Source organism: Hylobates moloch, unplaced genomic scaffold (genome assembly GCF_009828535.3).
Source record: "Hylobates moloch isolate HMO894 unplaced genomic scaffold, HMol_V3 SCAFFOLD_3, whole genome shotgun sequence".
Taxonomy (NCBI): domain Eukaryota; kingdom Metazoa; phylum Chordata; class Mammalia; order Primates; family Hylobatidae; genus Hylobates; species Hylobates moloch.
In genome coordinates, this window is record NW_026652278.1 from 65,912,453 (window position 1) to 66,197,855 (window position 285,403).

At 46.6% G+C, this 285,403-nt stretch overlaps 6 protein-coding genes across 11 annotated transcripts in view; 2 read left to right on the forward strand and 4 right to left on the reverse strand.

Annotated features, from left to right (window-relative positions):
• The window catches only part of PRF1 (perforin 1), a 5,685-nt gene extending 5,575 nt beyond the window's left edge, over positions 1–110 (reverse strand). Inside the window, exon 1 of the mRNA XM_032139265.2 lies at positions 1–110. This exon is cut by the window's left edge and continues 1 nt beyond it. The gene's annotated coding sequence lies outside the window, so the exon portion shown is untranslated.
• A 65,591-nt stretch (positions 111–65,701) lies between these two features.
• Positions 65,702–152,653, forward strand: ADAMTS14 (ADAM metallopeptidase with thrombospondin type 1 motif 14). Of its 2 annotated transcripts, none has more exons than XM_032170623.2 (22): positions 65,702–66,080; positions 67,777–68,216; positions 92,896–93,052; positions 99,201–99,391; positions 119,356–119,439; positions 120,166–120,322; positions 122,295–122,400; positions 123,922–124,065; positions 125,207–125,339; positions 127,134–127,247; positions 129,299–129,447; positions 131,441–131,616; positions 133,864–133,997; positions 134,382–134,505; positions 135,538–135,618; positions 140,102–140,265; positions 141,741–141,909; positions 142,358–142,490; positions 144,064–144,271; positions 148,171–148,300; positions 148,384–148,494; positions 150,571–152,653. In XM_032170623.2, exons 1-22 carry the CDS (start codon positions 65,999–66,001, stop codon positions 151,062–151,064), a joined length of 3,681 nt encoding a protein of 1,226 aa, XP_032026514.1. In that variant the 5' UTR covers positions 65,702–65,998; the 3' UTR covers positions 151,065–152,653. The 2 variants fall into 2 exon arrangements, with proteins under 2 accessions (XP_032026514.1, XP_032026521.1); XM_032170630.2 differs by having other exon boundaries at positions 120,166–120,313.
• An 8,708-nt stretch (positions 152,654–161,361) lies between these two features.
• Positions 161,362–175,372, reverse strand: TBATA (thymus, brain and testes associated). Of its 3 annotated transcripts, none has more exons than XM_032170658.2 (11): positions 175,268–175,372; positions 174,633–174,758; positions 173,365–173,512; positions 171,821–172,056; positions 169,615–169,764; positions 168,580–168,656; positions 167,178–167,360; positions 165,318–165,399; positions 164,329–164,473; positions 162,630–162,682; positions 161,362–161,582 (listed from the first exon to the last, which is right to left on the reverse strand). In XM_032170658.2, exons 3-11 carry the CDS (start codon positions 173,403–173,405, stop codon positions 161,497–161,499), a joined length of 1,053 nt encoding a protein of 350 aa, XP_032026549.1. In that variant the 5' UTR covers positions 173,406–173,512; positions 174,633–174,758; positions 175,268–175,372; the 3' UTR covers positions 161,362–161,496. The 3 variants fall into 3 exon arrangements, with proteins under 3 accessions (XP_032026549.1, XP_032026541.1, XP_058291764.1); XM_032170650.2 differs by having other exon boundaries at positions 168,580–168,659; XM_058435781.1 differs by having other exon boundaries at positions 168,580–168,680.
• A 9,027-nt stretch (positions 175,373–184,399) lies between these two features.
• On the reverse strand, positions 184,400–184,696 carry LOC131382945 (small ribosomal subunit protein eS26-like). The gene has a single exon (XM_058435783.1). It carries the CDS (start codon positions 184,694–184,696, stop codon positions 184,400–184,402), a length of 297 nt encoding a protein of 98 aa, XP_058291766.1.
• A 22,128-nt stretch (positions 184,697–206,824) lies between these two features.
• Positions 206,825–267,583, forward strand: SGPL1 (sphingosine-1-phosphate lyase 1). 2 transcript variants are annotated; one of them, XM_032139278.2, is made up of 15 exons: positions 206,825–207,011; positions 207,695–207,764; positions 233,312–233,477; positions 239,967–240,034; positions 243,530–243,677; positions 246,442–246,518; positions 248,193–248,321; positions 255,825–255,913; positions 257,272–257,377; positions 258,545–258,643; positions 259,332–259,481; positions 260,826–261,064; positions 262,879–263,025; positions 264,023–264,143; positions 264,678–267,583. In XM_032139278.2, exons 2-15 carry the CDS (start codon positions 207,738–207,740, stop codon positions 264,816–264,818), a joined length of 1,707 nt encoding a protein of 568 aa, XP_031995169.1. In that variant the 5' UTR covers positions 206,825–207,011; positions 207,695–207,737; the 3' UTR covers positions 264,819–267,583. The 2 variants fall into 2 exon arrangements, with proteins under 2 accessions (XP_031995169.1, XP_031995187.1); XM_032139296.2 differs by lacking the exons at positions 206,825–207,011; positions 233,312–233,477 and having other exon boundaries at positions 207,722–207,764.
• A 3,410-nt stretch (positions 267,584–270,993) lies between these two features.
• Positions 270,994–276,438, reverse strand: PCBD1 (pterin-4 alpha-carbinolamine dehydratase 1). Of its 2 annotated transcripts, none has more exons than XM_032139314.2 (4): positions 276,289–276,438; positions 273,578–273,709; positions 272,928–273,008; positions 270,994–271,530 (listed from the first exon to the last, which is right to left on the reverse strand). In XM_032139314.2, exons 1-4 carry the CDS (start codon positions 276,400–276,402, stop codon positions 271,432–271,434), a joined length of 426 nt encoding a protein of 141 aa, XP_031995205.1. In that variant the 5' UTR covers positions 276,403–276,438; the 3' UTR covers positions 270,994–271,431. The 2 variants fall into 2 exon arrangements, with proteins under 2 accessions (XP_031995205.1, XP_031995197.1); XM_032139306.2 differs by lacking the exon at positions 276,289–276,438 and adding an exon at positions 275,608–276,217.
• Between the last annotated feature and the right edge of the window lie 8,965 nt (positions 276,439–285,403).

Sequence of the window (285,403 nt, forward strand, 5' to 3'; positions counted from 1 at the left end):
TGGAGTCCCGTATAGAGAAGCGGCTACACAGACGGATATCCTCTCTTCACTGAGGCTCCTGGAATGGTAGCATCAGCCCCCCAGGCAGCCCACTGTGGCTCCTTGCACCAGCCACCACTCACATCACTTCTACTTCCTGCCCCGCCCCCAGCTGTGGTCACGGGTCCTTTGCGCTCTCCCCTCCCCCGAGCACCCACCCTGTCCTCAGCCCTCATCCGGCGCCCCACTGACAGCCCTCAGGAAGCGAGCAGCAGGGCCAGACGCTCATCTGCCGAGTAGAGCTGCTGGGGCTTGGGGACTCAGGGCACATAGGCGGAGAAGGACGGGGTGCTGAGGACTTTGAGACTCGGCCCTGGTGTTGATGAACAGGCCAGCAGGGCCATCTCCTTGCTTCTGATCACAGCATCGCATGTGTGGGATGTAAGAGGCAAGCAGAGGCGGCGGCTGAGAGCATGGGCCTGCACGCCAGACCGCCGGGGCTTGGGCAGCTCGGTTTTGCACCAGCGGTGTGGACTGGTAGGGTTCTTCAGCCTCACTGTGCCTCAGTTTCTTCACTGAACAATTGGGATTGTAGTCATGTAGACCCTAGGGGTCGTTGTGAAGTGCTTGGAACTGTGCCTGGCCCTTCTTGAGTGTCAGTGCCTGTGGCCATTCCCTCCTCCCTGAGTGGGAGAAGAGAGATGTTGCTTTAATCTTGCCATCCACTTCCTGCCCAACCTGCATCCCAGCCTAGCCCAGGCTCCGAACTCCAAGCATGTTCCTCAAACAGGGGCTCCTGCTCCTCGCTTTGTGAGGACAGCCAGTGGCCTCCACGCTGGCTCCAGCCCTGCTGAGGTCGTGGGTGCTGGTGAGAGTGGTCTGGTAGCACCAGAGGACGTGTCTTCTGCACTCCTTGCCTTGCTTGAGGTCAGGGTGGAGTGAGGTTTCCATGGGTGGAGTGACTCACAGGGCACTGGGGCACAAAATCACACGGTTTCTGGGGTGGGGGCAGCTGGGTAAGGGGGGAGGTGGTTCTCACAATTTGTTCTCATAACTGTGTATATGATGGGAAGAAGTGGCTGCAGGCTCCAGACCACATGTGACATCATGTCTCATGGGTCACACTTTGGGGCTCATCCCTTGCGTTTATGTCCCTGCTTGCGTCCCTGCTCTTACAGGAACAGGGGTTTATGCTGTCTTCTCGGAATCTGGCCCCATCTTCTCTCTGCGGTGTCCCCACCCTCTTCTAGAAACTGCAGCCTCCTGATCGCTTTCCAGCTCTCACCCATAGTCTAACTTGGATGCTGAGGCTGTGAGGAGTTTCTTTCCTGACCATGACGGGAAGGCCAGTTTGAGGGACATGGAAGTCCTGCAAAGTATCTGCAGGAAAAAAGAGGCAAAGTCTAAACAGGTTCTGATCCCAGATTCACCAGAAACTTACCGTATGCCTCACGGCGATAGATATCAACCCCTTTTCTGAGCATTAGTTTCCTCACCTATAAAATCAAAGAGAGGACTTTGGAATTCTACAAATCTTTCCAGCTAATGATGAAATGTACATTTGGCAGGTTTCAGGTGGCTTATGAAGTGGCTGATGCCCAAGAGATGCTGGTGGTTGTTGGGGGATCCATTAAAGAGCCGAAATGACATTGAGGGTGATGACTGTTTTTGGCTCGTTTAACTAATGACAGCTGTCCTTCTGAAACTTGACACTTGAATGTGCATTAAGCACAGTTTTTCCTCAGAGACACAAGTTTCAACAAGTGCATAATTTGTTCAATCACCAGACACCATGCATATGGTTTTCTTTAGTAACAACTTTATTGAGATGTAATTCACGTATCATATAATTCACCCATTTCAAGTATACGATTCAATGGCTTTAGTATGTTCACAGAGTTGTACAGCCACCGCTATAGTCAATTTTAGAACATCTTCATCACTTTCCAAAAATAAAACCTTACCCACTGTTGGTCATTTCTCATTTCTTTTTCTTTTTCTTTTTTTTTTTTGAGATGAAGTCTTGATTTGTCACCCAGACTAGAGTGCAGTGGCATGATCTCGGCTTACTGCAACCTCTGCCTCCCAGGTTCAAGCAATTCTCCCACCTCAGCCTCCCCAGTAGCTGGGACTACAGGCATGCGCTACCATGCCTGGCTAATTTTTTTTTTTTTTTTTTTTTTGTATTTTTAGTAGAGACGGGGTTTCACCATAATGGTCAGGCTGGTCTTGAACTCCTGACCTGCAAGTGATCTGCCCACCTTGGCCTCCCAAAGTGCTGGGATTACAGGCGTGAGCTACCATGCCCGGCCATTTCTCATTTCTTCATAACACTAATCTACTTTATGTCTCTGTTAATTTTCCCATTTTCGACAATTCATATAAAAAGAATGTTAGGATACATGGCCTTTTGTGTCTGGCTTATTTCATTTAACATAATACTTTCAAGGTTCATCCATGTTGTAGCATGTATCAGTACTTTAGTCCATTTCATGGCTGAATAATATTATATTATATGGACATATCACAATTTGTTTACCCATTCATAATTGATGGATTTATAGGTTGTGTCTACTTTTTAGCTGTTATGAATAATGCTGTTATGAACACCTGTGTACAGGTTACTGTGTGGACATATGTTTCCATTTCTCTTGGGTATATATCTAGGAGTGGAATTGCTGGGACATGTGGTAACTATAGGTTTAACTTTTTGAGGAACTGTTTTCCAACGTGATTGCATCATTTTGCATTTCTCCAGCAGCTTATAAGAGTTCTAATTCCTCCTTTCCAAATCAAACCAAGGTTCCACTAGTTCCTTGCCAAACCTTGATTATAACCATCCTAGTGGGTGTGAAGTCGTACCTCATTGTGGTTTTGACTTGGATCTCCCAGTGGCTAATGAAGTTGAACATCTTTCCATATGCTTATTGGCCATTTGTACACCTTCTTTGGAGAAATGTCTATTCAAGTCCTTTGCCCCTATTTTGAACTGAGCCGTCTTTTTTTTGTTGAATTGTAATAGCTCTTTCTACGTTTTGGCTTCTAGACCCTTATCAGATATAGAATTTGCAATTTTTTTTTCCTATTTTGGCAGTTGTCTTTCTTTTCACTTTCTTGAGGGTGCCCTTGAAGTATAAAAATATTTTACTTTTGGCCAGGCATGGTGGCTCACACCTGTAATGCCCGCACTTTGGGAGGCCAAGGTAGGAGGATCGCTTAAGTCCAGGAATTCAAGACCAACCTAGGCAATGTGGCAAAACCCTGTCTGTACAAAAAATACAAAAATTAGCCAGGCGTGGTGATGTGTACCTGCTTTTTGGGATAGTTCCAAATAGTTCCAGCTATTTGGGAGGCTGAGGTGGGAGGATTCCTTGAGCCCAGGAGTTTGAGACCAGCCTGGGCAACATGGCAAGACTCTGTCTCTGGAAAAAAAAAAAAAAATTAGCTGAGAGTGGTGGCACACTCACACCCCTGTAGTCCAAGCTACTCAGAAGCCTTAGGTGGGAGGATTTCTTGAGCCTGAGGGGTTGAGGCTGCAGTGAGCCAAGATCGCACCACTTTACTCTGGCCTGGGTGACAGATTCAGGCACTGTCTCAAAAAAAAAAAAAAAAATTTTACAGGCCAGGCGCCGTGGCTTACGCCTGTAATCCCAGCACTTTGGGAGGCCGAGGCAGGTGGATCACAAGGTCAGGAGATCGAGACCATCCTTGCTAGCACAGTGAAACTCCATCTCTACTAAAAAAAAAAAAAATTAGCTGAGCACGGTGGTGGGCGCCTGTAGTCCCAGCTACTCAGGAGGCTGAGGCAGGAGAATGGCGTGAACCCGGGAGGCGGAGCTTACAGTGAGCCAAGATCGTGCCACTGCACTCCAGCCTGGGTGACAGAGCAAGACTCTGTCTCAAAAAAAAAAAAAAAAAAATTTTACTTTTGTTGAAGTTCAATTTATCTATTTTTTTCTTTTGTTGCTTATATTTTTAATGCCATATCTAAGAAGGTTCTGCCTAATCCAAGATTATGATTTATTCCTATGTTTTCTTCTAAGAGTTTTATAGTTTTAGCTCTTATATTTAGATCTATTATCCATTTGGAGTTAATTTTTGTGTATGGAAAGGGGTCCAACTTCATTCTTTTGCATGTGGATATCGCATATGGTTTTGATTTTTTTAGGTTATAAAATATCTGCTTTAGATAGAACAGTGCCATAAATCTTGCTATCTTGGAATGTTCATGTCCCTCCAAGATTCATGTTGAAACTTAATCCTCAATGCGATAGTATTAAGGAGTGGGGCCTTTAGGAGGTAATTAGGTCATGAGGGTTCTGCCTTCATGAATGGGATTAGTGCCCTTATAAAAGGGCTTGAGGGAGTCTGTTTGTACCTTCTTGCTCTTCTGCCCTTCCACCACATGAGGTCACAGCAACAGGCACCATCTGTGGAGCAGAAAGCAAACTTTCACCAGATACCACATCTGCTGGTACTTTGATCTTGAACTTTCCAGCCTCCATAACTGTGAGAAATAAATTTCTATTATTTATAAATTATCCAGTCTAACATATTTTGCTATGGCAGCAGGAGTAGACTAAGCTAGAAATTGTGCTGAGAGTGGGGTGCTGCTGTAACAAATACCGAAAAATGTGGAAGCAGCTTTGCAGCTGAGTAATGGGTAGAGGCTGGAAGAGTTTGAGGTTCATGCTGAAAAAAACTTGAATTTCTGTGAATGGACTATAAAGGATTTTTCTAGTGAGGGTTCAGAAGATGAGGAGAACTGTAGAGAGAGCTTCAATCATTTTAGAGATTATTTAAGTGGTTGCAAGTGGAACATTGGTAGAAATATAAACAGTAAAGGCTACTTTGATGAGGTCTTAGATGGAAATAAGAAACACCTTGTTAAGTGGAAGAAAGTGATCCTTGTTATAAAGTGGCAAAGGATTTGGCTGAATTGTGTTTGTGTTCTAGTGTTTTGTGGAAGGCAGAACTTATGAGCAATGAAATAGCATATTTGGTAGAAGAAATCTCTAAGCAAAGTGTTGAGGATGCAGCATGGCTTTTCTTGATTGCTTACAGTAAAATACAAGATGAGAGAAATGAATTAAGGGTAAAATTTATAGTTAAAAGGGAAGTAGAACTTAAAAGAGTTGGAAAATTCTCAGCGTGGCCAGGTTGTAAAGAATGAGAAAGTGTTTGAGAGAGAATACCAATGGTGTGGCCAAGTGAATGTTTGACAGGGAGATTTGTATGGCTAGAAGAATGCCAGGAGATATTCATCAAGACGATGGGAAAATGGCCCCCAAGGCATTTTGGAGATCCTCAAGGCTGCCACTACTATTACAGGCCTGGAGTGCCAGGGTTTTGTGGTCAGAATGGTTTCAAGGGAGGGACCCAGGATGCCTTTGGGGCTTTGGGGTTTGCTGCCCAGGGCTGCGTCAAATGTCTACTCTATGCATTCTGGCACAGAGCTCCTTGGTCACCTCAAGTGTGACTAGTGGGCCTAGGTACAGTGTGGTCTACAGTGGTTGCCCCTTTGGTTGCCCCATGGATACCATGCTCCATGGCTGGAGCGCCATGCTTCATGCCCACAAGTGTAAAATTGGATACATTGGAGCATGGTATCCATGCAGTGTTAAACTGCAGTGGGGGCATGGCTACGACCACCTAGATTTCAAAGGATGTCCTAGAGAGGCTTGGGGCCCAGGCAGAGAACTATCATAGATGTGAGACCACTTCAGAGAGCCCCCACTAGGGAAATGTCTAGTGGACCTGTGGGGTTGGGGCCACCTCAGAAAGCCCCCACTAGGGCTCCCAGTGGAGCCATGGGGTCAGAGTGACCCTGGAGATGCCAGACCAGGAGAGCCACCAGCATGCAACTCCAATCTGGGAGATTCTCAGGGACTGGACTCCAATACATGAGGGCCACTGCGTGGGTGGTGCCAAGCGAAGCTGTGGGACAGTGCTGCCTGGAAGCATGACTCCCACCCCGGTGTGTGCAGAAGGTGGGGCATGGAGTCAAAGATTATTTTCAAGTCTTAAGATTTACTGTTGTTTGCTCTGTTGGGTTTTGGACTTGGTCAAGGCCTGTCACCCCTTTCTTCTTTCCTATTGCTCCCTTTTGGAATGGGAATGTCTATCTATGCTCATCCCACCATTGTATTTTTTTTTTTTTTTTTTTTTTTGAGACAGAGTTTCCTTCTTGTTACCCAGGCTGGAGTAAAAGGCACGATCTTGGCTCATTGCAACCTCTACCTCCCATGTTCAAGCGATTCTCCTGCCTCAGTCTCCCAAGTAGCTGGAATTACAGGTGCCTTCCAGCAAGCCTAGCTAATTTTTTTTTTGTATTTTTAGTGGAGACAGGGTGTCGCCATATTGGCCAGGCTGGTCTCGATCTCCTGACCTCAGGTGACCTGCCCGCCTTGGCCTCCTAAAGTGCTGGGATTACAGATGTGAGCCACTGTGCCTGGCCCCACCATTGTATTTTGGAAGCACATAACTTTTTTTATTTCATAGGTTGACAGCTGGAGAGCAACTTGCCTCAGGGTGATTTTATTTTATTTTATGTTTTTGAGACAGAGTCTCACTCTGTTGCTCAGGCTGGAATGCAGTGGTGGGTATCTCGGTTCACTGCAACCTCCGCCTCCCAGGTTCAAGTAATCCTCCTGCCTCAGCCTCCCAAGTAGCTGAGACTGCAGACGTATGCCACCACACCCAGCTACTTTTTCGTATTTTAGTAGAGACGGGGTTTCAACATGTTGGCCAGGCTGATCTCGAACTCCTGAGCTCAAGTGATCCACCCGTCTCAGGATTCCAGGGGTGAGCCACCGTGCCCGGCCTGCCTCAGGTTGAATTATACCTTAAGTCTCATCCATATGTGATTTAGACGATACTCATTTAAAATTTTTCATTTCATTTTGTTTTTTTAAGTGACAGAGTCCCGCTCTCTTGCCTGGGTGCGAGTGTAGTGGTACAGTCTCACCGCAGCCTCGAACTCCTGGGCTCAAGGGATCATCCCACCTCAGTTTCCTGAGTAGCTGGGACTACTCGAGATGATATTCAGATGAAATGTAGACTGGACTTAAACTTTAACGTTGATGGTGAAGTGAGTTAAAACTTTTGGGGGTATTGATGGAATGAATATATTTTGTATGTCAGAAGGACATGAATTTTGGGGGCACCAGGGGTGGAATGCTATAGTTTTCTTTTTTTTTTTTGATATGGAGTTTGCCTCTTGTTACCCAGGCTGCAGTGCAATGGCACGATCTCGGCTCACTGCAACCTCTGCCTCCCAGGTTCAAGTGATTCTCCTGCCTCAGCCTCCCAAGTAGTTGCAATTACAGGCATGTGCCACCACACCCGGCTAATTTTGTAATTTTTTTTAGTAGAGATGAGGTTTCACCACGTTGGTCAGGCTGGTCTTGAACTCCTGACCTCAGATGATCCACCCGCCTCAGCCTCCCAAAGTGTTGGGATTACAGGCGTGGGCCACTGCGCCCGGCCTGGAATGCTATATAGTTTGAACGTTTGTGTGTCTCCAAAATTTCTGTTGACATCCCTCAGTGCAATAGTATTAAGAGGTATTAAGAGGGCCCTGCCCTCATGAGTGGGATTAGTGCCCTTATAAAAGGGCTTGAGGGAGTCTATTAGTCCCTTTTGCCTTTCTACCCTTCTGCTGTGTGTGTGAGGACACAAGTTGTCGTCTGTGGAGTAGGGCAAGGCTTCACCAGACACTGAGTCTGCTGGCACCTTGATCTTAGACTTCCCAGCCTCCAGAACTGTGAGTAATAAAGTTCTATTATTTATAGATTACCCACGCTAAGGCCTTTTGATATAGCAGCAGGAACAGACGAAGGCAGCCCTCGACATAGAATGCACGAGGGAGATAGAGCGTGATTGCGTCTACTGAAGTGCAGTACCTACCACATAAATGACAACTGTGACCTGAAATCAAAGAGATCCTTTAACAAAACTAGTGTTTAGATGGTAATTATCGTGCATACATTAAAGAGCCAAAATGCAGTCACAGGTGGTGTTTTCTTCACCCTGCAATAATTCTTTAGTGCCTTTTCTTTACAAGTTTGTGAAACTTTGAGGTTCTCCTTCAGCCCTCAACAGTGTTACCCACAGTTCTTGTTTTGCCCTTTGTCTCATAAAATGAGACAAAAGAACTGAAGAAATCTTTCCTCTTTTTCCACTCTGCAAAAGGCTTCATAGAAGATTTGCACTCTGTTGATGTAATTGGGTAGATTTTAAACTACTGGGTCCACGTCTTGGTGGACCCACGTCTTGGACCCAGTAGCTTTATTCAGGTTTTCTGTTTTGTTTGTTTTCTGGTATCAGTTTTGGCAAGTTACGTTTTTCTAAATCCTTCACACTGTCTCAAATTTCACACTTGTGGGCATGAAGTTGTTTACAATGGTCTTTCTCTTAAAAACAAAATCTTTCTGAGTTGGTAGTGATGTCCTATTTTGATAAAAGATTTTTTAAAAATGGCTTTAGGCTGGGCACGGTGGCTCACGCCTGTAATCCCAGCACTTTGGAGGCCGAGGCGGGCGGATCACAACGTCAGGAGATCGAGACCATCCTGGCTAACACGGTGAAAGCCTGTCTCTACTAAAAATACAAAAAATTAGCCGGGCGTGGTAGCAGGCGCCTGTGGTCCCAGCTACTCGGGAGGCTGAGGCAGAAGAGTGATGTGAACCCGGGAGGCGGAGCTTGCAGTGAGCCGAGATCGCACTACTGCACTCCAGCCTGGGTGACAGAGCAAGACTCTGTCTCAAAATAAAATAAAAAGAATGGCTTTTTTCTTTTTCATAGATCAGTCTTGATAAAGATTTATATATATCACATTAATTTTTTCAAAGAACCTACTCTTGGCTTTATTGATTTTCTCTATTGTATCATTATTTTCCATTTTGTTAATTTCATTAAAAATTTTTTTTCTCTTCCTTCCTTTTCCCTTTTCTTTGGGCTTGTTCTGTTGTTCTTCTTCTAATTTCTTGAGTTGAACCCTTAGCTCATTAATTTTCAGTCTTTCTTTTTCTTTATTTTCAGTAAGTAAATGCTTCTTTAAGTAATCATTTAAGCCTCTACATTTCTAAGAATCTTTTTAACTGTGTCTCTAAAGTTTTGGGATGTGGTATATTCATAATTGCCTAGTTTTAAAATATTTTCTACATTTTCTTATAATTTCTTTTTTGGCTTGCAAGTTATTTAAAAGTGTGCTTTCCACAATTTCAGTCATGGGGGTTTTAAATGCTATCTGTTGGTTATGAATTTCTAACACAGTTGCATTGTAGTCAGAGCATGTTGTCTGTGTGACATCCATTCATTAAGGTTTATTGACATTTTTTCTATGGTCTACCAAATGTTTAGTTTTGTAAATGTTCCTGTGTACTTGAGAAGAATATGTATTTGCTAATTTTTGGATGCAGGGTTCTATGTTCAAATCTGTGGTCTTTTGAAACAGTGATTACTGAGAGAATCATGTTGAAATCTTCTACGATGAAGGTAGATTGTTTAGCTTCTCTCTATACCTTTCGTTCTGTCAGTTTTTGCTTTATATATTTGGAAGCTGCTTTATTAAACAAGTTTAGTATAGTGTTGTCTTCCAGGATTGAACTCTTTATTATTATGTAGTGGCTCTTTTTATCTCAAACAATGCTTTTTGCCTAAATGTCTATTTGGTCTGGTATTAATAGAGCTATTCCAACTTTCCTTTTTTTTACTATTATTTTTAATTGTGGTAAAATATATGTAACATGGAATCTACCAGGTTAATAACTTTTTTTTTTTTTTTTTGAGATGGAGTCTCGCACTGTTGTCTGGTTGGAGTGCTGTGGCGCAATCTTGACTCACGGCAACCTCTGCCTCTCGAGTTCAAGTGATTCTCCTGCCTCAGCCTCCCGAACAGCTGAGACTACAGGCATACGCAACCATGCCCAGCTAATTTTTTTGTATTTTTAGTAGAGACGGGGTTTCACCATGTTGGCCAGGATGGTCTCGATCTCTTGACCTCGTGATCCGCCTGTCTCGGCCCCCCAAAGTGCTGGGATTACAGGCATGAGCCACCACGCCTGGCCTATTTTAATAATTTTTAAGTGTACCAGCTTTCTTTTGATTCGTTCCATCATGGATGTATTCTATCTTACTTTCAAATTCCCTGTGCTCTTATATTTTAGGTAGGCCTCTGTTAAACATAATTAGTTGGAGTTTTTTTCGTCATCCAGCCTGAGGGACTGTTTAACTATGTGTTAAGTCCATGTATATTTGTGATTACTGTTCTAATAGAGTTTGTTTCCACCATCATGTTTTATATTTGATTATTGTCTTGCTTTTTTCTGTGTATCCTTCCTCCCTCCCTTCCTTCCTTCTTTTAGGTTGACTGAACTTTAAAAAAATTACATTCTTTACTCTCTACTCGTTTAGCTCTTGCACCCTCTATTTCTGATTATTTGGTGGTTACCCATAAAAAATGCTAACATGCATTCTGAACAGTCTAAAATTGTTTACTACTTCCCTCCTTCCCAAGGATGCAAAGATCTTAGAATGCTGCTAACTAAAATCACCTTTTGGCCGGGCGCAGTGGCTCACACCTGTAATCCCAGCACTTTGGGAGGCCAAGGCGGGTGGATCACCTGAGTTCAGGAGTTTGAGACCAGCCTGGTCAACATGGTGCAACCCCATCTCTACTGAAAATACAAAAATTAGCCGGGCATGGTGATGTGTGTCTGTAGTCTCAGCTGCTCGGGAGGCTGAGGGGGGAGAATCGCTTGAACCCAGGAGGCAGAGGTTGCAGTGAGCCAAGATTGTGCCACTGCACTCCAGCCTGGGTGATACAGTGAGACTCCATCTCAAAAAATAATAATGATAATAAAATAAAATAAAATAATAAAATCACCTTTTGTCATTCTGAAAGTTATTTTCGTCCAGTGTTTTAGTTCCATCTCATTTTTCCTCTGCTAAATCATTTATTAGTACTATTGCTTGATATAATCAACATTTGTCTGTATTTACCCATGTTTACCAGTGTCTTTGCTCATTTATTCTTTGATCTAGCTTTCTTTGGCAATAACTTTTCTTTTCCTTGAAGCACCCATTAGAAGTGCTTTCAGTGAGTCTCTCTGGCAGCACATGCTCTCAGTTTCTGTTTGTCTGAGCTATCTATTTCATCCTTGTTCTTGAATTATCATTTGAGCTGGTTGACCCTTTGAAGTCTGGTTGACTCCCCTCGGTGCTTCTAAGTTATTATGTCTCAGTTTCTGGCTTCCACTGTTGCTACTGTTTAATTGTTATTCTTCGTAGAGAATTTGTCTTTTTTGTGGGGGAGGCTGTTTTTAAGATCTTTTTGGTTTTGGTTTTCTGAAATTTTACTATGAAGTACATATCTAGAGATGACTTCTTTAAATATATTCTGTTTGGGATTTGTGGTGCTTCCTGAGTCTGAGGATTCACATCCTTTAACATTCTGGAAAAAATCTTGGCTGTTATAGTGTCATATATTCCATCTCCCTCGTTTGCTCTACCTTTTGCCTTTTTTTTTTTTTTTTTCTGAGACAGGATCTCACTCTGTTGTCCAGGCTGGAGTGCAGTGGCACAGTCTTGGCTTACTGCAACCTCCGTCTCCCAGGCTCAAGCTATCCTCCCACCTCAGCCTCCTGAGTAGCTGGGACTACAGGCATACGCCACTAGGCCCAGCCTATTTTTGTATTTTTGGTAGAGAAAGGGTTTCACCATGTTGGCCAGGCTAGTCTCGAACTCCTGAGCTCAGGTGATTTGCCTGCCTCGACCTCTCAAAGTGCTGGGATTACAGGCATGAGCCACCATGCCCGGTCTACTTTTTGCCTTTTTGAATGCCATTGGTGATATAATAGTCCTTTTCACGCTCTCTTCCATGTCTGTTATGCTTTTTTTCTTATTTCCCACTTTCTGTCTTTGTACTGAGTTGCCATTATTTTTCTCCTGTTTTCAATTCATGAATTATTGCTTCAGATGTGTCTAATGTATGATTACTTCATCCTTTGGGTTTTAAGATTAGGTAATACACTTACCAAGATGCAAAAATCAAAGTGGTAGAAAAAGATATACAGTGAATATTCCTTCTCTGGCTCTTTGTCCATTTGCTCCAGTCCAACTGACCTCCATAGGTGCCACTGTTGTTTGTTTTTTTTCCCTAATTTATTTGGTGGCCTCTCAGAGTTTTATCATGCAAATAAAAGCAAGTGCGAACATAAATAGTTTTTTATTCTCCTCCTTTCTCACACAAAAGGAGCCCTATTATACATCTTGCTGTGTACTTTGTCTTTATTTTTACTTAATACAGTTTGGAAATCTTACCTTATAGCACATAATTTCCTCAATCTTTTATTTAAAAAAAATGTTGCACAGTATTTCATTATATGGATGAACCGTAACTTATTGGGCCAGCCTTTTAATGATGGCCATTTGGGTTATTTATAGTCTTGCTCTAATGAACAATGTTGCAGTAAATAACCTTGTACACACCTCCTTTTGGACATGTGGAGGATATCTGTAGAATAAATTCCCAGGAATTGAATTGCTGGAACAGAACCTTATGCATTTTCAATTTTGTAATAAATTTGCTATAAATAGCCCCCATAGGGACAGCACCAGTTTTCACTCTTACCAGCAAAGCATAAGTGGCCTCATTTCCCTTAGTCTTACCTATGAAATATTTTTATTTAGTTAATTTTTGCTTTTAATGATTTATGTGTAAACTCTCTGTTTCATTCTTTTTCCACATTTCATGACTACATCTTCTAGTTATTGAAACAAATTTTAAACATGTCAACATATTCATTTTGTGTTTTATATCTAGTTATGCCAACACATAAAACCTTTGGTGCAGCTCATTCTTTACCTTGTTACACAGCTGAATCTTCCTGGTTGGTGGATTGTTTCCTTGAGGGTTTGGCTTGCAATGTTAGATTGTGAGCTCATTCTTGGCTGCCCTTTACCTGTGGGAATCCTGCAAAGCTTAGGATTGAGAACATTCCTCCAAAGTGGGTTTGCATGTGCTTTTATGAGACACCTTCCGTTTTTACCGATTCAGACCTATTTATGCTTATTTTTTGGCTTGGCATGTTCTGACTCATGCAAGTGGCATGTGGGAAGGTAGACCTGTGGTTCTGATGTTTAAGGAGAGACCGTCCTTCCACTCAGATTTAAGACTGAGAAAAATGAGTTTTTTTCTGGACTCCCTTTCCCAGTAAATAGATCCTTTTAACAGCCTATCCTTTGATTGACATTATTAGCCCTTTGAGTATTTATTTAGGTTTTTACGTGGAGTGGTCTCGGCTTCAATTCCCCTACTCTGCAACCCTGCCCAACCTTATTTCCTGTTGCTCATGTGGTCACCGTAGCCTGAGGTTCTGGCTTCCCTGGCCAGGCCTATGTCCTCAGGGTATCCCTGGCTGTTGGCCTGCTTTACCCTCTAGTTTTTGCTTCTTTATTATTTTTGGCTGCTTAGAATTTCCCTTACTTTTTTCCAATTTTGTTCAAGCTTTTTGATATATGTATTATGTACATTCTTGATATATGTATTTAATTCTGTCTTTCTAGGTAACAGAAGTGGGTTTTCTAATGGAGAGCTTTTAAGGATAGCTACTGTGTAATATTTGTTCTTTATTCTTTCATTCAGTGAATATTTATTGATTGCCTACTATGTGCTAGATTATTCTGTTCTTTCTGTTTTACTTTAAAAGACTCAAAGGACTCTGGTAGGTATAGCAACCACTAGTTAATTCAGATGAAGGAGTTTTTTGTTTGTTTGTTTTGTTTGTTTGTTTTTTCCTGTTTTAACATAGAGATCTTTCTCATTGTTGTGGTTGAGAGGGAGTCTCATTATATCATCCAGGCTGGTCTCAAACTCCTGGCCTCAAGGGATCCTCCCATCTCAGTCTCCTGAGTAGCTGGGATTATAGGCATGAGCCACCATGCCCGGCTCCTAGCACAGAGATCTAAGCCCATGGTGGTGAGGGCTATGAACAAGCCTATGGTGGTTACAAATTCATACCGACAACATTTTCATATGAGATTGACCCAATTTAGGGAGCACAAAGAGAGCATTTCTAACACCTTTGATTTGAGGTCCACCCCGCCACATCAACTCTATCTGTTAACCAAACAAGAACCTAGAATGCGAATGTGCATGTTGTGGAAATGAGTAGTAGAAGTAGAATCTCCTGCCGTAATGACTGAATGTTTATGTTCCTCCCAAAATTCATGTGTTCAAATCCCAACCACCAATGTGATGGTACTAGGAAGTGGAGCCTTTGGGAAGTAATAGGCCATGAGGGTGGTAATCAGGTCATAATCCCTTATGAATGGTGTCAGTGCCCTTATTAGAGAGGCGCCAGAAGACTGGAATGAAATGAGGAGACAGCCATCTGCAGCTCAGAAGAGGGTCCTTGCCAGAGCCCAGCAAGCTGGCACCCTAATCTCAGACTTCTGGCCTCCAGAACTGGGAGACATCACTTTCTGTTCTTTGAAGTCACCCAGTCTATGGTACTTCTGTTATAGCAGACTGAACAGATGAAGAGACCTGCATTTGTTTTGTTTTAAATCAGTGGTAACACTGAGGATTGCTACAAGGATTACCGTAGGAATCTCCCCAAATGAACCTATACTTGGAGGAACTGGAAAGAATCAGGGTCCCCTTCTCTCCTGTCCTTTCTGTATCTCCTGTTCAGATTTTGTAGACTTTTACCTCCTTTTCTTTCTCTTCTTCATTCTTCCCTTTCACCAGATTGCCTTCTTGCCCCTCATTTGCTTCAGGAGACCCATGGTAGCTGTTTAGAAATGGCAGCGCCAATCGTCCCATTTGGCTCCATGACCCCCACTCTTGATTTTGTCTGACACAGACTTTACAGTTTACAAAGAGTTTTGTGTGTGTTATTTCATCTGCACCTAACAATGTTGTGACATATGCAAAATATTGTTATCCCTATTTTTTTAATTAAAAAAACTGAGACCCAGCAAGAAGTACTTGCCCAACGTTATACAACCAACAAGTGGCAGAGCAGGGAGCAGACCTAGGTTTTCTGGCTTGAGGCCAGTGCTCTCACAGGAGCCCAGCTCATACAGCTGTCTAGAAAATCCACATTCAAGTGAAATTCTAATGTCTGGAAAAACTGGATTTCTAACTCATCCCTGAGCTCCCAGTTTTCTGATATTTCTATCAAAGAACAGTAGGTCTGTTACTTCTCTGTGAGAGCAGTGCCTTTAGATTATACAGTTTAAAAATTTGGTGTGGGTTTTGTGAATGTTCTGACAGTCTGCCTACCATTTGGTCTGGCCAGCCAGCCATGCTGAGCCATGGCTGGGGTTTTTTGATGGATTACTAGTGGCCAAGGGCTTGTGAAAACATAAATGTCTCGCTGAGCGCAAACCTGAATGGAAAAAAAGAAAAAAAGTTCTGAGTAAGAGTCTGACTAATGACTTCTTGGAAGAAACTGAACAGTGTCTGAGACTTTTTCATCTGCTTTTAGCTAGCAAAGTTTCTTCCGAAAGCCCCACAGCCCCACGCATTTGACCAGCACAGGTGGATGTGTACATTCATCTACCATGCCACGCACTGATGGAGTCTTTAATGAACACATACTATGCACCAGGTGCTAATAATCATAGAGAGGGCTACAAAGACACATAAAATAGGGTTCCATCCTTAAAGGAGCCTACCATCCAAATATACATTTTGGCACCATGATTGAACTTACAGTTCTGGGAGCCAGAGTGCCTGGTCAAAATTCTGGCTCTACCGCTTTCAACTAACAACAATTAACCTTGTATCCGAGTATTTATCTCTTTAAGCTGCAGTGTCTTCATCTGTAAAATAAGACCAACAATGGTACCCATCCAACTATGCCTCTAACTCAGAGCACTGCTGTGAAGATGAAATGAGGTAATAATAATGTGTTTAAAGAGCTTGACGCAGAGTCTGCTTGACGCAGAGCTGCGACGCAGAGCTTGACGCAGAGTAAAAGATCAAAATAAACGTGAAGTCATTCGCATAAAACCTTAAAGGTGGTTTGGGATGTGTGGCTTAGCAATGAAGAGCTACCGTGGTTTGGAGGGGAGCAGTGGGTTTGGGTCTGTATGTTACCAGAACAAGATGCATGCGAAGGATTGGCAGGTAACAAAGACTGTGCAGAGGTTTTCAGGGAGAAGAACAACAGGGGCAAAGGCATGGAGACAAAAAAGAGCGACTCACATGAAGGAAACAGCATGTGTTTCTGGGTTGGAATAGGAGGTAGGGATAAACGAGTGGGTATTAATCATTATAACTGTAAGTATCCCATATTTAACATGCACTCTCTGCCAGACACCTTGTGAATTTATAATTATCATGTAAATTAATCCTCCCAACAACCCATGAAATCTCCCCATAAAATCTTGAAACTTGCCAGCTAAATATCCTTTCTAGGACAAAGCCTCACACGGAGGCAAAATGGCTGGGACTAGACTCTAAACTGAGCAACACAGGGAGCCACGTACAGATAAGGTCCAGACAAAACTGGGGGAAGGCTACAGAGGAAGTCGTTCCCAGACTCTTCAACCCATTTTAAAGACATTTTTCAGTACAACAGAAGAGGGAGCCCTAGAGTCACGAATCTAGGCCAAGAAATCTTTTCCCATTCTCCCCATTGAGGACTGCCTGGAAATCTATCTCACGTAAACGTAAGCAATGTAAAAGGATTGCAGAGGAGAAATCTTGTCCCATTCAGTTTTTTTGTTTTGTTTTGTTTTTAAAGAAAAAGAAGTTGATTACCATAGTAACAGATCATCAGGCAATGATCTCTGGAAAGCCATGCCCTACAAAATAAATAAATTTTTCATTTGATATTTTTAAATGAAGTAGAAGAGTTTTTAAAATGACAGAATTTAGGAAACTAAAGCATAAGTCAGGATTATAAAAATTAAGAGATGAGATAATTGGACACAAGGAAAATTTGAAAGGAGCTCACACAAAATTTAGTTAGGAAAAAACCACTTTTCTTTTCTAAAAAAAAACCTCTAACCATTTTAGAAATAAAAAGAAGCTAGAGTGAATAAATAACATAAATAATGTCATAAGAGAAATAGAAGATGAAACAGAGGAAATTAAAAAAAATCAAAAGTGGAGACTGGTTAAAAAAAGGTATAAAGGTGATAGATATGGAAGATAGAGAAGATCCAACCCATGTATAAAAGAGACCCTAAAGAAGAAAACTGAAGTAATGAAACAGAATAAATACATACTGTAGTGAAATATGTTAACGTACCTCTCTCTGTAACTGATAAAACAAGTGGACAATAAAATCAGTAAAGATACAAAAAAATTGAACAATACAATGATAAGTTTGACCCAACTGACATATATAGGACACTGTACCCATATACCAAAGTGTTGATGAAAAGGCTAAACTTTGTAAAATATTTAAAGAGGTTTATTCAGAGCCAGTATGAGTGACCATGGCCCAGGGTATGTTCTCAAGAGTTCCTAAGAAAGTGTGCCCAAGGTGGTTGGGCTACAGTTTGGTTTTATACATTTTAGGGAACAAGAGTTGCAAGCAAAGACATAAGTCAATACATGGAAGGTGTACATTGGTTCAACCTAAAGAAGTGGGATGTCTTACGGGGAGGGGACTGCTTCCAGGTCATATAGGTAGATTCAAAGATTTTCTGATTGGCAGTTGGTTGAAAGAGTTAAGCTTTGTCTAAAGGCTTAAGAAGTCAGTAGAAAGGAATCCTTGAGCTAAGACAAGGGGGTTGTGGAAGCCAAGGCCCTTGTTACATAGATGAAGTCTCATAGGTGGCAGCCCGCAGAGAGCATGTGATGCCATACCAGAGTCAGGTTGGAATTTTGTGTTTTATTACTTCAGAGAGTCTATTTTGTCAGTCTTATGATCTCTCTTTTAATATTAATGCTGGCCAGTTGTGCCTAAACTGCAAAAGGGAGGGGGCATAATGAGGCCTCTCCAACTTCCCTTCCCATCATGATTGGGAATTCATTTTTTCAGGTTTCCCTTGGCCCAGAGGGAGTCCATTCAATCAGTTGGGTAGCTTAGGATTTTGTTTTTGGTTTACAAAAGAAATATGTCTTTTTTTCAAGTGCATACTGAATATTTACCTAAATTGGCCATTTACTGGGCCATAAAATATCTCAAAACATTTCAATGGATTAAAAATTTACAGAGAATGTTACTCAGTGGATTAAGCAAGAAATCAATAACAAGAACAAAAAAACAACAAAAAAAATCAAAATGTTTGAAAATATACAAGGGTTAAATTACATTTAGCCTAAAGCTGCCTCCTTACATAGTTCAAGTTTGGCCTAAAGGTTTCTCGGTAAGTAATGAACTGTAACCTAACTGGATGTGTAAATAGACTATCACCTACTCTTTTTTTTTTTATTTTTTGAGACAGAGTCTCACTGTGTCACCTAGGCTGGAGTGCAGTGGCACGATCTTGGCTCACTGCAACCTCCACCTCCCAGGTTCAAATGATTCTTGTGCCTCAGTCTCTCAAGTAGCTGGGATTAGGTGTGCACCACCATGCCCGGCTAATTTTTGTATTTTTAGTAGACACGGGGTTTCACCATGTTGTCCAGGCTGGTCTTGAACTCCTGACCTCAGGTGATCCACCCACCTTGGCCTCCCAAAGTGCTAGGATTATAGGCATGAGTGACCATGCCGGGCCTTGTAACCTACTCTTGTAACAAGTAGGTCTTAGCCAATCACAGCAGTCATACTTCAACCACTTACAGGCAGCCAATGGTTCAAACCATGCTCAGATAAGGCAAATGCTTAGTTGCCCTTTGGATTGGCTGCAAAGCAAATAATCTGGCTGTTTCTGCATCTCACTTCCGTTTTCTGTATTTCACTTTCCCTTTTCTGTCCATAAATCCTTTCCAACCACCAGAGTCACTTTGAACTTCTTCTGGTTCTAGGGACTGCCCAATCTGTGAATCATTCTTTGCTCAATTAAACTCTGTTAAATTTAATTTGTCTAAAACTTTTCTTCTAACACCAATATCCTTCAAAATAAGTTCCAAATCAAAGAATAAGTCAGAAAATACTTTTAACTGAATAACAAAAATATGATACACCAAAATACATGGGATGCAACTAATATTATGTTTAGAGGGAAGTTTATGGTCATAAATGCACATTTCAGAAAAGGAGAAAGATTTAATATTGTAAAAAAACAAAATATGTTACTCTAAAATATGGCTTTAGCAGATCAGAATATGCCACTCCAAAATATGCCTCTGGCATAAGAATGATTTTGAGCTGATTATTATTATTTATTTATTTATTTATTTATTTATTTTTGAGACAGAGTCTCACTCTGTTACCCAGGCTCGAGTGCAGTGGTGCGATCTCGGCTCACTGCAAGCTCCGCCTCCCGGGTTCACACCATGCTCCATTCTTCAGCCTCCTGAGTAGCTGGGACTACAGGCACCCACCACCACGCCCGGCTAATTTTTCTTTCTTTTCTTTTTTTTTTTTTTTTTGTATTTTTAGTAGAGACGGGATTTCACCATATTAGCCAGGATGGCCTCGATCTCCTGACCTCGTGATCCGCTTGTCTTGGCCTCCCAAAGTGCTGGGATTACAGATGTGAACCACTGCGCCTGGCTGAGCTGATTATTTTTGATGGCAGTGGCTGCTGCCATCATGCTGGCTGCAGCAGGGAGGCACAGCTTTGGCTGCACACTCCATAAAGCTGGTGGGAGTTTCGCCCCATTCTGAGTTGGGAGGAGAGCTCTCTGGGTGCTGCTGCAACTGCCCAACCAGCAACTTCAGACCCAGGCCTCCTGTTCTACAGAGCACGCAGGAGACTCACCCTCCTGGGTGGGGCTACAGCTGTCCAAACTGCAGCTGTGCTCTTTGGGGAGGTCTGGGAGCAGGCAGGACCTGCCTTCCTGGGTGTGACTGTGACCGCCCTCCCAGGTGCAGGAGCTGGGTGTCTCTGCAGCCTGCACCCTCAGTGGCCTTAGGAAGGACACTCCCCCATCCCTCCAAGCTCAGAGGTGTCTTTTCCCACTGCCTGGCTTCTCTCCACTCATAGTGCCTCCTCTGATCTTGGAGGGGGTGTTGGGGCCGAGCCCAGGGGCCATGAATGGCAGTGGGAGGCAGATTGATTTTTGGGCGGAAGGGGGCAGGTCCCCAGTAAGGCCACACCTTCAGGCCAGGGAAGGTCTGAAGGCTGGGGACCGGGCTGTCAGTCCTGCAGACTGGCAGACTGGTGGGGGGACTTGTGGTGCCTCTTCCAGGCCTCCCATGGCCACCCATGGACCAACTGGCACGCACTTCCTTTCCTCTAAGGCCCATAAAAGCCCAGGGCTCAGCCAGAGTGGGGCAGAGGACAAAGAGGGCAGAGATGATGGGAGGACCAGCTGCAGAGAGGAGTACTTTCTCTGCTGATAGCTGCAGAGACCTGCAGAAATGTCCAAATGACCTGCCTGCGGAGAGTAGGTATCCTCTCCAGGGCCTCCTTTCTGTGGAGAGCTGAACACTGGATGGGATGCCCTGCCTACAGAGAGGAGCTACCCATTCCTCCAAGCTGTTCTAACACTAAATAAAACTCTTCTTCACCCTTCACTTGTCTGCGTACCTCATTCTTCTGGATACAGGACAAGAACTTGGGCAATGGTGCTGTGGCCACAGAGGTTTCTGGCCAGAAAAGTCAACACCCCAGAGATCCCTTAACATTTTGAGAAACTGCAGACATGGGAGAAGCTCTGAAAACAGAGTAAAAATTACCCTTTTATAAGGGAAATTCAAAGCCATAAAGGAAATCTTCATTTGTAAAGATGTTTCCTGCTTAATACCAGAAAGAGAAGAATGATGCTAAATCACTGGAAACTCTTATCAGTGTAGAAGGTATCAACTTAAATCAGCCTAACAAACCTTATCCTATTTTCTTTTCTTTTTTTTTTTTGTTTGAGACAGGGTCTCACTTTGTTCACCTAAGCTGCAGTGCAGTGGCATGATCTCGGCTCACTGCAACTTCCACCCACTGGGTTCAAGCAAGTCTCCTACCTCAGCTTCCCGAGTAGCTGGGATTACAGGCATGTACCACCATGCCCAGCTAATTTTTGTAATTTTAGTAGAGATGGGGTTTCACCATGTTGCCCAGGCTGGTCTCGAACTCCTGGCCTCAAGTGATCCGCCTGCCTCGGCCTCCCAAATTGCTGGGATTACAGGCATGAGCCACTGCACCTGGCTTGAGATTTTCTTGGGCATCTCCCCACAGCTGGCCTTCTTCACAGCCTTGTATTTTTGTTTCAGTTGAAGATTATATCTAAGCCTGAACTCAGAGCCATCTCTTTGAGATTTACTCATCTACTCTAGGTATCTTAGGTATGTTTGACCATAAACAGGTCTGTTGCAGGATACATGGTAAGTCAGTACATTAACACTGAGAGTTGCATCAGAGAAAAAGTTTTAATCATAGGGCTGCCCAGCAAGGAGGCAAGAGGAAACTTCAAATCTGCCTCCTAGAGGAGTTGGGGGTTAGAGATTTTAAGGAGTTTGGAGTGGCCAAGGTGTGGAGATTGTTGATTGGTCAAAGAGTGCAGTGTGAAGTCCTGGGATGGAGAGATGAAGAAACTGCATTCTCATGTTGATTCAGCTCCTCTGTGGGAGTCTTCAAACTGATGGGCATCAGCTGTTCAGCTGGAATTCAGGATCTGAAAACATCTTAAGTAATTCTTTTATTTTTTATTTTTATTTTTTGAGACGGAGTCTCACTCTCTCACCCAGGCTGGAGTGCAGTGGTGCGATCTCGGCTCACTGCAAGCTCCGCCTTCCGGGTTCACGCCATTCTCCTGCCGCAGCCTCCTGAGTAGCTGGGACTACAGGCGCCCGCCACCCACGCCCGGCTAATTTTTTGTATTTTTAGTAGAGACGGGGTTTCACCGTGTTCACCAGGCTGGTCTCGATCTCCTGACCTCGTGATCCACCCGCCTCGGCCTCCCAAAGTGCTGGGATTACAGGCGTGAGCCACCGTGCCCGGCCATCTTAAGTAATTCTTAAACAAAAGCCTTAGATGTCAGAGATCCTATCTATAGGAACAGTGGGAATGCAGATGGTTGGGATCTAGCGCTACGTGACTTTAAATTACAAAGAAGTGCCGGGCGCGGTGGCTCATGCCTGTAATCCCAGCACTTTGGGAGGCCGAGGCGGGCAGATCACATGAGGTCGGGAGTTCGAGACCAGCCTGACCAACATGGAGAAACCCCGGCTCTACTAAAAATACAAAATTAGCCGGGCATGGTGGCGCATGCCTGTAATCCCAGCTACTCGGGAGACTGAGGCAGGAGAATCTTTTGAACCGGGAGGTGGAGGTTGCAGTGAACCAAGATCACCACTGCACTCCAGCCTGGGTGACAAAGCGAGACTCTGTCTCAAAAAAAAAAAAAAAAAAAAAAAAAATTACAAAGAAGTGGGCCAAAGTGCAGCCTGCTTAGTGCTCCTAGTGCTTAATAATAAGTATATTTCTGCCCAGAACACTGAACACTGCATGTATTTCTTGTTAACCCTGAAAGGATGGTTTTATATGCATAAAGTATATGTGTTATTAAACTTCCGTTTGTTATTCTCTTGTCACTCTTTTGTTCCAGGGATCTGTCCTAAGAACTATGAAGGTGTAAATCAAAATAAAATCCTAAAAGCTGGGCATGGTGGCTCATGCCTATAATCCTAGCCTTTTGGAAGGCCAAGATGGGTGGATCACCTGAGCTCAGGAGTTTAAGACCAGCCTGGGCAACATGAAACCCTGTCTCTACCAAAAACAAAAACAAAAACAAAAAAAACTGGGCATGATGGCATGCGCCTATAGTCCCAGCTACTTGTGGGGGCTGAGGTGGGAGGATTGCTTGAGCGCAGGAGGTCGAGGCTGCAGTAAGCCGAGATCGCACCATTACACTCCAGCCTGGGTGACAGAGTGAGACTCTGTCTCAAAGAAAAAAAATCCTAAGTCCCCCAGTAGACTGAATGGACCCTTTTGGCCAAGGGGATCCTAGGGAAACCTGAAAAACTAAACTCTAGGCCATGACAGTAAGGGAGGTCAGACACACCATTTTATACCCTCTCCCTTTTAGAGTTTAGGAAAAACTGACCAGTATTAACATAAAATAGAGATCATAAAGCTGACAAAACAGATTACTTGTAGCAAATTCCAGCCTGACTCTGGGATAACAATCACATGACAGATAGCAGACCCTGAAGGAAATAAAAATATTTTACTCTAAAATATAATTATTTGACATATTTTAAAAGAGCCTTGCAAAGCCATCTTTTCAGGAAGCCTGCTACCTGGAGGCCTCATCTGCATAACAAGAACCTTGGCTTCCACAATCCCCCTTAACTCAAGCATTTCTTTCTACTGACTTCAGGTTTTTAGACAAAGCTTAACTCTTTCAACTAATTGCTAATCAGAAAATCTTTGAATCCACATATACCTGTAAGTCCCTCCTTCGAAATGTCCTGCCTTTCTGGGCTGAACCAATGTACATCTTCTATGTATTGATTTATGTCTTTGCTTGTAACTTCTGTCCCCCACAAAATATATAAAACAAAACTGTCAGGCCTCTGAGCCCAAGCCTGCACATATACATCCAGATGGCCTGAAGCAAGTGAAGAATCACAAAAGAAGTGAAAATGGTCGGTTCCTGCCTTAACTGATGACATTACCTTGTGAAATTCCTTCTCCTGGCTCAGAAGCTCCCCCACTGAGCACCTTGTGACCCCCGCTCCTGCCCGCCAGAGAACAACCCCCTTTGACTGTAATTTTCCACTACCTACTCAAATTCTGTAAAACAGCCCCCCCCATCTTCCTTCACTGACTCTCTTTTTGGACTCAGCTCATCTACACCCAGGTGATTAAAAACCTTTATTGCTCACACAAAGCCTCTTTGGTGATCTCTTCACACGGATGTGCGTGACAAAAACTATTCCTTGACCACTTTGGGCACACCTCAGAACCTCTTGAGACTTTTCCGGGCCATGTTCACTCATATTGACTTAGAATAAACCTTTTAAAATATTTACAGAGTTTGGCTTTTTTTTCCTCAATAAACAATACAGAGAAAATTATTTTTCCTCCCTTACAATATCAATAATCAAAGTATACATCTAAAGATGTTTAAAAGAGGACAACAGATTAAATCTAAACAGTGGAGGAAGGAAATACTAAAGAGCAAAAGTTAATGAAACAGCCAGCTGTCGTGGCTCACACCTGTAATCCCAGCACTTTGGGAGGCTGAGGTAGGTGGATCACTTGACGTCAGGAGTTCAAGACCAGCCTGGTCAACATGGTGAAACCTTTCTGTACTAAAAATACAAAAATTAGCCAGGTGTGGTGGCAGGCGCCTGTAGTTCCAGCTACTCAGGAGTCTGAGGCAGCAGAATCACTTGAACCCAGGAGGCAGAGGTTGCAGTGAGCTGAGATCATGCCACTGCACTCCAGGCTGGGTGACAGAGCAAGACTCTGTCTTGAAAAAAAAAAAAGAGAGAAGGTACAAATTAGCAATATCAGAAATGAAAAAGGAGACATTACTATAGAGACTACAAACATTAAAAAGGTCATAAGGAGATATTATGAAAAATTTTATGCCAATAAATTTGACAATTTAGATAAAACAGTACATTTTCTTAAAACAATAGTTTACCAAAGCTAACATAGAAATACATTAAAAATCTGGGTAACCTATAGCCAGAAAATAAATGTTTTCTTTTTAAAAAATTGAGACTTGTGTACCATAAGACTTACCCTTTTAAGATGTAAGATTCAGTGGCATTAAGAACTTTCACAATGTTATACAATCATCATCACTATCTAGTTCCAGAACATTTTTACTATCCCAAAAAGAAATCTACTAATTAGTATTCATTCCCTATTTACTCCTCCCCCATCCTATCCGCATGGGAACTGTTAATCTACTTTCTCTCTCTATGGATTTGCCTATTCTTGACATTTCATATAAGTGGGATCATACAAGATGTAGCTTGTTTGTTTGGCTTCTTTTACTTAGCATAATCCTTTCAAAATTCATCTATGTTGCAGAATTTATCAGTATTTTTCTTGATATTTCTGAATAATACTTCATTGTATGGTTATACCTCATAAGTTGATGGGTTGTTTCTATTTTCTGATTATTATGAACAATGGGGCTATGAACCTTCATATGTAAGTTTTGTGTGAACATACATTTTCATTGCTCTTGGGTATGTTACTGGAAGTGGAATTGCTGGTTCTTATAGTAATTCTAGGTTTGACATTTGGAGGGATTGACAAACTGTTTTCCAAAGCAGCTGTACCACTTCACATTCCCACCAAAAATGTATGAGAGTTCCAGTTTCTCCACAACCTAGCCAACTATCTGTCAGTCTGTTTGAGCTACTATAACTAACTACCTTAGACTGGGTAATTTATAAACAATAGAGACTTATTGCTCATAGTTCTGGAGGCTGGGAAGTCTAAGATCAAGACACCAACAGATTCGGTGTCTGGTGAGGGCTCACTCACTCCTTCATAGATGTCACCTTCTTGTTGTATCCTTACATGTGAGAAGGGACAAACAAACTCCCTTGGGGCTTCTTTTATAAGGGCACCCATCCCATTCCTTAGGGTAGAGCCTTCATGACCTAATTATCTCTAAATGCCCCATTTCCTAATACCATACTGGAAATTAGTTTTCAACATATAGATTCAGGGGCTGGGGGACACAAACATTCAAGACCATAGCATTGTCTTTTTGGTTGTAGCCATCTTAGTGGGTGTGAAGTGACATCTCATTTTGGTTTTGATTTATGTTTCCCTAAGGACTAATGTTGAACACAGTTTCATATACTTATTGGTAATTTTGTATATGTTATTTGGAGAAATGTTTATTCAAATACTTTGCCCATATTTTATTTCAGTATTTGTCTTTTTTTTAGTTGTAATTTTTTTTTAATGTATTCTGGGTACTTGATCCTTATTAGACATATGATTTGCAAAAACTTTTTCCCACTCTGTAGGTTGTCTTTTCACTTTTTTGATAATGTTCTTTGATGTACAAAAGTTTCAAATTTTGATAAATTTCAATTTATTTATTTTTTTGCTTATGCTTTTGGTGTCATATCTAATAGTTGGATAATCTGAAGTTGTAAATATTTGGGCCTATGTTTTCTTCTAAGAGTCTTATAGTACAGTTGACCTTTGAACAAGACAGGTTTGAACTGTGCAGGTCCACATATATGTGGATTTTTTCCAATAAATATATTGGGAATTTTTTGGAGATTTACAACAATTTGAAGAAACTCACAGATGAACCACGTAGCCTAGAAATATTGAAAAAACATAAGAAAAAGTTAGGTATGTCATGAACGCATAAAATATATGTAGACACCAGTTAATTTTATCATTTACAACCATAAAATATACACAAATCTATTATAAAAAGTTAAAACTTATCAAAACTTACAAATACAAACAGAGACCTTATAAGGCACCATTCAGAGTTGAGAGAAATGTAAACAAATGTAAAGATACAGTATTAAATCATAATTGCTTAAAAACAATTGTAGTCCATACTGCACTATTGTGATAACTGCATAGCCACCTCCTGTTGCTATTGCAGTGAGACCAAGTGTTGTACCTGCCTAAAACACCATGTGATGCTAATCACTCCATGTGGGCAGCTCATCTCTCTAATAAAATTGCATATCACAGTAAAAAATGATCTCTTGGCCAGGTGCGGTGGCTCATGCCTGTAATCCCAGCACTTTGGGAGGCCGAGGCAGGAGGATCACTTGAGCCCAGAAGTTTGAGACGAGCCTGGGCAACATAAAGAGACCCTGTTTCTACAAAAAATAAAAACAGTTAGCCAGGTGGTGGCACAGATCTGTGGTCCCACTACTAGGGAGGCTGAGGTGGGAGGATTTCTTGAGCCCAGGAGGTTGAGGCTGCCACTGCCATGATCATGCCACTGCACTTTTTTTGGGGGTGGGGAGGGGGACAAGGTCTCACTCTGTTGCCCAGACTAAGTGAGAATCTCTATGGTTCTCATGTTTTGCTTTGTTTTTAATTGCATTTAGTGCAATACCATAAATCTTGAATAACACCAGGGGACCCATATGATGTGCCACTAGAGATGCTGGAGGTGTTCCCAAGTATTAGAGAAAAGTCATTACATTACAAGAAAAAGTTGAATTGCTTGATATGTACCATAGATTGAGGTCTGCAACTGCAGGTGTCCATCATTTCAAGACAAATGTATCCAGGATAAGGGCTATTGTAAAAAAAAAAAGAAAAGGAAATTAGCAAAATTGTTGCTGCAGCCACACCAGCAGGCATACAAACTTTGCACTTGTTTTGAAATACCCTTGTATTTAATATTTAAAATGCAGCTTTTATGTGGGTGCAGGATTGCTGTAATAAAGACATACCTATAAACTCTAATATGATTCAAGAAAAAGCAAAGGCATTACATGACAACTGAAAGCAAAAAGAAGGTGAAGGATCAAAAGCTGGAGAACTTAATACCAGCAAAGGATGGTTTGATCATTTAAGCCAAAGAGGTTTGGCTTAAGAAATGTCAAGATGACAGGAGGAGGAGCTTCTGCTGATCAAAAGGCAGCAGACGAGTTTCCAGATACCTTTAAGAAAATCATTGTGGAGGCTGGGCATGGTGGCTCACACCTGTAATCTCTGCACTTTGGGAGACTGAGGAGGAAGGATGGCTTGAGCTTAGGAATTTGAGACCAGCCATGACAACATAGTGAGACCTCATCCCCACTAAAAATAAAAATCACTAGCCAGGCATGGTGGCATGCATCTGTAGTCCCAGTTACTTAGGAGGCTGAGGCTGAAGGGTCATTTGAGCTGTAAGGTCAAGGCTGCAGTGAGCCATGATCACACCATCGCACTCTAGCCTGGGCAACAGAGTGAGACACTGCTTCAAAAAAGAAAAAAAAGGAAAAGAAAATTATTGTGGAGAAAGGAAATCTGCCTGGGAAGTTTTTTTTTTTTTTTTTTTTTTGAGACAGAGTCTCGCTCTGTCACCCAGGCTGGAGTGCAGTGGTGATCTTGGTTCACTGCAACCTCCACCTCCCGGTTCAAAATATTCTCCTGCCTCAGTCTCCCGAGTAGCCGGGATTACAGGCATGTGCCACCATGCCCGGCTAATTTTGTATTTTTAGTAGAGATGGGGTTTCTCCATGTTGGTCAGGCTGGTCTTGAATTCCTGACCTCAGGTGATCTGTCCGCCTCAGTCTCCCAAAGTGCTGGGATTATAAGCACTTTGAGCCACTGCGCCCAGCCTTGGAAGGTTTTTAATGAAGACAAACTGCCCTATTCTTTTCCCACAAAGGACGTATGTTAGTAAGGAGAAAAGTCAGCATCAGGATTTACTTCAGGAAGGGATAAACTAACTCTACTATTTTGTGCAAATGCAGTCAGACATATGATCAGGACTGCCTTTATCTATAAGATTGCTAACTCCTGTGTCATGAAGAGAAAAACACCAGCTGCCAGTCTTTTGGTTGTACAACAAGAAGGCTTGGACAATGAGAACCCTTTCTGGATTGGTTCCATTAATGCTTTGTCCTTGAAGTTAGGAAACATCTTGCCAGTAAGGACTGTCTTTTAAATTTCTTTTGATATTGGACAATATTCCTGGCCACTCAGAAGCCCATCAATTCAACACTGAAGGTATTGAAGTAGTGTACTTGCTCCCAAATATGTCTCTAATTCAGTCTCTAGATCAGGTGGCCATAAGAACTTTTAAGGCTCATTACACACCACACTCTGTGGAATAAAGGATTGTCAATGTGATGGAAGAAAACCAAGACAGAGAGAACATCACGAATATCTGGGAGGATTACACCATTAAAGATGTCATCATTGCTACAGAAAAAGCTGTGAAAGCCAACAAGCCTGAATCAATAAATTCCTGCTGGAGAAAACTGTGTCCAGATGTTGTGCATGACTTTGCAGGATTTATGACAGAGACAATCAAGGAACTCAAAACAGATCGTGGTTATGGCAAAAAGGTCAGGGGATGGCGGTGAAGGGTTTCTAGATATGGATCTTGGAGAAATTCAAGAGCTAATAGACACCACATCAGAGGAATTAATAGAAGATGACTTGATGGAGATGAATTCTTCCACACCACTGCAAGATGATGAGGAAGAAGACACAGAACAAATAGTGCCAGAAACAAATTGACATTAGACAATCTGGCAGAAGCGTTCCAATTATTCAAGACTACTCTTGACTTTTACAACAGGGACATTCTACAGGCACTGAAACTAAAGCAAATGGTGGAAGAAGGCATGGGACCATATAGAAACGTGTTTAGAGAAATAAAAAAGCAAAAAAGTCAGATAGAAATTAGGATGTATTTCTGTAAAGTTACAGAGAGTGCCTTCCTCTCCTGCCTCCCCTTCTACCTCCTCCATCTCTTCTGCCTCTGCCACCCGAGACAGCAAGATCAACCCCCTCCCTTTCTTCAGCCTACTAAACGTGAACATCAAGAGGATGAAGACATTTATGATGACACACTTCTATTAAATGAATTAGTAAATATACTTGCTTTTTCTTATGATTATCTTTACATTTCCTTTCTCTAGCTTCCTTTATTGTAACAATATAGTATATAATATACACAACATACAAAATATGTTAATCACCTGTGTATGTTAACGGTAAGTCTTCTGGTCACCACCTAATCACCTCTTAAAAGTGCCACCTGGTCCCACCTCTTTTTTTGTTTGTTTGTTTTTTAAATTTGAGACAGCATCTTACTCTGTCACCCAGGCTGGAGTGCAGTGGCACGATTCGGCTCACTGTAACCTCCACCTCCTGAGTTCAAGCAATTGTCCTGCCTCAGCCTCCTGAGCAGCTGGGACTGCAGGTGTACACCACCACACTCAGCTAATTTTTGTATTTTTAGTAGAGACAGGGTTTAACCATGTTAGCCAGGTTGGTCTAAAACTCCTGACCTCAAGTGATCCCCCTGTCTCAGCCTCCCAAAGTGTTGGGATTACAGGCGTTAGCCACTGTGCCCAGCTTGGTCCCACCTCTTATACTGTCCCAGTGACAGTTAAATTCCGACATGAGATTTGGAGGTGACACGCAAACCATAGCAGTCCTGAAGACAAGAGGTGCAGCACGTCATGCAGGTCCACAAGGGAAAGATGCTAGGGAGGGCAGGAGGCAGAAGACAGGAGCAAGGGACAGACTGGGGCCAGAGCCTTTCCTGGGGCTTCCTTGGAGAGGGAAGGCAAGGCAGGATGAACAGTTTAGGATTGGCCGTGTTGAACCATTTCAGTGGGCTTTGGGCTCTAGGGGTGTACCCAGTCGTCTGGCACCTGGCCCTGGGATGAGTAAGGCAGAGGGATGAGTGAGGCAGACGGATGAGTGAGGCAGAGGGATGAGTGAGGCAGAGGTGTGGCTCTGCACTGGCTAGTTTGCATTTAAAAGACACACTCCCAGCGGGGCCCTTTGCTGTCTTTTAGAATTGGCTAATTAGTTGGAGCGGAGGTCTCTCCCCAGTTAGAAATGTTTTTTTTCTTTGTTTTTATTTTAAATTTGATTTTTAGGATGTCAAACTATTATAATATTGTTATATATAAAGTTTCAGTGCCGCAAAAGGAACAGCACTTGAATATAAAATTTTCTTTTTAATTCTCAGCAAGGCAAGTTACTTCTATATAGAAGGGTGCACCCTTACAGATGGAACAATTGTTAGGTAACAAGAGCACCCTAATGGCGCTGGTTCCGGGTTCTTCTTCCTCAATGTAAACCCGCCAAAGGAAAAACCAATCAGAGAGAGGTGTTTTCCCGCCTCGCTCTAAGCCCCACCCCAACCCACGCAGCCCTCCTGGGCATAAAAGAAGCAAACCCCCACCGCTCTCTCTCTCTGTCTCCTGCCCAGCCTAGCCTGCTGCCTCCAATAAAGATCTCTTGGCCGAACCGGTGTAGCGTGGTCTGAGTCTGAGCCTACAGAGTCACTCTTTCAACAATGGTGAGCACACACGGACAAGGGAGGGGAAAGAGTTCTTATCCCTGATGCAAGTGGCCCCTGCTGCTGTATCGTTCCCCTATTGACTAGGGTTAGACCACACAGGTTAAACTAATTCTGATTGGCTAATTTAAAGAGAATGGGGTGAGTGCTTTGGCGGGAGTCAGGGCAGAGCAGGTAGCAGGTAATTGGAATGAGTTAGGGTGGAGCAGGTGATTGGAATGTAGGGTGGAGTAGGTAATTAGAATGAGTCAGGGTGGAGTGGGTAATTGGAATGAGTCAGGGTGGAGTAGGTAATTGAAAAAGGTTGTTTTAAGAAGTTTAAGGCCGGGCGCGGTGGCTCACGCTTGTAATCCCAGCACTTTGGGAGGCCGAGGCGGGCGGATCACAAGGTCAGGAGATCGAGACCATGGTGAAACCCCGTCTCTACTAAAAATACACAAAAAAAAACATTAGCCGGGCGTGGTGGCGGGCGCCTGTAGTCCCAGCTACTCGGAGAGGCTGAGGCAGGAGAATGGCGTGAACCCGGGAGGCGGAGCTTGCAGTGAGCCGAGATTGCGCCACTGCACTCCAGCCTGGGCGACAGAGCGAGACTCCGTCTCAAAAAAAAAAAAAGAAGTTTAAAAGTAGGAGGCAAATAATTGAACATACCGACATATTAATTATTTGAAAAGAAATTTAGAACTCATATCTAACAATATGCAGAAAATTTAAAACATTTACAATGAAGTTTATTTCTGGATTCTTATTTCATTTTTTTTTTTGTCACTCAGGCTGGGGTGCAGTGTTGTGATCTCAGCTCACTGTAATCTCTGCCTCCCAGGTTCAAGCGATTCTCCTGTCTCAGCCTCCCAAGTAGCTAGGATTACAGGAGTGTGCCACCACATCCAGCTAATTTTTGTATTTTTAGTAGAAATGGGGTTTCACCATGTTGGCCAAGCTGGTCTTGAACTTCTGACCTCAAGCGATCTTTTTGCCTCCACCTCCCAAAGTGCTGGGATTACAGGCGTGAGCCACCATGCCTGGCCTGGATTCTCATTTCTATCCCATTGACCTTTTATGTTTATCCTTTGGCAATACCAAAGTCTTTATGATAGCAGAAAATCCATTTATTTATTTATTTATTTTTGAGGCAGGGTCTTGCTATGTCGCCCAGGGTGGGGTGCAGTGGTGCCATCATAGCTCACTGCATGTTCCATGGGGTCCCTCTTCAAACTCCTGGCCTCAAAGGATTCTCCTATCTCGACTTCCCGCAGTGCTGGGATTATAGGCCTGACCTACTGTGCCTGGCCAGAAAATCAATTTAATCTTTTTCTTTTTTTTTTTTTTTGAGACGGAGTCTCGCTCTGTCGCCCAGGCTGGAGTGCAGTGGCGCAATCTCGGCTCACTGCAAGCTCCGCCTCCCGGGTTCACGCCATTCTCCTGCCTCAGCCTCTCCGAGTAGCTGGGATTACAGGCGCCCGCCACCACGCCCGGCTAATTTTTTGTATTTTTAGTTGAGACGGGGTTTCACCGTGGTCTCGATCTCCTGACCTCGTGATCCGCCCACCTCGGCCTCCCAAAGTGCTGGGATTACAAGCGTGAGCCACCGCACCCGGCCAATTTAATCTTTTAAAAAACAAATAAACACACACACACACACACACACACACACACACACACACACAAACACAAACACATTCCTACAAAGATAACTCTAGGCCTAAACTGTGGGTTTCATCCAAATATTTAGGGGCAATATAACATTAATCTTACCTAAAACTTTCCAGGGAAAACAGTTCCCAATTCATTTTATGAGGTCAGAATCACCTTGATCACAGAACTTCACAAGAATATTATAAAACATAAAAATTACAGGTCAGTCTCTCTCATAATCATAGATGTAAAAATTCCAAAAATATTTTAGCAAATTGAATCCAGCAGTATATAAAAAAGATAATCTGACATGACAAAGCTGGGTTTATTCCAGCTTTGGAACGGATGCAAGGATGGCTTATTATTTGGGAATCAACCAACATAATTTATCATATAACAGAATAAAAGGATAAAAAATCATATGATAATCTCAGTAGATGTAGACAAAGCATGTGATAAAATTCGATACTCTTTCATGATTAAAAAACTCAACAATTTAAGAATGAGAATTACAGGTAGCATCATACTTGAAGGTGAAATATTAAATAATTTTTCTTGGAAAATAGAATAAGACCAGGGGGCTTGCTTTCACCAGCTGTATTCAACAGGCACTGGGTTGCAGCCAGTATAAGCAAGAAAAGGAAATAAAGGCCTATGATTGGAAAGAAATAAAACAATCATTTTTTGAAGATGACATACTGAGTAAATTGAAAATGGAAAGAATCTAATAAAAAAGATTCAATTAATAAGTAAATTAGTAATGCCACTGGATCAAAGTCGACATACCAGCAACAATCATAAAATGAAATACAAAAGGCCGGGCGCGGTGGCTCACGCCTGTAATCCCAGCACTTTGGGAGGCCGAGGCGGGCGGATCACGAGGTCAGGAGATCGAGACCATCCTGGCTGACACAGTGAAACCCCGTCTCTACTAAAAATACAAAAAAAAATTAGCCGGGCGAGGTGGCGGGCGCCTATAGTCCCAGCTACGCGGGAGGCTGAGGCAGGAGAATGGCGTGAACCCTGGGGGGCGGAGCTTGCAGTGAGCCGAGATCGCGCCACTGCACTCCAGCCTGGGCGACAGCGAGACTCCGTTTCAAAAAAAAAAAAAAAAAAAAAAAAAAAAAAATACAAAGAAGGATTCCATTTATGGGAGCATCATAATACAACAAATTCCTAGGGATAAGTTTAATGAAGGATGACTGCTATACAAAAATCTCCAAAACACGTACCGAGGGAAATCATGTAAGGGAGAGATATGTCAACATTCATGAATTAGAAAATTCAAGATTGTAGACAAGTCATTGCTCCCTAATTTGATCTGCATTTGTAATGCAATCCCAGTAAAAACCCTAAGGTTCTGTTATGGAAATGTACATGCAAATTCTAAAATTTATAGAAAATGCAGAGAGCCAAGGCTAGTCAAGAATAGATAGAAACCAAAGCTGGAATGGAGAACTTGTACCACCAAATATAACGACTTGTTATAAAGCTACAATAACTAAGTCAGTGTGGTATTAGCATAAATATAGAAAAATAGGCCAATGGGCTGAATAAGGTCCAGAAACAAATACCCACATATGGTCACCAGAATGGTGACATACGAGTCACTAAAATGCAATGAAAGAATGTTCTTTTCAATAAATGGTAGATGAAATTTGGATACCCAGAGACGAAAAAGATGTATCTCGAATCTCACTGTACCCCATATGAAATAAATTCCAGCTGGATGTAGAATTAAATGTGAAAAACAACAAATCCATAAGAAAAAGGCAAAAAGTGGCCGGGCGTGGCAGCTCACACCAGTAATCCCAGCACTTTGGGAGGCGGAGGCGGAGGTGGGTGGATCACTTGAGCCCAGGAGCTCAAGACCAGCCTAGGCAACACAGGGAGTCCTATCTCTACAAAAAATACAAAAATTAGCCAGGCGTGGTGGCGCATGCCTGTAGTCCCAGCTACTATCGAGGCTGAAGTAGGAGAATCACCTGAGCCCTAGGAGGTTGAGGGTGCAGTGAGTTGTGGTCACACCACTGCACTCCAGTCTGGGCGACAGAGTGAGACCCTATCTAAAAACAAACAAACAAACAAACAAACCAAACAGAAAAAGAAAAAGGATGCAAAAAACATCAAACTGTTTAAATAACTATTTAGTAATTTTTTAAAAGGTAAACATACATATACCTAAGAGCAAGCAGTCCCACTCCTGCCCCCATAGAAATAATTGCTTATGTCCAAAAAAGGATATGTACAAGACTGGTCACAGCAGTGCTGTGCGTAAACAGCCCAAATGGAAACAACCCAAATGCCCATAAACAATAGGATGGATGAATAAATGATAGAATATTCATGCAATGGAATTTTATGCAGCAGCAAAAAAATGATGAATGACTGATACAAGAGACAAGTATGGATGAATCTCACATAAAAATGTTGAGTTTGAGACCAGCCTGGCCAACACGGTGAAACCCTGTCTCTACTAAAAACACAAAAAATTAGCTGGGTGTGGTGGCGGGCTCCTGTAATCCCAGCTACTTGGGGAGGCTGAGGCAGGAGAATGGCTTGAACCCAGGAGGTGGAGGTTGCAGTGAGTTGAGATCACATCATTGCACTCCAGACCGGGCGACACTGTGAGACTCCGTCTAAAAAAAAAAAAAAAGTTGAGTGAACAAAACCAGACACAATAGAATACAAACTGTATGATTCCATGTAAATGAAATTTCAAATGGGGAAAATGAATCTATGGTGACAGAAATCAGAAGACTGGTTATTTTGTCAAGCAGTGTTAGGGATGGAGAGGGTAGTACATGGAGGGGCTTTCTGGGCAGTTTATGATCCCTCCTTACTTTCTTTTTTCTTTCTTTTCTTTTTTTTTTTTTTTTTAAGGCAGAGTCTCGCTCTTGTAGCCCAGGCTGGAGTGCAATGTGGCACGATCTCAGCTCACTGCAACCTCTGCCTCCTGGGTTCAAGTGATTCTCCTGCCTCAGCCTTCCGAGTAGCTGGGATTACAGGAAAGTACCACCATGCCTAGCTAATTTTTGTATTTTTAGTAGAGACAGAGTTTTGCTCTGTTCGCCAGGCTGGCCTTGAACCCCTCAGGTGATCCTCCGCCTCAGCCTCCCAAAGTGCTGGGATTACAGGCGTGAGCCACCGCGCCCAGCCTATTATCTTGTTTTTCATGCCACATATATAAAGGAAATTTGTCAGTTGCATCATTCTTGCCATGAACTCTCATTATACCTTTTACATTTAAAAGGTATCAGGCACAAATTAACCACAACTTTTTTTTTTTTTTTTTTTTGGGATGGAGTTTCGCTCTTGTTGCCCAGGCTGGAGTGCAATGGCACGATCTTGGCTCACAGCAACCTCTGCCTCTCGGGTTCAAGCTGTTCTCCTGCCTCAGCCTCCCGAGTAGCTGGGATTACAGGCATGCACCACCACCATGGCTAATTTTGTATTTTTAGTAGAGATGGGGTTTCTCCATGTTGGTCAGGCTGGTCTTGAACTCCCGACCTCAGGTGACCTGCCCGCCTCGGCCTCCCAAAGTGCTGGGATTACAGACGTTAGCTGCCGCTCCCGGCAACCATTTTTTTTTTTTTTTAAATAGGCTGGGCATGGTGGCTCATGCCTCTAATCCCAGCACTTTGGGAGGCCAAGGCAAGTGGACCACTTGAGGTCAGGAGTTCGAGACCAGCCTGGCCAACATGATGAAACCTTGTCTCTACCAAAAAAAAAAAAAAAAAAAAAAAAATACAAAAATTAGCTGGGCATGGTGGCGTGCTCCTGTAGTCCCAGCCAGTCAGGAGGCTGAAGTGGGAGGATTGCCTCAACCTGAGAGGTGGAGATCACACGACTGCACTCCAGCCTGGGCGACAAAGACCCTGTCTTAAAAAAAAAAAAAAAGGAAAAAAGGAAAAAGTGAAAATAATTGTTCCATTATAAAATAAGCACCCTTGGGAGATAGTGAGCTTCCCATCACTGGGGAGATGCAGACAGCTGCTGGCGCCTGAGCACTGGGTAGAGGAGTCGGCAGGGGCAGAGTATGCGCACTGGGGGAGAAATGGGGCAGATCAGACCAGTGCCTGTTGAGATTCTACTTTTTGGAGACTCTGTTTCTCACTATAAAGTGGAGTTCTGAGATTTTAGATGCTTTTATGTTTTTTTTAAAATTATTATTTCTTTTTATTATACTTTAAGTTCTAGGGTACATGTGCACAACGTGCAGGTTTGTTACATAGGTATACATGTGCCAAGTTGGTTTGCTGCACCCATCAACTCGTCATTTATATTAAGTATTTCTTCTAATGCTATCCCTCCCCCAGCTCACCCCCTGGCAGGCCCCGGTATGCGATGTTCCCTCGCTGTGTCCATGTGTTCTCATTGTTCAACTCCCACCTATGAGTGAGAACATGTGGTGTTTAGTTTTCTGTCCTTGTGATAGTTTGCTTAGAATAATGGTTTCCAGCTTCATCCATGGCCCTGCAAAGGACATGAATTCATCCTTTTTTATGGTTGCATAGTATTCCATGGTGTATATGTGCCACCTTTTCTTAATCCAGTCTATCATTGATGGACATTTGGGTTGGTTCCAAGTCTTTGCTATTGTGAATAGTGCCACAATAAACGTACGTGTGTGTGTATCATTATTGTAGAATGATTTATAATCCTTTGGGTATATGCCCAGTAATGGGATTGCTGGGTCAAATGGTATTTCTAGTTCTAGATCCTTGAGGAATTGCCACACTGTCTTCCACAATGGTTGAACTAATTTACACTCCCACCAACTGTGTAAAAGCGTTCCTATTTCTCCACATCGTCTCCAGTATCTGCTATTTCCTGACTTTTTAATGATTGCCATTCTAACTGGTGTGAGATGGTATCTCATTGTGGTTTTGATCTGCATTTTTCTGATGACCAGTGATGATGAGCATTTTTGCATATGTCTGTTGGCTGCATAAATGTCTTATTCTGAGAAGTGTCTGTTCATATCCTTTGCCCACTTTTTGATGGGGTTGTTTTCTTCTTGTAAATTTGTTTAAGTTCTTTGTAGATTCTGGGTATTAGCCCTTTGTCAGATGGGTAGACTGCAAAAATTTTTTCCCATTCTGTAGTTTGCCTGTTCACTCTAATGATAGTTTATTTTGCTGTGCAGAAGCTCTTTAGTTTAATTAGATCCCATTTGTCTATTTTGGCTTTTGTTGCCATTGTTTTTGGTGTTTTAGTCATGAAGTCCTTGCCCATGCCTATATCCTGAATGGTATTCCTAGGTTTTCTTCTAGGGTTTGTTTTTTTTTTTTTTTTTTTTTTTGAGACGGTGTCTTGCTCTGTCCCCCAGGCTGGAGTGCAGTGGCGCGATCTCGGCTGACTGCAAGCTCCGCCTCCCGGGTTCACGCTTCTAGGGTTTTTATGGTTTTAGGGCTTACATTTAAGTCTTTAATCCATCTGGAGTTAATTTTTGTATACAGTGTAAGAAAGGGATCCAGTTTCAGCTTTGTACATATGGCTAGTCAGTTTTTCTCAGCACCATTTATTAAATAGGGAATCCTTTCCCCATTGCTTATTTTTGTCAGGTTTGTCAAAAATCAGATGGTTGTAGATGTGTGGTGTTATTTCTGAGGCCTCTATTCTGTTCCATTGGTTTATATATCTGTTTTGGTATCAGTACCATGCTTTTTTGGTTACTGTAGCCTTGTAGTATAGTTTGAAGTCAGGTAGCGTGATGCCTCCAGCTTTGTTTTTTTGCTTAGGATTGTCTTGGCAATGTGGGCTCTTTTTTGGTTCCATATGAACTTTAAAGTAGTTTTTTTCCAGTTCTGCGAAGAAAGGCAATGGTAGCTTGACGGGGATAGCATTGAATCTATAAATTACTTCGGGCAGTATGGCCATTTTCATGATATTGATTCTTCCTATCCATCAGCATGGAATGCTCTTCCATTTGTGTCCTCTTTTATTTCATTGAGCAGTGGTTTGTAGTTCTCCTTGAAGAGGTCCTTCACATCCCCTGTAAGTTGGATTCCTAGGTATTTTATTCTCTTTGAAGCCATTGTGAATGGGAGTTCACTCATGATTTGGCTCTCTGTTTGTCTGTTATTGGTGTATAGGAATGCTTGTGATTTTTGCACATTGATTTTGTATCCTGAGACTTTGCAGAAGTTGCTTATCAGCTTAAGGAGATTTTGGGCTGAGACAATGGGGTTTTCTAAATATACAATCATGTAATCTGCAAACAGGGACAATTTCACTTCCTCCTTTCCTAATTAAACATCCTTTACTTCTTTCTCTTGCCTGATTGCCCTGGCCAGAACTTCCAACACTATGTTGAATAGGAGTGGTGAGAGAGGGCATCCTTGTCTTGTGCCGGTTTTCAAAGGGAATGCTTCCAGTTTTTGCCCATTCAGTATGATATTGGCTGTGGGTTCGTCATAAATAGCTCTTATTATTTTGAGATACATTCCATCAATACCTAGTTTATTGAGAGTTTTTAGCATGAAGAGCTGTTGAATTTTGTCTAAGGCCTTTTCTGCATCTATTGAGATAATCATGTGGTTTTTGTCGTTGGTTCTGTTTATGTGATGAATTATGTTTATTGATCTGCATATGTTGAACCAGCCTTGCATCCTAGGGATGAAGCCAACTTGATCGTAATGGATAAGCTTTTTGATGTGCTGCTGGATTCGGTTTGCCAGGATTTTATTGAGGATTTTCACGTCGATGTTCATCAAGGATATTGGTCTAAAATTCTCTTTTTTGTGTGTCTCTGCCAGACTTTGGTATCAGGATGATGCTGACCTCATAAAATGAGTTACAGAGGATTTCCTCTTTTTCTGTTGATTGGAATAGTTTCAGAAGAAATGATACCAGCTCCTCTTTGTAGCTCTGGTAGTATTCAGCTGTGAATCCATCTGGTCCTGGACTTTTTCTGGTTGGTAGGCTATTAATTATTGCCTCAATTTCAGAACCTGTTATTGGTCTATTCAGAGATTCAGCTTCTTCCTGGTTTAGTCTTGGGAGGGTGTACGTGTCCAGGAATTTATATATTTCTTCTAGATTTTCTAGTTTATTTGCGTAGAGGTGTTTATAGTATTCTCTGATGGTAGTGTGTATTTCTGTGGGATTGGTGGTGATATCCCCTTTATCATTTTTTATTGCATCTATTTGATTCTTCTCTCTTTTCTTCTTTATTAGTCTTGCTAGTGGTCTATCTATTTTGTTGGTCTTTTCAAAAAACCAGCTCCTGGATTCATTGATTTTTTTGAAGGTTTTTTTTGTATCTCTATCTGCTTCAGTTCTGCTCTGATCTTAGTTATTTCTTGCCTTCCACTAGCATTTGAATGTGTTTGCTCTTGTTTCTCTAGTTCTTTTAACTGTGATGTCAGGGTGTCGATTTTAGACCTTTCCTGCTTTCTCTTGTGGGCATTTAGTGCTGTAAATTTTCCTCTACACACTGCTTTATATGTGTCCCAGATATTCTGGTACATTGTGTCTTTGTTCTCATTGGTTTCAAAGAACATCTTTATTTCTGCCCTCATTTCATTATTTATGCAGTAGTCATTCAGGAGCAGGTTGTTCAGTTTCCATGTAGTAGCGGTTTTGAGCGAGTTTCTTAATTCTGAGTTCTAATTTGATTGCACTGTGGTCTGAGAGACAATTTGTTGTGATTTTGTTCTTTTACATTTGCTGAGGAGTGCTTTGCTTCCAATTATGTGGTCAATTTGAGAATAAGTGAGATGTGGTGTTGAGAAGAATGTATATTCTGTTGATTTGGGGGGGAGAGTTCTATAGATGTCTATTAGGTCCACTTGGTGCAGAGCTGAGTTCAAGTCCTGGATATCCTTGTTAACCTTCTGTCTCATTGATCTGTCTAATATTGACAATCGGGTGTTAAAGTCTCCCATTATTATTGTATGGGAGTCTAAGTCTCTTTGTAGGTCTCTAAGGACTTGCTTTATGAATCTGGGTGCTCCTGTATTGGGTGCATATATATTTAGAATAGTTAGCCCTTCTTGTTGAATTGATCTGTTTACCATTATGTAGTGGCCTTCTTTGTCTCTTTTGATCTTTGTTGGTTTAAAGTGTGTTTTATCAGAGACTAGGATTGCAACCCCTGCCTTTTTTTGTTTTCCATTTGCTTGGTAGATCTTCCTCCATCCCTGTATTTTGAGCCTATATGTGTCTTTGCACATGAGATGGGTCTCCTGAATACAGCACCGATGGGTCTTGACTCTTTATCCAATTTGCCAGTCTGTGTCTTTTAATTGGGGCATTTAGCCCATTTACATTTAAGGTTAATATTGTTATGTTTGAATTTGATCCTGTCATTATGATGCTAGCTGGTTATTTTGCCCATTAATTGATGCAGTTTCTTCATAGCATCGATGGTCTTTACAATTTGGCATGTTTTTGCAGTGGCTGGTACTGATTGTTCCTTTCCATGTTTAGTGCTTCCTTCAGGAGCTCTTGTAAGGCAGGCCTGGTAGTGACAAAATCTCTTGGCATTTGCTTGTCTGTAAAGTATTTTATTTCTCCTTCGCTTATGAAGCTTAGTTTGGCTGGATATGAGATTTTGGGTTGAAAATTCTTTTCTTTAAGAATATTGAATATTGGCCCCCACTCTCTTCTGGCTTGCAGGGTTTCTGCCAAGAGTTCCACTGTTAGTCTGATGGGCTTCCCTTTGTGGGTAACCCTACCTTTCTCTCTGGCTGCCCTTAACAATTTTTCCTTCATTTCAACCTTGGTGAATCTGACAATTATGTGTCTTGGGGTTGCCCTTCTCCAGGAGTATCTTTGTGGTGTTCTCTGTATTTCCTGAATTTGAATGTTGGCCTGCCTTCCTTGGTTAGGGAAGTTCTCCTACATCCTACCCTCAAGAGTGTTTTCTAACTTGGTTCCATTCTCCCCATCACTTTCCAGTACACCAATCAAATGTATATTTGGTCTTTTCACATAGTCTCATATTTCTTGGAGGCTTTGTTCGTTTCTTTTCACTCTTTTTTTCTCTAGTCTTGTCTTCTTGCTTTATTTCATTAATTTGATCTTCCATCACTGATATCCTTTCTTCCACTTGATTGAATCAGCTATTGAAGCTTGTGCATGCATCACGAAGTTCTCATGCCATGGTTTTCAGCTCCATCAGGTCATTTAAGGTCCTCTCTACATTGTTTATTCTAGTTAGCCACTTGTCTAACCTTTTTTCAAGGTTTTTAGCTTCCTTGCGATGGGTTAGAACATGCTGCTTTAGCTCAGAGAAGTTTGTTATTACCGACCTTCTGAAGCCTACTTCTGTCAACTCGTCAAACTTATTCTCCATCCAGCTTTGTTCCCTTGGTGGCGAGGAGCTCCAATCCTTTGGAGGAGAAGAGGTGCTCTGTTTTTTTGGAATTTTCAGCTTTTCTGCTCTGGTTTCTCCCCATCTTTGTGGTTTTATCTACCTTTGGTCTTTGATGTTGGTGACCTACAGATGGGGTTTTGGTGTGGATGTCCTTTTTGTTGATGTTGATGCTATTCCTTTCTGTTTGTTAGTTTTCCTTCTGACAGTCAGACCCCTCAGCTGCAGGTCTGTTGGAATTTGCTGGAGGTCCACTCCAGACCCTGTTTGCCTGGATATCACCAGCGGAGGCTGCAGAACAGCTTCTTGGATGGGCTCTGGTGGAAACCTGGGTGGCAGTAGATGGGTTCCCATACAAGCATGGAGAAGGTGCTGAAGCAGCTGGAAGCACAGAGCATCAAGAAGGAGCAAACCTTTGCTGGCAGAGTTGGATGGGCATTTTTGACTGTGCAATGGGAAGTACACACCCAGTCTCTGAGGGATGTAGTGCAGGTAAGGGACCTCCAGGCTCAGGTGGGGTACCTGGAGGCCCAGCTACAGAGCTCACAAAGAGTTAGAGGCTGCTGTGAATGGGGACCTCCAGGCTCAGGTGGGGTACCTGGAGGCCCAGCTACAGAGCTCACAAAGAGTTAGAGGCTGCTGTGAATGGGGACCTCCAGGTGAAGGTGGGGTGCCTGGAGGCCTAGCTACACTGATCAGAAAAAGAATTAGAGGCTGCAGTGAATGTAGGCCTGGGTCCGACCTCTCGACCTGAGGCCCCCACTCAGTCTGATATTGAGGAGGAGGAACTCCTGTTGTTCGCTCACCCAATGGTCTGTCAGAAGATAGATCATGAACAGCTGATGGGGCCCCAAGGGCGGGCTCAGGGACTCCCCCACCATAATGCAACACACTTCATATATTCCCTATACCCCAACTGAGTTGTAGAAATTAGGCAAGCAGTGCCACCAGCATCCAGGGGAACCCCTGGCTGCCTGGATGCTTCGTTTGTGGGACAAGGGAGCAGATAGTATCTCTTGTTCTGTCTCTGAGATGGAAGAGCTGGCCTCCATCATGACTCATCCCTCCCTCTGTCAGCAGTTGCAAGTGAGCAGGTGGTGAGCGGCAGGGCAAGGTGACCACACCTTGATTGAATGGCTATAGGCAGCCATATAGACTGTGGAACAATGCTGGTGAACTACCCAAAACTGTGAGCAAATGGCAGTCATGTGCCAATTTGGTGCAAGCCATCTTTGAGATGGGTATGCGGCAGGCTATATTTGACCTGAATACTTGGGGGCCAGATGATGAATGTTTCACCTCCCACCTGAGGGATCTCCTTTTGGGTTCTGCATCCCCGAGCTGCTGTTCTCACCCCGTACATAGGGTGCCACATACATGAAGTGATCACTGCTATGGCGGCCCTCAGGGAAGCAGAAGGCTGTCAGCAAGACTGAGGGGTCCATGCTGTAAAGAAGGGGAAGGTGCCTTTCCCACAGAGGGCTCACCTGTGGGACAAAAGGGGGCCCAATGAGTGATATGCTCATAGATGTGGATACATTTGATTTTGGCCAGGGTTGACTGAGAGAAAATTGATAAGCAGCTCAATGAAGTACTCTTAACTTTGTGGAGACACTTGTCTCTAGAGCAGCAATTCCAGAAAATGCCCAAGGGGGAGAAGGACATTACTGCACGACCCAGTCCCAGCTGGGTGCTCCAGATCAAAGACTACTTGCTGCAGCCAGGTGGAAATGTAGAGCCTTTTCTATTTCATTAGGGAACTGGCTGAGGTGCCCGGCTTGGGGAGACATCGGAAGACTGGAGGCCACATGTAAAATTGGCAATCCACTGGTCTGCCACCAATGTACAGTGGGTACTGGTACTGGTAGATACTGGAGCAGACCGTAGCCTTGTTTATGGGAACCTGGGTAAGTTTCTGGACAAAACTGCATGCACTGATGGTTATGGAGGCTGGTCAGTGAAAGTGAAACCGATATCTCTACACCTTGGCATCGGCTGTTTGGCTCCCCGTTTATATACTCTGTATGTCTCTCCCATACTAGAATACATTCTGGGGGTGGACATTTTACATGACCTGGCATTACAAACCACAGCTGGGGAATTCAGACCGAGTGCATGTGGTGAAGCTGGTGCTGTGTGCACATATGCATCACCAGCCTCAGGTCCTGCCACAACCCCGATGGGTTACTTCCACCCATTAATACTGTTTGCTGGGTGGGTAGATGGAGATAAGTGAGACAATTAAAAAGCTGGAGGAGGTGCAGATAATGCATGGCAACCACAGCCCCTACAATCATCTGGTGTGGCCAGTTAGAAAGCCTGATGGAACTTGGGAGATAACGGTGGACTACTGGGAACTGAATAAAGTAATACCCCCTTTGCATGCATCTGTATCATCATGAATTTGATGGACTGTTTGACGATGGAAGGGGGACAGTATCACTATGTAGTGGACTTGGCCTTATGTACCTGCCACTGTTCTCTCCACATTGTCCAGATACCCGCATAACCAGGAGGCTCTATGCTCTCAGGTTTTGCAAGTACGGTGAACCCCTTGGTGGTTATATCCCCTGGCAGTGACTATCCCTGGAGTGGGTGTCATAACTGTAGAAGCACAAGTTACTGCTCTTGCAGAGCACACTGCTCAGGCTCTGAATTACACCTGAGTGGCCCTCGTCCTGTTAATGGATGAAGTTGATCAGATCAGAAAGGTAGTGTTGCAAAACCAAATGGCCTTAGACATAGTAACTGATGCCCAATGAGGCACCTGTGCCCTTTTAGGAACACAGTGTTGTACCTTTATTCCTTACAACCCTTGGCAGAACAAAACAGCACACTTTAAGGGGTCTCACAGGAGATTAAGGCAGTTGAGAGCCTTACTAACAACTCCCAGCAGAGATGGTGGGCATCCCTGGTCTCTGGCCTATGCTGGGCCCTAATAGTCATAAGTAGCATAGCTGGGATCCTAGTAGTGAGCTGTTTCTCTCTGTATTGTTGTTGTGGGTTGTAGATTCAGAGATCTGCCCTATGGGCATGTATCCCTACCTGGAAGATGCCCTTGGCCTAGGAGGTGGAGTGTAAGGGAAATGGCTGTGCTTTAGTCAGAAGTAGGCCAAGGTGGCCTTCCGGCCCAGCATGACTCAGTGGGTTTGGAGTGCAGGCGCACAACTATACACATTATGTAACCATGCCATGTGAGGCACATTAGGTGACCACTCAAGTGAGCTTGTGCTTGGCTTGGAGCCACTATTGTCTGTAAAAGGTATAATTACCCTGCTGATGCTGTACATATGGCTCACGCCCAGAGAGAGAATAAAGCCATGTTGAAACTGCCTATGATTCCTTGAGTGTTTTCCCAGTGGTATACCTGCCACCCAGTCACTGACTCCCCTCAGACCTCAGTTTGGGCTAGAACCTAACAGGCATGTTTGGCAGCGGCCCCCTTTTAAGTTTGGAGGTTTCTTCTGCTGTGTCCCTCAGCCGTGACACAAAACTGTGGTAGCATCCACATGGGCCTGCCTCCACAATGGCCCTGTGGGACTGGGAGTGTGAGGGTAACATGAAGATCTTGCTGCCTGCTGTCCCCTGAGCAACAGAGTCCTTAGTCTCTGACCCAGGCCTTTTGTGTCTTCTGCCAGGAAACTGGATTAGCTTAAAAGTAGAGCAACATCTCACACACTTCATAGCTCTTTATAGTTTTGACAACAAGGATGGGTGCTGATGGAGACATGGCTTTCTGGAAGACCCCATGGACCTGCTAACAAATGCTCTCCCCAAGTGGTGGATGAGGGTTGTGGAGTAAGGGTCCCCCACCATTCTTATTAATGAGGCTCTCACTTTACCTCAACAACACTTTTCTTGTTTTTTTTTTTTTTTTCCTCCTGCAGGTAGGAGGAGGAAGGGCCAAGGAGTCCCCAAAGCTGATAGAGAACTCCAGGTGAGTCCAAACTGAGCCTAGCTGGCCACAGGGCTGCTAAAACCCAAAGCATGGGGGCGTTGCCCTCCCAGCAGATGGACTACCTGAACTTCCACTACTGACATTTCTTCAGACTGATAAACCTAATCTGTGTCTTGTGTTTGGCTTTCTGGACATTGACAATGGTGCACCTTTCATTACAAAAGCTACTCACCAGGGATTGAATTTCTGACTCTACCTCCCTTCTCACCCACCCCATCTTAGTAAGAATCTTAGGTCATGGGGTATGACAGCCTCCGGAGAGAGAGATCTCCTCCTCTCAGCTGCTCTCTAGGCACTGGGGCTGGGATGGTGTGTGCACCTATTTTGAAAATTCAGTGGTCAGTCACTTCCGAGTAGGAGGAAGCTTCCTCTTGGATGGTTGGAGAGGACTCTGGGAAGCACATAGCTCAGGGGCCCTAGTTTCACATCTCATAACATGCAATCTAGAGTCCTTTTTTTAGCTGGTTCCGGATTTAGGCCTTCACACTGTACTTTACTTCTCTGGATGCTTTGCTGTCTCCATGACCTTGTCTTCCAATGGCTCTCTGTAGCCCTCCACCCAAGGCCTCTGCTCTGCTCCACTGGCCTGAGGTAGCCATCTGCTGACTGAGTCAGGGGCCCTGGGAGAATTCCTGACCTGGTTCCCACCCCACAAGCTCCCAGCTTCCCAGTGCTGACTTGGCTAATTGATCTGGAGGCCTTGCCAAAAATCATATCCTGCAGGCCTGTGGAGCCTTAAATGTGGAGCGGCTGTACAGCCCCGCTGGGCTCAGCTGCTCGGGGTTATAAAAAGAACTGCAGTGCCTGTGGTGGGCGGGTGACTAATGTGGCCACTTGGGGAGTTGTCATCAGCTGTTGGGTGAGGTGATGTGTATCAGGCCGCACTCGGTTCCCAAGGTTCGACCCTGGAGGCTGATCTCCTTTCTCACCTCCTTAGTCCGGGCTGCAGGAGAGATTTCTGCCTTGAGCACAGAACTTAATCAGTGGCTCACTGTCTATCTGAGATATGGCTGTGGTACAGCCCAGGTCTAGGCACTGTGGCAGGCCCTGCACTATCAGGAACTGTCATGAAGTGAATGATTTGGCGAGAAATGATATGGTCACAGTTTGCAGACACTAAAGGAGTGTTAGGAGCAGGGAATGGATTTTGGAGTCTGAAGAGCTACCTCCACATCCCAACTCTGCCACTTACTAGCTGTGTGACTTTGAGCTAGTTATTTAACTTCTCTGTACCTCAGTTTGCCTTATCTTTGAAATGGAAACAATACCTATCCTATGAGGGTTACATGAAAAAAACATAGTAGAATCCATTTTAATCTGAGCTTGAGTCCTAAGAGAAGGAAGAAGGAAAAGTTATCCCTGGCTGGTTGACACTTGGCATATCCAGCTGTCCTGGGTGAAGCTCTTAGCAGAAGCCCCCCCTGCCTTTTTTTTTTTTTTTTTGAGATGGAGTCTTGCCCTGTCACCTAGGCTGGAGTGCAGTGGCATGATCTCAGGTCACTGCAACTGTCGCCTTTTGGGTTCAAGCGATTCTCATGCCTCAGCCTCCCAAGCAACTGGGATTACAGGCATTCACCACCACACCCAGCTAATTTTTGTATTTTTAGTAGAGACAGGGTTCCGCCATGTTGTCCAGGCTGCTCTCAAACTCTTGACCTTAAGTGATCTGCCCACCTCGGTCTCCCAAAGTGCTGGGATTATAGGTGTGAGCCACCACTCCCGGACAAGCACAGCCTTTTAACAGCAGCCTGCAAGACCCACACTTTGCTCCACGAACATATCAATATCACTACTGTTATGTTAGTAGGAGATGTTGTCTCCCTGGGGACCTTTTTACTTAAGCCTGGACCATAAACCATGGTAGTAATGGTCCTCTTGTTTGTGGTGGCACATCCATACAGGTGTGAAGCAACCTCAGTTCTTGCCTCCTCAGAAGAAAGAATTTGACTGAGGGGCATAAGTCAGAAGGAGAGACCAAGGCAAGTTTTGAAGCAGGAGTGAAAGTTTATTAAAAAGCTTTAGAGGCTGGGTGTGGTGGCTCATGCCTGTAATCCCAGCACTTTGGGAGGCCAAGGCAGGCGGATCACTTGAGGTCAGAAGTTCGAGACCAGCCTGGCCAACATGGGGAAATCCCGTCTCTACTAAAAATACAAAAATTAGCTGGGCGTGGTGGTGAGTGCCTGTAATCCCAGCTACGCAGGAGGCTGAGGCAGGAGAATCACTTGAAACTCTGCAGTGGAGTGAGATAGTGCCTCTGCACTCCAGTCTGGGCTTCAGAGCGAGACTCTATCTAAAAACAGCAAGAACAGCAACAACAACAACAACAACAACAAACCCAAAGCTTTAGAGCAGGAATGAAAGCAAGGAAAGTACACTTGGAAGAAGCCCAAGTAGGTAACTTGAAGAACAAGTGCAGGACTTGACCTTTTGACTTGGGGTTTTATATGTTGGCATGCTTCTGGGGTCTTGCGTCCCTTCTCACTTGATTCTTTTTTTTTTTTTTTTTTTTTTAGATGGAGTTTTGCTCTTGTTGCCCAGGCTGGAGTGCAATGGTGCAATCTCAGCTCACCACAACCTCCACCTCCCAGGTTCAAGTGATTATCTTGCCTCAGCCTCCTGAGTAGCTGGGATTACAGGGGTGCCCCACGCCTGGCTAATTTTGTATTTTTAGTAGAGATAGAGTTTCTCCATGTTGGTCAGGCTGGTCTCGAACTCCCGACCTCAGGTGATTTGCCCACTTCGGCCTCCCAAAGTACTAGGATTACAGGCATGAGCCACCATGCCCGGCCTCCTCGCTTGATTCTTCCCTTGGGGTGAGCTGCCTGCATGCGTGGTGGCCTGCTAGCCCTTTGGAAGGGAGCATGTGCAGTGTGTTTACTGGAGTTGTACGCATGCTCACTGGAGGAGTTCTTCCCTTTTACTGGTGGAATGCTCCTGGAAGGTCAACTCTGCCATTTCGTGTCTTAATGCACATGCTTGAGTCCACTCGCGCAACTCCTGACATCTTATAGGAAACTAATGATCACCAGTTTTAGGTGTTTTCTATCTACAGGCAGATTGCCTTTTCCTGGTGCTGGTTGAGACCTATTATTATTTTAGAGAGGCAGGGTGACAACTGCCTAACCATCACCTAATGATCGCCTGACTTTCCTGGTGGGGTGTGGGGGCCCTCTTCTGCCCTGTTCATGTCTGACTAGCTACCCACTGCACCGTAACACTCCTGAGCACACTATTGGAGCTGGCGGGATTTTCTTTGCAAATGCCACCATGTCACCCATAGCTTGGCCTGCAGGTAGGTCCCTGCACTAGTGCCAGTGTAGATATTTTCTTTCCAAATCTAATCCCTAATTTACACACCCTTTGTGATGATGAGTTCAAATTCTTAGAGAAATTGTTTAGCCCCCTGGAGAGACTGCTCCCCCAGTGTGGAGGGCTGGGGCTGGGGCTGGGGTCACATGTCAATATTGTTCAATGTGACACATATTTACTGAGCACCTACCCAGTGCCTATCCCTGGTGAGACAAAGGTGAGTGAGGAATGGCCCCTGCCCTTGAGAAACATATAAGAAATGCTTCAACAAGAAGTGTGTGTCTTTCTCTTGACCATAATGGCAATCTCCTAACACTGGAATAGGGTTAAGAAATCATAAAGAGTTAGTTCATGCATGTGTTCATTGATTCACGAAGGCTTTATAGGGCCTCTACTGTGTCCCAGGCTCTATGCTAGACAGTAGGTAAAGCTGAATTGAAGCTTTTATTTTGCAGTTGTTAAGCCTATGAATAATTTCAGCACAGGAAGCCTACTGTGCCTTTCAGCACAGTTGACTTATGTCCAAGGTACAGATGTGGAACAGAAGAGAGAGTATTGAATGATTTGCTGGTGGGAGAGCAGGATGGTTCTGTGTCTGGGAGTGCTTCACAGAGGAAGTGGCTACTGAAAAAGGATTCAAAGGAAGACTCAGCTTGCCAGGTGGATGCATGGGGAAAAGGCATCCCAGGCTGAGGAAACAGCTTGTGCAAAGGCCTGGGGGCTGAGTCATGGACCAGCAGGGCTCAGAGGCTCCGCAGAAGTGATCTCATCCAACCACTCATAGTTCAGATGAGGCTGGGATGCAGAGAGCGGAAGGCACTGCCTAGAGCTACTCAGCCAGTTAACCACAGAGTTTTGACTGGAACCTGGCCTCCTACCTCCGAGCCACACTTGGTGTTTTCTCCTGCTGGGGAAATGCTACACATCATACACAATGCCATCTTTACCACTTGATGAATCACAAGCAGGTATACATTCAAGTCATCTGAATTTAGTTCAAAGTTTGCAAATGGAGAGCAGAATTAGAGGGACTGGCTGTGCTCTCCATGGGTCCAGATATATAGTGGGTGCTCAGTAAGTGTCTGTGCCCTCCTCCATGGCCAGATGTGTTCGGGGGGTGGGGGTGGGAAGTAAAGGCAACTCCCTGTTCTAAAGGAACACATGGATGACAACTTCCAACTTAGGATGACTTGAAGCTGGGCCTGTGAAGGCTCTGAGCAGCTGGGCTTGGAAGGCAATAATTTCTCAGGCAGAGCATGAGTACCTCTGTGTCACCCAGTTTGAAAGGGAGCAGGTCATCCTGAAAATAAGCAAATGTCAGTTCACCTCCAACCTGGCTGCCCTTTCAGTGGGTGCAGCGAATAAGGCCTTCTCAGTCATGCCGAGCTTTCAGTTTATGGGACTAAGAAAAAGGCAGAAATGCCAATAATATACAATCATATCTATTTTATTGTGCTTTGCTTTATTATGCTTGGCAGATACTCCATTTTTAAAAAACAAAGTAAAGGTTTGTGGCAGTCCTGCTTTGAGCAAGTCTATTGGTGCCATTTTTCCAACAGCATGTGCTCACTTCATGTCTCTGTGTCACATTTTGGTAATTTTGGCAATATTTCAGACTTTTTCATTATTATTATGTCTGTTATGGTAATCTGTAATTATTGATCTTTGACGTTACTATTGTAATTATTTTGGGGTGCCACAAACCGTGCCCCTAAGATAGCAAATTTAATCAATAAATGTTGTGTGTGTTCTGACTGCTCCACCAACTGGCCATTCCTTCATCTCTCCCTCTCTTTTGGCCTCCCTATTCTCCAAGACACAACAATATTGGAATTAGGCCAAGTAATAACCCTACAATGCTGCCTTAAGTGTTCAAGTGAAAGGAAGGGTGGCATGTCTCTTGCTTGAAGTAAGAAGCTGGACATGATGAAGCTTAGTGAGGAAGACATATGGAAAGCAGAAAAGGCTGAAAATGAGGCCTCTTGTACCAAACAGTTACAAATACAAAGGAAAAGTTCTTGAAGGAAATTAAACGTGCTACTTCAGTGAACACAGGAATGATAAGAAAGTGAAGCAACTTTATTGCTGATATGGAGAAAGTTTGAGTAGTCTGAATAGAAGATCAAACTAACCACAACATTCCCTTAAGGCAAAGCCTAATCCAGAGCATGACCCTAACTCTCTCCAGTTCTATAAAGGCTGAGAGAGGTGAGGAAGCTACAGAAAAGAAGTTGGAGCTGGGTATGGTGGCTCACACCTGTAATGCTAGAACTTTGGGAGGCTGAGGCAGGTGGATCACTTAAGTCCAGGAGTTTTGAGATCAGCCTGGGCAACAAGGAGAAAACCTGTTGCTACAAAAAAAAAAAAAAAATAATTAGCTGGGTGTGGTGGTGCATGCCTGTGGTCCCTGCTACTTGGGAGGCTGAGGTGGGAGAATCTCTCAAGACTGGGAGGTGGAGGTTGCAGTGAGCCATGATTGCACCACTCCACTCCAACCTGAGTGACAGAGTGAGACCCTGACACACACACACACACATACACACACACACAAAAGAAAAAGAAAAAGAAAAAAAAGTTGGAAGCTAGCAGAGGTCAGTTTCTGAGGTTTAAGGAAATAAGCTCTCTCTTTGATGTAAAAGTACAAGCAGCAAGTGCTGATGTAGAAGCTACAGCAAGTTATCTAGAAGATCTAGCTAAGACCATCAATGAAGGTGGCTACACTGAACAACAGATTTTCACTGGAGACAAAGCAGCCTTATATGGGAAAAAGATGCCATCTAGGACTTCCATAGCTAGAGAGGAGAAGTCAATGCCTGGCCTCAAAGCTTGAAAGGACGGGCTGGCTCTCTTGTTAGGGGCTAATGTAGCTGGTGACTTTAAGTTGAAGCCAATGCTCAATGACCATTCTGAAAATCCTAGGGCCCTTAAGAATTATGATAAATCCACTCTGTCTGTGCCCTAGAAGTGGAACAACAAAGTTTGGATGACAGCATATCTGTTTAGAGCATAGTTTACTGAATGTTTTAAGCCCACTGTTGAGACCTACTGCTGAGAAAAAAAAGATTCATTTGAAAATACTACTGTTCACTGACAATGCACCTGGTTACCAAGAGTTCTGATGGAGATGTATAAGGAGATGAATGTTGTTTTCATACCTATTAACACATCATCTGTTCTGCACCCATGGATCAAGTAATTTTGACTTTCAAGTCTTATTACTTAAGAAATACATTTCATAAAGTGATAGCTGCCATAGATAGTGATCCGTCTGACTGACCTGGACAAAGTAAGTTGAAAACCTGGGAAGGATTCACCATTAGAGATGCCATTAAGAACATTCATGACTCATGGAAGGAAGTAAAAATGTCAACATTAACAGGATTTTTTTGGCTGCCCAGTGCATATAAAAGTTATATTTATGCTATTACATGTACAATAGCATTATGTCTAAAAAACAATGCATGGACCTTAACTTAAAAATACTTTACTGCTAAAAAATGCTAATGATCATATGAGCCTTCAGCAAGTCATAATCTTGCTCAAGTCTGGAAGTCTGGAGTTTGGAAGAAGTTGATTGCAACCCTCATGAATGACTCTGAGGGATTCAACATTTCAGTGGAGGAAGTAACTGCAGATGTGGTAGAAATAAGCAAGAGAACAAGAATTGGAAGCGGAGCCTGAAGATGGGACCGAATTGCTGCCATCTCGTGATCAACCTTGAATGGTTGAGGGGTTGCTTCTTTATGGATGAGCAAAGAAAGTGGTTTCTTAAGATGAAAACTACTCCTGGTGAAGATGCTGTGAATATTGTTGAAATTACAACAAACGATTTAGAATATTCCATAAACTTAGTTAATAAAGCAGTGGCAGGGTTTAAGAGGATTGATTCCAATCTTGAAATAAGTTCTACTATGGGTAAAACGCTATCAAATATCATTGTGTGCTACAGAGATGTCTATTGTGAAAGGAAGAGTTAATCAATATGGCAAATTTCATGGTTGTTTTATTTCAAGAAATTGCCACAGCCACTCCAGCCTTCAGCAACCACCACCCTGATCAGTCAGCAGCCATCAACATGGAGGCAAGACCCTCCACAGCAAAAAGATTATGACTTGCTGAAGGCTCAGATGATGTTAGCATTTTTTAGCAATAAATCATTTCTAAATTAAGGTATGTACTTGTTTTTTAGATATAATGCTATTGCACATGTAATAGCATAAATATACCTTTTATGTGCACTGGGCAGCCAAAAAAATTGTGTGACTCACTTTATTGCAATATTTGCTTTATTGTGGTGGTCCAGAACCAAACCCGCAACATCTCCAAGGCATGCCTGTATGCCTTTACTGCCCTAGGGTTTTTTTTTGTTTTTTTGTTTTTTTTTTTGAGACAGAGTCTTGCTCTGTCTCCCAGGCTGGGGTGCAGTGGCATGATCTCGGCTCACTGCAACCTATGCCTCCCAGGTTCAAGCCATTCTCCTGCTTCAACCTCCCTAGTAGCTGGGAGTATATGTGCGTGCCACCATGCCCCACTAATTTTTTTATATTTTTAGTAGAGACGGGGTTTCACCATGTTGGCCAGGCTGATCTCGAGCTCCTGACCTCATGATCCGCCCACCTCGGCCTCCCAAAGTGCTGGGATTACAGGTGTGAGCCACCATGCCCAACCGCCTTTTCAATCTTAACTAAGCATTTATTACGTACTGTGGCTGTCGCTTTTGCAGTTTTAGGTGTGACAGCAAAACTAGCATGAACTTCTTTTTCCTTCTTCACAATTTCACAGACAGAAGATCTTAGTACTCTCATTGTAAAATTTTTTTTCTTTCCTAATTAAGTTGAAAACCTTCACCTTTTCAGTTAAAAGAAGCATGATACAGCTTCTCTTTGGCACAGCTGCATTGTCAGTATCACTACTCTTGCGTCTTGGGGCCACTGCTACGTAAAGTAAGAGTTACTTGAACACAAGCAAGATTGCCTAGCTGATCTGATAGCCCAGATGGCTACTGACTGACTAATGGGTGGGTAGTGAAGACAGCATGGTACGCTGGGCAAAGGGATCATTCATGTCCCAGGCAGGATGATTGGGACAGTGCGAGATTTTGTCACACTACACCGAACAGCATGCAACTGAAAACATGAATTGCTTATTTCTGAAATTTTCTATGTAATATTATTGGATGGTGATTGATCATGGGTAACTGAAACCACAGAAAGCAAAAGCAGGGATAAGGTGGGACTGCTGTATATCGAATAGTCTATGATATTATATATTAAACACATCATAAATAATACATTTTATAATGCTTTATAGTATAAACTATATAAATTAAATATTAAAATAGAAATTACATATTTAAAATATAAATATAAAATATAATATAAAGACATGTATTTAATATATATGAGAAATATTTAAAGAAGGCAGAGTATAGTATGATAAATACCGTCCCACTGCATCTTAACAGTTTACTCTGTTGTCTCTACCCCAGTACACAACTGTGGTTGACTGTAACACCTCGATGTGAGTGAGAAATTTGAATGCAGGTTTTACATCTGTAGCTTTTTAAGTCCCAAAGCTGCTCCTGCCTCCTCATAGAATCCTCCAGTGGCTACTGAGAGCCCTCTGGATAGGCCAGACTCCCGCACAGGGTCTTTGGAGGCTTGTGAGATTGGATCCCAGCCCACATCTCCCCACCAGCCCCTCATTCTCTGGCTCCTGTTTTGTTCCTTCCACCAGGCAAGTGGCTGTCTCCGCCTGGGACGTTCTGTCCTCCTCTTCCCCTTGCCAACTCCTGATTATCCTTCAGGCCTTGGCTGAAATGGCACTTCCTCCAGGAAGCACTTTATGACAGCTCCAACATGGCTGTGGCTACCGCCCTCCAGCACTGTGCCTGCCCTGGGCCCAGCATGTCAGTCCTCCCTCCGCCAGGGATTGCCTGACCCTTCCTCGGTGACTTTCACTGTTTAGTGAGCTCCGGCACAGGGATTGGCCTGCTAGGGTCACCTCTGCACCCCCTGTGTCCATCATAGAGCTTTTAACAAGTTGGTGGGCACATCACCTCTACTTGTTACATGTTAAACATGAGCTAGAACGTGGCACAGGGCGTGTCCTAGAGGATGAGAGGACCCTGAATGGGTAAAGCCTGCTGAGGAAGGCTTGGCCAGCCCTAGCATTGGCTAAGTTGGCCCATTTTGAAAGATTGGAACCATCCTGGTTTCCCAACTAGTAACCATTCACTTCCTTCCCCTCTTTCTGATAGAAACCCAACTTTGCTCATCTTCGTATGAGCAGCCGTATGTTTCCAAAGAGGGGGCTCAGCCTTCATCAGGAACTGGCCAAGGCATGGGCTGGGGGGGGTCTGGACAGTAACACTTGAGGGTAGCTCTGCTGCTGGGGTGTCCCTGAAGCCTCACCTTATTCTTCAAAAGGGACACAGGAATGTGGGGAATTCTGTAGGACAAATGTCTTGGTTTTCTCAACTTAAAAAAAAAAAGATGTTGGGGAGGGGAAGAGAGGGGGAGAGAGAAACTGTTTAGATGAGGGGTTAGTAGATTTTTTCTTCCAAATGCCAAGCAGTAAATATTTTAGGCTTTGTGGGCCATACTGTCTCGGTAGTAACTGCTCAACTCCGCCTCTAGCAGGAATGAACCATGGAACACATAAACAAGCAGAGGCGGCTGCGTTCCCATGAAGCTGATTTACAAAAACACACAGCGGGCTCACTGGGCCCCAGGTGTAGTTTGCCCACCTATGGTATAGATGAAAAGAGACTTCTGAGGTATACTGGCCAGATGAGATGTATGGACTTTGCTTGGATACCCACTTGAACAAATCAAGTCTTTTTTTTTGAGACAGAGTCTTGCTGTGTCATCCAGACTGGACTGCAGTGGCAGGATCTCCTCTCGCTGTAACCTCTGCTTACTGGGTTCAAGTGATTCTCCTGCCTCAGCCTCCTGAGTAGCTTGAATTATAGGCACCCACCAGCACGCCCAGCTAATTTTGTATTTTTAGTAGAGACAGGGTTTCACCATGTTGGCCAGGCTGGTCTCGAACTCCTGATCTCAAGCAATCCGCCTACCTCAGCCTCCCAAATTATTGAGATTACAGGCGTGAGCCACCGCAACTGGCCCAAACCAAGTCTTAAAAACCGGATAAGACAAAAATGTTTGTGACAGTTGGGGAAATTTGAACAATGATCAGACGCAAGATGATTTTAAGGAATTATTGTTAATTTTGCTAGGTGTGACAAAGACATGGTTTTCGTTGTTGTTGATGTCGTTTTGATTTTGTTTTTAAAGAAGAGAGAGTCTTTATCTACTAGCTGCTGATACTAAATGGGAGATAATGTAGGGGGTTTGCTCTAAAATGACCTTGGGTGTGGAGGGAAGGGGTAAGGATGACACGGAGCTGGCCATATGAGCATAATGATTGAAGCTGGGTGATGGAATTGGGGGAAGGGGCCTCCATACTCTTTTGTCTTCCTTTGTTTATGTTTAAAAATCTGTATAATAAAGTCTCAGCCAGCCTCGGTGGCTTACTCCTTTAATCCCAGAACTTTGGGAGGCTGAGGTGGGTGGATCACCTGAGGTCAGGAGTTCGAGATCAGCCTGGCCAACATGGTGAAACTCCATCTCTGCTAAAAATACAAAACAACTAGCTGGGCATGGTGGTGAGCGCCTGTAATCCCAGCTACTTAGGAGGCTGAGGGCAGGAGAATTGCTTGAACCCGGGAGGTGGAGGTTGCAGCGAGCTGAGACAACACCATTGCACTCCAGCCTGGGCAACAGAGCAAGACTCCGCTTCAAAAAAAAAAAAAAAGAAAGAAAAAGAAAAAGAAAATCTGTATAATAAAGTCTTTAAAAAGGAGAGACAAGAAAGAACTCCCCGCCAGGTGTGGTGGCTCACGCCTATAATCCCAGCACTTTGGGAGGCCGAGACAGGCAGATCACCTGAGGTCAGGAGTTCAAGATCAGCCTGACCAACATGGTGAAAGCCCGTCTTTGCTAAAAAAAAAAAAAAAAAAAAAAAAATTAGCTGGGCATGGTGGTGCATACCTGTAATCCCAGCTACTCAGGTGGCTGAGGCAGGAGAATCACTTGAACCCGGGAGGTGGAGGTTGCAGTCAGCCGAGATTGCGCCACTGCACTGTCACTGAGTGACAAAGGGAGACTCTGTTTCAAAAAAAAGAAAGAACTCCCTCTTCCACTGCCTCTGGTCCCCATTGCCTCTGGTGAATATGTGATGCCTGCAGCTAATGCAGACATTTTACAGCTAAGAAGGAACAAGCCTGAGGATGAGACTAATCCCCAAGCATGACAGAGTGGAAGAGGAAGGGACTGAGAAGCTGGAAGATCCTGTGAGGCTGCCAAATTAACCAGGTCCAGAACTGGCCTGCTTCAGGATTCCTTTTTATATGAGATGATAAATTAAGCCATGTTTAATGTGTTTGGTGACATGTAAGCCAAAGTCCCCTTACTGATCTAAAGAAAGGAGCAGTATGGAGGTCTGGCCCCTCTTTGCTGCAGGATGTCACCCATGGTATCTAAGAGGATGTTAGGATTGGAAGAAAAGCTGGTAAGTTGTATCTAAGAGGATGTTAGGATTGGAAGAAAAGCTGGTAAGAAGCGTGCCCTGGACAAATCTCTCTGAGTCCTTCATCATACCATAGGGGCACCAGGAAATGGGGGAGATCACTGCTTCCTGCCTTACTCTCTGGAACCCCAGGGGGCCAATGCCAGGGGCCGCACTGGACTTTGCTTAGGAGGATGCTATAGGAGACCTATAGTTTTAGAAGAGGGAATGGCAGAAACAAAACTCCCAAAGGACAGCTGGGCTTTCTGGCATCCTTCCTTACAAAGATAAGGAGACCTCCTCTCCCCACACTCCCCAACACGCAGTAACCACAGCCACACAATGTCTACACACAGGGCACAAACAGCATTGTTTCTAACTGATCTCATGGTTCAGCCAGTCTCGGGGGCATCAGCTGTTCTGTAATGCATGACAAATCACTGTGGTTAACTTAACCCATCCTTGTCTCCTAGCTACAGTCGTTAGACACTTGCCAAAAAATGTGCAGAGGGAATGCTGGGGAAACAAAGGAGAAGGGTCATGTGGAGAAGGCCATGAGGCACAGCCCCTCTCCCGCACATCTGGAGGCTTCTGGAGCTCTGCCAGACTCCTGGAGTTCAGATGCAGCACCAGCCCAGGCTTTGGAGACGGGGGATAGGAGATGAGAGTGGCAGCCTTGAATTTGGAGCAAGTCACAGATCCTCAGTTAGTGAGTTTGCTTTCAGTCTTCATTTGGCCCCAGTTTTCTTTTTCTTTTTTTTTTTCTTGAGACTCAGTCTCACTCTGTCATCCAGTCAAGTGATCATGGCTCACTGCAGCCTCGACCTCCTTGGGCTCAGGTGATTCTCCCACCTCAGCCTCCCAAGTAGCTGGGACTACAGGTGTACCACCATGCCTGGCTAATTTTGTATTTTTTGTAGAAACAAGGTTTTGCCATGTTGCTCAGGAAAGTCTTGAACTCCTGGGCTCAAGCGATCCACTGGCCTCAGCTTCCCAAAGGGCTGGGGATTAGAGGTGTGAGCCATTGCTCCCAGCCTGGCCCCAGTTTTCGAGGCTTTGTTTAGAATAGTGATTCTTAAATTTGAGCATGCATCAGAGTCCCCTGGAGGACAGGTTAAAACAGATGGCTGGGCCCCTTCCCCAGAGTTTCTGGTTGAGTAGGCCTGGGGTGAGGCCTGAGAATGTGCATGCCTAACAAACTTTCAAGTGATGCTGATTCTGCTGCACAGGGGGACCCTGATTTGAGAACCACTGGCTTAGAGCTGCTGTGCATGACTGTGGCTCTCAGGTAGCAGCAGGAAGAGACTCAGACTCTTCTTCCTCTTCCTTCCCTTTGGGCTGAGGTAGGAACTAATGATGAATGATCAAAGGGCTAACCAATATCACCAATACTGTAGGATCACTGTGAACCAGGAACCAGGAGACTTGAGTTGTTATCCTGCCTCTGAATGATCTTTCTGTGTGGTGTTGCAAAGTCATCTCTGCTCTCTGGGTCTCAGTTTGCCGCTCTGTACAATAGGCAGGTGGTGTTTTTCTGTATGTGTTGTCATTTCCACTAACAAACAGTTTTATAAAATAAGGAGGCTGGGCGTGGTGGCTCACGCCTGTAATCCCAGCAGTTTGGGAGGCTGAGGCAGGCAGATCACCTGAGGTCAGGAGTTCAAGACCAGCCTGACCAACATGGTGAAATCCCGTCTCTACTAAAAATACAAAAATTAGCCGGGAATGGTGGCCCATGCCTATAATCCCAGCTACTCGGGAGGCTGAGGCAGGGGAATCGCTTGAACCCAGGAGGCAGAGGTTGCAGTGAGCCAAGATCGAGTCATTGCACTCCAGCCTGGGCAACAAGAGTGAAACTCCATCTCATAATAATAATAATAATAATAATAATAATAATAAATAATAATAAAAAACAAAGAAAACAAAATGAACTAAGTGGTCTCCAAGAAGGTGGAGGTGGGAGAATCTCTTGGCAGCGTCACCGTGTGCTTGGAAGCCTGGGAGCTGGAATCTGACTTGGGTTTGAATATGGCTCTGATATTTACCAGCTATGAGTGCTGTGAGCACTGGCGGAGCTGCCCAATCTGGCAGAGCCTGGGACTCCTCTTCTGCAAGTGGGGATGAGATGCTGACCTTACAAAGTTGTTGCAGGAGTGGAGGTAAATGTATAAAGGGGCTGGCCAACAATTATTAGCTATGATGATTGTTTTTGTTATTTTTAATATCTTTTCAAGGCTTGGCAACTCAGAAAGGCAACTCATCTCCTGCATCCGTGCCTGACTGTGGAGCCTGGTGATCTGCGTTGATGGCCACTCAGAACTTACACGCATGTGTCTCAAGTTATCCCCTGGAATGATTATTCTGGGAAATGCTTGACTTGCCAAATTTTCCGTGAACTGTTCTTTCTCCAACTTCTGTTCATTTGATTACTAATTTAACTAATATTTATTAAGGGCCTCCTATGTGCCCAACACAGGGTAGCCACTGGGGATACAATGAGGAGAGAACCCCAAATGTGGTCCCTGTTCCCTGTGAAACTCAGTCTAGGGGAAGCAGATGTTCATCTGTGAATCACAGAGAATCAGGAGAAACTCAACAGCAAAAACTGCTGTGCAGGGGCCCAGAGATGGTACAACAGCAGGTGGATTTGACCTGGTTGGGAGGCCAGGACAGGCTTGGGGAAGAGAGAACTAAAAGGATGATGTCTGAGGGTAGCAGGCGTTGACTGGGAGAAGAGAGAGGGTTGGGCATTACGGGCAGAGAGAACAGCCTGTTGTGCAAAGGTGCCTGCAAGGAGCTAGGCTGGAGGGCGGTGGAGGTATTACCCAGTGTACGTGACCTCAGTGACTTTTCACCCCAACTTAACTCTGCTTATCTTTAGAAAACAGGACATCTGAGGTCAGAAGTTCCCCCTTGTGACTAAGCAGCTAAGACTGGTGGGATCCAAGATGACAGTTCCCTTGACCTCTCTCTGAAGAACCTCTAACTTCATTATAATCTAATTTCCAGGCTAAATGACACTCTTAACAGCATGACCACAGCTGATAATCACCATGCCAATGGCTGGAAGAAACCATGAAAGGACAAAAAGGAAGGTGGCAACTCTGGTTCCCAGAAGTTCTCCACCCATTCCCAGAAAAGACATGAATATTCCTCCCCTTGTTTTCAATGCTCAACGTCTTTACTAAAGATGCCCTGTATCTGTGACTTCCCAGCACTCACAAGCTGAGCAGTGTTGTGGGAAGTCAGGAACCCCGAATGGAGGGACCAGCTGAAGCCATGGCAGAAGAACATGGATTGTAAAGATTTCATGGACATTTATTAGTTCCCCAAATTAATACTTTTATAATTTCTTATGCCTGTCTTTACTGCAACCTCTGAACATAAATTGTGAAGATTTCATGGACACTTATCACTTCCCCAGTCAATACCCTTGTGATTTCCTATGCCTGCCTTTACTTTAATCTCTTAATCCCATCATCTTGGTAAACTGAGGAGGATGTATGTCGCCTCAGGACCCTGTGATGATTGCGTTAACTGCACAAATTTTTTGTAGAGCATGTGTGTTTAAACAATAGAAAACCTGGGCACCTTGAAAAAGGAACAGGATAACAGCAATGTTCAGGGAGCAAGAGAGATAACCTTAAACTCTGACCACTGGTGAGCCGGATGGAACAGAGCCATATTTCTCTTCTTTCAAAAGCAAATGGGAGAAATATCGCTGAATTCTTTCTCTCAGCAAGGAACACCCCTGAGAAAGAGAACGTGTCCCTGAGGGTAGGCGTCTAAAATGGCTGCTTCAGGGGGCAGCCGTCTTTTATGGTCGAAGCTGTAGGGATGAAATAAGCCCCAGTCTCCTGTAGCACTCCCAGGCTTATTAGAAGGAGGAAATTCCCGCCTAATAAATTTTGGTCAGACCGGTTGTCTGCTCTCAAACCCTGTCTCCTGATAAGATGTTATCAATGACAATGCGTGCCCGAAACTTCATTAGCAATTTTAATTTCGCCCCGTCCTGTGGTCCTGTGATCTCGCCCTGCCTCCATTTGCCTTGTGATATTCTATTACCTTGTGAAGCATGTGATCTCTGTACCCACATGCTATTCATACACTCCCTCCCCTTTTGAAAATCACTAATAAAAACTTGCTGGTTTTGTGGCTTGTGGGGCATCACGGAACCTGCTGACAGTCGATTTGTGAGCCAAGCTCCCACTTCTCAATTCCATGGCCATTAAATAAAGCCTGCACTGCTTGATGCTCACTCTCAGTTTTCCATACTGACTTTGTGACACTGAACAGAGAATAATACCTCATTTTTTTGAGAGGCCCAGCTTTGTCAGTAACAGAGGCAGGAAGGTGGGCACAGGGAGTGTGATCTTTGTTCCAAGAGGAACAGAGCCTTTGGAGGTTTAATAGCAGAGAGGGCCACGTGATGTCTCAAACATCTCTGGGTGTAGTTGGAGGATAGAGTCCGGGGCCCGGAGAGGAGTGGGGATATCTGTTAGGACAAACCTACAGCAGTGTCCACAGAGGGCTGCTGGTGGCCTGCTGGGAGAGGGGGTTGCATTTGAAATGGAAAGAAGTTACTGTATTTGGAATATCCTTTGGAGTCGACTCCACAGGACTTGGAGGGGATTGATGTGGTGGGTGAGAGAGGTGACTAGGGTGGTCTTGCTGTCTGACTTCCTAACTGGCTGTCTAGGGTGGATGGTGATGGCTTTCAGTGAGCTAGGGTGGAACTCCTCTTCTCCAGAGCATTTCAGAGCCCCACTGGTCACTTGTCCCACCATGGGTTAGAAGACAAGGACCCTCTTCCTGTGTTTCAGGGTCCTCATCTCCTCCAGGTGTGGATAAAACAGGTAAACACTTAGCACAGCAGCTGGTTCTCAACAAATGATAGCTGCCTGCTGGACCCCCTGCTTCTGGGTCACTCTTGTGGAGCTGTTGGCCTCTTGCTGCAGAGACCTGTTGCAAGCTGACACTCTTACTTCCTTGTGAGGGCATCTGGGACTCCTGCTGAGGTGGGGATATTTTGTCTCAACCTTGAACCTCCTCATCTTTATCTTGGAAGATGGAGCAAGAGGGGAAGAGAGCTGGTGCTCAGCAGAGGGTGTGCTTTTCTGAAGCCAGGGGAACTGGCCATCCTCTAAACTAGCTGTGTGACCAGAGGCAAGTCTGTTTTCCTCTCCAGACCTCAGTTTACCTAATTATAAAATGGAGTGGGGCACAGGACTGGAGCTGCCTCTGAACCCCTCTATTTCAAACCAAATCTCTGCATTTTTGTTTATGCTCAAAGGAATGTGGGTGGAGGCTGGGACCACCTTGCTTCTCAGGGTCAAATCCTGGCCCAAGCCCCAGCCCACTCATTACATCTGTTTCAAACTCTTGCCACAGTCACCTTTTGGGGATAGACACCTCCACTTTGTCTTTCCAGCCTACATGTCACAGGAGCCTTCCATGTGCTCTAGCTAGTCCAGCCTTTTCTCCTCCTGCCTAGGAGGCTCATGGCAGGCTGCCCTCTCCTGTCCGTGCTCATGCCATTCCCAACCAGGAACACTGCTTCCTCTCTGTCTCCCCTGTGGAAGCCTCAGCTTGGATCCACGGCAGTGAAATCTCCCTCTAAGCTCCTCCTTCCCAGAGTCCCCAGAGTCCCTGGGGTCCTCCCTGGAGAACTTGCATGTTCATTTAGAGCACATTTCTCTACCCTTTCCTTACCTGGTTTTCAGACTTTCTCTTGCCCATATCAGGTTTCTCAATTGGTTGCTGGCTTCATGCAGCCAACACAGACTTTCTGCATCCCTCTCCCCCAGGGCCTTACACTGAAAGTGTTGTGTTAGGTGTTGGGAGAAACACCCAAGACATTCTCTCCTGTGCAAAGACTCGAGGAAGACACTGGAAAACCCAGACCTTGACTTCCTAGGAGGGTCCCCAGCTTACACCTGGGGATTTCTTTCTTTGGCCCCATTCACCTCCAAATCTGCGGCCACCTTGCCCTCTCCCCACCTTCTGGCCCAGACTCTGAGCTAGGCCCCCATGTCCCCTTTTCCTAACAAAGCCTTCCTCAGTGGAAGAGAGCTTAGACACACAATACTTGCCAATAAAAGCAACCATTGTAGCGTCAGGGAAGGGGGTGGGGGTAAAGAAACAGGGAGAGGTTTTGCTCTCTGCTTGCCAAGGCTGGCTCCAGGGAAGGACGCAGCCCACCCCTGTGAGGCAGGCTGCTGGGGCCCCAGCTGTGACCTGCCCCCCTTGACTTGCTCTCCTTGAGGCAGGAAGAAGGGGGTGGAATGGAGCTGGGGTCCCTGAGTTTTCTAGGGGAGTCTCTCTGAGATGGCCCCACAGCAGAAAAGGGGCAATCCTTACACCATGACTTTTTCCTTCTGTCCCACAGGGTTCCCACTCTGCAGCTTGGAAAACTGAGACCCTGAGAAGGGAAGCCATTTTATCCAGAGATCATTTGGTGGGCTTGGGTTTGCAGAGGGCCAGAGCTGTGAAGCTCCAGCCTGGTTATCTCCCAGCCTTCTCTCTCTCTCTCTCTCTCTCTCATACACACACACACACACACCCTCTAACTTTCTTGCTCTGTCAGCCCTCACACACAGAATCCTGTCTGGACCTTGACTTTGCACGTTTTTTGTTTTTTTTTTTGAGACAGGGTATTTCTCTGTCACCCAGGCTGGGGTACAGTGGTGTGATCTCAGCTCACTGCAGCTTCAGCCTCTGAGGCTCAAGCAACCCTTCCGCCTCAGCTTCACAAAGTGTTGGGACTATAGGCGTGAGCCACTGCACCCAGCCAACACACATCTTAAAAGACCAGAAAGAGGAGAAAGAGGAACTCTATTCTTCCTGAATTTAGTATAGATCAATTTGGTTGTGGCATTTCCAAATAACTGGGTGCTCTGATGTAGCTTGGAATTCTTGGAATATAATATACTTTAGCTTTCTGAACCTGCTTCTTAAATGCACTGGTCCTCCAAAACCTTGGCATCATTTCCAAGATTCTTTATTCCATGGTTATTACAAAAAAAATCTCCTTTCCACAACTCCCACCACTGGATTGCTTGAAATATAGTTTATTTGCAAGTTATTAGTTACATATTTACAGAGTAAAGCAAGAGCATGGATCTTCTGTTGGGTTGTTTGTACTGACTCCTGACCTGGTCTCAACACCATTGCAAGACCAGCATCAAGCGCTCATCTCTCAGACTCTTGGTTCTTTCCACCTTGGGATGCCGCAGTTGCTACTGGTGTCAGGGATGGAAGTGGAGGGCAGTTATCACTTATTGAGCATCTATTATGTGCTGTAGTTAACACCCATTTCACAGATGAGGCAACTGAGGTTCAGAGCTAGGATTTCAATCAGGGCTGTCTAACTCTGAAGCCAGGGCTCTCTCCTCACCGGCTCAGCCCTGCTCTTGGCTAGGACACAGGTCAGTCGTGCACCCTGGGCTGGAGTCTGGAAAATGGGTAGATCCAAGGGGTCGATGGTTAGTTAGTGAGGGCATCAAGACCATAGTGAAAGAAAGAGGGAGTCTCCCTCTACTGGGAGGTTCACTGTCCACCACACTCCCAAATGCAGCAGGACACCCCTTTGGCTTCCTGGCTCTGGAACAGAAACAGAGAGTAGGCCCTGCGACCAAGAAAGGGGGCGGAGCAGCCATAGAAAGCGGATTCGGGCCACAACTCCGGGGATCCCAGGCGTCTGAGGGGACAATCGGTCCGTGCGCCAGGAGCCCCTGCTCTGGCTCCGCGTGGCACTTCCGATCCCCGGCCGCAGGCAGCTGCACTCCCCAGCCGCGCGCCCCGCCCCCGGGGTCCTGGCGCCCCAGCTCCGACCCGCGCCCGGCCCCGCCCCGCCCGGTGTGCCCACCCCCGGCCCGCCCCGCCACCCCCTCGCCCGGCTCCCGCGGAGTCCCGGAGCGTCACTGCGCGGGCGGGCTGACCGACCCGCCGGCAGTTGGCACCGGGGGCGCTGGCGCGTCAGCGGCTCCGCTCTCCAGCCGGCAGCCTAGCGCGCCCGGAGCCAGCGGTCCAGGCGGCGGCGCAGCGCAAGGGACCCGGAACCGGCGGGAGGGAGGCTGCTAGGCGGGGAGGCGGCTGAGGCGGCAGCGGCGGGAGCCAGCCGGTGCTCCGACAGCCCAGGGCGCACCCTAGCCTCGCCGCCCTCAGCCTGGGACTTGGGGCTCGGGCGCTTGCCCAGCCCGCGTCCCAGCGCGGCCACATGGCTCCACTCCGCGCGCTGCTGTCCTGCCTGCTGCCTTTGCACTGTGCGCTCTGCGCCGCCTCGGGCAGCCGGAACCCAGGTGCGTGCGGGTTGGGCGCGCGGGGGCCCGTGGGGTCCTGGGTGCACGCGGTCAGGGTGGCCCAAGGTTGCCCCAGCCACCCGGGCAGGGTTCCCGCGGGTGGGAGGCAGTGTGCACACTCTGGGCTGATTTGCTCTCTTTCCTTCCACTGTGCCACGGCACTGTCCGGTGATTTCTCTCCCTTTCTGGCACTATAAGTAGACAGAGACCCCAGGAGAGAATTTGGGAGCATCGAGTCTCTTCTTAGGAGCAGCGTATCTGTCTCTTTGTCTCTCTGTGTTTCTTCTTTCCCGTCTTCCCCAATCTGTTTCTCTGGCTTGTGTGTCTTTCTCTTTCAATGTCTTCTCTGTCTCCAACTTGTGTGAGCATGGGTGCAAGGTGTGTGTGTGTGTGTGTGTGTGTGTGTGTGTGTGTGTGACTGTTACATACCCAGAATAAGGCTAACAGGTGATTGCCTCCTACTGCAGAGCATGCGGGGCGCTCACGCTCCTGCACAGAAACACACATCCTTCCACTGTCCCCAACGTAGCATTGTCAAACGCTGCGGACACAGGCCTCTCGCGTACAGACCAGATACACTCCACTCCCGCCCTGCAGCGTGGGGTACCCTCCTGGTGGCTCTGAACATGGGGAGGAGTCGGTCGTTTCCAGGCAGGGTCCCTCCTTGTTTGCGAGCCTTATTCATGTGCCAGAGTGGGTTCTCTCTTGCCGCAGTCTTGGGGGTCCTCTGCTATAATGGGGATGAAACTAGAGCTGTGGGCATGGGGGATTTTCAGGAAACATCACTTTCTATGTTTTATCAGTGACGTGAACTGGGGAGACGAGAGGTAGAGCTGTGTGGAAATGAAAATTCCTCCCAAACTCGCATTCATGAATCACCAGGCCTGGAAGCCAGGGAGCTGTCATTCCTGCCCAGCCTGGCTGGGCTGGAGGAGAGCTGTGTGAGGATGGGCCTGCTGGCATGTGGCCTGGAGCATGGGGCCATGACCTCACAGTTAATTCAGCCCAAGTGGGCCGGTCACCCCCTGTATATCCTTTTATTTTTGAAGATCTATATTTATCCAGCTTGGGGCTCGGCCATGCAGAGATCTCAGTGGCCACTGTCCTGCTTTAAAAAGTTTTCTTTCTAACCTTGGAAAAATAGAGAACCGCGCATTCCCTCCCTCCCCTCTGCAGCCCCACCTTCTCCTTGACACGTGCCCACGGTCCCCTGGGTTTCTAGGTGTGTTTGTTTTGCCAGCTTCGTTCTTGGAAGCTTGGGGAGGAAGGCCCTACCCCAGCCTGGGCTGGTGATTTCAGCACACTGGGGAGTTTGGGCAGATCTGCCCTTCCCTTTATTTGCCCTGTTGGCTTTTGGGGTATTTTAGTCCTTTTCTGGGCAGAGCCCAAGGTTGGAAGTCTTGTTGCTAGTGACCGGGCTCTGTCTGGTATCATTTGCTTTCTTCTGCTAAGTTTAAAAAGGACCTGGGGGCTACGGGGAGTGATATTTCCACAAGGTACCTGAACACCCTTCATCCAAGTGTAGGAATCCCAGAGCTCAGGAAGCAATGGATGGAAAATGGGTGAACTCCAGCTAAGGGGCCCATCTAAGGGTGACACTGAGAGTTCCTATCCCTCCCTGCCCTCGTGGGATTTCCAACTTCCCCTTACCTCTGCACCGACTGCATTGAAGTGACTCTTTGTTTACCTCCAACAGAGCTGCACCTCTCTGGAAAGCTCAGTGACTATGGTGTGACAGTGCCCTGCAGCACAGACTTTCGGGGACGCTTCCTCTCCCACGTGGTGTCTGGCCCAGCAGCAGCCTCTGCAGGGAGCATGGTAGTGGACACGCCACCCACACTACCACGACACTCCAGTCACCTCCGGGTGGCTCGCAGCCCACTGCACCCAGGAGGGACCCTGTGGCCTGGCAGGGCGGGGCGCCACTCCCTCTACTTCAATGTCACTGTTTTCGGGAAGGAACTGCACTTGCACCTGCGGCCCAATCGGAGGTTGGTAGTGCCAGGATCCTCAGTGGAGTGGCAGGAGGATTTTCGGGAGCTGTTCCGGCAGCCCTTACGGCAGGAGTGTGTGTACACTGGAGGTGTCACTGGAATGCCTGGGGCAGCTGTTGCCATCAGCAACTGTGACGGATTGGTAAGGGATGAGACTTTCATTAAGCTGCATCCTCCCCCTCCCATGCCCTGCTCACGTGGTTTTGAAATTGCTATGGGCATGTTTTGCAGTCTGGGCCAAGACAGGGGTGGTGCTGCCTTCCTGAGGGAGTGCCGCCTGCCCCCGTGCGCCACTAGGTTCATGCTCTGCCAGGTGTGAAGTGGCTGAGTTGGGATGGTGTTCACCCCTCACCTTCCATGGACCCACCTGGATCACAAGCTGTTTGGCTGGTGTCTCTGAGTGCAGAGAAACACTGGGGTTGGAACTGTGGCTGAGCCACTGCCTCGCTGTGAGGATTTGGATGAGTTAACCTCTCTGTGGTTCTTTCCCTTATTTATTTTGCACATATTTACTGTTCTAGGTACTGGGGGTACGGTGGTGCCTGAGACAGAGGTGGCTTCTGCTCTCCTGGAGCTGACCCGTGGGTGTTAATGATATGGCCTGCCTAACTGGGCAGTGCACTGGGGGCTGCCCCTGCCTGGCTCGTGGCGCGGGCACAGTTAGCGGCTGCTATTATGTCTTGTAACATTGTGATGTCGTGTCCTTCCTCTTCTGCTCCCTGTCTCTCCTCCCAAAGCCAGCCTGCTCTTTCCTGGCTGCTCTGTGTGGTCCCTTTCCTAGGACCCCCACTGCTTCCGCACTGCTTCCCAGAGTCTGGGAGCACCTCTGCTAGTTGGCTCCACATTGCAAACCAGAAAGCCGTGGGGTGGGCTGTCTTCCTCGCCCCCACCTGTGGTTGGCTCTGGTTCCCCTCGCTGCTCCTCCTCAGTGTGCAGGCCCTTGTGAGCTGGCACAGCAGCCTCAAGGTCCTGTTGGGCGGCTCTTACCTGCCCCAGAAACATCAGATGTGAGCTGATGGGTCCCAAGAAGGGGCCTGCTTGCTCATCTGCCCTTCAGCTTTGAGACCGAGAAAATTTGAGATGGAGAGGGGTTGTGGGTCCCTTCCTCACTGGCAGGATGGGGAGCATTTGTCACCATCATCTCATGTGTAGGAGATGTCTTATCTGCTGATTTCGTGGCTGCCTCTGGCTAGGCCAGTGCTTTCCACCTTTTATCGTGATGTACCCCTAAATGTTTTAGACATTTCCCCCCAGTCATCAGTCCACCCCACGATGAGGTTTTTTTTTTTTTTTAGAAGTGGATTTTCACTATGTTGCCCAGGCTGGAGCGCAGTGGCTATTCACAGGCACAAACACAGGGCACTGCAGCCTCAAACTCCTGGCCTCCAGCCATCCTCCTGCCTCCGCATCCCAGGAGCTGGGGCTATAGGTGCTTGTTACTGTGCCTGGCTTTCCTCATGCAATTTTAATACCACAGATATACTGAATATCTGCTTATACACTGTATATCTATCTGTGCTTTATATATTCAAAGGTGTAATATTTTTGCCTTCCCCAGAATAAATTTTCATCCCATTGAAGGTGATAGGGCCCTCATGGAGAGGGCTTATCTAACGGTAGTTGCTTCTCATAGTTGAGCATGCACTAGAATCACCTGAGCACCTTGTCAGGGGTGCAGAATCTGCGTCTCTGGGGAGGGACTGGATCTGATCATTACCAAACTCTGCAGGTGAACTGATGCAAGAGTTGCTGAGAGCGGACTTTGAGAAAGCAGATTGTCAGGGCAGCTGGGGGAGCCTAAGGCCTTGTCAGGCGTCTGGGCTGAGCCTCTGCCGCCAGCCCACTCTGGCTCTGCAGCTCTGTGCCACAGGGGCTCTTGGTCACCCTGCTGGCTAGAGCTATGCCATGGCCACAAGTTTTGGTTGAAAATCCCAAGTGATGTTAGGAATCATCCAGGGATACAGTATCCATGCAGATAGAGAGAAAGTGCTGGTGCAAGCCAGCGGCTGCACTGAATTAGATGGTGAATTCCTTCTAAAGTCATCACACAGGTAGGCTGTAAGCTCCTCAGTGACAGGGCTAGGGCTCCAGCTTCTCTGACTGCCCTCCTGGAGCGAGACACAGAAGAGATGCTCAATATATGCTGAGAACCTAAACTGAGGATGACCATCACCCATAATAAGTAACTCCCAACCCCCTTTGCATCCCGAAAACCTCCCTTGTCATTGAACCGGCTCAGCAGCCCATTGACAAGTAGTGACTGACCACTAGGTGCCACAGGGACCAGGGCCATGAAGGACCCTGCGCTAGCACTCCTGAAGCACAATCACATGGCTACATGGTGTAGCGTATATGGTGACAAGTTGTCATGCTCTGGTTTTGGGGGCTTGCAGATGGTGGAGGTAGGGCTGTTCAGTGGGCCTGGGGCTGGGCATTCCTCAGAGGGTGTTGCTGATTTTTGGTGGCCTCTGAGTAAATGTTTTTATTAGCTGTGTGACCTTGGGCAAGTCACGCCCCCCATTTCTGAGCTTTACTCTTCTCATTTATCCAAAGAGGGGCTATACTTGATGTTCCCTGGAAGATGGGAATCAATTCTGTGTGGCATTTGCTGAAGCCGGATCGGGTCGCAGAGGCTGTCCAGGTACAGGCTTCTGTAGGCTTGCTCTGTAGCTGGTATAGAACTGAGGCGCTAGGAAGTGACTTGCCTGGGTCCCCCTCCCCTTGGTGAGGGGCAGAAATGGACTTCACTGGGCTGAGCTTCACGCTGGACCACAACATGTACCCTGGCTGTTTCCAGAGGCCAGTCCTGGAGTCCAGTATCTGGACGCCTCCCCCTCCAGGCCCTGGGAGTGGCACTCCCTGACTGCCTTCCACTGGAGCCGCCAGCACAGAGGTCACCCTAGGCTGGGATTCCTTGACTTTCCGCCCACTCCAGGAAACAGCCCTGTGTCCCATGACAGCAAGGGGCTGTGTCCCAGTGACCCAGCTGAGCTCACCTTTGGACTCAAAGGCCACGGTGTAGCATTTCTGATAAGATTGAACTCTGCATCTTTACATGGTCTCTGGATTTTAATCTCATATTCTCTAACATCTCAAATGCCAAAGTCATTCATTTCAAAAAATATGTACTGAGTGCTGACCATGGACAAAGTCCACAGGAGATCATAAAGAAAATGAAAGTGACACAGATAATGACAGCAACAGTAACGCGTCCTTCCTGTGGCCCAGACACAGCGTGCATACGTGTATGTACTTTTATTAACTCCATCCATTTGCAGATGAGGAAACTGAGTCATAGGTGGAGATACGAAGATAATACAGATAGCTTCCATTAGCACAGGACTTTGTAGTTTACAAAGCTCTTTTGCTTCCTTCAATCTTGTGAAGTGTGTACGCAGATATCGTTATTACTCCTGTCAGGTCCCTGTCCTGGAGGAACTTGGGTGCCATGCAGGGGGAAACCTACCAGTAGTTTCAACATTCACTTGGTTTTCTAGAACACAGTGGGGATGGGTGCTCAGTAAATGGGAGTGACTGTTTGATGTCAGAGAAGGTGACATTTGAACTGGGCCTTGAAGGATGAGTAGAAGCTTGCTGGGGCCAGAGGGTGGGGAAGGCCCTCTGGGCAGGCGGAAGAGCTTGAGCAGGCTAGTGATGGTTGGACAGAAGAAGGAACGCCATGTCAGGTGGGGCTGGGGAGTGGACCCTAGAAGACATGCGGGCAGGGGGGCTTGGTCTGACCTTGAAGGAAGGGCAGGATGGAAGAAGGGGTGTGGGGCAGGGATGGGGCAGGTTGCTCTCTTGAAGAGGCTGGGCTAGGAGTTGAGAGATGTAGCTGTGTGACTCTGAGCAAGCTGGCCCCTTCTCTGGACCTCAGTTGCCTCCTGGGTGCTTTAAGGAAGCTGGAATGTGTAAGCTCAGACCTATTCCAGCTCTGGCATTGGTGCTTTGTGGCATGGGGCTGACCTTGCTGGAGTTTGGAGCCAGGCCCCTGTAAACCTGTAGTTGATGGCTCCCTCCTGCATTGCGGTTAATTCATGCCTAACACTGGGGTATGGGATGCTTTATCTTACTTCCCACCCACTGTTCTGGAGGGCCTTCTGTGTGTCCTAGCTGTGGGAGGGGAAAGAGAAAGATCCAGGAATGAAAAAGCAGGGCCCTTGCCCTGGAGGAGTTTGTAGGCTAATGGGGACCCAGACATAAAAGCAAACTTGAGAATCTGGTGAGAGGCAGCAGGAGAAGGACCCGTTTAGTTTGGTTAGGGCATCTAGGAAGGTTCCCTGGAGGAGGTAGCAATTGCTCAAGACTGTTCAGACATTATAAACATGAAAGATAGTGCCAGGTCCCTGACCAGCAGAATGACTGACCCAGCCAGTCTTGAGGATGTTCAGGGGCAGGAAATAAGGGATGTGGGGGCGGGGCCTGGTCCTGCCTGCAAAGTGCTTCCTCTGGGGTTGGGGGCAGCTAGCCTGGGATGCTGTTAGACCTGAGAGTCCCAGACTGGGAATGTGTCCAGGTGTCAGCAGTGACCTGACGGGCCACTCTTCAGAGCCACTAACGCTCTGCACCTGGAAGGAACATGGGGTGGGGACCAGTTCTTTGTGGATCCTGGAGAAGTTGTGGCATGCAAGGATGGGGTTGGCAGAGTGGGGTCCCTGCTTCTCAGTGGGGCTGCATGCTCATTGTGCCCATCTAGAATCCAGGCCACCAGCCTCCTGAAGGGTTGCTTCTCCTACGGCCATCTGTGCCTCCCCAGGCCCTGGGGCCTGAAGCCCTGCGACAGGGTGACGAGGGCTTGGCTGCACCGTGTTTCCCCCTTTGCCTTCAGTGCCTCTGTGAGTCAGGGCCTGGCGCGGAAGCAGCCACACGTGTAAGATTTGTCACCATCTGGTTCTGTTTTCCACTCTCTGCAGATCTTGCATTTTTGACGGGTTATACTGAGTAGACCCTGGCAGACGGCTTCGGGAGGGGCAGGGGAGGCTGCATCCCAGCCCAGCTGCTCACCACTGAACAAGTCACAGAAGCTCTTTGAGCACCACCCTGTTGTCTTTAAAATGGGACTACAATGTGGGGTGGGACTGGGGGAGTTGAAAACTTCAGGGTAAGGGGCTTCTTTATGGGAGGCTGAAAATATTCTAAAATTGTGTCAGTGTTTACACAATTCTGTGAATATACTAAAAGCAATTACAATATGCACTTTAAGTGGGTGAATTATATGGTATGTTGTATCTCAATAAACCTGTTACTGGCTGGGTGTGGTGGCTCATGCCTGTAATCCCAGCACTTTGGAGGCTGAGGTGGATGGATCACCTGAGGTGGGGAGTTCGAGACCAGCCTGGCCAACATGGAGAAACTCCGCCTCCACTAAAAAGACAAAATTAGCCGGGCGTGGTGGGGATGCCTGTAATCTCAGCTACTCAGGAGGCTGAGGCAGGAGAATCGCTTGAACCTGGGAGGTGGAGGTTGTAGTGAGCCAAGATTGTGCCACTGCACTCCAGCCTAGGCAACAAGAGTGAAACTCTGTCTCAATAAATAAATAAATAAATAAATAAATAAATAAATAAATAAAATAAACCTGTTACTAAAAGCACCTGGCCTATGGATGGGCCCCATGAAAGGTGGTGTTCGTAATTCCAAGGAAATATTCTAGTTTGGGGGAAAGAGCAGAATGTGCTCACTCCAGCACAGATCAGCTGTGGGACCTTGAGTGAGCGTCTTCATCTCCCTATGCTTAGATTCCTCATCTGTAGGAAGGGCAGAGGAACAGCTGTCTATGGGGTTGTTCAGAGGATTAAATGAGATAAGGCAAAGTGCAGGACGTGGTTTATGGCAGGGCCTTAAAAAATGGATAAAAGTCTGCAACGTCCGCCTCCTGGGTTCAAGTGATTCTCCTGTCTCAGCCTCCTGAGCAGCTGGGACTACAGGCGTGCACAACCACGCCCAGCTAATTTTCGTATTTTTAGTAGAGTCAGAGTTTCACCATGTTGGCCACACTGGTCTTGAAATCCTGACCTCAGCCTCGGCTGATCCACCTGCCTCAGCCTCCCAAAGTGCTGGGATTACAGGATGAGTCACCGCACCCGGCCAATCATGATTACTTTTTAACAGTAATTATTAATAATGATAAATATTACAAATATCATCAGAGTCCCTTTATTGCAATGACATCTAGATCATTGGCATTATCTGACTGGCTCTTGGCCAGGTCCTGGGGATGCAGGGATGAAACTCAGCCCTCTGCCCCTGTACTCCAGAAGCCCACGGTTTAAAGGGGAGGCTGAAGTGCACAGTAGACAGTAAAAAGCAACACAGACCATAATAAGCTTCAGTGATTTGTGGGAATACAGGGAAGCATAGTGCATGCCAGGGGTGGCTTGGAGGTGAGTACTGAGAAGGAGGGGTGCTCAGGGAAGGCTTCCAGGGTAGGGGACATTTGGGCTGGGTTTTAAAGGATCAGTAGGAGTTTTCAAAGCCATAGAGTGAGAATTGTAGTCATTCTGTAGGGAAGGAAATCCTGTGTCTCTGCAGGATTCAGGAAATGGCATGTCATTTCAGCTCTCCATGGGAGAGAGGGAATGGTGAAAATGTAATTGGAAAATGTCAACCTCACCAGGGAGCTTGGCCTTATCCCTGGCATCATGGGGAGCCATGGAGGTTTGTAAACAGGAGTCACATTAGTGTTTGAGAAAGACACTCATCCTTCCAGCTCGATGCTGGTGCACAGCAGACTTGTCTGTGGCTTTTTGGTCTCCTGTGCTAAACACCTGTCCTTGCCCCGGGTGCCGCTCTTGACTGGCTGGATGAGTGAGTAGGCGTCCTGGGGGCGCCCTGGGAAGCCGCCGGTCAGCTCCACATTCCACCCTGCTTTGGAGGTGTGGAGTGTGGAGGCTTGTCTCACTGTGACCGATCCCCTCCCAGACACCCAGCTGGCTTGTCCCCTTACATCTTGACCTGCAGGCCTCCTGCCCTCACACGTGTGTGCCTAGCGACCCTGGGAGGGGCAGGGGGCACCAGAGCCTGGTGTCTGGCCCCACGTTGGTGCAGGCTTTGCTACCTTGCTGACCTGCCTCTCTAGCCTTAGGAGCTCCAGCTCACAGACCGCTGTCCCCGGCCCTGCCCTGCCCAGGCTGGCCTGCTCTCGCCTCACTTTTCAGTCTCCTGCCTTTGCTGTGCTGTTCACACCTTCCCTGTCCCCTCACTTGATGTATCTCCCATTTCAACTACCAGTTCCTAGACATCAGAGACTGTCTTAAATGTGTGCATTTCCTGGAGCATTGAGCATAAGGCTGGGCCCCTGGGTTGGAGGGGCAGGAGGTGGAAATTTCAGATGCAGCAGGAATAAGTAGGTAACAGAAGAAAGAGAAGAGGACTGGGTAGTCCTAGGGGTGGTGGGATTATGGCAAACAAGAGAGGACCTTCCCACTCCAGTGCCACTCTGGTATTATAAGAGGTTTGAGTATTGTAGGAGAAATGGGAAATATGGATTTTTAGGTAATTCTTAAGCCATTGTATGAACCAAACCCAGCAAGGCTGTTAGCTGGAGGCCTTGGGTTGCTTGTGAGCTCAGCAGCATGTGCTGGGGGTGAGTGTAACCCTGGAACCAGACCACTTGGGCTGAAATCCCAGCTCTGCCTGTTACATGCTGTGACCCTGGGCAGTTAGCTCACCTCTGTGTGGTTCGGTTTTCTCATCTGGAAAGTGGGGATCATAATAGTAATCACTTCATAGAGTTGTCTTGTGGGTAAAGGGCTTAGCGCAGTCCCCAGTACACTCAGCTGTTGCTATTACATGGTGTGGATTACTGGTTAGTTGAGCTTACCAGGTCTGAGGGGATGGTGGCAGGAAAGAAGTCAAGAGCACCCCATTTTTCTGGCTGCCACTCCCAGAGGGGTCTCTGGGTTTTCAGTGGGGCACACAGAGCCCGTGCTTGTCTTGGCCCCCCTCAGGCCCGTTAGTTTTCTCAGGGTGCACCTTGCTTCTCCCTCAGTTTGCTGCTGGCTGTGAACATTCCCACCTGTAGTTCCCAGAGGCTCAGGGCAGAGTGTGGTCACCTGTGTGTCCTCATGACTCAGAACTGGGCCTGCTGGACAACCGTCTGGGTGAGGAGGCATAAACTCCTGTAGTTAGATGAGGGGACAGCATCTGTTGTCCTCTCCGTGGCTGTCTGGCCATCTGCTCCTAGGCCAGAGGTGGTGACTGCTGAGGCACATACACTGCCATTTGCCCTCCTGTGCCCTGGCAGGCCCTGCAGGCCCGCTGTGGCACGCTGTCCCCGGGCTCAGACCCCCCTGCATGTGCCCACGCAGTCGCTCTCTGTGGGCCGAGTGGGCGAGCAGGGGAAACCCATTTACCTCCTCGCCCTCAGCACTCCCTTCGTGAGCAAGTCTCTGTCTTCAGGGTGCACACCCTCTCTAAGAGTGTGAGCTGGTTTCTCCTGTTTGCCACTTAGATAACCCAATTTCCTGGGAAATACTGGGTCCCTCTTGGCAATTTGTGTTTGCAACACACGAAACAAGAAAGGGAGTCTTTGGAGAGAAAGGGGGCTTCTCCTGACCTGCCTGTCAGGGTGACTGTGTGTCTTCAGCGTGGAAAGAGGAAGTCACTGCTTCCTGATTGTGGCAATGTGAAGTCCTGGAGGACACAGAGGAGGGGCTGTGGTCTGCATGGGAGTGTCTTGATCCTAGCCAAATTCCGGGAGGTGGGCAGCACAGGCTCTCCTGGGGAAATAGGCAGGGTGGGAAACTGAGTGACTATCAGTTATCATTCTTGTGTAACAAACCAGTCTAAAACTTGGAACTGAAAACAACATTGTGTCCTTCCTCACAACTCTGTGGGTGGGCTGGGTGGTTCCTCCCCTGCCTGCTCCGGCCTGCTCACGTGGCTGTGCTCCGCTGAAGGGTGGGCGGGCTGGAGGGCCCAAGCTGGCTTCTTTTACATGACCAGCATGGTGCTGGCTGTGGGCCACGCGGCCTCAGTTCTCTCTGTGACCAGTCATCCTCCAGTAGGCCGTCTCAGGGTAGCATTCCAAGAGGGGGAAGGTGGAAGCTGGAATACCCCTTGAGGCCTAGTCTTGGGAATTGCATGTATTAGTTCGTTCTTGCACTGCTATAAAGAAATAACTGAGGCTGGGTAATTTAGAAATAAAAAAGGTTTAATCAGGTCACAGTTCTGCAGGTCGTACAGGAAGCATAGCGGCTTCCGCTACCGGGGAGGCCCGAGGAAGCTTCCAATCATGGCAGAAGGCAAAGGGGAGCGAGGCATCTCACATGGCGGGAGCAGAAGCAAGATAGAGAGGAGGGGGTGCTACACACTTTTAAACAACCAGATCTCATTCACTGTCACAGTAACAGTGCCAAGAAGATAGTGCTAAACCATTCATGGGAAACCGACTCTGTGATTCAATCACCCCCTAGCAGGCCCCACCTCTAACATTAGGGATTACAATTTGGAATGAGATTTGGTGGGGACACAGATCCAAACCATATCATGGCGTAAGGTCACTTCTGCACATTCTGCTGGTCAACGCAAGCCATAAATCTGGACAAAATTTTCCAAGAGTGGGGAAATGGACTCTTCCATTTGAGGGAAGGAGAGGTATAGTCTCACTGTAAAGAGATAGTGCACAGAAACAAGAGGACAAGTTGCAGCCATCTTTGCAAATATTCTTCCACATTGCCCCTAGGCAAGTGATTTGACGTCTCTGAGCCTTAGTTTATGTATCTGTAAAGTGGGTGTCCCTAACTGGTAGTTTTGCAGGTTAGAAATTATGCACTTAAAATGCTACCACAGTGCCTGGAGCAATAAAAGTTAGCATTTCTTCTTCTTATTGCTGATGTCTTAGAATAAATAAGGAAACTGAGGCAGGATCCATAGCAGGTTTGTCTCCAGCTCTCTGGGCGCCCATGCCAGGGCTCTTCCCCCTGCTTTCCAGAGGCCCCCTCCTGTCTGGGCTGCTGTCTGTCTGAGCGGAGGACCAGGGCCCGGGTCCTCGGTCCTGGGTGGTTTTCCAGTCCTCCAGCCAGTCTGATCTTGCAGTTTTACCTCCCTTGTCTCCTCATGACCATGCCTCACTGTCTGCCTTGGATTAATAACTTATTTATGATATGGAATAAAAGCCAGACATCACCTCACTGCGGCTCCTCCGGAGCAGAGCCGGCCTTCCATTCCAGCAAGGGCTGGTTTTATTTTTCTTCCTCTGTGTCTTCAGGCACTGGCTGGAGGGAGGACGGCCTGGGGGGTTGCTTAGCAGGCTGGTGAGAGTGATGGGGGCTGTGCTTGTCTCTCCATCTGCCTTCCAGCCCCAGGGTGGTACGGGCCCAGGGTGGGTTCTCAGTGAGGGCCCGGGAGATTCCACATTCCCAGGCACTGCAGTGGAAAGTTCCCAAACCATCCACCAGGCCCAGCATTCCATTTTCAGCATGTGGGTCTTGCCCTGCTTTCAAAGCCCTAAAAACAACAACAGTGATAATATTTACATGCTGCTTCATCCTTAGCAGCACCAAGGAGCTCCCTGTCAACATAAACTCAGGCGCCTGCAGATACCCTTGTGTTATGAAAACCTGCATGGATCCCAGCTCAGTGTAATTTCCACCATTCACCCTGACTTTGGCCTGAGTTGGAGACAGCTGTGGCTGGAAAAGGCTTTGGGGCCCTCTAGCTCCCTCTTCATTTTCCAGCAGAGGAAGCCGAGGCTCAAGTCGGGGAGGAGATCCAGGGTCATGGAGTAGCAGGTGAGTGTCAGGTGTCAGGGCGCGCAAGGACCAAGGTTTCTGACTCCCAGGCAATGTTCCTCCCACAGTTCCAGGCAGCCTCTCCTGTCAGTGGAAAGACCAAGTGTATGTGAACAGAGACTCAAGGTCGTAAACTGTGTGCTGTCCCGTGATACGGTAGCCGTGGCAACAGCTTCAGAATGATTAATGCTAAAAGTGATTGGTCTAATGGTGGTGGGAGGTGAAGGGGCCTGGGGGTACTGAGTAGAGGTGTTTATGAGGCTCCCACTGTGAGGGGGAGGGCTGCTCAACTTCTGCATGTCATTGTCTTCCCTGAAACTGGGAGGCCAACTAAGAAAAACAGATGTCAATGGCCCAGTTAGTGGGATTTGATGCTCAAACGGAACCTTCTGGTGTTTCTCAGACTCAAGTCACCAGTGCTGCTGTTTTATCCATTTTCAAAATATTGGAGAGAGAGCGGGCTGCTGTTATGTACACATTACTTGTCATGGAACATTTAAAAACCCTGCAGTCTAATTTTCTTCTGCTTTCAGTAACATGGCTGATGGGGCAGTAGAACAGGCCCCTTTTTAGAGAAATGTCTGGACTTGAGATCGTTTGTTAGGACCAGGTTGGTCTGAATGCAAACTCTGTTTCCAACGGGTGGCTGAAGGCCTTTGTCAGCCTTTGCTTTTAAGCCAGCCACATATTTACACCTTCGGTCTGTCCAGAAACAGCCTGTCACTTTCCCCTCCAAGCCACTCCCGCCCCCCAGGCAGAGGTTCACATCCACCCCTCGAGGCTGGCGGGGGCCCACACTCTATGAGTTAGCTCCTCCAGCCTGAAGAGGCCTGTGTTCCACAGCCGGGCTGACTGCTGGCCTGGGTGCATCGTGCTTTTGAGGCTTTGTCACTTCAAAATTCATAGTCCCTGCATAGGGAGATGCTAGGTAAAATACGCCATCCCCTAATCCACGGCCACAGTTTTGGGGAAGCTCTCTCACAAGGGTGGTATACCCAAGGGAGTTTGTTTTAATGCCTGACCCAAAGAATGCTTGTTTAGCATGGTTTCATTCCAAAGTCAGTGGCGCAGCATCAACCAGTTCATCCGCCTGAAGCTTATGTCTAGAAGAGGGACAGAGATACCTGGACAGGATAGAGCACCTACCAAGAGCCACCACCAAGGAGCACAGAGGAGGGAGCAGTGATGGGGTGGCCTTCAAGCTGGGTGGAAGGGGCATTCCCAGCGGGATGCACAGCAGGGGCAAAGGCGCAGAGGCCCATGGGAACTGTGGCTCTGGTACAGAACGGGTCCTGTGTGGCTCCAGTGTGGGGATTTTTGTTGCTGGTAATTCTAAAAGGGAAACGAACACAGCATAATAAGAATAACCAGCGCTGGGGTGGTGTGAGCCACCTCCTGTCTCTCCCAGATGATGGCATTCACCTCCCTGCACTCCCTTGCCCCTGCAGTGTATTCGCCAACAGCAGGCCGGGCAGTCCTTTTACAATCCGAGTCCTCCATGGTTTGCGGCATTCCTCCCGGAGAAGCCAGCCAGGCCCTGGGCCGCCATCACTTCTCCTCACTGCCCTCCCTGAAGGGAACATTCCTCCCCAGGAACTGCCAGGGCCTGCCCCTCAGACCCCTCAGGCTTTCACTCAAATGTCACCTTCAGAGCGACATCCTCCCTGGCAACCTTATTCACAATGTCAAGCTCCAGTCCTCTCTTCTCCATGGCTCCTTCCATTTGGTATGTCACGTATTTCTAGTTATTAATTGCCTGTCTCCACCCTGCTGTAGAATGTTAGCTCCATGCAAAGAGGAATTTTTGGCTGTGCCCTCAGCACTTAGATCAGGGCCTTCTCAGTCATCATCTGATCAATGAATGAGTGAATATGTGCTATTGCAGGCAAGGGGTTAGGAGAAGCAAGTTACAGAGACATAGGTGAACATGCGAAGGGAGGGGGTCTGGAGAGGGGGTCTGGTGGCTGCATTGTGGGTATTTGTGCTGCTAGTGCCTGGCAGGTGAACTGTCAGAGTGTGGCCAAATCTGGAACCTGTGCTAGTGGTGCTGGTCCCTGGGTAGGGTTAAGGACAGGACCATGCCACCTATCTGGGGTCTTCTGGCCAATTGTGTTTCATCCGCTCCTTCCACCCTTTGCAGAGGAGACTGGCCAGTGATACCTGGAGGGTAATTGTGTCATCGGGAGCCACTTGTGGGGCCAGAGCTAGCCTGGCATTCTCCCATGCTTACCTGCATTCTGGAGGGACCTTGTCTCTTGGCCACTGCCAAGTCCCTCATTGGCAGCTCACTACAGACCTGGCTATTATGTATCAGATGCAATGATAAACATTTACATGCATGATCTCACGTGAGAGGCATGGTTTAAAACTAGTCAGCGACCCGCTGGGCCAGGCTGCTGTAGGGCTCATTCGGAGGGGAGGCCTGGCTGGGACAGTGACCTGTGGGGCCCTCTCTTGGGTCTGCTCTCCACTGCCAAGGGTGCAGCACCTTTCCCAGTGCTGCTCACCGTCAGCTGGTGTGTGTCCGAGTGGCAGCGTTCAAACTGCAGGGCCTCCAAGCAGGTTGCTGCTCCTATGCTCAGGGCCTGGCAGCCACACTGCCTGCTGGCACTTGAGGGCTGCTTCCTGTCTCTTCATCCTGGAGCCATGGCTGCTGCCAGGGCCCAGGGCCAAGCAGGGGCCAGGCAGAGCTCCTTCACCAAGCTTGGTGGGCTATGGTGGTGACAGAGGGGGAAGCCTCAGAGCCGTGTGGCTCTTGGGCACTCAGGAATGGAATCCGAGGGTGGCTGCCGGCCTGGCAAGATCTGCCCTGAGTCTGGCTGGGCTCCAGAGTGAGGGGTTTGCAGCAGAAGGCAGTCTCTGAGCACCTACAGGTCCTGCCTCTGGCCCAGGACATCTGCCTGTTGGCGGGGAAAGGGAGTAGAAATAAAAAGTGACCACCCCTCCTTTAAGAACTTCAAGATTTTGGCTGGGCATGGTGGCTCACGCCTGTAATCTTAGCACTTTGGGAGGCCAAGGCAGGTGGATCCCTTGAGGTCAGGGGTTCAGGACTAGCCTGGCCAACATGGTGAAACCCCGTGTCTACTAAAAAGACAAAAATTAGCTGGGTGTGGATGCGCGCCTGTAGTCCCAGCTACTCGGGAAACTGAGGCGGGAGAATCGCTTGAACCTGGGAGGCAGAGGTTGCAGTGAGCAGAGATCGTGCCACTGCACTCCAGCCTGGGGACAGAGTGAGACCCTGTTAAAACAAAACAAAACAAAACAAACAAAACAAAAACTTCAAGCTTTTGATGATCTGAGCAGCTCTGTTCTCCAAGGTGCTGGAGGACAGCCAGTCAACACCTTCATCATCAACATCAGCACAGAGGGACTCCTAATAATTGTCCTCATTCTCTGCACTATGGACCCCCAGCTTGGATGGCTATGAGGGCATTGCCTGGTCTTTGGCCACTCAGCAGGTCACAGCTGCTCCCTCTACCTTCCAGGCTTCCCCCACCCTGGATCACTTGTGGTCTAGATGGCCCTTGGTCGTGAAGTAAGAGGCGTGCGGTAACCCAGCCAGCTGGACTCCTTCCGCCCCCTCTCAGGGAACGTACTTATTGTACGCTCGTTTCCTGTCTTACTTGCCCATTTCTGGTGTTATGATGAACACACCTGTGCTGCTATTGCTCTCTTTATGAAACATGGATGACCACTTAAATGTCCCTTTTCGTGCTATTCTAAATGTCCCTTTTCTTGCCATTCCACTGTTTGAAAGCCTCCAGGGTTTGGATGAGTGGTTCTCAGCCCTGGATGCACGTCTGAATCACCCAGCAGCTTCCAGAACGCGCTGACTCCTGAGCCCCACCCATCGGGATTTGATTTCATTGGTCTGGGAGGTCGCCATAGTTTTGTAAATTCCCCCAGGTGATTTTAATGACTATCTAGGCGTAAGAATGGCTACTGTTGCCTCCTGGAAAGCCTACTGTGTGTCAGGTCAGTAGCTGGGGCCAGGACTTTCAGGACCAGAAAAGCCAGGCGGAGGAGGGAAGGAAAGGAAAACACCACCACCTGCTGTGAACCTGGCTCCAGGAGGGCCATTTCCCATGCCTTATTTCATCTTCCCATCCACTCTTTGGTTTCAGATATGGAATCTGAGGCTGAGAGAGGGCTGGTGCTGCACAGCTGGGAAGGACCCTGCTGGGATGGAACCCCAGGTGTTTCCCTCCCCAGTGAAGCCTCTACACTACTTTGCGGGGAAGTTGAATGACAGAAAAGGAGGGATACATTATGTTTGTTTCCCTTTTTTTAAACTTTGTTTAGGGAATGGGAGTTGATTCTGTGTTCATTGTGGTAGGCACACACTCTGTGCAGAATAGGTGTGCCTTTTGAGATAAGGACATCATAGAAAAGTTAGAAAATACCTAAACATTTAAAGAGAAAGAAATTGCCTACAATCTCACTGCTTAGAGGCAAATCCCTAAGAGCTGGGTATGTTTCTGCCCAACCGTTTGTCTGCAAGTCTTCTTTTTCACCTTTAAAATCATCCTCTATCAGTCCCTTTTTGAGGGGTAAGGACTTTTCCCCTTAGGCTATTCAACCACTGGTATTCTTTTTTTTCTTGAGGACTTCTTTCCACTTACAGGCAGGACATCTGGGCATGTGTGGTAGTCCATTTTTATGTTGCTATAAGGAAATATCTGGGGCTGGGCAATTTATAAAGAAGAATTTTAGTTGGCTTATGATTCTGCAGGCTGTACGAGCATGGCTCCAGCACCTGCTTCTGGTGAGAGCCTCAGGAAATTTGCAATCATGGTGGGAAGGAAGAGGAGCTGGCATGCCACATGGTGACATCGGGAGCAAGGGAGATGGGGGAGGTGCCACACACTTTAAGCAACTAGATTTCGTGTGAAGTGAGCAAGAACCCACTTACCACCAAGGAGATGGTGCTAAACCATTCATGAGGGATCTGCCCCCATGATCCAATCACCTCCCACCAGGCCCCACCTCTAACACTGGACATCACATTTCAACATGAGATTTGGAGGGGATAAAGATCCAAACTCTATCAGCATGTCAAAGCCAGGCCATAGCAGAGCCAGGAGCTACATACAAACCCTCCTGTGGTTCCAGAATGTCACCCCCAGCACTGATCCTGCAGGCTCCCTTCCTGAGCCACTGGGGCTTCCAGGCATACTTCAAAGTGACAATGGTGATCATGAGAATCATGGCCACAGATGCAAACACTAATATGGCCCTCGTGGCATGCTCAGGACCATCCTAGGTGCCTTATGTATATTGCTTTCTCAGAGCAGCCCTAAAAAATGGTTGTGGTTATAATCCTGAAGCACAAGGATGTTAAGTAAGTGTCCCAAGATTACATGATCTGAGAGTGGTAGAGCCAGCATTTGAACTCAGGAACTCTCTGGCTCTAGGGTCTCTGCATTTACCCACCACATTGCTTCTCCCCTGAGAAAGACTTTTCTGTAAATGCACTGGGCTCAGCAAGACCTCAGTAGCCTTTCACCCAGCATCTTCCAGGGTGTGGGGCCTGCAGAGGTCATGACCTTGGGAACTGTGGCCAAGTGGTCATCCCAGATAACTGTCTCCAGCTGGCAGAGGCTCTCTGCTTCCTGGTGTTTCTTTGAACCTTTGGCTTGTTGTGGCAGCGCTGATGCTGCTGGTATGGGGCGCCGTGCAGATGTACGTGGCAGAGCGTGCCAGTTGTGGACAAGCCTGGCAGCTTTCAGCACCATCCTCCAAGAGCTCCTTCTTCCTGCCTGTCCCCAAGGCTGCAGCTTGGTCTGAATCAGCTTTCAGACTTTCTTTGGCTTGGGCCGAAGACTTGGCAGCCCTAGCCTCCAGCAGATCTCCTGTGGCTTGGGGCTTCCACGTCAGGTTTGAATTAGATGAAATCTCAGCGTCGGCAGGCTTTCATCCCAGCCTCGCTGACTCCCGCTTCCGTGGTAGCAGGCAGTCTGTGTGCCACATTCGTGTCGTCTCTGCATGAGTGTCTGCTGGAGCGTTTGTCATCTGTGTGAGTCATCCCTTTGTGTGTCCTCTCCGTGCTTGTGTATTATCTCTGTACATGTTTCTCGCCTCCATGCATGCACGTTATCTTTTTAATTAATAGCTTTATTGAGATATAATTCACATACCATGCAATTCGCCCATTTAAAATATGCAATTCAGTGGTTTTAAAAATTATATTCACAGAGATCTGCAATTATCACTGCAGTCAACTGTAGACCACTTTCATCACCTAAAAAAGAGACTGTGTGGCCTTTAGCTATTCACCCCCTAATCCAACATTACCCCAGCCCTTGGCAGTGACGAATCTACTTTCTATCTCTGTGGATTTGCCTATTCTATTTGTACGAAGACACTTCATACAAACAGAATCATGTAATATGTGACCTTTTGCATCTGGCCTCTTTCATTTGGCATATTTTCAAGGTTCATCCATCTTGTAGCATATACCAGTACTTCATTCCTTTCTACGGCAAAATAATATTTCATTGTATGGCTATATATATATATATAGATATAGTTTGTTTGTCCATTTATCCATTGATGGGCATTTGACTTGTTTCCATCTTTTGACTACTAGGAATAATGCTATGAACAACTTTTCTTTGCGTGGGCATATGTTTTCTTTCTCTTGGGTGCTTATGCTTTGGAAGTGGAATTGCTGGATCATGTGGTAATGTTGTTAATCATTAGAGGAGTATTGCCAGACCGTTTTCAAAGTGGCTGCGCTATTTTACATTCCCACCAGTGTATGAGGGTTCCAGTTTCTCCACATCCTTGCCAACACTGGCTATCTGACTTTCTGATTTAAGCCATCCTATTTCTTTGTGGTTTGGATTTGCATTTCCCTGATGACTGATGATATTGAACATCTTTTCATGTGCTTACTGCCATTTGTAGATCTTTCTTGGAGAAATGTCTGTTCAGATCCCTTTCCCACTTTAAAACTGGATTGTCTTTTAATGATTGTGTTGTAAGAGTTCTTTATATATTCCAGATACAAGTCCCTTATCAGGAGAGGAGAGGCTGGTCTCTCATGTCTTTTTGCACCCCCCGCCTCATCCCCATCAAGCTTAGCAAGCAGTATGTGCTTCATAAAGACTTAAGGACATATTGAGGGAGGAAGAGATCTGGGTCACTTTGAAGAGTCCCTGCAGGAACCATGGTTCCAGGGTATGGGGGTGTGAGGGGTGGGGATGCCTCTCTTGCCTGCCATGAATCAGAGACAACAGCCCTAGATGACCCATTAGAGGTTCTGTTCCCTGCAGGTTATGTAGGATGTTGCTTTCAGCTGAACTGACTGGTGGAACCACCAGGGTTGGGGGACTTTAAAAGACCTAGATCACTGAGCCTGTCCCTCCTCCTTGATTTTGGTGTAGAGCAACTGGGAAAAAGGCAGTGTCATTTACTGAGATGGGGAAGACAAGGGGAAGAGTGGGTCTGGAAGTCAAACCCCGAGTTCTGTTCCAAAGTTTGAGATGACCAGTGGAGATCCAGTCTCTATCAAGGAGGCTGTTGGATAATCATAAAGGAATTTCAGGAGGAGCCAGGGCTGGGGATATAAATTGGAAGTATTTGCAGTCATGCAGTACCTAAAGCCATGGACCTGGGGACGTGCCAGGGAGAGCTGATGATTGGAGGAGCTGTGTGAGACCAGGACAAAGAAGTGATTGCTGGCCATGGCCATGTGGTGGTCACAGGTGAGCAGTTTCCAGGAAGTGGTGGCTCTAGAAGGCCACTTGGGGTGGGTAGAGGAGAAGCTAGGGGGTGTGGAGGTAGTGAGTGTAGACAACGCTTTCTGCTTTGGAGGGAAGCAGTGACACTAGCAGTAGCTGGGCAGGGATGGGAGGTAGAGAGTTTCAAAGATGCGGGACACTGGAGTGTGCTTGGATGCAGATAGGAATGGTCTTGTAGAAAGGAGAGCATGATGAAGCTGGAAAGGGGGTGCTAACTGCAGGAGCTGAGTCCTTGAGGAGGTGACAGAGAGGTGATTCTGAGCACAGAGTGGGGGGGCCACATCCAGCCACAGAAGAGGAGAGGGGACCCAGCTGTGGGAGGACAGTGCACAACAGGGTGGTGGGAGCCTTGGAGTATGAGACTGGGGGTGGGGCAGTGTTGGGGGTCTAAGCCATTTGGGAGAGCTGGGACACAGACTGTTAAGCTGTTAGTCTTAACAGGGAAGTGCAACAGAACCTCAGCTTCATGCTCACGTGAGGTGAGCTGCTGATTTCAAGTGAGACCAGTAGGCACCTATGTGCATGTGTGGAGTAAATGGATGGTTGGGTTGAACCAGAGTGGAGAAGCTTCCCTGGGACAGCAGGATAGAGGGAAAGTGGGAGAGAGAGTATGGGTGTTTGCAAGAGAATTATTGTGCAACTAGACCTAAATGTCCAAGGTGGTGAGAAGGGAAGCGAGGATGTAAGGATCACACCTTGGAGGTCCTGATGAAGTTTAATAATAACTGGAGCCAAGTGCTAGGGTTAGGTGAGCAGGGCAGTGGGGGAAGGGAAGGAGCCGCCTGCGGTCGAGGTTTCTGGGTTGTAGCAGCCCATGTGGTCTAGCCAAGGAGCGTGGCTGGCAGTGGCTGGGAACAGTGCATGCAGATGCAGGTGGCCCTATTGAGGGGAAGCAGCCACCTGTTGAGGAATCTGGTGGAAGCCATTTCTGATCCTTGTGTGTATCACTCCAGCATCCAGTTGCTGGGTTTTCTTTTGTTTCCTACAGTGGAACAGTTTCAAGCTGGATTTGCTGGAAGCCTAGAACCTGAGACGGCACAGCTGACCAAGGGGTGTCCGTGGAAGTAAAGCCCTTGTGATAGAAATTCCAGAACAAGTTCAGACCCAAGAATGCACTCTCCTTGGGAGGTGGTGGGATGATTGGCTGAGAGGTGGCCTGCTCTGCTGCTTTCTCCTCTGGGGAAGCCCCAGATAGGCCAGCCTTGGAAGGAGAAAGGAGAGGCAGTATGGCCCACCCCTCAGCTGGCTTCACTGAAGCTACTATCTTGAAATGGCCCTTCTGGGCATTTGGCATTTGGCAAAGGTAGGCTGGTCCAAGTGGCAGCAGGCAAGGGGACTCAGGACCACCCTTTCCCAGGGCCTGCAGCTGTCCCCTGAGAGCCAAGCCACTTGCAACTGTCTGCACAGTTGCAAGGTCTTTGCTCATTGTCTGTACCTGCCCATGTCCGACATGTTTCCCAGTCCTTGGGGATCTCTTCTGTGCTCCTCTTGGAGAACTCTTTGTTGGCTCTGGGTACCCTTGCCTCCCAGTTTACATGCACATACATGCAATTTGAGAATAGATGTACTTTTATGTACGCATACACACATACGAACTGATTTCAAAATAATTTGACCTCAATTACCTGCTATAATATTTGGGACCTCATCCTGATAGTAGACAGCTGTGGGTGACCCGCTGCACTTGCTCAGTTGTGGTTCACAGCAGGACACAAGGTGATTTCTAAGCCAGCACTCACCTCCCTAGTTGCCACGTGACCATGTCTTCTTTGGGTGTCCTGGGCTTACACCTGAACTTGGGGGCTTTCCCTGAGGGGAACCCATACCTGAAAACCTGTTAACATGGCCTGGAGGCCTCTGGATGAAGAGGCAGCTGAATGTGTTACCTTTGCAACCAAAACGATGTCATGTTGGAGAATCCACAGTCCTTCCCATCTTCCACCCTCACCATCATTCAGCCACACACCTCCCAGGGAAGGCACCTCAGAAGCAGCCACATTAAAGGGAGTTTAGCGCAGCTGAGAGTGGCCAGATTTGTGCACTGGAGAATTTCCATTTGGGGAAATTGGACAAGGGCCTACGGGTATGTGGCTCAATTGGATGTAATCAACGATTCTTTGTTTTAGTTTTACTGTGTGAAGAAACTTTCTAGTACATATTTCCTATTTGTTTACTGTTTGTAAAAGAATAAGGTATATGTGGAAATTCAATATGGCTGATATTTATTTTCCATCCTACCAGAATTTATTTCTCCTTTTTTCTTGATTTTTTTTATACAGAAATTTGATTTGATTTTAGCACTTTAAAATTAGCCACCACTTTTCAGAAATATAAACATTCAATAAATTGAGAGATGGGAGTACTTTAGTGAGGAGGCAGAGAGCCAGAAAGTTCTCACTGCCAGCCTGTCTATGCTGTGTGGTGCCTGGTTTCCTGGCCAGGGCAGAGATTCAAGGGAACTTGGGCCAAACCTTTTATTGTGCAGACAGGGAAACCGAGGTCTGAGGCAGAAGGAACTGGGCCCATCTTGCCTCCCGGTCTGGTAGCCAAGCCGGCCTTCCTGTCTTCTCTGTCTAGAAGGAGAGTCTCTGCGGCCCAGGAGCAGCCCAGACCTGGATGAGAGCTGTCTGTCAAGGCCTGGGTAGGATGCACGCAATGGGACAACGACAATCTCTGGGGAGGTTCTGCCCTGATCCCTTGGGGGCTGATGGGATCCACAGTCGCATAGAAATTTAGAAACTTATTTCTTGGATTACGCAGGACAGGGCTTGGGTCTGGCTTCTTTGTCCTAAACAGTTTACTGGGATGGGGAAAGACAGATCTTTTAACCCTTTCCTGGGGAGAGGCCTAAGGGTGTGGAGGCTGGACCAGACCCAGGGTCCTCGGGGTTCCCATTCTTCTGAGAACAGTGAGGGTGTGATGAGGATGGTCTCCGTAGGGATAAGAATCCTTGGGGGAGGTCACCTGGGGAGTGGGAGGGACCGTTTCTTTTATGGGCTGTGCACTGCCCTCCCTTCTCATATCCTTGGTGAGAGGCGTGCTGGCCTCCATGGGAGGGTTTTGCCCAGAGGTGGAGAGTTGGAGAATGAGTGTCCTTGCTCAGCAAGGTCAGACCAGAGGCCCAGGGATTTGCAGGTGGTACTAGGAAAGCAATGTTTTCTTGCTCCAAGTGGCTCCTGATGGCAGAAGCAGGCCCAGGGGCTGAACCCAGGTAATACAGTATTGTGGTTAAGAGTGCTGACGCTTATTTGCTGGGTGACTTTGGGCCAGTTACTTAACCCTTCTGAACCTCTATTTCCTCATCCGTGAAATGGGTCTAACATTAGTGCCTACCTTATAGGGCTATAAAGATGAAATAAGACAATATATAAAAATATGAGTGGCAGGTACTGTTGTTAATAACAGTGATAAGAAGACTATTTATAAAGGAAGGAAAGTAGGGAAGTGTGTTCATGCTGAATACAATGTTAGGAGTGTCCCTACACAGAATCTGTTACATCTTGAGGGAGGGAGCTCTCTGTCACTGGAGGCATCCAAGTAAAAGCTAGAGGTCTCCTAACTGGGGAGGTTGTCAAAGTATAATGCCGCAGACTGGGATGAGCACGATGATCTTGAAAGGTCTGTAGCCCATGATTGTGGGCCAGAAGGAGGGGGCGGGCTGGAAGGCAGTGGCTTCATTCTGGAAACTGTATCCCTCATATGAGACACTGAGCCCTGGAGGCCACGTGGAGTCACTGGGCTGTGGGGCAGGGAATGCCAGGCTTGAAGGATCCTCTTTGTGGAGCCATTTAACCAAGCCCCAGAATCGGGGAGGGCCTTGACCAGGTGCCTGGTGTGTGGGAGGGGCTGAGCAGAGCCTTCCACTTCCTGGTCTGGAGAGTTCGCCCTCTGCTAGGCAGCTTGAGAGGTGTGATGGACCGAGACGGCGCAGGCCACTGTCCTGGACCAGCCAGGTTTGTGTACCTGTAGCCTAGATGGAGCAGTGGCCTCTGACTCATGCTGTCTCTTGCTTGCTTGTTCCAGGGGCAGGAACAGTCCCTCTGGGTATCAGACATGGGTGCAAAAAGGGGGATGGGATAAATCGTGCAGGGCTTGGCTGAGAGTTCATCACAGGCCCTCATGGCAACAAAGCTGCGGTAGGCCTTGGAGGTGTGTCCCGGGCCTGGAGCCACCAGCTGGAAGACAGGCCTCCCGTGGGGAGTTCTACAGGCGTACAGTGGCAGAGGCCCTTGGATTTGGCCACAACTTTTTGTCCAGGTTTGGGCTCAACCTCTGTCCCTGAGCCTGAATGTCCTGGTCCCCTCCCCACATTGTCCTTCCCGCATTTCCACCCTCACCCGGGGATCCTTCCCCTCTACCTGGTATGCTCTTTCCTTCTCGGATCGGTTTCTTTTGCACCCTAACAAATTCTCCCTTCTGCCTGCTGTGGAAACCTGGGCTGACAGTCCCTGGGTGACCATGTGACTCTGCCTAGATGGAACTGTGAAGGGAGAATCTCCTTGTCTCTGGTGGCAGAGTGGAGATGTGTCTGTAAGGACAGGGGACGTATAGCCTGTCTGGGAGGAGGGAGGATGAAGCTGGTGTTAGGGGGAGCTGAGGGGAGTGGTGGCAAGAATGTTGGGCCTCTCACTTCCAGTCTTAGCCCGTGCCTAGGTGTGTCCTGGGGCTAGTACCTTCCCCTTCAGGACAGGGGGTTTGAGTTGAATTTCTAATCCTTGCAACCAGGAACCTGATGGATAGTCATCCTTCAGGACCCACACATGGCACCTCCTTTGGGACACGTGTCCACACTTCTTCATAGCACTGGGCAGGACGTTGGCTGCCCTCAGCTCTTGGGCCTTATTTTTCCATTTGTCCCTGGCCACAGGAGGCACACAGTAGGTATAAAGTCAAAGTGCTCTGCATGGATGCATGTATGCTCAGTATAAGGTTTGATGTTGACATTTTAACAAGCACACCAGAACTTCTGCAGACAATTGAGTGTTACCTGATAAAATGGTTACAGGGAAGCCTCAAATTTGTTCCAATAATGCCGTTTTTCCCTGGAACATTTCTTGGCCTCCTAATTGGGCCTGTTTATGAAGCACAGAAGGCAACCGTCTTGGTTTGGCTCCAAAATGATGTTTTCTGTTTGATCCACAGAAACAGCTAGAAGGGCCAAAGAAAAGGTTGGCTGCTGCCGGGGGCTTAGTGGTGGGTGTTCAGTCGGACTTGGAGGGGGCTCCTAAGATGCCGCCTCAGAACAGGAGGAGGTGGGAAAATGGGTGGAATTGAGTTGTATTGTCACTGGAGTTCCAATTCAAATGGAGAAGGTCCAGTGAATTTATAAAAACGCTTCCTTCATTCACTGCTTCGTGTTCACAGCTGCACTCCCAGTCCTTGGTATGTAGTAGGCACTCAATAGATATTTGTTGAAGAAGTGAAGGAATTCAACAAATATTTATTTGCTAAATAATGCCTACTACTTTCCATCCATTGCGGTAGGTGGGCTGCTCTTAGTACTTTGTAGGATGACGTGGTGTGTGTGTGCGTGTGTGTGTATGTGCACGTGTGCATATGCAGACACCATACACGAACCCACATCTAGTTGTATGTTTCATTGGCCCCTGTGATGACCGCCTTCACTTGGGGATAATAACACATTTGCTGGACTTTGCCAACATATTTTTTGTTTTTATTTCCAAGGCCAACACCTGGTATTTTTTAAGGGAATATTTGATGTAAGGAAACCTTAGATTAAAACCATACACTCCTGGCTCATTTATCGTGAATGAGCATTAGCTGCCCTCCTCTCTACCCCCCAACCCCCATCCCGCCATGTGCACACCCACGTGCTTTCAACCTGAAATAACAGTGCTTAGTATTGGAGTGGGGGACAAGTACCCACCTTAGGGATAATGAGCCTTTGCCCCTAGGATCTTCCTTTCTGCCTCTAGGTAAAGCCAAACCCCTGTGATGTGCTTCGGGCTGGAGTGCGGTGCCTTGGTGTGTGTGCACGTGCCTTATGGCAGTGGCTTTTGTGCCTCTGCTTTTTATAAGCAATGGAAGCTCTGATGTAATGAAATTTTATGTAGAGCCCCATGGATAGACAACACTGTAAAAGTGGATCTACTTTGCTGAAAGGAGGGTGGGTCCCTTTGCTCAGCTTTCCTACCACCTCCTCCCACTCCCCTGCCAGGGCCTCATAGAACATCCCGGAATCCCAGGGCTCCTCAAGGCCCTGGAGGAAGAGCCTGCAAGCATGTAGGGTCGCATATGTGCATTCACAGATGCTCGCCTGTCGGCTGTACTGTGTGTTCATGCCTCTTATTTCTCTCTTCCCCGCTGCTTGCTGTCCCTGGTTCAGGCGGGCCTCATCCGCACAGACAGCACCGACTTCTTCATTGAGCCTCTGGAGCGGGGCCAGCAGGAGAAGGAGGCCAGCGGGAGGACACATGTGGTGTACCGCCGGGAGGCCGTTCAGCAGGAGTGGGCAGAACCTCACGGGGACCTGCATAATGAAGGTAGGCTGTAGGTAGGGGCCTGTGCGCTGCTTCTCTCCCTACCTCTGGAGTGTTCCCCGGTAACTTCTGTCCTTAAGCTGTCCATGTCTGGCCTCAGTCTTCTTATCTGTAAAATGGGACTGGGCCACATAGACCTGCTGTACTGGCAGAGAAACCCCATTGTGTTCTAGGAGCTGCTGTAATTGGCTGGAGCTAGGGGCCAGAGGAATCACTTGTGTCTTGAACTGTGGTCCCTGGGACTCCAGAGGTCTCTGAGGAGCTCACCGTTGCTTCTCGAGGCTATTTCTGAGCCAAGGCAGAAGGTAGAATGCCTGCAGTGAGTTCTTCCCCCCTAAAATCAACTCAACCCTTGGGAGCCACAGGAAGGGAGTTATTAGGGCACCCACAGGGAGGCTGCCTGGTGTCAGGGCGTCATGGTCAGCTGTGTGTCCCGTGGACCATTTTACAATCCTACCTTCAAGTCTGTCTACTGTGTGACCCTAGGCAAGTTACCTAAGATCTCTGAGCCCTCATTTTCCTCATCAGTAAAGCGGAGATTATCCATGTCTACCTGTAAATGTTGTCTGTAATGGTGGTGGTGTCTATGAAAATCCCAGTATGGGGCTTGGCATGTAGTAGGTGCTGGATAAATGGCAGCTCTCCTTACAGTATTATTAAGGGTAACTGCTGACAGGTTAGAGTGGGAACCCCCTGAAGGAAGGGGTGTCCCTGCGCCCAGGTGACCAGTGCAGGAGCCTACACACCAGAGGCACTCAAGACTTATGGTTGGGTGAATGAAACTGGATGTGACAAGTGCTGGTCCTAGGCCCGTTGGTCAACTTCACAGTGTCACAAAGCTCCTTTGGCCAAGAGGAGATGAGGAGGCCATGGGTGAAATCTGGCTATGACTGGACCACATCCTTGTGCCAGCTCCCTGTGGGACTGGGCTTGGTGTGAGAAATGCCTGGAAGTCAGTTGTCCCCATAAACAGTGCATCCGTTGAAGCTCCAGTTGCTCTCTAAGTATCACTCATAAGAGAAGCTGTGGCACCAGAGCCAGAGGGTTCTGCAGGCCTAAGGTGGGGAGGGCAGGGCTGGCGGGGCCTCTGAGCACTGGTGTGGATTTCAGGGCACCCTTCTCTCCACGAGTGTTGAGAAGAGGGACAAGTCTCCCCTGGGCTCCATTTTTTAAAGGACAATTCTGAATCCAAAGACCATAAGGTCCCCTCTTTTAGGAAGAGACGTTGGGGAAGTCCAGCTCCAGAGCTGTGAGCCTGGAACCAGCTGCATCATGAGCCACCATGGTGGGCAGCTGGGAAGCTGAGACCACTGAGCACACGGAGCTGGAGTTCAGACCCAAAGAAATGTGGCTGCGACTCTTGCCCCACACCAGGCTCTGGGGCTGGAACTCCAGTGAGGCCAGGCCCTGGTCCATCTACGGGCCTTCCTTAGAGAAACCAGGGGCAGGAGAAGACTTTCTTGGAAACCTGCGACTTGTACTTTTATTTGAAGGCCAGTCGTGGGGCTGAGCCTAGTGTGGGGAGAAGCATTTCTAGGCATGCCTGTCTCCATTTCACACGCTTGATTAAAGCCAGAGGCTTCAGCTCGGCTCTTTGGATCTAGTTTTCGGCACACAGAGAGGTGCCTCGGAGGCCTGGCCAGGTGCTCAGAACCTGCCTAGCAGCCAGCTAAAGGCTTTTGGGGAATCTCCCTCAGGCTGGGGACCTCCGCGTCTCTACCTGTCCCCATCCTCCACAGGTGTCCCTCCCCTTAGTTCCTCAGACCTGGGAGTCTCCTGGGTCTGTTCCCTTCTCCCACCCAGGCTGGGGGGCCCGGAGGACAGATGCCAAGTCTCCATCTCTGTGTGATTCATAGCAGCAGGGCTGTCCCTGGAGGAAGGAGGGCAGGGAGGCATCAGAGGCTCCACTACATGGGTTTGCTCACTGGGCTGAGGCTGTGGAGGGGATTCCAGCCCCCTGCTCCACTGTAAGGGAGTCTGAGGTGCACCAGTGAACCTGGAGTGGAGGGGACAATTCCTCTTGGCATTCAGTAATGCCTCAGCTGCTGCTTCCTGAAAAGGGCATGTGTGGGCCCACACACTCACACCTACCCATGCACTCTCCCACACACTGACACCCACACTCACAAACACAGACCCATATACCCACACTCACACTTACCGTCACACACCCATGCACCCACACTCACACGTGGACACACATCACCCATACACTCATGCTCACACACTGACACAAACACATGCTCACAAACACACACCCATACACCCACACATAGACACACACCACCCATACACTCATGCTCACATACTGATGCAAACACATGCTTACAAACACACACCCATACACCCACACTCACACATAGACACACACCATCTATACCCTCATGCTCACACACTGATGCAAACACACGCTCACAAGCACACACCCATACACCTACACTCACACACTGACAAACACATACTTATACCCACCCTCACTCACACACCTGCATACACACATACAGACCCCTCTATACACTCATACACTCTCACAACCCCACATCCACACACTGACAGCCCCCTACATGCTCACACACCCCTTCACACACTCGCACACTCTCAAACACACTCTCACACACACATGCTCATATACACACACACTCATATACACACACATCCATGAATGAGCCCCAGAGGAGTTAGGTGATCCTTTCCCAAGGCTCTTGTGAGAAATTGAACCGTTCAGAGTCCAGGGGCAGGAATTCCTGGTGCTGGGCCACCAGGCTTGAGCTGGCCCTCACCCCGCAGCCCTGCCTTGGCCCCAGAGGCTGTGCCCTGGATGCTCTCCTGCTCCTAATGCTGCCCTCTCCTATTTAATCCATGGTCCTACTCTCTGGAACCCCGTTCCCACCCCTGATTCCCTCCTGAGGACACGAATGGGGTATGTGCTCCTGCAGCCAGAGCTCCGGCTCTCCGTGGAGCTGCCCATGCCAGGGCCACCAGCCGGGCTAGGGCTTAGGGTGGCAGCTTTACAAACAATTGAGATAAGATTTACCATTTTAACCATTTTGAGGCATAAGATTCAGTGGGTTTTTAAAATTATATTCACAATGCTGTGCAACCATCACCTCCATCTAATTCCAGAAGATTCCCATCCATTAGTTATAGTCACTCCTGTTTCCCCACCGTCCAACGCCCCCTGGCAACAACTAATCTACTTTCTATATTTCTAAATAGGATTTGCCTATTCATAACATTTCATAGAATGAAATCATACAGTATGTGCCTTTAGTGCCTGACTTCTTTCACTCAGCAGATTTTCAAGGCTCATCCATGGGATCGCCTGTCTTGATGCTTCTCTCCTCTTTGTGATGGAGCACTAGTCCAGTGTATGGACATGCCACATTTATTCATTCATCTGGTGGACACTGGAGTTGTTTCTATCTTTTGGCTACTATGAAATGCTGCCGTGAACATTCGTGTGCAAGATTTTATGTGAATATACATTTTCAATTCTCTTGAGTACATACTTAGCAGTGGAATTACTGGGTCACATGGCACCTCTAGGTTTAACTTTCAACTGTATTTTCAAAGCAGCTGCACCATTTTACATTGGCTTGGGGCTTCTTGGATGGCTCACGGCAGCTTCCCAGTGACTGGTGGGCCCTGCTCTGACCTGAGGGTTGTCTGCTCCTGTCATCTTGAAGGATGAGGGACCCACAGAAGAGGGTGTGGCTGGAGCCCCCCATAGCATCCAAGGCTGATGCTGGCTGGTCCTCCCGAATTCCCCAGAAAGTCTGCAGAGAGAGAATTATGGCTGTGACCTGATAGAGTGTGGTCATGGCTGGGGGAGGCCTGAGTTTACATTCTGGGCTGTTGTCATGAAGCTGCTGTGTGACCTAGGGGGGGTGGGGTAACCTCTCCAGCCTTCCTGTGATAGGCCTGGCAGGGAGGGCTCTGAGGGGTCAAGTGTGGCATTCCACTCGCAGGGCTTACACTTCTGGGCATGGCCCATGTGTTGGGGGTGACTGTTATTTATTCTCCCTGCTCCATGCAGAGAGCCTTGCACCTTCCCCTCCCCTGCCGGGGGCTGCCCTCACCTCTCCCAGGAGTTTGGCTATGGGCTGCTGCGCTTGCCATTGGCTCAGACACCAGGGCCACCAGAAGCTGCCTGCAGTGTGAGCTCAGAGCGGCACCAGCCTCAAGGGTAAGTGAGGGCGAAACCTGCCCGAACCCTGCTCACCAGGCTGTGTGTCCACCCGGAGGGCTTTCCCTGCCAGGCCAGTGGCCACACATTTTTCCAGCTCTTAAGTCTAGGGCTTTGTTCCTTTGCACTATAGCACCACTCAGCAAAGAGGAGACAAAAACAAATGGTAGCAGCAAGCCCTGTGTGTTCCCTGTTACCCGTCCTCAGATCCCCATCACCTGAGCACCCGTGTGGGTAGCAGTGTAGAGGTGGCTCGGGTCTCTGCAGAGGTTCCCGTGGATGCATCCGTGTGCATCACCCACGTGTGGACAGGGTCTGCACGCACTCACTCCCGTGTGTAACATAAACAATCACAATGGATTGTGCAGGGGCAGGGCCCTCTGCCCCCTGTGCTGAAGCGGGTTATCTCCTGCCCTCTGTTCAGCCCCAGCTTCAGTGTCCCCTCCTCAGGAAGCCTCCCCCAACAGGTCTGGATCTCCAGTGGGGCATCTTCTCTGGTCAGTCCTGCTGTAGTCTTTGATATTCCTGTGTTGTTACAATCCAATTTCTTATTTGTCCCCTCTGCTAGGCAGTGGGCCCAACGGCAGAGGCCCGGCCTTTATCACCTACCCACCGTCCATCCATTGAATAGTACGGGGCCCCTCCTGCTGCCACACCCCTGATATATGCTGGGATTATCGTGGTGCCCTCTTTACATCCTCGGTCCCAGCCTCCTATCTGGGGAGTTCTCAAATAACTGTGGATAAATGAAGGTTCTTAGAAATTAATGGTACGAATATCAAAACTTCAGAGTGAGATGGGGGGAAAGTCATTAAGAGTTAAGGCTCTGGAGCCTTCTTGAGAGACTCCAGCCTCCTGTCCTGCCTTCTTAGCTTTTCCTGTCATGTCTCCATGCACCCTCACTCCACCACCCCAGCAGAGCGTACTCTATCTTCATTCAGGCTATAGCATAGATGACTGACAGCACTCAAGGTGTTACCCTTCTACGTGGTGGCATAGATGGTAAAGTTTCAAAGCATGGGCTTTTGATTCAGACAGACCCACATGAGAAGCTACTTAACATCTTTGAACTTCAATGTGTTCACCTGTGTAATGGGGACAACAATCTGATAGAGTTGTTGTAAAGATTAGACTAGATTGGGTTGCATTAGATTAGATTAGAGGTCAGTAAAGGTAAAGCCCAGGGCCAGATATAGCCTGGCAGCTGTCTTGTAAAGGAAGTTGGGTTGGAACACAGACACACTCACAGTCTCATCTGCGGCTGATTTTGTGCTTCAGTGGCAGAATTGAATGGTTGTGACTGAGAATGAATGACCCCCAGAGCCTAAAATATTTATCTGGTCCTTTACAGAAAAAGTTTAGTAACTCTTGGATTATATAATACAAGTTAATAAATGTTATTTTTCTTTTAGCCAAAAGGGCAAAGCAGCGATGGTGAAATTTGGGGTCACTGACAGTTCTTGGGTGGGATTTGAGAGGCTCAGTGCTCACAGGAGTATCCCGGAGTTCCTCAGATGCCCTGTGGAGGCCACAGTAGCCCCATGACTTTTCTCCTTTATGGAGATATTGCCAACTTTGATTTTTACAGCAACCTTGTGGGTTAGAGATAAAGGGTGGTTCATCCTCATGTTATAGGAGAGACGATGGAGGCCAGAGAAGCGAGGGATTGGGCCTGGGACGCCCAGAGAGATAGGATGAGTGGCTCCTGGAACCCAGGCATTCTGCTCTGGGCCAGTTCTCACCCCTTTGCTACTCATTGCTTCAAAGACTTAGTGGTGCCCTCGTGGCAGGAAAATGGCTCTTGCCCATGAGTTGACCTAGTATGGAACAATCCTTCATACTACTTTACTTACAGAGGCAGGGAAAGGGGCGCCAGTGATGGGGCCAGAGGTAGGTGGTGGGCAATGTCACAGTGATAGCCCCTCCTGTGGGTTGGACCTCACTCTCTTCCTGTCTTGGTTTCAGCCTTTGGCCTAGGAGACCTTCCCAACCTGCTGGGCCTGGTGGGGGACCAGCTGGGCGACACAGAGCGGAAGCGGCGGCACGCCAAGCCAGGCAGCTACAGCATCGAGGTGCTGCTGGTGGTGGACGACTCGGTGGTTCGCTTCCATGGCAAGGAGCATGTGCAGAACTACGTCCTCACCCTCATGAATATCGTGAGTGTCCACGTGTCCTGGGACTTGGGGGGAGTGGTGTGGGGTGGGCCCCAGTGCTGATCCAAATGGAAGTTTCTGGGGCCTGGTATTTTTCAGGTGGACTTGGGGAAGTCATTGCTTGCTCCTTAGCCCAGCAGGCACACCCTTGGCAGCCAGGTTAGATGGTATAATGAGCTTGAATTGGCCTGACTTGCATCCCAGGCTGTGGCCTGATCCCAGCTGTACATACCTGGGCTGAAGTGACCCACCAGGCCTCCTGCGCTGGAGCCTGTGGACAGTGGGTTCTGGGCTTGGACACATTCAGAGTCTGGGTCAGGCGTGGCCTGGAGCCTTGCTTGTGTTGGAGTTGAAGGGACTCTCCTGGGACTCATCATCCGGAAAAAATGCCCAACCCCAGGCTGGGGAGACTGGCCAAGAAGCTATCAATCTGTGAAGTGTGTCCTGAGACCCTGACATGGGCCTTGGGTGTGCACAGACAGGCAAGGAAAATCAGGGATGTGGGCAAATTCTAAGACTGCATTGAAGCAGAGAGCCCGTGCCCTCAGCTGCTGCCTGTGGCTGTCCTGCAGAGATGCAGGACTCTCGTCACAGAAAAGCTAGTTTTTCAAGAAAAATCAGAAATGTAGTTTTTTTTTAAAGTGTTTAAAAAATTTTATTATGGAAAATTTAAATCCAGATATTTAAGTGAACATTTCCAGTTTTTAAATGTTAAAAGAGAAACCCACTGTAGATGCCAAACAAACACACTATAGGCCCCGAGTGAGCATCCCTGGGCTAAAGGGGCAGAGAAAAGGAGGAGCAGGAGGGAAAGGAGAGTGAAAGCATAGGGCCTTTGTCAGGGTGCCTGTGGCTGTGTGGTTCTGGGAAAGGATGGGGACCTGTCTGGGTGAAGTGAGACCCAAGGAAGAAATAGTGCAGGCAGGGGCCAGATGCTGGGGATGGGGGCCGGACCCTCAGCCCTCCCCTATGAAGTGTAGTACCGGAGGCAGGTGACCCACTGGGAGAGACCCCAGCTCAGCATGGGATGCTGTGCAGTCCAGGCCGGGGGGAGGTGGGCAGCGGTGCACAAGGGAAAATGCCATGTCAACAGGAGGCAACAGGGCAGATGCCCTTCACCTCTGAGCCTCTGCAAGGTGACCAGGTTAATGGCTCATCATAAACATTCATCTGGAACACCAGAGCTGAGAAAGAAGATATGTATGTGGTGGGTCCTAAAGAATTTGAGTGAGGCCTCTTTTGAAGGCCAAAGCTTCCAGCCCCTGCATGGGCCCTCACTGGCCTTGATGTTAGGGCCGTCTGCCCCTAGGCCTGTCTGGAGAGGATAAAGAGGTTGGCTAGCTGCATGATCATACAGACAGAAAGATGACTGCAGTATGACAGGGCTGGGATAGAATCACCTTATCCTCAGTCTAACATGCGCAGTGCTGGGAGACTGTGAGGGATGTGCAACTGATCGTGCTGCTGCACTAAGAAGAATATTAGTGAATTGGCCAAGAGCACACAGTCTGACTCGGCCCCTTCCTGTCTTTGTGACTTTGGGGGCAAGTTATGAACCCTCTGGAGTGTCTCTTCTGCACTTTGAAAGCAGCATTAACAGTACTTACCACCAGAGGTTTTGGGGAGGATGAAACGAGTGCATGGCACAGAGCATGGCCGTGCAGAGCATGCGCTGTCAGTGGGTGGTGGTTGGTGATAATAATGTGACCTTCGTGAAGTGACTGGTCATGCATTTCTGGGAACGGGACAGTTGATGGGGAGAAATGTCAACCCCACGTCATGTCAGTCCCCTTGGAAACATTGGTAGGGCACTGCCTGGGTCCATAATCTGGCACACCTTTGACGAGGTGGTCGCTAGGGGTACAGCCCCTTAATGTCTCTGGGACCTTGGGCAGGGGACCTGTGTTGCTCAGGGATCCATAGGATGCAAATGATGAAAACCCATCTCAATCTAGATTAAGACAAAGGTGGCAATTTCTTGGTTCGTGGGTCAAACTGGGAGAGGGACAGGTTGGAGCCAGTTGTAAGAGTAATTGGAACTAGAGGAAGTTTTCAGGTTCGCTTCTCCGTCTGTGATATCCTGATTTTCTCTGACCGACTTCTCTACCAGACATTCTGGCCACTGACAACATGACGCTGACTCCTATCCCCATCCGTGGCTGGAAACAAAAGGAGTTTCCCCTCTGGTTCCCAGGCAAAATCTCCCGAAGCAGGACTCTGATCGGCCTAACCTGGGTCACATGCCACTCTTTGGGATGATCACTATAGGTTAGAGAGGAGGGGGAGCATCAGTGCTCCAAGGCTGCAGAGCGGTTAGACACAGCCATGGCCGCTGGAGAAATTGTTCTGAGCTGGCCAGGCACCCCAGTTTGTGTCTGCTACAGTTTAGCCCCTTAGAGCCTCTGCTTTTTCATGATAGTATCTGCTCTTGGGTTTGTGAAGATTTAGTATCCAGGGTATCTAGCACATGCCTGGCACATAGTGGGTACTCAAGTAATGTTTTCTATCATTATTATTGTTACATTGTTTGTTTTTGCGTGTATAAGTTGTTCCTCACCTGAGTTTGGGAAGGTGAGTTCCCTGAGGGGAGGGGCTTTGTCTTTTTAGGAACCCCAACAGTACACACAGCACAGGGTCTGAGACCTGAGAGGTGATTGGTAAACGTGGAGGTGAATGGTATCTACCAGAGAAGCAGGTGGCTGGCACCCATTGAGATGGCAGCAGGAGAGAGCAGCAGAGTTCTGTCTGCAATGTCAACATCAATAAAAAAGCAGGAGCAGAGATCAGCTCCAATGACAGGAGCCCAGGGAGCGGGTGGGAGGCTAGAAAGTCTGTCCCTGGCCGCCCCTGTGTGTGGACACTTCTTCCATCCCGGGAGCTTAGCGTGTGGTTTTGGACACGAAGGGCAAAGGCTACCACATGGAGTTGTTTGAGAAAGAGAGAGGGAGGGGAGGGAAAGGATGCCTGTGAATTTGAACACACCCACCATCCTGGAACACTCGACCACCCACCCAGACTCCACAGATCACAGGCCCAGCCTGAGGCCACAGCTGGGGACCAATCCCATTAGTGGGATGCCACACTGAGAGCCAGGTTTGTCCCCTGGAGCCAGCAGGTGGGGGACAAGAGGAAGGGCAGGAAAGGAGAAAGGGGCAGGGGAGACCTCAGGATGCCCAGGAGTCGTAGGAGCCTGGGTCCCACAGCCCAAAGCTGAGGCTGAAGACCCCAGGACTGTAAGCCAGGCCCTATTGCAGCCCCAGAATCCTTCACTTTGTTAAAAGATAATTTTCAGGAAAAGGTAAACTCATGACTCTCAGAGAGAAATAAAAACGAACATGTGTTGAAGATTTGACTCTACTCATTAATGAGGGAATCAGGCAGATGTTATAACTCGTTCAAAAGAGAACCCAAGGACAGAAACATTATAGATTAGGAATTTTACAATGAATGTGCAAAAGGAGACAAAATTGGTGTTGTGTAGGGTGGGAGGGAAGGCTGTTTAGCCTCTGCCAGAGAAGATGGAACCTGCCTGCGTGCAGACAGGAATTTTGCATTGCTCTTAGTGACCCATGGTGCTCTCTGCTGTAAGGGCGCTTTCTCTGCATCTGATTCTGATAAGGGGGAAAGGCGCGCTGTGGCAGTGCCTGCCTTCTATTGAAGTACAAGTTTTTATTCTCTGGTTTGAGGCTTGACCAGGCATGAGGAGTCTGATGACTTGTCTTACTTAAAAATCTCTGCCCCCATTCCTGGAACTAGCGGAGCGGCAGCATCTCCCAGGCCACAGCCCTGGATTGGACTGGGTTACAGCCCTAAACAGCAGTGTGGTGGGATTCTGTCTCTTCTGCAGCTCTGTTCTGCCACCTGCTCCTCACTCCCAGGGTTCTGGCTGGGGTTAGGAGAGTGAGAGTGCCCGGGGCAGTTGCGGGGGTGAGTTGTCTGAGGGGGACCACAAAGCTTTCTTGGGTGATCTGCTCCGTTCTCTCTCTCATCTTTCAGAGAAACTCTTTCAGAGATACCCCAAGGGACCCCCATGAATTCTGTTGCTCGGCTTCTTAACTCTTGGTTGGACTGAGGTGTCGGCAGGCTCTGGAGGGTGGATCAGGCTTGCTGGAGCCCTGCTCCCCAGCTGGCTTCACTGCCAGCCTTGGCTGACATCCATTCATTTGTTTAGAGCTGGGTGCTGTGCTACCTCTGTGGGCCCTCCGTGGGGTGAGGTATTGGGTAGGGTGGGGTGGGAGTCAGGGTTCTTGTGGTTGCAGGTGACAGATTCATCCAGCTCACACTAGCTGAAACCAAAGAGGGTAGTATTGGCAGGGAGCTCCTGACGTGCCCACAGAGTCAGTGGGGCAGGAGCCCCAGGGACCACAGGATGAGGGCTTCGGGCCCATTAGGGCACCGTCTCCTACTCTGCTGGCCTGTGCTTGTCAGTGGAACCCAGCAACAGATGGGCTTTCTCCTATGATGGGAAACGGGAACACCCCAGGGGCTCACACTTAGGACCCAAATGCCAAAGGGCTCTTTCTTGCCCTCCTAGGGAAGACTGGCTAGGGTGGGACATGTGGCTATCCCTGTACTAATTGCTGTGACTAGAAGGTTGGTTTGGGTCTGCTGGGTCACAGCTTGCCGCTGTGTATGGGGGTGAGTTGGAGCAGGACCTGTGCCCAGAAAGCAAGCAGCAAAGCATGCAGACAGGAAGAATGGCTTCCACAGTGGGGGACACAAAAGGAAGAGAAACACAGTCCCTGCCCTCTGAGCTTTTACTGCTGTGTGTCTGCAGACCACTGCACAAGATATAATTGCAAGCTGGGTGCCGTGACTCACACCTATAATCCTAGCACTTTGGGAGTCCAAGACAGGAGGATTGCTTGAGGCCAGGAGTTCAAGACCAGCTTGGGCATAGCAAGTCCCCATTTCTACAAAAAAATTTTAAAAATTAGCCAATCAAGCTGGTGCACACCTGTAGTTCCAGCTACTCAGGAGGTTGAGGTGGGAGGATCGCTGGAGCCCAGGAGTTCAAGGCTGCAGTGAGCTATGATTGTGTCGCTGCACTCCACCCTGGCCAACAGAGTAAGACCCTGTCTCTAGAATTAAAAAAAAAAGAATATCATTGTAGAAATCATTAGTATTGTTTTTGAGCAACCACTGAGAGCCAGACTCTTTGTAGACTCTACCTCATTTACTTAAGTCTCCTCATAACCCTGCGAGAGGTCTGAGTAGCCTCAATGTCCTTACATAGAAACTGGTGTGCAGAGACAGGCTGTAACTTGCTAGTCTCCCCTCTGGTAGGCCGTGGGGCTGGGATCTGAGCACCGCTGTGTCCACTCCAGAGCTCACCCTCTTCCCCAGGCCTGGTGCTAGCTGGTGCTGTCCATGGCTGGTGACCCAGCTGTTATGGCAGAAAAACTTTTCTCTACACTCTTATGTTCAGTACTGGAGGGCTTGTGAGTTAAACTGAAAGAGACAGACTGGCAGGAGAAAAGAGTTGATTTGCCAGTTCCTTGGATATAGGGGTGCTCCATGATGAGTACCTCAAAGGGGTGGTGCAAATTGGGGGCTTGGCCAGGTGCAGTGGCTCACGCATGTAATCCCAGCACTTTGGGAGGCTAAGGCGGGTGGATCACCTAAGGTCAGGAGTTTGAGACCAGCCTGACCAATATGGTGAAACCCCATCTTTACTAAAAATAGAAAAATTAGCTGGGTGTGGTGGTGTGCCTATAGTTCCAGCTGCTCGGGAGGCTGAGACAGGAGAATTGCTTGAACCTGGGAGGCGGAGGTTGCAGTGAGCCGAGATCGGGCCATTGCACTCCAGCCTGGGCCACAGAGGGAGACAGCAGTCTCAAAAAAAAAAAAAAAAAAAAAAAAAAAAGAAAGAAACAAAACCTGGGGGCTTATATTCTTAGCTTAATAGGGAGAGAAAGGGAGAAGGGAGAAAGGTTTATTTAGGAAAGACAAGTGGGTTTTTAGGAGAACAAACAAGAGATGAAGTTTGTGGTAATGTTTACTTAAGCAGGGCCAAGTGGTATTTCTGTCTTTATGACCATGAAATTCCCTTGAGGGGATTTCCGACAACCTCTTTTCCCAGATGCTGCTGCTTTTAAGGGAAGATGAGAAGGCTTCTTTCTGCATCTGTTGGCTTTCAGATGTCTTCAGCTTACACTGATCTGTATCCTAACGCTGGGGTTCCAAATGGGCCCTCACACAGGCTGGGAACAGGACCCCAGGAGAGGGAGTACTTGTATGCATGTATGTCCTGGAGGGGCCATGAGCTGTGCCAGCTCCTACAGTCTCTGCTTGGCAAGGGGCTTCATATGCGTGGCTTCTGGGCACTGTGTGCCCTCAGCGAGGCCCCTCCCAGACCCACTGGGTGGCCTGGTCTGAGCCCCTGATAAGGGTTCTAAGAGGGTCAGCTCAAATGATGGGAGTGAAGGTGGAGGGGATACTCTTTGGGGCTATGGGAAAAACAATGAAACCCACTGCTGAGGTGGAGAGCTGAAGGCAGCGAAGTTCGGAAGGTAGTGGGGAGAGCAGATGGGAGCTTGTTCCCCAAGCAGAATTTGGTAGCTCCCCTTGGAAACCGGAAGAGGTCTTTTGATGGGCTATAAGTGAGACGTTTCTTTCCATCGGGCAAAGTGTACTTTTGAAACTTGGCATTCCAGGGCTGGCCTGGCCTGAAACGTGATGCATTCAGAAGGGGTAGGAAGCCCTCCAATCTGGAGTTATAAGAGACCACATGGATGGTGACAGGAGTGGGTGGGAAGTTCTCTCTGAGCCCTTGATGTTCATGATGTGGAGGCCAGCTGCCCAGCTATCCTTCTTCCCTGGCGTTCCCCTGACATCCCTAGAACTTTACTATTGGAGGAAGGCAGGCTCAGTGACCCATTCTAACCTTCTTGGCCAAATTAACACATTCTGACTTTTGACCCTTGACCTCTGACTCATGCATGACTCAAAGCTGTGGCCGGGGAACATTGTCAGCTTCCACTGAAGACTGGGCCACGAGGGCCTGCCTTGGTGACTGCTGTTTGGATAGTCTTGGTCCTACCTTCCTTCTCCCCACAATCTGCCAGAAAGTGGGTGAGGAGAGAGGAGAGTAATGATCTTCCCAGAGGTTCTGGAAGGCTGTTAGAGGCTGGGTCTTCTGCTCACTGCTGGGTTGCCCTGTGAATGTGGGAACAGAAAGGGCCTGGGATGGGTGAGGGGCACAGTTGAGGCAGAGCTTCCCCTGAGGGAAGCCCACTTCCTCTTGGGGAGAGAGGCTTACAGCATTGAGACGGACTGCGGCTTAAAGGAGCCGTGACCTTGCAAACCTGCTGCTGCCATCGCGGGTATGTGGGAGGTGTGGGGTTCAGGCTTCCCCTGAACAAGTGCAGAGGACGGACAGCCGAACCTCCCAGCAAGGGAAGGAGAGCAGATGGGGACCGACAGTCTGCCTCCCTGGGGACCAGCAGCTCATCCTGTCCATTGTGTGGAAGCTTTTATTCGGCTGGGATGCTTGACACTCGAATTGCCTTAGGGGATTTCCATGGGACCAGTAATAACAGCTTGCCTTTGCATTCCCCTTGAAACACCTGTCTGCTGTGACCATTTCTGATCCTGATTTCCGGGGCCAGGTCTAGGCTGGCGGGACCAGGGAGAGGAGATCTGTTTCCTGGGATGGATGGTCCCATTGTGCTCTCAACCCAGGGAGGAGGAGGCAGAAGCCATTAGTGAAGCACCCAAAGTTATCTGACGAGGCCCTGGGCACTGCTGTCAGGGGCAGCTGGAGGGACAGTCCGGGTGGCCCTGCCTCCTGTTTGTCTTTTGCATTGACCTGGGGAGGTGCCATGGATATTCCTGCAGCTTCAGATGATGCGACTGGGCTCCCCGCTCAGCCTTTTCGCACATGCTGCTGGGCGCTGTCTTTCTCTGTGCCTATTGGCACATCTATACTGGGTCATCTTCCTTAAGACTTCTTCAAATCTCAGGACTAGAGAACCATTTGAGCACTTTGAAGCATAAAGGAGTAGTTGTTTTCAGCATTTAGTGAGCACGTGTTGTGTGCCTTGTATCACAGACAGACTCCCGCCCTAGAAGTTTTGGTCTGGCTGCAAAAACAAGCCTTAGTCCTGTGGAATAATCAGGGAACCATTGAGAATGGTACCAGTACCAAGGAGCTTAGAGGGGGTGCTGTCCCTGTGGGGTTGTGGAGAGAGGAGGGCTGTCTGCAGGAGCTTATTGCTGAGCCTGCCTTGGGGGAGAGGGCAATTTGGAGAGGGGAGGACATGCGGGCCAGGGCGGCAGACAGCACAGCAAGGTCGTGGGGGTAGGGTTGAGGAAGGAGACCCAAGTGTGTGGCAACAGGTGACAGAAGCCTGCAGAGACCTCCCTAGCATCTAGGTGTGGCGGGATAGCTGGCGAGGCAGCAGCAGGGACTGTGGCATAAAGAAGAGGCATGAGAACAGCTCCCCATGGTGGCATCCAAGGTGGATCCGCAGGTTCCCAGGGCCCTTTCCTGGCCCAGGGGTGATGGACCAGTTCTCTGGGGCAAGGACCCCTTTGGACATGGGAAGATTGGGGAACCTCCTAGGGCCTGGAGCTGGAGCACAGGGAGGGTGAAAAGAGAGACAGAGAGGCCCTTTCATCATTTCCTCCCAGCCAGGTTGCAGCCAGAAGCTTCCAGTCTCTGTTTCCTCTAGAAACCCTCTTGGCAGCCAACCTGTCTGGATGATAGGTGCCTGGTCCACCTCCACTCCCCACCCTGCCCCACCTGGCTGACAATGCATAGATGTTGGGGTGGTTGCCGGGACAACACTGGCTAGCACCTCTGCCAATTGTAGGGTCCTACCAGCTCTGACCTGCCTCAGAGCCCCTTTCTGAGCCTGGGGCCTGCTCCGATGGCCTGTATAGAAGAGCTTGGCACCTGTTTTAGACCTGGGAGGTTTTGGCGCAGTTGACTGTCAGATCAGGGCCTTGGTGGCCTCAGCCTGGGAGGGTGGCATTTTGTTTGCCCTTGACACGCATTACACATCCATCATAAAGCCTGGTTTGGAACACCACAAAAACTGCTTTCCTGCTGACGGAGAGTGTGGCTTTGCCAGACATTCTCCTTTTGGGTAGATGAAACTCTAAGGAGCTCATCCTCCTTGACACGAAGCAGACAATCCTCTTCTTCCCTCTCTTTTTGGTCTTTTTCTCTTCTTTTATGTCTCTTCCCCAAAACTGCTTTTGCTAAAAGTAAAAAAACTCATTCACTGTAAAGCAGTAGTTCTTTTTAAAGTTTATTTTTTATATTTATTTTATTTAAAAGTTATTATTTTTTTTTTGAGACGGAGTTTCGCTGTTGCCCAGGCTGGAGTGCAGTGGTGTGATCTCGGCTCACTGCAACCTTCGTCTCGCAGATTCAAGTGATTCTCCTGCCTCTGCCTCCTGAGTAGCTGGGATTACAGGCATGCCACCACACCCAAGTAATTTTTGTATTTTTAGTAGTGATGGGGATTCGCTATGTTGGCCAGGCTGGTCTCGAACACCTGACCTCAAGTGACCTGCCCGCCTCAGCCTCCCAAAGTGCTGAGATTACAGGTGTGAGCCAAGGTGCCCAGCCTTTTTTTTTTTTTTCTTTTAAAGACAGGGTCTTGCTTTGTCACCCAGGCAGGAGCACAGTGGTGCAATCATGGCTCACTGCAGCCTCAGCCTCCTGGGCTCAAAGGATCCTCCTGACTCAGTCTCCTAAGCACCACAGGTGAGTGCCACCATGCTTGGCTAATTTTCTTCTTTTTTTTTTTTTTTAAAAAAAAATTTTAGTAGAGACAGGGTCTTATTATATTACCCAAGCTGGTCTTGAACTCCTGGCCTCAAGCAATCCTCCTGCCTTGGCCCCCCAGAGTGCTGGGATTACAGGTGTGAGCCATGGCGCCCACCCAAGCAGTAGTTCTTAACCACGGACATTTGGTAATGTCTGGAGATATTTTTGGTTATCACAACTAGAGGGGATGGGGTGCTACCAGCATCTAGTTGGTAGAGGCCAGGGATTCCACTAAACATCTTAAAATGCACAGAACAGCTCCCCCAACTGAGACCATCCACGTCAAATTGTCCATCGAGACCCCCTGACCTATGGTATTAGTTCCGATTGCCACCCACAGAAATTTTCAAAGCAAACCCACTGGGCAGAGAATGATGTGCATCACAGAAGGAGAGTGCTGGGAATCTTGGTGCGAGACATATGTGATAGTGAGCACCCTCCTGCAAAGAGAGTTTTATGGTTCACACAACACTTTTGCTTTCGTGGGCAGCATCTCACTCCGCAAATACACACACACACACACACACACACACACACACACACACACACTTTTTAGAGGTAGGGTCTTGCTTTGTCACCCAGGCTGGAGTGCAGTGGTGCGATCATGGCTCACTGTGGCCTCGACTTCCTGGGCTCAAGTGATCCACCTGCCTCAGCCTCCCAAGTAGCTGGGACTACAGGCATGGCTGACTGTGCCCAGCTAATTTTTAATTAAAAAAAAAAAAAGTAGACAAGGTCTCACTATGTTGCTCAGACTGGTCTTGAATTCCTGAGCTCAAACAATCCTCCTGCCTCAGCCTCCCAAAGTGCTGGTATTATAGGCATGAGCCATTGTGCCTGGCTGAAATAAGTTTTAAACTAACAGATGCCATTGATCAAGCACATGCTATGGGCCAGGCCTGGTTTCAAAGCCTTGATGTCTGTTTTTCCCCTCCACTGTCCTGCCTCTGCAAGCTGTGTTTCCTCCACAGCCACAGATGAGCAGGGTCGAGCTCCAAGAAGTAAGACCATGCAGTGGTGAGAAGTGGCAGAGCTCGACATTCACAGGCCTCTACACTGCCTCTGTTTACACACAGGCTGCCAGCCTGGGACATTGAGGCTGCTGCGTTTCACAAATAGGTTGTGGGGGATAAATGCTGAGCACTGTGGGCTTGTGAAAGGGACTCTGTTGGGCTGGGTGGGTCCATCCCTGTGCACCCTGGAGCCACTCTGCACACACAGCCTGGGCATGAGGTGGGCTGAGCAGCCGGATCCCCGGAGCACCACCCAAACCAGCCTGCGGGCTCCAGGGAGCTCCAGAGACAGCCACCCCTTTAAGAGGTGTGCCGATTAAAAGGCAGCTAAAAATGCTCACTTGGAACCCACACCAGCCCTTTAAAATATAGGGCATGATCATGAGCTTGGCAGAGAGGGGAGATGGAGCAGCTGAGCCTGCAGCAACTGAGAAAGAAGTCAGGAGACTCAGCACTCTCCTTCCACTCCCCTGAGAGCGGCCTTATCCTCCAAGACCTCATTAAAGACCTCACTAGTGACCTCAGAGGCAGGGCCTACCAATGTGTTATGTGGCATAAAATCGTGGGGTATCTGACCATCATGGAGTCTTAGATTTGATGAAGTATGGTACACATGTGAATTTGTTTGTGCGTGTACACACCTGAGCATGGCATCTTGGTGAGGTCTTAGTGTCCCAACCCAGGGTAAACCAGACCCAGCTCTGGCTACTGCGAGGGTCAGCCCCAGAGGGCTGGGGAAGGCAGAGAGCTCAGGCCACAGGTAGTAGTATATTGCTGTTAAACATCCACATACATGCACATGTGTACACGCATACAACACAGGTACCCACACACATGCACATGCGTGTACACATATAATACGGGTACCAATACACATGCATATAGCGGTGCATGTTTAATCACCCACATGTGTAACACAGGTGTGTTTGTGTAGATACATGCACCCACGTGTACCATACCAAATTAGATGTGTGCACACAGACAAGTTCACATGTGTACCATATTTCATCAAATCTAAGACCACACTGATGGTCAGATACCCCATTATTTTATGTCCTTAAGAATGAAAAAGTGTTACCAATGAAACTCTGTTCATCATTCCGCATTTTTACTGTAGACTTATTAGAAGAGAGCTTTTTCTCTTTTTTCTTTTTTTTTTTTGAGATGGACTCTCGCTCTGTCACCCAGGCTGGAGTGCAGTGGTGTGATCTCAGCTCACCACAATCTCCGCCTCCCGGGTTTAAGTGATTCTCCTGCCTCAGCCTCCTGAGGAGCTGGTATTACAGGTGCATGTCACCATGCCCGGCTAATTTTCCTATTTTTAGTAGAGACGGGGTTTCACCATGTTGGTAAGGCTGGTCTCCAACTCCTGACATTGTGATCCTCCTGCCTCGGCCTCCCAAAGTGCTGGGATTACAGGCATGAGCCACCACACCCAGCTAGAAGACAGCTTTTAACCTCAGTTAGACTTAGGTCTTTAACATATGTTACTCTTTTTTTTTCTCTTTTCTTTTTTTTTTGAGACGAAGTCTTGCTCAATTGCCTAGGCTGGAGTGCAGTGGCACGATCTCAGCTCACTGCAAGCTCCGCCTCCCAGGTTCATGCCATTCTCCTGCCTCAGCCTTACAGGTACCCGCCACCACGCCTGGCTAATTTTTTCTGTATTTTTAGTAGAGACGGGGTTTCACTGTGTTAGCCAGGATGGTCTCGATTTCCTGACCTCGTGATCCACCCGCCTCAGCCTCCCAAAGTGCTGGGATTACAGGCATGAGCCACTGCGCCTGGCCTATCATATGTTACTCTTGTACACACACAGATAAGGCAACATGAACAGGTGAGAAGTTCCCCTAACTTCTTCACATTCAGAGCAGTGCCCTTGCAGGTCACGTTTTGGCATAGTCAGCATAGTCCTCAGTGTGTGACGTTTCCATGCAGCATTGTCCTGCCTGCCATCGAGAGCAGGGGTGGTGCCACCTGAGGGCTCCACCAGCATCCTTGGATTTTCGTACAAGCTACGGACAGCATCCTATGGATTTGATGCTGGAGCCATATTGATTTTACTGGAAGGTGTCAATGGGAGGTTTTCAGACAACACCCAGGATTCACATTCCTGCCTCTGATAGTTTGTTACCTGAAATGACGAGGGCTGTGGTTGTGAAGCCACGAGGAATGACAGAGGCTCTTGCTTGCACTGGCAGTGACAGTCACACCTGGCTGCCCCCTGGCCAACAGTGATTGTAAACATGGAAAAGAGGAGCCTGTTGGACTCAATAGGATGCAGCATGTGTCTCAGGGGCGCTGGGGGCTGGAGCACGTGGTCTGCAGAGTCACCTTGTGCCTTGTGAGAAGGGCCAGGGTTGCGCGCCAAGGGGCTGGTCCAGGGCCTGGGACTCCACGTTGCTGTTGTCTCCCTAGGACTGAGAAAGGACAGGAGGGGTCACTGTGGCCATTCCTCTGTCTTCAAGCAATGTTGCCCACATCTGTCCAGGTTCAGAGGCAGTAAGTGATCAGGGAAGGTGCATGAGCAGATCAGGTTTTCCAAGGCCTGGGCTTGTCCTCTGACCATGACTGCTGTCCTCAGGCAAGCTTCTGTATACCTTTGGGCCTGCCTGTATCCCTGAAAACAGGGATAGCATACCATTCTCCTTGGAGGTCCTTGGAAAAATGGCTGACTCTGGGACTAGGGCAGGGAATATGCAAGATGACCCTGGAGCATCTCCTAGAGCCAGAAAGTAACAAAGTGTTAAAAAACATACCCCAAATCCCCAAACCATGGGGGTGTGTTTACGGGACACAGGAGCCAACTCAAAGAGCTCTCAACCACCAAAGCTGGGACAATTTGAGCAACAAAACAAATCACAGAGAATTATAGCCCAAGGTGTAAAATAGATAAAAGTCCATACTGATAACATAAATGATAGAATAAATAAATGAAGAAGGGACAAATCTCCCATGCAGAGTAATTCCAGTTTATTCACATAGAGACTCCGTCTTCAAGGAGGTGGATTTTAACTCCCCACTCCCTAGATGTGGCCGCACATAGTGACTTTCTTCTCAAGAATTCAGGATGGAAATCAGGGAGCAGAGGGTAACTTTCAGTGAAGAAACCTGAGAAACACTCCCTCAGCTGGGTGATGAAGGCCAACAGCAACAGTGATGAGTCATGCTGGTATCATGCACCCTTGACATAGCCTGATGAGGATGCACCTTATCCCTGCAGGCTTCCTCCCCTATAGCCCCCATCTAACCATGAGAAAACCATCAGACATTCCCTAATTGAAGGACACAAAATACCTGCTCAGTGCTCCTCAAGGCTTAAAGTCATCAAAAACCAGAAGGCGGGAGAACCTGTCACAGAGAAGAAACAGAGCAGAGGGGCTAAGGAGACAGGAAGTTTAAATGGAATGTGGCACCCTGGATGGGACCAAGACATTTAGGGGAAATTAGAGAAATATGAATAAAAAGTAGACTTTAGTCAATAACAGTATGTCAGTATTGGTTCATTAACTGTGACAACCATACCATAGTAATGGACGATGTTAACATTTGGAATAAACTGGCTATGGGGAGTTTCTGTACTATCCTTGCAACTTTTAGCTGAATCTAAAGTTATTTTAAAATAAAGTTTATTTTTAGAATAATAGGAATTCCAGGCCATTCGCCGCAAGGATTCAGTGAAGTGATGCGAGGAGGCGCTTGTGGGCTGTGCCAGCCATTAGTGGCGATGAGTGTTCCGCTTCTGTTTGAGCGCGGGTGGGCTTAATACCCCCAGGGTCTTGCTTTTTCAGCACTGGCCTCCACCTCTCCCTGTTTAAGACCTGCCTGAGCCTGGCTACCAAGCGGTGGGTGGACCTTTTACAACCTTCTTGAGTTGTAAACTCTCCTCATTCTCTCTCCTGGGCCAGAGAAAGCCCACCGCAGCTACCCTGCCACAGAAACTGGTTCTGGACAGCAGCTGAGTGTACTGGCTAAGGAAGGGGGCCTGAGAGTCACAGAGATCCGAGTTCAACTCCTGGCCTTCTCACTTCTAGCTGCGAGACCTTGGGCAAGTTACTTACCCTCTCTGAACCTTGGATGTCTTGCCTATGAGACGGAAATAATTCCTCTCCCCATAAGGTTGTTGTGAGGCTGTATGCTAAGCCCTTGGCACAGTGCCTGGCACACAGTAGGTGCTTGGGGAGCAGCAGTGCCTCCCTCCGATCCCAGTACCCTCTACCATCTTCTCTTGTGCTGCTTTTTCTCCCCTTGGCTGGAGAGAGTCCTGACCTTTGCTTGTTTTTCTGGTACATACCCAGTGGTTATCTCAGGTCAATAGGTGGTGCTGAATCCTAATGTAGGGGTCCTGGCAGAGGTGACTTTGAACTTGGCACAGAGGTGACTTTGAACTTGGCTCAGAGGTGAGAAGCAGGGAAGCTGGACACACTGGTCTGTTCTGCCCTGTGGGTGTGCCTTGTAGCCATCCTGCCTCGTGCCCAACCATGGGAAGCGATCCATGATCTCCCCTGAGCTAGCTCCCTGGCCTCACCTCTGGCATTTGGGAGGCAGCCATGGAGGGCCAAGGCAGACAGAGCCAGGCCCTGGGTGCACAGCCAGGCTGGAGCCTGTCAGCGAGCTGCCTGTGTGTGTTCCGGAGCAGCTGGGGTCCTGGCCGTGGTGCCATGTGTCACACGGCCTCTGCAGTTCTACCAGACATGGCAGCCCTGTCCAGCCACCTTCTTGGCCTGTGCAAAGTCTTAGGCAGCTTGAGCCAAATCAAAGACGCTGAGGTCCCTACTCAAGGGCTGGGGATGGCACGGGTGTGTGCAGATGAGCGTACCAGGGCCCCAGAGGACTGGAACAGGGGACTTGGAATGGAAGGGCTAACTCCACCTTTTTTTAATGGGGGAGAAAGGGAATAAAATAAAAGCAGTTTATTTCTATCATCCTTATTTAGTATAAGAAAAGACCCAACTGTTTCTCATTGCTGAGCTCCTTCTCTATCACAGCCTCAAAACTCTTCACTTCTCCTTGTGCTTTAGGCTTCCTTTTTGGGATCATTTTCCATCTTCCCTGCCATTCCTTTAGTGGGGTCTGTGTAATACTTTTTGTTTATCTAATAATGTCTTCATTTCATCATGGTCCTTAAAAGATAGTTTTGTAAGTTCAGGATTCTAGGTTGATGGTTTCTTTATCTCGGTGCTTAGATGGTGCTAATTCAATATTTTCTGTTTGGTGAGTGATCTCTATTCTCTTTGACGGAGGTGTGCTTACAGGGAAGTCCATAAGAGACTGCGACCACTGTCTGTCCCCAGGAAGGGAGCAGACATGCTCAGTGAAACTTCCAGTGGGAGACTTAAGGCCAGCAGAGGACATGGATGGGAAGGCTGAACAGGGCTCATGCCCCAGGGAACTTTCCAATGATGAAAAGCTCCCCACTACTGGGTGCATATGAGCACTGACTGGGAAGAAATTCCCTGTCAGAAGGAGGGGGATGGCTTAGCCTGTTTGGGCTGCTGTAACAAAATATACTAAGCGAGTAGCACAGAAACAACAGAAATTTATTTCTCACAGTTCTGGAGGCTGGGAAGTCCAAGATCAGGGCACCAGCAGATTTGGTGACTGGTGAGAGCCCACCCACTTTCTGGTTCATAGATGGTGCCTTCTCAACTGTGTCCTCGCATGGTAGAAGGAGTGAGGGGGTCTTTCAGGGGCTTCTTTTATAAGGACACTAATCCCATTCAGGAGGGCTCTGCCTTTATGACTTAATTACCCCCTAATGCCCTATCTCCTAATACCATTCCCTTGGGAGTTGGATTTCCACATATGAATTTGGGGCAACACCAACATTCAGACCAAAGCAGTTGACTTTAGTTACCTTGGTTGCCAATGACCCTGGGGTTCTCTTGGTGGCTCCACGTGGCTCTTGCCTTCCTCTCCCCTGCTGCAAGCCTCTGCCCCTCTCCTTTTAAGGGTCCACAACCTTCTTGGTCCAGGGGTCGTTCCAGCTCCTCCACTGAGACTTCCCTGAGCCCTTCTGCCCAGACACTCTTTCCCTTTGCTCCAGATCCTGGAGCCAGGGGGTGAGGGTGGGGGCCTGTGCTGCAGACCTCAGGACACCAGGCACTTGAAGCCCTCGGTCTCAGGTTGCTTCTTAGTGGTATCTCCAGATGGGCTGTCCCTTTCTGTTTACATAGCATTTGCATCTAGGCCAGTTACCAGGGAGTGGGAAGTGGCATCAGGGGGCCTCACCCCACCTCCTGCCAGCGTCGGACAGATGAGTTGTGATTCTATCTCCTGCTCAGAGAGGCAGCAGCCCCCCTGCCCAGTCCCACTGTAAGGACCTCCCAATGTCCTGAGCTGGAGATGGCAGTGGTTGGAGCAAGGGTCACTGGAGGCTTTGATGAGCAGGTTTGGCCTGTTGAGTGAGGTACAGAAATGAGTAATATGGCAGGATTCTGGCAGCAATTCACATGGTCTGCCTTACAAGAGAGACACGTGGAGGAAGGCAGCAGCCCTGGGCATTTCCAGATGCCCAGAGGCCCAGCAGATGCCCCCGCTGAATGTCCCAGTGGCTCCTTTCTTCTCCTGCCCCCGGGATAACCGATGGGTTTACATGAGAATGTGTGAGGCACAGATGGGGCTATGCAGAGCGTGCATTGCCTGTGATCCTGTCCTTAGTCTGCTTATAGTGCACTCAGGGAGGTCTGCAACACTGACCCACCCCAGTACAGAAGGAGGCCATGATCCAGTGTTGGAGGGACTGGGAAGTAAGGGTTACTTAAGGGTCACCCTAGTGCAGATCCATGATAATCTCAGCAAAGACTCCTTAGTTTAGATCAGCAAAGACTCCTTAGTTTAGATCCATGATCGGCAAAGACTCTCTAGTTTAGAATTCTACCAGGGAGCCTATGTGTGTGTGTGACTGATTGGGTGCCCCCCCACTCCACCCTGAAATCCCTCCTAGGATAAGTCTAGAGAGTGTGGATTGAGGAGGACATTGTCTCTATGCATTGGAGCACTTTAATCCCACTGGGGAGGGGAAGAGGTTGGGAAGGAAGCCCTGCTGCTCATTGGACTATCGTCATTTCTTGAGATGGACGTTGGCATTGTTCCTTGTGGTGGGGTGTTGGCGGGGAGCTGCTTTCCCACAGCGGGTGCTGGTCTTTGGTCTTGCTACTCAGTTGGATCCAGATATGGGTGCCAGGAAGGCCCGTGGTGGAAGCCTGACGCTGGCTGCTCTGAAGTTCGCCCATTCATGAACTGGGGCAGCTGCCAGTTCTGGGCACTGTGGAAAGTGGCTTGGGACTGGGGCTCGGTGATGCACGTGGCTTCTGCTGCCCACAGTTTTGTGCTTACAGCCTGGCTCCCTCCTTGGCTGGCCCAGAAGGGGTATGCCTGCAAAGCATACATCTCCTGTTCCTCTCCTGGCTCACCTCTTGCCATGGGACTGTTACACCTGTGTGGTTGGAAGTGCTATTCCTCTTCTCCATGTGGTGGACAACGGTTGCTTTGTGGGTTGTAGGTTGATCACTTTGCTTTTGACTGGAAAAGAATTGATGGCTGAAGGGCATGGGAGATGGAAGTAGTGAGAGCAAGACTATGCAGGGAGCTCCAGCCCAGCTCCTAGGAAGCCATGTGGGCAGGAGGCAGAGGCTGGGTTCCACTTCTGTTGGCATCACATCCCTAACGGCACTGGTGGCATCACATCCCTATCCGCACCAGTGGCATCACATCCCTGACCGTGCTGGTGGCATCGCATCCCTGACCACACTGCTGGCATCACATCCCTGACCACACTGCTGGCATCATATCCCTGACTGCGCTGGTGGCACCACATCCCAGACCATGCCGGTGGCATCACATCCCTGACCACACTGCCAGCATCACATCCCTGACCACACTGGTGACATCACATCCCTGACCACACTGCTGGCATCACATCCGTGATGGCGGCAGTGGCATTTCTTTGTAGAGACAGGGTCTCACTATGTTGCCCAGGCTGGTTTTAAAATCTTGGCCTCAAGTGATCCTCCTACCTTGGCCTCCCAAAGCGCTAGGATTACAGGCATGAGCCACCATGCCTATGCCCGGTCAAGATTAGGCTTTTAAATGTATTGAATAATGTTCTATGAAACAAGCAACATAGAAACAGTATATTCAGTATGATTCCAATTTTGTAAAATAAGATGCATGTGTGTACACACATGGCAGGACACAGGTTAACTGTGGTTATTATAAGTCTGGCTAATAGTAGTGTTGGTGATTTCATTTTCTTCTTTTTTTGTAGTTTTCAATTTTTATTTCTAGTGAGGTGTTTTGTATTCATAAACAAGGTTATTTAAAACAAAAAAGCTGAAGTATCCAATGGGACCACTCAGGAAATGGGTGTCCCTGGGAGAAGGTGAGCTCCCTGTCTTTGGGGGTGGACAAGCAGAGGCCGAGTGTCCGCCTCATGAGCACTGTTCAGGAGCTTCCTGGCAGAGGAGTGCAAAGGGCTGGATTCTTTGATGAGCTGTGCAGGACACTGTCCCACAGTCCCCGGCCTGTGAGAGAAAGGAATTATCTAGAGCACTGCTCCTCAAACTTGCCCATGCCTGCCAGTCAGCTGGGGATCTTGTTCAATTGCAGATCCTTATTCAGGAGGCCTGGGATGGGGCCCAAGACTCTGCATTTCTCACAAGCTCCCAGGTGCTGCTGCTGCTCCAAGGTCCTGGAGTATGTCTCCTGGAGGAGTGCCTACTGCTGCCTCCCCAGGGCTGGGGTACTGTAGGGCAGACATTATGCCAGTGGCAACTGGAAAGGTACACAGGGATGTTAGGGCGAGTGGCCTTTGGTTCCCTGAGCCAGGTGACCTGTCTGGAAGAGGCTCTCCAGACGTGGAAAGATGAGTCTTGGTCAGAGTTGCTGAGTTTGAGACCAGGCCCTCTACACGGTGGCTTTGTGGAAAGAGCTCATGGTTAGGATTACATGGTCTAGGATGTGAATCCCAGTTCTGCAGCTTTTTAGCAGCGTGTCCTTGGGCGGGTCATTTTGCCCCCTCAGCCTCAGTTTCTTTATCTGTGAAGTAGGATAAGTATCTTGCCTGATAAGGTCACAGCAGGGATACCATATGTTAGGTACCTACCCCAGTACCTGGCATGCAGTAGGCCTGTGATGAATGTTTCCTTCCCTTAAACTGTATTTTCTTCTTGCAGGTAGATGAGATTTACCACGATGAGTCCCTGGGGGTTCATATAAATATTGCCCTCGTCCGCTTGATCATGGTTGGCTACCGACAGGTAAACCACCTTGTCAGCAGGCAGGATTTGCGGGGAGAAGGGTTGTGGGGCCAGAGTGTTGGACCAGCAATGGTGTGGGCTGGAGGGACAAGCACCCAGGAAGCTTTGTCTCCAGAATCAGAACTTGAGGCTATTAGAATTGTGGCTTCAGTGATGGAGCCTTTAGAGGTGGTAAGCAGTGATTTGTGGGTTCCTACAATCTGAAAAACTGATGATTCCACACTTTTATTGCTGGGAGATCCCTCTCCTTGGGGAAACTGGGGCTTACAGTGGGGTGGCCACTGAGACAAGTCATGTTATGGTTGAGCCCTGGTGCCCTGCGCTCTGCAATCTTAGACCACCAGTCACCTATTATTAAATGGGGGTAGCAATCAAACTTTCCTGTAAGGGCTATTGTGAAGATTAAATAAAACAATTAACGCAAAGTGTAGAGGAAACGCTCAGAACAGCACCTGCCTTGCAGGTTGGTTGAAGGGATTGGAAATTGTGTGTGTGAAGTTCCCAGCAGAAATGCATCTCAGCATGGTGCTTGGCACATGAACATCCCTGAAAGCAGGCAGGCCTGTGTGCCAGCAGCAGCTGAGTGGGGACAGCTGGTGATCTTGGGGTGGGTTCTGTAGTCCTCTGGGCCTTAGCGTTCCCATCTGTAAGTGGGAGGAGAGGGGCCTGCTGTTTCCAGGGCTCTGACCCTCCATGTGGCTGTTGGTGCTCTCCTGGCCCCTGCAGTCCCTGAGCCTGATCGAGCGCGGGAACCCCTCACGCAGCCTGGAGCAGGTGTGTCGCTGGGCACACTCCCAGCAGCGCCAGGACCCCGGCCACGCTGAGCACCATGACCACGTTGTCTTCCTCACCCGGCAGGACTTTGGGCCCTCAGGTATGCAAGGTACTGTATTTGCCATGGCTAGGTGTGTGCAGCTTGCAGGGCAGACAGAGGCTGGGCCTGGAGGCAGATGGGCTCTCCCTGGGGCCTACCACATGGAGGTTTGAAGGGACAGGACCTGGACAGCCGAGAGTGAGCTTTGCAATGGTTTATTGGGGACTGTGGGAAGTAGAGGGGTCCCTATTCTGGTCCCCGATATTTTGGTGGAGGCTGCAGGCAGCTGTGAGTGGTGTGCTTAATGTCCCAGAGCCTGGTTGCTTGAAGACTCTCCATGGGCTTCAAGATGCTTCTCCCCACACTGTGTCCTTCTGTCCTCATTGCAGACTGTGGGACACCTAGGATGGGGCTTGCGTGGGCTGCAGAACAGGAAGTCTGTGCTCTGCCTCCAGCTCCACACCTTGCTAGCCCAGTGGTCCAATATCTCTTCATCTCCCTGGGTCCTCCCAATTCTGGAATGGGGAACGTAATAATATTTGCCTTCCCCCATTCCAGGGCTGCTAAAGGCCCCGGGGGTGCATGACATGTTTGTGACAGAGTATTGATAATTGTAAGTACTCTGCAAACATGCAGCTTTGATACCCATATGGGGAAACAGAGCCATGGGGTGGTGAAGAGACTTGCCCATGTGGTTTAGCAGATACGAGGCAGATGTGAGACTCAAACTGGATCTCCAGGTTCCATGTTGAAGGCTTTCTATTTTTTTCTGCTTTAATGCTGGAAATCAGGTGGTCAACCCTGCCTACCCAAAAGATTTCTTGTCTGAATGACTGAAGCCCCAAATGTGGTTTTACACACCACACACACACACACACACACGTACAGACATCCACACACATGTACAGGCCCATGTGCACACAGACACATGCACACACGCAAATAGACATAAGCCAGTGTGTACATGTACAGATATACAAACACACACATATACACAGACACACAGAGACACTGCATACGTAGAGACACAAAGACACATGTACATGCATGCACAGGCACTCACATAGACACAGACATGCACACACATGTATATCACATGTAGAGCAAATCTCAGCCTTCCAGGACAACAGAGGCCCCAGGAACCTCCTTCCCACTCAGCCTCTTGTTATGATCCCCAAACCATGTCAAATAAAATAACATTTCAGCTCCTTTAACATGAAGGAATAGCTCTGTCTGGGGGACTGCAGGCCTAGGCAGGGATATGCCCTTTGTCATCACCCCCACCTTGGAGGCCCCTAGGACACAGGCCTCATGCATGGTAGTGCTTAGCCAGTGCCAGCCCCCCTGCACTGCCATGATTCCTGTGTGGCCTTCCTGCACCTTGGCCTGTGTCCTCCCCACCTCTGAAGAGTTGTCTCAGCTGTCCTTCACTGCCCTCCATCAGCCATTCCTGATCCCCCTCAGCTCCTTCCAAACCATTCCCTTTCCCCTTCCTCCAGCTCCCCCACTGCACCCTGGCTTTCTCCTTGAATTCTAGCCCTTCCGGCCCATGCCTCATCACGTGATCTCCCTGCCAAACCACAGTTCTTTAACTGTGGCGGTGGGTGGGTAGGGGGGTGTTGCAGGGTCGGGGTAGGCTCGGATCTGAGTCCCCTGTTTTCCCTGTGGTACCTAACATAATGCTGCCCCTGACTCCTGCATAGAAAGCGTTTGAAGCTTGTTTGCTGATTGACTGGGGGACTAGAGGGAGGCATTGTGGAAGTAGTGTGTTTGCAGGCCCGGGTGTTCTCTGGTTTAGAGGGGCGCTGATAAACCCTGGGAAACCGCAGGCCAAGAGGGAAGTCATCAAGCCCTAGGATGTGAGGGTGGCTTGGCCCAGCTTTGTTCAGCTGCAGGTGGGACTTTGTCAGCATCCTTCTTCCTCCAGGAATGTCCCCACTCCAAGCACTGACCAGAGGGCTGGGCTGGGCACAGACCTCAGTGTGTCCTGCCTCACCTGCCCTCCACCTCGCTCTCCACCTTTTCTTTCTCTCTTCGGCAGGGTATGCACCCGTCACTGGCATGTGTCACCCCCTGAGGAGCTGTGCCCTCAACCATGAGGATGGCTTCTCCTCAGCCTTCGTGATAGCTCATGAGACCGGCCACGTGTAAGTGGCAGCAGCAGGGTGGGTGGGACTGGCAGCTGTGCCGTGAGCTCCAGGGAGTTCTGTGGCTGTGGGAGGATTTGCCCAGCTTGGCCTGGTCCCAGTGTCCTGGGAGGTGTCAGAGGAGCTGGCCTGCCACTGAGACATGGCCTCCTGCAGTTGCCAGTAGAGGGAGGCTCTAACCTGAGTTGGGAGGAGCCAAGGGGCATGAGTAGTAATTTGGGCCTGCCTTGGGCCCAGCCTCCAAATCCCAGGGCCATAGGGGACCAGATGTGGCCCTGCCTTTGGGTGGCTCAGTGGCAGTGTCCCCATCACACGCAGAGGCCTGCTCTCTCTGGGTGGTCTTGATCTCTGGCTTCCCTCCATCATGTCCACATTTGAGGCCTTTCTAAGACTTGATCCAGCCCACCCTGATACTCAGCACTCATTGGAGTGCTGGCCTGAGCCCACTGTAAACAGGTGCACTTAGAGCTTAGGCGGTGGGCCAGGCAGAGGCTGGCTTGCCTGATCTTAGGGCTTTGGGTTTTGTTTAGAGTGTGTTCATTCATTCAGTATTTCTTGAGCACCTACCATGCACCAGGGCCCATTCTAGGAATGAGGCTACAGTGGAGACCAGGACAGAGAAGTCCTCAAGAGGCTATATGCTGGGTGGACACAAATGAGCTACTGTTTGGTAGGTCATGCCATGTCACAGGGGCAGAACCAAGGGACACCATGAGCCCTGTTAGATTTTATCCCAGCTCTGCTCCTCCAGGCAGGTGGGACCCCCTCTCCACATCTGCAACATGGGGCTGACACCAGAGGAACCTCTGAGGCCCCTCCCTGTGGAGACACAAGGTCAAGCTTATAGGGCTGTGTATCTGCCTAGCAGTCAAAGCCAGATGCAGCCATCTGGGAATGTTTAAGAACTTAGAATTCTTGGGATTTGGCATTAATGACTAATTGTGAAGAGCAAATTTTTAAATGTAAACTGTTATTATGGTAGGTGCCTACCATGTGCAAAGCTCTGTGCCCAGCCTTGCAGAGTCTTGGAGAGGCTCAAGAGGCAGGTGCCGACAGGGGCTCAAGGAATGAAGTTGAGTTGAGTTGAATGAAAACTGGTCTTTGCACTCAAAGGCCCTCGGTGGGAAGCCAGCGAATGGCTGTGAGTTTTTAATGGTGGGATAGATGGCTCCTGCTGTGGAGGTGAGCCCACAGGTGAGACAGCTAGGACCAGTGGCCAAGTGGGGCTTGATCTGGCCTTGGAAGCTGTAAGAACAGGGGTGGAGCTCACAGAAGGGGTGGGTGTCTGGGAGTGGTGAGCAGCAGGAGCGAAGGCTTGGAGGGCAGGATGAGCCCCGTCCCAGTGGGAGCGGCCTTGGAGAGAAGATTGGTTCTCCCCACTGCGTGGTTGGAAAACTGAGGCCAGGAAGAGCTATCTGAGCTCCCGGTCAGGTCAGGGTCTCCTGCTGCTGGCCTGCCTGCCTGCCTTCCCGGGGCAGGCCCCTGGGATGTATCAGGACTCCTCTGTCTTCCCCATTCCAGGCTCGGCATGGAGCATGACGGTCAGGGGAATGGCTGCGCAGATGAGACCAGCCTGGGCAGCGTCATGGCGCCCCTGGTGCAGGCTGCCTTCCACCGCTTCCATTGGTCCCGCTGCAGCAAGCTGGAGCTCAGTCGCTACCTCCCGTAGGTCATTCCTGCCCTCAGAGTTGGGATAGCGGAGTGTGCGATCTGCCACTCTGAGCAGACATCACACAGCTGGCTGGCTTCCCCAAGTCTCCCCTGGCTTGACTCTTCCGTGACTCATCTCACCTCCCCGCCAAACCTGGCCTAAAACATACCCCATTAGCATCGCAGGTGGGTTAGTCTAGTGTTTCAGAATGTGTTCAGGTGACCACTTACATAGAATTCTTATTAAAAATGCAGACCCCCTGGCTCACGGAAGATGGTAAGTTAGATTCTGCTGGGGTTGGGTCTAGGAATCTGGACTTATCAAGTGTTGCAGGTGATACTTATGCCTGCTGAAGGTTATGAGCCACTGGGCTGAGGCTGGGGCTCTAAACCCAGTGGCTCCTAATGACCCCTTTAAGCCCACCTGGTCCCAGCCCCCAGAGCTGCCCGGGATCGACTTCTAAATGGATGAACAGTGCCATTGTGGCTTTCCTCCAGGCCCCAAGGAAATGGGCATGCTGAGGAGGGAGCTCCTCCTCTCCCCACTCCCATCCTTGGCCCCAGCAGCACACTCCCAATTCCGGCCTGACTAGTCAGCTCCTAGGTCTTCAAGGATGTTCAGGTACAGAGCAAGTGTTAGACTCAGGACCTCGAGGCCTGAGAATGGGAGGCCAAGTGGATTTGGATGGGGGCAGGTGGAGGCAGAGGTATAGTCACTGGCCCCATACAGGAGCTGGCCAGGGCAGCTCACCCAGGGTCCATCTTGCATGGTAGGCTTTTCTCCTTCTTTCAGTACAGGGTGAGTCCTCAAATTGTCTATGAATCAACCATTAGTCTTGGCCTTATCATGTCCCTCTAAGGTGGGCAAAATGACCTCCTAATCCAGGTGCAAGCTGAGTATCTAATCCCAGTCTGGGCACCCTTGCCTTTGGCTGCAAATGGAGCCCTTCCAGATATATAGTCACTGGTGGGAGTGAGGTCCTGAGTGAGGGGCTGCTCAGGGCAGCCCATCCTCCCTGGAAGAGACAGCGCTGGGCACAGGATAGCGGGTGCAGATTCTTGCAGGCCTTGCTCATGAAAACCCCAGCCCCTGGGAAGGGAAAGCCTGGGACTTCCTGCTGTCGGCCTGGCTCACCTTCCTTGTCTCCACTGGCAGCTCCTACGACTGCCTCCTTGATGACCCCTTTGATCCTGCCTGGCCCCAGCCCCCAGAGCTGCCTGGGATCGACTACTCAATGGATGAACAGTGCCGCTTTGACTTTGGCAGTGGATACCAGACCTGCTTGGCAGTAAGTAGCCATCTGGCCGCTGCCAGGTGGTTGGGGGCCAGGGCAGTGTCCTTCTGTGGCCCAGTCTGATTATTCATGAAGCACCTTCCGCCCAGCTGGCCATGGGCCTGGTGATGGGCCCACAGACACAGTGCCAGCCACCATGCAGGGCTGCAGAGTGAACACCTGTGGGGGCAGGTGGACACAGTGGCTTGGGAATTCATTAGCCCTGGGAAAGATGGGAACAGCAGAGCAGAGAGGGTGGGCACCTGATGGGATAGTGTCTGGATACTGCAAGGGAGCCCAGGTTTCAGATAAGGTGTTTAGCCCTGGGAAAGATGGGAACAGCAGAGCAGAGAGGGTGGGCACCTGATGGGATAGTGTCTGGATACTGCAAGGGAGCCCAGGTTTCAGATAAGGTGTTGGGCTCTGGCCTGGTGGAGCAGCAGGTCCCACATCCTCAGGGGATGTGCCAGATCTTTCAGTCTAACTCCCCACCTTCTGCACCTGCACATCACCTCTCTCCAGACCGTCAGTTCCACGCCCCTGCTGCCTGTGCCTGAGGACATAGATACAAGGGAGCATAACCTTGTCCCTACCCTGCAGGATGGGGCAGGGGGAGACTGCTGAGCCTGAGATCAGCTAGAGTGTCCTAGGAGAGAACCCAACAGCTGCCACCCAGGGCCCAGGCTGAGCTGTCAGATAATGGGCCATCTCAGGGGTAGGGGGCTTTCTGAAGGGGGCAGGCCTTGGGGACCCGAGTGCTTCATACTACCCATCTGGGGAATGCAGCCCTCTTCACCTCCATGGAATGGGGAGCGCCCCCAACCATGTGTGGACACCTTCCCCACTGTCTGGGACATGTGGTCTGACAAAGTGCCTGAGTTGTGGGCAGAGGACCAGGACATGGGATTTCAGGGCCCAGATGCTGTACTTGTAGGATGCTTGTCTGCCTGGCAGGGGATGATAAGAGGGAATATTAAGGAAACTATGGCTTTTCTGGACAATCTGAAACATAAGGTCTGGCCGGGCGCGGTGGCTCACGCCTGTAATCCCAGCACTTTGGGAGGCCGAGGCGGGCGGATCACGAGGTCAGGAGATCGAGACCATGGTGAAACCCCGTCTCTACTAAAAATACAAAAAATTAGCCGGGCGTGGTGGCGGGCGCCTGTAGTCCCAGCTACTCGGAGAGGCTGAGGCGGGAGAATGGCGTGAACCTGGGAGGCGGAGCTTGCAGTGAGCTGAGATCGCGCCACTGCACGCCAGCCTGGGTGCCTGGGTGACAGAGCGAGACTCCGTCTCAAAAAAAAAAAAAAAAAAAAGAAACATAAGGTCATCAATCTCTGGCATGGCTGGGTGTCCAAGTTACAGGGAGGTGGAGTCCCAGCCTCGTTGGAGTACTGTGGGCAGGGGTCTGGGCTGGAAAGCAGCAGTCCCCTCAATTCTCCCCATGTGCACAGGGCTCAGGACAGGGGCACTGTGAACCCAGACCTCCCTAGAGCCTCACACCCTAGTCCCAGCTCAGTGACAAATGGGCTCTGTAAAGCGGGGGAGGGAGGCCTTGGAGAGAGAATGACGAGAGCATGGGCCATGGCTGGGCTCTTTCTCAGTGCCCCAGAGAAAGGAGGGGTCCCTGGAGGCTGCTCTGGTGCTTGGGGTAGAGTGAACTTGAAGCAGGTGAGGGGCTCTGGCTGCCTTCCCTGCAGTGCCCTGGGTGCCTGCACCCATCACACCCTCTTTTCTCTCCATCACTGCCCTTTGTTCCTTGGACAAAGAACCAATCCAGTCTGGTGACCCCATTCCCTTGCCATGCAGTTCAGGACCTTTGAGCCCTGCAAGCAGCTGTGGTGCAGCCACCCTGACAACCCATACTTCTGCAAGACCAAGAAGGGGCCCCCGCTGGATGGGACTGAGTGTGCACCCGGCAAGGTACCTGTGGGGTGTGCAACAGGAGTGGCCTTCCTGGGGTGCACGGCATCCATCACGGGCATGGGGGCAGATCCCAGGGGGAACCCTGACCCCTCCCTCCAAGTGCTTATATGAGTTGGAGGTGGTGCTAAAGGACAGTGGTGAGCCCAATGTGTGGGTAGATACACATGGAGTCTTCCTATAAACTCATACCCTTTCTTCTCTCCCAGCCCACAGCCCTTTGTCTCTGTAATTGGCTGAGGGTAGCATGATCTCCTAACCCATCTGACAGGAAGGCTTACTTCCATTTTACAAATGAGAAGAATGAGGCCCAGGCAGGTTAATTAAGGAACTTGTTGTGGTCTCACAGGGAGCGATTGACAGAGAAGGGATGCAGAGAAGTCTCTGTGTGTCCTGCCTACTCCCCCACCCCCATGCTGTCTCTGAGCACGAGACACACGTGTTCTCCCCACACCAACCTTCATGAATGTCCTATGTTTGCTCCCTCATGCATGTGTGGGTGCCAGGGCTTCATTTGCCCGGGGGACCCCGTGGCTGGGTCTAAAACCCAGCTCTGCTCTGCTGCCAGCCCTGCCCTTGATCACTGTGGTGACCTTGGGCCGTTCATTGAACTTTTCTGACTCGCCAACACCTGACCAACCTCAGGGTTGTTCTGAGGTTACTGATTCATGTCAAGGCAAGTGAGGGAGCAGGGAAGAAGCCAGGTGCTAGGAGAGGTGGTTCCTCAGCATCAGCAGGAGCCCAGCCCCAGGGCCACCCCACCAGCCTGCCCCCTGCCTCCTGCCCTAGCCAGGCTCCTCCTATTCACACCTGTCCTGCTGAGCAGCTCTGGGGTTTGTCCTGTCACAGGTGGATGGAGCTTCCCCTGGCCTGGCAGGTCCTTGATGGGTTATAGCTGTTCCAGGTCTTTCCACTTCTTAAGTTTTCCCAGGTGTTTTCAAAGTTTTCAAAGACCCTCCCCAGCCACAGTTTCACAAGACAGTTCATCAGTGGTTCTCAATCTGGGCTGCGTATTGTAATCATCCCGGGAGCTTTAAAACCCCTCCCATAGAATAAGAAGTGACTGCAGATGAGCACAGAGGATATTTTTGTGGTGATAAAAATATTCTCAAATTGGATTGTGGTGATGATTGGACAACTTTGCGAATTTATGAAAAGTCATCGCATTGCACACTTGAAATGAGTGAATTCTATAGTATGTAAATTACATCTCATTATAGTGCCTCCAAAAGTTCCTACCCCTAGTAATTCCGACTCAGTTGGTCTGGGGTGAAGATCAGGCATCTGAAGTTGTAAAATCTCCCCCAGGTGATTCCAAGGTTGAGAACCACTGAGTTCATCTCTTGGGAGACGAACTTTACCCAGAGAGCTTTGTGCATTTTTTTCATACTACCCTACAGGAAAAGGGAAGGGAGTTGCCTCTAGTTGAGCCCTTCTTTATTGCCTGGCCCTGTGCTAAGGCCTGTATAGATATTAGAGCAGTCCCACCTAATAGGTAGGTAAACTGAGGCACAGCAAGCTGAAGTAGCCACGCATAGCTAGTATTGCTGAGCTGGGATTCATACCCAAGAATCCTTCATGCATACACTCCTTCCACTGCATGCACAGACCTCCCTGCATGGCTGGCCTGCCTCCCGGAAGCACATCTTGTGATCCCTGGAAGGTGATTTTGAGATACAGAGCCAAGATCAACTCTAGCTAGTGTGGGAAGATTGTGTCTTCTCACCCCTATCAGCCTTTTATTACTCCCGGGTGTGCAAATGATTGCACATTTATTATCATTGTTCATCATAAGATCTGCCATTTCTGGAGGGCCTTGTATACTGGGTATGATCTCATCAGAAGCTATGAGCAGGTGCAGTTACCCACGTTGTCCAGTTGAGGAACAGGCCCAGAAAGGCAAGCCCTTTGTTTAAGGCTGCTCAGCTCATGCTAGGGGTGGGATTCTGCCTAAACCCAGGCTCATGCTCTTGCTATCCCTTTTTCTGGCTCCCCGGGTGGGCTCAGCAGCAGCAGCCCAGGGTGACCTCACGCTCTCCGCTCTGCCCCAGTGGTGTTTCAAAGGTCACTGCATCTGGAAGTCGCCGGAGCAGACATACGGCCAGGATGGAGGCTGGAGCTCCTGGACCACGTTTGGGTCATGTTCGAGGTCGTGTGGGGGCGGGGTGCGATCCCGCAGCCGGAGCTGCAACAACCCCTCGTGAGTGTGCTTGGCTAGGGTGGGGAGGGCAGGGAGCCCCTCCCCAGGGTGGAGGGGCTTGGAGGGGAAGGCACTGGGGAGACAGTGCAGGGGAGAAGGGCCCCTGTGGGTGGTTGTGTATGCTAATGCATGAGGACACAAAATTGTTGGTGGAGGCACGTCACTCCTACCTGCATCCACTAAGGACTCTCAGGTCTGTCTTCTGTGCATTTGTCTGAACCAGTGGTTCTCAAGCTCATGTGCAGAAGATTCCCCAGAGTCTGGGTGGCCCTGCTTCTTCATGCGTGTAACAAGTCCTCTCATGACCCCGACCTTCTGGCTAAACTTTGAGAAACACTGATCAAAGCTCTTTGTTGGAAGAATCAATTTCCTAACTTTGTTTTCTACTACATGGAGAAAATCTCCCTTTAATTTTTCTTAACTCTTTCTAACATCAAAGCTCCTTTCCTTCTTCCCCACTCCTGCGTTTTAGCATTCTGGGGGACATGTCCATTCTCCCTTCTCATCCCCTCTATAGGGATCTTCTCCCCAACTCCATGGTTTTGGGACATCTGAGCCCTAGTTCTCCATCTCCATCTCCAAGCAGAAGCAGCCTGTTTAGAACAGCACCATGAGACGTGGGGAATGGTCAAGGCCAGCTGCATGGGTCGGTTGGCTCTAGGAATGCAGGAGTTCTGAACCCCCACAATGACGGGGCCTGGCCTGACCCCCTCACAGCACTGAGGAGTATGATGAAGACTGCGGAATCGCAAAGTTGTAGGGTCACAGTGGCTCTGGTGTCCTCAGGAGTGGTCATTCATACTCTGTTATTTATCTCTAGGGATGGGAAACTCACTGCCTATTGAAGCAGCTGTTCCTTTGTCCTAGAGAATATAGCCGTATAGTTAATATGGACAGCTATATTGACCTTCTACACACATGAACCAAAATGGACTGACTTGTAACTTTCATCTGTTGGGAATACAAAGTCTGTGGTTATAGAAAAGCCCAGGGGTCCCTGTTCTGAGTAAATCATCTTGCAGGCATGACCGATAATTATCCCGTGGTATAATTGGTATCAAAGCTACCATTTGTTGAGCTCCTGTGTAATAACAACTATTTTTATTTTATGAGGCTTAAATGAAATAATATGTGTGCTCTCAGCACCATGCTCACACAAATTAAATACTTAATGAAAGACAGCTGCTGTTATAATAATCATTATTATAGTATGTCAAGCACTTTGTGCTAGGTGGGATGCTAAGCACTTAGGTACAAAAATCTGTGCAATTCTCCCACATGTCTATGAGTATGGTACTGTTAACCCCAGCACTTGGACACTGTATCAAGTCTTACCCAATCCTCTTGACTTAATGGAGAAGAGAGCATAGATGACTATAGAATACCTTTTCTTACTATTCTTCACAGACACACCAGGAGGTGTGTAAAATAACAGGGATTACAGTCCCTGTTTTCAAGGGGAAATTAAGCCACAGTAAGGCTAAGTGGCCTGGCCAAAGTTGCACGGTCAGGACTTGGAAGCCAGCTCTTCTGATTCCAAATCCAAGTGTCTTTTACCACTCCTTAGTTTATGATGATACTAAGTGGAAGTGGATGCAAACGGGAGTGGCTGAGTCGTTTATGGGGGCCTGCTCTATGCCAGGGCCTGCAAAACAGTTGAAGGCACCCACAAAGATGAATAAGATGGATTTCTCTTCCAGTCCAGCTGGAGAGGGTTAGTCAATCCCTGTGTCAGTCTGTACACCTGTCTGTCATACTCACTGTGGAATAGGTCGTGTATGTCTGAAGGGTAAAGCAGTCAGGGAGGAAGAGGGATCTGGAAGGCCGAGCTCCACAGCTCCCACCCTGGGAGCCATTCTCTGGTTTATGTCAGTGGAGGCCCTTGTCATGCTATTATGAAGGGCTGAGCTGCTCCTGGTGGCCATGTGGGAAGCCTGGCTCTCCCCAGCCTTCCCAGGCAGCAAGGTCACCCATTTCTCTGTGTCTGTCCCAGCCCAGCCTATGGAGGCCGCCCGTGCTTAGGGCCCATGTTTGAGTACCAGGTCTGCAACAGCGAGGAGTGCCCTGGGCCCTATGAGGACTTCCGGGCCCAGCAGTGTGCCAAGCGCAACTCCTACTATGTGCACCAGAACGCCAAGCACAGCTGGGTGCCCTACGAGCCTGACGACGGTGAGTGGGCCCCACCCCCCTCCCACTCCATGTCCTTGGGCATCTGTGGGGGCTGTATGTGCCCAGGCAGGGCCTCCCACCCCTGCATACACCAGTGAAGGTGGAGGGACAGTGGGGGTGCCAAAAGGGACACTGCAGTCAGCAGGCTCACAATATACCCTTGTGTAGGCTTGTTCTTGGCATACTTCTGGGGTCATCATCCCCATCAAGGCCATCCCTGATTTGTGTACTTACGATGACAGTTTTCTGGCAGATGCAAGGAAAGTGTCTTGAGGAAGGGACACTTCACACACAGGTGTTGCCATGGCCGGCAGCAGTGTTGGCTGTTAGGGTTGTCTGCCTTTCGTCTTCTGTCCCTACCTGCAGGGAGAAGAATTATACAGGTGCAGGCGCCCTTCCCGTTGCATGACCAGTGTCCTGAGGAGCTCAGTCCTATTACACCCTGTGTTTTTAGGTTTTACTGATTGGGTTGTGGTTTCAGCAGAGTCAATGAGATGATTTTGGAAGGCAGGCAGATAGGATCTGGTGGGATCTTCATACTGACTCTCTAGGCTGCCTTGGGACATACACAGGACTTCTGGACTCATGTAAAGAGTCTGAATTTGGGGACCATAGTGGTGCCAGTTCCCATCTGTTTTTGAGTGTTTCCAGTGATGGCTCCATAGCGGCAGAGCATCCAGTGAAGGGTTGGGATTCGTGGCAAGTCAGAGCCTCGGCTGGAAGTGCCCTCAATGATCCTCTGATTCCAGCTTTCCCCTGCCAGCCTCTCCATTGGTCCTCCATGGACAGATGCTCATTCTCCATCACACAACTCTTGGCCCAGACAGCTCCCATCAGGACAGGCTTTCCTCCCCGGAGCTCGGGCTCCACCCCAGAACCGTCAGCTCTTCAGCTCTGGTCTAGAATGACAGACTCTTCAGGTTGGAAGGGACCTCAGAGGCCTGCCATTGCCAGATTCTTCCAGAGCATCCTTGCAGGGGGTGTCTTCTCTCTGCTTGGATTCCTCCTACTCTGGGGAGCTCACCACTCCCTTCGCGCTGTTGCTGCCCAGAGAGCTTCCATTGCTGCCCAGAGAGCTGCCTGCCTGGGTCAGGATCCTGCCTCCTGGGTTGGAGCTCCCCCAGACCCAGGTCCCTCCAGGAATCTGGTTCCTGTGGATGAAATCCAAGGTGGTCTTGGAGGTTGTGGCTCCAGACTTGAGTCCTTCATGCTGGAGACAAGGAGTTACCAGCTGTCCTGGAGCCCGGGGACCAGAGCAGAGCCCAACAGGTTCCTTAGTAATTGGCCGAGGGAATCTTGGTTTGAAAGCCTTCCAGATCCGTTCAGAAACCAAACCAGCAACCGCAGCGTTGGGGAGAGGAGGGGCTGGGAGGCCCATGGGGCAGCTGGACTTCGGGTTTTTCCCAGGACTGTTAGACGAATTCCAGGAAGTTAGCTAAGCCCCCAACCTCCTTTTTTCTAAGAAGCACAGTAAGTGTTTATATATTCTCTGGAACCTCCTTTTTAGGACATCTATAGCCCACATAAAGAAAGAAACATTTAATTGTTAGGACCGGAAAGGACTCTCTTTCTCCCTGACTGTTGCTCCATTTTGCAAACCCAGATACAGACCACTTTTCTGCCTTTTTTTCACTCAGCCTTCTAATGTTTACAAACATATTAAGATGCATGTCATACATGTGCATAGTGAAGTTTTGTAGGGGTCAGAGCAGGACTCAAGCCAGACAGCTAAGGTTAGAATCCAGACTGAACCACTTACCGTGTAGCTGTGTGGACTTGAGCAAGTTCCTTAACCTCTCTGGTCCTCAATTTCCTCCTCTGTAACGCTAGCACCTACTTCATTGAGGTGTTGAGAGGGTTAAATGGTTAATTCATGAAAAGCCATTAAAGCTGTATTTTAAAGGCATGTGAAGGTTTTAGAAATATCTGGTACATAGTAAGCATTCACTAAGTGTTGGCTTATTATTACTTTATCACTTGATTTTTCTCAATAAGCCGATGTGGCATTTTACTGATTAGGGATAATAAAAATAGGGAACAAAGGCTGGGAGAGGTTGGAGCATTTACCCAAGGTCACATGGCTAATAAGTGACACAGCAGGGATTTTCAGCCCCAGCGCCACACCCAGTGCTCTGCCAACTGCCCAGAGCTGGCCCCGGAGCTTTCTGGCCGGACCACATACTGATCTGTCCTGGGCCACTTTCTCTGAGCCCAGCTGGGGACTCAGCATAGTCCCTCTCCCTACAGATGCCCAGAAGTGTGAGCTGATCTGCCAGTCGGCGGACACGGGGGACGTGGTGTTCATGAACCAGGTGGTTCACGATGGGACACGCTGCAGCTACCGGGACCCATACAGCATCTGTGCGCGTGGCGAGTGTGTGGTGGGTGCACCCCCGGCCACCCCGACTACCGGCACAGGGAGACTGGAGGGCTGTACTGCAGCCCCTCCTGCCTGGGAAGATGAGCATTGCCTTACCGGCCCACTCGCAACACCCTGTTGGTCCTCAGCATAGCCCTGGCGTGCTAGAAGGGGCTAATTATTGCTCAGCCCCATTAGAGGGGAGAGGAGATGGAAAGAATCCTCTTCACGCCGGGTTTAAGACCTCACCCAGGTCCCACGGTGAATTTGTGCCAGAATCCTGTCCAGGGACACCTCCCCGGCCAGAGGTCCTCTTCTGACCAGGGCCTGGAGATGGGAATGGGAGGCCTGGGGTGGCGGTGGGGACAGGGGAGCCTCCTCCCACTGACCTCACCTCTGGCCTCAGCCTGTCGGCTGTGACAAGGAGGTGGGGTCCATGAAGGCGGATGACAAGTGTGGAGTCTGCGGTGGTGACAACTCCCACTGCAGGACTGTGAAGGGGACGCTGGGCAAGGCCTCCAAGCAGGCAGGTGAGCCGGGCTGGGGCTGGGGGGATGATGAGGGCTGACTGGAGTTCTTGCCGTCCCTCAGCGGGGCCCTCCCTCCTTGAACTGTGCCACAGTCTGGGGTGGGGAGAAGGGGCCCTGGGGCCCATCTCCAGGCCTTCTTGGGCTGCCCAGGCTGGTGAGCCAGGTGCTGCAGCCAGTCACCTCATCTTCCAGGCAAGCTCCTCCCTGAGTTTGGGGCCCAGGAGCTCCAAGAGGCATTTTCCCACTAGGTAATGTTTTGTGATGGGAGCTTGGCCATCCCTTGGACCTTGGTGCTATTGGTGGGAGGGAGGCGTCAGACATGTCTAAAGGTATAGCCGAGACTGGACTGATAATTTTCTTTTCCTCTCTCCTCCCTCATTTTTTTTTAAACCTGCGGCACTTTCTGCTTTGAATTCCTGGTATCTTTGAGTTCCTTGACTTTCCTCTCTACCTCCAATCTGACCAGACTTGCTGTGGAAAAGAACCAGATATCAGTCCTTCATACTTTAGTATAAATGGGGCCCAGTTCCCCTTGGGAGATGTTACACTTTGTCTCACCTTTGATTGTTGGGGACAAGGTTGGTGGCTCTGAGAAAGTCCAGGCCTTGGGTCGGGAGGGCCATGGGGACTCAGGATAGTCATGTGGAGTCTTCACGGCCTTTATCATTTAAATCCCATGAGTAGCAAGTAGTTTAAGGTGTGAGAAGAAGCAGGGAGAGTCAGAGGAGCAAAAAGGGAGAGGGGAAGGGCAGAAGTGAGAGGGAGAGGAAGAGGGTCAGGAAAGAGGGAAGTAATAGCAGCTCTCACACACACAGAGGCACTTAGAGTTTACAGGACACGTCTCATTCAATCCTCCCAGCACCCTCATGGAGAAGGTCTCATCCTCAGTTTACAAATGAGGATACAGAGGTTCAGAGAGGTTCTGTGATCAAATGAGATGTTCCTGGGTGCCCAGTGAGGGAGTGGGGGATGCTGGGCAGTGGGGCCACCAGCTTAGGATGCTCATGACTTCTGGATCCCCCTGTGTGGCAGGAGCTCTCAAGCTGGTGCAGATCCCAGCAGGTGCCAGGCACATCCAGATTGAGGCACTGGAGAAGTCCCCCCACCGCATTGGTGAGTGCCGGGGTGCTGGGAGGGGACAGCAGGACCCCAGGCCCTGCCCTCTGATTTGGGGGAGCTGGGAGAGCAGAGGGCAAGATTCTAGTATAAGTGGAATTGTACTAACTGGAATAATGGGCAGAGACCCCCCTTTTCATTTTATTTTAAATGTATTCTGCATGGGTAACCCATTCCATGGTTTACATTTCAGAAGGTCTAAAAGGGGACCTAGTAAAGAGTCCCCTTCCTACCCCTGTATCCTGGGGGCAGTTTTGTTCCCCAAGGGCAACTACTGTTAATAATTTCTTGTGCGCATAGATGGCTGTTAAAGGAAAATCATTTTCACAGAGTGTATCAGTCAGCTTTTGCTGCCTAACACACCACTCCAAAACTTAGTGGCTTCAAACAAGAATTTCTTCTTAGCTCGTGGTCCTGTGGGTCATCAGTTTGGGCTGGGCTCTGTGGGGTGGTTCTTCTACTTGTCTGCCTGGACCAATTCATGCAGATACCCTCAGCTGGTAGGTCTCTGGGAGCTGGTTGGTCTAGGATGGTCTCACTCACATGTCTGGTGGTTGGTACTGGCTGTCAGCTGGGGTCATGGAGGTGGCAGGGCTGTGTCCTCAACAGGCTAACCCAGTATTATTCACATTATATCTGTCACATAGCCCTCAGGAACGGCTTGCGTCATGTTTTCTAGTGTCCCATTAGTCCAAATCACATGGACAAGCCCAGATTTAAGAGGTAGAAAAATAGACTAGCTCTTGACGGTAGAAGTGGTGAAGTTACTGTGCAAAGCAGCATGCATAGAGGAATAAGAGGAATGTAGAGGCGTTCTGCAGGCTACCACACAGGCCCTTACATTATTCTCATTATAATCATACTTAAACACCAAGCCACTAAATGAGGTGACACCCTTATGCTCGTAACAGTTATCCAACTATGAAGCCAGGCTGGATTAAAAATGAGAATACCACAATAAATTAATAAATTTAAATTAAGGCCATTAATATAATGTGAGAGATGTTTTGTTTCGTTTTTACTGAAACTAAATTGGCTGTCAAAAAATGGACATGTCCAGAGAGGCAAATCCAGAGAGACAGAATAGATTAGTGGCTGCCAGGGGCTGGGGAAGGAAAGAGGCATGACTGCTAATGGGTATCAGGTTTCTTTTTGGGGCGATGAAAATGTTCTGGAATTAGACAGTGGCGATGGCTCAAAATCAGGGCGGGCTCAGTGGCTCGTGCCTGTAATCCCAACACTTTGGGAGGCCAAGGTGGGTGGATCGCTTGAGCCCAGAAGTTTGAGATCAGCCTGGGGAACATGGTGAAATCCCATCTCTAGAAAAAAAAATAACAAAAATCAGCTAGGCGTGGTGGCACATGCCTGTAGTCCTAAGCTAGTTGGCGGACTGAGGCAGAAGCATCTTAAAAAAATTTTTTTTTTCACTGAATTGCACACCTTATTCGAGTGAGTTGTATGGCATATAAATTATATCTCGGTTCAAACCCCGTGAGCCTGGTTCAGAGCAGGGTCCCAGTGGCAAGTGGGCAGAAGGCTGCTTCTCCCACACTGGGCAGTGGCGTCTGTGTTCAGACCCCTTTGCAGAGGACATGCAGGCCACAATGTCCCCTTGAAATGTCACAGAGGCCTCTCTTACCTATTATGTCTGCCTAGTCACACTGCTTGGCACCAATTTCATCATAAATGGAAAAACAAAACACATACCTCTTGGCAGGCTCACATCACACACAAATGCTGCCATTCATATTTTTAGATTATCATCAAAATAGCAATTTGTAAATATCTTCAAAGTTTCCTGGATAACTTGCATTTCCTGGAGAATGCATCTGCACTGGCACCTTCCCTTAACACAGCTCCAGTGGGTTCCTAGACTTCTATCCTTGAAGGCACCTGAAAGGGCATTGTCCCAACGGGCCATAAGCACAAGGGGAAACTGAAACCCAAAGTGGATTGGGGGCCTCTGTATGCGCTGATTCATCCATGAGGAGTACGGGCAGAGCCAGTCTGGGCCCAGGTCTCCTGCCTCTCAGCCCTGTTCCCTTGCCAGCCATGCCACTCTACCACAGCGAGCCCAGGTTAGAGGACATTGGTTCAGGCAAGTCCTGCCTGCTGTGCCTGCCTGGCTGTGGGGAATGTGCTGGAATTAGGGGCCGGGGAAGGGAAGGGGCAAGGAGAGAAGGGACATCTATTCCAAGAAGAGGTGGAGCTCACGGACACTGCATCCCCTGGGGATGATTTCAGAACATTAGCAGCCCCTTCCACCCTCTGCTGTCTCCAGAAATCTAGTTCTTCAATCTCCATGGAAGAACTAGTCTTCTGTGGAAGTCATCGCAGAGGCTGCTAGCACCCGGGGCAGGCCGAGTGTGGGCTTGCTTGCCTGTTTGTCGGGTGAGTTTCCTGAAAGGTTAGAGTTTTCCAGGGAGCCTGATGGGGAGAGCAAAGCAGGGGCGGCCCAGGAGCTGAACTCTGAAGTTGGCACATGTTGTGTGATTATACAGGTGTGAGGTGCACAGTGGCCTTCAGTGAAAACGTGTGAATATGTGTGTGTGAGTGTGTGCATGCACGTGCATGCCTGTGTAGGGGTGTGTGTGCCCAGCAGGATATGTAGAGGCCCAGGACAGGTGGCAGCCCTGGCGATGAAGGGAGAGGCTCTGTCCATTGTCATTAGACTCTCCTGGAATTGGGGACATGGGGTCTCTGAAAGGAAGTGTAGGGAAGAGAAGGGGAACTCACGCTGTTAATATCTCCCATGCGCTGGGCCATGAGCTGCCACTTTTCATGTATATGTTTAGTAAGCCTCATGGCCATCTATGAATATTGTTATCCCGTTTTTCAGTTAAAGGAAACTGAGGCTCAGAGAGAGGTTAGATACAGAACAGGTCAGTGGTGGAGCCTGGATTTGGGACTGGGTCTGGACAGTGGAGAGTTTATGGTGGCCCATCCCCAACTGTCTGGAATGAGGGGTGCATAGTCAGGGCTCTGCTACAGTGAAGTGCAGGCACAGTCAAGGGCAATGGGAAAATTGGAGGCTGCACCTGGCCTGAGGAGCTGCCCAGCCTTAGCCTAGACAGTCTGGAGCTGCTGGGGACCGAAAGCGATCAGGGAACCTGAGGGAGAGGCCTGGGTGGGCAGGAGGCGAGGGGCATCTCTCCAGCAGCCTCCTAGAAAGGGGCGAGGCTCTTCTTTTTCCATCCCTCTTCCCCACCCTCACCCTGGCCCTACATTGTTCCTGTCTCTCTGGGTGCCTGGGCTCTGGCTCAGCTCCAACTGTAGCCCACTGTGTGTCCAGGACACTGTGTGTCTAGGAGCCTCCAATTCCCCATCTGTATTAACAATAGCCCAGCCCTTAGGATGTATTTAAGGATTGAACTGAAGCCGTTGGCAGAGTGACTGGCACATAGTTAGTGTTCTCGGATTCTTAGCTCTTATGTGACAGTTAATGACCATTTAAATCTGTCCCAGGTGGGAGCTCTGTGGGCCCTTCCTCCTGGACACCCCAAGGCTCTGGAGCCTTTGCCCTCCCTACTTGGCTAAGGGCTTGGGTCTCAGGCTGCTGGGCCCTAGGAAGTCCAGGGTGGCCAAGGTACCACTCAGGGGCCTTGGCCAGGTGCTGGCATCTACATGTCTCCCACCCACCTGCCTCCCGGGGTCTTTTGGTAATAAGTTGTGAGTTACTCACTGACTGGGACATTAAGGGATAGAAATTTATGGATTTTTAAAATCTCTGCCTCTGTTCCAGGCTCTGTGCTGGGCTGAGGACACCAAGATGGAGATGAGCCAAAAGGCCGCTGGGAGAGGCATGGCATCTGCAATCACAGCAGTGCCAAAAGTCCAGTACTTTTCTGGTGGTCTAGCAATAGTGTCCACTGCACATCACTACTTGCCACGCTGGCTATGTTTATGAACTCTTCTCATTGTCCTGAGAGCCTCAGTCGTGGGGGGCAGGGATTTCTATCATCCTCCTGGGGCAGCAGCAGCCATGTGAACTGGGTACAATTATCATTCCCATTCTCCAGATGGTGAAACTGAGGCAGCACAGTGGGGCTGAGTAGTTTCCTCACCATCAATCTGACTCCAGAGTCTGTACTCTCAACCTCTATGCTCTGCTATAGAAATTCTAGGGAGGGCAGAATCCCTGAGGACTGGGCAACCAAAGAAGACTCCCTGGAGGAGAGGAGATTATGCTGAGCCTCAACCATGGGTAGAGGTTAGTTAGGCAGGAAGAAAGGAAGGCAGTAAGGGTGGGAGGAATGGTGTGCACTAGGATCCAGAGGCAGCAAGAGTGTGTGTGTGTGCGTGTGCGGGTTTGACGGGGAGTGTGTTGACCTGTCTGACTCAGGAGGGCTTGGGTGGGGAGGAAAGGCCGGTGGACAGGAGCCCAGAAGGCTCACTGGGAAGGCCTTGAATTTCATATTCATGGCCCACCCCCTGTGGAGAGTAGCAGAAATCTGTGTGACCCTCTCCCCTCACCGGTCAGTGGTGAAGAACCAGGTCACCGGCAGCTTCATACTCAACCCCAAGGGCAAGGAAGCCACAAGCCGGACCTTCACCGCCATGGGCCTGGAGTGGGAGGATGCAGTGGAGGATGCCAAGGAAAGCCTCAAGACCAGCGGGCCCCTGCCCGAAGCCATTGCCATCCTGGTGAGCCCCACTCTGTGCGGTGGCAGCCCCTGCCCACCCCCCTTGTCCCCTTAGCTCGCTACATCTGCTGCCAAGCCAGCGTGACACCATTCTGGTGTCTTTAGGGGCCTGGGCAAGGGCGAGGCACCTTCCATCCTGGGGTTAGCTCCTCATTTGTGCTTAAAAGCCTGCAGGATGGCAAGTGAGGAGAGATAAAGACAGTTGTCTCCTCACTGTCAGACCCCAGATGTTACATGCAGGGAGCCTGCTCTCTTTAAGGCAGTCTTAGAAATGGAGCCTCGAGGGAGGTTGGGCAGGGCTGGGTCATCGTGGCATAATCCCACATCTGTATGCATCATAGCATGGCTGGCAAGGGAGTCCAGGAGCAGCTTCCTTGGGCCTTTAAGGAAGCTGATCCAGGGGCTCCAGCCTCCTGAAAAGGGGACAGGAGCCTGACTGGGGCCCATCTCTGCCCATACCCCCGTTCCTAGAGCATGGGCCAGGGCTTGTGGAGTAGGGATTAACCCAGCAGACGAGACCATGAGGAGTTCTGTCCATGGTGCCCTCAGCACTGGCTGGTGGCAGGGATACCTTGGATGGGCTTTGTTCCTGGTGTCACCCTCACCAGCTGAGGGGCTCCTGGAGGACAGGCTGTGTGGCCTATTGGTGTCAGCATATCAATTCAATCCAGCATATATTTTTGACTCACCTTATATTTGTTGACAACCCATACATCTATGGCCAGATGATTTTCAACAAGCGTACCAAGGCCATTCAATGGGGAAAGAATAATCTCTTCAAAATATGGTGCCGGGACACCTGGATATCTACATGCAAAAGAATGAAGTTCTACCCCTTCCTCACACCATACACAAATATTAACTCAAAATAGATCAAAGACCTAGATATAAGAGCTTAAACCATACAACTCTTAGAAAAGAACAGAGGGGCAAATGTTTATGACTTTAGATTCTTAGATACGACAGGCACTAAAAGCATATACAGCAAAAGAAAAAATAGATAAATTGGACTTCATCAAGATTGAAAACTTAAGTGCATCAAAAGACATTATCAAGGAAAGGAAAAGACCACCTACAGAATGGGGGAAAATACTTGCAAGTCATATATTTGATGAGGGTCAGTATCCAGACCGTTCTTATTAACTGCCTTCTAGAGCCAGGCAGTGTGGATGCTGCAGTGAGCAGAACAGACAGACAGACAGACAGCCCTGCCCTCCCGTCAGAACTTAGGTCTATGAAAGGGAAGAGCATTCTTAGGTGCAGTGGCTGCCCTTGGGCCTGGCACACAGCAGGTGTCCAGCCTGAGTTAGTCCCATGGCAGCTGGTCTGAATCCAACCCCCTATGGGCACAACCTCATCCTAGCTTTCACAGGTTCTGCTCCGACCCTAAGGCCTTCTCTTTGGCCCTTCCCCTCCCAGTGCATGCCACCCTTGCTTCCTTCTCTGGTCGTGTGCCAGCTCCCCATCTCCCCTCAGGCTCTCCCCCCAACTGAGGGTGGCCCCCGCAGCAGCCTGGCCTACAAGTACGTCATCCATGAGGACCTGCTGCCCCTCATCGGGAGCAACAATGTGCTCCTGGAGGAGATGGACACCTACGAGTGGGCGCTCAAGAGCTGGGCCCCCTGCAGCAAGGCCTGTGGAGGAGGTACTGGTTCCCTGACCTGCCAGTGCCTTGTTGGGGCAGCCCAGGATCCCTTGAGAGGCAGGGGTGGGGGACTGATGTTGTCTCCATTTGATGTGTCCTTGCTTATGACTCAGTTTCTCCTTGAAGATCTCCAGTGTGTGGAAGCCCATTTTGGGCAGGGCCTTTGGGATGAGGCTGGGGGTGCTAGAGCCATATCCGGGCAGAGCCTCTACCCTAGAAGAGCTCACCTACTATGGGGACAGACAGCTGTCCAAAGCCACCTTCTCACCAGCGAGATGGAGCTGATCAGGAAGGTGTCCCTCAGAAACTGACGTGGGCAGGTGGGGGCATAGGCAGAGGGAGGTGGGATTGGCCCACAAGGCTCTCCACGGGTACTGCCTCTGAGGCCCCAGCAGGGCAATGGGGGGCCTGGCAGGACTAGGCCCACGGCAGCCTGCCCACCCCGTAGGGATCCAGTTCACCAAATACGGCTGTCGGCGCAGACGAGACCACCACATGGTGCAGCGGCACCTGTGTGACCACAAGAAGAGGCCCAAGCCCATCCGCCGGCGCTGCAACCAGCACCCGTGCTCTCAGCCTGCGTGAGTGCTCCCAGGGAGGGACGGGGAGTCTGGTACTATGCCTAGCCCGGGCCCCAGGCAGCGGGGCTGCTGATCCTGCTCCCCTCAGCACTGGGTTATGGAGACACGACCATGTAGGCAACAAGGGTTTCAGTGCTTCTGGGCTCCAGGCTCAGGCCAGGATGCTGACCTCTACCTCTTCTCTGCCCGATTGTCAGGAGTCCAGAGACATGGCTCAGCCTGCCAGCCCCCAGCCATGGTCCAGCCCCTAATCAGGATTCCCTGGCTTGTGGCTACATGCTCTTCTGAGCACAAGGATGACCTTGGGATTATTTGGGGGAGGGCCTTTGGGGAGAGGAGAGAGCTGTGCCTGGTGGAGGGCTCATGGCCAGGCCTCTGAACCTGTTGCAGAGCTGGCCTCAAGACCTCCTCAGCCTCCACTGGGCTTCCCTAGTACACCCCAGGCAGACTGAGGCCGAGGGTGGCTGGCTCTAGCAACCACAGAGGGCCTCGCCCATCCTCCTGCTTCCCCAGGAGTCCTCCCTGGTATGGGTAGGGTGCTGCTTGGGTCTCGTCAGCTTCTGCTCCCCTGGGCTGGGGGAACCCTACGGCTGGGTGTGTAATCGGGGCAAGGGTGGGAACCGGTGGCCAGCGCTAGAGGCTGCTGTGGCCTCCCTGTCTGTGCCCAGGCCAGGCCATGATACCCAGCCCCTCCTCTGCCCAAGACAGCTTCATAACCAGCCCCCTGTGCTTCTCTTTCACTTGTTCCTTTGTATTGTTATTTAGACTGATTTTCCCACAAATGCCTATAATCACAGAGCATACAGGGTTAGCTCTGCCTGAGTTCCTGGCCGGTGTCCCCCAGCCCCTACCCCTTTGGGGTTTTAAGGAAGAGGTTGACTTAGGAAACCTGCCTAGAAGCGACTAAAAGACGCCTTGGGAACCCAAGGAGGAGTAGGAGTCGAGGCTCTCCCTCCTTCCATCCTCACCAGAGCAGTTTTGCTTCCTCTAATGCACCCAGTGGGCATGCGCTTAAGATGCTGTTGGAAGTTGCTCAGTGGCTAAAAGACACTTGCAGGCCACCAGCATAGCTACTCTGTGTGGAAGCTCTGTGGGTTATGATGGTGACAGTAACAGTGTTCTTGTCCCGGGAGCCCCATGGGAAATTGGGGGATCTGCCTTGAAAGTGTGGTTTGATCTGTTTTGTGCCCTGATGCTTCTCAGCACCCAGGACAGTGCCTGCGCCAGTGGGCACTCAAATATGTATGCAGCTTTGAAGTAGTCGTGATGTAAAGATGGGGTAACTGAGGCTTAGAGGGCTAATAGCTTGCCCAAGGACACGCAGGGTGCTAGGATTTAAATACACATCATGCCTGTTTTTCAGACAAGACACAGCAGGAGAGAAGAGGGCCCTTCCTGAGGTCGCATACCCAGGTAGCTGCAGAGCCAGGTGGACAGTTGTCCTAGGCCTCAAACATTCTGAAACCCAAACACCCTCTCTGGCTCCTGCCTGCAGCTGTCTGGGGATGGGAAGTGTCCTCTGGGATGAAGTGTCCCCTTGGTCTCACCTCCTCTCCTTTCACCCTGTTTCCAGGTGGGTGACGGAGGAGTGGGGTGCCTGCAGCCGGAGCTGTGGGAAGCTGGGGGTGCAGACACGGGGGATACAGTGCCTGCTGCCCCTCTTCAATGGAACCCACAAGGTCATGCCGGCCAAAGCCTGCGCCGGAGACCGGCCTGAGGCCCAGCGGCCCTGTCTCCGAGTGCCCTGCCCAGCCCAGTGGCGGCTGGGAGCCTGGTCCCAGGTGACTTGTCCTCAGGAGGTGGGAGGGGCTTGGGGAGGAGGTGGGTCTGAGGGATTTTTTGGTGTGACCTGCAGGCAAGAGAGTTTCTGCCTGAATAGCTCCCCCTACATCAAATTTTGTTTTTCTTAAAGTAGAATAGCTCCCACGTACCCTGGGCTGTGGCTCTGTGCTAGGCCTTTATGTTCATTCATTATTGCCAATAAGTTTCACACAGTGCTGGGAGGCATGGGTTCATGTCCCTGTGTGCCAGATGAGCAGACTGAAGTACACTCTTGCATTCCAGAAATACTTGCTGAGCACTAGCTATATGCCAGACCTTGGACTAAGAATGTGGGAACCCAGCATCAACCAGACAGAGCTGATTCTTGTCCTTGTGCAGCCCACAGTCCTGTGAGGGAAACGTATTAGACCATCAACCCACAGCCAAGCACTGACAGACTGCAGTCGGAGCTGGGTGGGGAGGAGTGGGGCAATGTGGTGGAGGATGGAGGGTGGTCAGAGGGCTTCTCTGAGGAGGTGTTGCTCAAGGTGAGACCGGAGGGACAAGACACGGGAAGAGACCAAGTCAGGAACAATCTTACAATGTTCTGGAAACCAACAGGACAGTGGGGCTGGAGCTGACTGGGAGGGATAGGGGCTGTGAGATAACGCTGGGGAGGCAGGCGGGGGTCCATGGCTACAGGCTTTGCAAGTGGTTTGCATGTATTCTAAGAGCAATGGGACACCAGGGAAGCCTTTTAACACGGGCATTACAAGCTCTGATTTCAGGTTGTAAAGATCACTGTGGCGGTGCTGTGGAAGGTTGAGTGTAAGACGGTCAGGGTAGCAAAAGGGGGACAGCAGTAAGGCTGCTTAGTTATCTGGGTGCTCTGTGGCTTAGACCCTGGAGGTTACCTTGGGGAAATTGCCTTGAGGAAATTGTCTTGGGTTTTCTTTTAAATACTCATTTGATGTGAACATTGAGAACATCATGCCAAGTAAAACAAGACAAGCTGGATGCAGTGGCTCATGCCTGGAATCCCAACACTTTGAGAGGCTGAGGTGGGCAGATCTTTGGGAGGTTGATGTGGGTGGATCGCTTGAGCCCAGGAATCCGAGACCAGCCTGGGCAACATAGCAAGACCTTGCCTCTATAAAAATGTAAAAAGTTAGCTGGGTGTGGTGGTGTGTGCTTGTAATCCTAGCTGCTCTGGAGGCTAAGGTAGGAAGATTGCTTGAGCCCACGAGGTCAAGGCTCCAGTGAGCTATGACCATGCCACTGCACTCCAGCCTGAGTGACAGAGCAAGAGCTTGTCTCACAAAAAAAAAAAAAAAAGAAAAGAAAAGAAAAGAAAAGAAATAAGCCAGACATCCAGACATGTAAGGACAAACACTATATGAGGGCACTTTGCTGGTGATTTCCAGGGGCTGGTGGAGGGTGAATGAGGGGTTAGTGTTTAATAGGCAAGGAGTTTCAGTTGGGAAAGAAGAAAATGTTCTGGAAACAGATGGTGGTAATGATTGTACACCAATGTGGATGTGCTTAATGCCACTGAACCGTAGACTTAAAAATAGTTACGATGGGCTGGGAACGGTGGCTAACGCCTGTAATCCCACCACTTTGGGAGGCCAAGGCGGGCAAATTGCCTGGGGTCAGGAGTTCAAGACCAGTCTGGCCAACATGGTGAAACCCCGTCTCTACTAAAAATGCAAAAAATTAGTCAGGTGTGGTGGCGTATGCCTGTAATCTCAGCTACTTGGGAGGCTGAGGCAGGAGAATTGCTTGAACCTGGGAGGCAGAGGTTGCAGTGAGCCAAGATCACGCCATTGTACTCCAGCCTGGGCGATAAGAGCGAAACTTCGTCTCAAAAAAAGAAAAAATTAGTTAAGATGGCAAACTTTATGTTATATAGATATTACCCCAATTTAAAAAACCTCATTTGATCACAATGATGTTTATTGTAACAGCAAAACATTAGGACGTATCCCAAATGTTTATCTATAGAAGATTGGACAAAAATCATGGTCTGTTCATACAATACAGTACCATACAACAAGAAAAATGAAATGAACAGGCCTGAACTGTACTTACCAAAATAGATAAACTTCTATTACAGAGAATACATTTAGGTGAGAAAAAGCACTTCAGTATGAAGTAAAAAAGCACTTCCAATGGATGTCATTTCCTTAATGTTTAGAGGGACACAATACAATTGAAAATATTCTGGGATGCTCATTTATTAAGGCTGGTGGTGGCATCTGGATAGGGTTTTGTGAATAACTCCATACTTTTCTGTATTTTGAAATATTGCATTATGAGTATTTTAAAGAACCAAAAATCCACACACAACTCATGCATTTTATATGTCTCCATAATATATAGCTTCATTTGTTTTGATATAAAATAGATTGCTGGTCTTCGAAAGACCCCACAGATAAAAGTAACAGAGAGATGGCAGATAGTGGAAGATACTGGCCCTGTTGCAATAAGCAAAATATAGAGATGAATCTCTAAATTTAACTTTTATTAAGTAAGAATTGCCATTCAAGGCATACACAGAGACCGGGTGGTCTTCAGTATGTCCAAAGAACAAAGGAAAGATTGGGGGTTTTATTAGAAAGAGACATGATATGTATTGTGTTGAACACCAACTCATTGGCACTAGACAAGCTTTTGGGAGCTGGCAAGCTCTGACTGGTGAGTGATGGTGCTATGGAAAACTAGCCATGGAGTCACAGCAGGTTGTTTCAGCAGCTGGCCCTGTGGAAAATTTAATTCTTCTTGGAGCAGGTGCTAGGTGCCCTGAGTGCTTTTTCCCCTGGTCCCTCAACTCCGATTTAGTTGGCTGTGACAAGTATGACCCTATTCATATAATCAAGTTTCACAGCCCCTTATGAGACTGACTGAGCAGTCAGGAGCTGTTAGCTGCTGTTTGTAATGATTCATCCTGGGAGGATGAGCCGTGTTTGTCTCATAGTTCTGTGTGGCCCTATGACCCTTGTGTCTCAGTGGTCACATGCTCCAGTGTGGGAAGTGGGATCCTGCAAGTTCCTCTCCTTCCAGCTAGGTAAGGCTGTGGTCAGCATTAAAAAGTGACCCAGTCACATTGGGCAACACTGCTTTCCTGGAGTCCCTGCCCCTCCTTTGAGGACCTCCACATGCCCTGTTTGTCAGAGTAAGAGTGGGTCAGGTCCAGGGGACGATGTGTGTGGCCACCCCCTGCAAACAGTGGTCCTCTGCTGTCTCCTGCTCCTTGTACCCACACCCTGCCCCCTCAGGGAAGAAGACACTTTTGAACATACTTCTGCAGGCCCATGTTTGGTAAATCGAGTCACAAGATTATTGACTATCAGAGCTAGTCAGAGAAGGGTCCATGGAGACCCTGTCACCCAGCTCTCTCAGTTTACAGAGTAAGACATTGAACCAGGGGTGGGGGTAGCAGATGCCACAATCCAGGCCCCTACATCCTGTTAACAGGATATCATCACGTCAATCCACCTGCCCCAGGTCACACCATGTAGTGGATTGCAACAGGGTAGTTTGCTAGAGTGATACATAAAATATTAAAGAACCCAGGCACAGACCAGACACAATGCATGCAGGTGGTAGTAGGGAATGGGGTCCCAGAGGTTCCCTCCTGAGCCAGAGTTTAACCGTTTGGAATGTGGAAAGGCCCATGGGGTTCTAGGCTCAGGGCAATGGCTCTTCACCATTGGTATCAGGGCTATTTGACAAGAGGTACAGTGTCCCACTGAGGCTCCTTAGAAGCAGTCCTTGCATGTCTCTCTGGTCAAGTGAAGACTTGGTACTCTTTCTGTTCCCGGGCATTGGCTGGGCTCTGAGCTCACTGACTCGTCTTTCTTCTCTCCATCTACCCTGACCCCGGCCGCTGTGCCTGGCACTGACCCACCCACGGCAGTGCTCTGCCACCTGTGGAGAGGGCATCCAGCAGAGGCAGGTGGTGTGCAGGACCAACGCCAACAGCCTCGGGCAGTGCGAGGGGGATAGGCCAGACACTGTCCAGGTCTGCAGCCTGCCCGCCTGTGGAGGTGAGCCAGAGGGGATGGGGAGGCCAGGTCCAGTCCCTTGGGCCAAAGTCCCAAATACTAGAATTGCTTCTCCCTGCTCACAGGAAATCGCCAGAACTCCACGGTGAGGGCCGATGTCTGGGAACTTGGGACGCCAGAGGGGCAGTGGGTGCCACAATCTGGACCCCTACATCCCATTAACAAGATATCATCAAGTAAGTACAGTCTATGGACCCTACCCTGCTCCCCAGACCTTTCAGTGGCCCTGGTGTTGCAGCATGGGCCACTCAGTGGAGCAAACCCAGCTTGTAGCTGTCTGTGTGACCTTCACCTCCCTGAGCCTCAGATACCTCAGTTGTGAAGTGGGGAGGAGGCTCTACTGGTCCATGACCCATTACCTGCAATTCCAAAATGTTTATTTCTAAGTTTGGTGCAAACTTACCTGGCAGCAAAATCTGACCTGAACTAATGAGATCATTTATTCTTTTGCTATAGAAATTTAGCCATATGTAGTTACAAGGTGATATCTCAGGCTCCACTGAGGATGTTCTATAATATAAACACAGAATATTATGTTTCTGATCCCAAAAGTTCTGAATTCTGAACTATATCTGGTTCCAAGATTTTCAGACAAGCAATTGTAGATATGAGCTGCCTTTATAGGGCTGGTGAGAGAATTGGATGAGAGAACGCATGCACTCCTGTCCGGCTGTCAGCTTCCAGTAACAATAGGCCTAGCAATTTCTCTCAGCCCCATGATTCAGTTCATCCTCCTAACTTTCCATTCATCCACCCACGGATAAATATTTACTGAGCATCTGCTACGTGCCAAGCTGTAGATTCTTCACTCCTTTCCTAGGTTCCATCTCTCTTTTCCTTCCTCACCCTCCTGAGGACCAGGGTCTGGCAAGATGAGTAGCAGAAAGATCAAAGACCCTAACTCCTAGTTAGAGGACCAGTTGGCTGCAAATTCCTTAACCTCTGTGAGCTTAGTGATCTCATCTGTAAGATAAGGTTCTGACTAGATGTCCTCAAAGGACCTTCTACCTCCAATCTTCTACTTCTTTGCTCCTAGGCTGAGGTTCTGACTGGGGGAGTGCCTGGGTTTCCTGCCTTCTTCCTTCCCAAAGCAAAGGACGATTCTGATTCTGGTTCCAGAAATCTGGCGCCATCTAGAGGCCACTGGCTTTCCATTTTTCTCTGATCTTTCTCTTGCTCCCCTAAGCCTGCCCCTCCACCTGTGTCTTTCTTTCCCTCTGTCCCTCCCACTCTTCTCACCTCCCTCTTTCTCTCTCTCTCTCTGGCAAAAATTAGTGTAAAGCAAAGCTCCTGCCTTCACATTCTGTCTGGAGAAACCTACATGGAGTTATCACAGAAAGGTGTGATATTTTGGGCAAACTAGTGTAGTGAGCACTTATCTTTGCCAGGTACTTTAAAGATGTTATTTGCAATGTTATTATTCACTGGTAAGGGTCAACATCAGCCCCATTTTATAGGTGAAGAAACTGAGGCTTGGAGGGTTTAAGTGACTTGCCAAAGGCCTCACACTTTTAAGTGGTAGAGCCTGGATTTGAACTGAAATTCAGTTCAAATTTGCTTGATTCCAAATTAAGCAGTAGCAGTCTTAATGTCCCGATGTGTGCTGACTGTGGCAGGATAGTCAGTCTGCCTGTCCCAAGCGTGAGTTGCCTGGGCTCTAGCCTGACCGTGGCTGGAGTGGGCCAGACTCCTTGGGTTGATTGGGAGGGGCTAGGGTTCCCACTTCCATCCAGAGCAGCTGCAAGTTAGAAGCACCTGGTGGTAGGCCACACCCTAGATTGTCCAGTGCGTGGGTGAAGGAGATGGGCACCCCCAAGGATTCCAGTGTGCAGCAGGGCTAAGGGCAAATGGTGAAGGGCCAGGGTTCTCAGATGCGCCCACACGTGGAGTCCCCTGGAGGGCTTGTGGAAGCACAGTGCTGAGCCCCAGCCTGAGTTTTTGATGCAATAGGGCTGGGTGGTGCTGGAGGATGTGCATTGCCAGCAAGCTTCCAGGTGACGCTGCTGCTGCGTGTGGGGACATCACTTTGAGATCTGCTGCTCTAGGGGATTTTAGTTCCTCTTCCATGTCGTCAGGGCTCACTCTCCTGTCAGGTGGCTCTGTAGCCCCTACCCTGGGAAAAAGCTTTACAGTGGGTCCAGCAAGGGCAGGGGTGGAGGGCGGGCAGTCAATGGGTGAGTGGGAGGCGGGGCCACCTGACTGACAGGCATCCCCACGTTGCTTCCATCCTTGTCCTTGTGCTGTGTGTGCAGCAGAGCCCTGCACGGGAGACAGGTCTGTCTTCTGCCAGATGGAAGTGCTTGATCGCTACTGCTCCATTCCCGGCTACCACCGGCTCTGCTGTGTGTCCTGCATCAAGAAGACCTCGGGCCCCGACCCTGGCCCAGAGCCTGGCCCAACTTCACTGCCCCCCTTCTCCACTCCTGGAAGCCCCTTACCAGGACCCCAGGACCCTGCAGATGCTGTGGAGCCTCCTGGAAAGCCAACGGGATCAGAGGACCATCAGCATGGCCGAGCCACACAGCTCCCAGGACCTCTGGATACAAAATCCCCAGGGACCCAGCATCCCTTTGCCCCTGAGACACCGATCCGTGGAGCATCCTGGAGCATCTCCCCTACCACCCCTAGGGGGCTGCCTTGGGGCTGGACTCAGACACCTATGCCAGTCCCCGAGGATAAAGGGCAGCCTGGAGAAGACCTGAGGCATCCCAGCACCAGCCTCCCTGCTGCCTCCCCGGTGACATGAGCTGTGCCTTGCCATCCCACCGGCACGTTTACACTCTGTGTACTGCCCTGCGACCCCCAGCTCAGAGGACACACACAGCAGGGCAGGCGCAAGCACAGACTTCATTTTAAATCATTCGCCTTCTTCTCGTTTGGGGCTCTGATGCTCTTTACCCCACAAAGCAGGGTGGGAGGAAGAAAAAGATCAGGGAATGCCCTAATTGGAGATACCTCAGCAAGCTGCCCCCGGTGGGACTGACCCTCTCAGGGCCCCTGTTGGTCTCCCCTGCCAGGACCAGGGTCAACTATTGCTCCCTCCTCACAGACCCTGGGCCTAGGCAGGTCTGAATCCTGGCTGGTCTGTAGCTGGAAGCTGTCAGGGCCGCCTGCCTTCCCGGAACTGTGAGGACCCCTGTGGAGGCCCTGCATATTTGGCCCCTCTCCCCAGAAAGACAAAGCAGGGCCAGGGTAGATGGGGGACTGTTCACAGCCAGGCCAAGAGGAAGGGGGCCTGGGAATGTGGCATGAGGCTTCCCAGCTGCAGGGCTGGAGCGGGTGGGACACAAGGTGATCACAGGCCCAGCTCCTGGAAGCCAAGAGCTCCATGCAGTTCCACCAGCTGAGGCCAGGCAGCAGAGGTCAGTTTATCTTTGCTGGCTGGAAGATGGTGCTCATGGCCATACTCTGGCCTTGCAGATGTCACTAGTGTTACTTCTAGTGACTCCAGATTACAGACTGGCCCCCCAATCTCACCCCAGCCAACCAGAGAAGGGGGCTCAGGACACCCTGGACCCCAAGTCCTCAGCATCCAGGGGTTTCCAAACTGGTGCTCACCCCCTGGCTCCACCAGGATGGCAACTTCAATCATCACTCTTAAGCCTGGAAGGGGACTCTGTGGGACACAGAGGGAACATGATTTCTCAGGCCGTCCCTTCAATCATTGCCCTTCTCCAAAGATCACTCCTGCTGGAGTCGGACATCTTCATCTCCTACCTAGCTGAAGCTGGGCCAGAGTGTGTGGTTCTCCCAGGGGTGGTTGGACCCCAGGACTGAGGATGAGAGTCCACTCATAGCCTGGCCCTGGAGATGGCAAGGGCCACCCAGGCCAAGTGCCCCAGGGCAGGGTGCCAGCCCCTGGCCTGGTGCTGGAGTGGGGAAGACACACTCACCCACGGTGCTGTAAGGGCCTGAGCTGGGCTCAGCTGCCAGCCATGCTACCTCCAAGGGACAGGTGACAGCCTTAGATCCTCTGGCTCTCAGGAAGTGGCAGGGGGTCCCAGGACACCTCCAGGGTCTTGGAAGATGTCTCCTAAACTCCTGCCAGGTGATAGAGGTGCTTCTCACTTCTTCCTTCCCCAAGGCAAGGGGGCTGTTCTGAGCCAGGCTGGAGGAACACGAGCAGTGGGCCCCTGGCCTGCAACCCTTTTGGATAGTGGAGGTCCTGGGGGGCTCCCCTCCCTCCCCCTGCTGCCCTCCCCTCCCTGGGATGCTGGGGCACACATGGAGTCATTCCTGTGAGAACCAGCCTGGCCTGTGTTAAACTCTTGTGCCTTGGAAATCCAGATCTTTAAAATTTTACGTATTTATTAACATCACTGTTGGACCCCAAAAAGTTATGTGTGTGTTTCTTTTTCTCTCTCTGATTTATGGGAAGGGGACAATGAAGCCAGAGCTCGAAGGTTGAGGGCTGGCCTGTAGCAAGAGAACTGGGGGTGGGGGCGCAGCTCACTGTGGCTGTCTCCTGTCCCTCCACCTTTCCACCCATGCCCTGCTGCGGCACTGCCGGGTGGGACACAGGGTTGCCACCGGTTTCTTGGCTACTGAATCTCCTGTTTCCCTGAGGCCCAAGTTCCAGGACAACACTTTATTTCAGGTTATTGTGAAATTCTCAACCTGTTTAAATGCAACTAGAGGCCAGTGGGGCAGAGTGGCTTATGCCTGTAATCCCAGCACTTTTGGAGGTGGGAGTTCCAGACCAGCCTGAGCAACATAGCAAGATCCCATCTCAACAAAAAACAAAAAGAACATTAGCCAGGCATGGTGTTGCATGCCTGTGGTCTCAGCTATTTAGGAGGCGGATGTGAGAGGATCCCTTGAGCCCAGGAGTTTGAGGCCACACTGAGCTGTGATTGCGCCATGGCACTCCAGCCTGGGTGACAGAGCATGACCCTGTCTCAAAAACAAAAAAGAGCAACAAGAGGGGCTCTCTAAAGGAATCTTAGCAACCATGGAACAAAGAGATTGTCATTGAAAGCAAAATGTCACTGCAACCACTTTTGCCTTCTAAGCAGTGGCAGAATTTGTGTCATGGAGTAAAAGAATCTACACTGCTGGCCACTGAGAAAAGGCGAAGCTGGCAAAAGGGCCTCTTGTCATCGGGCAGAGCTCACTCCTTCCCTTAAGGCTGAGGAGAAAATGGTTTGGAGACTCCTACCCCCGGGAGGGTGGGAACACAGAGAGGGCAGCCTCTCCATCTGTCTTTGGCTGGGGGCTTTTTAGGATGCAGGTTGTCTAATATGTCTAGGGTTCAATTAAATTTGTGTTGCCATCTCCCCAAACATCTGGAAATGTCCACTCCCCAAATTAAGGGCTTTTTATGGGTCAGGATTTTTGCTTGTTTTGGTGGAAACTGAGAAAATGAAAGGACTCACGGGTGAAGATAGAGGAACAGCACCAAGGGCCCTCTTTCCATCGCAGCCTCAGAAACATCCCTCACTTTCTGTAGGAGCCCAGTGGGAAAGGCCATATGGGAATGGTCTCACCCCTTCCTGCCCTAAATGGTTTCCTGTTTGGAGTCTGGTGGGTGCAGGTGCCAGGGTGCCAGACTGCCTGTCTCTTCCCTGAAGGGGATTCTCCAGGCCACTCTGACTTCAAGGCTGTATCCACACCTGCCCCATGCTTGGCAGAGCCCTGCCGCAGTGACAACCAGGTGCCCAGAGTCTAGCCTATCAGCCCTGACTGGCTTCCAGAGCCCTTGCCCTGGTCTGCCAAGCTTCCTCAACCCATAGCCAGGGGCCAGCACACCTGTCATTTTGGAGGAAGCCCCCTGAAGTTCCAGCATCTCCTTGCCCTTGGGGTCAGTAGGGACAGTGCTGTACAGAGTCACCCTTACCCTCTTGTCCAAAGAGCCTGGGAAATCCTCACCATGGCTGTCTTCTGTGTCCAGATGGCCTCCTTGAGGTTCCAGCCTGTGACTTCATTTGGGCTAGTAAGGCCTGAAAGCTCCTGGTGGGGAAGGGATCGGGGGGATGGCAAGGGTTTAGGGACAGCAGGAGACTTACCTTCCCATTCCTCCAGGGGAGAAAAGGGGCAATTGGAGCCTCGTCATGTTCCTGGGAAATAGACTGGCCTCTGGGCCCTTTCTTGATTTACCCTTCTGGTGAACCTCCAGGCCTTCCACCTGAAATTACACAGCAGGCAGGGGAAGAGGGGAAGGCACAGAGCCTGGGCCATCTGACCTGGAACTCTGTGGGCTCTTCCAAAGAGCCCCTGCTCCCTACCTGGCTTCAGGAGACTGAAGGCTTGGGGAAAGGTAGGCGTCTGGGGGAGGAGGGAAAGAGCAAGAAGGGGTGGAAATGTAGGTGGGGCAGTCCCAGGGACCCAGCTGCCACGGATTAGAAATCTCTGCGGCCTACACCACAAATCTTCTCCTTTAAAAAATTATGCAAGAAATATATGCTCATTATTGAAAAATTTTACAACCTGAGGAAAAAAATCTATAATTCTACCTAGCAATAACCACCGTTAATAATTTGTTTATCCATTCCAGATGTGTGCATGTGCAAGATTGTTCGTGTCTGTAGACACACACACACACACACGCTGGGTGGATATTATTAATACTATACGCATACACGTTATCTGGGATCTGCTCCCCCTCCTACCCCACCTACAGCAATATAATAAGAACACGTTTCCATCCTGAACTACGTTGAACTACGTATTTTTTTTTTTTTGAAGGAGCTTCGCTCTTGTTGCCCAGGCTGGAGTGCAATGGCGCGATCTTGGCTCACACAACATCTGTCTCCCAGGTTCAAGCGATTCTCCTGCCCTAGCCTCCCAAGTAGCTGGGATTACAGGCATGCACCACCACTCCTGGCTAATTTTGTATTTTTAGTAAAGATGGGGTTTCTCCATGTTGGTTAGGCTGGTCTTGAACTCCTAACCTCAGGTGATCCGCCTGCCTCAGCCTCCCAAAGTGCTGGGATTACAGGCATGAGCCACCACACCCAGCCACGTCTTCATTTTTAATGACTGCACAGTACCCCACAGTATGGCTAGATGACCATTTATTTAACCAAATCCCCCAGTACCATAAACTTCCTGTATAGCCTGTGGAACCGTGAACCAATTAAACCTCTTTTCTTTATGAAGTACCCAGTCTCATGTAGTTCTTTATAACAATGTGAGAATGGACTAATACAGAAAATTGGTACCAGAGAAATGAGGCATTGCTATAAAGATAACTGAAAATGTGGAAGCAACTTTGGAACTGGGTAACAGGAAGAGGCTGGAACAGATTGAAGGGATCAGAAGAAGACTGGAAGAGGTGAGAATGTTTGGAACTTCCTAGAGATTTGTTGAATGTTGTGACTAAAATGCTGATAGTGATATGGACAGTGAATTCCAGGCTGAGGAGTTCTCAGATGGAGATGAGAAATTTATTGGGAACTGTAGTAAAGGTCACTCTTGCTATGCTTTAGCAAAGAGATGGGGAGTATTGTGCCCCTGCTCTAGAAATCTGTGGAACTTTGAATTTGAGGCAGAAGATTCAGGGTATCTGGTGGAGGAAATTTCTAAGCAGCAGTGTTCCAGAGGTGTCCTGGCTACTTCTAACAGCATATACTCATATGCATTCACCAATATATGGTCTGAAATTGGAACTTACATTTAAAAGGAAAGCAGAGCATAGCAGTTTGAAACATTTGTAGCCTGACCATGTGGCAGAAAGACCCATTTTCTTGGGAAAAATTCAAGCCAGCTGCAGAAATTTGCATAAGTAGAGAGCCAAATGTTAATAGCCAAGACAATGGGGAAGATGTGTTGAGGGAGTTTCAGAGGCTTTCATGGCAGCCCCTCCCATCACAGGCCTGGAGGCCTAGGAGGGAAAATGGTTTCATGGGCTAGGCCAAGGACCCCACTGCTTGTTTCAGCCTCAGGATATGGCACCCTGAGTCCCAGTCGCTCCAGCTCCAGCCATGACTAAGGTCCCCAAATACACCTCAGGCTGCTGCTCCAGTGGGTGCAAGCCATAAGAAGCCTTGGTGACTTTCACGTGGTATTGGCCCTGCAGGTGCACAGAGGGCAAGAGTTGAGGCTTGGGAGTCTAGATTTAAGAGGATGTATGGAAACACCTGGATGTCCAGGCAGAAGTCTGCTGCAGGGGCAGAGCCCTCATAGATAACCTCTACTAGGGCAGTGCAGAGGGGAAATGTGGGGTTGGAGTCCCCACACAGAGTCCTTACTGGGGCACTGCCTAGTGGAGTTGTGAGAAGAGTGCACCATCCTCCAAACCCCAGCATGGTAGATCCACTGACAGCTTGCACCATGCGCCTGGAAAAGCTGCAGGCACTCAATGCCAGCCTGTGAAAGCAGCCAAGTGTGCTGTACCTGGCAGAGCCACAGTGGTGGATCTGCCCAATGCCTTAGAAGCCCACTTCTTGTCTCAGTGTAGCCTAAATGTGAGACATGGAGTCAAAGGAGATTATTTTGGAGCTCTAAGATTTAATGACTGCCCTTCTGGGTTTCAGACTTGCATGGGGGCCTGTAGCCTCTTTGTTTTGACCAATTTCTCCCATTTGGAACGGAAGCATTTACCCACTGCCTGTACTTCCATTGTGTCTTAGAAGTAACTAACTTGCTTTTGATTTTACAGGCTCATAGGTGGAAGGGACTTGCTTAGTCTCAGGTAAGACTTTGGACTTTTGAGTTAATGCTGGAATAAGTTAAGGCTTTGAGGGACTGTTGGGAAGACATGATTGTGTTTTGAAATGTGAAAAGGACATGAGATTTGGGAGGGGCCAGGGAATGATATGGTTTGGATTTGTGTCCCCACCCAAATCTCATGTTGAATTGTATTCCTCAGTGTTGGAGGAGGGACCTGGTGGAAGGTGATTGGATCATGAAGGCAGATTTCCCCTTTGCTGTTCTCATGATAGTGAGTTCTCATGATCCAGTTGTTTGAAACTGTGTAGCATCTCCCCCCTCACTCTCTTTCTTTCCTGCCATGCTGTTAAGATGTGCTTGCTTCCCCTTCACCCTTCTGCCGTGATTATAAGTTTCCTAAGCCATGCCTTCTGTATAGCCTCTGGAACCATGAGTCAATGAAACCTCTTTTCTTTATAATTACCCAGTCTCAGGTAGTTCTTTATAGCAGTGTGAGAATGGATTAATACATACATTTATTTAAGCAAAAAGAGAAAGGTAAATTTAAATAAACATTAAGGGCGCGTATAGGTGGTAGATACGTGTAACAAGGCTGGGTGTAGTGGCTCACACCTGTAATCCTAGCACTTTGGGAGGTGGAGGTGGGCAGATCGCTTGAGCCCAGAAGTTCAAGACCAGCCTGGGCAACACAGGGAGACCCTGTCTCTACACAAAAATGCAAAAATTAGGCAGGCATGGTGGCACATGCCCGTAGTCCCAGCTACTGAGGAGGCTGAGGTGGGAGAATTGCTTGAGTCCAGGAGTTTGAGACTGCAGTGACCTGCACTCCAACCTGGGCCACAGAGTGGAACATGTCTCAAAAAAGAAAGAAAGAAAGAGAGAGAGAGAGAAAGAAAGAAAAAAAGAAAGAAAGAAAAAGAAAAAAACCAGGTATAACAAAATTCATGATAGGGGTGTGGGAATGGCTCAAGTTTAGAAACCAAGGGCTCTTGTCAGTCACTGAGAGCCATGACCTGGAGTCTGGTGAATCTGGATTTCAATTCTGAAACCTCTGCTTACCAGCTATATGACCTTAGGTTATTGTGGATCCTTTTCATCACGTGACACAAAAATCACCTGCTTTTGTACATTCATTCTCATAGCAGCATTATTCACAATAGACAAAAAGTGGAAACAACCCAAGTGTCCATCGATGGATGAATGGATAAACATTAGGTGGTATATTCGTACAAGGGACTGTCATTTAGGCTGAAAAAGGAAGGAAATTGGCTGGGCACAGTGGCTCACCCCTGTAACCCCAGCACTTTGGGAGGCTGAGGCGGGCAGATCACCTGAGGTTAGGAGTTCGAGATCAGCCTGACTAACATGGCGAAACCCCGTCTCTGCTAAAAATACGAAATTAGCCCAGCATGGTGGCGCATGTCTGTAATACCAGCTACTCGGGAGGCCGAGGCAGGAGAATCGCTTGAACCTGGGAGACAGAGGTGGTGATGAGTCAAGATCTAGCCTGGGCAATAACAGCGAAACTCTGTCAAAAAAAAAAAAGGAGGGAAAGTCTAACATATACTGCAAGATGGCTGAATAGTGAGGACATTATGCTAAGTGAAATCAGCCAGTCACAGAAGGACAAATACTGTATGATTCTACTTAAGTGAGGTACCTACAGCAGTCAATTCCATAGAGACAGAGCATAAAATGGTGTTGCCAAGAACTGGGAGAGGAGAGAATGGGGAGTTATTGTTTAATGGGCATAGAGTGTTAGCTTTGCAAGATGAAAAGAGTTCTGTGGACAGATGGGAGTGATGGTGGCACAGCGATGTGAATGTGCTTAATGCCACTGAACTGTGTATTTTAAAATGGTTGAGGTGGTAAATTTCATGTAGAAAAATACACATAAAAATCAACTATTGGATGGAGAAGGAATTTTATTGCCTCACACATGGGGAAGCATGGGGAAGAATCAGGAGCCTCGGGTGTGACTGTATCCAGGACTTTGTCCCCATGGAACAATAATGGAATCCTCTGATACTCCAACCTTCCTTCCCCTGAAAAAACATTTCCGAGGACAGAATGTGATTGGCCCAGCTTGGCTTACGTGCTTATCCTACCCCTGACCAGTCCTGTTGATACAGGAGGTAGAAATTATTTAGGCAGATAGTGAGGGTAAAAGAGTCCCCGGCAGAGCTTCCCTTTTAACAAAAAACAGCCCAATAATTATTTTTTCTAACAAAGAGCAGCCTGAAAAATCAAGCTGCAAGCATAGATAAGCAAGCTGGAAGCTTGTACTGGGGAATGCTGGCAGCTGTGCCAATAGAAAAGGGCTACCTGGGAGCCAGACATGTCCAACATGGAGGCTCCATCTTCCCTTTTTTTGTTACCACGTGTACAGTAAAGGAATGGGCAACATGGCGCAGGCCAGGCAGAGGCCTGCATAATAAAAGATTAGGGTGAGGGTGGCCAGAAATTCTCACCCTGTGCAAATGGCACACCTAGTCCTAACCAGTTTTTCGTGCCCTATACAAAGGCACACCTGGTCCAACCAATCTTTCCCACTCTATGTAAATCAGACACCGCCTCCCCAACCCTATCTATAAAACCACCTGCATTTCACCATGGAACCAGCAATCCATTTCTCTGGGACGCCTGTCTGCAGCAGAGAGCTCTTCTCTTTCTTTCACCTATTGAAACTTCCACTCTTAACTTCACTCTTTGTGTGTCTGTGTCCTTGATTTCCTTGGCTGTGAGACAATAAACCTTAGGTATCACCCTAGACAATGAGGCTGCTCCACTATGTGAAGGGATGGGGGGCTCTGGTTGGACAGTGCTAGGTTTCACATTCCTGGATAGCCAAGAACAAGGGCTACCTCCATGGCTAAGGAGAATGAGTTCCAAGAAGGACCTAGAGCCCTCAGGGAAAAGATGAAAGGGAAAATCTGTCTCCAGGCTTGAGGGAGAGAAGGAGGGGAAAGGGATAAGAGAACTTCCAGGGCCTGGAGACAGAGAAAATTTAGGAGTGACCAGGAAGTGGCCATGGCATCCTGACCTCCATGAGAAATCACTCGGATCCCCAAGAGGACAGGGAGCACCTTGGGGAGCAGGGCTTAGAGACTCTCCTGAACGTGGCTGCATCATTCTTACATGCCTGCCACTGGGGAGACAACCCCAGTGGAAGAGGGGCGAGGGCCTTGAAAAACAAGGTGGCCTAATGTTGAACGTGATGCTGTTTACTTAACAGCAAATCCCTATCCATCCACTAATCTTGATTGAAGCCTGCTGCACAGAAAAGTTTTGTGTGAATGGAGTGTTTGGGAAAACCCAGAGGGACTGAATCTATCTGAATGAATGTAAGGTAGGGCAGTGTTGCAAGCATAGAACGGAGCCACAATCCATGGAACTAAGTCCACTTACTTCATGAACTAAGCCAGTAAAACAGCAGCTCAGAGCCACAGGGGAGCATGACCTTGTAAATCCTCAATGCCTCCTCCCATCCCAATTTTCCAGGGAATTTGCAGAAATGTCATGGAAGACATTGGACTTTCCAGAGAGTCTTCTCTAGATCTTTTGATTTCAGAAATGTAACCACAGCTTTTGTCTAGGGTGGGTAAGGCAGTAGGATACAGTTTTGTTTTGAATTCTGAGACGGAGTCTTGCTCTGTTGCCCAAGCTGGAGTGCACTAGCATGATCTTGGCTCACTGCAACCTCTGCCCCTCAGGTTCAAGTGATTCTCCTGCCTCAGCCTCCTGAGTAGCTGGGATTACAAGCATCCACTACCATGCCTGGCTAATTTTTGTATTTTTAGTAGAGATGGTGTTTCGCCATGTTGGTCAGGCTTGTCTTGAACTCCTGACCTCAGGTGATCCGCCCACCTCAGCCTCCCAAAGTCCTGGGATTATAGGCATGAGCCACTGTGCCCGGCCAGAATGCAGTTTTTAGGAGCAGGGATTCTGGAGCCAGACACCCAGGCTCTGCCACTTGTTCACTGTAGGACTTTGGAAAAGTTGTTTCACCTGCATGTGTGTAGGTATGTACTGCATATAAAGCATATAGAACAATTCACATTGTGCTCATCACCAGCTTTTACCTAAGTCGCTGCCTCTGTGCCCAGCACATACAGAAATAGAAACTCAATAATTGGCAACAGTGATCATTCTAAGGAGGCCTGCATGTTCCCCAACCTCTGCTCTACCCTACCCAGAGTCCTGTGTGTCTCAGCCCCAGGAGGGGCAGAGTCCCTTTCTCAGGATGCTCCAACTGCCATTTTCCCTTTGGTTCTCTAGAACATGAAAGAACCAGGGAAGCCCCATGTGGAGGTAGCACTTGGGCTTTCCCATGGGAGTGGGGAGTAGGGATGGTTCCATGCAGCCCATCTCTCTCCTGGAATCAGTGACCCCAAGCACAGGCCTCCTACTGCTAGGAAAGCGGAACTGTCCTCTCTCAGGGAAGATGGTTTTATTCAGTAGTTTACACGGTAGGGAATCAGGTACTGCTGTGAAGGTGGTGGAGACAGAAACACCCCTGAACCCTCGGGGCTGCTCTTGAGCAAGGCAGAGGCAGGTGTTAGGGCCCCTCAGCTCTCTGCCTTCGGCTTCGATGTCTTCTCCTCTGTGTTCTGGCTTGAATGCATCCGGAGGACTTGAGCTTCTCCAATGTACCCTAGTGGGAGGAGAGACAGCAGGCAGGAGAGGACCGGGAAGGCGGGGCCCCCACCTGGGAGCTGCAGGTGGATGTGTGAGTGCTGAGGGGAAGGTCTGAGTCAAGCCCAGCTCCTGCTCTCAGCTCTGCTGGTGACCGAGGAGGGAATCCAACCTGAGAGGAATGGAGTGAATGGAATCCAACCTCTCTTCTTTCAGCATCCAAGTAACAAATATCAGTGAGATGCCTACTCTGTGCCTCTCTGCCAGGCACTCTGGACCCTTGATGGTCTAATCAGGGAGAATAATATACATTGGGGATGTGTTTCCTCTTCCCTCCAGCCTGCTGCCACCCCTGCCCGCTACTCTAGTCTAAGGCACTGAGATGACTGCAGCAGCCTCTCCTTGGTCTCCCTCACCCATTCTTGTCCCCCATAGTCCATGCTGCACACAGTAGCCAGAAGGGGCATGCACACCCTGCTCATAACCCTCTTATGCACCCATGCACACACCTGGCCTTTACCACAGGCCGGCTTCTCCCACCTATCTCATCCCTCCCTTACCACTGTCCCCCACCCAGAGGGCCCCAGCCACTGTGGTCTGCTTGCTTTCCCACCAGCACACCAAGAGGTGGGAGCTTTGCTGGTTGGCTCTTCCTAGACTTGGGTAGGGCTGTATCTTTCCTGGCATTCAGCTCTAGGAGCCCTCTCCCCACCTGCCAGTCCTTCCCACTACTGACCACAGAGCCCTGTTATTCTTCTTACGAATCTGTCTCCACTCCTCCCCAGGTGTTTTAATTTGTTGTCTGTATTCCTCCTTGCTGGGATGTAAGTTCTGTGACAGCAGGAACTTGTCTGAATTCTTCCTCAATGATCCCCAGAGCTCAGCACATTGTGGGTGCTCAATAAATATTTGTTAATGAATGAATATGAATAAGTGAATGAATAGATGAAATGAGCAGCTTCCTTGGGCAGGGACTCATCTCCAAGTTGACTGGAATCCCCTGAGAAATCCAGCCAGAGTGGGCCTTGGTGAGCCCCCCCGAATGACTCACTACTTGGAATCTTACCTGGTTTTTCGCCTTTTGAAAAAGGTGATATCTTCGTTTTCTTCAGGGATTGACTGTGACCAAATACAAAGAAGGGGCTGGGAAGTTCATGCTGGAAACCTGACCCCACAGGTGGCAGGGGAGACGGGGAGGTGGCGAAGGTGGTGCAGGTGCAGTCAGCTGTCTGCTCCAGGGAGAGGCAAGAGTCACCCCTCCCGGAGGACCAGAAAACATCTGTCCATGGCTAGCACCCAGGTGGCCTTCCTGTGTCACCCCAGGCCAGACCCAGAAAACTGTGGCCCTGCTGTCTGCAGTTAGTTCCACTGGGAAGCAAGGCCCTCCTGTCTCTGGAGTAACAAGGCATGGACTCTGCACCAGCCCTCCCCCTAGCCCTCACTCCCTCACTCCACTGGTTTCCTTGTGGACTTCCCTTTGAGTGGGCAAGACAAGAACCCTGCGTCTTGAATGAATTAAAGGTATGAAAGATGCTCTTCCATCTTGTATTGGTCTTTACATCTCCCCATGCCTTTTTATGTGCCTGATGTTATTTTCCCTCCCTACGACTCTGGGAGGGGGCTTTTGAGAGATAGATGAAGCTGACAATCGCAGCCGGGAGGTGGTTTGCCCAAGGTCACAGTGAAGCCTGTCTTCCTTACTAGGCCGTTCCTCCTCTGCTCTCTCAGAGTGGAAGGGAACACCAAGTCCAAGGCCATGCAAGAACCCATGACTTCAAGAAACCTCAGTCCACCCCTACCCCTGCTTCTTCTCACCAAACCCACCCATGCTCCAGACACCTCAAACTTGGCATTCCCCAGTTGTATACCTTCCTGACTTCCATGCCTTCACCCAGGCTGGTCCCACTTCCCGGGAGGACCTTTTGCCACGCTTTCATTTGCTCAGTCAAATCCTACTGCTCCTATCAGTGTTTGCCAAACTCTGTTGGAAACACTCAGGTGACTGTTAAAAATACAGGCCCCCCTGCTTCACCCCCGCCTGCTATGTTAGAATCTTTAGGGGTTTGCATTTTTAACAAGCTCCCGGGGCGAATCTGAGTGCTGCTGGCCTTGGGAGTCAGTTGGGTCCAAGTCTGAATCCCAGCCCTTCTGTTGACCAGTCAGGTTACTTTGGGAAGGCCATTCTATTGTTCCTGAGCCTCAGTTTTCCCATCTGTAAAATGGAGCTAATACTGCCTCAATGGGTTGTTGGATGGACTAGAAAAACTTGGAACACCCAGCGGTGTCAGGCATTATCGCTGCTTAGTGTGGCCTTGCTGACTCTCGGGCTCCACTCACCTGCTTTGTGAGGCCTCAGACAAGTTCGTAATTAATCTTTCTCTTCCAGCCATCAGGGCACTTATTACTGGTATAAAACCACTGCCTTGTGTTAGCATTTTCTCTCTACTCACGTCTTCCCATAGACCAAAGAGCTTCTGAAGAGCTAGGTGTGGCTAATCCAGCCTTATCTGGTTAAAATTGACTCCGGTGGCCCCCTTGGGGTCTCCCCAGCCCTGGCAGTTCAGGGGTTGGTCTGGCTGTGTTGGCCTTGAAGCGGCTTGGGTAGCACTAGAAGGTCCCTGGGGGAGGGGCTGGGCCTCTGCTTCCAGGACAGACTTAGTCAGCCCAGGCCCTGGCCAGTGCCAGGCTCCCTTCTCCGGGTCCCACTGGCCTCACCTGGGAGGACAGAAGGCTGCAGAAGGGCAGGGGCGGGGTGCGGGGCCCACCTGCAGGGTGGCTCTTGCTTCTCTTGAGGAGGTTCGTGCACTTCTTGAAGCTGGTTTAGGAGCTTTTCTGTAGGGATGGAGACTAGGGGCTGGGGAAGGAGCTGAGCCACTGCTGTCTGCAGGAGTCCCAGAGCGAGGTCTCTTTCTGAAAACACAGCCCGTGGGCAGAGTCCTCAGCCCCCAGCCCCCTTCCTGTCCCTGTGGCAGGGCCAGAAGCAGGGCCTCCATCCAGGGCAGGTTTCTCTAAGCATCCCACCTTCTGCCCCTCCTTGGGCATCCCCGAGGTCCCCTCGGGAAAGCTCCACCTTCTCTCCTGGCCCATGTGTGCAGAGCCCCTAGCCCTTTCACATCCCTGTCCTGCCACACGAGGATGTGTATGACTTGTTCTTGGCCCCAGCTGGCCCTCCTTCCCACCATATGCCCGGGCCCACGCTGGGAAGTCTACTGGGGACCTGCCTTCCTCCTCCTCCTTCTCCTTCACTCTCCTGTCCAGTAAGTCTTCTCCAATTAGCTTCCTGGTTCTCACCACTCCTCACCCTTCTACTCAGATGCATCCCCTACCCACTGTCCCAGTGCGTCCGTGTGTGTATTCCTGTGTTCATGTGTATACACGTGTGTAGCCCTATGTGCATATACTTGCACCTGTGTGTGTGTGGGTCTCCCACTGCAATGTGTGAGGGGCTGTGTCTGCTAAGTACAGTCTTTGGATTTTTTCCTCCCAGGTGCCTAGGCCTGGGGTCAGAATGAAAAAGGGGTCCCCTCCAAGGAGCAGGGGTAAGGAAATCCTGCTGAGGAATCGGGGAGGAGGAAGCAGAGATGCTGTCCAGCTGGGAAGGGTTAGTTTGGGGCTCCAAAATGGAGGAGAGGCCTCCGTGGAAGGCCCCCTCCAGGGTGGGAGCTGAGTGACATTTGAGTCCTGCAGAACCAGAGATCAAGGGCAGGACCTTGGCAGCCTCTAATGAGACAGTGCTGCGGGGCTGTGTCCTCACCCTTGGGTGGAGCGTAGAGCAGCCAGAACTGGATCGCGCTTAGCGAGTCTGTTTCCAGGATCTGACACAGGAGCTCCAGGACCTGTGGGCAGGAGGCCAGCACATTCCGGCCAGGAGTACAGGCAAGGAGTACAGGCAAATGTAGGTTCGGAGGGCACCAAGGAGACCCTTCCCCCAAAGTGGGCTCCTAGAGGTGCCTGCTGGGCTAAACTTGCTTCCACAAGGGTCTGTGCCTTTTCCTCCACATTGGACTTTGCACTTAACAGAGGGCTTTGTCTCATGACAGTCCCGGAGGAAGATTCTTAACCTTCCTGCTGGACAGGTGGAGAATCCGAGGCCCTGAGAGGGGATGCTAGCAGGAAGTTGGTGGCAGAACGTGGCCTCAGCGAAAGGCTCTGTGGACCCCACATCCCTGAAGCCTGCTCAGCTGGTTATTCCCTAGGGCCCCTCACTGGGAAGCCAAGGTCCGAGCTGGCCAGTCAGCTCCTCAGAGACACACCAAATCCCACAGGCCCAGGGCCTTGGTGTGGGGATTTCAGGAACCCCACGGTACGCCATACCCCAAAAGTCCCAGAGCCTGGGGATGTTGGAAAAGGAGTGGGGGAAGCCCAGAGGGCAGCCTGAGGGGCAGCACAGGCCGGTTCTGCAAACTGCTCAGCACCGGCTCCCTCCTGCAGAGCTGCGGGCATGCTTGGCTCCTTGCTGCATCCGCAGTCTTTGACATCTTTGCTACTTCCGGGCTCATTTTCCCCTGCGTTCTCCAGTCATTTAGCATCAGGAAAAGATCCAGCTCTGACTGGGATGGGCTATGGGGGCTCCCTAGGCCAGACTGCTGCTGGTGGCTGTAGCTATGGCAGGCTAGAGTTGGGGCCCGAGGTGAAAGGTGGAAGCCCTGGAGTCCTAGGAAAGTGAGGCCCCCTCAGCTCCTGGCGGTCAGTTATCCTAGGACCTGGAGGGGCCCGTCAGTCCCCAACAGGTCGGCCTCATCCTCAGCAGAGTGGAATCTGGGCTGGGCCTCTCCCCAGGCCTCTGCCTGCTTAGGGGCCCACCCTCATCCCCAGATGCCCACCCGCTGTGCTGACCCACCGTGACCTGCCCTGTGCCCCCTCCCCACAGTACCCGAGAACCTAATTCCAGGAGAGGTGAGGCTGCCCTATGGTGGAGAAAGCACCTTAGTCCTGGCTATGCTGCTCCGTCTCAGAGGACCTGGCCCATGGACTACCACTTGGAAGGGCCTCGGCCTGCCCATCCGTGGCCTGGGGGTGCCGAACCCTGTCTGCTCTATCCACTTTGCTGCATTGTGGCAAGGTTTCAGAGGGAGTGTGTGCCTGACAGCACTGGTCACAAGGAAGGTGGCAGGATGCTGGCTCTACCTCTGGCCTTTCTTGGAGGACATCCGGGCATTTTCACAGGGACCTCCGATGTCTTCACCCACTGGGATGAGGCATGGACTCATCTCAGGCCTCGATGGGGAAACGTGAGCACGGAAGAGGTGGGCTCTCATGCAGGCTGTGGGGTGCGGCCTGCTGTGATGGGCAGGACCTCCTTCTTCAACCCATCATTGTAGTTCCCTTCACTAACTCAGCACATGCTACAGCTGGAAGGGACCCTTGACAACAATGCGTTTGTGCTTCCAGTGGATAGATCACGGAACTAGGGCCCAGGGAGGGGAAAGGACTCACATGGAAACCTAGAGGCAGCAGGGGGTCATAGCCCCGGCTGCTGACTCCCCAGGGCTGGAGTTTTCTGGTCTTAACAGTCCTAGGCACCAGTATCCCTGGGAGGGGCCTCACCCTAAAGCGGTTTGTAAGACTCCTAATGTGGACAGCCAGGAGCCTGGGAGCAGAACTGGGCCCTCACCAGCAGCTCCTGATCCTGAAGGAGGAAGGCCTGGACTCCTTCATCTCTGCTGGAAGACTGACTCTGCTGGCCCTGGTGAGATCTGCGGCGGCCAACAGCCCGGGTAGAAGCGGGGATGAGCCTCCCAGTCTCTGCTGAGTACTTTGCCCCCTGCTCCCGCAGAGGCTCCTCCTTCTGCTCCTTCTGCTGGGACAAAAGTGGCCAGAGACTCCAGGCAGTCAGCAAGACGGGAGGAAGAGGGCCGAGGGGAGGAGAGGAGCAGGAGGCCGGGTTACAATCCCAGGGCACTTCGCCTCCCAAATCCCAGCATCGCAGCGTTGCCAGCGTCCCGGGGTATCATCCAGCTCCGCCACCCACCCCCCCGCCACCTGCCCTAGACCCCTCCTTGGGCATCCCCGGCCCTCTCTCCGGCAGCTGGCCCTTCCACTATCAGCTATCATGCTTAAACCAGCAAAAACTCTTCCTCCTGGAACTCAGTAATGGAGGGTCGATCACTGGATGCCCGCAGGTGGTTCTCATTCTCCCTCCCAGGTGGGTCCTCCCTGCTGCTCCTCCCCACAGCCATCAGAGATTTGAAAACAGCATCCTGCACCAAGGGCCCACCGCCTACCTTAATTCCCAGCTCAGCTGCCCCCAGGTCTGTCCCAGAGAGGCCTGGGGCTTGGGGCCTCCTGCTCTTGCAATTCCAATTAAGACTGGTAGTATCCTTCCCCCCATTTTAAAGATAAGAAAACAGAGACCCAGACAGCTTAGCTGAGTTGTCCTGAGTGCTGCAGTGAGTTAGCTGTGAGCAGGAATGAGAAGCCGGGCCTCTGCCTACCCACTGTGGTTGCCCAAGAAAAGGGGCAGAACCAGACTGTCCTAAGAGCAATTCCAGTCACCTTCAAGCTGCCTCTCAGGTGACTTTACTGTTTTATCATCAAGTGGCACCCATGGGGTCACCCCTATCATATTTGAAAACCTTCCGAGGTTCTCTGCTCCTTATGTGATTAGACACTAAAAATTTTGGCGATTAAGAACAAGCTGCTCCTCCCCACAAGCAAAGTCTGCCCCCCCCCTTTCCCACTGCTGCCCACTTATAGCCTGGTTTCTGATCGTGCCCTGCATCTGCCAGCTTTTGAGCTGCTGTGCTAGGTGCCTCTGCTTGGAACTCCTCAGTCCCCTTGTGAACATCTCACTTAGATATCGAAGGCCCCCAAGTGCCGCCTGTCCTAAAACCCCTGCTTGGATTTCTCCACCTAGGTGTGCTTTCTCCCTCACTGTGACCTTTCCCCTGATGTTTGTATGAATCAGTCCCCCCACCCCACCTCTGGTAGGCTGAACTGACTCGGGAAGGAGCTCCTTACACAGGGAAGGATCCGTTTCACCCCTTCCCAGACCAGTTCCTATGTTCCGCACCCACCTCTTTCTTCTTCAGCTCATCCTCCTTGGTGAAGAAGGCGACCCGGGAAGCCAGCTCCTTCAACTCCTTCTTCCAGGCTTCTGGGAGGAGGGGACAAGGTCCTGCCAACTGATGTCAGGGGCCCTCCTCCCCTCCCTGTGCCACCAGGCCTTGGTAAAGGAGTCTGCTCTCCTTCCTGGCCTCCCTGCCTGGATCCTTAAAGGGAAAGGGGGAGGCGGTGCTGTGGAGGGAGAAGGATCTGGATTCACACCATGGGTGGTGGCTGTGGCAGTGGGTGGGGTGCGGGGGTGGGGCATTGCTTTCCTTCTAGCAGGGGCTGATGTTGATGTCCTAGCCTGTGGCATTTCTAGGGGATGCTGGAGAACATTTTGTTGCCTGTGCCAAGATGCACATTGTTTAATCTAGCTTTGCCTCTTTTAGGTCCCTGAGGCCAAGACTGAAGCTGAGGAGATATGGATGGGCCTGTTATTAAGAAATCGAACTACTCCCTGGAGAGGGTGGCAAAGAGAGCCGCAGCCAGCCTTCCAAGTCTCTCTGCCCTGCCCCGGCAGCCCCAGCCCCTTCTCCAGAATCTCCCCTGTCCCCACCAAACTGGCTTCCAGCACCTCAGTCGTGGAAAGGATGATGCTCAGCAGAGCAGAGTCCTCTGGAACGCCAAGCCAGCACTGTGGCTGATTGTTCTGGTTGGCCAATGCCCGAGCACACAAGCTACTAAATATTCCCTGTAGCATTCTGGCCTACAGCTGCCAGTCACACGACTGCAGGCTCAACATCTGCTTGCCCTCTGCATGTTATTACTCCTCAGGCACCTCAAATCCAAGCAGGGGTGTATTTCTGCTGGCTAGGACTCGCTGGGTGGGGAGTAATGCAGACATTAGGCTGTCCAAGGAAATGGGAGAAAAAGTGGGGTTCCCCCAACGGACCTCACTGACCTAAGAGCGATGGCCCTTTCCTTCTGGGCACCCACCCAAGTGAGGCAGCCTTGGGGAGAGGCATAAGCCCCAGGGTAGAGGGAGGCATGGCCCAAGTACCCACCAGAAGAAAGCTGGGGGTTCCGATTAGACTGTGGGTCTCCAATGGGGACAGAGATGGTGGGCATCCCCATCTGACAGCCGGAAAAGACAGTTGACTCAGGCAAGGGGGCTGGAGAGTCCCTGACGACACAGACAGGCTTCCCGGTGAGATCTGCAAAGGGTTACAGGCTGTGGGAATGGAGGCTTAGGTGGACCTTAAGAGCTCCAGGAGGCTGGGAAGAGGCTGAGGGGCAGGGTATTTCTGGCTCCACCTCTTCCAGTAACCACAAGCTGATAGATTATCAGAGCTGGGAGGGCACTGCAACCACCTAGACCAGCGACCACCTCACCCACGGGGGGGGATCCTAGAATGGACAGGGGAAGGGCCTGCTCAGGGCCACACTGTGAGTTGGGCAGAGGTGAGACAAGAACTTAGGCTTCCTGGGCCCCTAGTCCTGAGGATCTTCTGATTTCCTATGACAGGGCAACATTGCCGATGTGAGTACACAGGGGTAGGCAGGCAGCTTAAAGATGAGAATGCTGGGGCAAGGGCATTAAGTCACAGTTTGTGATGGGAGAGGCCTGGGCTCACGTGACAGGGAGAGAGATTGAGCTACACCCTCTGCAGAAAACTTCTGCTTTAGGTCAGCCTGTGCAAGGCTGCATGCAGGGCAGCCTGGAGGTAGTGGGGGCCACTTACACTTGAGGGCCCTTCCGGCTAACCCTGGGTGATTATTATATCACTATTGATAGTGAGGCTTGAAGACCGGCCTGGTGAGGACCTAGCAGGGCTGTTCTCTCCTCCCTGAAACACTTCCCTTTTGGTGCCAGGACCCCTCACTCTTGTCCCGGCTCACTACCTCTCCTCATCCCCTCTGCCGACTTCTCATCTTCTCAACCTCTTAATCTTGGGGTCCCCAGGGATCTGTCCCCAGATTTTTCTCTCCTGTACCTATATGGACTCCTTGATGATCCTACCCAGGCCCACACTTGAAACACCCCCTCTCGAATGGCTCTCACGTCTGTGTCTCTGCCCTGAACTCCAGACCCGACTGCACCCCCATACCTCCACCTGGAGGTCTAGAAAGCATCTCACATCACCCATCTCCCACATCCGAGACCAAACTCCTGACTCCTCCCAGCCTACATTGGCCCTTCTGCAGATTTCCCTGTCTCACTCAATGCACTCCAGTTTCCCAGGTGCTCAGGCCAAAAATCTAAGTCGGCCTTGACTCTTCCTCTCACACTCCACTTTTAATCAATTGCCGAGTCCTACTGAATTTACCTTTCACACATCTCCAGCATAGAGCCACTGAGTCTTCTACTTCTAGCCCCTGGTCCAAGCCACACTTAAGACAGAGGCCAGGATGACCTTGCTAAAACATCTCACTTCTGTGCTCTCAGCCTTCCAAGGGCTCCAGCTGATTCAGGAAGGTGGCTTAATGGTGACAATAGTGGCCCAAATGCCTAGCTGATCTGGGCCCACTGTCTCCCTGATGCCTTTTCCGTTCTCCTCTCTTACTTTACTCCAGCCAGACCAGCTTCTGCTTCCTTGCTGCTGCTCCAACAGAGTGGGAGCGCTCTTGCCTTCTGGACTTTGTATTTGCTGATCTACCTGCCTGAGACATCCTTCCTCCTGCTGTGTGCACAGTTCCTATGTAGTTCTTTGCTCAAATGTCATGTTAATGGCGATGTCTTCTGTGACCACCTTTTAAAAATAGCTATCTTCCCACTGCAGCCTGGGCACTTGACACCTTCCCCATCTCCCATCCCTCCCCACTGGAGGTCAGCTCCAGGAGGGCGGCCACCATGTCTGTCTTGTTCACTGTTGTATCCCCAAGGCCTAAAAAAGTGCCTAGCCAATAGTTCACACTCAATAAATATTTGATGGCTGGCTGGACAGCTGCGTGGCTGACATAGCCTAAGTTAGAGAACTTAGACAACAGAGCACTGCTCCAGGACAGAACTTACCCCTTTCTCTGATTTGTAAAATGGGAGAATCCAGCAGTCAGGGGACACCTGTAGGGAACCTGTCACCCACCCTTGGAGGCTTTTCCCCTGCCCACCGAACACAGTCCTGCTTGGGTTCTTTGGCAGCCCTGGGATCCTGGCCCCCATCCTCTCTGGGCCCCAGCCTGGAAACGGGCTGCCATCAATTCTTCCTTCCCAGTTCTCAAGACCAATTAGTGATACTCCCTCTGCTCCCACACCAACCAGCCAGGCCCTACCTTGGATGTGGGTCACGTGCTGGGGGTGTGGGTGGTGCCGGGAGAAGAAGGAGTGGTGACTGAGGCGTCCAAAGCAGTAGGTGCCAGGGGTTTGGGGCTTGGGGGTCCTCAATGCCTGGCGGATCTGCTCGAAATCCACAATCCCTGGGATCACCAGTTCTTTCTGTGGCGCACTGTCCCTGGGGCTCCTTGGCTTACGCCCTGACTTCTTCTCAGGTTTCAGCTCAGCCTTTGGACTGAAGGAGGGGGTTTCAGGAGAAGCTAATGAAGCCTCCTCTAGCAGTGGGCCCACCTGGGCTCAGAGCTCATTGCTTATCACAGAGCCCCTTCCTGAGGAGCTCTGAAATTTGGTTTCCTGGGTTTCACCACCACCCCCATAGCCCCATAGCACCAAAAGCTAGGCACCCCCAGAGTCGTTTCCCAACTGGTGCAATCCGGTCCTGGTTAGTCTTCCTTATTAGGGAGCTAGCAACCATTTGAGGGAACTCAGACTCTCCCAGCACCCCAGTTTTTTCCCAGAGTCCATATCTGAAACCAGAAAGAGACGCTGCAGACCCACCTACTCATCAAAATACCCGGGGTGGTGCAAAGTCACTTTATATACATCCCTGGGGATGGGGCTGGTCTCAGCAAGGGCCTCTCCCCAAGCCAGACTGTGGACAGCCCAGAGGCCAGCTATAGGCTGTCATCCTCCCCCACGCACCCAGGAGCAGTCTTGGCTCAGACTCAGCTTCCAGAGGCCAGAGCTGGAGCTTAGGCCAGACCAGACCAGAAAGTTCTGTTCCCATGGGGGTCCCTCCTAGGAGAGGAAGAGCTGATGCAGCAGCTACTGGGGCGGTGACGCTGAGGAAAGCTTCAAGCTCTGTTTTGCTTTGCTGGAGACAAGCCAGCTTGGATCCTCTGTCCTCTGCCCCACACCCCTCCCCTTCCTGAGGATGCTGTGCATCGCCCTTGGAGGAAGGTCAAGATCAGCAAAGGTGGGCCACTCCCCACCGGAGGCCTGCTGGGACCACCTTCCTGATCGCTGTCTGCATGCCCTTCTCACGGTGGCCCTGGCTGAAGGGAGTCCTTTTGGAGTACAGATGGACTCTGGATGTGCTAAGCAAGGCCTGCTGCCCCTGGACCCTCTGAGGACTCCACTGACCTGGCCCCTGAGTTTCCTGTTCCATTCTTCATTCACCTCTAAGGGATCTGGGGCTTAAAGAAATAAAGCAAACCTTCTTTGAAAGTTGCAGTTAGCTATTCTCTTCTACCCCCGAGTAACAGAGGAAGTCACCTCCTGCGAACCCCTGAAACTCCTTTGCTCAGTGCTTCTGGCACCTGCTCAAGTCTTTTCCCTGGCCAGGAGGGGCAAAGCCCATTATCTGGGCTAACTTGGGCCTGAGGATCCATTGGGGGGTCTGGCTGACTGACAGCAGAAGTCCAGTAAGAACCACCTCTCTTGGACTCCTAATCTGTTGAGATCCCCCAAGGCCAGCTTTTTCTTCCATCTTGCCCTACCCCAAGCCCTCCTCAGTCAGCAGGGTGGGCATTTGGAGCCTCACCTCATCAGTGGATAATCAGCCAATTGAACATCTGTAGCCATTGTATGCTTTCTAACAGACTAAAGGCCAGTGCACTTAATACTAGTGTTGAAGATGCAGAACAGGAACTCTCACGAACTGGTGGTGGAAGTGTAAACAGGAACAGGCACTTTAGGGGGAGAAATGGTAAGACCTTATAAAATTGAGGATTTGCATGCTGTATCACCCAGCAATTTCTTTCCCAGATATAGGAGAAATTCTCACAGATGTGCAACAGGGACTACTTACAAGAATATTCATACAAACACTGTTCAAAATAGCAAAAACCTGTTGGCAACCCAAATGTCTGATGGCAGAAGAATGGATAAGTAAGCTGTGGTGCATTCAGACAATGGGATACTTTATTGCTATGAAAATAAATGAGCCACAGCTACATGTAACAACATGGGTGAATCTTATAATCAGTAGGAGAAAACTTACAATTCTTGGTTTTGGGATGTTATATTTTTGCAATCTTATTAACTCAATTTACTTTTTATTAATTACTATTAAATAGGCTACAGTATAACAAGATATATGCATCTGAAACAATACAATTGTTGTCATCCACTATATATAATGTGTGGATAATATAAAGTAACTACTAAACTGTATAAATGTTGTGTTTAAAAACATATTATTTTTCTTTCATAAATGGTTTAGTTTACGTGTGTTCCAGAGAACACAAGTTCCAGAGGACCACATAGCCTGAGATCCTTTCCAAAAATAAAAGTTTAAAAGCAGCAAAATGATCATGAACATGCGATAAAACAGCAACAACAGCATCAAACAAGGAAATGCTAAGCACGAAATTCACATAGGGGCTATTTCCGAGGGAAGGCGGGGAGGGGAGGTGTGCAGAAGAAGCACGTATAAGGAGATGTGTTAGTGGTGATGTTCTTGTTCTTGGTTTGGGTGGTGTATTTGCTTGTGTTTATTATATTATTAAATAAACTAATTAAATGGCATAGATGAAAGATGATAGGTGTCAAAACCAAGAATTGTGATTAAATCTATGGACCTGAATATATATATCTAGCCAAAGTGCTAGGGATGGGGTTGGGACAGGACATCAGTGCATTCTGAGAATTAACCCTCAGAGTCACAGAATCTGCAAGGGACCCCAGAGATCTCCCAATGCCAGCCTTCATCAGGTAGTGGGATGGGTTGGTGTTGTCTGAGATCAGGGAAGCAGGGGAGATTTGCTGAGGTCACCCAGAAGGAACCAGAGCCCAGGCAGTCTGACTCACAGTTTGCTGATCTTTTCTCTCCTTAAAAGGAAGCTCCAGACATCCTTGATGTCAGTGACTGGGCTCTAGGTACTTAGATGCTACTATCTTGAGAACAGGATATGTGGAAGCCCCAAATCCTCCTGCCTATGGGAAAAAGTACTCTTTAGAACAGAGACTTACAAATGTGTTTGGCTGTGATGACAGTAAGAAATTCTTTATGTCATGACCCAATTCACATACGGGTTTGTGTGTGTGTGTGAAACTAAAATAATAACATCCTGAAGCAATATTTATCCGTACTACGTATGATGCACACTGATATTTTTACCCTATTTTTGGTTTTTATTTCTTAAATGTTAGATATGATCCATTAAATTGATCTAATAAGCCACCAGGGGTCATAATCCACAGCGGCTGTAGAAAGGCTGACAGGGACTCTAGTAGGTCAAGCCAGCCTGGTTCAGAGCGGGACAGGTGGGAGCCCAGTGTAGTCTGCCCTGCCCTGCCCCTGCTCTCTGTCCCTGGGGCCCCAGCCAGCCAGGCAGAGGGGTCTGAGGGCTCCTATCAATCCAGCCACAGAACTTCCCTTTCTACCTCTGCCCTTCTGGGCTCTCCAGGGTCCATCTCCTCTCCTGAGAGGTCCCTGGACTCACCAAGGCAGTGCCTGCTACAGCATGTGTACGAGAAGCCCTGCTGTCCAAGCAGGAAGGGGCAAGAGGACAAATCGAGGGGAAGGCTGTGGGTTCTGCGGGCAAGTCTGCCTGCTTTGTGACACTGAGCCCAGTGGTTGCTAGGTTACCCTGTTCCCACAACTCCAGAACCTCTGCCCAGCACCCCTCTACCACATCCCCTGCCTGTCTCCCCCTCCTGGAAAGGTAGACAAGGGCTAAGGACCTTCTGTCCCTCCTGACTTCCCTGCTGCCTCCCATCCAACACTTTCAATGGAGCCCAAGGGAGAGAAGGAGAGTCTGAGGCTGGTTTTAGCCAGCGAGAAGCAGATGGAGGTGGAACGCTGGCAGAAGACGTTGGTGGGCTGTGTCCCAGCTTCGTCAGCCCCACCTGGCCTGACCCCACCACACAGGGGTCGGCTTCCATGCGTCTTGGTTCTGGGGACTCATTCTCAGGGAGGTGGGTCTTAGAAGGAGAGAAGGTGACAGCCTGCGTTACCCAGAGGGACCCCAGTCCCTCTCTCTGCATGATAGCTGGGTGGGAAGATTCTGGGCTTGCATTTGGACAGGTGTTCTAATCAGATTTCAACATCCCATAGACACGTTACCTTGGGTAAGTCACCCAGACTGCCACAGATGCAAAATAGTGGGAAGAATCCTTGCTTCGAGTCCCTATTCTGCTACTTCCTAGTTGTGTGGCCTCAGACAATGCACCTGCCTTCTCTGAGCCTTAGTTCCCATAACTCTAAAATGGAGATGATGATACTGCACTTATTCTCACAGGATGTTTGAGAATATTAAGTGAGTTGATATACATTAAAATGTTTCAAACAGTATCGGCCCTCAAGTATAATTTCTTACTATTATTGCCTTCTCTGGGTCTATAAAATGGGATATCCTCGCCTACTTCTGTGGTTGTTCTGAAGACAAGCTAATGGAAGTGAAGCCCTTAGTTGTATGTCTGGCACACAAGAGATGCTCAAAAAGGATAATAATCATCATTATTATTGGTAACTTGGTGGAGGTAGTAGGATGAGTCCTTTGTCTGAGAACTATCTTAGGTAGTTCACTATTTCTCTGAGGCTCAACTTGGACACCTGTCAAATGGGGGTAAGGATAATTCTTAGCCGACAGGGCTATAACTCGATCAGATGTCAGGAGGGGTGTAGACAGGCTCTGTAAACTATGGGAAGGCTTGCAGACAGTGCCGGGTGCTGTCCCTCAGAATGATGAGGTGGGCTTTTCCCAGGGCCTTTGCTCTCAGCACCCCTGGCTTCATACTGGTGCCCTGGGGCTTCCAGATTCTGTGTCTTTTCTCTGGGGAGCAAGAAAACGAAGGTGGGTAGCTAGAGGCAAACCAAAGTCCTTCAAAAATTCTGCCCCTCCCAGCTAAGGGGTGGGGATTCATACCACTGTGGTGGCCCCCTGAGGGATGGCCTCTGGTCTTGGCCTACCCCAAATGCCCACCCATCCTTTGGCAGGTCAGGATGTTCCCTGGCTTTTTCTGGGCCTGTCTCTGCAGGAACGAGGTGACTCTTTTGAAATCATACACAAAACCCCCTCTTCCATACTTCTGGGCATCCTGGCGGCTGTGAAGATAGATGATATAGCATTTGGGAGAAGAGAGGCTTTCTTCCCCGTGACAAGCCACTCCTCCCTCCTGCTTTCAGCACTCTTGAGGCATTTCCCACTACTTGAGCTGACTCAGCTGAGATGAAAACCCACTCTCATCCTCCCCACTGGTGCCTTGTAATGCTTCAACTATGTTATTTACAATCGAGCATGGGGGTCTGCACAGGGACTGCAGCTGGGGGGATGAAGGGGTTCCTCAGGGAATGTCTTCAACACTGGTTTGTAAAAGAAGAGCTGAGGAAACTCTTCTGACTTCTTTGTGGAGCGTCAAAAACTGGAGAGAGATCTGTCAGCCTGAGAGTGACTTCAGGTACAATCCTTGGCCTGGATGACTCAGTCATAACAGAAGCAATATAAACTTCATGGAACACTTCCTATGTGCCAGGCACTGTGCCAACCTCTTAGATATATTACCTCATGTAATCCTATAGATGGGGAAATTAATGATCAGATAAATCTTTAGTTATTTGTGTTGCAAACATATTCTCTCTTTGTGTCTTGCTTGTCTGTGTCTACAGGCAGTCTTTTGATAAACAGAATTCCTAATTTTAACATAACCCAATTTATCAATTTTGTCCTTAATGGTTAGTGGGTTCTGTGTCTTAAGAGATCTTTGTCTACCCAAGGTTATGAAGATAATTCTCCTTTATTATTTTCTGAAGATTTACTGTTTTGCTGTTCACTTTTAGATCTACAATCAATACGGAATTGATTTTTGTGTTTGGTGTAAGATAGGGGTCAAAATATATATATATATATATATATATATATTTTCCATATAAATATCCATTCGACCCAGTACCATTACTTAAAACATCCTTATCTCTGCAGTACCATCTTTATCAAAATTCAAGTATCCGTATATGTGTGGACCTGTCTCTGGACTTTCTGTCTACCAATGCACCAACACTATATTCTCTTAATTACTGTAGCTTTAAATACATCTTGATGTCTATATAAGTGGTATAAGACTTCCAGCTTTGTTTTTTTAAGATTGTCTTGGATATTCTAGTTCCTTTGCCTTTCCATCCAAATTTTAGAATAATCTTATTGATATCTACAAACATTTTTGTTTAGATTTTTATAGGAATCAGGTTAAACTTCTGTATCAATCTGGGGAGAATGGACATCTTTACCATGTTGAGTCTTCCAGTCCATGAACATGGTATGTCTCTCCATTTATTTGAATCTTCTTTGATTACTTTAATCAGCATTTTATAGTTTTCAGCATAAAAGCCGTGGATATGTTTTGTTAGATTTTCACCTATTTCAGTTTTTTTTTAAAGGAACTGTAAATGGTATGATATTTTAAATTTTGGTGTCCATATGTGCATTGCTAGTATATAGAAACACTATTAATTTTGTGTGTTAGTTTGTATCCTGCAATCTTGCTGAACTAACTTACTAGTTTCTGGAGATATGTTGTAGATTCCCTGGAATTTTCTACATAGATAATAATATCATCTGCAAATAGGGACAGTTTTCTTTCTTTCTTTCTTTCCCATATATATGCTTTTTCTTCTCTTCTCTCTCTTCTCTTCTCTTCTCTTCTCTTCTCTTCTCTCTCTTCTCTTCTCTTCTCTCTCTTCTCTTCTCTTCTCTTCTCTTCTCTTCTCTTCTCTTCTCTTCTCTTCTCTTCTCTTCTCTTCTCTTCTCTTCTCTTCTCTTCTCTTCTCTTCTCTTCTCTTGTCTTGTCTTACTGCACTGCCTAGAACTTCCAATACTAAGTTGAATAACAGCGGTGAGAGTGTACATCCTTACCTTGTTCCTAATCTTAGGAAGTAAACACAGAGTCTTTAACCATTAAATATAATGTCAGCTGTAGGTTTTTTTATATATACTCTTTATCAGGTTAAAGAAGTCCCTCTCTACTCCTATTTTTCTGTGGATTTTTGTCATAAATGGGTGTTGAATTTTATCAAATGCTTTTTCTCTGCATCAACTAATATGATGATGTGATTTTTCTTCTTTTGCTTGTCAGTATATTGATTTTTCAAATATTGAACTAGCCTTGTATCCCTGGAATAAGCCCCACTTGGTCATGGTGCACAATTCTTTTTATATATTGCTGGATTCTACTTGAAAATATTTTATTAAGGATTATTGCACCTATATTTATGATGAATATTTATCTGTAGTTTCCTTCTTGTCGTGTCTTTTTCTGGTTTGGGTATCATCAGGGTAATACCAATTTCATAAAATGAATTGGGAAGTGTTAACTCTTTTTCTATTTTCTGGAAGAGATCGTGTAAAATTGATGCTAATTCTTCTTTAAATGTTTGCTGGATTTCTCCAGTGAAACTACCTGGGCCTGGAGATTTTTTTTTTGGGGGTATTTTAAAATTGAAAATTCAATTTTCTTAACAGTTATGGGACTATTCAAGAAATCTATTTCAAAATGGGTGAGTTGTAATAGTTTGTTTTTCAAAGAGTTGTCCAATGTCTCTTATATTGTAAAATTTATTTGTGTAGAGTTGTTTTGTAATATTCTATTATCCTTTTGATATCTGTAGGATTTGTAGTGACATCTTTATTTCATTCCTGATACTATTAATTTGTGATTTCTTTCTCTTTCTTTTTTTGCCAGTCTTGCTAGATAGAAGTTTGCCAATTTTACTGATGTTTTCAAAGAACCAGCTCTTTGTTTTATTGATATTTTTCCTATTTTTTTCTGTTTTCAATTTCATGGATTTCTGCTCTTATCTTCATTATTTCATTGTTCTGCTTGTTTTGGATTTATTTTGTACTGCTTTTTCTAGGTTTGTGAGGGGGGTGCTTAGATTATTTGTTGGACACTTTTCTCTCTCTCTTTTTTTTTTTTGGTAAGGGGATGAAGTCTCACTCTGTCACCCAGGCTGGAGTGCAGTGGCGCGATCTTGGCTCACTGCAACCTCTGCCTCCCAGGTTCAAGCAATTCTCTGCCTCAGCCTCCCGAGTTGCTGGGATTACAGGCGCCTGCCACCATGTCAAGCTATTTTTTTTGTATTTTTAGTAGAGACGGAGTTTAACCATCTTGGCCAGGCTGGTCTTGAATTCCTGACCTCGTGATCCACCTACCTTGACCTCCCAAAGTGCTGGGATTACAAGCATGAGCCATCGCACCCAGACTCCTCTTTTCTAACATATGCATTTAGTGCTATAAATGTTCCTCCCAGTGTACTTTAGCAGTCACCCACAAATCTTGATGTGCTATGTCTTCATTTTCATTCAGATATAATGTATTTTTAAAATTTCATTTGAAACTTCCTCTTTTTTACCAACATGGATTTTTTTAAGAAGCATGTTATTAATTTCCAAATGTTTGCAGATTTCCCTCTTATCTTTTTCATTTATTTATTTTTTTAAAATGAGACAGGGTCTCACTCTGTTACCCAGGCTGTAGTTCAGTGGTGGATTCCAGCTAACTGCAGCCTTCACCTCCCAGGCTCAAGTGATCCTCCCACCTTGACTTCCCAAGTAGCTGGGACTATAGGTGTACACCACCATGCCTGGCTAATTTTTGTATTTTTGTAGAGATGGAGTCTTGCCATGTTAGCCAGGCTGGTCTTGAACTCCTGAGCTCAAGTGATCCACTCACCTTGGCCTCCCAAAGTGCTGGGATTACAGACATGAACCACCATGCCCACCCTCCTATTATCTTTGTGCTATTGATTTCAACATTGATTCAGTTGTGCTTGGGGAAGGTACTCTATATTATTTTAATTCTTTAAATGTGTTGAGGTTTGTTTTGTGGCTCAGGATGTGGTCTATGTTGGTGTACATTCTATGAGCACTAGAAAAGAATGTGCATTCTGCTATTATTGGGTGAAGGGTTCTATAAATGTTAAAGTCTATTGGTTAAAATTGTTGTTGAGTTCTTGTATATTCTTGCTAATTTTTTGCCTAGTTCTATCAATTGTTGAGAGAGAGAGAAGCTTCCTACAATAATTGTGGATTTGTCTATTTCTCTTTTCAGTTCTGTCAGTTTCTTCACACATTTTGTGACTCTGCTGTTCGGTGCACATACATTTAGGATTGCTAGATCTTCTTGATAGACTGGTGCTTTTATTATTATTTAATATCCCCTATGTCTCTGTCATTTTCTTTGCTCTGAAGTTTACTTTATCTGATATTAACTTAGCCACTCCCTTCCTTTAATTAATGATTGCTTGATTTATCTTTTTTCATCATTTTACATTCAACGTTCCTATGTCATCATATTTGAAATGAGTTTCTTACAGACTGCATAGAGTTGTATCAAGTTTTAAAATCTACTCTACCAATTTATGTTCTTTTTTTTTTTTCCTGTCTCACTGTGGGTTTCTTGGACATTCTACTAAGAATTCCATTTTGATTTATTTACAATGTTTTCGAGTGTATCTCTGTACGGTTTTTTTAGTGGCTGCTGTAGGTATTTTATTTTATACATATATATTTTATTTTATACATATATACATATTTTATACATTTATATATATATATATACACACACATATATAAAACGTATCACAGTCTACTGGTATCCTTGTTTTGCCAGTTCACATGAGGTATAGAAGCTCACTTTCCTTTATATTCCTTTATCTCCCTTTGTTGATAATTGTTTTAAATATTTCCTCTACGTACATTTAGAGCCATATCAAGCAGTGTTGTAAGTTTTGCTTCAACTGTCAAACACAATTTAGAAATCTCAAGAGAAGGAAAGCCCATTGTATTTACCCATATTTTTACTTACTGGGCTCTTCCTTCCTTATGTTCCAGAGTTTCTTCTATTATTGTTTCCTTTCTGTTTAGAGAACTCCCTCTAACCATTTTTTAACAGCAGATTTGTGCTGGGTGAGGTGTCAGAGCCCCTGCATCAAGAAGTGGTTGACTTACGGGTTGTTAAGAAGAATTTACCAACAGCAGTATTGGTTTGAAAAAGGAAAGTTTTATTACAAAGAAAGAACGCGGCAGAAGAGTGCAGTGGGGTGCCTCAGCAAGACAGGACTGAGCACATCAAGGGGGACTTTCCTTAGGAGCATTTATGGACCTTAAGGTAGGAGCTTAAGGGTCATTTGGACCATATTAGCCACGTAGATCATGATAAGTGATTATATGTGTTGACATTTTGGTGCCTTAATGTCAGCAAAGGTTGCACAATGAGTTTTGGCATGGCATTCTGGAGATATATAGAATTTCTATTTACTTACAATTTTTTTTTTTTTGAAAGAGACCTGGAACCGGATGACAACTTTAGGTATTAGGGAAGTTTAATTTACCTCTAAATTTCCTAGATAAGGAGTTTGCTTCCCAATAGACTGTTTGATGCTCACCGGGTTGTCTTCACTTCTTTCATTATACTTCTAAATTCCTCAGACAAGGAGTTTTTTTCTCTGGGGCCTGCTCGATGTTCAACAGGTGACTTTTGCTTTCCTCATTTTTCCCCTGACAAATATTTTGGTCAAATCTTTGACCGTCTATATTCCCCCATGCTCATGTCTACCTGCTGCCTACTGGGGTCTCAAGAAAGGGAAAATGCCACTGTGAAAAGGGGTGTTGAGTCCGTCTGGCTAATCCCTACTGAAAGGGGGCATTAAAGGTATAGGTTGTGTTTTACCCTTTCTTGCTCTCTGTCATGAAGGGAATGAAGGGTCATGAAAAACTCATTCATGAAGAGATGGGGAAGACCAGATACCATCAGGACGCCGGTATTGGGATTGCATAGTCATCTGTAGGTGAAATTGTTGTAATCTGAAAGATATAAACTTAATGAGAGCATTAAAAAGTCAGGACCAAATTTCAAAAGAAGAATGACAAGGAATAAAGGTCCAAGGAATGGGAGAAGCCAAGTGATTTTTGGAAACCAATCAGTAGAGGTTCTGGCGCAGTCTTGGTTATTTTGGGAAAGTGTGTGTAGCCATTTGGCTTGTTTGAAGATTTCTTGGACCTTAGTTTCCACTTCTCCAGACACATTAATGTAGGTGTAGCAGGTCTTCTTGATGACAGCACTGACTCCTCCTTGTTCAGCTAGGGAGTAATCTAGAGCTTGTCTATTATTAAACCCATTCCTGCTAGTGAGTGTAAAGACTTTTCTAGTGCTGATAGACTTGTGCCAGTTTTTGCTAAGGCTATTTCAAGGGAGGTGGTAAGTTCCCATATCAAGATTTCATGGTAAGTAAATGGGTGAGAGTTGCAATAGTTCCCACAATTCTGGCCACACTAAGTCCTAGGGCCCTTTTTCTTCTAGAATGGAATTCTGAATTGGAAGTTATGTTCAAGACACTGATTTGGGTATGAGCTATTGTTCTCAGAGTACAATCACCATAAAGAAGAGAATTATTAAGATGGGATAGGGCTAAAGTTTGAAAAGGGTTTAAATAATTATTAGCAGTGCTGCAAAGCCATGAGAGCCCAGGTGGGGCAGGTAACATATTTTTGAGGCTTCTTGGATTAACAGGGCCACTGTTGCTAAGGCTCTTAGGCTGGGGTGAGGGGGAATGACCTTTCTGGGATACTAGGTCTAAAGTTTTCAAAAAATATGCTATAGGGCACTTAAAGGGCCCTAGATCTTGGGCTAAGACTCCCAAAGCTATTCCCCTTCATTCGTGTACATTCAAAAATAAAGGCCTAGTCAGATCTGCTAGGGCTAAGGCTGGGGCTGAGATTAAAGCCTGTTTTTAAGTGTTTACAGCATGCTTCATAACATTAGTCTAGAACAGAGGCTGCTCCTCAGTTCCCTTGGGGGATTCATATAAAGGTTTTGCTATTAATCCAAAAGAAGGAATCCATATTCTGTAAAACCTGGCCATACCCAAAAAGGACCGAAGCTGTTGTTTAGTTCCTGGAGTTGTCACGTTTAAGGTAAGATTTTTACAAATGCTTAGGGGCTCTTTGTACTGAATGTTAAAATAAGACCCAAAATTGAACCCTTTGTGTGGATATTTGTACCTTAGAAGGAGATACTTTGTAGCCACCTTCAGCAAGTTTATTTAGTACTAATATTGTATTTTGGTCTAAAACGGCCTTGTTAGGACTACAGATTAGCAGGTCATCCACATACTGGAGTAGATTGCTATCTGGGAGAAACTGCAGGGTAGACAGGTTTTTAGCTAGGGCCTATCCAAAATGGTGGGGGCTATCTCTGAATCTCTGGGACAGAACTGTCTAAGTTAACTTTGAGCTAGTTGAGTATCTGAGTCTTGCTATTCAAAAGCAAACAAAAATTGGCTATCTGGGTGTACAGGAATGCAGAAAAAGGCATCCTTAAGATCAAGTACAGTAAATCAAGCTGTGATGGAGAGAATTTGTCCAAAAAGAGTGTAAGGGTTTGGGACAATAGGATGAATAGGAATAACAGCTTCGTTAACAATTCTAAGGTCCTGAACTAGTCAGTAGGAGCCATTTTTTTTTTTAAGTACAATTTCCATTTTATTTTTCTCCAGAGAATAGTCTGTCTTCAGTCTTTAAGGACTCAGCTCCTTATATGGGCTTTGGTGGGGGTCATGGGTCAGCACCCACAGGTCTAAATCAGGGTGCGGGTGTTGCGTCCTTGAAGCCTCCACAAGATTGATTTCTGACTACTTTGCTGTGAATTGCACAACTCACATAGTAATGTAGCTTCACATACTGCTTGGAAAGCACAGAGGCATCAAAGATGCTCGCTTCAAAAATGTCCCTGACTGCTGTGGGCTCCACTATGTTTCGAATGACAAATTTCTCAATAGCCTTGTCCTTGGGCACAAATCGGGCACAGTTCATGCAGCGAATAGGCTGCACATGGCTGTGGCCCTTTTTGGCGAGACCGTTGTTCCTTTTCTTTGTCATCTTGGAGGCATGGACTGGAGAGAGGACATCTGGTTTCTTTACAGCTAAAATGGGAGTGTTGCAAGGTGAGTTGCGTGGGTGCAATAATCCATGGGTTGAAAATTTTGTTACTAGGGGCTGTAACCCTTTTTGTTCTTCTAGTTTCAGGGGGTATTGGGAGGTTCTGGGGAACTTATTGGAATTTTTAAGCTGAATGATGATGGGGGCAGCTGATATTGAATGACCAGGAATAAAAATATTCCAAAACTCAAATGGCACTTGTTTTAGAATATGAGGTTCTAAAGACTGCAGTGGCTCTTTTGATGAAGTGTGAGTTAATACAGCTGTGGTCTTAGCTGTAAATTGCTTGTAACTTTGTAAGTCACAATCTAATAATGAAACAGGATGGCTTGGCAGGACTAAAAAGAAGTGGGTGGGTAAAGGAATAGCCTTCCATTTTACAAGGGAGTGGCAGTGTGAAATAGCCTTATTGGGGGTTTCCATCAATACCCATGAGGAAAATGGAGAACTGGCACATTGGGCAGTAATAAACTTTTGAAGCTGAATAACTGGCCCCTGTATCTGTGAGGAACATTATGTCTTGTTCAGCCACAATCAGATTTTTTTTTTTTTTTTTTGAGACAGTCTCGCTGTCACCCAGGCTGGAGTACAATGGCGTGATCTCGGCTCACTGCAGGCTCTGCCCCCTGGGGTTCACGCCATTCTCCTGCCTCAGCCTCCTGAGTGGCTGGGACTACAGGTGCCCGCCACCTCGCCCGGCTAATTTTTTGTATTTTTAGTAGAGATGGGGTTTCACTGTGTTAGCCAGGATGGTCTTGATCTCTTGACCTCGTGATCCACCCGCCTCGGCCTCCCAAAGTGCTGGGATTACAGGCGTGAGCCACCGTGCCCGGCCAGCCACAATCAGATTTACCTGAGGCTCATCCATAGAGATGGAAAAGATAGGGGCTGGATGGATGACTTCTGAAAGTCATCTAGAGGATGACTTTCAGAAGTTGATCATAATCCAGGAATAGAGTTAGAGGTGCTTGTCCTTGTTGTTGCCCTTGTCCTTGTTCTGCAGAACCCCCTTGTTGGATAGGTTGGTAAGGCTTTGGCTGTTACAGCCCAGAAGGAAGAAGTGCCTCACCTCATGATGGGGAGAGGGACTCTTGCTTTTCCAATGACCCTCTTGTCTGCAACGAGGACAGGGTCCCCGGGGTGACTTGTAACCTGGAGGTTTGAGACATCTGTACTCCAGTGTCCTGGATTTCTGCAGTGATGACAGGCCCTCATTCTGTTGGTAATATAGGGACGAGGCTTGGGATTATTAACTAATGAAAAAGAATATGCCAATGCTGTCGCCATGTAATTATCTTGGCAATGGCATTTTTCCTTCTCCAACTGAGATGTTTTTATTTTTGATGTTTTCTCCCAGTTACTGAAAACCTTAAAGGCTATATTTAATAAAGTACAAAAGGAGTTTTTGGGCCTTCCTCTAATTTTTGGATTTTTTGTCTGATGTCTGGGGAAGCCTGACTTATAAAGTGTACGGCTAGAATGGATTGGCCTTCAGGGCTTTTGGGGCCTAAATTTGTATATGTATGCATGGCCTCCACCAGCCTAGCTTGGAAAAGGGTGGAGTTCTCAGATGGCTCCTGCGTGATTTCTCGTAATTTAGAGAAATTAACAGATTTTATTACAGCCTTTTTCATTCCTTCCCACAAACAATTTATCATATAATCTTGCCTGCCCCTGCCTCTGTTTGGGTCATCATTGGCAGCCTGGTATTGCCAAATCGGATTTTGTGTCAGGGACAGATTCTGCCCTGGATCTATTATCATTAGGGTTACAAGCATGAGCTTCCTCTGCCCAAGCTCGAGCTAAAGACCATATACATGATTTTTCTTCATGGGAACAGCAAGTAGTTAATACAATGAATATGTTTTTCCAGGTTAAGTCAAAGGTAATAGTTAAAGCCCAAAATTCTTGAATGAACTTAGAGGGATCCTGAGGCTAAATGAAACCAACCTGGATTGAATTTGTGAAAATCAGAAATTGGAAATGAGACATGAACTCGTTTGGTAGGCTATTTATTACTGCCTGAATTCCAGAACCTATTATTGGTCAATTCAGGGATTCGATTTCCTCCTGGTTCAGTCTTGAGAGGGTGTATGTGCCCAGGAATGTATCCATTTCTGCCAGATTTTCTAGTTTATGTGCATAGAGGTGTTTATAATATTATCTGACAGTTGTTTGTATTTCTGTGGGGTCACTGGTGATAGCCCCCTGATCATTTCTGATTGTGTTTATTTGAATCTTCTCCCTTTTCTTCTTTATTAGTTTAGCTAGTGGTCTATCTATTTTACTAATTTTTTCAAAAAACCAGCTCCTGGATTTGTTGATTTTTTTAAGGATTTTTTATGTCTCTATCTCCTTCAATTCAACTCTGATCTTATTTTTTGTCTTCTACTAGCTTTGGGGTTTGCTCTTCGTTCTCTAGTTCTTTTAGTTGTGATGTTAGGTTGTTAACTTGAGATCTTTCTAGTTTTTTGATGCGGCATTTAGTGCTATAACTTTCCCCTTTAACACTAATTTAGCTGCATCCCGGAGATTCTAGTACATTGTATCTTTGTTCTCATTAGTTTCAAAGAACTTATTGATTTCTGCCTTAATTTCATTATTTACCCCAAAAGTCATTCAGGAGCAGGTTGTTCAATTCTCATATAGTTGTATGGTTTTGAGTGAATTTCTTAATCTCGAGTTCTAATTTGTTTGCAGTGTGGTCCGAGAGACTGTTACGATTTCAGTTCTTTTGCATTTGCTAAGGTGCATTTTACTTCCAATTGTGTGATTAATTTTAGAGCAAGTGCTGTGTGGCAATAAGAATGCATATTCTGTTGCTTTGGGGTGGAGAGTTCTGTAGATATCTATCAGGTCCACTTGACCCAGAGCTGAGTTCAGGTCCTGCATAACTTTGTTAATTTATTGTCTTGATGATCTGTCTAAATTGCCAGTGGGGTGTGAAAGTCTCCCATTATTATTGTGTAGGAGTCTAAGTATCTTGGAAGGTCTCTGAGAATTTGCTTTATGAATCTGGGTGCTCCTGTATTGTGTGCATATATATGTAGGATAGTTAGCTCTTCCTGTTGAATTGAACCCTTTACCATTATGTAATGCCCTTCTTTGTCTTTTTTTGATGTTTGTTGGTTTAAAGTCTGTTTTGTCAAAAACTAGGATTGTGACCCCTGATTTTTTCTGTTTTCTATTTGCTTGGTAAAGTTTCCTCCATCCCTTGATTTTGAGACCAGCCTGGCCAACATGCGGAAACTCTGTCTCTACTAAAAATACAAAAATTAGCCAGGCATGGTGGCCCATACCTGTAATCGCAGCTACTCAGGAGGCTGAGGCAAGAGAATCACTTGAATCCGGGAGGCAGAGGTTGCAGTGAGCCGAGATCGCGCCACTGCACCCCAGCCTGGATGGCAGAGTGAGACTTTGTCTCAAACAAACAAACAAACAAACAAAAGAATCGATCTGGTTGCTTTTTGATAGAGCAGCTACACTGTGTGGGGGATCTCTTCAGCCCCCGATCGGTTTGGGCTCTCTAAGGCCCACAGGCTGGACTGGTTGAGACACTGGAACAGCCAAGGTTGCAGCCTGCCCTGCCCCTTGAGCACCCCATCCCAGGGAGAAATTAGAACTCTGTCAGCCACAGAACACAGGCAGGGGTGGCCAGAGGCCCCCAATTGGGAGGTCCTGCCCAGTGAGGAGGGATGGATTAGAGTCTTGCTTAAAGAAGCCGTCTGGCCACACCTTGCCAAAACAGCCTTGTCATGCTGGAGAACCGCCTCTGCCCCTGTCGGTTTGGACTCTCCAAAGCCCATGGGCTGAAATGGCTGTCCAAACAACCAAGGTGGCAGCCCACCCCTACCCCTGTGCACTCTGTCCCATGGAGAAATCAGAGCTCTGTCTGTAGAATAAGTGTGGGTGGGGGTGGCTGGAGGCCTTGGCTGGGAGGTCCTACCCAGTGATGAGGAATGGATCAGGGTCCCACTTAAAGAAGCAGTCTGGCTATGTTCTGACAAAGCTGCTGTGCTGCACTAGGGGGACCCTTCCTCGTCTGGACTATTTGGACTCTCCAAAGCCCACAGGCTGGAATGGCTGAAACAACCAAACAGCAGAGATGGTGGTGCACCCCTCCCTCAGGGAGCTCCAGCCCAACTCGGGCAGGCTCGACCCTGTTACCAGTGGCTGGCTAAAGTACCTTGTGAGGTGCCGTGGAAGTAGGTCCTACAGACCAGTGCTGCTTGACTCCCTGAATTCGACGCCCTTTCTTGGGGGCATGTATGGACCTCCTAATGATACAGAAGTTAAAAAGAAATCACTTAGGCAGATAGTGAGGGCACAGAAGTCCTCAGTAACATTTTCCTTTTAATGAAAGGCAGCCCCAAATCATTTTTCTTCTGAACAAAAAGCAGCCTCTAAAATCAAGCTGCAGACATAGATGCCTGTGATTGTGCCAATCATGTTCAAAATGGTGGCTCCATCTTCCCTTCTCTTTGCCAGCCATGTATACAGTAAGGAGCAGACAAGATGGCACTGGCCAAGGGGAAAGCCCATTTGCGTAAGATTAGGGTGGAGTGGACAGTCTTCCCCATGCGCTATGGAAACATCACACCCGATCAAACCAATCCGTGGGCCCCATGTAAATCAGCACTGCCTCCTCAAGCTTGCCTGTAAAATCCCACACACTCCATCACCCTTTGGTCTTTCCTTTTGGAAGCTCCTCTCTCTCACTAGAGAGAGAGCTGTTCTCCTTTCTATTTCTTTTGCCTATTAAACCTCTGCTCCTAAACTCCTTGTGTGTGTCAATGTCCTAAGTTTTCTTGCCACGAGACGATGAACTCTGGGTTTTACCCCAGACAATGAAGCCACTTCACTGCTTTGCCTGAGCTGCAGATACCTCTGTTGGGGATCCTGGGGCTGGAGTATGTAAAACTCCTGGGTCTCTGTGTGTGCCTGAGCAGCTGCTCTGCCAAGACTACACAGATCTGTGTGTTGGACCTAAGGCCCTGGTGGCATGGACTCATGAGGGGAGAATGAGTTTCCCAGGGTTGCACAATAACTCACCACTTCCCTTGGCTGGGGGCTGGGATTCCCTTGGCTCCATGTTGCTTTTGAGTGGGTCATCGCCCCACCCTGCTTTCTTCATTCTCTGTGGGTAGAATTGTTTTCCCTGATCAGTCCCAATGTACGATCTGGATATTTCAGTTGAAGGTGCTATATTCACTTGCTCCTTTCGTTCCCTCCCTGAGTGCCTCAGAGGGCAACTGCTTCAAATCGGCCATCTTGGCAAAGGTTCCACATGAACTCAAATTGTCCACAAATCTCCATTTGCCACCTCACAGAGAGGCAAAATATTTTGGGGATTTTCTGAGGACTCTGTACTAGTGGCATATGTGACTCCTGTGCAAGTATGTGAGGGGGATAATGTATTTGGATATGGAGGGATTGACTAGGGGATGGAGCAGATGGAGAGGGTGTAGATGAAGTAGTAACAGGCTGAGAAGAGAGTGACAGGCAAAAGGGAGGATCATCTAAGACATTAGAACTGGGGAGAGAGGAAGTTCCTTGGAAGCATACGTGACAATTTTTAATGTAATTCTGGGTTTGGGGATAAAGCGAAAAAGACCTAAGGGACCTCTGAATTCTTTCCGGGGTTCTGGCAAAATGAGCCTAGTTGTAAAATAATATTCCAATCCAGGGTCCCATTAAGACGACAATTTAAATTATTGGGGCGCTTATATTGAACCCTTACAAAAGAAAATCATACACTTCTGTTTGAGAGTTTGTGGGTCAAAATGGGACCACTTTTTAAGAGTGCAAGCCAAGGGCGAATCAGATGGAATGGAAGAATGAATTGAATCCATGTTGGGTTTTGATAAGGGACTACAACATCTCTGAGGCATCCCTGAGGGATCTGGACCTCCCTTTTCCCTTTGGCTCACTCTATTCAGGGGTGTCTCACCACAAATAGAGGGCCTGCCCTTGCCTGGATGACCAGTCCAAGCATGCTCTTGTTTGAGTGGTCAGCTTGAACCTAATGTGAAGCAGAACTTACCTGTAATTTGAGATGCGATGCCGGTGATGAAGTTGAATCCAAAATGGGGTCCACAACCAGTAGACTGTGTCTGTGCAGAGTTGAGATTGCTGCCGCTCATTTCAAGGCATGGTTTAGAGTATTAAAGTGAAAGTGGACTTGCTACCCTGGCGGGCAATCGTGGATTCTCTCTTCTGTCTTCTCCTTCAGGTAACACCCACGAGTGCCCTCAGCCAGAAACCCTCAATTGCCAAAGAGTACTCAAGCTGTTTCACTGGCGGTCTGAAAACAGAAAAGAACCCTGGGCCAGGTGTGGTGGCTCACACCTATAATCCCAGCACTTTGGGAGGCCGAGGCGGTTGGATCACCTGAGGTCAGGAGTTCAAGACCAGCCTGGCTAACATGGCACAATCCTGTCTCTACTAAAAATACAAAAAATTAGCTGGGCATGGTGGCACATGCCTGTCATCCCAGCTACTCAGGAGGCTGAGGCAGGAGAATCGCTTGAACCCAGGAGGCAGAGGTTGCAGTGAGCTGAGATCGCATCATTGCACTCCAGCTTGGGCAACAAGAGTGAAACTCCCTCTCAAAAAGAAAAAAGAAAAAAAAGAAAAGAAAAGAGTTTCTCATCCCTAAGAGCAGTGACAGACAGATATCCCTTCTCTAGGGCCTCAGAATCCCACTGAAGATTGGCCTCAACCAGGGACCTTCAGTTCCTAAGAGTAAAGAACCAGACCATCAGGCCCGGTACAGTGGCTCATGCCTGTAATCCCAACACTTTGGGAAGCCAAATTGGACGGTTCACATGAGGCCAGGAGTTCGAGAGCAGCCTGGCCAACATGGCAAAACCCTGTCTCTATAAAAAACAAGATAATAAAAATGAACCAGTCCATCGAGGGAAGCAGGGAGAAAAAAGAAGGGCGAAATCCCAGTAAAGTCCCCATACGGGTCACCAAGATGCTGGGCGAGGTGTCAGAGCCCTAGCATTGGAAAGTAGTCAACTCATGGGTTGGTAAGAAGAATTTACCAACAACAGTATAAGTTTGAAAAAGGAAATTTTTATTAGAAAGAACGCTGCAGAAGAGTGCAGCAGGGCGCCTCTGACAGAGGATTGAGCACACCCCGGTGGATTTTCCTGAGGGGTATTTATGGACCTTAAGGCGGGAGCTTAAGGGTAATTTGGATCATATTAGCCATGTGGGTCTTGGTAAATGATTACATTCGTCAACATTTTGGTGCCTTAATGTCATCCAGGGTTGCACAGTGAGTTTCAGCATGGCATTTGGAGATGTATAGAAATTACAGTTACTTATGAATTCTTTTTTTTTTTTGAAAGAGGCCTGAAAACAGAGGCCAACTGTAGACACTAGGGACGTTTACTTCTAAATTCCCCAGAAAAGGAGTTTTGCCTACTGATGGCCTGTTAGATGCTCACCAGGTGATCTTTGATCTCCTCATATAGGATTCTGGGTTGACAGCTTTTTACTTTCATCATCTGAAAAATATTCCTACTAACCCCTGTGATTTCTGATGAGAAAACTGCTGTCATTCTACTTGTTTTTTCTCCTATACATAAGGAGTTATTCTCTGGCTGCTTTCAAGATTTTTTTTTCTTTGTCTTTAGTTTTTAGAAGTTTAATAATTATGTGTCTTGTGACATGGATTTCTTCAGGCTTATTCTGTTTGGTTTGTTCATCTTCTTGAATCTGTAGATTTATGTCTCTTCTCAAATTTGGGAGCTTTTCAGCCATTATGTCAAGTACTTTTGCAGTCCTATCCTCTTCCTCTTATTATTTGAGGACTTTGATGACACAAATATTAGATCTTTTGTTATAGTTCCACAGGTCCCTGAGGTTCTGTTTTTGTATTTTTCTAATTTGTTTTGTTTTTGGTCTAGTGTTTCTTTTTTTTTTCAGACTGGTTAATTTCTATCTCCCAGTTGACTGATTCTTTCCTCCACCTCCTCCATTCTGCTGTTAAGCCCATCCATTGACTTTTTATTTCAGTGATTGTATTTTGCAGTTCTAAAATCTCCATTTTGTTCTTTATAGCTTCCGTGTCTTTGCTGAGGCTTCCTATTTTTTTCATTTGTTTTGTATTCCTAAGTTCTCATTGAAGCAATTTTTAAAAAATCATGGCTGCTCTAAAATCTTTGTCGGATAATTATAATATCTCTGTCATTTCAGTGTTGGCATGTATCGTGTTTTTCTAGGAATTTTTCCATATCATCTACATTTTCAAATTTATTGCATAAAGACCATATCTTTGTTTCTAGGAACTATAGTGATATCTTCTTTTTCATTTTTGATATTGAACTGAATTTGTTCTCTCTCTCATCCCTTTCTCCCTTTTTTCTTTATCAATCCTGCCAGGGGTTATAATTTTTAGTAGTTATTTTTAACAAACCAATTTTTCATTTTGTTGATCCTCTTCATTATTACCTTCTACTTTCTTTAGGCTTAGTTTGCTATCGTTTTTATAATTTCTTGAGATAGTTATATCATTGACTTTCCTTCTTTTCAAATACGTTTCATGTTTAAGGGCATCCCACAAGCTTGTCAAGTTTATAGGAGACCAATGCTACCTTAGTATAGCTTTTTTTCTTTTTCAGACAGAGTCTCCCTCTGTTGCCCAGGCTGGAGTGCAGTGGTACGATCTCGACTCACTGCAACCTCTGCCTCCTGGGTTCAAGTGATTCTTCCGCCTCAGCCTCCTGAGTAGCTGGGACTACAGGCGTATGCCACCATGCCCAGCTGATTTTTTGTATTTTTTTTAATAGAGACGGGGTTTCCCTGTGTTAGCCAGGATGGTCTCGATCCCCTGACCTCGTGATCCACCCGCCTTGGCCTCCCAAAGTGCTGGGATTATGGGCCTGAGCCACCATGCCTGGCCAGTATAGCTTTAATTTGCATTTCTTTACTGAGTGAGGTTGACTTTTCATGTGTTTAAATGCTATTTGTATACATTTTTGTGACTTTTGCTCATTTTTCTGTTGGTTTGTTAGTTCGTATATGGATAGATGGATTCATGTATTAGAGAGATTATCGCTTTGTAATACGAGTAATTAAAATACTTTTTTTCTAGTTTGTTGTTTTCCTGTTGATTTTGACTATGCAGTGAACTGTCTTACTAAACTGCTACTGTACTGAGGACTTGCTCACCTGCCTTTGGAGGTCAGAGAGGGTAGCTCATTTCAACTCACTCTGCTTTGGCAGGCTCTCATTGAACCCCATGAAAGAGTCCACAGAACGGAGGCCAGAAGCCTGGGCTCCAGAGATACTCAGGCCTGCCATTCTCTATGTGACCTTAAACCAAATTTTGACAACTCCTGACCTCAGTTTCCTCATCTGTAAAATAGAAATAATAATTCTTCTAGCTGTATGTAGCTGTTTGATGATTAAATAAGATAATGCATATAAGATCATTTAGCACACAGTGTGATCCACAGTAAAGGTTTGATGCATGGTATTTGCTTTTTAATTATTAGTGTTTACCAAGATCAAGCTAATGTTTCGTGAATGGCTGCTATTTTATCCTGATGCCACTCCCCATCAGGGTACAGGAGAAAATCCTGTGACCACATGCTGTTGGCTCACCTGCCATGTCTTTTTTGCTTTGTGCATGGAGTTCTGGATTGCAGCCAGTACCATTGAGTGTTTTGATGAAAGGTGGCTGCTCTGAGAGTTTGAATTTTTGCCAGGCTCTTTGGGTACATCTATCATAGCATTCTTTGTGCCTTTATTGTCCTGAGCTCTGCATGACTAGCCTTCAGAAAAGAGAAAAGGAAAGAATGGAGGTATGGTTAAAGACCCCACATGGCTCACTCACCTGTTTCCCCTGGGATGAGCAAAGTTACCTAGTTACCTGTCATCTGACCAGGACTCACAGCTCTGGAGCTGACAGGTATAGACTGGTCTAAGCCAGCATTCAGGAAGGCCACCTAACTGGAAGAGCAGGCATCAGAGTAGAGAGAATAAGCCTGGGCTCTCCAGAACATCCAAGGTCATAGAACAAGATGGCCCTAGGGGAACAAAACTGGGTCCCCATACCTAGTTCTCCTCCTGTACTCTCTCTTAGTACCCAATAATTCTTACAATTTTATATACCTCTTCTGCAAGCCTGTAAGTTCCAAGAGGTCAGAGACCACATTTGCCTTGTTCACTACAAAGAATAGGGCCTTGATCTATGTGGTGGTTACATGGGTGTGTTTGCTTTGTGTTAATTCATCAGGCTCTTGGTACAGTGCCTAATGCCTAGTATTCATTGAATGGATGAATAAGTGAGTCACAGAGTCTCAGGTATTTATTCAGATCATTCATCTACTACATACTTGAATCCTTTCCTCATTCCTACCAAGGGTTTGTTAGCATTTATCATTTAAACACCTCTAATGAAAACAAGCTCTCTACTGCTCAAGGCTGCCTGTTCATTTTCTGTTTAGGTCTCTTGCCTAGAAAGTTCTTCTTAATATTGAGCTGAAATATGCCTCCTTGAGGCTTCTGGTTAGTATTCTTGTTCTATCCTTTATGGCCACACAAATCAAGTCTGGGCCTTCTTCACCATGACAACTCTTCAGACATTTGTGGTTAGTTCTCACACCCACTTCTTTTCCAGGTAACCACAAAATCATTGATTAGACACACATTTGTTGAATGTCTGTAACATGGAATAGATTGGAGAACATCCAGGTGAAAAGATATAATATCATCCTCGAGTGGTTACTGGTCTGGAGGGAGCCAGAGAAATTAAGACTTAATGTGCTAAGTGTTAGGGAAAGGAGACACAGAAAAAGAGAATTCGAGCCTACCTAGGGGTCTTGGGGAACGTTGCAAAGTAGACCAAGGAGAGAATGACGTTCTAAGAAAAGGGAATAGCACATGCAAAAGTCTGGAGCTATAAAAGCTCAGGGCATGTTATGGGAACTCTAAGTTGTTCTAGATGGCTAGGGAGACCAGAAGACTCAGATTGTTAGAACAGACCAATTTATGTTTGCTGTCCCAGAAAACTTAATAATATGTCCTTAGTTTCAAAAGTATCCCAGATAGTCACTGTGAGTATAGTTGGGACATAAAGTCTGAGAGTGAGGTGGAAATGGGGAAGATGAAGGTGGAGAGAAGCAGCAGCTGATCATAGGGGTCATTGTGGCTAAGTTCAAGAAAGGCATTCAGTTAACTGGGCTTCTTATGGTGTCTTTCCCTCCAAGGTTATCTTCTCCAGATATGATCTAATTCACAGATAGATCAATACAGCCATTGATAGATGATTATTGCTATGGGTTACCATTTACGGAGCGCTTACCAGGTAAGTGCTTTCCATGTAGGCTGGGGTGAGGCCCAGGTAACCTCTGCTGACTTAGTTATGCTTGTCCTTTAACTGATTCTCTGCCAACAGGCCTTGGGTTTTAACTTGTTTTTACTGTTGTGAGGTCATGTCCTGAGACAACATTGGGCAAGTCCCAAAGGGCCTTCTGTTCCCAACTAGAAACTTTGTAAGCCTTCCCTGGAGGGGGACAGCTGAGGTCAGGAGATGGCTACTAGCTATAAACAGTTTGTTTTAAAGGACTTGTATGATGTGTGTATTGAAGGGATTCACATGAATATTCAAATGAAATGAGTTGAGTTTGTTCTAAGATGATGCAATAGCTAGGAATGTTGAGTTAGATGTTTGGATGGGCAGCCAGGGCACATAGTTTAAACATTTGACACACTTGAATTCAATGGATAGTGGACAGTAAGAGGGGGCATTTAAATATGTCTGAGTGAGTGGTTTCCTCTGCAGCACCTCCTGCAACAGCTGTCCCTAAGTGGCAGGTGTCAGGCCTCGGAGCCCAAGCTAAGCCATCATATCCCCTGTGACCTACACATCCAGATGGCCAGTTCCTGCCTTAACTGATGACATTCCACCACAAACAAAGTGAAAATTGCCTGTTCCTGCCTTAACTGATGACATTGTCTTGTGAAATTCCTTCTCCTGGCTCATCCTGGCTCAAAAGCTCCCCCACTGGGTACCTTGTGACCCCCACTCCTGCCCGCCAGAGAACAACTCCCCTTTTTCCTTTACCTACCCAAATCCTATAAAACGGCCCCACCCCATCTCCCTTCGCTGACTCTCTTTTCAGACTCAGCCCGCCTGCACCCAGGTGATTAAAAGCTTTTATTGCTCACACAAAGCCTATTTGGTGGTCTCTTCACATGGACGTGCATGAAAGCAGGTGTGGGTTTATACCCTAAAAGTGAATGTAGCAGTGCCCTCAAGCAGACCCACAAGGACTAGCTTGAGGCTGCTTTGTCTCCCAGAAAGCCAGTTGGCAGCAGCTATTGGAGGGCTCTGCAGGCTTCCAAGTCCCTACCACTGCCCCAACACTTGGGTGGTCAGTGGGCACATGAGGCCACTGAGAATGGTCATGTCACCCTGCCCTTCCCATTCCTCCATTGCCAACCTCCTGAGGTTTGGGGCTAGCATGAGACTCTATTTGTGTTAGCTTGCTAATCAGGCTGTTGTAAATAAAGTGCCACAAACTGGGTGGCTTGCACAACAGAAATGGATTGTCTCCCATTTCTGCAAGATAGAAGTCTGAGATCAAGGTGTTGGCAGGGCTGGTTCCTTCTAAGAGCTATGAGGAAAAACATGTTTCATGGCCCTCTCCTAGCTACTGGTGGTTTGCTGGCAACCTTTGATGGTCTTTGGCTTATAAATTCATCACTCTGATTGCTACCTTCATTTTCACATGGTGTTCCCCCTCTATGCATGTCTGTCCAAATTGCCCCATTTTATAAGGACATCAGTCATATTAGGCTAGGGGTGCACCCTATTCCAGTAGTACTTCATCTTAACTCATTACATCTGCCATGACCCTATTTTCCGGTAAGGCCATATTCTGAGGTACTGGGATTGAGGACTTCACCACATGGATTGTTGGGGAACACAGTTCAACCCATAGCACTTAGGATAAATTGAAATAGCATCAGCATGAACACAGTTACTCTACTGGTTACTTCTGCTAAACAACCTTCAAGTCAGAAAGAATCCTGTGGTTAAGGGAGAGGTACCGCAATCCAGCTGCAACAAGTTAAAGGTATAGCCCACTAGCTATGGGTTAGTTTGCCCTGAGCTCTGAATGTGACTTCTTCCCTGGGAATCTTGGCTTGAGGGCACATGTGGGAGCCTGCTTGCCAGGCACAGGGTAGCCTGTGGCTTTGGGAGTCTTGTTTTAATCTGCTCTGTCACTTTCCAAAGGTCCGTCTTCTAAGCTTATGCCATTGTTCTACCCTAGAACTAACTATTTTCATTCTTTGCTGAGTACCTTGTCTGCCCATATGAATTCTCTCCAAGCCATTCTCCATACCACGCAGAGGGATTGTTCTAAAACACAAATGTGATATTGTCAGTCCCTTGACTGAAAAGACCTCAATGGCTGTTGCTCTTTGGATGAAGATCAAAACACTGTTTCCTACAGGACCAGGAAGTCTCAGACAGGAGGCTTGCCATCTGCATTTGCATTTATTTAAAAAACAATTGAACTAGTGACATTCTGTTTCTTGATCTGGGTGGTGCTGAACAATGGTGTTAACTATGTCAATATTCATCTAGCTCTACACTTTGATTTGTGGACTTGTCTGTACATACAGTATATCCCAATTTTAAAAAATCTTCAAAACAACTGAATGAGTTGCCCAAAGTTCTGGGAGTTCCTTGGTCGTATTACACTTTATAATCTTTTAGATCTCTTGACCATCACCATACAACTAGAGATTTTTTTCCCCCTTTCTATCTTGGGAGGAAAAAGACAGAATTAACAAACAGAGGCGATTTAGTGAGTTACATTGTGGTCACAAGATAAATTATGCACATTGTGACAAGGAAACCACATAGTCCTATAAAATTATGGGCTCTTTTTGTCCAGAAATTATGCTGGCTTGCTATTTCCTGTTATTAATTAAGAATAAAGAGGGACCTGCCTGTTGCCCCTGCCTGCAGCACCTGGAGGAGAGAGAGAAGTCATGATCAGCCTCATTTCTGCCCCAGGGACTGCATTATTCCCCTTTGAAGCAACAGTGCTTCCCCTAGAGCTTGGGCAAGGAGAGGGGCTGCAGGCAACCCCTGTGTCTGCCCCAAGAAAATGGGAGTTCTGAGCAACTTGGGTGTACGCAAAAAGGAAGATGGCTCCACAGCCATACATCTTGGGTGTATGGAAAAAGGAAGAAAGCTCCACAGATGGCTGAAAAGCATTGTTGGTAACATATGAAGCTTGAGTCTAGGGGTAAATGACAAGCCCTTTATAAGTGGGCTCCGTTTCTTGGAGTGCTGAACTGTTCCCACTGTTTAACATAAAGAACCAAAGTAGCCCTTGCAAAGAGGGTGAGAATAATCTCTGACTCTGGCAGGGTCTTACGACATCATAATTTTAAAATTGAGAGAACTTTTAAAAATCTAGATTTCTGTCTTTCCTTGGAAAAATGAGATGTTGAACTACCCTACTATTCTATTAAAATTGCCAGGTATGGTGGCTCATGACTGGGATGCTGAGGCCGGTGGATCACCCAAGGTCAGGAACTCAAGACCAGTCTGGCCAACGTGATAAAACCCTGTCTCTATTAAAAATACAAAAATTAGCCAGGTGTGGTGATGTGCATCTCTAATCCCAGTTACTTGGGATTAGGGCAGGATAATTGCTTGAATCTGGGAGGTGGAAGTTGCATGAGCCAAGATGGCGCCATTGCACTTTAGACTGGATGACAGAGCGAGACTCCATCTCAAAAAATAAATAAATTGCAGTATCCATGACATCTTGTCCCAAGCACCATACTTTGTGCTTCCCTTACATTGCTTTGCTTCCTCCCTTTCCATAGCCCCAAGCATCTCCTAACTTACCATATAGTTTACTTATTTATTATGTTTATTATTCTGTCTCCTTCTGCTGGAATGTAAGTTGCATGAGGGCAGGGCCCTTTTTGTTTGCTCAATGATCCATCCCAGGCCCTGAATATTGCAACCTGGCATTGAATAGTTGTATGCATGTTGAATGAATGTAGCCTGAAGCCTACATTCCCAATTTGCAGCAGTCACATTACCTGCCTGGGCCCCTGAAGGCATGTGTTTTTGCCATGCCTGCCCCTACTGACCTGCATGCCAGCTTCTCCCTTCCGTCCCCCTCAGGCTTGTTTCTCTGGCCACACTGGCCTGGCCTCTCCTACCCCACCATTGGCCCTCCGCACTTGCTCAGCCAGAATGCTCTTCCTGCCCCTCTCTGCCTGGCTAGCTCCTGCTTCTGCTCCTGCTGTATTCTCAGCTCAGGCTGTCCTTGATCCCTCTGCCTAGGTCACTCCCCAAGCATAGGGAATATTCTGTCCTTAGTCACCGACTAGAGAAAATTCCTTTCATTCAGTTTTAAGACATAAGAAACTCTTCATCCCTTGTGAATTAGGGTGCCCCCCCACCCCCGGCTACCCTGACCTCTGAGCTTAGGATACAAGTGCTGCCCAGCCCCTCTGAGTCAACCCTGGAAACCAGTTCTACAGGGCCAGGCAAGAGCAACCCTGGGCCAAGGGCTGAAATTACCCCACTGGTCCTCTGTCTACCCAGGACTTATATAATGCTGGGCCTCTTCATCATGTCCTATCTGTGTCAACACTCAGGAGGGTGGTGAGAGGGCCTGGCCCCCCCAGGGCATTCTGGCAACATGATCATCCTTCACAGCAGGGCCAGGACAAACACTCCCCAACCAAGTAACCATATGACAGAGGGCCCTTCCTGGGCACCTGGAGACAGACAGATGGAGTTACCAAACAGAGGATTCTGGGAAGGGCAACCCCAGTGGGCCAAAGAGAACTCTAGACTGACAGAGGTGAGGAACAGCTTCCCCTCTCTACCCAATTTTGAGATGAGGAAATTGAAGCCCAGAGAGAGTTAATGGTGCATCCAAAGCCCTACAGCACAGCGTCCCAAAAGCCCTATAAGAACCCACAAGCTTCACAATGTTTTCTGGGTCTGGGCTTCTGGGGCTGGAATGTCAGGAATTCTAGGTTCTGCCCCCATTAGCTGCAAGACCAAGACTTAGAAAGAGATGAGAATGGGTAGAATGTTGCAGCTCTTATCCGGAAATGTACAAAATACAGATGACTGGGCCTCACACCTCATTCACTCCATCTGCAGGCGAGCCCTGACGTGGATTTTGAAAGCCTCCTTGGAGATGCTGACTATCCATGCTAGATGGGCACCTGGATGATGCTTAAGTCCCTTCTAGCTTGACAAATCCTCAGCTGTAGATATTAAAATGCTGCTTGTGCTGGAGTGTATCCCTGTCATCAGTCCACAAGAGAAGCTCTCACTGGGGCAGCCGGGCTCCCTAGGGAGCACCCTGGAAATTAAAAAAAAAAACAAACTCTTGGTTGTCATAATGATGAGGCTGGTGCTTCTGGCATTCAGTGAGGGGAATAAAGCAGTCCTTGGGGCAGAAATGAGGCCCATCATGACTTTTCTCTCTCCTCCAGGCGCTGCAGGCAGGGGCAGCAGGCAGGGGCAACAGGAAGGTCCCTCTTTGCTCTTAGTGAGGGATGCATCCCATCACAATGAAGAATTGTCCTGAGTCCTGTACATCTTTTGAATGTACTGTCAGAATATTCATAGAGGTGAAAAGCTAGTTCATAGTCACATGAGCCATAATCAACTTCACTTTACATGTATGTTTAAAAACAAAAAACACCCTGGTGCAGTGGCTCATGCCTGTAATCCTGAAGCGGGTGGATCACCTAAGGTCAGGAGTTCGAGACCAGCCTGGCCAACATGGTGAAACCTTGTCTCTACTAAAAATACAAAAATTAGCCAGGTGTGGTGGCGGGCACCTGTAATCTCAGCTACTCGGGAGACTGGGGCAAGAGAATCGCTTGAACCGGGGAGACGGAGGTTGCAGTGAGCCAAGATTGTGCCACTGCACTCCAGCCTGGATGACAGAGTGAGACTCTGTCTCAAACAACAACAACAACAACAACAAAACCGCATGATTTTATTATACAACCTACCTGGAGTACAACTACCATGTTGAGAGCTGCGTGTAAATTGTCCTGCATTTTGTCTGGAACATTATCAACCTTAAGCCACAGTTTTGTAAAATCACATCATCCATGGCAATGCTGCTCACATAGTAATTGAGTCACTAAGACACTACCCCTGTACTGGTCTGCGTCTGCAGCTTTCCTATCCATGATGATTGTATCTAATTCTATGAATAGCCTAATTTAGTCCTTATTTCAAAATGTCAAATATAAAGAAAACAGTGACAGCACTATTCAATTAAATATTGCCTTCTTGTAATGCAAACATATCCATTGTAAGTCCGTGCCTCTGCCAACTTCATGTATGATTTTATTACCATGACATTCCCTTTTAAAATTATAGTGCTATATTGATTTCAAGATAGTAAAAGAGAGTTACAAAACAATATTTGTTATAAACAGGGGTGTTGGATCTGGTTGGTTTAGGACTTACTGATCTACAAGCAATAAAACCTGCAGGAAAACAGTAGATCTGTAGCTCTCAGACAAGCCTTGCAAAGGCCTAGCATGCCCTAGAGAGGGCAAGGGGCACGTTGGAAGGACTAATCAACTTGTTAGGATCAGTCCTGATGGGGATCAAAACCAACCTACAGCAACAAGGTGAGAGGACTGGGCTGGGCTTAGTCAATCACACGGCTCAGATTGGAATCTTATTTGAGCACACCCTGGATGTATGTGGAGGGTGTTAGACCAATAATTCTTGGCCGGGCACGGTGGCTCACACCTGTAATCCCAGCACTTTGGGAGGCTAAGGTGGGAGAATCACTTGAGCCCAGGAGCAGCCTCGGCAACATAGTGAGGCATTGTCTTTATAAATTAATAATAATAATAGTAATAATTATTGAGTGCTTATGGTGGATCAGGCCTCATATGTGATGGGCACACACATACTTCTCTTACAATTGCCACAGCAGTCCTAGGATAGTTGTTAATTCTTGCTTTACAAAGGAGGAAGCCCAGGCTTGGACAGTTAAAACAACTTGCTGGAAGCCACACAATGATTCCTGGGTAGAGAGCTGTCTCCCTGCCTTCAAAGCTATTTTGAAGCCACACAATAATTCCTGGGTAGAGACCTGTCTCCCTGCCTTCAAAGCTATTTTGCCAAAGGAAGTTTATATTTATTCAGTGTTTGAGAAACAGCTGCTCTCAGTTTTTGATGTTTTGCTAGGAGTGACTGTGCAGCCTGGATAGCAACAATGGTGGGTGTATTAGTCCATTTCACACTGCTATTAAGAACTTCCCTGAGACTGGGTCATTTTTAAAGGAAAGAGGTTTAACTGATTCACAGTTCCACATGGCTTGGGGAGGCCTCAGGAAACTCACAATCATGGCGGATGGTGAAGGGGAAGTAAGCCCCTTCTTCACAAGGCAGCAGCAGAGAGAAGAACGAAGGAAGAACTTCCAAACACTCATAAAACCATCAGATCTCATGAGAATCACTCAGTGCCACGAGAACAGCATGGGAGAAACCACCCCCATGATCCAATCACCCTCCCTCAACACTTGGGAATTACGATTTGAGACGAGATTTGGGTGGGGACACAGAGCCAAACCCTATCAGTGGGCTTCTTTAGGAAAGATGAGGTTTCCTTGGGAAATAACTCTTGGCTCTCTGAGGGCCTGGCCACTCTGACTTTGATCAAACTGGCAACTGGGGCATGTACCTGGGTGAGGTCAGGGGGCCCATGATAACTCGGTGACTCGCTGCCCCTTGCTCACTCCAGTTGGTAATGTTGGGGCATTTGGTCCCTGCTGCGGGGGCTCCCATGTCTGTCTGGCCCTTGGCCTCTCCTCCCCTAGTGGCCAGCTCTGCTGTGATCAGCTCAGCCTGCTGCTGGAGCTGTGTGCTGGTTTCCTGCCTCTTCTTGGGCATTCTGGGCTCCAGGAACTGTTTGTTGGTTTCCTGTGGGCCATTCCTTTCCAGGACGGGCCTAGAGGCTGCAACCCTCCTAAGACCTGCCCACGCCCCTGTCCTGAAGTGAGCTTCTCAAGAAGGTCCCCAGCTGAGCAAGGGGTGTCAGGAACAAGAATGGAGGCAGGAGAGTGTGTGCGCCTGCTTTTTAGAGTGGGAGTGTGCACTCATGCATGAGGGGGAGGCTGTCACTAACTTGGCCATGGATGGCTGCCATTTTAAGCAGAACCAGATTTGCTGGCATGAATTGTTTAAACGATGGCAGGCACAAGCACTGCAGGGAGATCCTCCCAGCCTAAATTGAAGAAGCTACAGAGAGAAAAAATCCCAGACCATCTTGCTCCACACCTCCCTCCCCCGTCTCAAGCCTTCCGTCATCTGCGGGAATTTCAGTGCCTCACTGACACCTGAATGACAATCTTTTGTCATCCTGGAAGGCACCATCATGGTACCAAAGGACAACTGGGGAGCATTGGTTCCCTCCCCAGCCCCACACAAACATGTTCTTCATCAGCCTCCTTAAGCCATCCCAAACAACCCACACGCTTAATACAACTATCATGCCTTCTATCTGGGCAAAGTGCCATGTGTCTGTAGACACAGCTACTCGGGAGGCTGAGACAGGAGGATCGCTCGAGCCCAGGAGTTTGAGGTTGTAGTGAACTATGATAATGGCTGTAAATAGCCACTATACTCCAGTCTGGGCAACATATTGAGACCCTGTTTCTAAATAAGCAAACAAAAATCGTGCTTTCTCTGCAAACAGGGTGTCTAGGGAAGTGCTTCTTACTTTCTTGTGCATTAAGATCATCTGGGGACCTTGTTAAGCTGTAGATTCTGATTCAGGAGGTCTGGAGTGGGGCCCCAAGAACCTACATTTATAACAAGCTCTCAGGTAAAGCCAATGCTGCTCTCAGGGAAACCACACTTTCAGAATGGAAGTTCCAGATAGCCCTCCTCTGCTTCTGACCAGCCAGCTAAGTGCCTCCTAACTTCATTCTGCTGTCAGAGAGAGTGTGGGGTAGGAGAGCAGGGTGGTCTGAAGTCTCTCTCTCTCTCTCTCTCTCACACACACACACACACACACACATACACACACACACACACAGAGCTTCATGGGCTCACAGAGTTGCAAACTCAGACCCATGTTCTAGGCTGGGCTCTGCCAGGAACTGCCAGGAGTCGCATCTCTCTCTGGACCTCAGTTTCTTCACGTGTATTTGTGTATTTTCTGGGGTGGAGCTGGCGAATAGCTGAAGACCCCTCTAGCTCTACCATTTTTTGATTCTAATTAACCAAAAAGCATATTTGAGGTCCCCCCTACAAATTCTGAACCCTTGGCTTCCCCTTCAAACTCCCACGCAAACTCCACCCCATCCTTCCTGTGTGTCTTTGGAAGGATCATTTCCGTCTTTGGTCTTGGTGTCCTTGTTTACAAGTTGAGGGATGATAAGAGTCACCTGATCTGGGCAAGTCAGGGCATAAATAAGGCTTGTATGTAAAGGTGCCTAGCATAGTTCTTGGCAAAGTAAGGATCAGTCGATATGATTGAATTGGTTTCTGCATCTGGGAAGAATAAGCAGACTGCATACTGTGTGTTAGGGTGTAGGGAAGAATCAGACATGACCCTGCCCTCTAGTCATCTGGGTGCACACATTCTAGATTAAAGGATGTGGGGGTGGTAACTAACAAGGAGATGGAGAGGAGGTGTGCAGTTCCTGGGGGATCTGATGAAGAATTAATGCAGAAGGGTAGGAGATGGAGAATGGGAAGGCGTACCTGAAACCCTAAAGCAACTCTTGATGAGTAGGCATTGGCAGGAGGCCCCAGAATATTTTCTGATCCTTAAACACTGAGAATTCATGTCTGCTGGGGAGCAGTAGTGAGGGTGCTAAGGGTTATGGGGGTGTTCATGCCTGAGTCAGGGGCTCTGGATGGTAGAGATGTCTGGGAGTTCTGATGGAATGGGGGTGAGGAGGCCTAAAGATAACCTGTTCATAGTCTCGGGGCCTTAACCATTCTGGCTGGGGAATTGGGATGTGCTGATGGGGTATGCAGAGGAGGGCAGCTGTGATAGTACATTTCATCCTGAAAGCACTACATGAGGCTAATGACGGTAGTGATGATGATGCCCTAATTTTAGTGTCATGGCAACATTTTCTAAGGGGATGGAATTGGGTACCCTCATTAGTGTCATTTTTGTTTGAGAGATTTCAAGAGTCTATCTAGGTGTCATTTTAAAATCTATTGAAAAAAAATCTTGAATGCAGGTCATTGACCAGTTGGTTCCATGTAACTGCACTGCCTTCTGCTTCTACTAAAGCAATGTTGTGACAACATGGACAAGTCATAGGAAACCTATTTGAGACTTAGTATTTTCTTTTTCTTTTTGGAGCTGGGGGTCTCACTATGTTGCTCAGGCTGATCTAGAACTCCTGGGCTCAGACAACCCTCCCGCCTCAGCATCCCAAAGTGCTGGGATTACTGACGTAAGCCACTGCGCCCAGCTGAGACTTAGTTTTTTTAATCTGGAAATGAAGGCGACCTTTGTGATCCCAGTGGGCCCTTGCACTTGCGTATAAGGTGATTCCCAGCACTGCTCATGAAAGTAGTGATGTCAGAGTAGCCTCTGCTCTCCATTTTATTTTCGGGGTAGGGGGGCAGTGGTGGAGGGGACGATGAGGATGGTATTTCCATTAAATGAGTTTCCTTGTTGCGTTTCTTCAGGCACCACTGACCTCGAAGGAAAAATGGAAGTCCCCGGCCCAGGAAAGAGACCCAACTCTGTGGCTGTTCTGAATTAGTTTGTACAATGCCCTGCAGACCTACTCTCTCAGGAGGCTCCAAGTGACCAAATGTGACCAGAAAGTTTTTTGTCCAAGGCAGTTTGGAAGAGAAGTTGGTGACCGTCGGGATCCCACAGCCGCCCCAGGACGGCCTGGTTGAGACATTCACCGGAGGGCCTGGGTGCAGCCCGCTGCCTGGCCGGTAGGCGGCGCGCACACGCCGTGGGGCCCGGGTCCGGGCGTGCGCGCGGCTGGCAGCAGCGGGGCCGCGCACGCCAGGGTCCGGGAGCCGGGCCGGTGCCCCCGGAGCCATTTCCGGGAGGGGCGAGGCCGGCGGCTGCCGGGCCTCCAATCTCGGCGGCGGCAACAGGAGAGCCTGGGTCTCGCGGCCTGCGAGTACGTCGCGTGTTGAGGGAGACGCAGGAGGTGGCGCCGGCCGGGTGCTCGAGGGAAGGAGACTGGAAGCTGGTTCCGGCGTGAGGAGGTAGAGGGGCCGCCGCGGGCTCCGGGGGGCTGTGTGGGTCGGGACGGAGGCGCCGCGGGATGAGGAGAGGACAGGGGCCCGGTGGGCCGAGGGCGCGCAGAGGCGGCGGGGGCGGGCTGAAGGCGTGCGCACCAGCCGCCGAGGTTCAAGCGAGTGGACGGCGGGCGGGCGCGGGGCAGCGGTGGGGCGGGTCTGGAGCCCACGCCTGCCGTGGGGTAGGAGTGGGCGTGGGCGGCCAGGATTTGCTGGTCCTCTGACGGGAGGGGAAGGCTGTGAGGAGGGAGGGGTGACAACGAGAGCGAGGCCGTGCTGCTTCTGAAGGGAGTGCGGAGGAGGCAGGACCCTGGCACCCTCGGCACCTTCAGCCCGGGTTAGGTGGCCTGGGCTGGGCTCCCCACCCCGATCGCGCACAGACGGGGCGTTTCCCCTAGTTTCCACCTGGGTGGAATGCTTTGTGGGAGTCTGGGTCTGGATTAGTTTCATCAGCTGTGGGAGGGAAACCTAGTTGCAGCAGGATTTTGATTCGCTGGTCTGGGGTGCTAGGGGTGGAGTGATATCTGGGAGTGAAAGCTGAGCCTTCAAAGGAGGGAGAGAACCATAACTTGGCTGCTCTGGCGAATCTAGGTGGGCCGGCGAGACAGTTTAAAGCTCTAGAAGTAAACAAACCTGGTTCCCTTTTACAGAGTCTGAAAAAGGGGAGCGCGGAGAGGAGGCTGGAAGAGGAAGATGGCTAGTACAGACCTTCTGATGTTGGTGAGCCTTTTGCAGACATCCTCCTGGTTCCAAGGCACTTGTCTCCGTTTTTTTAGTCCAAAGGATCCCAGTGTGTAGATTTCACCTCTGATGCTTGCTTTTGGTAGCTGAGCATTTCTGCCACCTTTTATTTTGTTTTGTTTTGTTTTTTTGGAGATGGAGTCTCACTCTGTTGCCCAGACTGGGGTGCAGTGGCATGATCTCGGCTCACCGCCACCTCTGCCTCCTGGGTTCAAGCAATTCTCCTGCCTCAGCCTCCTGAGTAGCTGAGATTACAGGCGCACGCCACCACGCCCGGCTAATTTTTGTATTTTTAGTAGAGACGGGGTTCTCCATGTTGGCCAGGTGGTCTTGAACTCCTGACCTGTGGTGATCCACCTGCCTTGGCCTGCCGAAGTGCTGGGATTCCAGGCGTGAGCCACCGCGCCTGGCCAACCACCTTTTATTTTGGATGAATGATCAGGATGAATAAATGGCTGAATTAAATATATCAATACAGTATATGTAGAACTTAAGTTATAGAAGAATTTTTTTCAAAATTATTATTATTATTTTTTAAATGAGACAGGGTCTTGCTATGTTCCTCAGACCGCAGTACAGTGGCTATTTACAGGCATAATCATAGCTCACTATAACCTGGAACTCCCACTTCAAGTGATCCTCTTACTTCAGCCTCTGGAGTAGCTAGGACTAGGAGCACAAGTCACCTCTCCTGGCTTTCTTTTTCATAATTCTTGCAGTTTTAATCCCTCCATTCCCATACTACCAGAGCAGTTTTGAAACCTCTATTACTACGTTTTATCAGGGTCTGCCATATATTAGTTTATCTGAGTGTTTGTCTTCCAGATTAGAGTTATGGTTCCTCAGCAGGCAGATAATCGTGTCTTCCTTGTTTAGAGATGAATAAACACCTAGCATGGTGCTCTGAATATAGTATGTGCTTAACAAATGCTTGTTGGATTGAACCAGTCTGAATTTAAGTTCTTTTGTTGGGCAGAGAGGTATGCCTCCTTTAGAGCTGTTTCCTCTCCTCCTGAGATCTTTCTGTGCTGTTTTATTGAGCAGGGAAGAATAGCGTTGCTAAATGCGTGTTTACCAAAATGACATTTTATTTTTGGGACTTTTATGATTCCTTATGGACTTTTTAGTGAGAATTATGGAGAGTTTATAGCTTTGAAATGGTGGTATAGAAAAAGTGTCCGGGTTTAGTTTGTTTGTTTGTTTGTTTTGTTTTTGAGATGGAGTTTCGTTCTTGTCGCCCAGGCTGGAGTGCAATGGCACAATCTCAGCTCACTGCAACCTCTGCCTCCCGGGTTCAAGCGATTCTCCTGCCTCAGCCTCCCGGGTAGCTGGGATTATAGGTGCACAGCACCATGCCTGGGTAATTTTTGTATTTTTAATAGAGATGGGGTTTCACTGTGTTAGCCAGGCTGGTCTCTCAAACTCCTAACCTCAGGTGATCCACCTCCCTTGGTCTCTCAAAGTGCTGGGATTACTTACAGGCGTGAGCCACTGTGCCCAGCCAAGTTTGTTTGTTTGTTTGTTTTTGTCACTTCTCTGAGTGCAAAATCAGTGGTTTAAAAACAATTAATTTCTCTCTCTCTATTTCACTATACCAGAGGGTGGGTTGGTGTCACTGGGAAACTGGCAAAAACTGGTAGTGAGATTTCCTTATACTGGGTGCTGACATCGTAGTGGCATAACCTGTAAGGTCTGCAGGGGGCATAAAGAAGAGAGAAACTAAGTTTTGATCCATTGTGATTTGAGGCCGGGAACTAGGATAATTTTAGGTTGCATGTGAGAGACATAGATGAATACTTAGGTTATCCACAGATCCCAATGAAAAGTTGATCTAAAATAGTTTCTTGCCCCAAATTTCATGGATTTTTCAGTTTTAATTAATACCCTTATATAACTTAAAATTCTTATTAAAAGACCATTATGTTAGAAATACTGGAAACTATAAGTAAGGGAAAGGAAAGGGGATTTGTTAATCTCCTCTATCTCCTACATCCCCTTCATTCCCCTCTACCCCATGCAGTAATTTATCACCCAGAAATAACTGCTGTGAGCATCTTGGATGGTTAATGCAGAGTGACTTGTAGCAATTGACAGTTTCTGTTTATCCTCTTACAGAAGGATATGTTTATGTAAATTATAGGTTCTTATATGTAAGATATTTCCCCATGCACAGAGATATGGTTATTACTTCTAGGGCCTATGCATTTACTTCAACAGAACAATTACTGCTTTTACTCGGAATATTAACTTTGGAATCAGTTTTGTTTTGAGGTATTTCTCTAGCTGTTGCCACCACCTTTCACCTCCTCACCTGTTAATTTAGAATGTTTAGGAGTGTTGCTTTGCTTGTTGCTGTAAGGAATTAATCCACATAGATGTGAGTGGCCCTAGGCAGTCATCACTTTCTGAAGACAACATACATGTTGTGTGAAGTGCTTTCACTGGAAAAGTTGTCATTCATTCCTTGACTGTAATGTATGATACCATTTGGAACTAAATGGTAAAGAACCAATAACCAAGGCTGGGTTTTCAGTGGCACACTAAACCATCATTCTATGAGGTATTTCTCTAACTACTTTATATGATATGTCAGACATGTTCTTGGCCCTCCACCTGGGAAGAAAGGACCTAACTGAATGAAAAAATAACCTCAGTGCAGTTTAGCATTTCAGAATTAGAAATAATCTTAGAAGTCATGTGATGCAGCTTTTTTTTTTTTTTTTTTTGAGACAAGGTCTCACTCCAATCCCCAGGCTGGAGTGCAGTGGCATGATCTCAGCTTACTGCATCCTCAATCTCTGAGGCTCAGATGATCCTTCCACCTCAGCCTCCTGAGTAGCTGGGACGACAGGCACATGCCACCGCGCCCGGCTGATTTGTATTTTTTTTTTGTAGAGATGGTAGTTCGCCATGTTACCCAGGCTGATATCTAACTCCTGGGCTCAAGGGATCCAACCACCTGCCTTGGCCTCCCAACGTGCTGGGTTACAGGCATGAGCCACTGCACCTGGCCTGTGATGCAGCTTATATTATACACGAATCTGTTGAAGAGTGTCTCTGAAAAATGGATATCCAGTCTCCCATCTTTTCTGGTAATGGAATAAGAGAGCAAAAGCTAGGAAACAATACAAGGTGGATTCAGGAATAGTAATGTTAACTCCGATAGCTAACATTTATTGAGCATGTATTACATGTTAAGTGTAGGAATACTGTACTTATTTAATTTTCACAAAAACCTTTTGGTGTCCTTTTTACAGATGAAAAACGAGGCTTATAGAGGGTAACCACAGCAGTTGAGTGGTGGAGCCACGTTTAACCTCAGTTGGTCTGACTTCAGATCCCTCCCTCTTGCCTACTTTGTGTCCTTACCTCTGGTAAGGGTAGAGGTTGCTGACCATTATGACTGATGGGAGAGGGTCTTTGTGGAGCAGATGGGATAGGATAGCTCCACCCTCTAGGGGGCACTTTGGGAATGGGGGACTGGGGGAGGAGGGAATCTTTTTTCTTCTAGTGTAGTCTGAAAATACAGGTTTTATTATTAAATTATTATTAAATCTTGTTTATTGGGTCAGGTGTGGTGGCTCATGCCTGTAATCCCAGCACTTTGGGAGGCTGAGGTGGGCAGAGTACTTGAGGCCAGGTGTTCTAGACCAGCCTGGTCAACATGGCAAAACTCTGTCTCTACTAAAAATACAAAAATTAGCTAGGCATGGTGGCGTACACTTGTATTCCCGGCTATTCGGGAGGCTGAGGCAAGAGAATTGCTTGAACCCGGGAGGTGGAGGTTGCAATGAGCCGAGGCTGCACCATTACACTCCAGCCTGGGCGACAGAGCGAGACTGTCTCAAAAAAAAAAAAAAAAAAAAAAAATTGTGTTTTATTTTCCTTTATGTCACATTTAATGAATTATATTGAAATTTTAAAACTTGTGTCTGCAGGCATAGTGTTATAATCTTTAAATGCCATTTCAGAATAGTAAAAGGGATTACAGAATATTTGTTATAAAAAGAGGGCATTGAGTCATAGGGTTGAAAACTACTTGTGTGGACAGTATGCTGTGAGAGAAAACCTGGAGATGACCTGGAGTCCACATATAACAAGCCTTGAATCCGGACTGACAGGCTCGGGCTATCAGCCCTCAGTGTGTTCCTGCCCTCAATTTTGTCATCATTTGATTAGGATAATTTGCTTGCCTTTTTCCGTTTGCTAGTATGTGATGTGTCATAGACTGCAGTACTTTCCACCTGTGTCTCATAGAGAATAAAATGAGTATGTTCATCTGCTGAGAGTTGTGATGATGTCAGGGAATTCAAGTCAGGTAGCTTTGTAGCAGCCTTTCTCCCCCTTGGCAACCATTCTTTTTATTCATACTCTCCTCCTTGGTGCTAGAGGGTGGTATCACTTTGCAAGTTGCCAAATATTTGTAGTTTTTAAGAAAAAGGTATTTTATAAAGCCAGTCTACCCCTTAGGTGGTTTTTTCTTTTCTCATCAGAAACTGATGACTACATTAGCTGGTATTCATAGATGAATCAAGGTTAGCGTGTGCACCCTGGTAGTGCTAGGTGGGGTTTGAGTGATAATTGCTTATCTAGGGCAGTGGTTCTTGACCAGGGGCAATTTTGCCCTCCGGTGACATTTGACAATGTCTGGAGACATTTTGGGTTGTCACACCTGAAGGGTTCTGCTGGCATCTAGTGGGTAGAGGCTAGGGATGCAACTAAACATCCTACAATGCACAGTTTCCTGCAAAAAAGAATTATCTGGCCTAGAATGTCAATAGTGGTGAGGTTGAGAAACTGGTCTGAAGGTTCTTACCATAGATACCTGGATAGCTGTGTAGTCTATGCTTTCATATGGGTGGGGGAGAGATTCCCTTCTTGGAGGTTAACGTGTCTGTTATTGTCTCACTTGGGGTTATTTTGCCCATGGGTCAAGCCTTGCTGCTCAGGAATATGTATTGGAGATGGTGCAGCATGATCTTTTATAGCAGTGCAGAATTCTTAAGCAATGCTGTCCTCTGCAACATTTCTGCACCACTCTTTTCTCGATTTGCAAACAGCAAGCTTTCCTCAGTTTCGTTTTTTGGGTTCAAAAATTGAATATTTCCAGGTCCCTGAGCGTCTTTATCTGTGACCCTTGAATCTTCTTCAGGGATGCTTTCTTTCTGAATCTCAAATGGGATTTAAGCAATAAACTGAAAGATTGACCTTAGGAGCTCTGTTCTATTATTTGAGCCTTGTGTCTTGTTTGTAGGATTTGTTAGAAGAAAGGGAAAATTCATTGGGATTGTTGCTAGGATGTTAAAAAATTTGTTGACATTTGAGTGGCCGTTGCAGGATGAGCACTGTATTTGGCATTCTCCCAATGTTATAGATGAAACAGATCTATAATAATTTCCACAGCCTTTGGTTTAAAGGAAAAGAGAGTTATAAACAGATAGAATCCAAATCCCAGTATTTGACTTAGCTTTTCAGTCTATGTGTCAGGAATTTTTAGTAATATTTACCTTCTTAATTAGATTTTACCCAATCTAATATTACATACAGTTTGTGCACATTGGTGGCAGAATTGAGAATCAGCCTGGGTTTAAGAATTTCCATAGGGAATTGATGGGAATCAGTCTGTATGTGTAAACGTACAGAACCCAATTACTGAGAGAGAAACCATGCTGTGGGGGAAGGGGAGATAGGGGCCCTCTGAGAAGATGGAATAGTGAAGGCTGCGAGTAGTTTGTGGATATATCAGTCATATCTTGGCATAATCCAACAGCGTACTAAGGGATCAAGGGACTATTTTCAAGGCTGAGCAGGTTTAAGGAAAACATCTAGGTGAAACATCTAGGGGCTAGCTAGCAACAGGAGAGCCATTATCACTCTTTTTTTTTTTTTTCTTTTTTTGAGACGAGTCTTGCTCTGTTGCCCAGGCTAGGGTGCAGTGGCTCGATCTCGGCTCACTGCAACCTCCGCCTCCCGGGTTCAAGTGATTCTCCTGCCTCAGCCTCCCGAGTAGCTGGGATTACACTCTTAAGCCTGTGAGAGGGCAAGGAAGGGAGTAGTTTCTGGAACTTTGAGAGAGTTGAGATGAAGGAGAAGGTAACCTGTAGGAATGCCAGCCAGTGACCCAACAGGAAAGGAATCAAGGGGAATAAATACTTCAAACTCTTTTCCTACCCTCTGATCTCATGCTGTAGCCTCCCATTGGTCTAACACAACTGGAAACCAGAAGTTAAGGAGTCTGGTTGATTTAATTCAGAGGGTGGAATCTGGAGGCACATAGCCGAGCTGGAAAATGCTGGATGGAGGATCTGGAGGAGGAGATCATCTGGAGGGAAGAACACCCAGCATGCTGGAGTTGAGGTCAAGTTTGTCTTAAAAGGCACAAATGAGGAGATAATTCTTGAACAGACTCTTGAAGGTGGATAGGATATGGATTATAGAACGGGCATGTTCCCACTGATTTTAACAGGATCGATTCGGAGGCACACAGTTGCCACAGCTTTGGCAAGCCCAAAGCTGCTTTGTTCCAGTAGTAGCCTTAGAATCTTAATTGCCCGAAGGGCCTTTAGAAGTCCTGCAGTCCAGCTTTCTTGCTGCCTAGGGATCCCTCTACAATGCCCTGTCAGGAGTGAGTGCTACATACTTTCTCAGGGAGTTCTTTCCACTGTTGGACAGCTTTAACTTTTAGAAAATCTTCCGTGTGACCAGATCACTGAATGCATCAGCTAGAATTAGTTTTGAGTGTATATAACAGAAAAACCTAAAGTAATAGAGATTTTTTAAAAGATACAAATATATTTCTTTAAGAGAAAACTGGCCCGGCGCGGTGGCTCACACCTGTAATCCCAACACTTTGGGAGGCCGAAGTGGGTAGATCAGTTGAAGCCAGGAGGTCAAGATCAGCCTGGGCAATGTGGTGAAACCCCATCTTTACTACAAATACAAAAATTAGCTGGGTGTGGTGGTCGGCGCCTGTAATCCCAACTACTCAGGAGGCTGAGGCATGAGAATCGCTTGAACCCGGGAGGTGGAGGTTGCAGTGAGCCAAGGTCACACTACTGCACTCCAGCCTGGGTGACAGAGTGAGACTGTCTCAAAAAAATTACAACACAATACAATACAATACAACACAACACAACAATACAATACTACAATACAGTACTACAGTACAATACAATACAATGCAATACCAATACAATTCCATTCCATTCCATTCCATGCTGATAAGGCCATTCCTGAGTCTTTGAGGCGCCAGGCTGCTTCTGTCTTTGTCATTCCACTGTCAGTAGTGCATCCCCTACTGGGCCAGGGTAGCTGCCTGGGGTTCCACCTGTCAGGTTCATGTTTCATTCATGAAGAGGAAGAGGAAAGGGAAAAAGAAGGGCTTGTCTTCCATTTTGATTAAAGAAGGGCTTGCCCTCCATTTTAATTAAAAATTATTTTGGGATTTATTATACATGCAGAAGAGTATAGAAAGCACATATCTACATTTTAATGAACAATAATAAAACAACGATACCAGATTAGGATATAAACCATTTATCTCTAACTCCGTATGCTCCACCCTGTTACAAATACTTCCTTTCTTCCCCTCTGGGGATAACCCCGTCCTGACTTTTATAATTATTCCCTTGCCTTTTTAAAAATAGTTTTAACCACCTGTGTATGCATCCTAAGTTTAGTTTTTTTTAAACTTGATGTAAATGGATGCATATGTATTTTTATTTTTGTGATTTTCCTGTGTTGCTCAGTATTCATGAGATCCATGTTATTGCATGTAGTTTAAGTTCATTCATTTTTATTGCTGTATATATAGTATTTTATTGTGTGACTAAACTGCAGTTATTTATCCATTTGACTTATAATTCACATTTGGGTTGTTTCCAGTTTGACGCTTTTTCAAACATTACTGTTATGAGCGTTCTTATATAACAAGTGATCACAAGTGCAAGAGTTTTTCTGGGATTTGTGCCTAGGAGTGGAATTGCTGATTGTAAAGGCGTACATGCCTAACTTCACTAGATATTGCTAAACTTTTCTAAAGAGACCAATACAATTTATACCACTATCAACAATATATGAGAGTTATTTCCACCCAACTTGGCAAACCTGATATTTATAAAGCTTATTTTTTGCCAATCTGGTAAGCAGATAAATGTAATTTCCATATGCATTTCCTGATAACTGATGTGGTTAAGTACCCTTTTCAATGTTTACTAACCATTTGGATTTTCCGTTTTGTGGCTGCCTCTTCAAGTCATATGCCTTATCAGTTATTTCTCCTTTTTAGTTCTATTATTAATAGATTTTGCTGTATATTTGCTGAGATTTTGTTACTAGGTGCATTCAGATTTAAAATTGTTACATCTTGTAAGTTGAGCTTTTCATATAATTTGCTTTTTGACATAACATAATATAGCTACATCAGCTTTTTGTCATGAAATAGGAAACTGCAAATGTATGATAAATGAATGAGTTGCCTGTTAGTATAGGCAGAAACTGCAGAACAATCCTAGCCCATTATTCAGGCTTTATGTATCAGCGATTTGTTCTGTTATCCCATAAAGTGAATGAGTCATTTTTGAGTTTAAAAAAATCATAGGGCTTTTTTTTTAAGGTCCAATTTGCATACAGTAAAAGGCACAAATCCTAATTATCCAGGTCAGTAAATATTTATGTATTAATATACTTCCAGATCAAGATATTAAACATTTCCAGCACTCCAGCCAGCTTCTTAATGTCCCTTCCCAGTTGATACCTACCAAAGGTTTTGCTTAGTTTTGCCGATTTTGAACTTTACTAAAGTGGAAACATACCGTGTATTCTTTTTTGTAAGTGGCCTTTTTGCTCAGCATTGTGTTTGTGAGATTTAGTCATGTTCTTAGGTAGCATTAGTTTTTCTTTCTTACTGCTGTGTAGTGTTACAATGTATAACTATATTGTAACTAACTTGTTCTGTAGTTGTAGAACATTTATGTTTCTAGTTTTTTGGCTATTGTGAATGACACTACCGCCTTCTTGAACATGTCTTGGTAAACATAAAACGTAGAGTTGCTGTGTGGTAACGTGTACTGCCAAACAGATTTCCAAAGTGGTTGTACTAATTTACACTCCCAGAGAGTTTTAATATATAACTTCTTGATTTAGCTTTGGGCAGCAAATGTTAAATTTCTGTCATCTGCATACCACACATGGAGGAGAGCACTGAGAACTCTTTCCTGAAGCTGTATAGGCACTTTGATTTTATTTTTTATTTTTATTTTTTTCTGAGACAGGGTTTCACCCTGTTGCCCGGGCAGGAGTGCAGTGGTGCGATCTTGGCTCCCTGCAGCCTTGAACTCTGGGTCTCTAACCATCCTCACTGAGAAGCCTCGGCTTCCAAAAGTGCTGCGATTACGGGTGTGAGCCACCATACCCAGCCTGTACAGGCAATTCTAAAATGTGAAATGCCCTTCCTTTTCTGTAATTTCCCCAGAGAGTAAAGCTTACTGCATTCTCGTTTGTCTAGTCTGTAAATGTTAATACACAATTGATGGGAATAAAGCAACCTTAGTTCTTTTTGAGTATGAAAAGGACCCTGTTAAGGGCAGAATTTAAAATATTTGTAGTAGTTAATTCTCAGGTTAAAATCATAATCTTCTAGAATGCTTTAGATTCTAAGTGGCTATTGTAGTAACACTTTATACTCAATATTGGGGGACCATGTTGTTTGGAGGCTTTTGCTGAAGCATTTAATTCCATTCTTTTGAATTCATTTTGACAGATGGGTCTAAAAAGGAGTAGATCAATTCTGTATTGAATTCCAGTCTTAATGGCACCAAGTCTTTGAGACAATTGAGGCAAATTGGAAACTCTGTTTTCATATTCTTCTGAAAGGGGATGCCTTTCAGAAGTGTCCTGAAGGGCCCCGGGGAGGGCAAATATGAGGATGCCAGGGTAAGTCTGCTTCCTGTCTGGCTGTGTTGGGCCAGAGTGGAAGAAAGCCTAAGACTCTGTTACCCAGCCCTTTCTGAAAATGTTTTCAAATGCTTTCTCAAGAATCATGACCGCAGGAGTCAACAGTCTGTTTGGATGACTGAAAACACACAGGTTTACGATCTGTAAAGATAGTAGGTAACTGATTTAATCCTGTTGTATAGGTAGGCCAGAGGGCACTCACAGCCTTGTAATTGATTTAACAGATTGTTGAAGATTAAGAGTTGACTTAACATCTTTCTTAGAAAACTGAGAAACAGCTCATTACTAAGGTGTGTTTTATTACCACCATCTGTAAGAAAATACAACATAGGCATGGGAATCAAACTACTTAAAGCCTCTTCCAGCTCCTTTGTGACTGGGAAGGTTGCTTTTCCTTGTTGCTTATTGAAGAGAAAAGGAAAATGTTTATCATTAGATAATTCAGGTTCACTAAATATTTAATGAGTGTTTATTATCTGCAGTCATTTTCTGATTACCTTATCTCATTTAATATTCACAACAACCCTGTGAGTGGATGATGATATCTTTTTTTTTCCTCCGGAACTTTTTGTTGAATTATCCCAATGGCTTCTATTTTTGCAGATGAGCAAAGTCCAGTTGCATAGAGGTTTAGTGTTGTGCCACACATCACACAGCTTCTAAGTGAGAGCTAAAATTAGAGTTGAAGGTTTTGATTACCAGTCCAGACTTTCTAGGACACCACAGCTGCCTTTCTGTAGAACACATTAACATGACTCTCGGAGTCCACAAGAATAGTGGTGAGGTGTCAGTTCAGGAGAATACTCAAAGGTCACTGTCCTTTTCAGATATCTGGGTAGTTGCTACGGTATGTGCTTAGGAATTGCTGGAAAAAAAAAATTCTTTAAAATCTCACCATTTTAGCAGTTAATAATCCTGGCTATGAACTCGTAAAAATATACCTTTAGGCAAGTTATTCTTAGGTAGTTATGGTTGCTTTCATTTGGAGTCCAGAGCTTTACTCTCTATTTCTGGAGTTGCAATTTCTGCTGTCCTTGGCCCATTTAGACACTTTTTCAGAAGGCCTTTTAAATTTTATTTTTTTATTGAAAGAAAGCCTGTGAATCCAAAGAATCTTAGGTGGTTTCTTAGCTGAAGGGACATTTGGTGAACACAAATGGAATTGTTAGGTCATGATGCTTTTTTAAGTGTACAACTCTGGTGTTTTGTATATTCACAGTTGTGCAGCCATCCCCACAATCAATTTTAGGACATTTTCCAAAGAAACCCAGTACTCAGCAGTCACTTCCTTATTTCCTTCTCACCAGTCCTCAGCAACTACCAGTCTACTTTCTGTAGATTTGCTTAGTCAGTACACTTCATGTAAATAGAATCATAGAGTAAATATGTGGTCTTTCCTGATTGACTTTTTTCGCTTAATGGTTTCAAGGTTCATCCATGTTGTAGCATGGATCAGAACTGCACTCCTTTTTATTGCAGGTATAGAGCTTTTCCTACAGAATTTTAAGTAATGGATATATCTAACAATGTCTCTTGTTCTCACCTGCAGGAGACACAGGGTCTTGGGCTTACTTTACTTATATAGGACCTTTTGTAATACTGAGGCTGTTTCTATGCTTTATTGTAGAACAGAAGTTATTAACTGGGGAATATGGACCTTTATGACTGGCCTTTAGGATGTCCTGAATTCTTTGTAATTATATAAGATTTTATGTTCACAAGCATTTTCTGGGGGTTGGAGGAGTCTGTGGAACAGCAAAGATCTCTAGCTTTTGTTAAAAGATAATTTTCAAAAGTAATATCCTGACTCTTATACAGACATAAAATGAACACGTGTTGAAGATTTTATTTTATTCCAAAAGAGGAAACCAGGCAGATGTTATAACTCGTTCAAAGGAGAGGTCTAAAAAGCTGCTCACTTATAGATCAGGAATATCAAATGAATGTGCAAATGGAGGCAAAACAACTCTCTGTCCTAGGGGTAGGAAAGTCAGGTGAACCTTCACCTGACAGGGCAGAATTTGCATATTTAGGGATCTAGATTACTTTGCACTGCTATCAGTTATCTACAACTTTCAGAGCTGTAAACAGCCTCCTCATAATTAGAATCTGGTAACCCCAGAGGGGCGTCCCAGATAATGCATAATTTTTCATTGGAGGCCGTAGGGAAAAACTCTCTCCTCTACTCTCACACCACAACAATCAACACAGAAGAGTTGCGTGACCAAATGTGTGGGATTTTTTTCTCCACACTCCAAGCAACAGACATCACTGAGTATCCTCTAATTCAATTCTGACACCGTCTACCTGGAGATAGCGTCAGATCTATGGGTTGAGGGCTCAATCCCAACCCATACCTGTCTCCCCCAACCCTAACCTGTCGCAAGTCTGGTCCTTTGAAATGTCTGACTGACTGTCTTCAAGGTGAGGTTCCCACGACCTCCTCTTAGATTGGATTAATTTGCCGGAACAGCTCACAGAGCTCAGGGAAACATTTACTTAGGTTTACACGTTTATTTTAAGGGATACTGCAAAGGTTACAAATGAAGAGATGCATGGGGCAAGGTATAGGGGAAGGGGTGTGGAGCTTCCATGACTCCCTGGGTGCGCCACCCTCCAGGAACCTCCGTGTGTTCAGCTATCCAGAGGCTCTCTGAACCCTGTCCTTTTGGGTTTTTATGGAGGCTTCGTTACATAGGCATGATTGACAACCATGTAGAAATGTGACTGGACACAGGAGGCATGATCTCATACTAATAGACTGACCGGAAACCCAGCAAGGCCTGTCTGTTCAGGTTGTCGTTGGCCTTTCTGTGCAGCCTTCCTTCCTGCAGAATATGGGGCACGACCCTCCCAGGAGTGAGGGTTTTTTGGCCCACAGTTGGACTAGAGTCTTGCTTTGAGGCAGGTAAAAGGAGGACAGGAGAAGGTCGAGAGAGATTCTGTTTCCCGAGGCCCAAAGTGCCCCAACATTATAATAAAAGACTATAACAAGGGCTATGGGGGTTATGAACCAGGAACCGTGGATAAAAACCAATATATACATATAACATCACAGAAGCACACTTTCCTGCTCACTTTGAATAGATATCACAAAGTTTGAAACTCTTCCAAATATTAATTTTAAATTAAATTTACTCAGCTGCGTACTTCAGCTTTTAAAAGTAGGTTCTTGGTAATTTTGAAGGTGCACTTTCCAAAGGGTGTTTATATAGGTCGAAGGTCAGTCAGAGACCTAGGGATAGGTCCCTGTTTATACTTTTGAGCAGGCTTACGTTTTGGAAATCTCTAGAGAAATAGCTTTAGTTAGGTTACACTTCTTAGCAAATATCCAGTATTCCTCACTCTAATAGCAGCATGACTGTTGTAGGGAAGGAATTTCTGCAAATGGTTATGAAAAGTCTAAGTGTCTTAACTCCGAGACAAAGATAGAGAATTCTGTTAGTAAGATAAGTATGGGACTGGAGAAGTCAGCTAACTTCTGCCCTTCTTCCCTAATCGTGGTATGCTCAGATAAGTTAAGACTTCTTTCTGTGAGAGAAATACGGGATCTTTTCCACTAGATCTTGCTTATTATCCAAGAAATTATCATTTCTAGTTTTTAGAGAATGATGAAACTCATTTGTACTTTGAAATATAACCTGTATACATGTGCACAGTAAGTCATTTAGCTGTTTATTTTCAGAGACTCTGGGAGTTCATAGCAAACTTAGCAACATTCCATGTGCAAATTTGTATATTTTTCCCCCCATATCTTACCTGCTTGCCTTAGGCTGGGAGTCTATTTTCGTACAAAACTGGTAATTGCTCTTATCTCTGTGTCCTTCAGTGTGTTCCTCTGCTTATTGAATTCAGTTTTATGCATTTAGTCTTCTCTCCTAGTATAAGCTCCTCCTGATACTTTTAAAAATGTATTTCAGAAGAGAGGTGCTCAGAATTGTTACTTAACAGAATCAGCATCTCCCTTTACTTGATGCCTTGTCCTGACCACAAGTAAATTAATAAAGTGACCATTTAGCAGTGTTTCGGGTTCAGCTTTTAGGAACTTAGAAGCTGTGGTTTTCCATGAGTGCACTTCTGAAGACTTAGGAACATTTCATATGTGTGTTCTTTCTGTGGTCAAGATGGTTTTGTTTTTTCAGGGATGGAAAGATGCTTTGCCTGAATACTCCCGTGCTAAGTGTATAGCAGTTGGTGCTTGGGGAATGGTACCAAGTGTACGTATCTAGCAAGGCCTGGCTAGAAGGGAAAATGTAGACTCTTAAGCTTTTTGAGACGAACTTCTCAGATACTGGATCTCTTGACTCACATAGTGGAATTTTGGGGGAAGTATGTGGTTTGCTTTTTGTCTCCTAAGAAATGATGATTCAGTTTCCTCAAACATTTCTCGCAGTCACTACTGGTTGCTTGGAATGGCTGTCTGGTTTTGTTGCTCAGTTCTTACTTCTTTAATGACCCAAGAGGATTTTCCCTTTGGGGTTGTGATGTGTTTTTTATGAAAAACTTTAATGCCTTTGGAGGCTATAAAGACAATAGTATTTTCTTACCTGTTTACTTTGCACTTTGAAGTTCTGTAGACTGTAATATGAAAGAAAATCAGATTAAATTAGCTTTGCTTTCTGTTTTTTTTTTGGGGGGGGGCAGAAGTTGATAAGAATAAATATACTAACCGAGTCTCTTCTGTATTTTAACTTCACTCCCTAATCTGAGGCTTAGTCCTTAGAGTAACATTTGAACTAGGTAGAACAGATTTTTCTTTTCCTCAACAGCCCATTCCTGCTGTAAAGCTCAGATTTATGGTCCTTCTGGAAAAAGTATTAAGCGTTGAATAGTTCAGGAAAACAAATAAGAAATTCTGTCTTCTTTGCAGGATTGTGGGGTAGAAGATTTTGATTTTGATTAGTATCTGGCCAAAGAATAAATATTAGGCAGGAACAATGAATTGATATCTAGTAGAGTGACGTGACTGGGCCCTGACTTTTAACACTTCCGAGGAAAGCTTGGTGGATATGTTTTCCCTGCTACCTGTATACCGGGTAGCCATTAAGTTTGGTGATTGGGTGTCAGTAATATGTTAAGTCAGCTACTGGGTCATCTTTTAATAAAATAAAAAGATGGGGAAGAGAAGGGATTCTTAAGCAGGGTTGCCTGTCAGAATCACCTGAGGGAGGTTTACAAAATACACATTCTGTACTCAGTGACCCTCTGGGTGGGGTATTCTCACCCAAGAAGCATGATTCATTCCAGGAATCATGCTTCTTGGATGATATTGATGTACCCCCACTGGCTTAATGGAAAGAATATTGAAGAAGAAGATAGATTCTCATGGGGGCTGTGCCTCTAGTTTGAAACCAGGGAAGGCACATTTTGGTATTAGTCTGTGGCCTCAGTTTCTTCATCACTGAAATGAGATTGGACTATAGGTGGTCTCTAAGGTTCCTTCAGACAGTAACGTTTTATGATTTTGAAGACAACTCTTCTGAAGTACTTTTCAAACTAATTTCTTTCCGTCTTTCTTTTGTAAGCAAATAAGTAGTATGAGTGTAAGTCTGTAGCTCAGAGAAGAATGAAGCTTGCAGTTCGAGAAGGCCATGCAATAGCAGTTCACTTCCCCAAAATGCTCAGCCCTTGTAGGACGCTGTTAGGTCATCTGGAAGTTCTGTATGCCTTCACTGGGAGCATAGTGAAGATGAGAGCCTTCCCTTTGGCTCTTGGAGTAAACTAGCTGACAGGACTATGAGAACTGTTGGTCTCCTGATTTGTGCCACTGATAGTTTGGCTCTGGAAAACTAGGCAGTGGAAAAAACAATGCATTTTAAACCAGAAGATTTGAGTCCTGGCTCCGCTATTTCCCAGCTTTGTGACCTGTAGGCCTCAATGTCTTCATCTGTGAAGGACAGATTCAGCTCTGATGGCCTATGATGTGATGAACCTTGTGAACTTGTAGGTAGAGTGCCACTGTGTGCAGAGTCCAGTTACAGATTACCAGCCATTCTCCTCTGCATATTCAACCCACTGCCACTGTGTCTTGTTAAGCTTAAATAGGAGAGATGTGGGAGAGAGGAGGCAGAAACATCCTAGGATCTTGCAAAACAAAACTGTCAAAATATAGGCAATATCATAATTACTTTATTTGAATAAACATTGAGTTCCTGCTGTGTTGAAGATGCTGTTTTAGGCAGTGTAGGAGATAGAAGACTTATGTCCTCCTCTTAATTTGTATTCTTATCAGCACCTGGTACCATGGAGAGTTCATATATTAAAATTATTTGGTTATTCTCCCTAACCAGAGTTGAATTCTTTCCTTCTAGGACAAATTAACTCATAATGCAGTAGGCTAATGCAGTTTGGCCCTGAGTGACTCTTGAGAAATACCCTGAGTTGAGGCACACTGGAAACGTGGCACATTAGAAATGCCAAGAAGAGGCCGGGTGCGGTGGCTCACGCCTGTAATCCCAGCACTTTGGGAGTCCGAGGCGGGTGGATCACGAGGTCGGGAGATCGAGACCATCCTGGCTAACACGGTGAAACCCTGTCTCTACTAAAAATACAAAAAATTAGCTGGGAGTGGTGGCGGGTGCCTGTAGTCCCAGCTACTTGGGAGGCTGAGGCAGGAGAATGGCTTGAACCCGGGAGGTGGAGCTTGCAGTGAACCGAGATTGCGCCACTGCACTCCAGCCTGGGTGACAGAGCGAGACTCCATCTCAAAAAAAAAAAAAAAAAAAGAAATGCCAAGAAGACATTGTACAGGAGAGTGAAGGAAAATTTTCTGTAGGGAAGTAGCTTTCCCAGAAACTTGACTCTATAATGAAGCTATAGAGATCAGTAAAATCATTAGGGCATTACTGTTTTGAACATTTCTCAGAGTGAATAACAGACTTACACTCAGGGCTCTAGGTCTCTGTTGTAGCCCAGCAAGCTGCATTCAGACAAGGAGGCAGTTTGAGAGGTACAAGTTGTTATGGAAGCCTGAGAAAACTGGTTTGTGTGCACTTCAGTTTTGACCATACAACCTTCACTCACTTAGCGCTGTGCAGTAATCCACTGAGCAAAATTGCCACATTTTCCTTGGCAGGGAATCTGTGTGCCTGTGGCAGTTCAGAAATTATTTGTAGAGTGGGTCAGCCTGTCAGCAGGAATGTTTTTCTTTGATCTTCAGCCTGTTTTTCTTTAATGTGAACAGAACAGTAAAGAGATAATACATTGAAATATCTTGTTGGTTCCCTTGTTTGGCTTTAATTACAGCTCTTTAGTTTTCTTCTTTTAGGTCATACTTTTCCAATTAGTATGTAGGTATTTATGATGTTTTGAAGCTCTGAGTGATGGTTCCAATATCTTGTGGAATTCAGCTCAGAGTGTGAAGTCCTGACTTTGCCTCTTTCTATCAGTTTGACTGAGCAAGTCACTTAACCTTTCTTGACTTCCGTTTTCCCCATCTATAGAGTGATACTGCACACTGGTTTTCTTTTCTTTTCTTTTCTTTTCTTTTCCTTCTTTTCTTTTCTTTTTCCCCTTCCTTTTCCTTTTCCTTCCCTCTGCCTCTCCTTCTCCCTTTGCCTTTGCCTTTGCCTTTCCTGAGATAGAGTCTCACTCTGCCTCCCAAGTTGTATTGGAGTGCAGTAGCATGCTCATAGCTCAATGCAGCCTCAAATGCCTGGGCTCAAGTGATCCTCCTGCCTCAGCCTGCTGAGTAGCTGGGACTACAGGAGTGTGCCACCATGCCTGCTGTTTTTTTTTTGTTTGTTTGTGTTTTAAATTTTTTTGTAGGGATGGGATCTTGCTATGTTGCTGAGGCTGGTCTTGAACTCCTGGCCTCAAGGGATCCTCCTGCCTTAGCCTCCCAAAGTGCTGGGATTACAAGTACTTTATAATGTGTAAATGGCCTGTACATTCTTAATCTAATAGCCTCATGAGGTTATAAAATACAAATAAAATAACATGAAAGCCATTTAGAGTTTTAAGTTGTATAATACCATGTATTCTCATTAATTAAATTTTAATAATTAAAAGATGAAATTATTTTTATAAAATAAATTTATTTTTAAAATTTTAATTATGTTAAAAAGTTAATGCTTTTTTTGAGACGGAGTCTTGCCGTGTCCCCCAGGCTGGAGTGCAGTGGCGTGATCTTGGCTCACTGCAACGCCCGCCTCCCAGGTTAAAGCGATTCTCATGCTTCAGCCTCCTGAGTAGCTGGGACTACAGGTGTACGCCACCATGCCTGGCTAATTTTTGTATTTTTAGTAGAGACAGGGTTTCCCCATGTTAGCCAGGCTGGTCTCAAACTCCTGACCTCAGGTGATCTACCCACCTCGGCCTCCCAGAGTGCTGCGATTACAGGTGTGAGCCACCGTGCCTGGCCAAATTAAAAAGTTAATACTTTTTAAGTGCTTCACTCTTTCCTGTGCATGTTGTCTTGGCCTCTTTTTCTAAATTAGTTTTATTCCCTCTGTAATCAGAGGGTCACCAAATCTTTGAGTTTTAAAGGGAAGAGAAAGTTTTTAGTGAAACAAGTGGGTGGACTCTGATCCCTGTAAAATAGTGCCTTCATACTGTAGGCACTCCAAAAATAATTGTTGAATGACTGAAAGTCTTAAACAGCAGTAGGCATATGTATAGCAGAGACAACATTACAGAGTAGAGCTCTTTCTAGGTTGGCATGGTAGAGAGCTCTGAGGGACTACCTGAATGGAGATGCCATTGCTTTTGAATAAAACAAATATACGTGGTGTCTTAGTCCATTTTCTGCTGTGATAGCGGAATACCACAGATTGGGTAATTATAAACAATAGAAGTTTATTTGGCTCATGGTTCTAGAGGCTGGGAAATCCAAGAGCATGGCACTGATATCTGGTGAGGGCTGAATAATAACATGGCAGAAGGGCAAGTGAGCACGCGAGCTAGAGGGGATGAGCCAAGATGTCATCCTTTATCAGGAGCTGACTCCCAAGATAATGGCATTAATATACTCATGAGGGCAGAACCCTCCTGATCTCAATCACCTCTTAAATATCCCACCTCTCAACACTGTTACAATGGCAATTAAATTTCAATGTGAGTTTTATGGGGGACATTCAAATCATAACAGGTAGTTAGCCCTGTTGAGTAATGGAGAAAGGATTGTATTAGTTCCAAGGAAAGATGCATCATCCAGTGTGGGTCTGGAAATATTTGCCAGATGGCTTTTCTCTTTTAGTAATATTCATCTGTAGAATGTTTCTTTAGGTATAAATTGGTGCTGAAATAATTTAATAAGGAAAAAATATCCCTGCCTAATTGGTATTTGGTCACGAGCAGTACCAGTTCTTAAGATTTTTTTGGAGGTGGCAAGGGGTGGATAGTGCTGCTATTGGAAGTTTGCTTATGGAATCTTTTGCTCTCTTGAAGTGATTTGGAGATTAAGAGTTTAGTATTATTGGGGATAGCTGTGGTCTACTGTCAGTTAGGAAGTAACTCATGACTAGACATCCTGGGCCCATTATTTCAGATCATATTCCTGACCTCACAAAAATGTTAAGAGAATAAATCATAAGTATAGAAAGCACTGAGATTGTGTAGAGTGGAAAATAACATTAGTGTTAGCTCCCTCACTGTATTACACAACCACATTCTAAATTTAAGGAAGCCAGAAGTAAAATCACTCTGAAGCACTGGTTTTAAAACTGCAGATTATGATCCATTTAGACGGACACAAAATCAGTTTAGTAGATCAAGCATTAAAGAAGGAAGAAATAGAAATGTGAGTACATTACAAGTAATAAGGTGCTGAGTATTATTTTGGAAACTTTTGATTTTATATCTTTCTGTTTCTACCTGTATTAGATTGTGTTGTAAAATACATTTCTTTGGGACTGTATTTTACAACACAGTCTCATACACGTAGAATCTAATACACATATTGGAACAGTTTGAAACTCAGTGGTCTAACAAGTAGCATACCCCAAATTTACAATATTTGTAGCCTTCTGCTGTTGGGTACATTCACGAAAAGGTCTTGCATCCTTAAAGTGAAGGCTGGAAGAGTTTTATGTCATTGGGCCAAGTGGGCTACCAAGCTCCCATAAATTCTAGGAGCTGCCTTTTGTCTAATGATTAGGATTATTGAGTACTATTTTGATGCCTTTTGGGTATCATCTGAAATCTAATCATTGAATTGGAAATAGAATAAACAAGAGAAAGGCTAGTTTACTCATTATTTGACAATAGCTCTTTAAAATAGTTAATATTATGAATATTCCTACTACTAGGGTTTATAAGAGTTTGTTTTTTTCTTTAAGTTATACTTTAAAAAATACTATTCATTCACTGGGCAAATAATTTTTTTTTTTTTCTAAAGGAATACCTTTCCGATTTTATAACAGTGAAGGAAGGAATGTTTTACTTGTAGAAACTGTACCGAAACTACTGTTCTATTAAGCAAGGGTTGAAGATAAGCACCCCTGTCCCCCATCCCCACCCAGGCACACACATATACAGATACAGCTTATTTTATGACTGTATTGTTCTTGTGTTTCTTCTTCTAGATAAAGACATAAAGATTGATGAAATAATTTACCTGGAGTTGCACAGTAAGCTAGTGGCCTTTGTGGATGACCATTCATAGTTCTTGTATTTCCAGAGACACAGTACATTGATAAAGATGAAATAAACAGAAGCCTAAGAATTATAAGTATATATTCAGAGATATATAGACAAAAAAGTACTGTTATAAGTAAAAAGACATAGTGGAAATAGTAATTATTATTATTTTTTTTTAATTATACTTTAGGGTTTTAGGGTACATGTGCACAATGTGCAGGTTAATGGGTGCAGGAAATCAACATGGCACATGGATACATATGGAAATAGTAATTATAATCACATTAACTTCTGTGCCATCTCTAGCTAGATCAGAGGTGTCCAGTCTTTTGGCTGTCCTGGGCCACATTGAAAGAAGAATAATTGTCTTGGGCCACACATAAAATATACTAATGATAGCTGATGAGCTTAAAAAAAAATAAAAATTGAAAAAAAAAACTCATGATGTTTTAAGAAAGTTTACAAATTTGTTTTGGGCTACATTCAGAGCTGTCCTGGACTGCATGTTGGACAAGGTTGATCTAGATGTTTATCTATAGTCATGACCTAACTATGTAATTTTAGTATGTTATACATGGTACCATGTATCCAGGGTAGATCCTGCCAAGAACATAAATTGTGAAAAGAAAACTCTTGGGATGCTGCAGGATTGTAATGTGTTACTCCTCTGCCCATGAATACTGAGAATCAAGAATTGAAAGGGTACTGAATACTGAGTCAAAAGGCATGCGTTCCTAGACTCCACTTAATCACAAGCATGTCTGTGTGAGCGTAGTCATGTCATTTCACTTTGGGGTCTCTACTTGTAAAACGAAAATGTTAGACTTGATCTTCCAGGTTCCCTTCAGCTCTTAGATTCTGTGCTTCCCAAGGGCTAGAGTATTGCATCAGGACCCAGCCTGGGGTTTGTTCTGTTTTCAAGGCCCTAAGGAACTGCATCATCCTTTAGTCCAAGGAGATAGGATACATTACACCAGAGAACCTGATAATTCAGTGAGCTGAGAGTGTTGTGAGTTGCATCTACATTGGGGACTGAGCCTAGGTTGTAGTAACACTAGGAGGACCTTAGAATGATGCCAGGAGATGTAATTTCTGTGATCAACTAGTTGACTTCTCAAAAAGCTTGTCAGGACCCATCCAACTACAGTGTCATTCTGTCTTTGGTGTTAAAGAATTTAGATGTATCTCCTTTTAAAGGACCCCCTTTGAATTTAAGAATTGCCATTATCTTCGTAAGAATCAAAGCAAATACAAAGAAAATATATTCTTGCTGAATATAATTTTTAAATGTTAGTGAGAAATGTCTTTATATCTTAATTTTAAGGCTTTTAAAAATTAGTTTGCATTTGCTGGTTCTTTGCTGTCACCCTAATACTAGTTATATTACTTTTTTGCTCAGTGCTGTGAATTGTTCATAATATCTGTAGTCATCTTTTGACATTGGTAACTTCTGTTTTCTGGGTGAATTAGGAATTAGTATCACCAGAAGAAAAGCTAATCTGAATAATTGTTCTTTCATCATCTTCTTCATACACAGTATTTAACCATCTGGTTTGACCACAACTTTCACACTAGACGAGTCTTCATAATGATAGAAATCATGACATACTTTTGATGATAGACTCCTCTGGTCTTTCCCAGGTTTTGGCTGGTATTGCCATTGCTTTGGATTGAGGTTGTTGATGCAACAGTGGGCTCTGGGGAATGGTCACCAAGAACTATTGGGGAATTGCAGATAAACTGTCTCCATGGCTAGCCCCCCAGGGAACCTAATAGTTGTCTAATGTTAATTACCTTATACCACAGTCTAATTACTAAGAGTATTGTCTGAGTCCATTCAGGCTGCTATAACAAAATGCCATAAATGTGGTGGCATATAAAGAAAAATCCATTTCTCTCAGTTCTGGAGGCCAGGAAGCCCAAGATCAAGGCAACAGCAGATATGGTGCCTGATGAGGCCTACTTCCTGGAAGGTGGCCTTCGTAAAAGTGGTTCATAGAAAATGTCTTCTCACTGTGTCTTCACATGGTAGAAGGGGCAAATTTGCTCTCTGGGAGTCTCTTTCATAAAGTCACTAATCTTATTCATGAGGCCTCTGCCTTCATGATCTAATGACCCCCCAAACATTCCCTCTTCCTCCTACCATCAGCTTGAGGGTTAGATTTCAACATATGAATTTTGGGGGGACGTAAACATTCAGTCTATTGCAGGTATAAATGTTTTCAACAAGCATTTGTTAAGTATCTGTCCTTTTTCAAAGCTTTCATGTTCCTACTAGAACACTGGATGTGGATATCCAATAGGAATATATTTAAGTCAGTATCATTATCTTTTTCTCAAAACATCTACCTTCTTTACCTTCCCTTCCTCTTCTAGTCTTACCATAGTTAATAGTGATATTAACTGTTAACATCATAGTTAACCAGTCTGTCAAACTTGAACTTGAAAATTTTGAGTGATCTATACCCACACCCGACAAAATTACTCACATAGTTAAAAATCCATGACTTTTGTTTTGTTTTATTGCTGTTGTTTGTAATTTACTTATTTTTACCTGATACTATGTTCTGGAAATTTTTCTATGTAGTTCATGTAGATCTGTCTTCTTTTTAATGTTTCATAGTATGGGTACATAAAATACATGTATTATAGTTTATTTAACCATTCTTCTGTGGGTGGACATTTACATTATTTTTTCCCTTTTGTTATTACAGAGAATACTGAAATGAATATCCTTGAACATGTTTATTTGTATACATGTGCAAAGTATGTGGATGCCAAAAAGTGAGATTGCTAGGTCAAAATGAATATGCGTTTAAAATGTTGATAGATACCAACAAATTGCTTTACAAAAGTTCCTATCAGTTTAAATATCAGTTTTTCTAAGTCCTTTTTAAACATGGACTGGATTAGCCCATTCTTGCATTGTTGTTAAGAAATACCTGAGTCTGGGTAATTTATAAAGAAAAGAGGGTTAATTGGCTCATGGTTCTGCATATTTGTACAAACATGGCTTCAAATCTGCTTCTGGTGAGACCTCAGGAAGCTTACAATCATGGCGGAAGGCGAAACTTGGGCAGGCACGTCACATGGCAAGAGTGAGAGCAAGAAAGAGAGAGGGGGGAGGTCCTAGGCTTTTAAACAACCAGATCTCAGGTGAACTAACTGAGCAAGAACTCATTTATCACCAAGGGGATGGTACTAAACCATTCATGAAAGATGCGCCCCCGTGATCCAGTCACCTCCCACCAGACCTCATCTGCAATGTTGGGAGTCACATTTCAACATGAGATTCGGAGTATAGGCATCCAAACCATATCATGGACCTAGCATACTTCTCCCAGCCTCACATCTCTGATTTAAGTGTTCACTCATTTACTTGGGCACTGTTACTTGGGCACTGTCAGCCACTGTCCATGTTTGTATTCAGTATAAATTGTGTGCCAGGCACTCTGCCACGTGTTGGGGATTTAGCATTGGATGAGACAGAAATGGTCCCTGCCATCATGTAGCTTACACTTTGCCACATAGAACTTTTGCCATATGCAGACTCTTTTTATGCATTTGCAGCTACTATCCTCTCTTTCTGGTGTGACTTTTTTCCTTTTAACTTTTCTACCTATAGAATTTTCTTTCATCCTTTTAACTGGCTTAAATTTTACCCTCCGTCATTATCTTTATCCCTTCAGACTTAGTCCTTCCTCAGTGCTTCATCTTGGCACTCATATGCTTTTTTTGGCTATTCCCCTGAGAAGTTTTCGTGATTTGTTTATATATGTATGTGCCTGTGTGTGTTTATGGACACACATCTACCTCTTGCGTATTAGATCGTAAACTCAGTATAGAGTTGGAACTATGATATGTACCTGAACACTTCCCCAGCTTACTGCCTTCAACCGTGGAGATGCTTAATCAATGTTGATTAAGTGAATGAATAGTAAACTATAAAATGACCTTAGTTTGTACAGGGCATTGTAGGGGATTGTAGATATGAATAGAACTGGTCTGTCTTCAAGGACCTAACCATATAGTCAAGGAGATAAGAAACAGATGAGTAGACTGCAAGGCAGGTTGTGATAAGCTCTGTATAGGACTTATCACAAATGAGTACTGGAGGAGAATTTAAAGGGAGAGAGGAATTCTCGTGAATGAGATACTCTGGTAAGTTTACAGAGGACAGATTTTTTTCTTGCTCGTACCAGGTGTTGTGAGGAATACACATGATGATAAGATATGGTTGCTGACTGAGAGATTATAGTCAAGTAAGGCCTTAGAGCAGGCATTGGTAAATTGTGGCCTACAAGCCAAATCTGGCTCTTGCCTGCTTTTATATGATCCTTGTGCTAAGAATGATTTTTACATTTTAAAAATTGTTAAAGAATATTTTATGAACATGAAAATTATATGAAATTCAAATTTTGGTGTCCATAATTACATTGTTTTGGAACACAGCCATGTTCCTTTGTTTACGCACTAACTGTAACTGTATTTGTACTCCAGCAGCAAAGATGAATAGTTGTAAAGGAGAATGTTTGTTTCGCAACACTTAAAATATAAAATAATTTAGTATCAGGCTCATTACAGAACCAGTTTGCTGACTACTGGGGTAGAGAATAGGAAAGATTCAAATAGGGAAGAGAAATGACATTCATATTGGGGGTATTAGTGTGAGTTAAGAGAGTGGGACAGTGATTCTGGCAGTCATAGAGAAACTTTAGGGCTGAAGTGACGATCTAGCTTAACCCTCTTACTGTATAAAATAGGCACAAGATTGAAAATAGTCTCAAAGTCCACTAGCTGTTAAGTGCAGTGGAGTGCTGCTGGAGTGACTGGTACAGAAGCCTTGAGGGCTGTAGATGATCATAAGATTATTGCTGAAGGGCAAGATTGGGAATGACCTTGCCCTTGAAAAATGAGAGTTGAAGTACAAACTAAGAACAGACTTCTTTTCTCGCCCTAAATGTAATGTTTCTATTTTTCACTTGTATTTCTAGAAGGCCTTTGAGCCCTACTTAGAGATTTTGGAAGTATACTCCACAAAAGCCAAGAATTATGTAAATGGGCATTGCACCAAGTATGAGCCCTGGCAGCTAATTGCATGGAGTGTCATGTGGACCCTGCTGATAGTCTGGGGATATGAGTTTGTCTTCCAGCCAGAGAGTAAGTATGCTGTCTCCTCTGTAAAGGTATAGTGGTATGTCACTAGCCTCAAACTAATTGCTGAGAGATAGGACTAATTTATTGCCTTTTGGTTGTTTTTTGTTTGTTTGTTTGTTTTTGAGACGGAGTCTCAATCTGTTGCTAGGTGGGAGTGCAGTGGCCTGATCTTGGCTTACTGCAACCTCTGCCTCCCAGGTTCAAGCGATTCTCCTGCCTCGGCCTCCCGAGTAGCTGGGACTACAGGCACGCGCCACCACACCCAGCTAATTTTTGTATTTTTAGTGGAGATGGGGTTTCACCACGTTGGCCAGGATGGTCTTGATCTCTTGACCTCGTGATCCACCCACCTCGGCCTCCCAAAGTGCTGGGATTACAGGCGTGAGCCACTGCACCCAGCCCTGGTTTGGTTCTTATTTTTAAAATCTGTTTAAATGTAAAGCAGTACTTTGTCTTCTGATTGGTCAAGTTAACAAGACTCTTGTATAACTAATACTCCTTACATTGATTTTTTTTGGGATTTGTAGTTTATGTAAAAACGCCTCAGAATTAGTCACTGTAAGGATCCACAGAAATCTCAGTATGGCTTAAACCTTTGGTACCAGTTTCTTCCCTAGAACATAATTATGTCACCTGGAGTTCCCAGAGCAGGAATTTATTGCTTTCATTTTGTGCTATCCTTTTCAGTAAAGATTAGGTGAAATTGGAACAGCACTTATATGGTGACCATTTGAGTGCTTGTTATGTGCCAGGCACTGCATCAGGCTGTGGGGGTATCTGCACAAGTAGTACAGGATCTCTCTCCTCTTGGAGTTGAACTTCTGGTATCAGGGGATCGTATACTTTGAGCTTCCTAGAAGTGACTCAGTGCCAGATCAACATGGGGAAGAAGAGGCCACTTCTCAGGGTGCAGAAGATGAGCAGTCTCAGTGATCTGCTTCTGAATCTTCCACCTTTGCTTAGGATTAAGCCCCTCTCCTGCCCACCCACCTTTTTCCCGCCTAGAAACCTGGTTGCGTGTTACCTTCTTATGAGTTATTTTCCTCTGCAGTCTGCGCTTGGTAAGTGTTGTTAGTACCTAAACACAAGTAGTAGATTTGGTGCTGGATGTTCTATAACACTCCCCTGCACCCTTTCCCCACTCTTAGTAGGGTATGGGAGTTAACTTCCTTGGGATAAGAAAACAGTAACGTTAAGATAATCATTAGCTGTTTCTCATTTGCTTGAAATTTCCCCACCACTTTGCTTCCCTGATAACATCTGTTTAAAAGGGCTCTTTATCTGTGGTTTTTCTGCCTTTCATCTCTTGTTCAAGGAAAGTCAATTTAGAAGCCAGATTCCATTTTTATCTCTTTACCCTGCAAATAGCTTCTTAGCCATTTATGGCGCAGTAAACATTGCAAAACATGACAACCAAGAAGCAAGTTCCAACTGCTTAGAGTTTTTAAATTAAAGTGGAAATGTGACGTGACTCTCCTGTGTAAATCTGTAGCTCACTCCAGCTTTAAAAACCTTGTCCTCAGTTGCTGCTCCTAGTCCTTGCAAGATTTTCTGATAAACTCTTAAGAAATTAGACTGGCCAGCCCTTCCGCTGCATCTGCTCAATGGTTTGGATATGGATGTAGCTCGTGTCCTTCTGCTCCTGCTTATTCCTTTCCTAGGAAGTATTCAATTCAGTGAGTAAGGGGCCCATCTCAGAGGATTCTGAGGGGTAGCAAGAAATGTACTTTCTTTTTATTTTTTAACTTTTCATTAAAAAAATCAGTCTCTGTTTATCCATCTTTCTATTATAAAATATATACAACATATAATTTGCCACTTTAACCATTTTTAAGTGTACAGTTAGTCCTGTGGCAGTAAGTACATTCACATTATTGTACAGGCATCACTACTACCAGAACTTTTTTATCACCCCACTGGAACTCCATTTTAATAAACATCAAATAATAACTGCCCATTACTCTCTCCCCCATCCCCTGGAAACCACCATTTATTGTACCTCCTTGTTTTACAAATATACTACTATTCAAAGGTGATACATTTATGAAATAAGGCTAAGCTTAGAGATCTGAGATTTATATTTTACTTGCTATGATTAATATTAACTTTAGGTATTTACTTCTTTTTAAAACAAATTTTAAAATTAATTGGCAAATAAACATTGTTTATATTTATCATGTACAACATATTGTTTTGAAATATGTATACATTGTGAAATGGCTAAATTGAGCTAATTAACATGTATTACCTCCCATATTTTTCTTTTTTTTTGTGGTTAGGTATTTACTTCTGTTTTCAGTTATGCAGCTCACTGTGCCATACATTTTTCTTAGCTAATAGTAGAGACACAGCCATCTTAGGTTCTGATACTTATCTGCTTTTAGTGGTCAAAAAGGAATATGCTGGCCTCTGAGAGGCCAATTTTCCATGAGAAAATTGTTAGTCGTAGTATACTGATGAGATATGCCATCTAAATCCTTGTGGGCTGAACTCCAAGCCATTTGAGGTTTTTTTTTGTTTTTTGTTTTTGAGACGGAGTCTCACTCTATCACCCAGGCTGGAGTGCAGTGGCATGATCTTGGCTCACTGCAACCTCTGCCTTCCGGGTTCAAGCAATTCTCCCTGCCTCAGCCTCATGAGTAGCTGGGATTATAGGCTCCCACTACCACGCCTGCCTAATTTTTGTATTTTTAGTAGAGATGGGGTTTCGCCATGTTGGCCAGGCTGGTTTTGAACTCCTGACCTCAGGTGATCCGCCCGCCTCAGCCTCCCAAAGTGCTGAGATTACAGGCCTGAGCCAACATGCCCAGCTGAGTTGTTTTGTTTCTAAAGATATAAAACAAAAGCAGTGCATATTCACTATGGAAAAGTTGGACAATATGGATATATAATAAGAACAAAATTAAAATCTTACTACTGAAGGATACCACTATTGTATTTCTCTGTTTCTATATCTGAATCCAGTTTGAACCACGCAAAATGTAATTTTGTAAAAAAAAAATCGTCAAATGTTGACAATTTTATACAATTAGCACATATACACACAGCACACTTTGGGAACTTCCAACTTGAATTTTAGACACAGATAAGAATGTCTTCCCTCCAGATATCCGGGATAATTTTGATAGAATATTCATTTTTTTTAGCACTTGCTCACTTGCCATGTGTTGCTGAACAATCAAGTTATTTTTAGTTACACTGCACTAAAGGAGTCTGAAGTCTGGACGAGTGATGAATTTTGCTGATCTTCCAACACTGAATCCTTCTTGAGGGAAGAGAGTATTTCTGGAACAAAGGATGGAGCCTGGGGTAGAGGAGAAGTGGGCAGCAGCATGGGCTGGGCAGGGGTTACCAGCCTCTTCCTTAATTCTGCATCTGTGATTATCAGCACACAGTTTATTACTTTTACTTTAACGTTGATTTTAACTGTGGGTTGTCCATAATTCACCAACAGAAATCAGCTTTATGTCATGGAGGAAATGATAAACTCTCAGTTTCTTGTTGTGTCACCTTGGGCGACACCCTTAAGTTCTCTTAGCTCATTTCCTTGCAATAAAATGGACATCATAATAGCTGCTTTACCTAGTCATGGGTAATATGAGGACTGAATGGCATCTTTTGCATGAGTGGAATTTGTGAACTGTTAAGAACCATGCATTGTTCTTACACTGGCATTTTCTATTTTGTTAAACTTTTTAAATTCTTTTTTTAAAGTAACAAAAATTGTATGTTTATGGTATATAACATGATGTTTTCAAATGTGTAAGTTGTGGAATGGCTCAATCAAACTAACATGATTACCTCACGTACTTTTTTTTTTTTTCTTGAGATGGAGTTTCGCTCTCTCACCCAGGCTGGAGTGCAGTGGCACGATCTCAGCTCACTGCAACGTCTGCCTCCTGGGTTCAAGCAATTCACCTGCTTCAGCCTCCCAAGTAGCTGGGATTACAGGCGCGTGCCACCATGCCCAGCTAATTTTTGTATTTTTAATAGAGACAGGGTTTCACCATGTTGGTCAGGCTGGTCTTGAACTCCTGACCTCCTGATCCGCCTGCCTTGGCCTCCCAAAGTGCTGGGATTACAGGCGTGAACCACCACACCTGGCCTCATGTACCTTTTTTAATGGCGAGAACACTTAAAATCTACTTTCTTAGCAATCTTGACGTACGCAACACATTTTTATTTACTATGTTACCATGATCTCTCGAACTTATTGCTCCCATCTAACTGGAATTTTCTATCCTTTTGACCATCTCCCAGTCTTCCTTCTTCCCCTTACTCTCAATCCCACTAAAAAATTCTAATTACTTTTCATTCTGTACCTCTGGGGACTTTTGAGATAATCTTTTTAGGTCATGGCCATGAAATCTTTTAATTTTTAGTTTCTTCATCTCTGATGCTGTATTCTGTTCTTTTTACCCTGTACCATTTTTTTCTCACAACTTCCACAAAATTAGTGTATTCTTTTATCCTCCACCTAGTCACATTACTATACTTCTGGACAGCTGGTCCAGTTTGCTGATTTTTAGATTTCTTTTTACCTCATTAATTACTTCATCAAATAAGGAAGCATTTCTGAATGTGTACAGCTTTAACAGTTAGAAATAGTTGAATAACAAAGAAGCTAAAATATCCAATATTAGATTACAGTCATTTGATGAACTATTATAACATTAAAAAATATGTTTAGAAAGAATTGTTAATAATGTAGAAAGTGCTATCAGTGAGGAGGATACAGTTATTTTACATTATACAGAATCTCAGGTATGTATTACAGTGTGTAGAACATAGGGCTAGAAGGCAATACTCCAAAATTTAAACAAAAAGTAACCACAAACAAGTGGTTTCAGTCTCTTTGTCTTCTTATTCAGTCTGTGTCTTAGTTACCTGGTTTTGTCCCAGGTGTTTACAGAATGTGGACTCTAGGGAGAGTTAGAAAGAGAGGGATGCAGCTGAATCAAAAACAGCTAGCAGAGATGCAAGGCATGATGTGATAGATACAAAAAGGGGGTGCAGACACATCCCGTGGTTGTTGAGTGAAGAGGCAGCTCCTTCTGGCCAGGAAAGTGGGAATTCCCAGATCTCCTAGGAATGCAGTAGAAGTTCATATTCAGTTCACACCTTGGATAAAAGCCAGGCTTAGATTCTTATAGACTCAAACAGAAAATTCCTATGGTGCATTTGAAGCAGTATAGAGTCCTGGGAATCCTGGACTGAAAATACAAAGACTTCAGTTAAATCTTTGCTCCATCACTGATTTTGTCTGTGGCCTTGAGCAAGTTTTGATGCTTTGATCTTGCATTGCCTTTTATGTCACTTGTGGATAGTATATAATGCCTTCTGTGCCAGCCTCAGAATGCTGTTGTCAGAGTCAGTCGAGATACATTGATTGTGAATGCATCAGAAGGTCTATTAGTCTATTTAGATGCCATGTATTTATGATTATTATAATCGACAGGGATTAGTATTCCCTATTTGTTCTATGTACTGCCTGACACAATGGGCTCTGGCATCTGCGATTTTTCAAACTTTTTTTCCTTTTTGTTGAGACAGGGTCTCACTGTGTTGCCCAGGCTGGTCTCACCCTCCTGTGCTCAAGCAGTCCTCCCACCTTGGCTTCCCACAGTGCTGGGATTAGAGGTGTGAGCCACTGTGCCTGGCCAGCATCCACAATTTTGAGGGCATTTGTACGTCCAGAAAATGTTAGAATCTGTGTTGGATGAGAGGCTGGACATAGATCCAAGAAAAACAAAACTAAAAACAGGCTGGCTATTAGTCTTGGGGGAAGGAAGAGAAATGTTGAACATCTAGAAACCTTAGGAAGGTCAAGAATTCTGGAACACATATATCATTTGACCTAGTAGTTCTGCTTCTGGGAGTTTATCCTGTAGGTGTACTTGTAGTTTATCCTGTAGGTGTGCAGTATGGTGTGTGTTACAAGGTTATTTCAGCATGATTTGTAATAGCAAATATTAGAAGCAACCTATATATCCATCATTAAGGGGCAGGTTAAATAAATTTTGGCACATCCATAAAATGGAATACTCTGCAGCTATAAAAATGAATGAGGATGCACTGATCTTTAAGATAATACTCCTAAGTGGAAAAACAAGGTCTACTACAGTGCTAGAGTGTGCTACTTTTTGTGCAAAAAAAGGGAGGCAAATAAGAATACAGCTTTACTGTTGGACGTGTATGCATAAAGAAACGGGGGGGTAGCATGAGGGTCAGGGGGATAGGTTTGAGAGAGAGAAGCTTCACTGCTTTACTGTGTGTGTTATGTGTTTGTATTTTTAAAATTTTGAACCATGTAAATATAGTACTTATTCACAAATTTAAATTTTAAAGTTTTTTTTTAAATTTTTTAAAGGAAAGAAAGTCTTTGCAATTGGAAGGCAAGTGAGGTTGTGGAAGACACGTTGAATGGTTGCTATATGCCAGGTCATATCCATGGAAATTTATTTGAATAAGAGAACCATTTGTTTCTTTTAGGTTTATGGTCAAGGTTTAAAAAGAAATGTTTTAAGCTCACCAGGAAGATGCCCATTATTGGTCGTAAGGTAAGTAGAATCTGTATATGTCATTTTTTCCCCTCTTGATAATCATACTTCTTTCTTTCTATTTACTAAACCTAATATTCTCAAAGTGGAGGGGTGATTTTGTCCCTTACCTCCAGGGGACACTTGGCAGCATTTGGAGACATTTTTGGTGGTCACAGCTTGGATGGAGTGGTGTTCTTGGCATGTAATGGATGGTGGCCAGAAATGCTGCTAAACACTAAACATCCTACAGTGTACAGGACAGCCCCCACCACCCGCCAAACAGAATTATCTGGCTGGAAATGTCAAAATGGCCAAGGTTGAGAACCCTGACTTAACCCTTTCTCCAACCTAACTGGCCAAAGGAGAGATGAGAAGCCTGTTAAGGAAGTAAGAATTTGAAATGAGAAAACCTGACTGTATTGTTAGGTGCTTTGGAACAATATGCACCTGGCTGACTTCAGATATTTATCTAGGATTTGGGTGCTTACATGGTTTAGGTCAGGGGTCGGTAAATGTTTTCTGTAAAGGGCTAGATATGAAACATTTTGGGCTCTCTAGGCCATATAATGTCTTGCAACTCCTCACCTCTGCCCTTGCAGAGGGACAGCAGCAAGAGGTTCAGGAATGAGCCTGGATGTATTCCAGTGAAACTTTCTTTACGAATTCAGGTAGGCCTTAGTTGGTTCCTGGCTGTAGTTTGCTGATCCCAAGTTGCACAGCGCTGTCTCTTGCTCTTTGCAATTATCTGTATTGTACTATGCCCCCTTTGTTATGTCCTCTTGGCCCTCATCCATGCCGAGGATAAGGTAGTCACCTCTGTGCACCTCCCACAGGTTATCACAGATGAACATAAACAGGGCAGGCCACTTGGCAAGCTCTAAGGAAGGCATATGAGTCCTTGGAATCTTCATCTCCTCCAGTGCCCTCCCCTGACGCTCCTTTGGTCTTTCCCAACTTTACCTGCCTTCAAGTTTTCTTTTACTTTTGGCTTTCAGTTCCCTTTCCTGGCTATACCAGGGTTCGTTTGCCAACCCCTGACCTAAAGTTTGCCAGTTATCTTTAACCTTTGGCTGAAATCCATTCAGACCGCTGTGCTAACTCTCTCAGAGATAGGTATCTTCAGGTTCATTTCCTGTAGGAGAGTGGAAGCAATAACAGGTGGTGAAGGGAAATGTGAGCACATAGGCTTCTGTTTGCTCTCTAAATTATATTAATCCCTAAAAGTAAATCTAGTCCTTACGGAGTATAAGGGGTGGGGACAGGGAAGGTATCGTAGAAGATGGACTGTAGCACAAAGGACATTAGGATTTCCCCTTATCTCCTGAATTTTTTTTTTCCTTCTCGTTCAGTTTTCAGACTTTGAGACAAATAAATGCTAGGGTTCCAGAACCCACTCTTAAACTTATAAAGTAACAGAATTGGAAGATCCTTAGCTTGCTAAGGACTATCTAATCACTCTCCATTTTTCAGAAGCAGATTCTGAGGCTTAGATACAAAAAGTTACATGTTTGTGTGTGTGTGTGTGTGTGCATGTGTGCATGTATGTATACCTCTGTCATTTATTCACTTAACACATGCTTATTGAGCCACCTGCTCAGTGTCAAGTACTTTTCTGGGTGCTGGGGATATGGTGGTGAACAAGACCAAATCCTTCCTCTCATGGAACTTACATTTTAATAGGAAAGACAGAAAATAAGTAAACAAATTTATGGAATTTTATTTTGAAATAAATGCTTTGAAGAAATTAAAATTGGGTAACGTAATACAGGCTTTGAAGCAAGAATTGGGGGTAAGGAAGTACTTGTGCTTTCTGATATACCTCTTTGTCACTTTTTGTCTGTTTTATGGCAATAGCATACTCTATGCATGGAAGCTCAGCTTTCATAGCCTGTTCTGTTGCATGAGTTACGATTTTTGTGAATTAATGTTTTAATTTACAACTTAAAAAATGTCTTCACATCCATAGCATGCCCAGGCATTGCCCAGGAGTGTAGCCTCTGCTCCCTGCCAGTGTGGGCCTCTTAGACTATTGCAGATGTGCTCGAAAGGAGTGGCTTTCCCTGTGGTTTCATTGAGGGCCATATCTAAGAAGATTTCTTGTATTCTAATTATCCTTGGCTAGAGATGAGAAAATCTTAGTGTGGAGTGAGTTCTGGCGTTCTTTAACAAATACATTGCTGAAACAATAGCACTGTGACATGAACAAATCGTGACATGTAGCTTCTCTCCCCAAACCTACTACCCAAGAGTCTTTTGCTATAAGTAGCAGCCCCTGCCCTTCTGCCTCCTTACTCTGCTATTTTTTTTCCCTCAGCACTTTTTGTTACCTGACTTATTTTCTGTCTCTCCTGCTGAAAATAAATTTCATGAGGACAGGAGGTTTTTTTTTCCTGCGTGCTCCATTGCCTAAGTTTGTTTTGTTCACTGTGTATCCCTGGCCTGCATATTTGTGAATATGCAGTGAATATGAATGTGAATATGTAAGTGAATAAAAGAAAACAGCTCAGAAGCTGTGGCTTTGAGGATGGAAAAGAAGAGAACCATAGTTGATAAACTGCTTAGCAGAAAGGACCTTAGTTCCTTTTAACATTTTGGGGTCAGACAGTGCAAGCTGTCGACAGCAGCTTAAGGAGATACATTAGAGTCTTCCTGGCAGTTCTTAGAATGCCTTGTGCTAGTGTTGAATGGGGCCTCCAAATTCCTAGTGTGCTGCGTGCATGTCTGTTGAAGGAGCTCATCACTTGCACAAGGACCAGAATCACTTTTACTGCAGCATGGCCAGTTTTCTGGCTACTGTTCCTAGTTCTACCTTTGATTATTTTACACGCACACTGTAGCTGCTGCCAAGGTAGGATCAAAGTCCAAATATTGACCTCAAGGATGTGCTGCTGACTTTAGCAATGCCAACCAAGTGAAGCAGCAGTGATGTCAACGTGGCAGAGAAAAGGGTTATGGGGAAATTGGGTGCAACTTTTTTTTTTTTTTTTTTTTTTAAGACAGAGTCTTGCTGTGTTGCCCAGGCTGGATGGAGTACAGTGGTGCGATCGTGGCTCACTGCAACCCCCACCTCCTGGGTTCAAGTGATTGTCATGCCTCAGCCTCCCAAGAAGCTGGGATTACAGATGCCTGCTACCATGCCTGGCTAATTTTTGTATTTTTAGTAGAGATGGGGTTTCACCATGTTGGCCAGGCTGGTCTCAAACTCCTGACCTCTAATGATCCACCCACCTTGGCTTCCTGAAGAACTGTGATAATAGGTGTAAGCCACCACGCCCAGCTGAGTGCATCTTGACCTTTAGAGAGAAGCTTCGCTTTTCAAATTTTTAAGAGGCTGTTGTACGTGCGAGAAAGTAGCTGATCAGTCAGAATTATCACCATATATCTTTAGGAAAAATGTTAGTCTAGTTACTTGTGCAGTGCCTAGCATTGAGCAGTTGGTTGACTGTCATAATAATTCTGCTGTCTCTACTGTACTCTTGCATCTGGATAACTTTGTCTTTCTTACCTTTGGAGATTCAAGACAAGTTGAACAAGACCAAGGATGATATTAGCAAGAACATGTCATTCCTGAAAGTGGACAAAGAGTATGTGAAAGCTTTACCCTCCCAGGGTCTGAGCTCATCTGCTGTTTTGGAGAAACTTAAGGAGTACAGCTCTATGGGTATGATGCTTGGCATATACATGCTCTCTACTTCCTTAAAGAGATGGGTTTTGTCATTGTTTAATGTTCACATAGGTTAAGAATAAACTCATCGTTGGTTAATACATGTTTAGGAGGGCCTACTCTCTGTTTCACGGGTTGAATTTCCTATTTTAAAAATTATGTTTAGATTCATCCTTCATCCATAAAGCAAGCAAATCTCAGAGACAGTGGAACTTGGCTTTATTTCCTTTTGTAAGCATGAATAAAACAAATATATTTGTGTTGGAGAAGAGAGAATATAAGATATGTAATACAAATGAAATACATGTTCATGTAAAAATGTGAAATCTGCATAAAGGCACAAAAGAAAATAAGTCACTATAATTCCACCATCAAAGATAAACAGATGGTATCTATCTTTATGCATGTAGCTATAGGTAGAGCTGTCTATATAGTTTACATCTATCTATATATGTATATCTGTCTGTTTCTGAGAATGCTAATAGTGTTTGTCTGTGTGTATACACATATATGCATGAGCACATATGGGATGGATAAATACACCAAATAGCTTGGTGCTTAAGAGCGTAACCTTGGAACTAGCTTGGATTCATATCTTGGTTTGCCACTTAAAGTGTGCCTTTGGCGAGTTACTTAACTTCTGTATGTCACAGTTCCTGTATCTCTACAATGGGGATAGTAATAGTAGTACAGTACTTACCTGAAAAGATGATTATGGGGATTAAATGAGATCATACATGTATAAATGTTTTATAGTGCCTGGCATATAGTAAGTGTTCAGTAAATGTTAACCATTATTGCTATTATTAACTCAAACAGATTTATGTTTGTTACTGATTAAGATCATATTACAAGTACTTTTTAAAAATAAGCTTTTTAGTTTGATATAATATATTTACAGAAAAGTAGCAAAGATGATAGAGATTTCCCTATACGCAGCTTCTCCTGATGTTAACATCCTCTATAACCATGGTACATTTATCAAAACTAAAAAATTAACATTGGTACAGTGCTATTAGCTATACTACAAATTCTATTTCTAGTTCATCAGGGTTTTTTTTTGTTTTGCTATGTTTTGTTTTAAACTAATGTTCTTTTTTCTATTCTAGGAGCCAATCCAGGAGCCATGTTGCATTTTGACAAATACCCTTATTTTTAATTTTTTGAGACAGAGTCTCACTGTGTTGCCCAGGCTGGAATGCAGTGGTGTGATCTCAGCTCACTGCAACCTCCACCTCCCAGGCTTAAGCAATTCTCGTGCCTCAGCCTCCCAAGAAGCTAGGATTACAGGCGGGCACCATACCCAGCTAATTTTTTGTGTTTTTAGTAGAGATAAGGTTTCACCATGTTGCCCAGGCTGGTCTCGAACTCCTGAACTCAGGTGATCTGCCCGCCTTGGCCTCCCAAAGTGCTAGGATTACAGGTGTGAGCCACTGTGCCCGGCCTTGATAAATACCCTTACAATTTCTAAGTGACATGTGTTGAGGTCTTCACATTGAATAGTACAAAATTTGATATAGTCTAGGATATAGATGAATAAAGCAGGGGTTAGCACTCTAAAACCTGGTGTTAAAGATTTCCATGATTATGAGAGCTGGTTGCCACCATCGTATTGCCTTCTCTTTAATGTCTAAGTCACTGTCCATTGCTGTATTCTCTAGCATCAGTAGAAGAACAGGAAATGAAACCGTTATCTTATTTTTGAAAGGCTGGTGACCACTGGTCTGAAGCTGTGTATAGTACAGAGCAGTGTCCTCTAAGGAAAGAGTGAAAGTCAAACGGGCAGCAAGCCAGAGCTTGGCAGATTGCTGTAAGAATGAGTTTGTCTGTATATTTACCACTTAGTTTTCTGTTCTCAAGAACTGAAGATCTTTGCTTTGGAGAGCCCATGGCTCCATGCAGTTTTTAGTTGGTGTGTTTCTGTAATAGCTTTCTCACTACCCACTTTCAACAGGGCACAGCTGCATTGTAGCACAAGGACCAGAGACACCCACATCAACAAATTTGTGGGTAAAATGAAGAATGTCTCGGGGAGAGGGGAAAGTGGAAAGTCAGATCTTATATTCTACTCAGGAACTTTACTTTTCTTTCCACACTGGGATAAAGGAGGTTTATCCCAATGTTGCCTGTGTTCCTGATCTTGAATATGCTACAGCGTGTGCTGCTGGAAGCAGATAACTAGTTCTATGTGGGTTTCCAGGCTTGGCTTAAGGGAGCCGGCGTCTGAGACCGGGGTGCTCATGGTTTATACCTCATTGTGGTTTGTTTGCTGGTTTCATCTCTGATGATAATGTGCTGAAATTTCACACTTTTCGTCTTGCTTTCTTCTGCCAACTCTGCCCATAACAGTTCTCAAAATTCCTAGGACTGGATAGGAAAGGAGAGAAGAAGGAAGCTATTGCAGAAAAAGGCCACTCCAAAGCCATATAGAGAACAAAAAATAAGTATAGACAAAGGCAAATGTTCCTGCTGTTAGAAGGCAGTTGAGGATGAGGACAACATTATTATCAGACTGCCTTTATTGTAGCTAAATGCTATTAATATCTTTTTCACATTGCTGATAATAATGATTTTTCATCTTTATTTTATTGTGCTCTTTATTGAACTTTTTTCTTGATTTGCTGTAAGAATGCTGTTGGGTTTCCACTCAACATTTTTTTCTTTTGTATCCAGAGGGGTTTCTTCCTGTTTCTTCTTTATTAGAACCTGTCTTCCCAGAGATTCTTGCTTACTGACCCAGTGACCTTACCTTTCTCTGCAGACGTCTTCTGGCAAGAGGGGAGAGCCTCTGGAACAGTGTACAGTGGGGAGGAGAAGCTCACTGAGCTCCTTGTGAAGGTGAGCGTCCAGTTCTTGAGGGAAGCCTATGAAGTCTGTGCCTGTTAACATGACCTCCTTTTTTCTCCTTACTTTTGTAATTAGAAAAATTACTGAAGGAAAGCTTATTGGTACAATAAAACCATAAAAGTTTCTCTTCACCCAAACATAGGCGAATATGTATAATATTATCAAAGACATCTTCAGTCTGTAAAATAGTAAAATGTTATTTATGTTTTCAGTCTTTGCAGATGTCCTGTCTAGAAGGCAGATTACTAGGGAAGGTAGTCCTGTCAGATGAGATTTTTATGGTGAGACAGATTCTGTTTGATAAGAAGAGATAAGACAGGGAAACTCTTTCATAATTTTCTCAAATCATGTGACCCAAGATGAGCCGTGGTCTCATGTATACTTCGAATAATTCTCATTCTTAGCTTCTTCCATTTCTAATCAAATTTATTTTTATTTTATTATTTTTAGAGACAAAGTCTCACTCTGTCACACAGGCTGGAGTAGAGTGGTGTAATCATGGCTCACTTCAGCCTTGACCTCTTTGGCTCAAGTGATCCTCCCACCTCAGCCTCCTGAGTAGTTGGGACTACAGATGTGCACCATTACACCCAGCTAATTTTTGTATTTTTTGGTAGAGATGGGGTCTCACTCTGTTGCCCAGGCTGGTCTTGAACTTCCAGCCTCAAGCGATCCTCCTGCCTCGGCCTCTGAAAGTGTTGAGATTACAGGTGTGAACCACTGCACTCGGCCCTCATGTTTATTTTTGAAACTCCACTTCATCGTATATAATTGGGGTTGTGCTGATGATCTCTAAGGTCTTTTGTTTGATTATTATAAATATGAAACTGTCCCTTACTAAATAAATATGGCAGGTTTTGCATAAGTTGGTGTAATGCTCTGATCCTCTGTGCTTAAAGTCTTTGAGTAGCTTCCCATTATCTACAGGATGAAACTCAGGTTCTTATGCAGCAGAGAATGCAAGTTTCTTCATGAGCCAGCTCCCGCTTATTTTTTCTTAACTACTTCTTTATTTCCCACATAAACACTAATCCTGCCTTTTCTCTTTACTAAATGTGTCATGCTCTTATGTTGTTTTCCTTCCCTTCCGTCATTCCTCTTGTTCCAAATGATGATTCCTACTCATCTCTCAAAGTTCCACTCAGCAGACACCTCTAGATCACTCAGGATGTTAGTTGTTCCCTCTTCAGGGTCCCTTAGCACTCTGTACACAAACTTGATATTGCAGTCGATAACAACAGCTGCTTTGTGCCAGACACTCTACTAAGTGCTTCACATGCATTATGTTATTTAATTATTGCTAGAATGCTAGAAGATAGCTACCATAACAACTTCTGCATATGAAGAAACAACCTTAGATTATGTGACCTACACAGCTGAAAGTAATAGGCAAAGCTTAGACTTCCTGCTGGGTCGGTTTGGTGTTATAGTCTGCGCTTTTAACCATATTTATACTTCTTTCCTTATCACATTGTAAAATTATTTATTTACATGTCTGTCTCCTCCGCTATGTTTTGATCTTCTTTTGGTTGAGGAATATATCTTACCTTTTTTTCCAGTTTCTATTGTTGTGCCTAATACTTAGAAATTGTTGTTTAGTGCATGATTCTTTGTCCTATATAGTGTAATAGTTTTGCTTTCACATCTGCTTGCATTTCTTTGCAGGCTTACGGAGATTTTGCATGGAGTAACCCCCTGCATCCAGATATCTTCCCAGGACTACGCAAGATAGAGGCAGAAATTGTGAGGATAGCTTGTTCCCTGTTCAATGGGGGACCAGATTCGTGTGGATGTGTAAGTATATGCAAGGGGCTTCCAATAGCCTTATTTTTTAGGTTAAAATAGAAGAGTTTTTAATAAATATTAATTATATTTTAATAAATAAAAAATATTAAAAATATTTTACTATACAAGAAATATTTGATCATTGTAGAAAGATCATTTTACTACACAAGGAATATTTGATCATTGTAGAAAGATCCTAATTAACTGCAGTTTTAAATGTTACTTGTAATTTTGTAACCTAGAGAATGTCAACATTTTGGTATATATTCTTCTAGATATTTTTCTCTTCACCTTTTTATTTTGAAAAACTTTGAACCTACATTCAGTTGCTAGGATAGCTTAAAGAACACCTTAGATTCACTAAATGTAAATATGTTGCCATATGTGCTCTCTACACTCCTTCCCTCCCTAACCCCTTCTTCCCTCATCCCCCACCTGCACACCTACCATTCCCCTGTTTATCTGTGTATACTTTTGTTGTACCATCCAGCAGTGTTTTTAGTGTACTTCTGGTTTTACCTGAGCCAAAGTGTAATTTATTATTTTGCTGTAAACTGAACCTCATTTAGTTGCTATTAGGCATAAAGAAAGGGGGAGGACATCATTATATTTAAAGAAACACGTGAGGATTCTTTGTTTTACCTGTTCTTTCAAGTAGATGGTTGTTAGTTTTCCTAAACTATGATAGGTAAACTTCTGTTTAGATCTGTTGTCTTTAGAAAAAACGAAATCTCAGATTATGCAGGATAGATAGATTTAATTCAATATGCTGTAATGGTGTCCTAGAGGTGCTAATCCTATCAGATACTCATATTTGCAGTCATTATAAAGACTGCAGATTTAATTATTGAAGGGCCCATTCGAAGACAAGAATACCTAATAGTTTAGTTTCTTTTTTTTTTTTCCAGGAAGCATTGTTTTTGTTTTACTTTGTTTTTCTAATATGTTGGCACCATGAAAATCATCATGTTCAAATATTCAGTAGTAATAAAGGTGATATGCCTGGCATTCATTTTCAAAACAAAATACTGAAACTGTTAAAAACAGAACCACCCATAATGCAGCAGCAGTTTCCCTTAGAGTACTGAGGTGAACAGGGTGACTTTCAGAGGGAAGATGATAATGTACTTAACAGTATATTCTCCTATGCCATTAGACTCTTGAAGAACTTGTAAGAGGGCACAGAGTAAATAGCCACAGAACAGTTTGGCCTTATCTGGTAAATTTGAAGATACATATATCTTATGACCCAGAAATTCTGCTACTAGGACATACTCTAGAAAAATTAGTACACATATATATCAGGATATATGGACATTAATATTCATAGCAATGTTATTCATGATAGCTAAAAACTGGAAGTGATTCAAATGCCTATCCACAGGACACGGATAAATTGTGGAATGCTGTGTGTGCCTCAATCCATTGTAGCTGTTATTCAGATTGATGCACAAATTACCTCATCCATCTTTGGCCAGTGGAAACATCATATTGGCTCCTAGGTCCATTTACACGACCCAAGTAATCTTTGAAAGCCTTTTTTCTCTTTCTTTCCTTTTTTTTTTTTTTTTTTTTTTTTTTTTTTTTTTTATGAAGTATTCCAGGTTCAGGTTCACTTTGTCCATTTCCTGCTCCGGGCCTACAATCAGCCATTTGTCCAAGGAGCCCTGGTTCATTTAAAACTAGGTAAAATAATTACATAGTTCCAAAGTCACATTTATGGAACAAGACAGATTAAAAAAAAAAGTTAACCAGAATGCAGTCCAGAGAGACTAAGAAATAGAAAGTATGAAAGAGAGGCTAAGAGATGCAAAGGATAGAATTAGAAGGCTAACACACATCTAATTGGTGTTTGAGAGCAGCCAGAGAAAATAGATTACCTACAAAGGCATAACTGTTAGGACAACTGATATTCTCAATAGCAACGATGGTTGGGGCAGTTGAGGGTAGATGAAAGATTGGCTGTAAATTGAAAATTGCTGGAGCCTGGTGATAAGTAGAAGCCCATTGGGCTTTTAAATTTTATTTACTCTAATTTCATTCTTAAGAATTCTGTTTTGTAGTTCTCCTTTTATTTTATTATTATTATTTTTTGAGACAGGGTCTCACTCTGTTGCTCAGGCCAGAGTGTAGTGGTGCCATCTCAGCTCACTACAGCCTTGACCTCTCTGGGCTCAAGCCACCCTCCCACCTCAGCCCCCTCAAGTAGCTGGGACTACAGGCACGCACCACCATGCCTCGCTAATTTTTGTATTTTTAGTAGAGATGGGGTTTCACCATGTTGCCCAGGCTGGTCTTGAACTCCTGAGCTCAAGTGATCTGCCCACCTTGGCTTCTCAAAGTGCTGGGATTACAGGCGTCACCACACTTGGCCGTCTTTTTTTTTTTTTTTTTTTTTTTTTTTTTATCTGCTTGGTTGTTTTTTATAGTCCCTTTCCTTGACTTAACTTTTGTTTACTTAAATATATTACACATAAATATCTTGTATTCTGTGTCTGATAATTCCAATATCCATGAGCCTTACCTGATTCTGCTGGCTTCAGTCATGGTTCCTTGTTTCCTTATATTTGTGATTTTATTTTATTTATTTATTTTTTTATGAGCCACTCATTTTTCTGGGAACCTAGGGATTCTTTGATGCCTAGATTGAAGTTAAGTCTGGAAGTTCTCTTCTTCCAGAGAAGATCTGTCATACTTTTGTGAGTTGCTGGGGATTGCCACCACACTGGAACCAAATTAAGTCAAATCCTTAGCTTGTCATTTTGTACCACAGAGGTAGTGTGAATTCTGACCACAAACTCACATAAAGGCTTCCTTGTTACACATTCTTTTATTTTTATTTTTATTTTTTATTTATTTTATTATTATTATACCTTGTTATGCATTCTTGAAAGATTCCTATTTTTCTTTACTTGAACATCAGGGTTGAGAAAAACAGTTTTTCTTTTCTTTCCTCTTTTGCAGTAGTGGGATTTATTTCTTGTACACTGAAGAGTGTGGTTTTTTCCAGCCATCTCCTGTTGGACGCCTTACCTTGGGCAGTCTCTAATGTATCTTCTGGTCCATCCTTTGCTCATCTATCAGTGTAGGAGTTTGAAGTCTGTAGGGGTTGGTGCCACCTCAGGGTGAAAGCTAGTTTTGCCACTCATTTATCTTGCAGGATTCTTGATTTTGCTTTGTTTGGGGGTTTAGTAAGTTTCTTTGTGTTAGCTTAATGATAGGTTTAAAATTTTTTTTTTGATGTTTTATCAAGTTTTTTAGTTATTTCAGTTAGGAGGGTTGCTCAAGGTATGTAATATTGCTAGAAATAGAAGTTCCATAATTGTTTTTTTCCATGTGACAGACCTTCGCCTATTTGAAAGTCCCTTTCTCCCTGAATCTTCTCTGCCCCACATTTTTCTGGGTTAGTCTGCTGTTCGTATGATTTCACAGACTTCAGCCATCGCAGTCATTCTCTGTATGACTTTTGGTTGCCTCTGGCCAGATTGAACACAGTTCTCCACATGTGGAGTGGCATTGATCTTTCAATCTCTGTCTTTTTTTAATCTGGGTTCAATAAACTTATCTCAGACCTTTTCCTTGAAGTCAGCATTTTTATTCTTGGCAATGTTGATTTTATTCCTTGCTCTTCCTAATGTCTTTGTTAGTTCTGTATGGATGCTACTGGCTTTGTTTTTTTAGGTCTGTAGCTCATTCTGTTGTTTCACGGTCTAGGTTTTGAACTCTTTGTTTTCTTAAATTCATGTTCTTATGATATTTTCCTATAGTGAGAAAGTTATAAGGGGTTTCCTTCGTCCCTTAGCTTGTTTCCTTCTGTGTTGGGTTTTTATTTTGCATGCTACATACTACCTTTTCTCCTGCCTTTTAGTATGTTTGCGTAGTTTCCTTGCCATTTTCTCATCCTGGGGTGGCATTCTCCAGACATTGTTCTTATGCACTGTGGGTGCTTCCTGTCTGAGACCATTTGGCTGGGGACAAAGCTCAGCCAAAGCTTTGTTCTATCTGTATTAGAATAACCAGGTCTATTCTGAGATTCTCTTCAAAGTTACCTATCAGAGTTCACTCTCTTATTTGGCAGAGATAATACCCTTTGAGCTCTGATTATTTAATTCACTGAAGTCTTCACTCTAAAGAGCCAATCCTGATGTTCTCTCTCCCATTTTGCTCATTTCTCCCTAGCAGCCATGTTTACCACTCACTCATGAGAAGAGGAAGAAGATAAGGAAACCCTCAGCTTGCCTCTGCAGATTTGGGGGTATAAAGGAAAATTCTCAGGATTTTGCTAACTTTGCAGTACAGTTTCAAGGGCTGGTTAGAAACTAGTGTTTTGCTTACTTCTGCTCTCTATTTCACTGTTTCTTTTTTTTGTTTGTTTTTTTGATTGCCAATATTTGAAGTTTATTGCCTAGATTCTCTCTCCTTGTTTGGTTGTTGTTATTGTAGGTTTTGACTCTTTTCTCTCCCTGCCCTCACCCTTTTTTTTTTTCTTCCCATCTTACTCCAGAAGTCCAGACCTAGGGGTTTTTTGCATTGCTGCAATTAAACCATATCTCTATTATTTTGATCTTCTTCAGCACATGTGTGACAGATCAGAAGAAGGATACAGTCTGATTCCCAGGCTCTTCTAATATTTAGACTTTTATAAAATAACTAATCAGCACTGGTATTGTCGTTTTCCCTCTCCCACTCTGTCTCCCTCACTCCTCCCTTAGCTTCTTATTTGTCTCTCTGGATGAGCTGCTTCTAGTGAAGAAAGAGTTCACTGTTCAGAGGTGGGAAGCCAGAAGATAAGATCAAATGGCTGGGCAGTCTTTAGGCTATTCCTAGCTAAGAGTTGTAAGCTCTCTCATTCTTTGTTCTTCAACCTTAAACTATCTTTCCTTCTATTAACTTTATTTATCTCAGTTACAATGATAGAGGTAACTTCACATACTAAAAGAAATTAGGTTACCAAGTGAAACACTCTTCCTGGCTTGTGCTAATGTTATCAGATCCAAACAGCATCTGAAAGAAAATTTTCCAAGTAAATGATGTTCTCTTGTTTTCTGAAATACATATTGTATGTTAAAGTGAGAGTTTTTATACATGTTGAAAGAAGTTGAATAACATAACAAATAGTTACTGAGGCCTCCATTTTCTTACTTCACAGTTAAAATTCCTGTTTTTCTTGGGTATAGGAGGTAGAAAGAAGTGGGAGAGTAATAGCATTTTAAAACACAGAATCAAAAATACATATTAAAAGTAGAAGTTAGGCCCAGGCACGGTGACTCATGCCTGTAGTCCCAGCACCATGGGAGGCTAAGGCAAGTGGATCGCTCCAGCCCAGGAATTCGAGAGCAGCCTGGGCAACTAGATGAAACCCCATCTCTATAAAAAATACAAAAGTTAGCCAGGCATTGTGGTGTGTGCCTGTAGTCCCAGCTACTCTGGGGGGCTGAGGTGGGAGGATCTCTTAGGCCCGGGAGGTGGAGATTGTAGTGAGCCGAGATCACGCCATGGCACTCCAGTCTAGGTGAAAGAGTGAGACCCCATCTCAAAAAAAAAACAAAAAAGAAAAAGTAGAATTTAGATATTCCTACTTTTACAGTCAAAAGTACACTGGTGTTTGCATAACAAATAATGATGCTTTGACTAGTTATTGGACTAAAAATAGGACACATGAAGCAGGTGACTAGGAATTTGGAAATATTGCTTAGGTCATTACTGGACCTTGCGAAGAGATTGACGCACTGGTGACTTGGACTTTGATGGTCCCTCCCCGACTTTCTTCACAGCTGGCTTCACTCCTCTTGTGACATTCTGAGGTTTCATGCTAAACCACAGGACATGCTGCTGATTTGCAGAGCTGACCTCAGCTGTAAGCACTTTGTCTTCTGCAGCATAGAAATGTAGTGACCTACAAGTGCCCCATGCCCAAGTTCGGTGCATTATTTTGTGGTGATCGTCACATGTTTCATAAAGACTTCCTGAGTCAAAAAATGACTTTTCTCAGTTCATCTTCCATACAACTCCTGGCCACAGGGATTTTGTATCCAATGGTATTTTTGTCCTATGTGTGGATATTATTTTAGGAAAGTTGAGTGGTCACTTTCTCTGATTCCATCTTGTATTAAGGTACACTAAATATGAAAATGTAGAAAGTTTTACTTCTTATCAACACATGCTAATGTATGACATTGAATGAAACACTTTAATTCCTCAAGGGCTCAGTTTTCTCACCTGTAAATTGAAAAAAACCTTTCAAAGATTGTATGAATCTTCAGAGATGGTAAGTCTAAGAAGTTGTCCAACTAGTTTAGTATTGCGGCTTTTTGTTTGTTTTGGAATGATTCCTTCTCATATATTATTTTTTTAAAAAATAGCCAGGTGACTATGACATGCCTGTGTTGGTCAAGGTTTACTGAGAGTCAAGTCAGGCATTAAGAAATGTGAAGGCCAGGTGCAGTGGCTCACGCCTGTAATCCCAGCTCTTTGGGAGGCTGAGGTGGGCAGACCACTTGAGGCCAGGAGCTTGAGACCAGCCTGGCCAACATGGTGAAACCCCGTCTCTACTAAATATACAAAAATTAGGTGGGCGTGGTGGTGGGTGCCTATAATCCGAGCTACTCGGGTAACTATGGCAGGAAAATCACTTGAACCCAGGAGGCAAAGGCTGCAGTGAGCCGAGATCATGCCACGGCACTCCAGCCTGGGCAACAGAGTGAGACTCTGTCTCAAAAAAAAAAAAAAAAAAAAAAAAAAAATGGATTGAGGGTTTGTTAGGTGTCAGCCACTATGTCAGGTGCTAGGAATGTTGTCATGAACAGACTGGTCCCTACCTTCATGAATTTATAGTCCAGTGAGGGAAATAAGATGAATAAAAAGACCCGTATGTCTTTTTGTTTGAACTCTGGTAAAGAAATGTGTTTATTGGAGGGGCTAGGCCAAACTTTAGGAAAAGATTTTACTTCATTTAAAAAAAATTAGTATTTTTGTTTTATTTCAAATAAGGCAACAAACTTCCATCAAGTGGAAACTTCTGCTTTTCTCTGTCTTTCAAAGTTGTCAAAACCAGCAGTTTACTTTGGAAAGTCTGAATGTCTCTTTTTAGTGTATTGCACAGTTTACTAGAATTGTAATCACAATTTCACATTCTTTAACAGGCATTGAAAATTTAAATTAAAATTCTGATATTTTTGAATGGCATAAAATGCTCTATCTTATCTGAAAATTGAAAAATTAATACAGAAATGTAAATGGATTGTGAATAGGTGGGATCTGGCCAAATGTGCATTTGTCTAGGCAGTGCTAAGTTTCTGCTCATTATTTAGTAGCTTTCATCCTTCTCCTGAGTCAAAATTAGGCTTAGCCAATAAAGCCAAATTTTCCTTCTGGAAGACATGGCAGTGTCTGCCTTGCAGCGTGCATCCAAGACCTTATCTGTTTCTATGTCAAACATTGTCAAGATCAGGGCATGAAGAGCTGGGGGCATTCCTGACTCCCCCAACAGGTGGCATCTCTTCTTTATTATAGGTGACTTCTGGGGGAACAGAAAGCATACTGATGGCTTGCAAAGCATATCGGGACCTGGCCTTTGAGAAGGGGATCAAAACTCCAGAAATGTATGTATGTGTGGCTGTTTTGTCCCCTTTTGGATTTGTCTGCCTGGAGTACTGCTTTATGAAACTAAACCAGATAATCCATTTTTCTGCTGCTTCTCTTCCTCTGGTAATTCTGGCCCCCTTTCCCCCTGTCCTAGCCCCTCTGCCCTTATCCTTTTACATTCAGTAAAATTCTAAATGGATCAGCCAGTTATTTTTAAAGATCATTCCCATCCCGCTCCACCCCCAGATCATACATAGTATATACTACAAGCAAAAATAACATCCTTTTTCCAAAAGTGAGAGTTTGAGGACTACATCTTTGAATCCTGTGATATTTGTAAATTATTTGGAGCCTAAAGAAAGCTCTCTAGGTACTTTAGTTCTGCTTACCTTAGAAAGTTACTTAATATTATAGGCTGCCTTAGCATGCTCTCTGGGAAAACTTTAGTGTGAGGGCTGTTTTCTGGGAGGAAGAATAAAAATATCTTTTTGAGATTTACCCACATTGCCTTCCTTGGACATACATTTGATGTTTGGTTATATTATTTTTTCCTAGACTGTCCCCTTGTACAGTATGTTTATCCTACATCTAAATATTTTTACTGCAAGTATCACTTGACAAAGGGGATTTATTGCATATGGTCTCATGCTGTGGTTCATATGTAGCATAAGAGAATAAACCAGGCTGCCATTCTTTCTTCATATGTCGATCTTTGGTGCTTGGTACTTCCTCAGTAGTAGAGGTTTTTCTCCTTAAAGGGAACAGATTCGTTGTATGAATGGAGTCGTTGAGGAAAGTCTAAAGCAAATACCTGTGACCTCATTTTGTCTTTCAACACTATTTGAAATACTGTTTCCAAATGTGTAGGAGAAATGGGGATTTTAGTTTCTTCAGGTTTGTGGTCTTTCAGAGTTGGAAGGGGCCACTAAGCTGATGCTTGGCCGCTATGTGAACACTTCTGCTTGAACATGCGTTGTGCCGGGAAGCCTTCTTCTTCTTCTCACTGAGGTGCCTGTCTTTGGTAGGCAACCGTTAGCCAGCTCTGCCTTGTGTTGCTCTCATCCAAAGCCTCTGTCCCCCAGCTTTCCGCCTGCCAGCCTTGCTTTATGCTTTGGATCCCTCACTGTGGAATCACTTCTGAGTCCTCTTCCTATTGCCAGAATGATTTCCTAAATAGGAGGGAAGTTTCTGCAGAAAATCAGTTGGCCTCTTTTTGGGTGTGCTTAAAAAGAAAAGTAAAGCAGTCTAAACACTTAAATTTTTAATTAGGGGAAAAATAATCAGAATTTACTCCCGGTAATTTAGATTAGCTGCTAATGGTGTTTTCTATTATTTTGGCCTGAATTTCATTATTCTCCTCTTTCCTGTCATTTAGTGTGGCTCCCCAAAGTGCCCATGCTGCATTCAACAAAGCAGCCAGTTACTTTGGGATGAAGATCGTGCGGGTCCCATTGACGAAGATGATGGAGGTGGATGTGCGGGTGAGTCCCTCTGGAGGGCCCACTGTCTGTGCTGGGCTCTGTTAGCAGAAAGGTCCTCTTGTTGACTAGCCGTTTCCAGTCACACTCAGGTGGGTCTGACTGCCTTTGATTGTGGCATCCAGAATATGAAAAACTACATTGATAGTGGTGATTGACTGCAGCTTCAGTCTTTTCATAGGTTCATGAATTCTGAAAGGGAGGTGATCTAGTCACTAACTTGGGACTTGAGAGACACTGGTTTTGCTGTCAGCACCATCACTTTTCCTTTCTTCTCTCTATTTGTAAAATGAACATGGACTCATTTCCCCTAAGACTCTTACCATGGCCCAGGCATGGTGGCTCACATCTGTAATCTCAGCACTTTGGGAAGCTGAGGAGGGAGGATTACTTGAACCCTTGAGCCCAGGAGTTCGCGACCAGTCTGAGCAGCATAGTGAGACCCCATCTCTACACAAAATTTAAAAAAGTAGCTGGACGTGGTGGCATGCACCTGTAGTCCTAGCTACTCGGGAGGCTGGAGTGGGAGGATCACTTGAGCCCCAGGAGGTTGAGGCTGCAGTGAGCTGTGTTCACACCACTGTACTCCAGCTTGGGTGACAGAACAAGACCCTGTCTCAAAAAAAAAAAGACTCTCACTGTGGTTTAGATTGGCTTGAATTAATACCATTGTGATTATTTTTATAGTGATTATAATAGTGATATTTTTATTCCTCACGTTTGTGTAGAGGAGTTTTCTAGTTTCAGTGTTCTGTCAGAATCCCATTTGAGCTTTATGACATTCCAGAGAGGTTGATGAAGCTGTTATATTATTGTAGTTCACAGATAAGGAACAGACTGAAGTAGTGTACTCAGGGTTTCACTGCTGGTAGGTTGTGGGGCTGGGGCTCACATTTGGCTCTTTGGCCTCTTAGCTCAATATTGTTTTCGCCCCCACAGCGATTCTATTCTTACTTTGTGCTCTCAGACTGTTCTCCAAATGGACTTACCCGGAGTCACCTGTGTCCTGTCACCATGGTGGGATGCAGTCTTCTCGCAGCTGGAGTGGTGAAGGAGGGGGTACTAGTGGAACTGGAACTCTAAGCTAGCAGCCCAGATTGCTCTTGGCAGCAGAAGAGAAGAGTAATTGTGACATAGATTCTCATTTTCCTTTAAACTTTAAATCCCTAGGCAATGAGAAGAGCCATCTCCAGGAACACTGCCATGCTCGTCTGTTCTACCCCACAGTTTCCTCATGGTGTAATAGATCCTGTCCCTGAAGTGGCCAAGGTATATGAGAGAAATGGGCTGCTAAGGCAGGCAAATGGATATTTTAAAACAAAGCCTAATGGGGCAGTACTTGGCAAAAAGAAGCGATTTTTATTTTTGTTTTTGACCACAGTAGTGATGAGTAGCTCTCAGCCCTAGGGGAAGCCCTGCAACTCTGTTCCAAGCCTCTAAAAGTTGCTAGTCTCTGCTGTGGGGGAGGATAGTACAAGGCTGAGGCCTTTTAAACTGGAAATTCTGAAATAGGATTGCCTTTTAGATTGAGATCTGGAAATAATCTGCATGTAGGAATGTGCCCACCAAAAGGGTGATATTCCACATGCTGCCCCTCAGCACCTCCCTCTCCCTCACGCCTCATCCTGTAGTGACTGAGGCAGGACCTTTCCATTGTGCGAGAGGCAGCCTAAATCAGAGCTCTGCTCATTTCCTGCTTGATATTTCAGGGAGTTTGAGGTCATGCATGTTTAAATATAAAATTGATACCATATTTCAGATGAATTTTTTTGAAGGGAAAATACATTTGAAAGATAAATTTTGTTGGGAATGTTAAAAATAGCCATTTTTTAAAAACACGGGAGGCATAATACAAAATAGCCTTGTGTTTATGGCCCATCTTCCTACCCATGTCTTGCAGTTTTTATTATAGGGCTATAAAGGAAATTCTTTTATGTTCTTTGTTTTTTGGAACAAGCTGGCTGTCAAATACAAAATACCCCTTCATGTCGATGCTTGTCTGGGAGGCTTCCTCATCGTCTTTATGGAGAAAGCAGGATACCCACTGGAGCACCCATTTGATTTCCGGGTGAAAGGTGTAACCAGCATTTCAGCAGACACCCATAAGGTGAGTTAAGGAGATCAAGTGTTACCAGTTGATTATTTTGACTATTATTGATAAAATAAATTGGTAGCTTCCCCCCAAAGTATAAAATTAACTATAGAATTCTCATTAGATGCTTGTTTTAAACTCTGTCTTTGCCGTCACCAGATCAGCTGGTTCAGGTGATGGGGTATAGTGGTAGAGGTGACAAGCAGTAGTGAAAATGAACCTATTACCTTTATCTCAAATTGGCTAAGAGAATTTCTGTATCCACTGACTGTGTGTAACTAGAGCATGCTAGTGTAGTGGCTCCCTGAAACCTTGAGCTGATTTGAGGTGGAGGGTAGAGGAGTGTGAGGGTTGGTAGTGGAGTTCCCATGCTGGTAGATAACATTAGAGCTGCTGTGCAACTGGGCTCCTGAGCCTACATGACAGGAGAATGTTGACGGAAGAGTCCTTTGGGAAAGAGGAAGAACCTGTGTGCTCAGGAACATTCAGCATTTGAGATGGCCATGTCTGCCACCCTTGGTAGACTGAGACAAAGTCTAGATCAGTTGATAATGCTATTGAGTATACATCCAGATGTGGAAGAAGTATTAGCAGCCTCAGGAATGTGTACCTTGTTTTGATTGCATTTTCAGAGCTTGTTTTAAACTCAAGTATATTAAAGACTTGTTTTTCAAAATCTGTGTGATCTGCAGCTGATTTTCAGTCAGCATCTGTTTTTTCCTTATCACCCAGATAGCTCCTGTGTCCTTTTCCCATAACCATCCATTTGTGGATGGTTCAGGTAATGAAATTAGTTCCACGTTAGTTTTAGTAAGAGTTAATTAGGGGGTCAGATGTTCTATAAGGAAACCAGTTACATAGTTAATTTTAAAGCTGTATTAAGTAGCTTTTAGATTCTGAGCACCATTATGTTCTCATAAGCATAATATTCTTAGTAATACTAAGCAAAAAAAGATGGGAAGGGGGTCAGATGGTGATTGTAACTCAAAGTGACAAATTCCATCCTTTCCTGGCTTCCACTGCAAACTTATCCTTGTTTTCATCCTGACATATGGCCTCCAGAGAAATATTTTAAATAAGGTAAACCACATGCTGGGTAAGAGAGGGAGTAAACCGATTAACTGGGCGCTGTTCTTCCCTGGGTCTCAGATTCCTCATTCCTAACAGAGAATTTAAATTCCATCCCTTAAGTTCCTACTACCTTTTAGCATTTTAAGTTTGAATCCTTAATATAAGTGGGAAACATAACAGAGAAACTGAGAAATAAATAGGATTTCCTTTGCATGAGGAGAGTTCTGGGACAAGGTCTGCCAGACAGAACTATACTCTCACTTTTCTTGTCTGCTACTTCTTCCACAGTATGGCTACGCCCCAAAAGGCTCATCATTGGTGTTGTATAGTGACAAGAAGTACAGGAACTATCAGTTCTTCGTTGATACAGATTGGCAGGGTGGCATCTATGCTTCCCCAACCATCGCAGGTTCACGGCCTGGTGGCATTAGCGCAGCCTGTTGGGCTGCCTTGATGCACTTCGGTGAGAACGGCTATGTTGAAGCTACCAAACAGATCATCAAAACTGCTCGCTTCCTCAAGTCAGAGTATGTGTGGAAGACTGGGGTTTTGCCTTGTCTATTGCTTTTTTTTCCTAGTAGGCTCAAGGCACCTGCCTGGCTAAGTATCCATAGCCTTAGCCCACCTGTTGTCTCCTGCGATATAGAGGGCTTAGGGCAGCAGCTTAGGGCTTAGGCCAGACCAGCTGGCCTGGGAGGAGAAGCTCCCTTTCTCTGCCCTGACTTTTGGAGGGTCTTCACAGACGGGGGCCTCATTTGTAGTTTGTCTCATCTCTGTGGATGTCTTAATAACTGGCAGCTCTTACCCTAAGGCTAATGTGCAATTTAATGGTTAGGACAGTGATTCCCAAACTTGAGCATGCATTCTAATCACCTGAAGTGCTTGTTAAAACACAGATAGCTGGGCCCACCCCTAGAGTTTCTGATTCAGTGGAACTGGGATGGGCTCTAAAAATTTCCATTTCTGGAGGTACTGATGCTACTGCTCCAGGAATCATACTTGAAGAATCATTGGAATAAGAAAATAATTGGAAATGGGCCAGAAGGAATGAGGAAAGGAGGGCAGTGAAATCTTGGGTTAAGCCGAGGCCAGAACAGGCTGCATGCTTTGTCTAATGTATCTGTTAACATCTTATCTGCCCATCTCTCTATGTGTCACTTGGATTGGGGAGGCTCTTTAAGTACATTGAGGGAGAAGGAAAGCTGCCTGCAGGCATTTCTCATTTGAGAAAGATCCTTGGCCAGGCGCAGTGGCTCCGGCCTGTAATCCCAGCACTTTGGGAGGCGAAGGCAAGAGGATCGCTTAAACTCAGGAATTAAAGACCAACCGGAGCAACATAGTGAGACATTATCTCTACAACAAATTTAAAAATTAGCCATGAGGCCGGGCACGGTGGCTCATGCCTGTAATCCCAGCACTTTGGGAGGCTGAGGCGGGCGGATCACCTGAGGTCCAGAGTTCGAGACCAGCCTGACCAACAGGGAGAACCCCTTCTCTACTAAAGATACAAAATTAGCCGGGCGTGGTGGCGTGCACCTGTAATCCCAGCTACTCAGGAGGCTGAGGCAGGAGAATTGCTTGAACCCGGGAGGCAGAGGTTGTGGTGAGTTGAGATGGCACCATTGCACTCGAGCCTGGGCAACAAGAATGAAACTCCATCTCAAAAATAAAAAAATAAATAAAAATAAAAATTAGCCACATGTGGTGGTGTGCACCTTTGGTCCCAGCTACTCAGGAGGCTTAAGGCAAGAGGACTGCTTGAACAGCCCAGGAATTTGAGGTTACAGTGAGCTATGATCACACCACTGCACTCTAGCCTGGGTGACAGAGCAAGACCCTGTCTCAAATAAGCAAACAAACAAATAAATAAAAATTTTATATATATAAAAGGTCCTCCTATAGCTCTGATAGGGCCATTTATTAAGACCTGCTATACCATTTCTTGCTTTAGGGATTACATATGACTTTTTAGAACTGTGGAGATGGGCAAATTACTTTTCCAGAAATTTTTTTAGTACATCTTTTATGCCTCAGAAGCATCTAGGGGAATATAATTGGGAGTTGGGTAGACAGGTTCGAAGTCAGTGATTGAGTCATTAGAGCTAGATGGGGTTTGGGCCTTGGAATTCCATTTTTATCGTTCCGTCTATGATTCCGATCTCAGTAAGAACCACTGATCCTGGTGTAGCCTTCTTCTTTTTGAAGATGAGAAGACTAAAGCCCAAAGGGTTAGATTGCATTCATTATAAGGAAGACTTTGAATGATTAAAGAGATAGTGACCAGGGGACTGTATGTGACTGAATTTACTTTTTCTTCCTTCATTTATTTTTTTGTTTTAAGACTGGAAAATATCAAAGGCATCTTTGTTTTTGGAAATCCCCAATTGTCAGTCATTGCTCTGGGATCCCGTGATTTTGACATCTACCGACTATCAAACCTGATGACTGCTAAGGGGTGGAACTTGAACCAGTTGCAGTTCCCACCCAGGTAAGCTTGAAGAAGCCTCTTTCCCTCATTTTGCTCCATGACTTCGGAAGAACTTGGGTGGTACAGTAACCTGAAGTATAGAGTTTGACTGCTAGAGGCTAGCACGTTAGTAGCAACTGTAGTATCTAAAGGATTTCTCTCTTGCCACCTGGAATTATTAGATACAAAGAACAAGACCATTAGCTTTAAACTCTGGTAGAATTAGGTGACAGCCTCCTAGACCAGTGGTTGGTCATGAGGTTTTTCTCTCAGTCTCTAGCCTTTCTACTCTCCAATCCATCTTGTACACAGCCATCAAATTGCTCTTATAAAATACTCGTTACCTGGCTAATATTTAGTTCAAGACCTTCCCAGGGGTCTCTAATCATTCAGGCCTGGCCTGCTACTGCCTTCTTTAGTAGACTTTTCTAACCTAATCTTCCATGATGCCTTTGAGTAAATGCACCACTCCAACTGAGTACAGGTCTGTTTATGTCCTCTGTGTACAGCTTAGCCTTCCACACGTTGGTGCATTGCCAGTCCCATCTGGACTATCTTTTTCCCTCTTCACAATTCCACTAAACCCCACTAAATTCCTCCAGGGCGAGGTAGAATTTCTTCTGTGCCCTGAAGTCCTTTAAGACCCCAGCCATGTGGCCCCGTCCCCACGAGAGCCCATGGGGGCTGATTATCTAAGATAAAAGTGTCTCATTGATGGTGACGTGGTTGAAGGAATGGTGGTGGAATTTGTGAGGGGATGGGTGGGACAAAGCAGCCAACCCTGTTCATCCTCTTAGCATGGTTCTCAGTCATGCCGAGAAGCTCTGAGGCCAGCCCCTGCCTGACACCCCAAGCGTGAGAGAGCCCAGATTCCCAGGACTAGGAACAACTTGGATGACTATACTTGTCAGAAATATTGTGAAAGGGCAACCAGGAAATTCCCGTATTTGGGGCTGCATTATTTTAGAACATTTTTTCTTTCTTCAAGGTTCATCTTTCTCTGTCTCTTCTTTCCTAGTATTCATTTCTGCATCACATTACTACACGCCCGGAAACGAGTAGCTATACAATTCCTAAAGGACATTCGAGAATCTGTCACTCAAATAATGAAGAATCCTAAAGCGAAGACCACAGGAATGGTAGGGACACTTGGAGTTTTTTTTTCTTCTCTTGGAAATTTAGGTGTTGGTGGAGAGTTTGAAAGAATCAAATGACCTGGAGTCTGTTCCTGCCTCTGCCCCTTTGCCACAGACATCTTTTATTTGTTGACTGGAGCTGATGATCTCTGCATCACTGACCCCTTAGGGTTGCTGAAGTCTCAAATGAGATACACTATAAAGCACCTTGTAAGTTAGAGACTTCTGTATAAAAGCAGCTGGTGGTAGTGTCCATTTGAAAAGAAAATTTTGACACAGGAAAGATAGTAAACATGTTTTTTCTGGAATTTTCTTAGGCTAGTCCCTTTATGCAGAAAGGCAGACTGGAAAGTCCCTGTGAAAAATTGACTATGCCAGCTGTTTTTCTGATAGAATGATGGGATGCCTAAGGTGGAAATGGGGTAGGGCAGTGCACATGCGAAGCTAGGACTCGGGGAGAAGGGGCTCATTGCTGCAGTTTTATTCTTGCTTTTGGACCTGGCCTCACCAATAATGTCTCTTTGTTTGGATTTGTAGGGTGCCATCTACGGCATGGCCCAGACAACTGTTGACAGGAATATGGTTGCAGAATTGTCTTCGGTCTTCTTGGACAGCTTGTACAGCACTGACACTGTCACCCAGGGCAGCCAGATGAATGGTTCTCCAAAACCCCACTGAACTTGGACCCTTTCTAGTCTCAAGGGGATTCCAGCCTTCAGAAGGTTCTTGGGGTATGGAACAGGCCGTGCACAACTTTGACATCTGGTCTTGCTCCATAGAGCACAACTCAAGATAGACCATGAGACAGCTTGAGCCTCAGGATTCTTGTTCTTCCTCTTGTCTTCCTTTTGTGGTTTTTAATTTGAAGACCCCAGAGCATTCCATTACATAATGATTTTGCCCTTGTTATAAATGTTACCCTAGGAATTGTTTTAACCATTTCCTTTTCTAAACTCTCTAGCTTTCAACTTTACTTAAACATTGTGTGGTAGCTCTGACCTGTCCTGATTCTTTAGAGAAGCTGGGGTACAGTTTATGAGATAGCTAGAGCTTCTTTGTTATCTCAGGCAGGAGGCGTTTACATAACAGATGTTTCCCCAGCTGGGTGTGAGGTATACTCTAAGCAGGAGGCTTTTTCAGCCTTCTCTCTCTTTTTTTTTTTTTTTTTTGAGATGGAATTTTGCTCTTTTGCCCAGTCTGGAGCGCAGTGGCATCATGATCTCAGCTCACTGCAACCTCCACCCACTGGGTTCAAGCGATTCTTCTGCCTCAGCCTCCCGAGTAGCTGGGATTACAGGCGCCCACCACCACGCCCAGCTAATTTTTCAATTTTTTTTTCAGTAGAGACGGGTTCGCCGTGTTGGCCAGGCTGGTCTTGAACTCCTGATCTCAGGTGATCCCCCCCGCCTCAGCCTCCCAAAGTGTTGGGATTACAGGCGTGAGCCACCGTGCCTGGCCCTCTCTCTCTTAAGATTAGGTTCATTGTCCCTCTTAGAATCATTTCTATTGCAACTCATTTTCTTTTTCCAGGACACAGATTGACCAAGCTGCTGTTCCCTATTCTGCAGGACAGGACTATTCTAGCATACCTGCTTCATCCACCCAGGCAAGGTTTGGGGTGGTCTCTTCTGTGCCTGCAGTCCCCATTTGACGCTTGGTTGCCAACGTCTTTGGAGATTATTGTTTGGAATGATGCTCCCATTGGCTTATTCTTGTTACCATGGACTAGGAAGAAAACATGGTTTCCAAATAATCTAGGAGCTTTTGGCCATGGTGCTGTCTTCCTGAATTGGCAGTGGTCAGAGCACACCTGAACCCTATCCTGGGCTGGTGAGCAGAAATCAGACCTTTTTCTATGCTTTTCTGAATATCAGAGTAGGATGAACACCCAGATTCAAATATGTCACCAAAGTTGGTGGTGGTCCTTCCCTGCACCCTTATGTTAAGCCATTATGTAATGAAAATGTGTTTGCTTGAAGGAACAGCTCAAAGCACCTTCACAAGTTGCCTTGACTTACCCTAGGTGGGTGTGAAAGAGCACCCGTAGCAAGGAAAATTTTCTCTATTAGTGTGTTCTTCTGCCTCTTTCCCCTTCATTCACCTTTCAGAGGTACTATGGCAGTTTTGCCTCAGGTGCTGGACATTTCTCAGCCCTGGCTAAAAGGGAGCAGCACAGGGAGAGAAACAGGATAGGAAAGCAGAATGGCGAGCAGCCTATGGCCCAGGGCCTGTAATCCCTTCCCAAGACTAGCTGCTCAGGGTGGTGCAGGGACAGGACCAGACCCTGTGCCCACTTCCTGCCCTCTTTCCCCTGTAGGGAACTCTCCTCTAGGCTGAGCCACTGTCCTGCTCTAATGACATTATATCTTGTGCCTTTCTCCTCAGCAGTGAGCAGTGAGCTACTCCTGGCCCAGGCCCAGGCCCTAGGGGAAATGGATCAGTCTTTGAGGTTTCTATTTGGGGAGGGGAGTACTTAAGATGAGTCAAGAGACACTTTCCTCTGTTCCATTCCCCATCTCAGGGACTCCTGAATATTCAGCCTCTCCAGGCTGGTATCTTCTAGTTTCCCCCACTGGGAATGCTGGCCGGGAGAGCCATGACTACCAGACTTTTCCTCAGGCTCCTTGGCATGTTAGTCTGAAGTGTTCTTGAGCACTGTACTACTGACCCAACAACTGTGACTAGCTGGCCACGCCATTCAGGGCTGGTGTGGCATTTATGTGTGTGTATGTGTTTTTCCTGTTTGCCCAGCAGTGCATTGTGGGTTCCAAGAGTGGGTTGTGTGTGTGTGTGTGTGTGTGTGTGTGTGTGTGTCAGAGGGAGACCTGGCAGGCACCTCTTTGAGAGTAGCTGTGGTCAGAGCTGTGTGATCAGTGCATTATGTTGGATCAGGTCCAGGAACCCAGAGCTACCCAGCAGACACCACTGTGGCTTGCCAGCTGCCAAGATGGAGAAACATGTGCCCCTATAGAGTGTCTCCCCAGGACCAGACCCTGAGCCACTCGCTTCCTCTGTGCTGTGACAACATTGGTGCCAGGGGAGATGGTGTTTTTCAAAGGGACCTACTGTAGCCACTTTAATTTACAATTAAGAGCCTTAGTTTGACTTAACACTTTTGTAGGCTTTTCATTTTGTATTTTTGTATATGTGTGCATATAGCAGCTACTCTGTAGCAGAGGTGGGTAGAGAGTCTTAATAGTATCATGTCGCATGCAGATGTCACATCGGCCTCTGCAAAAACTGTACTGTCTTGTTTCTGCATTAGACTTAAGTAGTCATGTGAATATACTGCTATGTCACTTTTAATATTACGAGTTTTATACTTGGAAAATGGTACTTGCTTCTTTTAAATCTCTGTCTTCTCTAACCTCCCCCTTCCCATTTCAATGCTCCCTTCCTAATCTCAGCAATAATCTCAAAAAGCAATTAAATAGTTAAATGACCCTAATTGTAATTACTGTGGATGGTTGCATTCATTTGATTACTTGGGCACACACGAGATCACAAATGGGGCAGTGGCCATGCTTGAATGGGCTCCTGGTGAGAGATCGCCCCCTGGTGGTGAAACAGTCCTGTGTGCCCACTGATACCACAACCAATGAAAGAGACACAGTTAAGCAGCAATCCGTCTCATTTCCAGGCACTTTAATAGGTCACTGATTGGTCCCTGCACCAGCAGTGGTAGTCGTACCTATTTCAGAGAGGTCTGAAATTCAGGTTCTTGGTTTGCCAGGGACAGGCCCTATCTTATATTTTTTTTCCATCTTCATCATCCACTTCTGCTTACAGTTTGCTGCTTACAATAACTTAATGATGGATTGAGCTATCTGGGTGGCCTCTAGCCATCTGGGCGGTCTCTAGCCATCTGGGCAGTGTGGTTCTGTCTAACCAAAGGGCATTGGACTCAAGCCCTGCATTTGGTTTAGGGACTGACAGAGCTCCTCAGATAATCTTCACACACATGTAACTGCTGGAAATCTTATTCTATTATGAATAAGAAACGAGAAGTTTTTCCAAAGGGTTAGTCAGGATCTGAAGGCTGTCATTCAGATAACCCAGCTTTTCCTTTTGGCTTTTAGCCCATTCAGGCTTTGCCAGAATCAAGCCAAGGATTGCTTTTTTGCTAGTTTTCTGCTAAATGGCCTAGTTCCTGAGTACCTGGAAACCAGAGAGAAAGAGGATCCAGGACGTGCTTGGATGAGGAGGCCTGGCTTATCTAGGAAGTCATGTCTGGGGTGCTTATTGCTGCTCCATACAGCTGTACGTCAGCCCCTTGGCCTTCTCTGTAGGTTCTTGGCAGCAATGAGCAGCTTTCACTCAGTGACACAAGTAATTACTGAGTCCTAATTTGATAGCCACCAACTGTACCTGGGTAGGCAAAGTCAGATTTTTGAGAATCTTTTCTTGATTTGAAGTTTTAATTACCTTATTTTCTTTTATGCTTTCCTTTGTCTTGTAATCTCTTAATATCCTTCCCTATAATTTCAATTATTTGGATTAATTTTAGAATAAACCTATTTATTTCTAAAAAAAAAAAAAAAAAAAAGTGTTACCTGTGTCTTTGTCACACATAAATGTGCTTCATACAACTGTAGTGCTGCCAAGGTTGGCTTTATTTTTTGGAGATGAGGTTTCGCTGTCACCCAGGCTAGAGGGCAATGGCATGATCATCACTCACTGTAGCCTTGACTTCCTAGGCTCAAATGATCCTCCCACCTCAGCCTCCCGAGTAGCTGGGACCACAGGTGTATGCCACCATGCCCGGCTAATTTTTCTGTATATTCTGTAGAGACAGAGTTTCTCTACATTGCCTAGCCTAGTCTCTAACTCCTGGGCTCAAATGATCCGCCCGCCTTGGCCTCCCAAAGTGTTGGAAATACAGGCATGAGCTGTCCCTGCACCGGGCGAACATTTTTCAACCCTTGACCCATGAAAATAAGCAGAGGCAGGAATGTAACATAACAGCATAGTCCATACCTCCGCATCTGGCGTCTTCTGTCCTCCAATCCTCCAGTCATCAGATCAAAGACCCTTGGAAAAATTTAAGTCAGAAATGGAGCAGATGGGAGACCACTGTCTGAATCTTGTTTGCCATCAATATAGGTATTGATAATCCTTTACTAGCATATATGCTAGGAACAGGGTCCCACTAATCCCTCTTGTGAACAATGCGCTTATTTCTCAACCTCCAGCCTCTGCCCCTTTCCTGGCCTTTGCTGGAGGACCAACTCATCCTGGCTGAGTTGTGACATTGCTAGATTCCTGCTCCAAGTGACCCTGGCATTTACAAGTCAGCTTAGTACTTGGGTTAGGAGACACAGATGAGAACTATTAGGAAGAAGGCTTCCCAGTCTCTGCATAGTGACATATGTGAGGTAAAATTTGTGTGGCCTTCTCGTGGGGGTAGAGATGAGGCTGCTGTCAGTGCCCCCTTCATGACACAGCGTGGGAATATTCTGTCCTAGAGAGTTCCTGGCTGGGGAACTGACTGTGCAAACCATCTCTTAACTGCTCCAGTGATAAATAGCCTGCCAGGTCCTAAGCTGCCTGTGTCTTCTCTCTTGTGGAGTAAAACCAGGCAAGCCCTAAGAACTTTGCTAAGATTTTAAGAAACTGAAGAGACCATCAGGATTTGAGATCTCCCATATCTGATATGATAGGCCTGTGTATTAGGATTCTCCAGAGAAACAACCAATACACACAAAGAGATTTCTTATAAGGAATTGGCTCATGTGATTATGGAGGCTAACAAGTCCCAAGATCTGTAGTTGGCAAGCTGGAGAACCAGGAAAGCAGATGGTATTGTTGCAGACCGGAGGCTTGCAGCCTTGAGACCTAAGGAGAGTGGATGTTTCAGTTTAAGTCCGAAAGCAGGAAAAGACCAATGTCCCATCTTAAGGCAGTCAGGCAGGAGGACTTCCCTTTTACTTGGAAGAGGGTCAGCCCTTTTTAGCGCTTTTGTTCTATACAGGCCTTCAGCTGGTTGAATGAGGCCACCCATGTTAGGGAAGACAGTCGGCTTTACTCAGTCTACTGATTCAAATGTTATCCTCATTCAGAAACACCCTCACAGACACACCCAGAATGCTTGACCAAATGCCTGGGCACCCCATGGCCCAATCAAGTTGACACATAAAATTAGCCATCACAACCAGGAAGAAAATACAGGTTGAGTATCCCTTATCTGAAAGGTGTGAGACCAGAAGTGTTTCAGATTTTGGATTTTGGAATATTTGCATTATACTGACAAGTTGAGCATCTCTAATCTGAAAATCAGAAATATAAAATGATCCAATGAGTATTTCCTTTGGGCATCATGTTGGCGGTCAAAAAGTTTCAGATTTTGGATTTCCAATTTTCAAATTAGGGATGTTCAACCTGTTATATGGCCCCAGACTGCCTTTCTAGACATAGGTTCCACAATGCATATAATACCTGTGCCCTTCACACCCTTATCTGTGTTCATGGTGTTCTCTCAGCCATCTCTGCCTCCCAGGAATCCTACCCAGGTCTTCAAGGCATAACTCAAAGCCTCCAGATTTGCCCTTTTCACCATTAATCACTTGCGTTCCCTTTAGCTCATTTCTTATCCTGCCATCTAGCATTAATTCATTTTAGTAATAGTTAATTAGTACTAGTTAATTGGTAATTGGTAATAGTTAATTGTGTTCCTGTTTGATGATAATCAAATGATATCCCCTAGATGATAATGAATCTGAAGGCAAGGTGGTCTGGTCCCTCACTTTTTCCAGTACCTTGAACAGTGCCTAGCACAGAGGAAGTGCTTTCATTTAAATGCCTATTGACTCCAATTTGGATTGACCTGTGGAAAAGAAGTTTCTAGAGCCTGAGACCAAGTGATATAATAGTTTTATTTGAGACATAAAAGCACATGTGTTTCTGTTACATAGTGTGGGGTTTAGGGTCCTGGTTTCTAAGACAAGACTATTTCACCCTGTATCACAGCTTCCTGGGAAATGAATTAGGGAGCAAGACACAGCCTGGCAAGAAAATCATTATTGTTGCTGGGAAGTTGCAAAGAAAGGGGAGAGCTTATTCAAATTAGTGTAACAGAGCCCCCAGGACGAAGAGAGTGGTGCAGGGAAAAGGTCTGAATTCCTGGTGTTGGTGGGGACACTGGCACATCCCACAGCAAGGACTCACCCCTCAATGGCAGCAGCTGAGTCTTGGGAGGGGAATGGCGGGAGGGCAAGGGCTCCTCAGCTCCCTCCCTGGATTCCCGGTTCAGTCACCCCTTCCCCCTGAATAATTCAAAGAGGAAGGGCAGGGTCTATGTCATGGACACTGCTACTTGTTCGATGAAGCTGGCCAGGTTTATGTCCCGTTCTGAAAGGCCGGCACACTCATGGGTGCTCAGCGTGATGTGGACCTGAAATGAAACCAGAAATTCTGCTTCCACTGACTTCACTTAAGAACAGGAGGGAGTCACTAGCTGCTGGGCGCAGCCCTGCTAGGAGCTCCAGAATAGCAGCTGGCCACTACGATCTCTCCTGGGGACTCCTTCCTGACATGTCTGTAACAACATCTACATCTCCCCTTTGCTGTCTTTCAAAAATAATCATGACTTCAGCTATAGAATAAAAACTTAATATCCGAATGTCAAGAGCAACCTAAAAGCTAAAGACAAAACCAAAAACCAATGCCAACTCCTAAACACTATCCATTCACAGATGGCCTCTTCTACCCTTACTGTTTTTTTTTTTTTTTTTTTTTGAGACTGAGTCTCGCTCTGTCGCCCAGGCTGGAGTGCAGTGGCGCTATCTTGGCTCACTGCAAGCTCCGCCTCCCGGGTTCACGCCATTCTCCTGCCTCAGCCTCTCCGAGTAGCTGGGACTACAGGCGCCCGCCACCACGCCCGGCTAATTTTTTGTATTTTTAGTAGAGACGGGGTTTCACCGTGGTCTCGATCTCCTGACCTCATGATCCGCCCGCCCTGGCCTCCCAAAGTGCTGGGACTACAAGCGTGAGCCACCGCGCCCGGCCCCCTTACTGTTTTTATAAACAGAGGCCAGCGGAGCTTTTGGGCACATGGTAGACATTTAATGACTTTCTATTCATTAAGCAAATAATTTAATAGGTTGGCTATGTGTGTTTTTTTGTTTTTTTTTTGAGACGGAGTCTTGCTGTGTCTCCCAGGCTGGAGTGCAGTGGCTCAATCTCTGCTCACTGCAAGCTCTGCCTCCCGGGTTCCCACCACTCTCCTGCCTCAGCCTCCCCAGTAGCTGGGACTACAGGCATCCACCACCAGGCCGGCCTAATTTTTTTGTGTTTTTTAGTAAAGACGGGGTTTCACCGTGTTAGCCAGGAGGGTCTCGATCTCCTGACCTTGTGATCCGCCCACCTTGGCCTCCCAAATATGTGTGTATTCTTAGTTCAAGTTTATTACTTTTTCATTCTTCCATACCTCCAGCAAGATTAAAGAAAGCCGTTTAGAGCTACGAACACTGAATAAGTATGCCTGATTCCCACAGCCTTTCCTTTGTTGGGTTTTGCCTTCTTAATGCCTACTTAAATGTCTACTTTAACCACAACTATCTCATGCATCTTTTAATTTGCATTTCTTTCTGTAGTAAGACTGATTTTTTTTCCAGGGGTATTTATGTTGATTCTAGGCATGTGCAATCTCAGTGAGATTGGAAATGAGATGAGTGGATGACCTATGGGTCAGGAAGGCACATTGTTAAGTCCAAAAGCCTTCAGAATGTGTCGGAGTTCGCAGTATTTGGATGAGGGCAGAGCACAACAGAGGCACACAGCATCACTCACCTTGTTGTACACGTTAAACCATTCAGGATGGTGGTCCAGTTTCTCAGCCTGCAGGGCCACTCTTGTCATGAACCCAAAGGCCTATTTAAGTGGAGTGAGAGCCAGGTTAGTGTTCTAAGAGAAAGGACTTCTGGACATCACCAATTCAAGGCCTAGACACAGGAGGATGAATTCGCTTCCCCCCAGGAGACTCCTCTATCTTTAATCATTTCCCCCTTGACATCCTGTCACTGGTTCTCAGGTCTGAGTTAGAGATTGTCCTTGCAGTAGGAAGAAAGTCTTGCTATTTAGGACGCCAACAAGGTGGGAACACCACAACAGGCTTTTGATCTGGCCAGTCTTGGCTGTCTGTTCAAATGTCTTCAGATGTGCATGTTTTCTACTTGCACTATCTCGTCAGAAGACTGTTGCTAAAAGTTCCAGGAAGGGAGAGCCCAAGACACATCCTCCTATGGCTGTCCAATCCCCAAAAATGATACTTTCTGAGTTAGACAGGAAAATTAATTTCCCCACTGGCACAGTGCCCAAATAACTGGATGAGTGTGGTGTCTGAGAGTCTTGGCTAACAAGACATGAAGGGAGAGAACATGCTTTGTGAGGTGACCCCATCAGCCCGTCTCAGAAAACTCTGTCCCACCCTGGTGCCATACCCTGTTGAAGTCTTTGAAATGAAACTGCTTGAAGATGGCATCGCGGCCTTCCAGCTCATTCCACCCCACGGCCCTCAGGTTTGGCAGCAGCTGGTCCCTCTCCTCAGCGCTCAGCCTGTGTGCTTTGCCAGCCTAGAAGAGGGAAAAAAACAGAGGCCCAAGGGCATTTCTCTTTATAGGTCAAAACAGAGGGGCTCCAACCCTTAGGGGAACTTAGCCTCCACTGGCTGCTTTGGACATGGGTGACCAAAGGGCAGCAGGTCTTTGAGCAATAAGCTGGGAGGCCTCAAGGGTGGCACCCTGCCCAGGAGGTGGGGTCCCGGCTCGTCTGCCGATAGGCTCTCAGGTCTTGGGTTTTATACTCCACACAGAGAAAGGAAATCTCAAAAGCAATGTAATTCATATGACGGGGACAGAGAAGCACTCTTCCCCCACCCTGCCCTCAAAGCCTTACAGACCTTCCCTCCATGAGATCTATTACATCAGTGAGGGCGTAAAAGCAAAATAAATCCCAGATGCAAATATATTACTCCACAACCTCTCAGGAAGAGTACCCATGACTGTCCCCCCTTCCTTTTCCTATTACATACGTCATCATATGCACCCCACGTCCCTACTGTAACTTTCACGTGTATTGAAGAGGAAACAGGCCTAGAGAGGGGAAACGACTTGTCTGCTGTTCTTTCCCGCCCACCCCTAGCCAGTGATGGCGCAGTGTTGTCTGTGTGTCAGCTTCCCTGGGGCTGGATGAAGGAGCTACATTTAAAATAAGTGTCCAGCCCATTCTTAGCCACACTGCGGCTGACCGCCGTTGGCACTACCTCTAGTAGGTCCTCAGTCACGCTCCCAGGCAGCCTCTGGTCCTGAGCCGCCAGGGCTAGGTTTCTCTGGTTTTCCGTCTGTTTTTCTGGCTGGTTGGGAAACTCAGGCCAAAGTGGAAGGAACTTGGCCAAAGGCAGCTGGCAAACCTAGTGCCCCATCCTATTTACCTAATGTGCAAAGTGCCCTCAAGGCAGCCCAAATTGGCACAATTCAGGCCATGAGTGGAACCTCAGAGAATGCAAGGAAGCAAGGGTCAGTTTCATCCTAGGAGGATCCAGGTCTGGGAGCTTAACAGATCCCAGAACCTAGGCTTCTAGAGTGGCACCACCCCAGGGAAGAAATAGAGTGCTGAATTGAAAAGATATCCTTAGGGGTGGGGAGGGAATGTGAGGGAGGTTAATTTAGCTTTTATGAGGCAGCCCGCAGTCTGGAGACCATGTGTTGATTGGCAGGAGGTTTGAGCCCCGCTTTCACCATTTACCAGCCAGGTGGCTGTACCCCTCTTGGCAGAACCTCCACCTCCACTGATCATCATGAGGCGCCAATGGGACACTTTAGGAAACTCTACCGCTATAAAGCAAATGTCATCTGCATTACAAAAAAAATACTTCCTAAGGCAAGTAGGCTTGTGATGGGCCTGATAGCATTTGGGGTAGCTGAAGCATCGCAGTGCTTTCCTAAGTCGTCTTTTTTCCCTCCTGAAAACGTGAGCTCTCTCTTGACTGATGGAGCTTGGCCCCTCTCTTGCCCTCGGCTCTGGATGGCTATAGGGATTGAATGGCAGCAGCGATGTGCATCATCTGCCCAGTAGGGAGGTCTCTACTCCAGAGCTGGCCTTCTCCCCGTGGCTGACCGCCTGGTCCGTGTATCCAGACAATCAGAAGTCAGCCAAAGCATCAGAGCCCACTGTTTACTTCCCTGGCTCTTAAAGGAGTGGGTGGGTCCAGGTAAGCTCTTAGAAGGCTTCCCTTTCTCGGTAGAGACTTCTGGAACCCCCCAAGTCGCACAGCCTGGGGCTGAACTGACAAACCTTCCAGGTGCCGGCTCTGCAGACAGACAGGGGGGCGGTGCCCCGTTTGCCTCCTCTAGCGAGGTGTGGGGAGTGGTTACCGATTTCCCAAGCCTGCATCTCTGGGACCTCAGCGCCCCTCACAGCCCCTCTCCCTCGCCCAAGTCCCTCTCCTATCAAAAGGCCCTCCCAGTCTTACCTGCTCCGAAGGCCTGTGGACCAGAAATGGTCTGATGAAGCTCCCGAGCTTACAGCAGAGCAAAGGCCCCGCCCTCGCCCCGGGGGGTGGGTGGGGGAAGCTCACCCGGGAGGAGGGCTGCTCCAGCGCCACCAAGCCCCCGTGGCCGCGCATGGGCCTCAAGCCGGCGCGGGGGCTGACTCTGGGGCCCGGGACAGCACATCGGCGCAGAGCGTGAGTCCCAGGCAGACCCCGTACCCAGAGTGCCAGCGGGAAGGGGCAGCGGACAGGCACGCGCAGGAGCGCGCAAACTCAGCCTCCCTCTCGCTCCCACCCCAGTATAAAGCAGAATCGGGCCACTAAGGGGACGAGATCTGTGGACTCCTCCACAACTGTCCTCCCCGGCCCAGGAAGGTCGTAGGCCCCGCCCCCGGCAGGGTCCCGGAACGAGCACTGGCCGGGGTCAGGGCAGGCCTGGCCTCCCAACTGGGTGGGATTCGGACCCGCCACCGCCCCTCTCAGGGCCTCAGCTTCCCCTCCCCGCCGCCGGCGACAGAGAGCCGGGCAGAGACCCCACTCTCGGACCCGGGCGGCTCCGCAGGGGGCTCGAAAAGACCCTCCCCCGCCCCTTCCCGTTCCCACCTCGCCCGCGGCTGCCCTGGCCCCGCTGCCCCGATCGCGGCCGCGCACCCCTGGACTCACCATGGCGCGGGGGGCAGCAGGTGGCCGGCGGAGAGGGCAGGCGGCAGCTGGGCGCGCAGGCGGCCGTCGGGGGGCGGGGCCGCGCTGGGGCCGCCCTCCGGTAATGATTAACATCCCCAGCCAGGGACGCGCTCGGCCTGCTTGCTTCCAGCACTTTCCTCGCTGCTCAGAGCCATCCTCCGTGCTTGTTTCAGGGAGCTAGGGTGAAGCATGAGGGCTCCAAATGCCCGCTTCTGGGTTGGAATCCCACCCCGCCGCTTACAGCTGGGTGGCCCTGGGCCCCAGAATACCTATTTTTTTCTTTATAAAAATCTCTTATTTGGATATAATTGACATGCAATAAATTGCACATATTCAACGTGTACAATTTGATAAATTTTAATATGTTTCCCTCGTGAGACCATCACCGAGATCAAGATTATGAACATATCATCACCCCTGCAAGTTTTCCCGTTCTCTTTGCTAACCCCTTCCTCCCGAAACCTCCTGCCCAGGCAAGCACTGATGTACTTTAGGTCACTATAAATTAGTTTGCATTTTCTAGAATTTTATGTAAATGAACCATACAGTATATACTCAGGATAACTGTTTTGGGGTTCAGCCATGCTGTTGCCTATATCAATGGTTTCTTCCTTTTCTGGCTAAGTAAAAGTTATTTTATAGTATTGCATTGTACAGATAGACTACGATTTGTTTAGTGATTCACTATTGGACATTTGCGTTGTTTACCTTTTGGCTATTACAAATAAAGCTGCTGTGAATATGGTGCACAAATCTTCGAAAGTACATATGTTTTAATTTTCCTTGAGTAAACACTTAGGAATGGAATGCCTGGGTCATATGGTAGGTGGACTTTTATAACTTATTAGGAAACTGCCATACTGTTTTGCAAAATGATTGTTATCATTTTACATTCCTAGCAGCAGTGTATGAGGGTTGCAGTTCTGTGTCCTCACCAACACTTGATATAGTCAGCCTTTTAAATTTTAGCCATTCTAATTGGTGTGTAGCAGTATCTCATTGTGGTTTTGAGTTTCCTTGATTAGTAATTGTATTGAATATCTTTTCATGTACTTATTTGCTAAGGATAAGTTTTTTTTTACTGAATAGCATGTTTGAATTTCCTGCCCATTAAAAAAGAAATTGGGTTGTTTTCTTATTGAGTTTTGAGGGTGTTTTATTCTGGATATAAGGACTTGATCAGGCAGTGATTTGCAAATATTTTCTTTGCATTATCTTACGGTGCCTTTCAAAGAGCAAACATTCCTAATTTTGATGAAATCCAATATATCAAATGTTTCTTTTATGGATTTCTATTTTGATGTTGTACGCATAGAAATCTTGGCCTAACCCAAGATCAAAAAGTTTTCTCCTATGTTTTATAGCTTTGGTTTTACATTTAGTCTGTGATCCACTTTGAGTAAATATTTTTATATGCTTCAAGTTATAGATCCAGATGCACTTTTGCACATGGCGGTTCAGTTATTCCTTTCTCCACTGAATTGTTTTCGCACCTTTGTAAAACATCAATTGACTGTATACATGTGGGTTTATTTCTGAGCCCTTTCTTCTGTTCCATTGATCTGTTTGTCCGTCATGACAGGACACTACCTTGTCTTGATTATTATAGCTTTATAATAAATCTTAGAGTCAGATTAGAAAAGTCCTCTCACATTTCACATTTTTTCTATTAACTTTTATTCTTGTACTCCACTTTTATTCCCCGCCCCCCCGTCACCGCCCATAGCAGCCTCTCTAATGTGTTAATGTGTATTTTTGTTTGCACATGTTCTTGCAAAATGTGTGGTGTTGTTTCGTCTATATATATTTTTAATTATGTAAATGGCATTATGTAAATATATTACATTTCTCAGTCTGTTTCTTACAAAACAGAGTATTTAATGGAAAATTAAGATCTACCCATGTTGCTATATGTATATTCAATCTGTAGCTTTTAACTGCGGCCTAATATTTTGTAATGAGAGTCTGCCATGGGTTTCTTGTTCTATCAGTGATGGACACTCAGGTTCCCTTCAACTTTCTGCTGCTACCACCACCTCCCAAGCCCGTGAGCATGTGGGCACACAAACACATACATACACAGAGTTAAACAACAATGCTGCTGCAGTGAACATCTCTAATAGCTCCCTGGGCTGTGGGCAGTCTCTCAGGCAACTTAAGTATATCCATACCCTATAAATCCAGCAATTCCCCCCATGGGTGTGTATCTCAAAATAGTTCTAGATGATGTCCAGAATGGGGACACCAGTCCTCATTCTCGCCTGCACGGCGTGAGGGGGTACTATTTCCATATGCACCTTACACATACATACTTACACTTCCCATTAGCCAGCTTTTTATTTTTTGTCAGGCTAATAGCTATAAAATGAGAGCTTTTTGTGATGCAGGATTTTTCTTGACCCCTTTGCTGGGGTTGCAGCAGGGAGTGCCCTATCTACTCAGCTCACCAGGACACATCTGGCTTGTGTTACAGCCCACGGCTCACGCGGCCACTGCGACTATATGCTCAGCCCCTGGCGGGAGGGAGCATGTGACCGAGTGAATGCAGGGTCCGGCCAGCTGCATTGAGCCATGACACAGGAGCAGGCTCTGTCTGGGGCCCACAGCCAGACCAGGTGTGTCACCCCAAGGAGACTGTGGCAGCACCCAGGCGGGGGTGTCTGAAGCCCCAGAGAGGGGTGTTACAGTGTGCTAAATAGCTCTTTTATCTCCACCATCTGCAGCCTGATGGACAGCGGCATGTTAGCAGCTCAGGCGGCCCCTTTCTCCACTCTGGCCCGTGGCTCCTGGACCAGCTTGGCCCTGCTGCGGCTTCTGTTCTGTGGGGCAGCTGCCCTCCCCACCAGTGAGGGTAGAGGGCCAGTGTTACAGCCTTTGTGGGTGCCCACATTTGGTGGGTCCTGAGCTCTTGTTCTGCGTCCAAGAAGAATGAGGTCATGCTGACAGTTGAAGGGTGATGAGGATGGAGAATTTTATTGAGTGATGAAACAGCTCTCAGTGGAGAGGGAATGAGAAGGTGGGGTTGTCTATCTTAGTGTGGGTGAGTCTAGGGGGTTTTATAGGCGCAGGATTGGGGAGGGGTGGGCTGTAGGTAGTATTAGAAAAGGCAACATTTGATTGGTTAAAAAGCATTATTCAGAAAGAACCAATCAGGAAAGGGTGGGCAAACAGGAACAGAAGTTCTCACCCTGGGTTGAGGAGTTTCATCCCAAACCAGCAGTCCAGGCTGTTTTTGGCTTGAAGATGGGGCTTCACTGGGGACCCACCCCCATCTGCCGCCTAGGCAATTGTCTGCCTCCTGCCGCTTTCAATTGTTTTACTCTACATTGTTTTCTGATGACTAATGATTTTGAGAACCTCTTCATATGCTTGTTACCATTTGGGGGTTACTATTTGTGAATTGCTTTTTAATATCCTTTGTCAATTTTTGAGAATTTATAGTGCTCTCTTTTTTTAGTTGGTTTGTGGGTGTTTATATAAAATCTAGACATTAATTACTTGTCAGTTTTGATATTGCAAATATCTCCTCCCATTCTGCCATCTGTATACTAACTTCTTCCACGAGATCCATGATGTCTGTGGGCAGAAATCTTATATTATGGTGTAATAAGATTTCTCTTTTTTCCCTCTGCCTTATAATTTTGTGCATTTGAAAATTTATTTGATAAGTCCTCTCCCCACCCTGCTACAAAAATATACTCCCTTTTCTTTTGTTAACTTTATAGTTAGATAGATTTAAGACCTAAATGTGAAAGGTCCCTTTTGGTATATAGTGTTAGGCAGGATGTTAGTCTTCAAAGATAGCCCCCCATGAACCATGACTCCCAATATTCACACCCTGCATAGTTCTCACCCATGTTGAATCTGGGATGGCCCAGTATGACCAATCAAATATGGCAGAAATGTCACCATGTAACTTTGTTTTGATACAGTGTCTTGCTCTGTCACCCAGGCTGGAGTGCAGTGGTGCAATCATAGCTCATCGCAGCCTTGACCTCCTGGGCTCAAGCGATACTCCTGCCTCAGCTCCCCCAGGTAGCCACCATGCCTGGATAATTTTTTAAATTTTTTATAGAGGCAGGATATTTTTATGTTGCCAGGCTGGTCTCAAACTCCTGGGCTCAAATGTTGGGCCTTGGCCTCCCAAATGTGAGATTCCAAGTGTGAGCCACCACACCCAGCTATAACTTCTAAGACTAGGCCAAAGAAACTCTGGGATCTGTTAATCATTCTCCAGCCACATGAGTGAGCCTTTTGGATGCCCAGACCTGCCAAACCTTCAGATGACTGCAGCCTCACGAGACATCTGACTTAAGTCCCACGTGAGGCCCCAAGTGAGACCAGTCAACCCATGGAAGCATGAGAAATCATAATTTTTGTTTTAAGCCACTCAGTGTGATGATTTGTTCTGCAGCAATAGAAACAAATGGCAGGAACAAAATTTGATGCCTGAAAGTGGAATGTTGCCATAAAAGCAACCTAAAATGTGTAGCCATAGGTTGAGAATGGGTGGTGAGAGACTGTGGAAGGAAAGACTTAAGGACAGCAAGAAGTATTCGCCTTCCACCCAGGAGGCAGAAAGCCTTGCTCTCATAATTAACAACCAAGTATCCTGAATTCCAAGAGGGCAGGTCCCTCCAAGGAGAGGCAGGATGTGCAGTCTGGCTCACTTGGGCAGCGCTTGGAGGAAGGGGCAGCCTCCATTAAAGTGGGTAAGAAGAAAGAAATCAGTTCAGTTTTAACAAATTGTTGGGAGCCAGGTATGGGCTGGCGTGTCGGTCTGAGATAGCAGGGGGCCCAGACAAGGTGAGAGTTTGCACACACTAACCGCTTCCTCTCTGTGCATGCTCGCAGAGTGCTCCTCTGGTGAGGGAGTGGAGAAGGATGAGGGAAGGAGAGGGACCCACTCAGTGGTGTGGGGGCTGAAGGGGCTGTTTTTGCTGTGGGAAAAGCGCCCAACCCCCTGTCCTAAGCCCCCTGTTCAGTGGAGCAAAAGCCTTACGCCACAAGCTGAGGCCAGCAAACCCTGTCACTCCCAGGGCACAGCCCCATGGTGGCTTCATTTCTGGTAGGAGAACCCCCCTACCCTTGGGGGAGGTCCAGGAAACCGTACTGGGACCAAGATCCTATGTTAATATCATTCCAGGTCAGCTGCCTCTGGGGCAGAGTGGGAAGCTCTCCCACGAAGAACCTGCCCCGGATATAAGGCAGGGTCCACTGCACTGAGGCAGATGGGTGGGAAGGCTGAGAAAGCTCCACAGCCCCGGGCAGCAGAGAGCCTACACTTACCTCCCCACCACGAACCTGGTGGTGGGCAGCCAGCCTGGTAGTCACCACCGGGAGAAGGGCAAGAGTATGGAAAATATGAAGAAAGACACCTCTTTCCTGTGGGGCCACTGGGGACGTGGCAATTACTATCACAATGAGAGACGGCTGTACACCTCCAGAATGACTGGATAAAAGGCCACCTGACCCTACCATGTGCTGATGGGGAGGTGGCATCGCTGGAACTCTCATGCTTTGTTGGTGGACATGAAAAATGCTTCAGCCACTTTTTTTTTTTTCAAGTGCAGTTAAATTTTACTTATATTTTGTGGTTATTTGCCTAGTGTCTTCTGTGTTAGCTTCCTAGGGCTGCCATAACAAATTATCACAAACTTGGTGGCTTATTCTCTCACCATCCTGGAGGCCGGAAGTCTGAATGGAGGCGTCAGCAGGGCCATGCTTCTCCCGAGGGCTCTAGGAAAAAGTCCTTCCTCACCTCTTCCAGCTCCAGGTAGCTCCTGGAGTTCCTTGGCTTGTGGCAGCATCACTCCTATCTCTGCCTCTGTCTTCACATGGCCTCCTTCCCTGTGTCTCTACATCTTTTTCTTCCGTGTCCAGAACCCAGGAGCACATTCTTCACTGAAATCATTCTCTGCTGCAGCTTTTGGAATCCGGTCACTCTTGAAAACACCAAAGGCCACTGGAGCCTGCAGCTGCCCATCATGTCAAGATCTGCTGATGTCATGGTAGCACTCAGCAGTGGCAGCCCATTGCTTCAGCTCCTGGAAAAACAAAAGGCCATCTGCTGAGTCAGAGGTCCCACCAGAAGCCAAGTCAGCCACTTCTGAAAAGCATTTGGCAATTTCAATTTCTTATGAAGTAGAACAGACACTTACCTATGTATCAGCAACCCCACTCCAAGAGAAATGAAGACACGTCCACACAAAAGCCTGTGTGCTAATGCTCATGTTTGTGGCAGCTGTGCTTGAAAACAATCCAAATGTCCATCAACAGGTGAATGAATACACAATGTCGTATGTCCGTAAACTGGAATACTAATCAGCAATATAAAGAAATGAACTACTCACACCTTTCACTACATGGGTGGATATCAAAAGCATTAGCTGGGAGTAACAGCATGGAAGACTGTGCTATATTATTATTTTTCTTTTTTCGGGGGGTGAGAGGGGGGAACAGAGTTTCTCTCTTGTTGCCCAGGCTGGAGTGCAATGGCATGATCTCAGCTCACTGCAACCTCCCCGTCCTGGGTTCAAGTGATTCTCCTGCCTCAGCCTCCTGAGTAGCTGGGATTATAGGCCTGCGCCACCACGCCTGGCTAATTTTTGTATTTTTAGTAGAGACGGGGTTTTGCCAAGTTGGCCAGGCTGGTCTCAAACTCCTGACCTCAGGTGATCCACCCACCTCGGCCTCCCAAAGTGCTGAGATTACAGGCGCGAGCCACTGTGCCCGGCCTATATTATTCTTTTTATATGACATTCTGAAAACCACAAAACTAGGTATAGGGAGAGAAGAGAGTAGTGATTGCAAGGGGCAGGAAGGGAAGGAGTTGACTATAGAGGGGTACAAGGGAAATTAACCAAAACATTCTATGTATCTTGATTGTGGCGTGATCACATGACTAGATGCCTTTGTCAAAAAGATGAATATGTAAATTATATCTCAATAAACCTGACTTAAAAAACAAAGCTAATCTACCATGTTAAGCCTGCAGATAACTATTACCACTGGGGAGTCAGTGCTAGAAAGAGACTATGAATGGGTTTCTGGTAGTACCCTGTGTCTTCATCTGGCAAAGTTGGTCTTTGGGTGTATACGTCTGTCAGTCTGCAAAAATTCTTCAAGCTGAATCCCTATGAATTATGTACTGTTATATATGTAATATTTCAATAAAAAGTTTTTTAAAAGACAGTGAGGAAAATATTATTGGAAAAAAAGAAGATTCAAGAACAAGTAGGAACACTCTTTCTTCAGTAACCTGGAAGAGAGGAATGGTACCCACTGAACTCATGCTTGGCTTCTAGCAGCCTAGAATACCATTGAGAAGAGGGAGAGCAATGAGCTAAAAAGAGGGCCTTGGACAGACTTCTCAGCTAGCAAATGATTCTCAAGGTAAGAAGTGGCTTCATGGTAAAGGTCAACTCAAGGGGAAAGCTGTAAGACTCCTGTTATGACCTTAGAAAGATTTAAGACTCTGTCTTACAGATACTTTCAGGTAAACAATAGCGCTTCTAAGAATCTGCATGATGTGCCTCCTAGACCAACTTTGCCAGGCAAAAGGGCTGTTAAAGACCTAAGAATTTTGTTTCTCAGCACCCTGATTCTCGGACCAAGGTACACAGGGGCCTCTCTTCAAGAGATTTGTGGCTGTAATTTTTGTCCAATAGAAGGAACCTCAATAAGGTCTATAGGAACCTCACAAAACTTTTAGTAGAATTGTATTGGTACTGGCACTACCAACTTGAACTAAAGACAGAGACAATTCAAAACAAAAAGAGTCCACTGTACCTCCCACCTTTCAGAGTCAGACTGAAAACCTACTCCACTTCAAACATGGACATATCTAAAAGAAAAGATAAGTCAGATTTCAGAGATAAGAGCTTGGCTTTTTGAGCCAAGAGCTATAATCACTTCCAGGGAGCAGGACTGGGCTATCACTGGGGAACTGGCAACATGTGCCCTGCTGGATTTTAGAATTACCATGGACCCAAAACTGCTATGTGCCCTCTGCCTTTTTTTTTCTTTTGAACAGGAGTGTTCAAGTTGTCTGGGGCCCCATGTTGTGCTGAAGCAGCCTCAACTTCCCTCTTTTGATGCCTCTGTCTGTCAGGATGGGCTGGGTAATGCTGCAATAACAAGTAACCCCCAATCTCAGTGGCTCAACACAACAAAAATTTCTTTTTTTCTCTTATAACATGTTCAATACAGGTAGACAGAGGGACTCTATGCCTTGTAGTTACACAGGAACCCAAGCTGATGGAGGTTTCATCTCTCATATATTTCCATAATCACTGCAAAAGTGGGGTGGGATCGTGGGGGGTTAGCAGCAGTGGATCTTAAGTTTTAGCTCACATGGCTGTGCCTAGCTTCAAAGAGAGTGGGGAAGTGTAAATCTACCATGTGCCTGAAAGCAGAGTGCTGGAATTCTGCATTTGATGAATTACATGAAGGAATTTCATAGGGACCCACTATCCCTGTGATGAAGCACCTAGTGAAATCAGCTGCTGGCCCAGGTAGAAAGAGAAGTCACCCTTTAGGCTACACATCCTGGGACTGGGGACCTGGGCCATGTGAAACTGTAGGGTGTGGCCTGGTCTAGGGAAACTATTGTGCCCCAAGGGGCCTCTGGGCCACCCTAGTAGAGTCTAGAGGCTGGTAATGTCTGGATTTCTTTGGGCCATCTCCTGATCATCCCATTCTACCCCCTAGAATTTTGCCTCTCCATTAAAATAATTCAATAGTCACCTCTTCCAAGGGGCAGGGACAGATCCAGAATTTTGTATGAGCCTGATGCTTAATGGAATTTTGGACACTTTAAGAGGAAGAACACAAATTACAAAACCAAATTAAAGTACAAATATAAGTATTTACTTAGAAGGAGAAAGGAATTAACAACAAATTGCAAATTAAAAAGAACTATTAGAAACATCACACAGTTCAGAAAAATAATATTTTTATGAGCTGGCTGACACACCTGTAACAGTTTTCCTTTCCTACCATTTTGGCTACATTTTCATGGCCTCTTCATAAGATGATGATTTGGCATTAGCACTTCTAAAGAGAGAATAGGATGGTAAATTTTGATAATCAT

What these genes read in the sequence shown, in the direction of transcription:
- ADAMTS14 (XM_032170623.2), top strand. Translation starts at nt 65,999, where the DNA reads ATGGCTCCACTCCGCGCGCTGCTGTCCTGCCTGCTGCCTTTGCACTGT. An exon ending in TGGGCCCTCAGGTATGCAAG is followed by an intron (nt 120,323 to 122,294) that starts GTACTGTATTTG and finishes TCTCTTCGGCAG; the next exon opens with GGTATGCACCCGTCACTGGC. An exon ending in CAGCAAGGCCTGTGGAGGAG is followed by an intron (nt 141,910 to 142,357) that starts GTACTGGTTCCC and finishes CCCACCCCGTAG; the next exon opens with GGATCCAGTTCACCAAATAC.
- TBATA (XM_058435781.1), bottom strand. Translation starts at nt 173,405, where the DNA reads ATGGCTACAGATGTTCAATTGGCTGATTATCCACTGATGAG. An exon ending in GCTGATTATCCACTGATGAG is followed by an intron (nt 172,057 to 173,364) that starts GTGAGGCTCCAA and finishes CCCCTCCTTCAG; the next exon opens with TCCAAAGGCTGAGCTGAAAC. An exon ending in GCACGTGACCCACATCCAAG is followed by an intron (nt 169,765 to 171,820) that starts GTAGGGCCTGGC and finishes AACCCTTTGCAG; the next exon opens with ATCTCACCGGGAAGCCTGTC.
- LOC131382945 (XM_058435783.1), bottom strand. Translation starts at nt 184,696, where the DNA reads ATGACAAAGAAAAGGAACAACGGTCTCGCCAAAAAGGGCCACAGCCAT.
- SGPL1 (XM_032139278.2), top strand. Translation starts at nt 207,738, where the DNA reads ATGGCTAGTACAGACCTTCTGATGTTG. An exon ending in TTTCAGCAGACACCCATAAG is followed by an intron (nt 259,482 to 260,825) that starts GTGAGTTAAGGA and finishes CTTCTTCCACAG; the next exon opens with TATGGCTACGCCCCAAAAGG. An exon ending in GCTCGCTTCCTCAAGTCAGA is followed by an intron (nt 261,065 to 262,878) that starts GTATGTGTGGAA and finishes TTTTGTTTTAAG; the next exon opens with ACTGGAAAATATCAAAGGCA.
- PCBD1 (XM_032139306.2), bottom strand. Translation starts at nt 275,760, where the DNA reads ATGCGCGGCCACGGGGGCTTGGTGGCGCTGGAGCAGCCCTCCTCCCGG. An exon ending in TCCACAGGCCTTCGGAGCAG is followed by an intron (nt 273,710 to 275,607) that starts GTAAGACTGGGA and finishes TCCCTCTTCTAG; the next exon opens with GCTGGCAAAGCACACAGGCT. An exon ending in ATTTCAAAGACTTCAACAGG is followed by an intron (nt 273,009 to 273,577) that starts GTATGGCACCAG and finishes CCACTTAAATAG; the next exon opens with GCCTTTGGGTTCATGACAAG.